The following is a 214,016-nucleotide window of genomic DNA, read 5'->3' as shown; positions in this document are numbered from 1 at the left end:
TCTTGTAGGTTTGAAATATATTATCTGTTCCCTTTTCATTTCTTTCTCCTTTTTTTTGTGAGATATTCTTTGTGGGGTCATTACATAGATTTCGAACAGAAACACGGATTATATCATTGTAACATCAGCCTTCGGTTCTGCTTTACCTTTAGTATTTTTATTAAGTTGCAATAATTTCATTTAGATAGGTTTGATTTGGTCTTGAGGAGACAAAAGAGAGATTTAAAAAGACGAATTATACATGTTTTAACTCAAAGTATAATAAAAACTTCAAATCACTTTTTACGACGTTTATTTGCAGTATCCGCAAACAATGTCTGAGAGGGATACAACTCAAATAAGACAAAATTGTGGGAACACAACCTGAGGGGGAATAAAGGGGAGTGTGAAACAAGGATCTTGATTCTTGATGAGCGTGGAAGTGTATCGTCATCATGAGTCACTAGACTCACACGAGTAAATATGTGATGGTGGTGTGAACTGTACAAGTACTTATAGCTCGTGAGACAGTACAAATGCCGCGGGGAAGTCGCCATCACTTGCCTTTCCCCTCCAATTTATCTTCCATTTTTTCCTACCCTCTATTCATTGTCAAACTCCCAACTCAGAAGAAAAAGCATATATATATATGTTTACTAATCGTTTCACCCGACAACACATTACCATCCTCATACTATTTTATTGATGATTTGTTTTGGTCTATAAGCTCATAGAACATACTTACCATACATTAGGATCAAGTTTGTGAAAATCTTGCCTGGGCTGCAATTACATGTGGGTTTGCCGTTTAGTGCATTGTTTGATTGGATTGCAGCGGAGATGTGGTAAAAAGATTTGATTTTTATGTCGAACGAGTAAGCGGAGCAATGGGTTTTTCTTCTTGTTTTGGAGTATTTGATTCCCGTAGAGAGAAGACTGCAACTGTAACCGAAGGTGAGTAGGCGAACTTTTCTTGTGCTGCCAAGAGTTTGTGCTTTGTTGTTTCTTTGGTTGCTCTTCAGTAATGGCAGTATTTGTTGTGTAAGATGTCTTTATATGTACGAAGAATGTTGTACTAATATGTGTTTTGAGGGCAACCGCTGCTGGAAATTCCAGAAGATTCAGCCTTTTCTTGTGTAATTTTTGTGTATAGTAGGGGGAGATATTAGGGTAATAAATGGGATGGGCATGGTTAATTGGTGATTTTATTGAATCATGAGATCTGTTTGTTAATACAAATGACGTAATATGTGTGTGTCTATTCATGATTGATGTTCATTCTAGGAGGGTGCTATGAATTGTAACTGGTTTCGAGTCTTGAGAAACATATTGGCATTGATCTGAGTTCATCTCCCTTGCAAAATTATTTTTGTTGGAGATTCATTAGTAGAGGACAAGGGATGCAGGAATTACTCTTGCAGCACATGATTCCAATTACCTCCCTCAGCTAATGTGTTCAGGTTGGTAAAGAAGACGAGGTCTCGTTCTAAAACTATGTAATTGGAATGGATCGGCAATATTTTCTTGAGCTGATTTTTGGGATGCCTCAACTTGTCAATCCGGGAGTTTTTATGTCTTGACATCCCAATGTTTGATCTTGAATCGCCTAAATCGAAATAGGCCTAATGAAAAAAAAAGAAAGTGGGGCTTGATTAGGGTGTGGATTCTGTGCTGAGGGAGAAAGGTATCTTCTGCGGGGAGAGTGGGTTAGTTGAAGTCTTGAACTGTTGACATGGATACACATAGGCCACAAGTGAAGCAATCCTCTGTCATATATAGGCTGCTGGTTGTGTCCACAATTCTTCTTAGGGTTAAATGCAAGTTACCCCCGTGTTAATGGAAATTGCTATTTTATTTTTCATTGTTCCCATTCTTCTTATATTAGTGGAATTAGTGTTTGTTTACACTTTCTGATTATGTGGTTGCTTTTGCATGGTCAGGAATTACTACAAACAATCTTAGGCTGTTTTCATATCATTCTTTGCGATCAGCTACGAGGCTTTTTCATCCTTCGAACAGAATCGGCAGAGGTGGTTTTGGGGTCGTCTATAAGGTGAGTTTGACGTCAACAATTCATCACTGAGAGTTCTTCTAGTTGCTTTAAGATTCCAAAACCTGCATTTACAGCCGTTTTTCCCTTGCAACTTTCTCTATTATATGTCTAATGTATACTCCATATCGTTCTACACGATTTCAGGGAATTTTAAGGGATGGAACTCAAGTTGCCATCAAAACTCTTTCTGCTGAATCTAAGCAAGGGACTAATGAATTCTTGACCGAGATTAATATGATATCGAATATCCGACATCCAAATCTCGTTCAGCTGATTGGATGTTGCATAGAGGGAAATAACAGAATATTGGTGTATGAATATTTGGAGAACAACAGCCTCGCGGGTGCCTTACTCGGTAAATATCTGAACTTTGGATGATTTTTTAATAGAAGCCATATATTATGCCATACAATTTGATAGAATAGGTTTTGCTGGATTTATAATGAACATTTTATTGGGTAGAGGACGGATAGAAAAAATTGGCAGAGTCAAGATTATGCTAATTTTCATGATTTTGGCATCGAGAGATACTTAGCTGTGTATTAGAAGGAGAGTTTATGTTCGTATTCAACATAACACAGACTGTTCTTTTCAGCCTCAAAGGGCAAACGCCACGAACTGGATTGGTCCAAGAGGGCTGCAATATGCAAGGGTACAGCTTCTGGCCTTGCATTTCTTCATGAGGATGCTGAACCACGCATTGTCCATCGAGATATAAAGGCCAGCAATGTGCTTCTCGATGAGAATTTCCTCCCAAAAATTGGTGATTTTGGATTGGCAAAACTATTTCCTGATAACGTCACTCATGTTAGCACAAGAGTAGCAGGAACAGAGTAAGTGCTAGTTTCCATTATGTTTCTCTACCTTAAATCTTTTTTGTTTTCACATAGTTGCTCGTACAAATCCTAGAAATTCTATGTTGCTCGTACAAATCCTAGAAATTCTGTATGTAGAAATACCGAACAGGGGAATAGAGGACCGAAACGAAATGTCAGAGCTTGGTTTCTGCTTTATCGTCTCTTTCAGTCCTTTTCCCCTGAAGTCCACCACAAGGGACAGAGATAGGCGTTCCCATTTCCTCTGTTTCTCATTATTCATTGTTTTCCTTTTTCTCTCATTTACTGCAGGGGATACTTAGCTCCAGAGTATGCGTTATTGGGGCAACTCACCAAAAAGGCAGATGTTTATAGTTTCGGAGTGCTCCTACTCGAAATTATAAGTGGAAAAAGTAGTAGCAAGGCTGCTTTTGGGGATGATTTCTTGGTTCTGCTTGAGTGGGTACGTTTCGTAAGATATCTCTTGTTTGACCAGGCATCATTTACTCTCCATTTTCATCTATGATCTGGAATGCCAAGAGAAAATTAACATCATGCTCTCATGCATTAAGCTAAAGGACGTTTCTTGACGTATAATGCATGTGTTGCTGCAGACCTGGAAACTGTTCAGTGAAGACAGACTACTAGAGATTGTAGATCCGGATCTGATTGAGTATCCACAAGATGAAATAATGCGCTTCACTAAAGTTGCACTATTTTGCACGCAAGCAGCTTCGCAACAAAGACCAGACATGAAACAAGTGGTGACGATGCTCTCCACAGATGTTAATCTTAATGACAACATACTATCAGAGCCGGGATTGTACAGACCACGAAATCCGCGTAAACCAAGAGATGGTAGTTTGCAGATTTCTTCTCTCTCAGACAAAGGCAAAGAAGCAGCTACTCCTTTCATGACTTCAACTCAATTAGATAATGCTTATACTGATACGGAGATGGTTCCTAGATGACGCTATAATATCAAATTATATCCAATGTATCCCCCCGTCTGCCTAGTTATATTCATTCTTTTAGTCCACCTCCATGTCTGTATATTTTCTCTTTCTATTCTTTCCCCCCTCTCACCTTAATATGAACCTTTTGCATCAATATTAGTCGATAGATTAGTGTCTTGGCAAACGGATCAAATGTAGTAATGGTTTGTGAAGAACTCAGGGAAAATATCTCTGTAAGATTCTCGATTCACAATATTTTTCAATCAGATTTTAGGTTCACATGCTAAAATATGCATACACAACATACAATTTCATATATTGTGTATTGTTCACATTGAGCGTATATTGTTCTTTTCCTATTGGGGTTGTGCAGAATCAGAAACTTTTCAGATGCAATTTTTCCAGGTTTATTGACCCTGTGTTGCAGCCGGCACAAGGGGAGATGAACAACTAAGGGACTAAGGAAACAAAGAGAAACATAGGAACCACATCTTTATTCATATTCTTACATGTCACAGCATACTAGGATATGCTATCATCCAAGTTCAAAGACTACACTCAGAAGGACATGAATTTACACACTTGAGACAGCAACTTACTTTGCAGCGGCAGTTACAGCTTTATTCTCAGACATGGAGGTAGAGGCTGCTGGTTGATCCAGCTCTTGAGCTTTAGCATCTTTTTGAGGTTCACGTGGAGGCAGCAACATGTGACCAGGTGGTTTGTGTTTGAGCTTCACAAGAATTTGACGCATCCGGGACAGATCAGTTGGCTTCCCTGGTTTGGGGCCTTGAATCACTATAATATTAGGCTTCTTTTCCGTATCCTTCTTCCCCTTCTTTTCTATGGCTGGAACTTCTTTTGGTATAAGTTCAGCAATTGCCTTCCAGTAACTTTGATCGGCTTCAGCATGGAATTTCTCTCTGCTTTCTAGAAACAACTGCAATCGACAGCCAAAATACATGATTAGCCTATTGATGACTATAACAGCTACAAGAATTCTTCTCTACAAGAATTAACCTTTTCCTTTTCCCTGCTGACAGCTCTGCTATTCTCACACCTAATCTTCCATTTCCTGTAGTACTCCGCTTTAAATTCATCGGCTTCCTTGATTATTTCCTCCAACACCTCCTTCTCCCTCCTCTCTTTCTCCTCCAGCCGAATTGCATTTGATCTGAAACGTTTTCAACCCAACATTTATGCATACATATGTCGTGTTGCTATTGCGAACTCAATTGTTATATTAGAGCCGAAATGAAATAAAGCATCAAATCACAGCTCCAGAAAAATGCAATCTATATTGTGTATATAATTCAGTAAAAGTTTCATCATGAATGACAGACAGTAAGAGCTTTTAAGCATCTCTTCCAGATTTTGATTTTCGTTTTGTTTTAAATTCGAAGTTTACATAACTAATAAGCATAATTAATTGATACCACTCGTTGTCGGGCTGATCAAACACCAGAAACACGCAGAAGCGCAAAAACACAGGCCAAGAGTATACGCATGCAGTGACGTGAGCAGACGAGGGATTGTCAAACTAACCTTCTCCACTCTCTCAGAGCAAAACCCTCCTCCGCCGGAGCCGGTGGAATAGGTCCGTTAACGGCGAACTCACCGCCTTCAGATATCTCCACTGACGGAGGCAGCGGGTCCACAGCGCCGCCGCCATAAGTCGACGAGTCCTCCTCCAAACCTGCTTCCCTCATCAACTCGCTTCCAGCGTAGTTGGGAAACGACTCAAAACGCGCGGAGTCAAAGCGTTGCGAGGAGAGCCGCGGTGAGTCTTCACCAAACGAGGCGGTCAAGCCTGAAGACATGATTCTGCCTCTTCCGATTCCTCCGACGACTCGGATTGATTGTCCCTTCGTTTTCGCTGAAGAGAAGGAGTTTTCAATTGAAGTAGGCGTTGGTTAAATGCGGCGAGGCTTAGGTGTAAAAGTAGTACATGCTGCATTTCTTCTTGTACGTCGTTGCAAAAAGGACAAAAGTCTGGAGTAGTTTTAGTTGACTTAAGAATCTAGGACTAAAATAACCAGTAGCAATTTTGCATGTGCAGTGCTTAAGCTGTATCCGCTGTAGGCGAATATTTTAAGTAGTGACCAGTGCCTCCATTTGGTTGCCAACTGGAATCTCGGTTCCATGCATGATGACGTGTAAGAAAAAAGAGTATCAATAAATTTTAAATTAGGAAATTTAGGATTTTCTAAGCTAAGACATTTTTTTCTTTTATCTTTTGGTATAACCAAACATAATATTATTTCATCGTAATAAATAAAAAATATAAATATACATAATATCATAAAATATTTGAAGAAACAAAAACATTAAAGCTCCAATCTCGATAGTATAAATTAATATAAATTTTTGTTCCAAATAATAACAAAAAACAATCATAATAAAAAAAATATATTGATATTAATATAAAAGAGATCCATCTTTTTTACTCACCACAATAACTTCTAACATCGAAATATCAATTTTTTATTATGTTGGTCATAAATTAAGTCTTAATTTTTATACCATATAATATATTAGCCTACATATTATTGTTTATAGCATAATTTAAAATATAAAAATTTATTATATGCATATAAAAATAATGTATCACAAAAAGATACCTAATAAAAGGTGGTTGACGGCGACAGAGTGGTAATAGTGATTAGTAATAAGTACCTCATATTTAACATTCTCATATAATAATTTTATATTTATTAAAAAAATATATAAATATTAACCTCATTCTCTCTCTCTCTCTCTCTCTCTATATATATATATATATCATATATCCATTGAAAAATTACATCTAGTACCTTGATGTTTGTCTTTGTCTAATAAATAAGCCTTTTCGTTAGTCAAAATTCACCAAAATTCTTGATATGAATAGAAAATTGAATAAAAATATTTACCCCGGTAGACTTATTATTGATTTATTGTAAGTCAAATAATTTTTTATGCTAAAATTTTTATTCATTTTATTTGTGAATATCAACAAATTTAATGAAATTCAATTAATATAATGACTTATTTATTAGAAAAATGCAAACATTATGAATATCAGATATAATTTTTCAAAAACATTAAATGAAAAAATATAATTAATTATCTTACCCATGAACTTAAATTAAATTAGGGTTGATTAAGAGAGTAGCTGCATTATTGCGTAATTAATGCATATTGCCATATTATATTCTTTAATTAAGTTTTGCATGAAAACATATATAAAGGTTTTGGAATTTGGTCTTGAAACTCCAGTACAGGTATGGGGTATGTGCTCATATTTAATACACATAATATCATATCGCAATTATTTAACGTGTAGAATTGTGGCCCAAATTCACTAGTCCAAGTTTGTAGTTGAGTTAATTAATTCATTTTCTTTTTATAGAATATAAGTCTATCACCCTATTTCTAAATAATTTACTTTCAAGAATGTATTTCTAAAAAATATTATATAAATTTCATTGAAAATTATTCTTATTATAGAGGAATTTCAATTAATTTAGTCAAACATCCTCTTCCTGGTTTCGCTTCTCAAAAACTTATGTCTATTATTAAAATATTAAATTTACATTGAAATTTCCATTTAAAAGAATAAACTATTTTTATAGTAATAAATGAGTGAATAAATAATAATTTGTATTATAGTGGAGGCATCTATCCCTCTATAGTCAAAGTATCAATCAATATAATTCTAAATTTGTATTTAGCATAAGAAAATAATGAAATGAAATACATAAAATATTAATAAGATTTTAAATATAAAAAATATTCAAAGAAAAAAACCACTCTACAATCAATGGATAGGATACTATTTCAACCTCCTCGAACATAAAATCGACGGTATGTAATCACACAGAGCACAAAATCAGAGCACTTAATCTGCCGCCACGCGTACAGTACAATCTCTCATCCACCTCGCTAAAAGCATGACCTCCCCACTTTACCACCTTTACCCCAAAATACTCCGTACGGGTAGAGTGGCATATACGTTATTTCCACAAAAACCAGGTCCATTTACGTAACGGGTTCCTCCCCACGCTTCTATATAAAGCCACCACACCCCTCAGTTTGAAAACGCTGCTTCGGGAGGGAGTGAGAGAGAGGGTATCTAGAGAGAGGGAAAATATATATATATATATATATAGTAGCTAGAGGGAGGTGAGAGCAAAAATCATGCAGAGTGGGAGTGATTTTCCTTGCAATTAATTTTCCTAATTATTATTCTCCTCTTGAGGAATTGGCATAATTCACTTTCTTTCCCGTCTTTTTGTTGAGAAAACAATGAGTCGATTAGGGTTTAAATCCTTGGTTTATCACGGGGATGTGTATTTAGGGGAACTGGAAACTGTTCCAGTGAAGGACGGGAATTTTCAGTTTCCGAATAATGAGATTAGGATTCACCACATCTCCCCAAACAGCGAGAGATGCCACCCTCTATCTGTTCTCCAGACGATTTCTTATGCCTCCGCTCGTTGCAAACTCGAGCCTGTCTCCAATGGCAATTCAAATACCAATGCTGAGCAGTCTCCCCTGATCAATCTTCACGCATCGTGCTTCTATGAGCTTAAGGTTTTGCGATTCGACTCCCCATTTTATTTTTATCAGTGGAACAGTGCATTTAATTTGATTTCAAAATATGTAATGCTAATTTGAAGTTTCTCTGTGCTTTCATTTGCTGCAAATGCATTTGAGTAGTTTTGGCCTTCTACTTCTGTTTGTGTTGACATTGATAGCCGAAGTTGGTCAAAATTGTACAATAATGCGCACTTACTATGTTCATATGATGTTATGAAATTGACTAGATTCCATAAGCACACATGTCTACGGACACTCGCATGTTGTTCTGCGTTTGTTATTGTATTTGTAATTATGTATGTATGTTCTGAATTCATGTATTTCTTTGACTGATATTATTGCAACTTCAATGTACTTTATGTAGACTGCAGTTGTGTTGCTTGGTAGTGAGGAGGTTCATTTGGTGGCGATGCCTAGCAAGCAGAAGAAATTTCCATGTTTCTGGTGCTATTCGGTGCCCTGTGGGTTGTACAATGCATGTTTGTGGATGTTGAACACACGTTGCTTAGCTATTGTGTTTGATCTTGATGAAACACTTATTGTTGCCAACACAATGAAGTCATTTGAAGATAGAATTGATGCTTTGATGGGTTGGATTGCACGTGAGACTGACCCTATTCGGGAATCTGGGATGACGGCAGAGATGAAGAGATATATTGAGGATCGGACTTTATTGAAGCAGTATGCTGATACTGACTGTGTTGTGGATGGTGGGAAAGTGTATAAGGTTCAGCAGGAGGAAGTCCCTCTGCTATCTGATGGGAGCCACCGTGTTGTTCGGCCTGTAGTAAGGCTGCCTGAGAAAAATATTGTTCTTACGCGCATTAATCCTGAGGTTGGAAGACACTCTTGGAACTTTTTTTGTTGCTGCATTAACTTGTCTGCTACATATATTGTTCTTATAAGTTGGGATATCCATTTTGATCTTCTAATTTGGTATTGCCAGTTGGAAAAGTTATAACACAATATTACATGTTTAATTGCTCATATATAATGTACTTTCAACAACTTAGACTGTCTGGCAGTTTTTTTAAGACTACAACTTTTATTGTTAAGTAATTTGGCTAATGAATGCATTTGTCTTATAATGTTTAATTTGATTGGTTGGCTTCCCTTCTTATTGTGGATGGTTCTTTCCACAGAATCGTGATACCAGTGTATTAGTCAGGTTACGACCTGCTTGGGAAGATTTGAAAAGTTATTTAACTGCAAAAGGCCGGAAAAGATTTGAAGTTTATGTTTGTACCATGGCTGAAAGAGATTATGCATTGGAAATGTGGAGGCTGCTTGATCCAGAAGCAAACTTGATTAGCTCAAAGCAACTACTGGACCGTGTTGTATGTGTCAAATCAGGTGAGGTCCAATATTCTTCTAGGAAGAATTATTATTTTTTATCAACTATAAGTATTTTGAGGTCCTTAAAGTTGTTCTAATTAATTATTAGCACATGTAGAGTTAAAAAATTTTATCCCTTCTGAACTTGTAGAATTATATTCTTAAGCTTGTCTTTGGGTGATGCTGTATGTATCTTTATGCTCTCTACTCTTCTGGTTAAACTATTTTGTGGAACTTCCATGTAGGGGCTAGGAAATCTTTGCTCAATGTCTTCCATGATGCAAATTGTCATCCGAAGATGGCAATGGTAATAGATGATCGCTTAAAGGTGTGGGAAGAGAAGGATCAGCCTCGAGTTCACGTAGTTCCTGCATTCACTCCATATTATGCCCCGCAGGCTGAGGTACTGCATTATTGTTTCTTAACATTGTTTTAACATTCAGCACTTGACTGGGTCCGTCTGATGAAAAAATATTTTCTCATCTAGACTGCGAATGCTGTTCCTGTCCTTTGTGTAGCAAGAAATGTGGCATGCAATGTCAGAGGCGGTTTTTTCAAGTGAGTTAACTTAGCAGCATTCTGTTAAAGCTCTTGTTTAGTAATATGTAATGGGTTACTCCTCTTAAGTATCCCACTGGTTGATGTTCTGTGGTACCTGTGGTATTTTCTTCTTAACAATCAGAGAGTTCGATGAAAATCTACTGCGGAGAATATCTGACATCTTCTATGAAGATGAAGTGGTGAACTTACCTTGTCCACCAGACGTGAGCAACTACTTGATGTCAGAGGTATACAAATAAATATTTTCTCTTACTCCACTGCTGAAGTTTATTATCAACGCCAGCATGCATCTTTGTCAGGATGCTAGTTTTGTGCCAAATGGAAATCCAAATGTTCCAATTGCTGATGGAATGAATGGACCTGAAGTTGCGCAAAGACTGCAGCCTCTGGTAGTATGTTACACCAGCTTATTAGTTTTCCATGCAAATGTAGTTCTTCTTTACTTGGACAAAACATGGAAGAGTATTATTTGGTTTGTCTTCATCCATTCATGTGCACTTGTTAATGAGCTCTATTCCTTTTTGTTCTATCCTAAACTTTCCAGGAACAGACGAATGTTTCGAATGCTGTTTCTCATCCCATGGCTAATAACCTTGAGTTGAAATCTGAAGGCTCTAAGCTCCCTGTAGTATCTCTTTCAAGTGCTACTACTCCAGCATCCACAAGAGTAGTATTACCTTCTGAAAGTATGGATTGTTGTTTTGTGTACCTCTCAACTAACGAACTGGACACATGGTGATGAGCACCATGTGTGATAGTTTGTGATATTTCCATTTTATTGTACTCATCTCATTTCCTGGGATGTTTGATATGGTTTTGGTTCTTAAAGTTTCATATAACACAGAGAATTTTCTGTTATTTTGCCAAATTAAATTGCAGAACCTAGTTTGCTTGGTGATCCCTTTCGAAGAGATAGCAGGTATTCAGGTTCAACTGAACCGCCTCTGTTGTCTAGATTGCCTTGGCAGCCCCCCCTCCTACAACCACAAGGAGGCTGGTTAGTGGAAGAAGATACTAATAGAGGAAATTTCATCAGCCGAACCCTGGGAATAACTCCAGAATGTGATCCATCTGATAGACTGCGGGGTCGTCAAAACTTGCTCAGTCATGGTACATCGTCTTCGGTTACCACAGAATTGTCTCATGCAGTTCAAGCAAAAAATGAAGAGGTTGGGGATATGCTATTTATAGTTTATCTTAAAAGTAGATTTTTCCTCTCCTAACAATTTCTACATGGGGTAATTTTGTCGGTTATGCAGGCTAACCCCAGATATGACATCCAGAAAAGCCCTTTGCCTACAAATCAGTTTGCAGGTACATGAACTCTTTAATGTTTACGTATTCGGTCTATTAATGGTTATATTGCGCGTCCTCCTTTATATTTGGGGGTTCCCAAATGGTGTATATTGGTTGGTATTTGTATGGGCCCAGTTTTAAATGATCCTCTGTAATACTTAATCAAATTTTACTTGCTTTTCTAAATTTGTCATTTTTTCTTTCTTGGTAGAGATTGGTGTGTCTAATCAGTCATCCTCCAATAATAAAGAGCTAAAATCCGAAGCTGATAAAATGAATATGTTGCCATCTTTGTCCATTGGTGTGCTCCATGAGATTGGAAGGAGATGCAGGTCAAAGGTAACTCCTGTTTCTAGCACGTATTTTTTTTGTCATCCCTTTTCTTTTCCCTTTTTGGGTATCTCTTATGTGCACTGCTGCTCAGGTTGAATTTAGGCCCGTTGTAAGTACCAGTGATGACTTGCAGTTCTCAGTAGAGGTCAGTACCATGAACTTTATATCACATGGTAGTTTTGAATACATGGTGTTTTTTGGGTTCTCTGTTCAAAAGGCTGTAGTGAACTGCACCTGGAACTTAATTTTGGGAGCCCCCTTAACAGACAAGAACTTGGCACATGCGCAGGGGTTTGGATGAAACATTTGATGTCCATTAGTTTATCTGCAGTCCATTTATGTTTTTGTAATCCCTAAGTACTTGAACTCAAACCATTTGATAGTCTATGTATTTTTCTGTAGTGTTTGTTTGAGTTAGTGGAACCTTTGGTTGTTCAATGAGCTGAATTGATGTATAGGTTTTCTTTACTGGTGAAAGAATTGGTGTTGGAATGGGCAAGACGAGAAAAGACGCGCAGCAACAGGCTGCAGAGAATGCACTTCGTAGCTTGGCTGGTAAGGCCCGTTTTAAGTCTCTCTCTTTTATCATGCAGTCAGAAGTCTGTTACTTTACTGATTGTGCTGTGCATCCAATGCACACTAGATATTGCTACTAACTTTTAACTTTGTTATTGCAGATAATTACATATCTTATATTTCGCCTCATTCTAAAGCTGTGGATAATGATTTTGATAGACTTCTTCTAGAGAAAGAAAATGGGTTTCTTTGGGACATTGTCAAGCCTGGATCAGAAGCACCACAAGTTAATAATGGGCTTCCCAAACAAAATACTTCAGAAGTGGGAATTCTTGACAATTCTTCCCATGGCTGATTTGATTTGCTTCTTCAGAACATCTGAGATGCTTGGATAAGGGCTGTGTGGATATTTCAAGATAGCAGTAGTGATTGCCTTGAGATAAACCAGTCCGTGCTGGAATATGCTCACTCAAGATCTGGGAGCAGAAAATGGGGAAAGGTGGCGTAAGTTGCTTCGTCCCGAGCTGCAGTGTCTTCTTTGCTTCAAAATTCCTGTTTGGTGGTAAGAAATTCTTTGCAGTGTCATCCTCTTGTTAATTGTTTGCTGTCTACATTCGATGTTGATTAAATTTGTCTGCAAATCGTAAGTTCAATTTTGGTATTTGTTTTCACTTTCCTGTCCGAAGAACTTGAATGGTTCTTTCTCGTTTGAAATTCTCTGGTAGGTCGCAAGCTAGGACCTAAGCTATGCTTCCTTGAAGCAAGTGAACTTATCAAAGCACAAAAGCATCCGAGTTCTCCCAGGTGAAGAACGTTACTTTTTTTCTTTTTAAGTGGTAACGGGTAAAATATAATAAGGGCTAGTCTGTTAAATTAAAAGATGTGTTTAATCCCTTTGGAAATAATGGCATATCATGATATCATTGTAGCAGTTTATCAACTGTAGAAGCAAGGCTGTATGTCGGGTTTTTGCATTTGGATTTCCTTGAACTGCACAGAAGGAATAATCGTTTAATGTGACCAAAAGCACCATCTCATGTACAGCTCAGAAAATCTATGGAAGAGTTTCCTAATTCATGTGGCTGCTGGAACATAGCCAAAATGTTCTTAAACATTTAGGAGTCATAGCTGACTTGATTTGCTTCTAGATGACTTTGGCTTTTTGGTTTCTCTGGGAAGAGTAGAATAAATTGACTTTGTCTCTATGTTTAGGCTATCACATTTTGATCAGAAGAAGCATGATAAAGGAAGAATTGCTGCAGAGTTTGTCGTGGTGGCATCTAGAGAACGAACAGATTCCCATGAGCGAGCTTAATGATTGTTTCTCAACTGAAGAAGCCCTAGCAAGGAAGTTTTTAGAATTAGAGTTTGTTCATCGGCAAACCAATCCTTGTTGTGTATGATTTCTGTATTTATTTTGGCATCACTTTTGTCCAGATACAAATTTGAAGGCTCCTGTTTCAAAGGTTGACCCAGCCTTTGAACCATAACCCATATGCTCGAGTATGAGCATCAAGTTTATTCCCGGGAATACACAATTCTGAATATTATTATTCAGCGTTTGTTGCTCTGGTAGTCTAAACAGAGGCCCAGGGCCAGGCCCATGCAGCTGAAACAGAATTGGGGCTTAAATGGACGCCGGCTCTTTCGGGATTTCACTTATAAAAGAATGAATGTTCATTATCCAATGAGTCGTGCACTGAGCACTGTTTGTTATCGGGAGGACATGTCTCCCATTTCATTAATGGAAAAGAAAGGGAGAATTGAAGTTGGAGCATCAATAAGGTGATTGATTAATCGAGTATTAGGTGGCGAAGCTCCTGTCAAACATTAGGCCAGGTTTCTATATTCATTTCCTTCTAAGAATAATTGACACGAGTGGCCAACTTCACTAATTCTTCACACTCTAGTAAAATACGAAGAAATTACTTGTAGCCAAGCAGTGAATTGGTATGTAACTTGGTTTAGGTTTGGAGAAAAATTAGTGGTTCAAATGGATATGTATAACCCCTTGAAGATCGGAATTGGTCTGAAAAGATGATTGATCAAAAGAAAACACGGGAAGTGATGTTGATGAAAGATTCAAGTGCTATCAAGATATTAATATCCAGAAAGCGATTTCACTTTCCTGGGTCGTGGCCAAGCTGTACCAAATTTATTAATTAAATTAGTTGCTGCAATTAATAATTAGTTTCTAATTCAATGGATAATTACAATATTAGTGTATTTGGTCCACTATCCTCCTCCAGACGCCTAAATTCAGTACGCCTCATTTTTAATGGTGATGATGGTGGGCGTACCTATATTTAATTTAATCCTCACTTCTCTTAGAACCAATTTGATATTGGAAACGGTAGAAATAGATTTCAAGAAAAAAGAAAATGACATTTTGGTGTCACGATTTGCGTTTTTAGTACGTTGTTTTTTAAGTATATAATAAATAATTTTTCATCTCTTAGAATATATTACGAGATAAATTATTATTATCACAATTAAAAAATATTGATAAAATAATGTTATAATTTATAAATCATGGTTTTTATTTTTATATTAGTTGGATGAAAAGGAGTAGAACAGTCAACTTTGTAGGGCACAGGGGCGGAAACTTCTAATATAACTTGCAAACTATTTTAGTAGTAGTTGGTTGGCTCCCATTATTCTTGTTGATAAAGACTCTCTGCTTCTGCCTTTCTATTGGGATCACTACTTTCAACGTTTTTCATCTCTTTTATTTTGATAAAGACTCTCTGCTGCCAGACACTTTCTTGAGCTGAGTCCTAAATAATGCGCAACATCACAAACTAATGAGCTGCTGAATGATGTAGTTAAATAATCATATAAATATGTGGTGTCGCTGCAATAATAATAAAATACACACACAAATATATATACTAATAAACAAGTAATAGGTACAGATGTTATATCCAGCGTATAATAACTGAGACATATATTATTTAATTTGTAAAATGAAGGTAGTACATACAAAGCAGTCATGTGTTTTTAACTTTCCATAATCACATCAATTTTGAAGTTGGAGATTCCCTACCCTTAGTTTTATTAATTATGAGTTGAGTGAATTTATGAATAAAAAAGTTGTATGTGATCCCTCTTCTATTATTGGGTTATGACTTTTAATTTTAATTAATACTAATTATTATCAATAATTGCATTCTTATACAAAACTCTCTCCAAATTAATCTTTTCTTTCTTATAATAAAAGCATACACCAATTGGTTGTGTGTTTAAACAAAAAAGAAAAAAGGGCCAAGTACTATAATAAAGTGGATTGTACCTCGGAAAAACGACTGTATAGTACCGTCGGGGAAAAATAGGTTAATCTATGAGGATATGCAATTCAAATTCAATTAAGTGCATCAACATAGATTGCCCACAATTCCTTACAACTTAAGCTAAATAGTTAATAATTCATTGTATTATGTACAAATTTAGGTATATTTAACACCAAACTTTAATTTTCTTAAGATGAAGTCCAAAGTTACATCTAAAATTTGATAATTATAAATATTGGATTCTTATATAAAAAATTATTATAATTAAAGTTTGAATACATATGTTTAACCAACCATTATTCTTACACTATATATATGAATTTCCAAGTGGGCCGGAAGGTCCCATGCAGAAGGAAGCATTTAATTTAATTTAATTAAACTCATAGACAAGTCTCCTATGGCTACCCAAACTCTGAATATGCTTCTTTGTCTGTTATAGTCTCCTCTTTGGCTGCAAAAAATCTTGTCAAGCTAAACCCCTTTGATTTAGTCTTAGTTTTACCCAGACAATCAAACACGAATTCAAACCCTTCATGCACGCACTACATACTATGCAATCTTCATCTCTTTCCTTGTAGTTCCTGCTCTGCCGCCATCTACCCTTTTCCCAATCCCTGTTTCAAATAAATCCAATTTAAAACTTTCTCTTTTTTTTATCAGAAACTGAGAAAGACTTTTTCTTTTTTCGGTGTGGGTTTGAGGAGTAAGATGTTTGATTCTTTGAGATTATCTTCTGTGAAACCCAACATCTTTTCTACCCTCACTTTTGCTTTGATCATCTTGGTTATAATATTCGCCGACAGCATCATATCCAATGCGTCGCTCCATTTTGATGCTTTTGAGGATGTAAGCAGCAGTCATCATCATCAGTTGCAGACTCACCATACAGCGCCTCAACTGAAAATAACAGCAAGTGAGAAGGAAAGAATTCTTCAGCCTGATAACAAGATTAAGTCTGAAGAGCTGGGATTGTTTGAGCCATCTGATTTGGCTAGAAGGTTTGACTCTAGAGTTAGGGAATTTTTCAGCAGATATCAATGTGAAGTTCGGGTCTTCATGACATGGATTTCACCAGTGGATTCATTTGGAGAAAGGGAGTTTTTTGGGTTGGAGAGCTTATTCCGAACAAATCCCACGAGTTGTTTGATTATCTTGTCCACGACTATGGATTCGAGACAGGGGAAAACCATTTTGCAGCCTTTGATTAGTCGTGGTTTTCGTGTTCGAGCGATGAGTCCTGACTTGTGGGTTTTATTCAACAACACTCCGGCTCAAGGTTGGTTGAATGATATCAAGAACGGAAACAAGGATCCAGGGGAGATTCCACTGGCTCAGAACTTATCAAATTTGATCAGGCTTGCAGCTTTGTATAAGTATGGGGGTGTTTATTTCGACACAGACTTTATAATCTTGAAAGATTTTTCAGCTTTAAGGAATGTAATTGGAGCACAAAGCATTGATGTCAATGGGAACTGGACAAGACTGAATAATGCAGTTCTCATTTTCGACAAGAACCATCCTCTTGTATACATGTTCATGGAGGAATTTGCTTCAACTTTTGATGGGAATAGATGGGGTCACAATGGACCGTACTTAGTCTCTAGGGTTGTAAATAGGGTGGCAAAAGCAGGACAGTTCAATTTCACAGTCCTGCCCCCAATGGCTTTCTACCCGGTGGATTGGACTCGGGTTGGAGGATTCTTCATCCGGCCTGGGGATCAGGTAGGCGCGAGGTGGGTAGAAGCTAAGATCAGGCAACTAAGCGGGGCGACTTATGGGGTGCATTTGTGGAATAAGCAAAGTAGCAGATTCAAGATTGAAGAAGGAAGCATCATAGGTAGACTCATCTCTGATAATTGTGTCATATGCAGCATGCCCAATTCTTCGACTTCATGAACAGGCCAAATCAGCTTAATTGGTAAGCTTATATTAAGCTGTGAATGGATATATATATAGGATATTCAAATAAGCTCCTGGCTCAAGGAAACTGCAGATTAGACTATTTTCCCCATCTTTTTCAAATGATTCTTTAGGTACATTTCTAGTATACTTCGTTCCCAACAATGTAAAGCAAAGATTCATTCCTTTTTACTTGCTTCGCATTGACTGTTAATACACAGTTCATATTCATGTACTACTCTGGTGTAAAAAAAATGCTTCTTATAAATTATCAATATGATAATGAACAAGTGTACAATGTACATTGTGATTTCACAACTTTTTACGCGGAATCATAATTCTGAGCCTTCTGATCAACCTCAATCTAAATTTGAACCCAACCCCACATCGCCAAAAACTAAATCTTGGTAAACTCTTGTAGGACTTAGTTCTGATCAATTTTGGTCTGCGCGTTTTGATCCTTATGCTATGATGCATATGTTCCTCATTATTGAAACTTGCGTGTGAAGAAAGTATCCCATTTTGATGACCATTTCCGGAGTCAAAAGAAGCTCCGATTATCTTGAGTTCTGCCCATGGATCATCATGAACAGCACTATCGCTGTCGCTGCCCCACAAAAGAAGAGGCTTAATGATGGGCGAAACCGTGTAATCCTTAAAGTAATTGCCCAAACTAGTGTGCTCCATGTCGAACAATCTCCTCAACGATGTGCTCCCTTCTCTCATCAACTCCAACAATCTACTGCTCTTTCTCGGAGAAGTGAAGGAAGACGTTGCAGACGAGGAGGAAGAAGAAGAGGACGAGAAATACAAGGATCTCTGGTAAGCTATAATTCGCCTTATTCTTGTTTTTTGTGCTTCTTTGTCTTCCATGCAAGCATGCTTCTCAAAATCCTCATCTTCTTCTGCAATCTCTGATGCCATTTCGGTACAAAATACTCTAAGCCACGCCCTATGTATGGAAACAATCTTATTTTAGGCAACAAGGAAGTAGTAATAGAATCTGGCCGGCAATAGATAAAATATAGTTTTCATGTCAAGTTGGTAATTAAATTAGTGGATGATAAGGTTGGAAGGCATTGAGCTTAATTCAATATTGTGTTTTAATTGATTTTCTTGACATGCTGATCATGATTAGTAGTTATAAAGTGGTGAATGATATGGATTGTTTATCCCTTAATGAAGACAATATTTGAGGATGAGAGAATATTAATGGGTTGTTTGGAAGCCTGACATTCTGACCTTGTTGCAAAGTTATAATAAATATGGACACTAAAGCATTTTGTTTTATAGGGCCAAGTTAATGGTTTCAAGATGGACCCAAATCTACTGGGCCTTGTAAAATAGGAAGAGAGGATCAAGTAAAGAGAGAAGGGCCGCCGAGTACAAGATTGGAATCTTGAATGATGATGATGATGATGATAGAATTAGGCACAATCACACATGCTCATGTATTCATATTCATACTAATTCCATTTATATATATATATATATATATTTTTCATACTCATCACCTTTCTCAGTATTTCACATAATTTCAAGATTTGGCAAAAATGAATTAGTCTTGAAAGCTAAGTTAATTAATGAATAGATATTAATGGAGGAGAGAATGAACTTTTTATATTTAATTGAATGTGTTGGGAATGCAATTAAAAATTTGATTGGTAAGGGAAAGTGAGCAGAAAGTGGGGAACTTGAATGCTATACAATGCAACTGCAACTCCATTTCTTTAATAATAATAAACAAAGAATTGAATGCGTGAGTTTGAGTGTGGGAAGTGAAAGGAGTGGGCAGTCACCGACTTAATTACGTCACCTTCTTCAATTCATCACCCGGAAAACCTCGTCTTTTAGTTTATTGTCAACCATCATATCATTCATTGAGAGAGTTAGGGGAGCACGTGGCAATGTGCAAGCCATGTGAGTGCCCTTCAAACACCTCAAGCAATATGGATATTGTATTGGATTCAAAACTCCATATTCCAGTTTCAGTTTGAATAATATATATATATATATATATATATATATATGCCTCCCAACTCATCATTTCATTAACAACTAAACCAACAATTCATTCATTAATAAGCTCCCAATCCAAATACTAACTTATACTTCACTCTGTAAATTAATTAGCCTATCCCTTCACAAACATCACAATTCAACCCATCTCTCTACCTTCCATTATCTAAATATAACCACCAAAAATACAAAAAAGCAAAAGCACACATCACATATAAGGGAAATATTGCTATCTCCCCCATTTATATTACAAATGAAAAATATATATATATATATGTGAAAGAGAGACAGAACTTCGGATTAGTAAAGGTTTCATTTCTCCTTCTTGCTAGAAAGTATGTCCCACCCGACCCGACCCCGTTTGATCAATGATGGGGGGCTACTGTGGCTGACTGCTGGGGTCCTGCTGCAGGTTTACACTGATAACACTTGGCAAACAGCCCGAATGTGTCAACTTGTCTAACAAAATTGGTTACGCTTGCCCAGCCACCGAACCCGAACCCAACCACCAGGATCCAGATCACCACAAAGGTGTTGATGGCATACATGGCTGCCCAGCTTGGCATGAAGGGCGGAGGCTTCTCAGCAGCATTCTGATTAGAGATCAATCAATCAACACCAATAATCACCCCAATTCCTAATCTATCTATCTATATACATCATTTAAATCGATTTCAAGAATAGTGAAAAACATCTCATAATGATACAACATCGAAACTGCTGCATATATAACTACATTGACAATGACTGTCCACCTGTATCTTTTAATTTCATATTCCCCACATTTAATGCCACTGGCTGGCAGTGCCAGTGGCAGATTGAATTTTTTTATTTATTTTGAAAAAAAAAAAAAGAGTTTACCTGACGAGCGGAGGCTTTTCTGTAAGTGAGCATATGGGCGAGGGCAGGGATGATGTAGACGGTGAAACTCACTAAAAGTGCTCCAACCGCTGAGTTGATAGGCCCAAAAAATGGGAAGATAATGGCCAAGAACCATATCGGTATCACCACTGGCAGCCTCGCCAGCGCCCTCAAACATATGCTTCTTGTGTCGTGCATTCCGATCACCTTCTCCCACACAAAGTACAGTGGTGTACATGCAAACCCGAATGTGATGAACTGTGCTAGTGTCACGACAAACATATATATACTCATCAGAGATTATATAGTCTCACTATATACTAAACATTGAACTCTAATTAAGTAGGAGACCTGGTGGATGAGCATAAGAATGACAGCAGCGTCGCGCCACCCGTTCTTAGGGAGGAGGGAGAACGCGTTGGAGTGGTTGAGGAGCTGATCGCCGAAAGCCCAGTAGACGGCGGAAGCCGATGGTAAGGTTAGAGTGAAAACATAGAGTGTGGCCAACAGGTAAATGTACTTGAACTTTTGGGGTTTCCACATCGCATGCATGATTTCCCTGTTAGAAAGTTTTTCACCATGGCAGTAAAAAGATAATCAGATTGACATCATTTTAGTTCAAATTAGGTTAATAAAATAATGTACTGCCTTAAAAGACAAGAATCTAATTACTATTACTGTATTACAGTATTCCTTTTACAACTGGAAACATCGTGCAATTATTGTTGGATTCAAAGTACTTTTCAGGTGACAGGCACTTGACTATTATATGCTCCAGGTTCAATGTCCAAACTACCCCTAGTGTATGTATTTATGTTGAAATTTTTATTTAGTCGGATTTGAATTAATTAAAAAAAATAATCAATCACATCATAAATATATATAAAATTTCATTTGAATAAGAATGAAGTTAATATTTCAAAATAATTACCAAAGGAAGAGAAAAGACTCAAGATGAGGTGGGCAGGCGCTTTTAGTAGATATTGGAGCTTAATTAGTGCTGTAGTAAAATCTTTTCTCTTTATGTTTAGTTTAGGAAAAACGAAAAAGTAGTTTCTATTATTCTGTCTGTATTTCACTATCCCCGAGGTCGCCGGCAAAAGCTGCAAGCAGAACCCGCCCGGGAAGAAGGAGAAGATAATATAGATATTTCTCTACGTTTAAAGAAAAAGGGAGGAAAAGAGCTTACACAGTGACAGCATGGCCACCAAATGTGTAGAGTATGTTGGTGGCGCCGGTGAAGTAGAGGACCAGCTTTTTTGGTCCAGAGTGTTTCACATCTTCAACCTATTCATCATTATTAATTATTAATAATCCAAATTAAGTATAACAAGGTGGAGTTAATTAAACTATCCCATTCAGGGGAAAAAAACAAAATTAACACCCATTAATTATACGGAGTGAGTACTGATGTGTACCTGGCCGTGGACAAGAGCTGCTATAGTGAGATACCAGGCGGTGTAAGTGGTCATCCCGAGTCCTAAAAAGGACCAAATTCTGTAGTTGTGGAAAGAGGGAATGAAAACAGTGGTGGCACAGCAGGCTCCGAAGATGTAAGTCCACGTCCTCTTGTCCAGGTGGTCATTTATGTAGTATATGTTGCTGTAAACATGAATTTCTTGGTCAAGAATCAATCTTGTCATCAAAGTTATAACAATGTTGTTGGATGGAATTAATCCAAGGTTATATATATATATGATGCATTAGTATATTACCTAGCGCAGGCTATGAGTTGGATGACAGATCCGAAGAGAAGGAAAGTGCAGTTGAAGGCCAAACCCACTGCTTTCCAGTATGGACCAAGTAATCCATCCAGCACTTCAAACCACTGAATGACATGGTTCTTGAAGCTCACACCTTCTTTTTCCTTGCGAGCTCGATACTCAATGTATAAAACACTGATAAGATAAGCGGTCCAGCTGCCAACCAGACCGTAGAATACTTGAAAAACGATTCCAGATAGCATTCCCAGTTGAGAAAAGGAGTATGGAAGTGTCAGCAGCACTTGTGCAACCTAAGCACGGTGGAGGAATATTGATCAAATATTGGAATCTTGATAAGGACAGAATCTATATATATATATATATATATATATGTTGATGTGAAGTGGGAAGGTGGAGAAAACATTATATATAAATGTGGATATATACTTGATTGGAAGCGCAACTGAACCAGGCATCCCAGGCGGAACCGCCGTGCCAGAGCATGCTTTTGACGCTGAACATGGAGTGCTCCTCCACTTTCTCCTCCTCCTTGCCGCCGCCATCGTGTTCAGTTTCATTGAAGTTGGAGACAATAGCTTCCTCTGCTTGTTTCTGGGCCGACATTGTTTTCGGTTTTCTCTACCCAAAGAAATTCCTGGCAGATCTGAGAGCATACAAAAAAAGACACTCAATGAGACAAAAGAAATGCACGAAGCCAAACACCCTCCACCCCCCCACCCACCTTCTTCCAAGAAAACGAAAGCCAAGAAAAATTCCCCAGATCCAAAGCAAAAACACAAAAGATAGAAAATAAAAACAACCAACAAACAGAATGAACAAGAAAAGCAAAAGAAACTCCCAGCTTTCACTTTCTGAAATACCTTATAATTTTGATGAGTCGTTTTCTTGAACCCAGATCTCAGAGAAATGAAAAAACGCTTCCTTGATTGAACCAACTCCAAATAAGTGACCCGTTTACCAAAACAAGAACCAACACAAGGGGGAGGTCTCAATACACTGACTAAAAGAGCTAGCGACGGTTCAAGAATTCTTGATTACAAGAAATGAGCAACAAAGAAAGGACTTTTTCAATTAATGCAAGCCCTGAACATATACAGCTATATAGTAGCAAAGCAAAGCAAAACAATCCCTGTAGCCACAGAAGTAAATGCAGCTGCAGCTGCGGCTCCCCCTCCCACAAAATATTCTCAAGGTCAAGACGGCGAGAGAGACCTCAAAAGCAGCAAACTTTCAGCTGCGAAAACAGAGTCTTTTCCCTTTCTTTATAGTGTTTAGCAGAGAGGAAGAAGAAAAAAAGAGAGAGAAGAAAGTCGCAAAAGATCTTATCACAGAGGAGTATAGTGAGTGAGTGAGAAAAGGGAAAAGAGGACTTTCTTTCTGCTACTATTAAAGCAGCTGATATATATAAACATTAAAATAAGTGGTGGCATGGGATGTGTATTAATTACGTTATTTTTGTGTGAGATTTTGTTTTTGAAGTTGTAATTTATTTTTTTCCTTTGCAGTCTGCACTGTTTTCCACTTATGATTCTATTCTCTCTCGGTCTTCGTTTCCCAGAGTGGGAATCGAGAGATTTTGGGTTCTCACTTGTCACTCAATACATAGATCACACTCCTCCTTCAATCTTTTCACACCACCATCTAATGTCTTTTTTTTTTCTTCTTTCTTTAGTGGTTCCAATATGTAATAAAATTGGAGTTTTGTATGTTTTTGAAGTCTCTAAATAATAATAATAATAAACAAATAATATGATACAAAATGGGGTATGTACGAGACTTTTGGAGGTGATGGTCAAAAGTATTTAATTTAATTTCCTAATATATAGGAACATACCTTATGTCTTGGTCAATAATTGAATTTTTAGCAAAAAAATAATCAGGTTACTTGAAATTTCCCAGGAAATAATGTAGAGAATCCGAATGATTTAATTGTTTGCCCAAATCTCAAACAAATTTGAATGGCACAACACTAATTCATTTGCGTTTGAACACAAATGATTTGTATTTTCATTTTCAAGAAATATGGGAGCACTAACTTTTTCTCATGCGAATAAAGATCCAAAAGGGGTTTTTCCAAACACACCAAAATATATTCAAACTAGTTAAAGAAGAATCGATGAGAAATGATTCTTAACCCATAGTAGATTTGAGCCAATCAATTCACATTATGAGCTGCTAGACAACATCAACATGAGCAATGTCACCTCCTATGATTCAACTCCCCATCGAGCTTTACATTTGCTGAGACATGCAAAAACTAGTGTACCATATGCCCCATGATAGCTCACATGCCTCTTGTTCTTTATTACCACAAACATAATAGGATCAGGACAGAAAATACATCAATCATTCATTTCTATTGATTTTCTTCTTTATATCTTTTTATTTTTATCCGTTAGTCTACTATAAACAAAGAGTACCGGTAGTCTCAACTCAGACCCAATTACGTCGAGTTTTTAGTTTGTTATTTTTCTATTATTTAATTATTTATTCTATAATCGATGGAAGATAGTCTCTGAATTGATTTCATATGAAAACATATTAATGTGATAATATTGTTGAAGTGATGAAGGTATAATCTCAAAGTAAAAGGAGAGAGTGCTAAAAAACATAAAAGATGAGATAATAATAATAAGAGGTGCAAATTAAGTGCAAACGTGAAAGAGTGTAATTATGAGTTGTTGGGCTTCCGACCAATCCACTTTTAGCCCCATTAGTTCATTTTTAACCTTCTCCAGCCAGCGAGCCAGCCAGCCAGCCAGCCGCAGACCCTTAGCATATTTTCGTACGGTTACAATTTCTTGAATTTTATTTTTTTAGCAGATAAATGATATTTTATTAAAGTTTTAGAGCTTATTCCCAATAACTTGTAGTAGCTAATAATAATGAAATATAGGTGAATAGAAAGTGTGTTACTGTAATTGGAATGGGTGGGGTGAAGCTGTAAAAGTGGTATTAAGCCGAGCCGCTAGCCAGTACTACATCACGTCCCACTTGAAAAAGGCAAAGCACAAAACACGCGCGCAATGAAGCCCGAGCCCCACTCCATCGCCGGCTCACAATATACAAACGTTTTTTTGACGGCTCCTTGTGGCGCTTTTATCGGCTTTAGGTCCCATCACTTAAACGCAAACCTTCCATTTCATTAAAGCTAAAGAAATAATGCTAATTCAGGGAAAGGGAGAAGACTTGGGAGTATACTATATTTGCTACTTGCAATAAATCTCAAGGAGAAAATACCATATATGCCCACCTTTTATTCTTTTTTTACCTTTTTCTTTTTTTCTTGTTTACAATAAATTTGATGTGATGTATACTTATTTTGACTAGACGTCTTTCATTTTATATTGAAAATATTTCAGATAGTCATCAATTATTATGGTTTAGTGGTCAAAATCGAATGTTATTGCACTATGAGGGTGAATTCTTTTCAATACGTTCAATTAAATATTAGAAATGATGTGTTAATTCCTACATTGTGGGGTTTTAATTCTTGGCACAATTCTTACTAATGAGTTTGTGGGTGTCACCCATATATTTTTTTCATTTTTGTAACAAAGAAACAAAAGCCAAAGGTAATCCATAACTTTTAGCAAGAACATAGGGGGTATTTATACTGAAATGACGTGAGAGATGAGCGGCAAGTGTTGGTGGTGACAGTGGCGGCGCCACCATGGAGGCAGGATGCGGTGTGAATGGGCTGCATATTGGGGGTGAAATGAAAAGACGCATATTCCTATCAAACCCCAAAACCCCCCACGTTACGGGCAGCATTCCCCATACCAATTCAATTTTCATTCCCAATTCTACGAATACTGTCATACTATTTTTCATTTTCTTTTTCAAAGCCCATGCAGAAATGATGCGAGGCAATGAGGATTAGTGGGGGAAACAATGATTTAGCAAATAGATAGATTTTATGGAGGAGGCAGAAGAGAAGAGATGGTGTATCAAATTTCGGAAATATGTTCCTCACATGGGTCCCTCAATTCATCACATTTTCACTTTCACTCCATCCACCACTCTCACTTCAATCCTACTACCACTTCACCACTATTTTTACTTCTTACTATTACCAATCCTCTCTATTTTTTATGGCATTGTATTATTGTACATGTTTTTCTTTATTTTTATCATCAATAATTATTATATATTAATTATAAATATCTCAAGTATGTATAATTATTATATTAGAGAATGATTAATACTCATATATTAGTAAGATTCGATAGAATCCCAACTTTATCAACCTAAGCTAAATCTATCTAATTCACAAATAATTTACCTATGTAATCAGAATAATATTAATTTCATGGTTATGTGAAAGCCCACTTTCATAATTGAAGCGCCCTAAGAAGTATATGTATGTTAGGAGTTGAAATTAAATAAATCCAACCTTACCTCTTTTATTTTGTTTGATCCCAATCCCTACCCCTTTTCCACTAATATTTGTTTTTCGAGAAATTTTAATTTGGGTCCAACTCGATCGAATTTAAATCAATCATATGGTAAATGTAATACACTTGTTATGTGATCGGTGTACAATTCAAGGAAAGTGATCAATCACATAACAAGTGTGATACATTTGCTTTGTGATTAGTTTGATTCGATCAAATTTGATCCGAGTAAGAATTTTTCTTGTTTTGCCGGTAGATAGTAGAGCTTGCTATATGTATGGTTACTCTTTTTAAATATTTTTTCCATAGCATTGCGAGGATTAGGATTGGATTTTCCAAAAGTAGTTTCTATTGACCTAAATAATTCAAAGATTACGTCCAATTTTCTTGTCCTGTAAATAATAATATATTATCACATTTCCCACACCTAAAAGAAAGAAACACACACCTCCACTCCACTCCACTCCACTCCACTCCACCCCACCCACTTTCCCTTTCTTTGAATACACTTACTTGGACTTCAATTTCTCAATAAAACAGATCATCTTTGAAATTTCCTCAAATTTACACATAACAACAATCTTTTTTTAAAAAAAAAAAAATATTTGAAGTAATAATGAATAGATTCATTTATGAGATTATCAATCTAAAGTGTTGGGTTAAAATTTGATTAAAATGAAATATTAGTATGTGAGATGAAAGTTATGGTGGAGGGGGGAAGATGATGATGATTAGATTAGGAGCATCTGAGAAAGCTAATTACGCAATCATCAAAATCAATCATTAACCATCAAAATATGATTGCTTTTGGGATGAATTAGGTGCACAATTCAAACAAGGAATCTCTTTTTCTTTTTAATTAATTTATATATATACAGATAGGCCCGCAGCTAAAATTTACTCAAAGTCCGGAGTCCTCCAACCCGTAGACGGAAAATGGCTTTTGGAGTCAGTGAAGGAGTGCCCTATTCCTCCTATTTTACTCTCATTTTCAGATACCCATCCATATTTAAACTACGTATTCCAACATATTTAAACTACGTATCCCAAAAATACTTTTTATTGTGGAATTTTGAATTATTTTTTTTTAATCATGGTTAATAATAATTTTATCATGATTTTAATCCATAATCAGCATTAAACTTTCTTTTAGTGTTATAACATCTATAGTGAAACTATTTAAAAAAAAAATCCTTATTCTAAATTGCATATATGTTCTATTTATAATTTAACGTGGAGTATTGATATTATTCCAATACGTCGGAATTGTATATTTCAGTTAATATTTATGTAAAAGGTTGTATTGTTTCAGGAAAAATGATTACTATCAAAAAATTTTATGAGGTTCTTTTAGGAATTGGTAACAAGTCTCACGTTACAATTAAGTGGCATAACCCGACCACCACCATCCTATGTCTTTTGTTACTATATATTAATTCTTTCAATGTTTGTCAATTTTCACAAATAATTCGACACAAAACATATAACTCATTCTCTTTATTTTTATTTGTTTTAATTTTGTTGTTTAGAGGAAAGAATATTAGATGTTGAATTATTGGTGATTTATGACTAGTCGGATAAAGTGAATTGACGGATTTGGACCCCTCCAGTGAAACGGACCTTCCCCTCAACTCAAGGTCCGAATATTATTTATACCCAACTGTCACCTCTCCGGACCCTACTCGCCTACTCCTTACCATTCGTAACATCAACCCTTCAATTCATATACCTCCAAGTGGTTATAACTCAATTTTCATATTTCATTCCCTCTTTTTTTTTTTCAATCGAATTTGGGTTAAGATATTCGATTGAGATGCAGTTGTTGGTTAATGACTACTTCGCTCGAAGTTGCTTATATTTAAAAAAAAATAAAATTTGAATATTCATATGAATAATTAATAATGCTACTGTTAAATGTTATAACACATAAAAAAAATAATGAATTAAATAATGAGCAACAAGAATCTCAATCAAATAAATGTATGATCTATCCCTAGTGGTGGTACTTTGTTGACATAAATGTTGAAATGGAAAGATGCACAAGTTGATGGGCAAAGAATTTCAACTGATTAAATAAGATTGTCTATTTTTGAGAGCAAATGTGTTGAAATTTTGAAATGATTGTCCGGAGTGACCACATTCTATTAGTGTTGCCAATGTCAAATAGTGGACTTAGACGTGGATTGATGCTACAATTTGGTTACCTTAATTTGAAAGATGATGTGACGCATTATACCACAAGTAATTGCAATTTAAATAGTCGTTTAAGATCAAGTCTAATTGATTTTTCTTTTCTTTCGTTAACGAAGCAAAAAATGGAGATGATTATAGGAAGCATGGAAAGCTTTGTTAGATTATGTTTAGGATGATAGGAAATTATTGGATGTGATGGATGAGACAAGCACTTATAACCAATACGAGGATTGAATGTTGGCCTCTCAATCAGTAGGAAACGTTTGATTAGTCGGCTGCACAAATTTTCCCCATTCTTGTCCATAATGCTATCCTATGTACGTATGTTCCCCATTCGTTGTTGGTTACTATTCATCATCATGCCATCAGCATGACTATATGCAAAACCATACAGAAATAAAAAATTCAAAAAGAAAAAGGGTCTCGTTCATTACTATCAATATCACCATAATTATTTTTATGAAATTATATATATATATATATATATATATAAAACAATGTTAGACTAGACAAGAATGGTGTATATGATTGGATAGTACTCATTAGAATCCTAGTGATCGATTGTTGGCTATAAAGAATTCCAGGGAATTATATATATATATATATATATTAGGATATCATAGGACCCCTTACAAAGCTTTAGTTGATATAATATAATTTATTAAAAGAAAGTTGCTAGTTTGAGTTGTAGTAGACTCGTGCTCTTTAGACTGAACTTTTCAAAAAACTTGAAATGAGAATTTATAGAAAATATATTAGTATTCAAAATTTAAGTCAGTAAGTAATTTAAAAAAATAATAATGTAAAAATTGAACACAATATAACGTAAATGTAGCAATAATTAATAATAAGAAAGTGAGTGTTTTGTGGTTATGTATGCGTGAAATAGTTATCCTCTGTCGAAGGGAAGTAACTTGTTTTTATAGTCATAGTCCCATTGCACTTGAAGGAGTGTGACCCCCTTAGCACTCGGGTTGGTAGTTAATGCTAATAGGCCTTTAGGGAATCCAGAAGGGATTGGGGAAGATCTTTGAGGATCGGGTTTGTTTGGACTTGTGATCAGATAAGCCTTCTTACAAGATTTATGTTCAAATTCTTAGGAAGTAGTTAAGATGTGTGAGTTGATCCATCTAAATCATTGGGGCCTTCTCAGAGGTTTGCGTGGCCGGCCTTCCTCCAGGTGGTCTAACGACCTTGTGCCAGTTGCCCACAAAGACATATTGGTACTCAGGTGTCTGTCCCGACACACCTCATTCTGGGCCTACAAGAATACTGCTAGGCTCCTACCTCAGTTTGTCTTCAAAAACTGCTCTTAGCGCTGAGGGTTACGCCCCCTTGGGCGGCGTGCACCTTCTTGGCCCCTTTGCTAGACTTTCTATGAGTTGGGTCCTCTCTTTGGGTCAAGTGTATTTTTATAATATCAATCTTAATTGTAGCATTGGAGTCTGATGGGATATTTATAAATTACGCTAATTATCACAGTCATACTAAAATCAAGTAATTCCATAAAGCACATAAAATTTGGATGGCAAAAAATAATAATGACATCAGTAGATTGATTTAGGTTGTACTAACCTACCACTCTACCTTTTTTCATTTTGTTTAATAATAAAATTTTGTGATTTTATCAATTGTGGTGTGAAACCCCACATCATAAATATATATATATATATAAACTATATATTCTTTTATTCTTTAAATATAATATTCATTATTAATTTAAGTATGAGAGTGTAATGTGTTTTTTTGTGGATATTCTTCTAATTTCTTCTTGCTGTTTTCCATTGTTAATATATAGAAGGAGGTAGTTGTCTCATCTGGGCAAATAAATTTAAATAGAATGAGGAAATAATTAATTTGGGTGTTATGTTAGGAAATAATTAATAGAAATAAATCAAAATATTGGTAATAAGAGCTTAAGTTTAACAAATCTAAAACAGTGATTATCGGCGGCAGCTACGCTGGCAGTATTAAAAACACCAGCAGCGGCGGCGGCGGCGGCGGCGGTTGTGTGTGGTTCCATGAAATTCCCCCTCACAGAGAACTTGAGCGACAATCTCTGTTTGGGATTTCACTAATGGAAAGCAAGCCCATTATTATATTATGCAAAAGTGAAGGTTTCAAGGCACATCCATTTATGTCACCATCAATGAGTTTGGACAATATATCTTGGGGTGTCTGGTCTCTCATTTGCGGCAACTGGAACTGCTTGGAACCTGCCGGGTCTGAATCAGGATTTCATCTTTCTTCCTCTATATATCTATATCTGGGAATTCGGACCCTCCTGCACCATGTGCTCTTCATGTCTGCTGCCTACCCATATTGTTGCAACTAGTCAGAACACTCGTATATAAATCACTTGTGCTCCGCTGCAACCAACCAACCATACCAACATGCTTCAATCATTCATCATTTCTATTCAAATTCCAGCAAATATTTATATCATACATACACATATATGACATCAATCAATCCTGGACGTCTATAAATAACACGCCCAATTCTTTAAGTCAATCAATTTCCAATAAATTGATTACATACAAACATATATATATATATATATATCTTTATGTTAAATATGTACGAAAGCAAATTCATATGAATCAACAAATGACGCCATTGTGAAGAAATTGGTGGAAAGATTTCCGTATTTCATTAATCTGATGATGAAACTGTACATGAAGCTCTATTTATATATAGAGTGTGAGGCTAACTGTGTGCAGCTACACTAACAAACCTTTCTAACCCACTAACAAATTTTACAGCTGTGAAGCAAAGAGAAATAAAACGTAAAAGCTACTAATTAATAAAGTTGCAAAATCCAAAAACACGCTTTTAAGGACAACAATGTGAAGAATAAGATTAAAGATAGTGCGGCAGTCGTTGACCCATGTGCAAACTAGCTGCAATTGAGGAACTAGAACCCAGATTTCTATAAAATATGATTTATTAATTATAACTCTAATACTCATTAGAAACAAACATTAGTAGTGATCCGGGTCGAATAATGCGATCTCGGGATTCGATCTCCACTCAGAGTGCCAATTCGTCCAAGACCAGATTTTGGGTTCCCTGAGAATAAAAACACGAACTGTGAGCTCGTCGGGTACGTCCCCGACAATGACCCTCCGACGCTCAAGTTAGGTTGGTCGAATGAAATAGGTTCGATCAAGGAATTCGGTCTCAATTAATACGTATCAGTTACCTCATTTATGGTGCGTCGGGGTCTATTTATAGCACACAGTTGTACGTCATGTACTGGGCCACGTGGCCTTATCTCGTCGGTGCGCGTTCTGATCGAACGGTGGTCATTACCCGGGTCTTCAGTCGGTGTATGCGATCCGGGTCGGGTCAAATGCGACCCGCCTGCTACAATATACGCGGATCCTGATCGCAAAATGACTATAATGCCCTTAATGAGGGGTGTTTTGGTCCTTTTGTAGGCGTGGTATTTGGATACTCATCAAGTAGCCTTTTTACGAGACTCGAATCCAAAATCTGGTTCTCCTATAAAATTAAATACATAACGACCATGCTGAATCAATTAATGCTCTATGATCAGAATCACTTAAAAATTCTTGAAATGGTTTATAAAAAAAGAAAATAAAAATGAATGAATTAGGAATAGGGGTAGGCATGATCATGATCATGATCATGATCAGGCTATCTATGTATTGTCAATTGTGATGAATAAGTTTGAGTTGGAGGGTACCAACACCCATCGCATCTCGTGAGTTGAAAAATATGCATCCAAATATATATACGAATTTAATTGTAAAAGAGATTTCCACAGAAATTGATATAGAAAGAGGGGACACATGATTTTAATACCGGATCGAATCCTGTCCGTCCCTGCATGTTGGTCGGATCGCACTTGCTATAACCATTAATCAATCTCTATCTATATCTATACGGTTAAATACTCGATATATAAATATAGGGTGAATAGTAATTTATCCCCTGTGATATTAAAAATGAGCACATTACCCCCCTATGAAAAAAATATAGCAATTTACCTCCCTATACTTTTTAAAATGAAGCAATTTACCTCCTTATATAGGGAGGTAGATTGCTTCATTTTAAAAATCATAGGGAGGTAAATTGTTGTATTTTAAAAAATATAGGGAGGTAAATCGCTATTTATTTTTTCACAAGGGGGTAATTTGCTCATTTGCGATATCACAAGGGGGTTGCTTGCATTTTTCCCTATAAATATATATATATATACCGCTCACTATAATTCTAATTTCGCCAAATTCTCCCAATTTCATTATCACGAATTAGGGTTCTCTATGTTTTATATACTTAGGTTGGATCATACATACCGTAATGATTTAATTGGGAAGATATATTATATATGTCGCTACGTAGTAGGCATGATTTTGGTCTTAGTTGGATATTGCTTGATTAATTACGTCCATAAGTTATTATATATTATTTATATCTTTTTGAATACATCGATTATATATATATATATGATTGATACTGAATAGCTAGAAATGTGATGGAAGTGCACATGCATGGAGTAATTGCATGCACACGTATGCTGATGATTAACCAAATTACTACTGAATTAAGGCATCCATCCACCACAAGTTTTAAGTTGCACTATTACAACATGTCAATTTGTCCTAATATTGAATGATTATGTTGTTAATTGTCATTTAAAATACAATTCAAATTAAGACAACGAGTATATATATACATATACATACGTTAAATCAAGAAAATTATTAATTTTTCGTATCCGGTTCTAGTTTTGTATTTTACTTTTTATTTTGCAAAAAATATATATGTTAAACGTATAAAACAAATTTATCAAATATACACTTGATACTAGAAAAAATTAACTATTTGCTATAATTTTATTATTACGACTAAAAATCATGGTAAATAATACTTATAACCACGATTAAATAAAATTAATGCAAAAAAAAATAAATCTATCAAGGAAAATTATGGCATCCTCGCAGATGCCACAACCAACAAACGTTGCATGGACGTGGTTAATGAGTATAATTTGCTACTGCTATTTATTTTTAGCCATGGCAATTAATCATGGTTAAATGTTGCAAATTTTATAGTGAAATGTAATGTAGATTATCTGATATGGAATACAAAAAATGTAGTATAAAAATTAAAATAAAAAATTGAATTGATGCTTATGAATTAATACATATGTACCATGACTTTTCTACTTATAACATTTTGCTTTTCTATATTTTTGTGCTGTTTATTTTCTTCTAAGAAGAAAATAATAATTCCCTAGAAACAAACCAATGATTATGGGAATAGAATCAGTTGCCTCTAAAAACATTTTGACTTTTACTTTGGCCGACAGAATAACGGTTTCCGGGTTCAAAATTTGTGCATTTCATTATCTTTATAATATAATTTTTCTTGAAATTTTAATTAAAACAATACAAAAACGATATAAATAATAATAATAATAATAATAATAATAGCTGGAATTTAGATCCCTGTCAGATGCCCGACTTTATGGGTACAAGAACATGTGAATTATGTTGGGTTGGCGGCCCACATTGAATTTCCATATCCATCATCCTCAATTTTACCACATCCTCCTTTTTCACCATCATATATTTATTAATTATATTTCCATTAATATATTTTGTTCATTAAAATATAATCCCACAGAGAAAAATTGTCTTAATTAGGTATTATGTTTTATATATATAGGAAGTGATGTGGTTTGTTCTTGTCTCTACCCCACTTGTCCTTTCTTAATCTCACAAATTCACTACTACATCACATTCACATGGGCATACTCCTTTCTCATTGGAGGATCCATTCACATTAGCACAAGACAACCTTCCACTTGTGCCACCTACATCATCACAATCATTCCTACATTAATTTTCTCTTAATTACACACAATATATACTACTGTTCAAACTTAACCACACACATATATATATATATAGGATGATGAGTCAATATTAATTCAAATACTGCACAAAAGCACATGACTGCCTTAACTCCTTTGTCCGGACTATGAAACTAATTTGTCAAACTTAATTGAATTTGCATTACAAATAGGTACGTACATGCATGCATATATATAAATATATATATACACATACATACAATGGGCATACATTGAATGTGCAGATGGTGGAACCACCATGAATGATATATGAAGGAAACGCAATTCAATGTACACACATACACACACACCCTCCGCCAAACTAAGAAAATTATAAATAATTGTAGAGAATTTATTATATGTAATATATAAAGAATTAAGATTGTTGTGAAATAATATATATAGAATAATTTGAAATAAAAAAGAAAAGATGGGGATATATATATATATATATATGCAGTTAAAATGAATGAATCATATTGAATGCTTTCAACCTGCTACGGACGTATCCTAATCTTGTTGTTGATGCAGTCCTACCAAAAAATATGAATATAATATAAAGTTTAGGATAGATGCATGCGATGCGAGAATAATTGCCTCATTTTTGTTTTTAATATTATTATGAGTCAAAAGTGTGAGGGGCCTTTGTATGAAATAGTAATAATGGGGTGGAAGGTATGGTGGGAGTAGGGTTTGGGCCCACATAATTTAGGACAAGATAAGAGAAATGGGGTCTTGCTATGAGGATTTGGATTTGGAGTGAATGCTCCCAACCCTACTCAATTACTTAACTTGATGATGAAGAAGCCCAACAGCATCTTGTGTTGGCTTAGCTAGCTGTAAAGGACTACGTACAACCCCCCCAACTCCCTCATATATACATATACATATACATATATATCCAATTAAGGCTCCATTTGTTTTTACTTCCCATCTTGATGATCATCTTATATAGATATATATATAATTGATTTTAAAATTAAGATGGGTTGATATATAATTGAGATGCAGTGGAATTTTGTGATGAAACTCATTTTGGATTTGGGATGTGATGTGAATAAAATAAGTGGGGCCCAAAATATTTTGAGGATAATATAGGCTTACAGAAAATAAAGGTCCATGAAAGCTCACCGAATACATAAGTCAGTAGAAGTAAGGGATGAAGGATATGCACTAGTATCGCCTTTGTAGTTCAGTATTGTCTGTGCAATTGGCCTCAGGTATAAAAAATTTTGATATTTAAAATAATCAATGTAATTAAAATCCAAAATTCAGATATACTATTCACTCCAATATTGACCTACCTCATATTAACAATTTAATTTGAGTATTGAAATGCTCACATCGAGTCAAATTCAACACGTACTTCTTTATGTAGGATCCAAGAACGTCCCCGTGCCCCCGAGGCCCAAATGATATCTGACCTCCGAAGATGAGAGCCCATCAAAATGCAACATGTGTAGGTGTAGGTGTGGATGATAGAATACTAATACAAGTAGTACTTGTGTGAGACATATATATATATATAAATGTGCATGCCTCGTGGCTCCTGCTGTACGTGTTTCCTAGGATGACAGTCGGAAACACATACCTCTCTCTGCCTAGCTAATTTGCTCATGCATGCTTGCTTTCATGTTCACACCAACTACTATATTATACAGCTCTAACTTTTTGTTTTTGTCGTCTTCATCTTAATTCACTAACCTTTCTTCTTCTTTTTCAACTGAGTTATACAAAAAGCACATGCAAGTTATTGGACCGGCCCAAACTCTAATAAAGTATATGGACCGGCCGAAACTATATTTCTTGTAGGAGCGTACCTCCGATTTTAAGCAACAGAGGAATCGTACACGAATTTCAACTCAAACTTTGGTACGCCGAATCAAACCCAATTCTACCCGAATAAATATATCCATCCTAACTAAAATTTCGGTACGACTACGCCTACTTTTAACCAAAATCGCCTACAAATGCTAAATCCATTTGATAAAAACTCCAAAAATTTCATTTTTGTTTAGTATAATACTAAAATTATTGGTTTTTCTTAGAAAAAAAAAATCATACAATACAAAATTCTATAAAGAAAAGTGTAAAGATAAAAACTTAACCTACAGATGCATTCAACTGGAAATAAAATCGAAGACTTAAATTATCTACTACTAAATCTTCTACATCAATACAACTTATTTTCGAATTATTCAAATAAAATCCAACACACTAAATAACATGCACATCAAATAAATCTGTATTTAATACATATATTTTATATAATCTATAATTTTTTAAAAATCCAATATTTTATTTCGGGGCAATTCTAAAAATCAATATCAAACTGACTACCAAAATTTTAAAAAATCCAAATTTAAGTTCAATATTCATTACAATTATGTACCATTACAAAAAAAAAAAAAAATGATTATTCCCAGTACGATTAATCACTATAGTATAAAAATTATAGCAAAACAATACTATCAATCATGGTTAGACAAAATTAATGCGAAATTTTTTAATTAGTATTCATATTATTTTACTTATTATCATAATAAAAAAAATTATGTTTGTTCTAGTAGTACCGAAATTTTAATTGTAATTCGGTTCAATCAGTAAATCAAACTTGAACACCCTTAGCATTTAACTACTTGGACACTCAACTCACATCTGCCCTTATATTCAGCTTGAACATACCAAATCCTTCCTTAGTCTAATATAACCAGCACGCACACACATAAGTTGAACAACGTGTAAAACTCCTCTCTCTCAAAAATGGGCGCCCATAGGGAGTTTGAGCCGATAACAAAATGTAAGAGCAGCGAGGGGCGATCAAATCAAACCGTGGCAGCTGACCTAGACGGCACACTCTTGGTGTCTAGTAATGCATTTCCATACTTGATGCTCGTCGCTTTGGAAGCCGGGAGCCTTATACGTGCCTTGTTTCTCTTGGCATCCGTCCCATTCGTCTACTTCCTCTACTTGTTCCTGTCTGAATCCTTGGCTGTCCAAATTCTCATCTTTATCGCCTTCTCCGGCCTCAAAATTCGTGATGTTGAGCTCGTTGCCAAGTCCGTCTTGCCTAAGTTCTATGCAGAAGACGTGCACCCGGAGACGTGGAGAGTGTTCAATTCCTTTGGTAAGAGGTACATAGTCACTGCAAACCCTAGGATTATGGTGGAACATTTTGTCAAGAATTATTTGGGAGTTGATAAGGTTCTTGGGACGGAGTTACAAGTGACAAAATCGGGACGGGCCACAGGGTTTGTGAAGAAGCCGGGTGTACTTGTCGGGGACCATAAGAAAATGGCGATAGTCAATGAATTTGGCACTAATGTGCCTGATTTAGGTCTTGGTGATAGAGAGACGGATTATGACTTCATGTCCATATGCAAGGTAAGTTCACTCACAAATGCGTATTGGTGTTCTGTGACTTATTGACTCGAAATGTGGTCATTCTCTTTTGTTTTCTTAATATATTCTTCTTGGCTGACAGGAAAGAAAAGAATGCTGTGTGGTGATAATTTAGGTGGGGTTTGTGAAATTTAACATTTTCTCATCCATTCATTATTGTGAAGGTACTTGGTCATATGAGTCCATGCATATTTCATGATAGGGGTTTTTAGGGCTTCTTATCCGCGCAATGATTTGTGCATGATCTTTTGTCTCTTTATACCAAAGTGAGTGAGGCAAATTAATTTGTTATGAAGATGCTACTATAAGGCCGTGCACATTTAGTATTGACAAATTATATAGGGTATATTTATAAATTCAGAAAATTATTAATTAAATCTGAATCAATTATATAAACTTTTGATCAACAATACAATTTCTTGATTTGAGTACGTACAGGAGGGATTGATCGTGCCCAGAACAAGAACTGAACCACTGCCAAGAAACAAGCTTCTATCCCCAATCATCTTTCACGAGGGTCGTTTGGTACACAAGCCCACACCCCTCGTCGCCTTCCTCACATTCCTCTGGATGCCAATTGCCATTACTTTATCATTCGTTAGAGTTTTTCTCCACATCCCTTTGCCCGAAAGGATTGTACGTTACACCTCTATGATGCTTGGGATCAAACTCATCGTCAAGGGCACCCCTCCTCCGCCGCCCAGGCCCGGCCAAGGCGGCCGCCTCCTTGTCTGCAACCACCGGACCGTCCTCGACCCGCTTGTCACCGCCGTTGCACTCGGCCGGAAAATCACTTGTGTCACTTATAGCATAAGTAAGTTTTCGGAGTCAATTTCCCCTATTAAAACGGTTGGATTGTCGAGGGAAACAGAAAAAGACGCGGCGACCATAAAGCGCTTGCTTGAAGAAGGTGACTTAGTGATATGCCCTGAGGGGACTACCTGCCGAGAACCGTTTTTACTGAGGTTTAGTGCGCTTTTTGCTGAATTGAGCGACAGAATTGTGCCGGTGGCGGTGAACACTAAACAATGCGTGTTTTATGGGACGACGACACGGGGGTACAAGTTCTTGGACCCGTTTTTTGTTTTCATGAACCCAAGACCCACGTACGAGATCACGTTCTTGAATGAAGTGCCTCGTGAGTTTAGTGTTAGAGGAGGGAAATCGGGAATTGAGGTGGCCAATTATGTTCAGAGTGCTATTGCAGGAAAACTTGGGTTCCAGTGCACCAATTTGACTAGAAAGGATAAATATGCTATGATGGCTGGGACAGATGGACGTGTTCACTCCAAATATTCAGGCCTGATTATGCCTGCAAAATAATAAACACCGAATAGACATATATATTGTTATTTGATAATTTGTTATTGTTTGATAATGGACTGGCATTTTCCAACGTAACCACCTGCATGGGCAAGTTAAAATACTTGTATTTTGTTTGGATTTGTGTTTTAGTTTTTTGTCTTGTATTTTGAAAATAGAGAGAGAACAATAAAGATAAGTAAGTGTGCGTTGAAAATAGATAATATGTTTGGATTTGTGTTTTTTGGGGTAATTTAAAATATTTTAAAATAAGTGGTGTAGGTATGATGTTGGGATCTGGCATTGTCAAATCATATATTTTTATATATAAATATGTATATATATAAATATTTTATGTTTAATGTTGTATTTTTTGGAGACAAAAATTACTGTTTATTGTCAAATCATATCTATTTTATATTATGTATATATATATTATATATAGAAAATTGAAAAATATAAAAACACGCAGAAAATGTGTAAAAACACAAAAATAAATATTTAGTGTATTTTATCTTATCTCGAAAAACGCAAGAATACTAATGCAAAAAAAGCTTTGACATTTCAAATTTGGAGGTTCTTGACCGGATCACAAACAAGCCTTTCAGGATCACGACACTTGATTTCTATCCAAGCCGCTTATTGCCTCCTACCTCACAGAATTTGGGCCTCAACTTTCTTGATGAGGCCTAATCACATCTTAATGAATTAACGAAAGATATAAGAGTTTGATTTAATACAATTAACAATGTGAAAAGTAACATCTCCTTTGCTCTTAGTTTAGATTAATCAAAGAACGTATAATACTAACAAGACAAGAAAAACCCACAAAGCTTAATTACTCGTAGGCTGTTCCCTTCCAGTTTCACTACGAAATGGATAATTACTCATGGTTTGAGTTCTGCCCAAAAATTCGTTGATTCAGTTGGGTCTTGAGTTCTTGTTCAATTGGAATTGGATTTGGAATTGGGCCTTATCCAATACCAGAGAGATACAGACACACGATTACAGCCTTTGTCAATTGCTCTTGATTTTTGTGAAGTCGAAAACATGGACAAAATTCGATACAAACGAAATGAATAATCTATTCATTGATAGTTGCATTTGTTTTCAATTATTCTTGAAAATTAAATCAAAAGAAGAAAAATAATTGCATAAGCTAAGTGAAGATCACTGTTGAAGAGAGATCCATTATCCAATCGGCTAAAACAACTTGGTAAACTTCACTGAAACTTGGGCTCTACTTTTGTAATGCCCAAACACACCTGTATTAGCCCAGAAAGGACACATCTTTCTGAGAATTCGGTTGAAAGACGTATCCCCTAAAACTGCCGTTTATGGATGACCAAAGTCCCGACTCCACCGCCGCCGGACGCATCAAACTCAACGTGGGAGGTAAGCTCTTCGAAACAACCGTCTCCACCCTCCGCTCTGGCGGCCCCGATTCCCTCTTATCCGCCCTCTCTAACCGGCCGCCTGAAGAACCGGTCTTCATCGACCGCGACCCGGAGATCTTTTCCGTCCTCCTTTCCCTCCTCCGCTCCAATCGCCTCCCCTCCACCGCCAAACGTTTTTCCAACCAAGAACTCATCGACGAGGCCCTCTACTTCGGCATCGACTCCCAACTCAGGTCCGCACTCGCCCCGAGTCGACTCAATGGTATAGACTCCTCCCTCTTTACCACCCTCAACCCCTCCGCTGACGGTGTCGTTTCTGACTTCAACGCCATCGAATCAGATGGGTCGTTGTGGGTGGCCCACGGCGGGCAGATTTCGGTGTACGATTGGAATCTCAGCCATTCAGCAACAGTACGGACGCATTTAGACTTCATCACTTCGGTGAGAAGGATCCGACCGGAGGTTGCTGCCGTCGGTTCTCTACATGGGTCGGGCTTACACTTTTATAATATGGCCAACGGGCGCCGAGTCCACTCGACGGAATGGGTCGACCCTTCCGATGTGAGGATATACAAAGCCCGAGTCCACGCGATTGCCGACTCGGAGGATTCTGTTTTTGCTTCCTACGATTGCCAGCACGGAGAAAATTGCATCTTAATGATCGATAAATCCACGATGAGGGTTTCGTCGGAGATTGGAAGAATGCCTGGAAATTCTTCAAAAAATATGGTTCCCACAAAGCTTACGTATGTATCAGATATGGGGATTTTGCTCGGGAGTTCTGTGACATCGGGAGCATTTGGGTATTCTGGGTACATTCGATTGTGGGACCCGAGAACTGGAAATGTGGTTTGGGAAACAAATGAGCCAGGTTCCGGTCGAAGCAGTCGATTTGGGGACTCATTTGCCGATGTGGGTGTTGACTTGGATGAATTGTTGTTGTTCAAAATTTGCTCAAAATCGGGTGATTTAGCTGTGGCAGATATGCGCAAACTAAGTGATGATCCCTGGGTTTATTTGAAAGAGAAGAATCCAAGTATGAGGAATGTGGGAGGAAACAATGGTGGCAACTTTGTGATTCATTGCTATCGGAAGCAAGTGTTCATCGGGAGAGAGGGTGAGCTGGAAGTGTGGTCGAGAGTGGAGGGAAACGAAAATGAGGGGATTGTTAGTGAAGAGATGTATAGAAGGAATTATGTGGATAAAGTGACGGATTCCGAAAGAGGGGCGATCAAGAAACTAGAAGGTGGATGGGATCGGCTATTTGTGACCAGAGAAGATGTTGAGGGGATTGAGGTGTGGCAAAGTTCTTACAACTCCGGTGTGGTTGCAGTTTTATGATCACCATGGAGATGTTGATGACTTTGTAATCTGTAATAAGTTAGTGATGGTTGGGGATTATTTTGGACGTTGTTTCTCAATCACGGAAGACCATGGATTGTGCATTGAGTTGTATTCGAGTTATCCTTATGCTAATCTTGAGTTTGTGGAGTAGGGTTTTGGAAATGATACAACATTGTACGATATCAGTTACTAGACATTGTTGTTCTTTATATCTAAATATAAATGTGTTCTCTTGGCTGAATTATGTGGATAAAGTGCCAGATTCAGAAAGAGGGTGATGAAGAAAATAGGAGGAGGATGGAATTGGCTACTTGTGACTAGAGAATATGTCGATGGATTGAGGAGTGGCAAAGTTCTTACAACTCCGACTCCGTTGTGGTTGTAGTTTTATGATCAATATGGAGATGTTGATGACTTTTGTAATGTGTATTAAGTTAGTGAGATTGGGGATTATTTTGGACATTGTTTCTCAATCACGGAAGACAATGGATCGTACATTGAGTTATATTTGAGGTTCCCTTATGCTAATCTTGAGGTTATGGAGTTGGGTTTTGGAAATGCTACAGCATTGTACAATATCAGTTACTAGAAATTGTTCCTCTTTATATCTAAATATAAATGTGTTTTCTTGGCCATATTTAGTTTTTAAATATAACAGGTCTTAAAGCGAGGAATGACTGATCATCGACTTCTTTACAATGCTGGTGAATAGTATGTATGATTTGAACGTTACCAGTAAGTGTTTAGATTCGGTTGGCATTTCGTTGATGGTGACTGTGGGTGGGGCTAAAGAGAAAGCTCTGTTAATTGGTGAAAAGCCTAGGTTATGTAAGAAAGCAAAAAGACCTTGAGAGGAATCCTGTTGGTAGATTTCTTGGAGGAAGAATAGCCTTTTCTTGATTGTGTGTATCAAACCGAGCAATTGGATTGAAGTTCAAACTAGACATGCAAACGAGGAAGAGGGCCCTGATGGTTTTTTCTTTTTCTTTTTCCTGATGAATCATGGAAGAGCGGCATCGTTGATAAGTGTATGCACACAGGCATGTTGTCTGATTTTTTCTTACAGTAAAGGGTTGTGTATAATGTTTCTGATATGACCAAGTTGTCTGCAAAGAGATTCTGTGTCTTTAAACTTGGTGAAATTCGCCTGGAATACATTTACATGCCTTTTGCAGCTACTATCCAATCAACCCATTATAAAGGTTTAAAATTTCATGAGTCGTTCTCAATCCGTAGCATCTGAATTTGTAATTCTGCATCCAAGCAAATTCTATCGCTAACGTGCCAAGGCTTGCAAGTCAACGTCAACTAGACTGCAAGTTGAGCCTCATGAATGTAGCAGGAGTGCCTTTATAGTTTGAGTGTTGGGGGTAATGAACTAACACGGTTTCTTATGAAACTTCCTACCCCGCAATAAACATGGGGAAGTTGAAGTAGACTTTGTGAAGAATTGAAAAATAAAGAGACATACAGCCACAATGGTTGCACTATTTCAACGCGGTCTACTGAAAGAACAGTAATTGCAGTAGTTGGCATTGTCTATCAATTGAGAATATCAACCTTAAACTGTAATTCTTCACATGAGCATTTCAATGAAGGAATTGTTGATTTTCCAGCAATCTTGTCTCACCTCAATGGTCAGACATGTGATGAATTTTGAACTCAACTTTAGACCATATGTAATCTTTTGATTTATACAAGATCTGCGATTTTCTGACAACCCTACTGTTATTATCTGAGCTGCTAAACTAAATTGCACGTCGGCTGCTGATTGCGTATAATGTTTAGCAAAGAATGAAGTCTAAATCCATCAAAGAAAGCAAGAGAAATAAACCATGCGATCCAAGGGAATTAATTGCTCTAATCTTTAGGCTAATGTCATAATTACAAGGAAAAAGGAAAAATTCGTATACTCCCTGTAATAATAGAAATATTAAAAAAAAATTCTTTAAAAATTAAAGTCTCAAATACTCCTTGTGATATAAGATAAAGTTCAAAAAATTCCCTCCATACAAAATTTGGATCACATATGCTTTGACTGCGATTTTTCTATAAAAATACTTTTGTTTTTTTTTTAATATTTTTACTCTTCTCTCACATTTAATCTATATAATATTATATATTTATTAATAATAAAATATTATTTTTTATACTAATTATTTAATTTAAATATTATCTATTTTTTATTAATAATAAAATATTATTTTATTTTATATAATAACTATTTAATTATTTATATAATAAACTATTAATTTAATTAAATTATATAAAAAATAATGCAATGGATGCGGTGAACTGAAGAGGAGTGCGCCGCGACCTCCTCACCCCTGGGCGACGGCGGTCGTCCAACGCAAGGAGGGTCATCTGCGAAGGTGACTCGGTTGCCCATCCACCAAGGGCGACCGCATTACCCAGCGAAGGGGGGTTGGAGGCAAGAGGGCTGGGGGCGAAGCAAGAAGATGATGTGGGGAAGAAGATGGGGATGGGGTTATAATAACAATTATATATATTGTAAATATATTTTAATAGTTATAAATTAAAATAATTATATATTAATTGACCTAATTTGATCAGTTGATTAGAAGGGATCTTTTAATCATTGTTTCTAAAAAAATAAGCTCAAATTAACCAGAAGGGTGTAATTATAGGGATGATTTTGATATTAAATATTTTATATGGAAATTTTTTATATTTTTATATATCACATGGTCAAAATGGACTTAACCCCATAATTATATGTTGTAGATCGTAAATTTGTTTTATTTTCACGTCCGAAATGGACTAACCTGGAATTTGGTCCAGCTATCCACTTCCCTGTTTCGGTTGGAGTTGACTTCACCCATATACAAATATTTATGAAATTCAACTTACTTTGTTTTACGCGTTGCAAGAATTTCAAAGAAAAAACAAGAATCCGCCTTGTTTTTTTGCCATTATCTGTCTTGTATACAATGAATCCCCTTCTATATATAACTAAGTGAAATAAGAAGCTACATTCTCCGACATCGCAATCCCCGTTCCGACAAGCTCTTTATGGTAACACAAGTTTCTCATCAGCCAGACTTTTTTTCTTTGTTTCCGAGGTTTTAGTTTGGTAAGTTTTTCATAATAATCTCAACTGAACTTCCGAGTTCTGCTAATCTTGGAGGTCCTTTCTCCGATTTTCATCTCTTGTTATTTTTTGTTCATTTGAGTAATCAACGACTTAAAGTATGGAAGATTGATGTAATCGTCGTGAATTGCAGTATTTTTCTTTTGGCAGAGAAGGTAAACATACAAGCTCAATGGCCACAGTTGGGAGAGTAGTTGGTAAGTACAGATTGACTCTAATGCTCCTGAGTCCTAACCTGTTCTTCACTAAAAGACATAACTCTATATTACGTTTGATACTTGTATCATTTCTTTTTCTTATTCCCTGATTAAATGGCGATTCCGTCTGGCTTCCCTTGTGATGTAATCTTGTTTTATTCCACCATTACAGTCCTGCTATGGGTGGACATACTAGCGATGTATGCCATGTACGTAATGATGGCATACTTGACCAACGTTTGGAAGCTTGGTTTCACCCACGCTGCTGCCATCGTCAACATTTTTTGGGGAGTGGTTACAGTATTGCCATTACTTCTAGCATTCTTAGTGGACACCATATTGGGAAATTACTGGATGCTCTTGATCTCCAGCTTTGCGTATAGTGCCGTAAATCCTAACCCCTCTATCTAATTCCCATCATGCTTTTTGCATATTTACAAGCTCTGAAAATGAGGGGATATTTTAATATCCAGGGATTGGGATTTTTAACAATGTCCACTCCGCCAGTTCTGTCAAATGCTATGGGAACCTGCAGCGAATACAAGCCAGAATGCATCGGCCAAGGCCAAAAAGTACTTTTCTACACAGCGTTGCCTTTAATAGCTTTCGGGATGGCTGGCCATCTGACCTCCTGGAACTCATTCATAGCTGAGCAGTTCAGCGGGGAAGAGGAAGATCTAGATCACAACACATTTTGGCGTTTCTTTTTCAGTATTTTTGCTGTTATCATCACCACAATTGTTGCAGTCTTAGCCCTCCCTTACATAAAACCATGGTCTCTTCGGTTTGGAATTCCAGCCATATGTACTCTCGTTGCCACTCTCCTGTTTTTCAGCGGCTCGTGTTCCTACAAGTATTTGAGGCCAACAGGAAGCCCTTTGACGATGTTCATCCGTGTGTTCGTGGCTGCTGCTTCCAAGTTGTTCTATACAACTCCAAGAGATGTTAAGGAACTATATGAGATCCAAAATCCCGAAATTCACTCGGTTCCCCACACAAGGAGCCTCAGGTCCATGCCTCTTCTCTCCACCAACAATTTTGTACATCAAGAACAAGGTTTCATCTGTTAATTTTATGTATGCTCACCGGATACATTCTTAATATGCAGGTGCTTGGACAAAGCTGCAATTCTGATACCTACAAAACCTCGAGAGGAACAGGAAAAGAATATGTGGAGACTCTGCACGGTTACAGAAGTGGAAGAGACCAAAACCATCATACGCATGATTCCTGTCTGGATGACTTTCATATTATGTGGTGTCGTCTCATCCATCGGATTCACCTACTTCGTTGAGCAATTAGACCACCTGAACCACAAAGTTGGGCGCCTCACAGTCCCCAGTGTAGCCCTTCTCTGGTTCTACGAGCAAGCCCAAAATCAATGCACCAAACTCTATGCTAAGTTTTCTAATGCATTAGGCGAATCAGGGTCAAGAAAGTTCGCTCCATCTTTCGGTATTGCTGTATCAATGATACTCGCGATACTTTGCTGCATCACCGCTGCCAAAGTGGAGAACCGAAGGCTTGGCGTGGTTCAAAAGCACGGTTTAGTCGACAAGCCAGACGAAACCGTTCCCATGACCATGTTCTGGTTGCTTCCGCAGTTTGTTCTGCTTGGGGCATTTAACGGGATTTTCAATTACAGCACCATTTGCTTCTTCATCGATCAATCCCCTGCCACGACACGAAATTACTTGCCGTTCTTCATTAGTGGCGTGTTTGGTGTTGGGATACTTGGAAGTGTTCTTTCGGTATTTGTTGTGGGAAAAGTGAGTGAAAGCAGAGGGAAAATGAATTGGTTTCAGCACAACCTGAATGGGAGTAGACTTGATAAGTATTACTGGACACTGGCTTGGTTGATGGCTATCAATCTTGTAATCTTTGTGGTGGTGGGTGTGTTTTATCGGTACAGAGAATCAGAGTTGGAAGATCAAGAGGGTGAAGAGTTTGGTGGGATTGATGAGCCCTACAATGATGATTCCAAGTGTTTCTGCTGCTGCTGTTAGATGTAGGACAGAATTGTTTCAAAGTTGCAAAAATTTCTGCTTTTAGACAAGTGATTTTTGTAAAAAAAATTTGAAAGTTGTAATAAAATAATAGTATTCGCAGAAAAATCACTTTTAAAATCAATTTAATTGATGAAAGAATAATTTATCTTATATGTTAAAAAAAATACTATTTTTTACTTATTTTTTAACTTGTTGCTTGTCATTAATAATTATTTTTTCACAAAATTATAAATTTTATTTCGACTAATGTTTTATATTTATGCTTTTAAAAGTATTATTTAATTTAATAATGCTCCCACTAAATAATATAATGTTCATTCATATATTTGTTTATTATTTTTGTAACAAAAGAATTATAATGTGAAACATTATAGATTAGGAAAATAAAATAGAAAAAGAAGAACCTAACCATCATAGACCAAAAGCTTCAAAAAAATTGGATCTTGATTAATAGGGAAATAGGTAGCTACCTACATTTCAAGTGATTGGTCAATAATACACTCTCACGTATCATTGCTCACCCCTTTATTTATTCACTAGAAAACTAAACAATCACGTGACTCGTTATTATTCCTAATATTCTAACCCCAACAAGTTGACGGAAAACAATTGTATATACAAAACCGACAAGTTTGCTGCATTCGGGGAAAGTTACAAATTTTTAAACTTCATTTGCAATTCCTTTAGGAAAAGCAAATGATCTGAATGAAAGAATAGGTTGTTGACAGTGTGTTTTCCAATTCCACCTACCTAAGATGTTGGGAATTTAGGATACTCACAAAAATTCACCCCTTCCGAGTAATGGCAAGTCCAGAAAGCAAAAGATCAGTAAAGGTAATAAAATTTGAGGTAAATTAGAAATATAATTATTTATAAAAATATAAATATAAGGTGAATATCACTATAATTTATTATAGTAATATTTATTTGACCATCGTTAATTTTATAAGATAATTTATAATTTTTTAAATAATTATAATATGTTTGTAATTACGACAAATGTCATGAGGTTATATTATAATTTACATAAAATTTAAAAAGTTGTAACTCCAATCATCCTGTCAAAAACTTTTGAGTTCATCAATTGCAATACATTCATTAAAGTTGGACTGCTGGATTATTATTATCCTTTTTCGCAAACGAATTTGAATGATTTCGTGATCTGATTGACCATCACACAACTCGTTGCTTGTTGTAAGCAGTCAAAAGAAAACAGGTGGAGTGGATAGCACAAAGAAGAAGAAACGGGACCCGGAAAAAACATGTATATTGAGAACAACAGAATTGAGAAATCATAAGAGGTTGAGCTGGTTCAATAATGGCTTTGGATTTTTGAGTTGCTACTTTGTTTGTGTCTGGGGGGTCTACGCAGAGTCAACGTCAACTCAGTTTTATTTTTCTATTAGGGAGTGAACAATGAGATACTCAAAGATTAAACACTGGGAAAGGTATTTTTCTTTCCCCCCCAACTGAGCCCACCTATTCAGAATCGGATGCTATTTTGCACCAGTCAAGAAAGAGAAGAAGATTGGTTCACAGGCTGCAAGGCCTGTCACCTGTCACCCCGCTCTCTCAGTTTCAGGTACACCTCTCATCCCTCTCTGGGTGTTTGTATATCATCAGAAACACTTAGATTTGGAGTTGGAAATAGAATATGAGGTTATTGAATAATGTCTCTTGATTTTAGCTTTAAATGTATTACTTGCTTGATGTATGCAGCTTTGTTTCAGACTCCCCTGTTTCTTGATTTTAAGAATAATCTCTGGTTGAGCTTTGCCCAAGTGTTGTTCTTATTTTTTTTTCTTGTTATTTTTCAGTAGCCATTCTTCTGCAGAGAGTTGAGGTGATTAGATTTATGCAATAATGAAGAGCTTTGTCAGAATTTCCGGTAAAGAAGTAACATTTTTCCAGCGTTAATGTTCATGTGTTTACCCACTCTCATATATGGAGTTAAAACTGTGTTTTCAAGTTTATACATAGACTTGTGTGTTTACTTTTTTTTTTCGTGGTCCTATTCATTGCAGCACTGCTGTGGGCTGACATATTGGTCGGATTCGCATTTTTTGAAATGCAAAAATATTTAACTGAGGTTTGGAAACTGAGTTTTACTCATGCTGCTGGAATTTTGAATATCTGGGGAGGAATTGCTATGATATTGCCAGTTTTCTTTCTCTTCCTTGTTGATGCTTGTCTCGGAAATTTCACGATGCTCCTGATTTCTAGCACAACCTACACCGTGGTATGTTGATAAATCTTTTCACTAATCAAACGGAAGATAGATCTACCTTTTGCAAATTTAGGGTTGGCAATAATGTGCAAATTATAAACTGATTAGCTGGTGCATTGCTTTTTTCTCATCTGATGTATGTTACAAGATGAGGGCTCATTAGAAGTACATGGGCTGGGTATTCCTGATGCTATTACATTCTCTTAAGCTTCTTGAGATTTGATGTAATTCTCAATACCCCTTTGTATGTTGCCATTTATGTGCTATTGAAATTTAGCAGCCATACTTAAAGAATGAAACAACCATTGAATTATGTTCTCTATGTAAACTGGAATGAGCTCAATTGACATTGTTCCCTCGGGGCAATAGACGCATGTTGATGGAGCTGTGTCATCAATGCCTTTGTAGAATTATTTTTCGTACTTAGAACTCCACCTTTCTACAGGGTATTGGCTTTGTTACTATGTCAACCCCATCAGTTCTTGCCAGTCATACAGCCACATGCAAACAATGTATAGGTCATACCCAGAAGGCTCTCTTCTATACGGGCATGGCGCTTATAGCTGTGGGAAGTGCTGGCAATGATGTATCTGTACGCTCTTTTGGTCATGAACAGAAAGATAAACCTGACAGTTATGCATCAATAAAAGCTTGCTTAAAAATACCAGGTTTTATTCTTGTGGTGCTGATAGCGGTAATTGGAGCTATTGCACTTCCATACATAAAGCCATGGACCCTCCGCTTTGGAATTCCTGCAATATGTACTGCCTTTGCGACCTTTCTTTTTTGGAGTGGTTGGTGTACATATGATAAGGATAAACCAAAGGGCAGCCCGCTAACTAACGTTTGTAGAGTGTTTGTGGCCTCTGCTTTCAAGAAATCCAAGCCATTTCCACTCAATAATAGAGAGATTTACAAGAAAGCTGAAAATGAGTCATTTTCCCGTAGTCGTTGCCTCAGGTATGTGCTTGTCTCTTTCCCGTCACATCAGTTAGTGAGTGGTTGTTTAAGATTTTATTCCATATACAGTCATATACAGACAGTCCAGGTTCTTGTATGCTTTTCACTGTAATTCAGGTGCCTAGAGAAGGCTGCCATCATATTGCCAGGAGAAGATGAAGAGAAGAGCAGATGGAGACTCTGCTCGGTAGGAGAAGTTGAAGAAGCCAAAATTGCTGTTCGCATGATCCCTATGTGGCTCACCTTCATAGTCTGTGGGATCGTATCCTCTACTGCAAACACTTACTTTGTAGAACAAGCAAATAAAATGAATCGCAGACTTGGAACATGGAAAGTTCCTCTTCAGGTGCTTCTACTGCTATTCGAGTGGGCAAAGGCATGGTTTGATATATTGGCGAGCTGGTCTTTAAGGAAATATAAAGAATATGGAGCCCCCATAGGGATCGCGGTGGCTATGATATTATCAGTTCTATGTTGCATAACTGCTGCAAAAATAGAGACACGGAGGCTGAATGTGATTAGAAGGCATGGTTTGGTGGACCAGCCCGATAAAGAAGTCCCAATGAGCATCTTTTGGCTGCTCTTCCAGTTTTTCCTACTAGCCGGACTGGACGCCTTCCTTGAAAAGGGTGTCGGTACATTCCACGAAGAGCAGGCTCCTGAATCCATGAAGACCTACCTCGAATATTTCACTAAGGGAGTATCTGGTCTGGGATACATGCTTAGTGTGCTTACAGTTTATGTTGTGGGCAAAATAAGTGAAAGAGGAGGCAGAAGAACAAACTGGTTTCAGTACACCTTGAACAGGAGTCGTTTGGATAGGTATTACTGGGTGCTGGCAGCTCTAAGTTGTGTGAATCTACTTGCATTCATATTGGTGGCTTGGAGTTACCGATACAAGGACGAGGAAGCTTCATATCAGGGAGTGGTTGGTACGGGGGAATCTGCTTTACCCTCAACAAATGCAGATGATAAAGGTGAATGCTGTTGTTGCTGTGCTTAGAATTTCCAAATCCTAAAATTCATTCAAGATTTTATCCATTAGCTACGGTTGGGCCTTTCCCATTCTTCAACAAACCCTCATCAATGCATAATTTTTAATCAAATTAAGTCTTTTCCAATCAAATCAATCACATAACAAATGTTATACACTTGATATATGATTAATCGCGTTTTTTGAACTGTAAGCTAATTACATCACAAATATATTGTACTTATTTGGTTTACCTGTGACCAATTTTGGCCCGTATTACTATTTCCCCATGACCAATAATCTTATTAGCTCTAAAGAGAGCAACATATATATATAAAACATATATATGTATATATATATTGGCTGTCTAGGGAATTCTATCTTCTCTAATATTCTGCCAACCTTGCGTTTATAGATTTCCATACTTTTTTTTAGAATTAAATGTAATTTATCTCCTGTAATATGTAAAATGAGTAAATATTCTCGTCTAAACTACTTTCACAAACTGTTTGGCCAATTTAATCATTTGTTTTTTCAATGACAACAAGTCATCTCCCCTTAAGAAATTCAATTGGTTGGTCAACAATACAATGCAACGCATATCGTTAGCCATATCAAAAGAGACAAATTAGCATTTGGTGAAACTTGTTGTTTTTTAAGTTATTGCAAATATTTAAGAAAAAGCGATTATCTAAATGAAAGAATAAACTGATGAGAATGATTTCACACCTACCTAAGCATTTATAGAATTTAGGACACTGAGGATGTTTAGCTGTCATATGAATAATTGTACATACTCATTAATGCAGTTGTCATGTGACATAATGCAACCCACACAGATTCATCCTCAACATTTGCAGTTGCATGGCTTTTCAGGAGGGGAAATTGGTGAAAGCAAAAGATAGTTTTTCACAAAATTGGATTAGGATAAAATTAAAAGGTGGTGTTGAGATGACCTAATATATATGGTTTTTATTTTTATTTTTATTTAATCAAATATCAATACTTAACAAAGATAATTACAATAAAATCAACAATACCATAATAATGAAATCTAAACAACACCTTCTATTACAATTGATAACACATCCTATGCAGCAGATCCTATTCAATGTATATAGTGAGATTTAAATTCATGATCTCTACTCCGCCATATGAACTTATTTTGCAGCCAATTGGGTATGAATATGGATATGGGGCTCCTACTACATTTTTGGTGGGTCGATGCAAAGTCAACGTCAACTAAGTTTTATTTTTCTATGATGTACAGATAGTTGTGGTGTGAACAATAAGATTGTAAAATATTAAAAGACTATATATTATATAATACCGGGAAAGGTATTTAAATATTTCTTTTGAAGTGAGCCAGCTATTCAGATGGTATTTTATAGCAACCAAGAAGGAGAAGAAGATTGGTTCAGAGGCTGCAAGGGCTGTCTCTCTCTGGGTTACTGAAGAAGGTAACTTGATTTTAGCTTTAAATGTATTATTACTTTGTTTGGTGAATGCAACAACATTGTTTGACTCCTCTGTTTCTTGATTTTTAAGATTAATGTTTTGATTTAGCTTTGTGGAAGTGTTTGTCTTATTTCTTTCTTGTTGTTTTTCAGCAGAGACGGAGAATAGATTGATTCAAGAATGAGGAGCTTTGTTAGAATTTCTGGTAAAGAGTAACATACACTTTTCCAGCTTTTATGGTCATGTGTTTACTCTTATCAAGATTAAACATAGACTTGTGTGTTTATTTTGTTCTTGCTCCTATTCATTGCAGCACTGCTATGGGCTGACATATTGGTTGGATACGCATTTTTTGAAATGCAAAATTATTTAACTGACGTTTGGAAACTGGATTTAACTCATGCTGCTGGAATTTTGAACATCTGGACTGGACTTTCAATGGTATTGCCAGCTTTCTTTCTCTTCCTTGTTGACGCACGTCTCGGGAATTTCACGATGCTCGTGATTTCTAGCATTGCCTACACCGTGGTAAGTTGAAGAATAGATCCATCTTTTCGAAATTTAAAAGTTGGCGTCTGATGTGCAAATTTTAGACTCATCAGCTGGTGGATTGATTTTTTCTGGTCTGATGTATGTAATAGATTTAGGGCTCATTGGAAGTAGGTGGGCTGGGTGTTCATATTGATATAGTTCTAATCCCTTTATAGCTTTCCATTTATGTAATACTGAAATTTAGTGGTCCTTTTCAACCATTTATGTGACTATGTCATTGTTCCTCGCTCGGCAATGCATGCTTACTGATTGAGTTGTCTCATTACCGCCTTCATTGAGTTATATCATGTACTTTAAATTCCACGTCGTTGTAGGGCATTGCGTTTGTTACAATGTCAACCCCACCCGTACTCGCCAATCGTACAGGCACGTGCAAACAATACCAGCCAGAATGTATTGGTCATACCCAGAAAGTTCTCTTCTATGTAGGCATGGCATCTGTAGCCGTGGGAATTGCTGGCAACCTTGTCTCTGTACATCCTTTCCGTGAGGAACAGGAAAATAAATCTAATAGTAATCCGACGATAGATTTCTTAAAAATACCAGGTTTTATTCTTGTGGTGCTGATACCGGTAATTGGAGCTATTGCACTTCCATACATAAAACCATGGTCCCTCCGGTTTGGAATCCCAGCAATATGTACCGCGGTTGCTACCTTTCTTTTTTTGAGTGGTTGGCGTGCATATGATAAGGCTAAACCGCAGGGGAGCCCCGTATCTAACGTTTGCAGAGTATTTGTGGCCTCTGCTTACAAGAGATCCAAACCATTTCCGCTTGATTCTAGAGATCTTTACAGAAAAGATAACGAGTCATTTTCCCGTACTCGTTTCCTCAGGTATTTAATTGTCTATTTTCCATCTATATATATCAGCTAGCCAAGTACCATTTTATTGCATTGCATGTATATGAATCGGCTAGCCTGAGAACAAACCATGCAGTGACAGTTTCTTGTATTTCTTTTCACTACAACTCAGGTGCCTAGAGCGAGCCGCCATTATATTGCCAGATGTAAGTCGAGAAGATCAAGAGAATGATAAATGGAGACTCTGCTCAGTATCACAAGTCGAAGAAGCCAAAATTGCTGTCCGCATGGTCCCTATGTGGCTCACCTTCATAATTTGCGGCATCGTATCCTCTGTTGCAAACACTTACTTTGTAGAGCAAGCGAATAAAATGAATCGCAAAGTTGGAAAATGGAAAGTTCCTCTTCAGGTGCTTCTACTGCTAAACAAGTGGGCAAAGGTATGGTTCGGTGTATCGGCCAACCGGTCTTTAAAGAAATATAAACAATATGCAGCCCCCATAGGGATTGCAATCGCTATGGTGTTCTCAGTTCTATGTTGCATAACGGCTGCAAGAGTAGAGACAAGGAGGCTGAATGTGATTAGAAGGCATGGTTTACTCGACAAGCCTGACGACGAAATTCCAATGAGTATATTTTGGCTGCTTTTCCAGTTTGTCCTACAAGCCGGGCTGGAGGCCTTCCTTGAAAAGGGCGTTGCTGCTTTCTACAAGGATCAGGCTCCTGATTCCATGGAAACCTACATCGAACATTTCACTTATGCAGTGTCTGGTCTGGGATTCATGTGCAGTGTGCTTACAGTCTACGTTGTGGGGAAAATAAGTGAAAGAGGAGGCAAACCAAACTGGTTCCAGCCCACGTTGAACATGAGTCGTTTGGATCGGTATTACTGGGTGCTGGCAGCATTAAGTTCTGTGAATCTACTTGTATTCATATTAGTTGCCTCAATGTACAGATACAAGAACAGGGAAGCTGGAGACGACTACGCCGTTGATACAGGAGAATCTGCTGCACCCTCTGGTATAAATCAGAATGATGATTGATGTTTGTTGGATATTTTGTTACTGTCGTAATTACTAATTAGAGAGTTTGTGTTTCTTGAATTCTTCAACATTCTTTAAACTTTGGGTTCAACTCATTTTCTTGATTCTAAAGATTTGATCTTCTGCTTCCTTTGGGCCATTCCAGGCCGAATTAGTTGTTACTGGCTGTCATCTGTCAATGCAAATCCATATTCTCTAAAATCTTGCAATTCATTTGATTTGTGGTTTTCTTATTATAAATGGACTAGCATACAATTCGTGCTATTCTAAAAAATTATTTGGATATATTATAGATATATATATACATATTTTGGGTAAATTACAACTATTCCTATAAAATTCGATATAATTACAAATATTTTTTATTATTTGAAAAATTATAAATACCTCCTCAAATGAAAAATAATTATGTAGTCCTTGGAAAGAGAAATGGACAATACTATTTTACTTTTGTTGAATTCTTTTAAAAAAATAAAAAATATTTGAAAAAACGTAAAAAGAAATTAAGAGTGGGTAAATAAATAATTTAGAGAGAATATTAGTCATAAAAATATTTTAAAAAAATATAATATATATAATTATAATTTACAATGCAAAAGGGTATTTTGATCAATTCACCACAAAAATTGGATGGAAATATAAAGAAATGGGCTAGTTGTTAAACGAGTATTTATAATTTTTTAAATAATAAAAATATATTTATAATTATGCCGAATTTTATGAGAGGTTGTGTAATTTGCACTTTGTTTTTTTTTTTTTTTGATCATAAAAGGTCTAAATATTATTGTGAATGTTATTAGGATTGGGAAATAACAAATGATTCAATAACTATTAACTAGAAACCATAATTGTGAAATCAACCACCTAATTTGCAGACATATAAATTAATGACAATTAAATACTTAACCTACGAATCCGTTGTGAAATTACTAATACAAACTCCAATAATCAATTATACTAAAAAAGATGCTGCAGATGCGTATGATAATTGCACAAGAAAAGGAGAGGATATTCAAAGGAATATCTCTTGCCAGCAAATTCAACTTGTGCCTCTTCAGCTCATGCCAATTTGTGTCCAAAAACATGATAACTTCCATCAACAACATAAATTTAACATTTCCAGGTTGAAAGCTGATGACATTTAATTTTCTTAATTAGAGAAGAAAATCAAAGGTTTCTATATTATCAAAATGACCCCACAAGAATGCGAAAATTAGAGTAATGCATCTTGATCCATTGATTGGAGGCAGAGCATATGCTCCTCCGTGTTCAAAATTATTCCCCAACCCTCTCCCAGGAAAAGAATATCCATTTGGAGAGTCTCCTCCCATGGCCCCCCAGATTCTCCTTTCTCTCTGTTCTTCGCATCACTTGGCATTTATCAAATCCAAAAACTAACCCACAAGGAATCAAGAAAAACCCAACCCCCTCCAAAAAATTCTTTCTTCCAATTCACCAGCAGTTTTTACACACAGTAGGATTAGTATTTAACTTCATCAAACCAAAATCATCATGTCCACCTCTTCTCTCTCTATAAATCCTGCTCTCTCTCCTCCCCCCTTCTTTGCTTCTACTTCTTCTTCTTGCTCGTATAAGTATACTCCTACAGTCTTTGCTTCCAAAGTTTCTTGCTTTTGTACATCCGGGACATCGAAGCCCATTTGTCAAATTTGTGTAAAGGTTCAATCTTGGCAGTGTAAACGGTCCAAAAAGAGTAAAGAGCTCACAGTTTTGAAAATTAGACCCTTTCATCGAAGACCCTTTGTAGCAGCTTGCACTGGCAGCAACATGACTATTCGAGAGTATGGAGAAGAAGAGGAAGAGGAGAACCCTCCTCCTTTGCTGGAGTCTGAGATGAATTCTAGGCCTCGACGCATTGCTCTCTTTGTTGAGCCATCTCCCTTTGCGTGAGTCTTTCATTTTGGCCATTCATTATTGATTCATGTGTGCTTGCTGTTTGAGACCATGTATGATGCTTTCGCTGCCAAGATTTTGTTCTCTTATTCACCTTTGTGTTTCTGATAGTGAATGGTTCTTCTGTTGGATGATATGATTTTATAGGTGGATTAAGGTTGTACTAGGTTTCAATATTAAGTTGTTACCTTTGCTAATGACATAAAGACTTGAGAAGCCGTCGTGACTATACTTGATGATTTCTTGACCTCGTTGCAGCCATGTCTAGGTAGATTTGCAGTTCTACTTAGGACATCATTAGGTTGCTAAATTGTCAGTCCAATAGCTTAGGATATCCTCAATATTCACTAGTTGAATGTATAAGTAGTTTGGTTTGCAATTGAATATGCACAATTAATCTTCATTACGTTTTTTGGGGGATAAAAAGTAATGCTCGTATTGTGAAAAATACACTCATCAGTTGTTTAGTCTGTAGTTCTCCTTAGCCATCAAGCTTGCTGCAGCCTAACCTTTATACAACCCTGTTATATCAACATAATATGTATGTCTTGTAACATTTGTACTCTTATCCCCTACACATGTTGGTTTGAAACTTTGTTTTTGCTCATCACCCAATGTGTTTTTGCCGCTCTATGTTCTGTTTTACTCTGGCCCACATATGTAGTCCACACCAACCATTTTCTTTTACAAAGAGTTGACTTTGGTAGAGTATTTTCGGCTCGTAATGAATAAGTTAGTATTTGCTATCACTTTTGTGTTTCATGATTTGAATATTTGATTTGTTTAATATTTTAATTCAAATAGCTTCTGCTGTTATATTTCTTATATTCATGCATTATCTTGTTTTCAAGTCCTGTTTTTTCATGAACGATATGTGTTGGATTTTTCTGTGCAGTTATGTCTCTGGTTATAAAAACAGGTTCCAGAATTTCATTAAGTATCTACGTGAAATGGGGGATGAGGTATTTTCTCTTCTTTTTTGTGGTTGTTTCCAACTTTCCACTTACTAATTAGAGAAGTTAGCAGATTTTTATTTCCATTTCTGTGAGGTTGAGCTTCTGTTCTGGAAAAGTCAAGCAACTTGATGTTTTGTGTTGCAAATGAGATCACAAAATAAGTTCTTTATTATATGAAGTCATAGTACCAACCTCAACTATACGGCCTATCCATAATATTTTTTTCTTATCTCAATTTCTCATTTGACTTGGACTTATAGGTGTCTTTACCTTACATCATTAGGCTCAGATTATTTGTTAATGGGCATATCAAATGATGTGATTACTGTCTAGAATGTTGACAGGAGTAAATGTATGATTGTGAAATCTTTTTATATGAATGTGTATATGTTCTTTGGATGTTCCTATGCATTTTAATTTTGAACTGGCATTTGGAATCTCCGGTTCAGGTCATGGTAGTGACAACACATGAAGGAGTACCGGAAGAGTTTTATGGAGCTAAATTGATTGGCTCAAGAAGGTCAGGCGCTTGAGTTATTCTCGATGAAAGATGACATCACCGTCATTCTTTAATCTCGACCATACCAGCTGATAATGTGACTTAACTTTAGCTCTTTGTCAACAAAAGCTACCTTGATCTGATGAAATAATGCCTTTGAATTCTCTTTGCAGCTTCCCCTGTCCGTGGTACCAAAAGGTTCCCCTGTCACTAGCACTCAGCCCAAGAATAATCTCAGCGGTGGCCCAATTCAAGCCTGATATTATACATGCATCATCTCCTGGTATTATGGTATATGTCTAGCATCTGCTTCTTTTAGTACTTCTTACTTAGGCAAGTATTGTGATGGCTTCATCAAAAGAATTGACTCGTGATGCTCCATTAATTGTTTCTACATGTCTTGTAGGTATTTGGCGCTCTCGCCATTGCAAAATTACTATCTGTACCTATAGTGATGTCATATCACACCCATGTCCCTGTGTATGTCGAAATACTCTTTTGCTTTCATATTCTTTTCTTTTCTGGTTTACATCAAGATTCAGTAACTTCACATTAAACTTACTCCAAATGTCTAAATGTATTGTGACACGCTTTTCGTCTTGTTTCTCTTGAAAAATTTATAATTTCTGGTTGGTTACCTGATTACATACCTGCTCACAGTCATGCATAAAAATGTGTTCGGTGTAACTGGAATCTTGAATTATAAGTAGGGGCTATGGTACAAATGGATCTACATTCAATGCCGCAACTGAATAAATACAAAATATTTTTTTGCACGTTGCTTCTGGTTCATTATGGTTTCACTTTTTTCATGGATTCATCTATTGAGATTTTGTTCTGATTATAAATTTGTATTCCACAGATATATTCCCAGATATACCTTCAGTTGGCTGGTCAAACCAATGTGGTTAGTTATAAGTAAGTGAGATTCATCTCCTGCCATGATTTTCCCAATTGGGCTTTCAGGTTGTGGATGATTATAAAAATTGAATAATTTTTCATTAGAATTTCTACATAGAGCTGCCGATCTTACGCTGGTGCCTTCTGCTGCTATTGCAAAGGATCTTGAAGCCGCAAGAGTAGCAGCAGGTTAAAATTAACATCCTTAACCTGGTTGATTACATCCAAATAGATCAGTTACACATGCAACTATGCAAGTGAAATTGTTTGAACTATCTTTGCAAATTGCAGCTAACAGGATACGCCTCTGGAATAAGGGTGTTGATTCTGATAGCTTCCATCCGCGGTTTTGCTCTCACGAAATGAGGTTAAGATTAAGGTAACAAGCTCCTGTCATCACTGTAATTTCAATTACCTTGAAATATGATGGCCCAATTTTTGCTAACAAAATTTCTTCTTAAACCAGCAATGGGGAACCCGACAGACCACTGATAGTTCATGTAGGACGGCTTGGAGTTGAGAAGAGCTTGGATTTCCTCAAAAGGTATTGCTTTCAGTTTTGATGGAGAGTTTTAATTGTAGAAGTGCTATGCTTAGATATACCATCTGGAGTTTGTTACTTTTGAATTGACCACTCAAATGACACGGTTGAAAACAGGGTAATGGATGGGCTTCCAGAGGCCCGAATAGCGTTCATTGGGGACGGACCATACAGGTGAGATCAAAGATGTTTGTATAGTAAAATTGACAGTCCGGTCAAAATATTAGTTCACGCTATACTCGTTGCTTTTTGTTTATTTCTCGTAGAGAGGAGCTGGAGAAGATGTTCTCCGGCATGCCTGCAGTGTTTACAGGGATGTTACAAGGAGAAGAGCTTTCTCAAGCGTACGCCAGTGGAGATGTTTTTGTCATGCCTTCAGAATCCGAGACGCTTGGACTTGTTGTTTTGGAGGCCATGTCGTCTGGACTTCCAGTAGTTGCTGCTCGTGCTGGAGGTATCCCAGATATCATTCCCGAAGATCAGCAGGGAAAAACAGGCTATCTGTTTAATCCTGGAGATCTTGATGATTGCTTGAGCAAACTGAAACCCCTTCTGCACAATCAAGAACTTAGAGAAACTATAGGGAAAGCAGCACGTGTAGAAATGGAGAAGTATGATTGGCGAGCAGCCACCCGGAAGATACGTAACGAACAATATAATGCCGCCATTTGGTTCTGGAGGAAGAAGAGAGCACAGTTCTTGCGACCATTCCAGTGGTTATTCCGTCGGGTGTTCCGGGCCCCTGCAATTGAAATGTAAAGCTTTCATTATTTGCTGCGTTCGTATATCAGATGAAGGTATATTCTGAGGAAGCTTGTTTTCTAAAATGAAACCTCCAATTTGCTGATTGCTTGTATTCACAACTTGGATAGTTGCCTGTTGTATTCTATCTTTCATTCATTACATTGATGATTTAGGTCTCATGCCACTGTTTTAAAGTTTATTAAATAGAAACGGAAAAATGAGGGAAAGAGTTTACATCGTACTACCGCTGACGTAGCACATTAGACAAACAACATCAGCAGCGTCTGCTAAATTATCTGTTTCGCAATCAGTAAAGAAGACATAAGAGATGAGTGGAATTTTCTTCTATGTTGGTCGATATCACGGACAAGTAAGATAAAGATCAAAACTATACCAAGAACTTTGACAACACCACTATTATTAAATTCATCAAACTCTACTCCTTTTCTTTCCCATCATCACTTAGACAAGGAACATGTGATTAATTGGACCTGATCGGTCTCAGTACCATCCAAGAAGTCTCATCATGTCTTATACAGTGATCTCGAGTAAGTAATCTACAAAGAGAGTTGTATTATTGCATGTGGAAATACAGTCCCTCATTGAAAAACTGAAAAGAATGCGAGGCACTTGTGTTGTCGTGCTAGTGGTGGGCTAAGGCGTGCACAGGACTTGCAAATGATTCAGTTCTTTAGCCAAAATAGAAACAGTTTTGCGTGACAAGTTTACATGCATAGAGCAAACACTACGTCCACTTTCCCAGTGATCCAAGTCAACTTCCATCTTCCCCCACAAGGCAACCTACTTTCACCTTCTAACCACAATACGAAAGTTAGCAAGAAATAAGGAAAATATGAATCAATGGGAGACCTGAGTGGCTTTTCCTTTTCTTTTTGGGATATGAAGTAATGGGGCTGAAAAAATCACAAAAAAAAACTGTGTAATAAAATCGGATTATGTCACGTGGGTAATAATTATAGCTGTAAGTACAATGCACTAGTTCCCATCCAAGTGGACGGAAATTAAACGTCACTACCACAAGAAGTACTACTTAATTATCCACCAGTCACAATCACAAGGAACACAACTCTCGCTAGCTGCCACAAACAGTTGAGTCAGTGACCCCATTCCAGAGCACAACTGTGTTTTTCATACATTGGATTTGGCTCCTCTCTCGTTTTTGGATTTTAGACATGTAACTGCTGCCACCTTATCTTGTCCACCCGCTCGACTCATCATCAATGTTTTCTGTTACTTTTCTATATTATTATTACTATGTCTGTCCCAGACTCCCACCAGTATATATACATACACACACATTTTAAATTCGTAGAAAATAATTCATGTAATTTTAACTGTGATGACCAGATGATAATAAGGACAAACACATAGTAAGATATTATTAAATCTGGTAAAAACATAGACTTCTCCACATCAAATCACATCCCATCAACTTCATTTTTCAACACCGCAGTCTCTATTCCGATGCAAATTACGGATTCTAATGCTTCAGACCATAATAATTTGAGGAATATATGGTAGGTACCATTAATTAGGCCAGTTTTCGGGACTCATCACATTCTCATGCATCCATCCTACCATTTTTCTTGCATTTTCAAGTGTTGAAGGCTAATTCTTGAAGCATTAATTAGCCATCATATATCATTCAAGAAACATATTGCATGAACTCCGTATCATTCTCTAGTCCCGCCATAGTTTCAGGTGCCAGCACCACTTCCAGATCGACGCTTCCATTTCCCTCCGGGCCCGGAAACGCCGAGATCTTACCGTCGAATTTGTTAGCCATACCACTTCTCACGGCCAACGGACGGCCCCACCCGAAATCATTGTCGTACATTGGGAACCTAGGGGAGCTTCCCATGGTGATCATCGCCCCATCAAAGTTTCCAAGGGGGAACAATCTTGGATTGCTCTCCCACTCCTTGACACAGCGCAGCACCGTAGCATTGTCGTGCGCCACTACATTCCGGTGTAGCTGATCGGCGGCCCAGCCCAAGTCCTTAGATAACAGCTCTCCAACTGCAGCGGTTGTTGGAATGCTTTGAATTGCGTTACCGAAGTAGAGGGGCTGCAGCCGCGGCTCCAGCCGGTGTCTGCAGTTCACAGCCATCCTGAACGTCGTCGTCTTCTTCGCGTTTAGGTTCCTAGCACGTGTCACTGATCTCCACAGGTGAGCGCAAAGCGACTGAAACGATGAAATCTCAGCCGCAGGATTTTTCTTCAACAAAACGGTCGTTATCTTTCCGTTACTTTTAGAGTTAACTGCCCAAGTGTCGTTGCTCTGCTTCCCCAAGATTTCCGGGTCCGAAAATTCGGGCTCCACCTTCCCTGTAGGATTATTAGCCCTAAATTTCAGCTTCATAATCGCTTCTCGGCTGAAATGAAAGATTTTTTCGCGCACAGGCTCGTCTCCGGAGAATGTCACCGACGGCCCTCCTGCCGGCAACGCCAGCACCGCTGACGAATTAAAAACGGTTTCGCGGCAAAAATCCGGCGACTTGGAGATCTTCTTGGCGCCTCGCGCCATTTCGGCAAATGTATTAAAGAAATTCCAAAACGAAGTTCCATCAACTACCGCGTGATTCACGGTACACCCGACGAAGACGGCGTCGTTAAGCTCAGTGACCTGCACCGCTGCAAGAGGGTTATCATGGCCGGCGTAGCTGAGCGTGCTATCAAACTGGAAGAACTTGCGGTAAACGGGTGGGATGTCGCGATCAGATGGAGGAAGCAGGGCGGAAGTGGAGAGGTGCGGCGCCTTGGCATGAAAGAAATCAACACCCAAGTCGTTGCAAATGATGTGGACGTGGCCGTCGGAGTCGGTATGTAGCCTACCGGAGAGTGGGGGGAAGTGAGAGAGGGTTCTGGAGAGGGAGAGCTTGAGGAGGGAGATGAGGTCGGGGGAGGAGAGGGGTGGTAGGGGGAGAAGAACGCCCTTTTGTATGTATTGACAGGAGAGCATGGGAAGATCAGAGACGGAGAGCTTGAGGGATTTAACGGCAGACTTGTGTTCGGGGTATATAGTGCATTTAGAGACAATAACGAGAGAGGAAGAAGGCATCTTCTTTCTTGCTTCTCTGATTGGTTTACAATTTGAGATGTCGAGAAATTGCAGAGAGGAAGGGGTAATATGTCAATGTATATATATAAGTGTAGAGTGAGAGTGAGGGGCCGGGGTTGGTTGGTTGGTTGTTTGGTTCATGCACTCCTCCGGTAGTTAATTAATGGTGGTGGTCGCGGGGGTCCTTAATCACTCTTTTGCTTTTGTTGTGTCTTAATTTTATTAATTATACTTATCATGTAATTAATCATCTCAAATTCAAACAAAAATTTCCTTCATTCATTCCCACACACACTCTCTCTCTCCTTATTACTGTACTACATACTTAGTAGTGGACTGCCGATGGTAACTGACTCCAATACGGAAATGTGGGTATCAACATCATCATCATTACATGGATATGCAGCATCTCTCTCTCCCATAATTCTAATTCTATCTACCCATTACATTTTTATTGATGATACCTATCATATAATTACATGTATTTGATTCCTAGGTAGGCAGCCCTACCTTAATTACATTTTCTATTACAGTATTAATGTCCCTAGCTACCTACTAATTGATTTTGTCTTGTTAATTTTATTCATCTTAAGATTATCATATGTTTTTCATAAAGAATTTGTACCTTGTAATGTTTAAAATTATCACTATTAATTCATTAATTAAGTTTGGAACAATTTCTTTTTTTTAGTGGATCAATTACAACAGTTACATCACAAATTTCAATAATCAATCGTAATTGTAAATTAATTATCAATATCAAAAATATTTATAATTAACTAAATACTATTATTATAATAAATCGACAACTACAATTAATTTTTATCTACACGTTAGTAGGAATCAAACTCAAGACAATTTTGATTTGTCATTGGGGCTTTTTCTTGCATTTAACACGACAATCCATATGGTGAGTGGTTGAGTTCCGATATTTACTGTTTAAGATTTTTTGTTAAAATTTTTTATACCGTACGTCTTTTAGGTCTGAAACGATGTGTGTGTATATATGCAAATAGCACAAAGGTGGAAATGAAAACCGAAGGAACACTTTTTCACTTCTCATGTCATGCTTTGTCTTTTTTTAGAAATGTTTGATAGGCATATGATGAGTTTAATTATGTCTAAGCTGAAAAAGGAAATTTATTTCAATAATTAACTATTATAAATTAGGGAAACCAATTTTGCATTATGATAGAAATTAGGTCTTGCCAGAAAAATAAGATGATGGAATGATGAATTTCATACTTACATTCAATACTAGTAAGTGTGGTATATTCTACGTATGCGTATAATTTTTAAGCATAAATCAAAATAAAATAGTTATATAAGTAGTATTATTAGTTTTGTAGTTTAAAAAAGTACCTGAAATTATATATTAAAATAATAAATCAATATAAATATTTTGATTTATAAAAAAATAACATATAAAGATAATAAATAATATAGAAAAATTAAAAAAAAAAAAAAAGTAACCATCAAAACGTAGTTACGAGGAACCATGATAAATGGAGAAATTAAGAAATTAAATAATTAAAATTTTTAAAAATAAATGACATAGAAAAATTAAGTGAGACACCAAAAAAGTGGCATATCGATATAGGTGTTTAAGTTTTTTAATTAATTAGAATATAGATTCTCCTAGCACTGTATATATGTATGTATGTATGTATTTCAGTAATCAATTACACATTAATTTTATATTACAAATTTAAATAAATATGCATGTTATGATATGAAAATAATAATGGACATATATATATATATAATTAAAGCATAATTATGAATGTTTTTGTCACTGGGCAGCCTCTATCATGACCGGCCCCCCAGCCCATGTTGCCTCCGTAGTACTACTACTTGTCGCGTCTATATACATGATGACTTTTCTCAAGATTATTTGTCTACGGCTCTTTTCCCTAATAAATCATCTTTATTTATTTATTTTTTATTAAGCTGTTTGTGCCTAAATGGAGATTTTGACATGGACCTCTACCAGTTTATTCATGTCAAAATATTATTTTTGTACATTCTAAAAAATAATAAATGACGGCTACTTATTCTTTTCACAAGTTCTATATATTTAAACAAAGCAGAGTTAATTATAAGCCCTTGAGCTGAAAATTAGGCTTCAAATTGTCGAGTCGGATAAGAGTACCTTCAACATCTTATTACCTTTGCACTAGATTCATATTGATATAATTCAATTTAAATTCTTGGAGATATTGAACTCAATGCAAGTCTATATATTGATATAATAATCAAAACATCGTATAAAAAATAAAGAAACAAAAAAATGATAATCAAATCATGAAAAAAAAAAAGAATTGATAATCATATTATTCAGATCGCACGGTATATAAATTTAATTACCCAAAATGCATGACATAATTACATGAGCTATATATATATATATATTTGGTCAGTGTTTCTGAAGCAGTGAAGGTGGCAGGGTAGTTTTACATACATATATAGAAAAAAAGTGTGTGTATATATAGATATATGTGCGTGTCGATATTCCATTGGGTGAAACATGATTATTTATCCGACATTCCATAATGATTATCCGACTTGATCTTGCACTCATGATATGAGTCTGATGAGCAATCATTTCTGATGGTAAAATTTCGCCACAGCGCCACTGACAAAGGACGTCGTCCCTTCGTGTGATGATGATGAGGATGGTCAAAATGTGTGCACGTCTCTTCGTTCATGCACCTTGCTTCATCTTTCTTTTATAAATCGTGTGGCCGGGACTATGACCCTGTCACCCTGGTCCCACCTACCCTATTCTCACCCTCATCATCTCTGCGATTTGTTTTCATATTTTCTTTTATAATTAATTTTAAATGGTTAATATGTGCGGTAGAATATACTTCATGTATCATTAGTATTGTGTTCACAATAACTCGTAAATTAAATTTTTTTAATATAATGTATTAATTTATATATTTTCTTTTTATTTATAATATATTTTAAAATATAAAAAATAATTTATTGTATATACGTAAGTAAGACATAACGCAATGACTTGTATAATCAAAATACATGTTGATGAAGATCTAACAGTTTTTGTAAAAAATGAAAACCCTAAACTAAAAAATGATGTTGGTGATGATGCCTTATAACATTTAGGCCCATCCCCAGAAAGCAAGCCTGTCATACATTTATGGCCATGATCATCATGTCCGTGGCTGCAAGAAACAGGCAAGGCTGCTTCCGCTACAGCTTTTGTCCAAGATATAAAAATCCACAAAGGGTAGCCCAAGATGCAATTCCGACAATTCCAGGTGGATAACAGATATTAAAACCACTTCATTAATACAATCGTGTTTATTTTGTTTTGGTTGGTAAACGACAATCTATTATATATGTATATATATATTGGGCGTCGTTTGGATAAGGCCTTCTTTCCCTTCTTGTTTAACTCCAAATTTCAATCAGTTAAGAAGCCAATAATTAAGTAGGTACATGATTTTTCTCCTATGCAATGTACGTAATATTTTTGTCTATAAAAGATTGATGTCATGATTATGGTCTGCTAAAGCTTATAATTTATAATATTTTACTTTTTTATAATTGACATGGTCTACTTAATTATTTTTACTACTTAAATCCACAGAAGCTAGCAGCCAACGATGACTCAAATTGCCTGCGCCAAACGATGCCTTAGATTTTGTTTGACTTCTCTCCTCTCAAATTTGTCCTTTATTTACAGTGATTTGGAATTATGGAATATTACTAGGATTGGCAGATTAGCAGTTAGATCGACCTTAATTCTAAAATTTATCAGTCTTGTCATTTGTCTTCTGTTAGTTATTTGTCTTATCGTTGTCAGTGATTCCTGTCTATTTGATCATCATATTTTACATTTAAATCCTTTTAATTATTATACTTAACTTATCAAAAATTATAAATATTAATATGTTTTGCATAATCCGTACAAGTTGATTGTTTTTCTCTTCAAATTCAGAATTTCTTTTTTTTTTTTTTTTGGATGTTTTTTTTCTCCTGCAATTAAAGCGACATAGCGATGTTTTATTGGAAAAAAGTATTAAATCAGGGTGATGCAGATAGAGATTGAGGATATATCCATGAAGAATGTTTGGTATTATGAACTATTAAATTGAAATGGGCTAGCGCGGAGTAGCTGGTTGTGTACTGTTTAGGCACAAGGGTCCATGACCCATATATAATTGGGTAGTAATTAATGATATGATAAGGAAGATGTGCCAATTACCTAAAATCTATATGGGTAGCCTGAATCTGAATAAACTATATGGCGAGTGTAGTACACTTGTTATGTGATTGGTGTATAATTTAAAAAAAATAATCAATCACATAACATATGTAATACACTTATTATGTGATTGGTTTGATTCGACCGGAAGTAGTTGTAATATGATCAACCTAGGACTTTGGAGCAGCACATATATACTATGAATTTCTTGTTAATATCAATAATCTCATAATAAAGGATCAACGGTTATTACAGAGTTTTTCTGTAAGAGAAATCTGGTTCAGCATTCTCTCCCACAATATTGTATATAGTACTTATCATCATCGTTACTAGCTCTTTTTTCTGATAAATGCAACACATCACATGTTCATTACAAGAACTTGGCGGCAACACAATAACTAAGAATTTTTATCTTTTTATTCAAAATAATTCAGTTCATCAAAAGGTACTGCTATATCTTTCAGGGGCTCATGCAACATCAATCTGATCAAACATGACTTGCAGGTTGTTTATGAATCTTACAAAGTCAATCACTCATATACATATCTCATTTGTGCCTAATCACCTTATGATCGAAAGCTAACTCACACGAAAGTTGTTCTTAATCGAGCGTCTGTTGATCTTTTGGGAGGGACCCATAGAAGAAGCATCAAAGAGAATTATTACTTTATGCCATAAGGATCTAGTCAGCTCTGAATTTCTCTCTCCTTTTTCAGAATCAGTAATGTTGCATCAACAGTTAGATCATTATGGAACAAGATATCAGAATCTAATGAGAACAAGAATAAAGAAACAACAAGCATTAATCTTTTTTTTTTTTTTTGGTTTTGAATATTAAGGTTGTGAGATTAGGTATAAGGTCTAAATATACTTGAAGGGAGAATATCACATCAGAATAAAGTAAAAGTCTTTTTTTTTTTTTTTTTTTTAGTGGTGCAAGTTGCAAAAAAGTTGCTCCCTTTGAAAAAAGAAAGAGTGGGGTTAGTTTGTCATTTACCAAAAGAGCTTGTGGAAATGGTGATGCTGCTTTTTGTTTGCCTTCAAAATTCTTTGGGCTATAGTGGGTGGGACCTCTTCAGACAATTTGCAGAAATATTGATGCCTGGTGGACAGTATGGTTTTTCAAGATTCAGTTTTGGAGAAATAGTAGCAACAATTTGCAAACACAAACAAGACAAAGTGGTGAACATATTAGGCACCAATTATTGGTTCAAATCCTTTGAATTCAAGACTAATCTGCAACATATTTGGAGTAATGCAGTTGCAGTTCTTGCAAGAAAAAGTTTGGTAAATGCCCGAATTGAGAATGATTAATTGGTTCTCTTTAGATTCATGTTCAACCTAACTTCACAAACAACACCATGTTAAAACTAGCATTGATCTCTCTCACAGAAGCTATCGAAAAATTTGATTTAATTATTGAACTCAAGTTCCAGATCCTAGTTGATTGCAGGGAGGAATTTAACTTCAAATGCACTTTTATGAAAATCCTGAGGTTGCAATAATTCTAACCCACTCAGAAAGGAGAATCTCAGCAAGTGTATTAGAGATCTTCAAGAATGATCACATTCATTTCTATGGTATTTTATTACCATCCTGGAAAGCCTTTTCTCTCACAACTTTAAGGAAGATAGATACATGATACATGGGGTTGGCAAGAATCAAATATATTGAAGTGGCTATTGTGCTGTAGGATGCCTGAGGATTAGTAAATCATGATACCTTCATGATAAGTAGACAATGAAGTATGCGATAAAATGATAAGGGTAATAATGAAGGAAAAGGGAGCATCAATCAACTCCTCCAAAAGGTAAAATTGGACCTCAGTATTAGATGCCAATTAAGCCAATTTTAGTCATCAAAATGTGAAAACTCAGGCTCTGCCAAGGTGGAATCATTCAACAGACTATAGCATATGTATTGTCTGCAAGAGTGCACTCTGATTCGGCACATTTCGGTTCAGAATCACACACATTCATCAATTCCTGTGAAGAATGGGATATCACATTCTGGTAATACCTATGCGTATAATTACTTGAACACACCAACTCAACTAATTCTACAACAAATGGCAAATACTTTTAGAGACGATATGCGGATGATTTGGGTAAACTACAACACTTAATTTTTCCAGACAAATGGTAGTTCCATTATTAGCAATTTGTAATGAACAATAATAATATCTACATGCACTTCTAGAAGCTTTCTAGTGAAACACATTGCGTGAATCAGAAAGCCTTCTTTCTTCTAGCTGGATTCTTGGTTACCTTGTAAACTTGGAGGAAGCATCATTTTATTTGATGATGTTGTTACCCCGACGCAGCATTATCTGCAGCATAGTTTTGTTTCCATACGCACGAACCTTTTCATCAAGAAAATGATGTTGAAACGCACGCAAGTTTCATCTGCTAAAAGGTCATCGATTGATAAATCAAGAAGCCCCTGATAAAAAGTTGGTATATTTACTAATACTTTCTGGGCAAAATCAACTAACTTGGGAGCCTTCCTTATCATATACATCCTTGTACTCCATGTGTTTCTGACTTTATAGATGTCGGGTCGGATGCATCTGAAAAATTGTACCATGATGTCCTAGCCGGAATGCATGTGAATCAATGCTCTGCATACGGTGTTCGTGCAGATTAAGCCCAAATGAATACATCCCTTGAAGATGAGTGATCATTAAGCTGCTGTTTGCTGGGCTGAACCCCATCACTGCTCCAGGATTCGTAAGGCTGGAATCATATGTTGCTCGGACCACAACATCTGTATCCAAATTTTGTGGTGACTGCATGATCAAGTTTGATTTTTCTGGTGAGCGAGAGGGCCTATCTTTCTCTGGCGAAGGAGACTTGGTTTCCTCAAGATTGACAGTTGTGATATCATGTATGCTTGATCTTCTCTTATCTTTCCCCCCAGAAAGCTGCCTGATAAAATACTTCTGAGCGTGACTAGCAACCTGAGTTGGAGTCCTCGTGGTTACAAAGTTGCGAGAGATATTTCGCCAATCTCCTTTTCCGTACTTTTTTAGTCCCAACAGAAACAGTCTGAGAGTTCAACATCAACACAAACATATCATCACAAATAGCAAGGAAAAAGGGTAGATGGAAAAGAACATCGTATGAAGGGAAAAGTCATCACCTGAAGAACACAAAAAAGACATTCTAATACATTAAAAAATGAAAGAATTTTCATTCAAATGTCTGTCTTGGCAAAAAGAAGCTAATCTATCCAAGATTAGATGAAACAAAATTTTACCTGTGCTCTTCCTCAGTCCAAGGCACGCCCTTTTTCCTTTCATGGTCAGAACATCGAGTGGAAGAGTTCCGTTTCCCACCAGGGCCATACAGCTGTTTCAACCCCTCATAGCCATGATTACTAACCCACTCCAATGTGAATGAGTTATTGGTATAGCCCGGTATGGGTATAAGCCCAGCTTCTATATCACTCACATCTTCCACCAATTCCCTGTACTGTTTGATCACATCGCTGACGGTCTTCCCCGGGATCATGGACGCCACATTGTGCCAGCGATCAGGAGTATCCTTATCAAATAAGGCAAGAGCATTTTCAAACCTCTTATTCTCCTCAGGAGTCCATTTGGTGACCGTATCCTCCTGGAACAACCAACTCGAATCGCTGAGATATGAAGCTGGAGAAACAAGTCCCATTTCTCTGTTCATTGCCTCTACCACTTCATGAAATAAAACAGACCTTCAAATTGAAGAAAGACACCAAGTTATGGGGGGGTGGAGATATAGGGAAGAAAAGAAGGAGATTAGCGAGTTGTTGATGAGATGAGATTAACGTTAAGTCAAGGGCGAGCATTTAAGAGGAATCTGATTACTTTTCCACACATGGTGAGGAATCTGGGAAAGGCTCCCTAACTTTCCTAAACCCAAGGAAAAAAATTTCAAGAAGCTGTTGAAGAAAAAAAAGGAAAAAAAAGGGGGGGGGGGGGTAGATCTTGCTTGGGAATGATAGATATTGGAATTCTTTAACTGGTAGCTGGATGAACAGAGAGGACAAACTAGTAAGAAAAAATTCAGATTCAGAGGACCTATGCCAATAAAACAAAACAAAGGCTGTCATATATATTGGTTGATGATACTGCAGTAATCAGTATCGTTGAAAGAAAGAAACAGGGTGGACTGTGGAGGAGAAACAAGTAAATTCCACTAAGTAGAAACCTTTTTTTTTTTTTTCTCAAACGTCTCAACAACTAGCACTATGAAAGATCTCACATGTGTTATTTCATTTTGTGTACTAAAAGAAAGTCTTAAAGTTACAGAGATTTAGACAAGTAAATCTATGTCTTCCAGTTATTGTACTTTGGTTGTTAGATGGAAGGGATTTTCAGGGCTGAAAACACACAGCGTTATTGTATTGTTATTGTAATAAGAAGAAGAGGGTCGGGAGTCGGGACTTAGACAGATCAAAGGTGTTTGCGAATGATTGGTGGGAAGGTGCATGTGGGGGCAGCAGCTGACTGAAACTTTTTATTTAGGAGGGAGAGAGAGAGAGAGAGAGAGAGAGAGAGAGAGAGAGAGAGAGAGAGAGAACTGGCTGATCAAATGCAGAAAAGGACCACCAGTCATTCATTCATGTTGCTTCATGGGCACATATGTAATTGCAGTCCGTCAAGAGATGAGGTAGCTTAGCTCTCAGCTCCGCCAATAGTTATGTGATTATTATGTCCACATTTTCAGCTGCTGCATTTGCAAGCTTCCATTCACCATATGTCTCTCAACATTTATACCCTAATTTTGCAGACAATACTGATCACACCTCACCCTTCATTAATCACTTTTAATTGTTTCCAGTCTCATCAAATGCACTTCATCTAATTAATTAACTTTTTTTTATCAAAAATTTTACATTATTCATCGTCTTTTTCAATTTTTAAATTCATATAATAGAATAAGATGTATAATGATATAATTATGTCAAACATCATCGTACCAAGGTATTAATCCATGTAAAAAGTCATCTCACATCCAAATAATGCATGCAGTTGAAAAGCACCCTATATTGAATTGGGGGGGAGTGTGTGTTAAACCTAAGTATTAGGAATTAATTTGTTAATGCAAAGGAAATAGTGTAAAGCACAAGGTACAATAAAGAAGATGCAGTTTGACTTGTACGGGGTATTGGGATGAGGACACGTTTCAAGACCATATTAGTCTGCCCTTATTTATATTTGCTTAAGAAAAAGTCCATTATAATGACATTGTGTTCACAAGAAGAATAACAAACACAGTCATCTCATCATTGAAGAGGTGAGTGAGGAGGGCCCTCTTTATTATTACATAATTCAACGACTATAACACTAATAATAAGGTTAACATCTCAGAATTAAACAACCTTTGTTTATCCCACCCCCCCCTCCCCCAACTCCACCAAAAGCAAATGATATTAATCATCTCGATTTTTAGGTCTATAATTCATTTTCAGGCAAAACTTACGAATTGAGACATTATTTTGTAAGTACATAATTATCTTAAATATGTTAATTGGTTTTTATTTTTCGCTCGTCTGAAATGGACAAAAGAAAGACGACCTTGTTGCTTTTCAATAATTTCTTATCTCGAGTGGACCTATCAGTAAAATTCGAATCCAGATGAAGTTTTGATGACCATTTGTCAAAGGAAAAAAACGAATCGATCTTGTAGAATTCCCAAAAAAATTCTTTGATTGCCTCCGATGGAAGATGATTAATCATCTGTTTCTCACATTATGTGAATAGTCGGGACATTGAGGAATAACAACACACGAATATAAGTAGTTAAAGTTTAATTCTAAAATGAGGTTTTTCAGATTATATATAGGGTTGAAAAAATATAAATTTAATATTTTTTTAACATAATTAACGAAAGTTGTTGTACTCATCGTACGAAAGAGAAGTGAGCAGATTAATAAAAATAAATTGTGGGGTAAAATTAGTGTATCTTTGTTGTGACATGGTCTCAGCTAGCTACCTTTGAATTATTATTATTTATCATTCTCTTTTTGTGTATGTAGATGCACATTATTGTGCTTTGCTTTCAATTATTGGATGTAAGTATTAAAAAATAATTATACAGCGGTTGGCTCATTTGAAAAAAATATTTTTTTTTTTGCAGCTGTAAAATTGGGGGACCATTTATATAGAGCTAGGTTGGTCCTTCCATTGAAAAGCAGATTTGAATATTATTTTATATTCCCTGTATATTCCCTATACATTATATCTTTTGACAACAAGTTAAAATAAATTGGACAACATGTGAGACCAATTCTCTTCTGGTCCATATTAAAATTCATGGGGAGTAATAAATATTAATCCATGTCTTGAATTTTTCACCTAAACCATATGTTAAGACACAAAATCACATGCTTCAGTCTATGAAATTTTTCTAAATTAAATGACAGGTCAGTGGGGTATATATATAGAAAGATTTATAATGTAGGTAAACGTCCCATATTAATTGCACACGAGAAGTTTGAGTGGTTTATATACCCTAATACCTGTCTCTCGCACAATTGAGCACCAATCCAATCATAAAAGAGTAGAATAGAAAAAGGGTTTGGGCATGAGTAATTAGTGATGGAGAACATATGGAGAGGTATTCATTGGAAATGAAAGTAAGCAGTAAGTAGCGTGTATGTATATATAAAACAAGTAAAGTAAGAGTTTCCTGAAATGGAAAGATTCTTGGGTTACCACATCTCCAAAGTGGGTTGTGGTTGAGTTGGTGAGGTAGATAGCTCCTGCCCTCTGTCCTCTACAGTTTCTTCAATATTAAATTAAATACATTTAATTAATTAATCTACCAAATGACAGGAGTTAGGACCAAGTCCCACGTCGTCTTGCAAATCAATAATGTGCTGCTACACAAAAAGTATGTGGTCTGAGTTCTCTTTGTCTACTTGTAAAGCGTTTTCATTTTCAAAATAGGAGAAAGTTTTAGGGTTTTCTTTTTTAAGTTTGTTCACTAAAACTAATTCATTGTTATGTATATATGGAATTACTGATCATGAAATTTAATGATATAGTTTGGAGCTAATTAATTCAAATACAAGATTATATATATATAATTAGTTAATTAAAGTTATAAAGTCTAGATGTTCATCATTGATTTTAGTAATAATTTCATGTGGTTGAACTAAAATTGGTTCACGCAAATCCAGTTAATTATGTCCCCAATTTAATAATGAGATTTTTGAAGTTAAAACGAATGAAAGAGGCTCTCTATCATTCCACCACTTCCCGATTATCAACTATTAATTATTGCGTAGCAATAGCGGAACAACCCCATATGCTTCCATAATATCGAATTGGAATTTCATCTCGCTTTTTTCTTATAAAAAAATATTAATGATTACATAATTTATATTAGTATTAAAAAATTACTAGATATCTTAATTTGATTAAGAAATTCACATTAATAAAATAAATTAAATTATATTTAAATCACCTTAAACTTATTCATAAAAATCCAACCATAAATTAAAAAGAGAAATTAAAAAATATTGCATCGTGGGATGTTTTTACACAGGAGGCCCCTTTGGGATGGGCCCATTAAGGATTGGCTCCTTCCCAACCTCCAAAAAGTAGTGAACATTGCCAAATTGGTCCCTTTAACACTACGAGGGTTCATATTTCTTTTTTCTTTTGTGAGTGCTAAAATAATAGAAATATTTTCATGTTTATCTTTCTTGCAACCATCGCCATAATGAAATATTGAAAAAGAAAGCAAACGTTGTTGAAAAAGATTCAGACTAAATTTATCGTGTAGTTGAAGGGCATAAGGGTCATTTGGCAAACAAGGGGATGAGGGGTCAGCATCAGGACCTCTATTATTACATCATTAAAGGCAATTGTTTATTGTCCTGTTCCATTCCGTGGCATCCTGCTCGAAACTGATCCATTCCTCAAAACTCTACACTGGATTCTCATTGGGATTTCCAGAAAAGCCTGGAATTGTCTTTCTGGGCTCATTTTAACACAAGCCCAAAGGTCCATCATGATTACAGGCTCTCTCATAATTAAGTCTTTCCAGCAAAAGTGTGAATTTCTACGTTTTTAGTTTCTTGCGATAATTTCGTGTCTGAATTTTGCAAGATTACATGTATCTAACTGTGATCAAAGTACGTATAGATGCAATTTTGACCTTTTTTCTCCTAGTGTTTCAAGATTCAACATTAAAATACACGTAACTGAACAAAGACAGTTTATCATTGTGAAATCTTGCAGAACATATTTATATAAACTCACAAGCAATGTATAATTATTTACTTGGTCAGCTTGAGCAAAATTTTCTTTACTCAAGAAACAAACAGTGCTGTGTGCAGTGAGCACTCGTACTAGTTTCTATTCTTTTTTCTCTCTCTCCTTTTGGCTTCATATGTCTTGTTTGATATCTTTGTGTTTGAATCCTTTCTTGGCTTGAAAATACTCTCCACACTCCCCAAAAAGAAAAAAAAAAAAAAAAAACAAATAACAAGTTTTGATCAGGGAAAAAGAAAAGGGGGAATCTGTATTTCACATTCAACATTTGGGCAGATCTTTCGGTGGTGGTAAAATAGACTCATTGGGGCCATTTCCATTTTCCACCAAGAATGCCATTTTGAGACCCCATGTCGTGTGCACTTCCAAATGGCAATGCATAAACCAAACTCCTGCAAAGTCGAAAGCAATTTAGGTAAAAAAAAACAAAAAGTAATATAAAGCAAATCCTGGAATCCAATGGTCTTGGTTTGTCCTTTGTTTACCTGGATTATCTGCTAGGAATCTGATGGCTACCCATCCACCTGATGGCACTCCAATTGTGTTCCTCTCCACAGGATCAATAAGATTGAAGTTCTTAGGGTCTGTTTTTGGATTGAAATTGCCCAATCCCCTGCCAACTGCAAAGAAATTGAATCCATGCAGATGAACAGGATGGTTTTCAGGAGCAATGATTCCAGTATCTTGTAAAACCACCTGAACCGTGGAATTGTACGGCAACTTGTAAACCTTTGTCCCTGTCGTGGTCGCTAAATTAGCCGGCGGGGTGCCCGTGTAATTGAAAGCGAAAGGCGGGTTTGCTGGAAAATCAGTGGTGAAAACTCCCTTGATCTTGAGAACATGTGCTTGCAGAAGAGCAATTGTAGGCATCACAAAGGTGACATTGTTTATACTTGCCACTGCACGGCTTCCGTTTCCTGCTTTACAAGATGGGCAGGGATTGATCCCAAGCCCAACAGTGAAGAAAAGAGAATGGTCAACTTTTTGTGGGACTTTTGCAGGATATTTCTTGGAATTCAAACTCCTGAGGGAGTTTACGAAATTGTTGGCAACCGGGGTTGCGTTTCTGGCAGGTGTGCTTGTGAATGTCGTCGGAGAACTTGCAAGTGTGCCTGAGTAGTGCAATGTGGCGGTGGCTGTCATGTTGTCGACCGCCACAATTGGCGTGTCCAGGAATGGGGATGCTGCCAGCATGTACTTGCCGGCACCCTGATCGGCCACCACAATCACGTTGGTGGTCTGGCCGGGGGCGATCAGGACTGTATCTGTTTTGAAGGGCTTAACGTATGTGGCGTCCACTTCTACTACAGTCAATTTGTGGCCGGCGATCTTGAAGAAGAGTTCTTCATTGAGTGCAGCATTGATCAGGCGAAGCATGTAGGTTTTCCCCGGCGACACATTTAATGTGAAGCCACCACCTGCTATGCATTCGTCAAGTGTCATATACATATTTGAGTGCCTGTTACGTTGGAGGACATCTATAACATGCAGTAAATCTTGACAGGAATGAGATAATTATAGAGGCCTTAATTTGTTGAGTTGAGTTGAATTTTACCCGTGGAGGGACAGTTTGAGACGGGCCCTGGATGGCCATTGATAGTGTGAGCATCAGATACATTTGGCGCCAGGCCCGATTTCAGAGCCTCGTTGATGACAGCTTCAGTGTCGGATTTCCACCATTCACCTGCAAATAATGAAATGAAAGTAAGCCCGTCGGTATTGGATTGCTAACACATAGTCATCACTTAGCATGAATTCATTTGTCTTATTAGTTCACCTAAGACGACAACAGCTTCGTGGTCGGGTTTCGGGAAGGGATATGGGACACCTAGCTTAGGTAAGATGACGAGGGCGCCATGTAGGGTGGCCCTCAGCCATAGAATATGTGCGTGCCAGAGGAGCGTGCCCCGTTGGCCTGTGATGGTAAAGTTGTACACATAGCTATGCCCTGGTTGAATGGGGCATTGCGTAATATATGCTGGTCCGTCTGCCCACCCTGTTCGGAGTTGCCTCACTCCATGCCTATGATCATCATTGGAACTAAAAGTTAATATGAGTTCTTGCTAAAACTAACTTGTAATAATTATGTAGCAAATTCTAGTTAAAAAAGAAACCCGATGGAGCAAGTTGACATGGCTGCATGCGCTGTAGCCTTATATTCTACACATTGTTCTATCTTTTAAGGTAAATATTGGATAAAAGTTGAGGTAAGAATTTTAACATCTCACCAGTGGATGGAGACGTTATATTTCACACGATTGATGACCCTGATGAGTACGGTATCATCTTCCCTCGCATAGATGGTGGGACCTGGGAATTTCCCATTAACGGTGACGATGGATTTTGTTGAACACAGGCGAGTTGTGTTTTTCATCACCACCTACGTACGTATCATAGTAGTTTCAAATTATAGTTCAAAATATTAGGAATGAACGTTAGAATTATTAATTAGTGGAGAATTTAGTCAAGAGTGCATGAGTGGTATATTGAAACTGTTATTCTTAATTTAGTGGAAAGAAGATGGTTACACCTTCTGTCTGTTAATTATTTCGACTTCTTACCCGGATTTGCTTGTTGCTAATTCAGGCCAACAAATTTATGTAATTTTAATTATTTTTAACAAAATTGAAATTATATATCATCATTACATCCATTAATACCATAAGAAATTAATAATGAAATCATGTAAATTCATATTATAATATAAATAGGACAAATATTCGGCTCTATATATGATCAGCGCATATAATTATATACCAATTAGTTCCAGAATCCAACTTATATAGAAGTAGTGTAAAATTAAAAACTGATGAATCAAAGATGTAGAATGCAATTAGAAATTAAGATTCAAAGAAACAATTATAAGTTGATACTGCATATGCATATAATTATAAACTCACATTAAACTGGTAATGGCGAACTTTGCATTGGACAACAGCCGGAAGCAAACATGCTACGAGGATGAAAACCCGAACCCAGAGCTCCATTTCTTCCTTTTATGGCTGTGTGTCTGTCGTGTCGTCTATATGTAAGAAAACTCAGTTTTGTTCTTGATATGTCTAAACTCAGCTTTGTTCTTGATGTGTGTAGATGGCTAGTTGCATTCAGGCATGACTGCCCAACCCAACATTATATATAGCTGACAATAGTTCCAGATTGCTGCCATTACGTCGTTTTTCTTTCGTTAGGTGAAACAATTAATCCGTGAAACATAAGCCTTCTGATCACCCAAACCTTAGGTTTTTAATTAATTCTCTTCCTTACTTGTTACATAAAGTGCTGTGGAACATTATAGTTAGAGGGAACCTAATTCCTTGAATTTTCTCATCATTCTTCTTTTAAATTACTCTCCTTAAGTAATTGTCTAACCCATCCTCTCTACGTACTTGTTTATCATAGAGATCCTTTAATTCTCTATTATTTTAATTAATGCGTGGTTATTGTAATTTGAGTTAATTGATTAATTCAATGTACTTGTTGGATAGTGATATAATTATATAAATTACCGTTATAAAATAATAATAATCGAGCAAGTCACATTTATAATCATTGAATTCTGAATATTGTTTTAACTTACTTTACGAATTTAAAATTCATTCTTATAGCACACCTAAATATTAAATATTATGTCACTTCTCTCATTCTGATCAAATATTGGCGTTTCTTGTTGGAAATTCCATCATGTAGCTAAACAGACAAATATTCCGACTAGGCTTTGTAGGGAGAACTACACTAAATTTAATTTTAAAGAACAATATTAAATTAAATTTTAGGGATAATTAATAAGTCAAGCTTGCAACAATATTGGACAAAAAATACAATATATATATACATGTGTGTGTGTGTGATCTTAAGGACTATAAATGAATATGATTTGTCTAATTAATAATTGTATTGAACACTATATATAATACAACAAATCCTCCTTTACTTGGCGTGATGAGATTTAAGTGGTATAGAAAACTTTAAAAGTGTAATCCAGCCATAATGAGTTATAGTAGCGGGCTTTAACTACTAAATTCGGACCAATTCAAAATAAAAAAATAAAAAATTAAAAATAATTAAGTAGAATATTCAAACTAATAACTTAAAATAAAGATGGGCTAAGAGTAATAATCAAAATGAGTTAACAGGGACAGGAGTTATCCGTAGTTGTAAGGGGGCTTTCACGTACTTGTCAACTGCAAGTAACCCAACATTATGTAATAGTTTGAAAGCTAAGATATATGACTATTTAGCCAACCTTTGGGCAACAAACAACCCACCTAAGAAATTTCATCTTAGTCAACCACTTTAATTAGACACAGCATTCCCACTACTCACCATCAAATCATAACTATTGTGTGCCTGTGTGCGTCTGTAATTTTATTTGATCTAATTTCCTTATAATTATGTGTTATCGTGCAATTTAAGAAAGTAGATGAATTCATTTGTATTTTTCACCTTTTAGGAAGAACATCCGGCAAAGAATTTGGTTTAGTTTGCAAGATTTGCATCAATTTTAAGGTTTATTGGCGATTAGTGATGAGTTGTAATAATATGGACTTATGAACTTCAAATAGCTTGTCTCTTTGGGAATGGGGTTGAAAATCATTCGAATCAAGTTTGAAAAATTACGTATGAATTTGATTTGATTATTGATATATATAATTCAAATAAATTTTATTTGTATCAAATGAATCGAGTTTAAAAAATTTGATAATTCTAAGTATATTTTACTATTTTAGCACTTCAAGCTCAAAAGCTTATAACCAACCAAACAAAACAAATTGTTCAAATTTAGTTTGCTAAATGACGGAGCGGAAGCGACTAAAAATAAATAATAATGAGAAAAGATTCCTACTCTTAGCCTAATTAAAATAGGGAAAAAAACTGCACTCTGGGTCCAATATGATAAGGGTGTTGTATTTTTTTTTCCATGATTTACATACTTAGTATATTTAATTTCATAAAATAAAAAATTATAGTATTTTTTTACCCATAGAATAAAAATTATAGCACATTCGATCCATAAAATAAAATTAAAAAAAAAAACAGCATTAAAAAATTGTAGCATTTTTTGTCCCAAATGCTGAAATATTTTAGTCTATGGGTTCAAGAGTCAAAAGTGTTAAGTCCGTAAATCGTGGGAATAAAAGTACAACACTCTCTATAACACATGATTACAAGTGCAATATTTCCGTAAAATATGTCTGAAATTGACTACAAATTGGACTGTCTCGAAAGCCCACGAGACTCAATCCAAAAGTACTTTACCATGCTAGATGATTCAAAAAAAATCAAGCCCAAAAGACAAGTATAAAAAATAGAAAAATAGTTGAAGTTGGCCAGAAAATGAAAAAATCTAAAGAATCGTTCGATAGAAATGATGAAATTTCACGACAAAGACGATCAAAACTGAGGGTAGATTGTCGTGTAACTCAAAAGATTTAAAAATATAGTTGTTTGAAGTTCCATCATCAAATTATTCAATAAAAACACTACACTTTTGACTTACGTCTAACCAAATGTTTCAAAAATACATCCATCTCTTTTTTTACATCATTCATTTTAAAAATAATTTAATTTATTTTCAACCCATTCAATAACCATTTCTTACCGTTGAAAAACATATTGGACTTTTATTTACTTTAATTTATTCATTTATGAGGGCATCCATATGTTCAACTTCCAAAGTTGGAAAAAGCTTCAAGCGCTCTAAGAAAGTGTGCCCGATTGCTTCTGTTCTGTCATCGGCATTCAATGTCGCTCTTCAATCTTGAATTTATGGTTCCTTAATCTCAATACCAATTCCTTAATATTCAATGAGAATTCCAAAAATTCAGACCGATCAGCTGTTTTAAATTGATATTTTGTTTATATTTAGATTTTATTACTGTAGATAGAGGTGTATCATACCCACTTGAAAAAAAATATAAATAATCTTTCAACAACACTAGTTTTAGAATCCGCGTCTTTGTATTTCAGGTCAGGTTGCTCGATCTGACTCTCTCTAATGACTCGAGATCTAGACCATAGATCATCAGACAACTATGATTTGAGATAACACCACGTATACCAAAAGGTGGACACATTTAGCCCTATAAATACTCTCTCAGATCATCACCTTACAGGAGATTATATATACAACCCGAATCAACTATCTATTTATAAAAGAAAACCTTCGCCTAAAATTTTGCACGTGAAGAAAACATGTTAAAATATGAAATATTTGTCATTCAAAAGAACTTAAACTTTTAAATATAAGGGTCGTTTAACAATATTTGAAGTGATATAAGATTAATAGCCAGCGGAAATGAACTGCCACCGAAAATTATAAGCTTGGATAGTGTGCCCCCAGGCCTGTGAGTGTGTGCGTGCATGCAAGCAATTGAATGGGGAATCAAGTAATAGTGGAAAACAAATTTATATAAGAGAAGAAATCCACTCAAGAAATGGAAGAAAAAATGCGAGTTCAATGCATTGTTGACAATATTTCATTCTTGGTCAACTTTCTGCACTCTCACAATTAGTAGAGAAAAAAAGGAGAAGGAAGGAAAATGGGTGATTTGTACAACGGTGGATCAATGATGGTGACTGAAGACGATAAATATACAAAAGATGGAACCACTGATTATCGCAACAATCCTGCTATCAAACAGGAGACAGGAACATGGAAAGCTTGTCCTTACATTCTTGGCATGTCTTGTTCTTCTTCATATTATAACTGTTTCTTTCTTTAATTTTCTTCTGTACGTAACTGAGGAATAGCAAGTTTGTTCTAACATTGTTTCACCTTCTGGAACAGGAAACGAATGTTGTGAAAGACTGGCATATTATGGGATCAATACGAATCTGGTAAACTATCTAAAATTTCAGATGAATGAGAGCAACGTTGTAGCAGTTAACAATGTGACAAACTGGTCCGGGACGTGTTATGTTACACCATTGCTTGGGGCATTTCTAGCTGATGCATACTTGGGAAGATATTGGACGATTGCAACTTTCTCAACCATCTATGTCTTTGTAAGTCATTTTTATGCAGAAATTCTACTGAGATTATGAATAAATATTAGCTTTGGGAAAAATGATTAACTGAGTCATCCGGGGAAATTCTGAGCTTTAAACTTTGTTCAGGGCATGACAATCTTGACGTTATCGGCATCTGTCCACGGCCTAAAACCATTTTGCGACCCGAATAATGGGGGGTGCCATCCAACAGGGCTGCAAATAGGAGTTTTCTACGCTGGTCTATACTTGATAGCACTAGGCACCGGGGGAATCAAGCCCTGTGTTTCCTCCTTTGGAGCAGATCAATTTGATGACTCTGATGAGGTTGAGAAGAAGAACAAGAGTTCTTTCTTCAACTGGTTCTATTTCTCTATCAACATAGGGGCTCTTGTTGCGTCCACGGTTCTTGTATGGATACAAACGAACGTCGGATGGGGCTGGGGTTTCGGCATCCCTGCCGTGGCAATGGCTATTGCTGTTGTCAGCTTCTTCTCGGGCACTCGACTTTACAGGAACCAGAGGCCTGGAGGGAGTCCATTGACTCGCATTTGCCAGGTTGTTGTTGCATCTGTCAGGAAAATTGGAGTAGATGTGCCGAAAGATAAATCTGCTCTTTATGAGACTGCAGAAGAAGAATATGCTGTCAAGGGGAGTAGGAAACTTGAGCTAACTAAAAAGTTGAGGTGATTTATGATCACAATTAACATGACGTAAGTTTGTTATCACAATTAATCTTGCTAGTAACTAAGGGAACCCTTTATCCATTTTTGTTTCAGTTTCTTTGACAAGGCTGCGGTTGAGACAGAATCAGACGCAAGAAATGGCTCAGTCAATCCCTGGCGACTCTGCACTGTGACTCAGGTGGAAGAACTCAAATCCATCATACGACTGCTGCCAATATGGGCAACCGGGATCATTTTCAGCGCGGTATACAGTCAAATGGGCACGTTATTTGTTCTTCAAGGCAACACCATGGATCTTCACTTGATAAGATCCTTTGAGATCCCATCGGCTTCACTGTCTCTATTCGACACAATAAGCGTCATCTTCTGGGTTCCAGTCTATGACCAGATCATCGTGCCTTTTGCCCGGAAATTCACAGGCAACAAGAATGGATTCACTCAGCTTCAAAGAATAGCAATTGGACTTGTAATTTCAATTTTTGCCATGCTGGTGGCCGGGACACTTGAAATGATTAGGCTGAATATTGTGAAAGAACACAATTACTATGAGCTCAAGCACATGCCCTTGTCCATATTCTGGCAAGTACCACAATATTTCATCATAGGATGTGCTGAGGTTTTCACATTCATTGGGCAGCTGGAGTTTTTCTACGAGCAGGCTCCAGATGCCATGAGGAGCTTGTGCTCAGCGTTATCGCTCACGACAGCAGCATTAGGGAACTATTTGAGCACTTTGCTAGTGAATATTGTGACAGATATTAGCACCAGGGACGGCGGCCCTGGCTGGATTCCCGATAATCTCAACTATGGTAAACTTCACTATTTTTTCTGGCTTCTGGCTGTGCTGAGTCTGATGAATTTGGGGGTTTATTTAGTAGTGGCGAAATGGTATACTTATAAGAAAGCATTAGGCACATCTACTGATGCAACTCCATGATATTTAACTGTACCATTATTAAGTAGATTTTTCTACTATTTCTCAATGGATGTTCGAACTGCTTCTGGAAATAAAAGAGAAGGATGTTACTTGCTTCCCAATTTATCGTTACGTTGGTTCTTATCATCTAAGTTGAAATTGTGTTAGTCAAAAAAATGTCAATGAGCTCTAAGTACGCACATAAGAAAAAATGCTAATACCTAGATCAAGTCTTCCATGCTCAAAGCAATAAGATTTCACCGAAATTGAGTTTGAGCAACTATAAGTTCCACATGCTTTTTCTCACTGCATTCATCAACATACCATATTATGCTTTTTCTCCAATGGTAATATGTTTAAAGATTGAATTTTAAACCTAAAAAAGAAAAACAAGAACGATATTCAAGTGTAATAACGTTTACATATATGCCTATTAATTTTCTCCTATTGCTGCAAAATGTGTCCAAGTACGTTGATCATTTTCATAAGAAAAAAGTCAAAATTCATTAAAGACTAATGTGCATTTTAAAACAAAAATCTCCAAGCACACATTCCGCCTATTCCAAAAATAACTAGAATCCTGTATCCACGAATTAAGCGCCCAACCTGCACTGCAAAAACGTGTCTAGGTACGTTGACATTTTTTTCTTCCATACATATATGTGTGCTGTGAGATCACCTTCTCACTGCTTCATCTCTTTGCATTGGCATTTGGTGCGCCGTATACGAGGTTAAACAGGGCCGACAACTCCGTCCTGGTTTTCCTCGTATACAATTTCGTCAAAGACTCTGTTTTCTTGCAAGACAGGTTTGTTTTCACCTTTTTCTGCGGTGTAAATCCTTAACATGATATAACTAATTGATTTTTCCTTCTATTCTTTGTGGGCTTTTCTCATGTTTATTATCATATGTATGCATTTGCTTAATTTCTTGGTTTCATTAGTCGTTCTCCTTTTAGCAGTGGCGATCCCAATAGTCTACTTATTACGCATGGTATGTTCTTTATGGCGGAGCAGGTGCCCCCAAACAGAGAAAAGTTTAAGAAAAAATGGCTGCAATAGGAGAAGATGATATCTACACCAAAGATGGAACTGTGAATATCCACAAAAAACCTGCTAATAAGGCGAAAACTGGAAGTTGGAAGGCTTGCCGCTTCATTCTTGGTGAGGTTTCCATCTTTCAAGTCCACATCTGCTGGAAATTTGCTCTCTTTAGTATCAATGATACATCTTATTTCTTTTTCTACAGTGACTGAGTGCTGTGAGAGATTGGCATACTATGGGATGAGCACCAATTTGGTGAACTACCTCAAAACACGACTCGGCCAAGGGAATGTGACTGCATCGAACAATGTCACGAATTGGTCAGGGACCTGCTACATCACGCCTCTCATTGGAGCTTTCATTGCTGATTCTTACCTTGGAAGATTTTGGACAATTGCCACTTTCGCTACCATCTATGTTATTGTAAATACTTCTCTTTTACAAGCGTGTATCGTGATTTTCAGGACTAGTGGTTCTAATTAATCTGTGGAGATTTCTTCTTCCTGTTTCAGGGAATGGCACTCTTGACATTATCTGTTTCAGTCTCTGGACTAAAGCCTGAATGCAATAAGAATGGCTGTCACCCGACTTCATTGCAGATGGCTACCTTCTTTGTAGCGATATACTTGATTGCTCTTGGAACGGGCGGAATCAAACCATGTGTATCTTCGTTTGGCGCAGATCAGTTTGATGATAATGACAAAAGAGAGAAGAGAAAGAAGAGCTCCTTCTTCAACTGGTTTTATCTGTCCATAAACATTGGTGCTATGATTGCTTCGTCGGTTTTGGTGTGGATACAAATGAATGTGGGTTGGAATTGGGGGTTCGGGACTCCAGCAGTTTCCATGGCCATTGCTGTTGCATTTTTCTTCTCAGGGAGCCATCTGTATCGGCTCCAGATACCGGGAGGGAGCCCCCTGACACGAATTTTTCAGGTGTTGGTCGCATCCATCAGAAAATACAACGTCAAAGTTCCGACTGACAAATCTCTTCTTTATGAGACTGCCGATGCGGAATCTAGCATTGAAGGTAGCCGCAAGCTCGAGCATACAGACAAGTTCAGGTACTTCAGTACAAAAGGTTGATGTGGGACTACGGCAGGGAATGCATGAACATTACCAGAACCACGTCAAATCTGTGTGTTCTTCTATTTGTTGTTTCATCTTATTTTCTGTTTCATAATCTAATTTCTTAAGCATGGTGTTACATATTGCTGATGTACTGAGTTTTAGGTGCCTTGACAAAGCTGCAGTAGAAACAGACTCGGACAATTCTCTGGAAGGGGTGGTGAATCCATGGAGTCTCTGCACAGTGACTCAGGTTGAAGAATTAAAATCCATAATCGGACTACTTCCCATCTGGGCTTCTGGAATAGTTTTCTCCACAGTGAGCAGTCAAATGGGTACAATGTTTGTTCTGCAAGGCAACACAATGGACCAACAAATGGGACCCAACTTCAAGATCCCATCAGCATCCTTGTCCCTCTTTAACACCCTCAGTGTCATATTCTGGGCACCTGTTTATGACCAAGTAATTATCCCCCTTGCAAGAAAATACACTCACAATGAGAGGGGATTCACACAGCTCCAAAGAATGGGAATTGGGCTCGTAATCTCAACTATTGCCATGATTGTTGCCGGTGTGCTGGAGGTTGCTCGGCTCGACTATGTGAGGAGGAATAACTACTATAATCAGCCCACCATTCCCATGTCCATATTTTGGCAAGTTCCACAGTACTTCCTGGTTGGATGTGCGGAAGTTTTCACAAACATTGGACAGTTGGAGTTCTTCTACGACCAAGCACCTGATGCCATGAGAAGCTTGTGTTCTGCCCTTGCTCTCACAACTCATGCCGTGGGTCATTACCTGAGCTCAGCACTGGTAATAGTTGTGACTAAACTGACAACAAAACATGGGCACCTCGGCTGGATCCCCAAAGAGAATCTGAACAGGGGCCATCTTGATTACTTCTATTGGCTCCTGGCTATCCTTAGTTCGATGAACTTCTTTGTCTATCTCTTGATTGCAAAATGGTATGTTTACAAGAAAGCGGTGGTAAAAGATCGATGATTCTGGGCATGACCACTAGGTTCATGTGCTTGGTAGTATTTCCTTCAGATAACAATTTGTGTAAATAATGGAGAGCAATATGGTGGCAAAAGCTGGATGATTCAGAGCATTAGGCCTACTTAATACGTTTACTAATATTTCTTACCTGTGCCTGCGAGGCCGAGGCAAGTTTGCTAGTATATATTTCCTTTAAACGTCCTTTCTGGTCATGAGTTGCTTCTAATTGAACTTGAGATGCAAGCCTCTTATTTGCTAGTCACATCACCAATAACGCCAGGGTCAGCCTTCTGGTGTTGAAACATATAGGGAGGTTCCTAAAAGTTCTATTAAAGTTGACTTGCTTACCACTCCAGCTTTAAACTATATTTTATTAGTGAGAGCTTACTTTCTGCTCCTTCCCCCCCCTACTTTCAAGAGCTTACTAACTGCTAACATGACCATGACCCACAGCTTAAATTGACCCGGAATACAGTAAAGCCCAATTGAAGTCACGTGCTGATATGATAGACTATTTGAAATTCCAAAGGAAAAGCAAGATAGGACAAGATCAATGGGCCCAAAAGAAACAAAAGACTCTTTCAATTTTTCAACAACATGAATGCCATATTTGAACAAGATAATGCAAATATAATCAGAGGTCCAAAACGCTTCTACTGTGTGCATATTGTAGGCTGACTCTGCAACTCTTCCCCTTCTTTTCCCCTTCTTTTCCCCTGCATATTTTTCCAACAGCACGCAATGATTTCTCTTAAAGCAATCCGAACCTCCTTCACTCCCATCTATGGTCCTTTCCCTGGAAGAGAATCCTTCAAGAAGAGGAGAATTGTACTCTCCCTCTGCAAGTCCAATACTTCAGATAATTCAAGTCAAGAAACTCCACCGCCCGAAGGAGATAGTCGCAAGCAGGAACTTCTTGTCAGGATTGCAATGCTTCAAGCCCAAAAAGTTCGTCTTACTGATTACTTGGATGAAAGATCAGCATATCTAACCCAGTTCGCGGAGGAAGCCAATGCTGAAATAGACCAGATTGGAGAAAATGCCCTTAAAGAATTGGATGAAGCTGGTACCAGGGTCTGTCCAACTTCTTTCCTGTCAAATGCATACAAAAAAACTGGGCTTATTAGGAAATTCCGTCACTAAATGACCAGGTTTTGTTCATTTTCTTGAGCAGATAATGGAAAATATAGAGAGTCAAATGCAAGCTTTCGAGGAATCTATGGAGTTGAACAAATCGGAGATTGAAGAGAGTGAGAAAAGGGTAGCGGATTTTGAAGGCCAAATTGAGAAAGACAGGAATGAAGGGCTGTTCTTCAAGAACCTGAGGCAAAAAACACCAGTTGACAAGGCAACAGCCAGGGAAGAGACAGAAAAAATCAGAAAGCTGACTAAGAAAAGTGCTGCTTCAGTAATCAGAAGGAACATTTACCTTGTACTGGTTGCGTTGGTACTTCTAGGAATTGCTGATGCCTCAATCTCTTCGACATTTGACTGGAGGAAGGTTGCAATTTTCGGGGTTATTCTGGTTGGTTTGCTCTCTCAACTCGTCTATGAACAGAGTATGTTATCAGAAACAGACAAAAAAGAACAAGAGAAAAGCAACCAATAGAGAGAGAAGGGAATTTTTCCTCGTCTTATTTTACCATAGAATATATGCACACCAGATGAATTAAAACCCCAAACATGACATTGCATTTGGGGCTAAGTAGCAAGCTACTTTGTTTTGCATCAGCTTGCACCCTTGTTTATACCAGTATGACCACCAAAACTCATTCTGCCAGTGATCCTTTATGACAAAATTTTTGCCCTTAGATTTTTATTGGGTCGTCAAATTGCCAGCAATCTAAACTCAACAACCAGCAACAGAAAAGAAGGGGCCTAGCGGTGTCTCACTCCAAAAGCGAGGAAGTCGACAGAAATTAACCAGCAAAACCTTATGCGAAAGCAGGAAGTATAGAACCCTAAATCATATATTCATTTAAAGTTAATAATGTACTTAGTCCTCACCCAATGTAGCATGAGTTATAACTCCAAATAAAATATTACTATCTGGGGCTAATACATCAGGCCAAATTTACTGTTGCATCACATACAGTGTTTTGGTGATAACTATTGTCACCAAAGCCATTTTGTGATGCTGTGTAATAAACTTCTCATCCAAAGCATAATAAACTTTCAAAAGAAAGCTTGTGCTCTTGAATAAATGAAACTACATTCATGACGAATAGCATGGTGCTAAGAGGCACGCAGGCCTGTAGCTTGACTTGCCACAAAAAAGTGAAGAGTGAAAGCATGCAACTTGATTCCAAAATCACAAAAGAACTCGTGCACTATTTTAATTGTTCCAGACAGCATAGAGGAAAATGGGCATGTTCCAAAATCACAAATGGAGATGAACACTATATTAATTACTCCAGACAGTATACAGGAAAAATGAACACTCATCATCTTAGTGCTAAGCAAACAGAACCGCAATGATGGTGAAAAATAAACCCTCAGGTGACATACCTTGCCTTGAAATTAAGAATCATGACTGTGCTTTGAACATCCAATTCTGCAATCTGCTTGTCTCTTGGTACTATCTGCTATAATTACCTCCTCTAGCATCCACTGTTCCTGTAAACATCAATCACATTGCCAACTATTAACATACGAATTGTAAACATCCTGGACTGGTGGTATCTCTTATAATTTCATCAATCATGCCTTCTGTATTGGTAGTCCTTCCTGCAAAGTAGTGTCTGTCTGATTTTGATAGAACCTGTAAAATCCTATGTACTTACCACACCACCTGAAACATATAGTGTTAAGATATCACCAGATTGCCAACTATTAAAATACGAATGGAAGACACAGCTTGTATGCGGTGAGTAAGTCGAGTATCTAACCAGCCACTGTCCAATCACCAGTCTGTTTACTTCATTAAGCTGCAAGATACATGAGCCAGAGAAAAAAAAAATGTTAGGAAACAATTCAGTGCAACAAGTGGTGTTGGACATGAACACTTCATGAAGATACAGATTTATGATACACCAATAAGGATTCAAGCGGTCTTCATTGAACAAGACCACATCTGTAATGAGTAAACTTTCTAGAGTTAGTTTTAACAACTACAAAAAATTTCTTGATTAAGGAATAGCCAACTAACATAACACTATTGTACCAGCATGTTGAAATGGAATAAAGCATGTAGGATACCAACCACAACTACAGAATGATATGCCAGCATTGCAAGAGAAATCAGTTTCTCCGTCAACATATATGAATTTATATAAAGGAAAATCCAGGCCCCAATATAAAGCAAATATGAATTGGTAGGACATCAGCAACTTAACTTCCCAATGTCTCAGGCAAGAGGATCATTTTGGAACCCCAGAGTGAACAACAGCTCGAACAAGTATGTTCCATGTAATTATGGTTGGAACAATTTTCTTTGTCAAGGCATCGTGCAAGAATAAAATGGCACCTGATATTCTATTGCAAGAACAAAGACCTTTAAGAGTAATGTTATAGGAAATAACATCTGGCTGTAGCCCATTTCTTAATATGCGAGCCCAAATAACCAAAGCATTTTTTAAGTCACCCTCCTTATAAAATCCATCCATAAGGGTATTGTGGGTAACAATATTAGGACCACAGTCCCAGTGATTCATGTCCAGATATAGCTCCAAAGCTACTCGAGTTTTGCCAACAGAACAGAGACCATGGATCAAAATATTATGCATCCGTACATCAGGTCTGAAACCTTGGCCAATCGCGTGGTTCCACAAATTAAGACCCATTTCTACTTTATGGCATAGACAGAGACCTTTTATTAGCAAGCTATAAGTGATCACATCTGACTTCCATCCTTTCTCTAGCATTTCCTTCACCAAGTCACAGGCTTCACTGTACCTCTCACCCTTGCATAATCCATTAATAAGAGTGTTGTAGGTAACCATGTTAGGGGAACAATTCATACTTTCCATTCCATGAAAAACCCTAATTGCATCCTCAAATTTAGAAGCACCCACAAAGCCATTGATTAAAGCATTGTAAACATGAGTGTTTGGCTTACAGCCACTTTTCATCATACGGTTCAGCAAAGAAACTGCTTCATCCAATTTTGCTTCTTTACACAACCCATTGATCATTGCTGAATAAGAAAAAGCATCTAGAGGACCACCTTTCTCCTCAGCAGTCTGTAACACATGTAAACTCTTGTCAATGTACCCATTTTTACAAAATCCACGGATTAAGATCCTGTAAGTAGTGGAATCAGCAACAAAGCCACTCTCCTTCATAACCTCCCAGATAGCAATAACTTGATCTACCTCTCCAATGTCAAACAGCCCTCTCATCATTATATTAAAACTAGCAACAGTTCGACCACCCTCCCTTCCCATCACCTCCCACAACTCAAAACAATTTCTAACTCTCCTTGCCCTAAAAAACCCATTCAGCATTGCATTATATACAACAGCATCAGGTGAGACCTTCCTCTCAGCCATCTCCTCATAAACCCTCTCGGCCCCATCAATATCCCCTACCTGACACAGCCCATGAATCAAAGAGCTGTATGTGAATAAATCCATTGTCCGCTCATTCTTACTCATCCTATCCCACAATTGCAGTCCCTCACTAAACCTCCCACACTTGCACAAGCCACTGATCGAAATATTGTATGTAACAACACTTGGATAAACCCATGAATCCTTTGACAACCTATCCCAAATAGCATTAGCCGCCTTATAATCCCCTTTCTTAAAAAATCCATCAATTAAAATATTATAACACGTAACATCAGGTCTCAGGCCTCTCTCAGTCATTTCATCAAACACCTTCACAGCCCCGTCCAAATCCCCACTTTTCGCCAACCCGTTGATCAAAGTGCCATAACTATAAACATCAGGGACCAAATCCGTCGCCCAAATATCATCCACCAGTGCTCTTGCCTTGTCGAAATCCATCTTTTTACACGCAATTTTGATCAAAATATTATAAGTTTCTAAATTCGGAGACACACCCATTGTTCGAAAATGTCTAAAGAAAACCTCAGCCTTATTCAGTTGATTCGAAACCACAAAAGCATTCATTAGACAATTATAAGACCTCACCCCGGGGTCACATCCAAAAACCTCCTTCATTTTCTGGAAAATTTCCATTGCTCTCTCCACCATAAGATTTCTCGAATATATTTTCAAAACAGCCAGCACCGTGTCTTCGGAACAAGGGCATTGCTGGAGTCGAATGAGTTCAACGATGCGGGTGATGTTAGGGATGAATTTGGGGTCAGCAGAGAGGGAGAGACGACGGAGGATGTGGTCGAAGACAGCAGGGGAGTGTGTATAGTTAGGGTGGGAACTCGCGGTGTCGAACAGGGTGAGAGCTGACCCAAGGTTCTTCTCCTTTTTGAGGAGCGGAAGGAGGTTCTTGGGAGTCAGGTTTCTGGGCAGCTGTGCCATAAGATGCAGGGGTTGCCTCCGCCTCCGCCGTGTCCTTTTATTGACAATCCAAAATATTATATGCGTGGCTGCTTAAAGAAGTCATTAAACTTTTATTGCAGCCCATTTAAAAACAAAATTTTCAATTAATTAAACAAATAAATACTCTAAAATAAATTATGGAAGTTTTGTCACTCATCATAATTTTTTCAAAACCTTTCTAGATATAATTTTTTTTTAATTTATTTGGACCAGTACATATTCATATGCATGTTTCTAAATTAATTATGTTTATATTTTTAGTTTTTAGCGGAAAATTTATATTTTTAATTTTGTGTAAATTTTGAGGTGAAAATGAGAATATATTTAAATTAATTAATGAGATTGTAATTTATATAAAATTACAGTTTCAAATCAATATATTTTTATTCTAATTACTATTTTGAAAACTGAAAATAAAAATATAAGCAAGCAGGGGAGAATTTGAAACATCTATGTTTTATTTTATAAATACGGAATATGTGGAGTCTAAATAAATAAATATGGGTGTTAGTTACCATATATTGAATCAGTGGATCCAATTGGTGTTGAAATGTCCTTATTATTAGCAGCCTTTTTATGGTGATGGGACATATAATGTCTTACAATATGGCATTGATTTGGTAATAGAGGTCTTGTCTTTGGAATTGGACTAGTTGGCTTGTTGTCTTGTCAATCAAGTGTGCTTGGCCCAATACCTGCTGGATTGAGCAAACTATTACTTTTTAATTTCAATTTGATTATTAAATTTTTAAAAAATATTTACTTTAGTCGTCATCATAATCCAATCCAAGATAATTTTTCATAAGGGTAACTAATAAGCAAAGCAAACCAATGCATAAAACCTAACAGTGAATATTAATTTGGGACTCAGACCCAAATCAAGATCCATGCCCATTACTAGACCTTAATTGGGTGACGAAAATAAACATTGCAAACTTTGTGTTAACAAAGATATCATAATCCCGCAAGTGACAAGCCTCTCAGGGTCACGGGGTCCGTTTCGCATCCCTTCAACTGCCCCACGGAAAGAGGAAGAATATACGCATCCCTCCACTTGAATGTGTACGCAGTTGCGTACGCCTGTGTATCATGTTTGTGCTGCACAATTGAGTCTCCTCTGTTTTTCCATTATGCCTTTACATCGGAACTCATCCTACAGTTTCTCTTCTAGCGTTTGCTTAGATCCATTTTCTTGCTTTATGCATTCCGCAATATGTGTATATGTGTTTATGTTTAATTGCATGTTGTATGTAGTTGTTTTCTGACAAGTAGTGATTAGTGGCGGAGGAGAGTCATGCAAGGAATGCTTTATTTAATTCCGGAATTCTGGGTGTTCAGGTGTTTTTGTCTCATGTACAAAGTCTTCTTTCAGGGTTAAATTTCTAGTATTTGGGTTTTAAGATTTGATATATATGAATGTATGGAGAGAGCAGACCTTGTCATTGCTGAAATTGAAAGTAATAAATTCGGGAGAAACTTTGATGTTTCTTTCCCTTTATGTTTTTACATGCATATTTTCTTTTTTTTTTTTTTTTGTTTATGAGTTGATTTGATTAGTTCTGATCAGGTATGAGACTATGAGTCTCATTTTACATGTAAATTTGTAGCTACTTGCCGCATTTAATGCCATTGAATTTTACTTGCAACAAACTGGGTCCCTTAAGAATAGCTGAAAACCTACTCAATTGCCTTTTTGTGCTTCCCGCCTCCCTCCAATCTTTGGTTTGTGCTTGAGGCCAATCCGTTGTATTTTTTCTCTTTTTTGGGATTTTTACTTGGTTGTTGCATTGTTCTTTTTCCTTCTGAGAAGGCATTGATTACCATATCTGATTTTTCGTGAATTTTCGGTTTCAGGTTCGGGAAAGAGGAGCTCCAAAATTTGAGTTAATTGCTTTCGCTTCTTGAATTGTTTTGAAATTGAATTTTGGAAGTAAGGTTTGATATTGTTGTTTGTGGGCTGAAAGATGACTAGACATGAGGGAGGGAAGGGGAAGAAAATTGCTAAAGCTTCACTGAGTAAAGGGATAGAGAATGTGCAACAAAATTTAATTTTTGGAAGATATTCTGAAGCAGAAATGTTAGTTCAGCTAAAACGACTCGCCTTGGATCCTTGTAGGCCGCAGTTTGCACGGGATAATATTAAGCCCTTGTGGGATCAGATACTAAGGCTCCGAAAAGTTATGGTCCTTAAAGATTCTGAAATTCCCTGGGTAAAGTCTTTAACATCTCACCTGTTGCCATATGTGAAACACGCATGATTCGGAACACTATGGTCATTTAGGTTGTTTCATTATGTAATGTTTGAATTGGAGCTGCTCTTTGTGTGTCTCAGTAGGAGTTGAAGCAAGACCATCCATTGTTCTTGTCATTGCTTTCTCCTTCTATCTCAGAACTTGATACACTGAACTAATTGTCTTTGGAGACAGTTCATACATAGGGCTTGAACTAGTTTAATTCCATAAAGAAGAAGCAAGTTCAGTTGAATTAGGCTTCTAATAGGCTGAGTTTGATTTGTTTACTTTTACTTTTATTTAGTTAATTAATGATGTCTCTCTCATTAGCTCCAACCACTTCTACTGTCAGAGAACAATGTAACGACATTCATACTTTCGCCTTTTCAATTTCATCTATGACCCCATTCTAATAGGTCTTGTAAATTGGACGTAGAGTAAATTAGAAAGTATGGTCACTTGTGCCAGGAACCCTGTACCTGTGGCTAGCTCAAGATTAATTAAGTCTTCTATGATTCCCTTTAATAGTTCTTGTAAACCTGCGAACAGATTTGGATAATTGAGGCAAATATATTACCTTTTCAATTTGTTCATACTGGTTGTGACCTAATTTGAACCCTTTTACCCACACTTTGGATTTGAGGATGGTAAGAATTATGAATGCAGATACTGTACTTTGTGGATCATTTAAGAGATTTGGGTAATCTCAATTTAAATCTCACCTTTTTTTAGCAAATGGAAGAAAATAGATAATTCAACATTTAGGGCATTTTCTCCAGCTCGCCAAACTTTGAAATTGTTCGTTTTGGCTCATAGCTGATTCTAGTTTCATATGAAGCATGAGAGGAAACAGTTTACTGCAATACGTATCGTTTGTTGTCATTTTTGTGCATAGTTGTCAGTCTAGATGTTAGAGTGACTTGGTCGATGCAAAGGTGCGCTTGAAGTGTGATTGACAGTTGCAACGAACTAGCATGTTTCATGGAAGATTTTGTGGTTGCCTTAATGACTAATACTATGGAAAATGTTTCTCTTCTTCCTCCTTTGCCTTTCATGTAAAGCTAATATCATTCTACCAGATTAAGCAAAACCTTTTTCTTTATATTGCTGATCAGTTGATTAGTTGTATTGATATTTTTGTTTTATAGAGCCATGTACTACGTGCCTGTGTAACATTTATATTCTGTTTGTAGGAGATCAGTATATTGTTTTGTAGAATATAGTATTTGAACTATCGACAAGACAAAACTATCATATCTAACTTCAGGTAAAAAGCTTAAGGTGCACTTTGCCCCTTGATCTTTGAACATGCGTGTTCAACACCCTCTACCATTTGTGTTGGTGTCACCCCTGATAATTCCAGTAGAATACATGGGCTTTTTGCCATAATGCTAAAGAGAAACTCTTCCAAAAATGGACCATGGGGCTTCTCATTACATTTTAAATAGTTGAGGGGCTAATAAACATTTTCAACAGTCATGTAGCAAAGTCTAATACCCCTGAGTTCTGGCCCTTAACCTTCCTTCACAAATTTATAGTACTATTAAGATCTTTCTCAATTGATAATGGTGAAAACAGCAAGTTCTGGTGAAGGAAATACATCTTTGGTTGGCTTATGCTCCCATTGGATGTATTACACATTAATATATAGAACAGCAGTTAGCAATTTATTCCGCTTGAATCAACTTCTTTATGCTGACGTGTCTTTCCCACAATACTTGCATGCAAATGACTTTTTTGTTTTCTTGCAGAGAAAGCGGAAACTTGACCAGTTCGTCAATGATAAGCTGAGAGCTTGTTCTGGCCTTGGTCTGCCTAACCAACAAACCGTAACAAAAAAGAATAGGAGTCAGTCATCTCATGCTTCATCACTCTCATGCTTGCTCAATTCATTTGACTCCACTCAATGTCATGATGACAAGTTTATCTTTGATTCTCGTACTTGTAGCAGTTTGACATTTGACGAGGCTTTGCCGGAGAAACAGGTACCTACTGAATGTTCCTTTTTAGATGATGTAGTACATCGGAATAGCCCTGGCAAAGATGTGTCTCCAACCGTAGATTCTGATGAATCTGTAAATGGTTCAAACCCGCTGAGTCCAGAGAATGAAGCACCAACTGTAGAAATTAGTAATGCAATTCACTTTTTGAATTCACCAACCTTGGATGGGCTACAGAGGAGACATCTTCAGCCTCCTCGACGGTCAATTAGGTTACTGAATTTCATTGGCGATCATCTTCAAAGAAAAGCTATTCCAGTTGGGCCACATTTCCAGGCTGACGTTCCTGAGTGGAGTGGCCCAGTGAACAGGAGTGTTCTTATTGCTGCATATAATAGCGATTCTGATAATTCCAAGTGGTTGGGTTCCCGAGTTTGGCCAATTGAAATTGGAAACATGAAGACCACTGGAAGAACAATTGGAAAGGGGAGACCCAACTCCTGTTTCTGTGTGTCCCCTGGATTTTCTGATTGCACCATACGCCACATAGTTGAGGAAAGGCTACTTCTGCAATGTGATCTCGGACCTGCTTTTTTTAGTTGGAAGTTTGATGAGATGGGTGAGCAAGTTTCAAATTCATGGTCACCAAAGGAGCAACAAACTTTTGAGTCACTGGTGAAAACAAGACCATCATCCAATGTGAAGAACTTTTTGAAGCGTGCGTTGAAGTGTTTTTCTAATAAATATAGGAAAGACATTACAAACTATTACTTTAATGTTTACGTTCCCCGTCGCATGAGCCTGCAGACAAGGTTGTCACCTGTAAAACAAGTTGATACTGATGATGAGGATGAGACACAAGATTTTAATTACATGGGTTTGCAGAAAAGATCTGGACGGAGGAGTCTTACAATCTGCAATCCGAAGATGTAAACCTAATATATTTACACTGGGTTTCTTAGTAGATAAGTTGGCACACAACTATTTTCCATGAGCCTTATTAGAAGGTATGTTTCTTATACATGACATTCACATTCATGTTTCTTGGTTTCCTGATATACATAAAGAAAAAAATTGTTTCTCATAGCATCTTAATCTCTTAATTTTTCATCAATTCCACAGTTATTTTATAATATTCTGGGTGCCCAATTTTCCCCGTGTTCATTTCTCATGTAACCGTACCTTATTTTATGGTATCTGGAGAAAGAGAATGCACAAGATCTTGTTCCTTATTGTACGGTACCTTCGTGTTGATTTCTTCTTTCATACAGAACTAGAGAATCATCACGGTGATATGAAGAGTTGTTCTTGTTAGTCGAAAATGAGTTGCATCAGACTTAAGTTGAGTTAATTGATAAGTGACTTCAGGGTGTTTGGCTGAGCTTAGAAAGATCTTCTCGCCTCTTGAGCTGCTTATTATTAGCAGCTGGACATCTTCTGAAATTAAGTTCAGATACTTTATGCGGATGTTACTTTTGTCTTACCATCAACTATGAATTTTCATCTGGCTTCGATCGGCTTAACTTGTCGAATGACTTTCTGTTCATGCTCTGCATCGAAGGAAAAGATTTTTGTTGTTTGTGCTGAAATTAATTTTGACAAGGATGCAAACTTGCAAAGCTGCTGTACAGTGAAGGAAATTAAAGAGTGATTCCAGACATGATAATGGGAGTTGTGCGGAAAGATATAATTGCTGCATTGCCTTTTTGACAAACATTAAATCAATTTTTGGGTTTTCCCAACCGAAAGAAGAAAACGTAAATCATTGCTCCCAATAATATTTACACGCCTTTGGATTGCTCCCATTGTCGCTTTTTGACTTTTTAATTTTCAATAAATTTTATTGATGGCAGAGCTTTTACATTTATCAGAAACCAAAGTACTGTATACAATTCTTTGATGAGCAAATTCGTTTGTGTGTTCTTAGTTAATAGTGGAGTAATTTTGGAGGTAGGTGGCTTTTCCAAAGTCAAAAGTCTGGGTTGTTTGTTAGGTTGCTGTGCTGTTTCTGGGTTTCACACTGTCTATTAACCCAAATCCACAGAGTTAAATTCAATGCTGATTCAACTCAAAATAAATCGAGTGGAGCGACTGCTTACCAGTAGTAAAATGTTGAACATCTCTCTGCCCTTGTTTTGGTAGTTGAAAAGAACAGGTAACTTCCTGCTGTAATGACAAAGTGGGAATCACTCTACTCAGAAAGTTTTACTGTGACATTGATTTTTGGAGTTTATAAGATATTTCAGTTTATTTTAGAATTAAGAAGTTGAAATGTTTGAATAAAGTAAAATTATAAACTTAAGTTCACCTAAACATTATCTATTTGTTTTGCTGGATAACAAAATGCAGTATGGAAGTACATCCTTTCTACAAGAGATAAGGAAAAGAGTAAATTGCAATTAGTTCTATGAAATTTGGTTTAATTACATTTATCCTTCGTCAGTACTCTTAATTTTAATCGTTGTCCAATAATTAGCCTAATTCGTCAGTTTTTATTAGGTTTATGTTTATTTTTGCCGTGAACTAATTAAAATATTTTTGTAAACTATGAATTGTAATTTTATTTATTTTTAATTTTTTTAAAATTTCCTTTATGGATTAAATGAATCTTTTCTTTTTTTTTTTTTAACAAAATTTCAAAATTTTCCATTCACATCTCCTGTTTTCTTTTACAAATTTTCAGTTTTTTTTTTTAAAAAATACAGTAAAGAAGTGGAGAATTCCAACTCTCTATTCAAGATTATATAATTTTATCAAATATTAAGAATATTAGTCATTTTTTAAATAACAAAAAAATGTTGGTAACTATATCAAATTTTAGGAGAGCTCATTGTAATTTATGAAACACTAATGAATTAGGTTGAATATAATTATCCCTCACTTAAATACATAAAATACAAATCACATGTATTATAATGTTTGTGATATACATTAGTAAAAAAATATATAAAATTATAAGGGCAAAAGAGTAATTGGATATATAGGAGGCACACCATAAGTACATAAAACCTATCACACCATATAATTTCCAACACCCTTATAAATACCAAAATACTAATTTTTTAATCCAAGACTACTATTCATTGACAAGACCCCTCCTTCTTGATTATTACACATTTTGCGGAAACAATATTTCACCTGGTGTAAAAGTCCGTCGTGGTAAAATCCCGATTTATTCCTTAGCAAAAAAACCTCGACCACATCATTGGCGCCGTCTGTGGGAAAAAATTTCACCTCGACGTTGAGCATGCACACCAGGTCCAAAGCCCGTGACGTACACGATCTAGACGCAATACGAGAAGCCCAAGCGAGCGGAATGGAACAGAACCCCCCTGGTGAACAGTCAGTTCCTCAGGAGGTAACCCCCCTAACACACCAGCAAACACCCCTCAATGGGGGACTCCCCTCGTCACATCAAAAATTTTCGGCCGTGCCCCCAACCGGAGTGCTCCCCTCGGAGGCTCCACCCCAAGAACCGATGATCCAGCTGACACAGGAGGCCTTGCTAGCCTTGATACGAGACGCGTCTACACGAGCTGCGGCTCAAGCCGTGGCCCAATTTGTGGCGCAACAACCAGTGAACCCGCCCCCTCCTTTCCCTCGTAGAAGTCGAGAACTATCATCGGCTCCCGAGGAGGAGGAGCAGAGGCGAGAGGAAGTAAATAGTCGGATTTCCAGACCCAAAGTTGCACAAACTCAAGATCGGAATCTCCATAATCGAGAACCTTTCGCCCCCCCACCAACTTGGGGAGCCGAGGATTCCCACTTGCCGTTGGGTGTGGCACCTCCAAGACGGAGCCCATTTGCCTCCAACATTCGGGCAGAGGCGCTCCCAGCTGGTCTTAAGGTGTCGAATCTGTCGGAGTATGATGGAACGGGAGACCCACAAGAACACTTAGACAAATTTTACGCCAAGATTGATTGGTACGATCTAAGTGACGCCGCTTACTGCAAGGTCTTCCGCACTACGCTGTCAAAACGCGCACTAGCCTGGTTCAACCAACTGCCTGCTGGAACTATTTCTAGCCTCGAGCAATTGGTTCAACGTTTCTTGCACCACTTCTCCATGAACAAAAAGGTCCCAAAAACGGCGGCATATCTATTTACTATCCGTCAGAGGGAAGGCGAGACTCTGAGAGATTTCATGCAAAGGTTCGTAGATGCAGTGCATGAGGTTCCTCATGTTAACCAAGAGTTGTTAGCTAGTATTGTCCAACAGAATCTACAACCGGGAAGATTCAAAGAGTCTATAGCAGGCAAGCCCCCTAGCGCTATGGAAGATTTACTCGTGCGCTCCCAGAAATACATCCGGATTGAGGAGTCTAATGCTTTGGATCCTTCCCCCAGCGGCAAAAGGAAGGGTCGAGAAGAGGAAAAAGAGCCGAAAAAGAAAGAGGAACGCAAGCATGTGCCTCCGGCGGGGTTTGCTCACTATACCCCCTTGAATGCTCCCAGGGGGGAGATATTAATGGTGGCGGAACAGCAAGGGCTAATCAGTCAATGGCCGACAAAGATGAAAGATAACCCTAAGAGACTCAAATCCGACAAATATTGTCGTTTTCACCGAGACAGGGGACACACGACGGAGGAATGCCATCACCTGAAGAATGAGATAGAAAAATTGATCCAGCGGGGACACTTAAAGGAGTATGTCAACCACTATGCACAAGGACGCAATTTTGACCGTGGGCCGAATGTGCAAACTCCTCGTGACGATAACTATCCCACCGCAGGAGTCATCCTGTGACCTCAAAACGATCAACAAGCCATGAAGGAGGAGCTCAAAGTTCACGTAGCGGAAAAAAAAAATATTTTTTGGCTAGTCACTTGTAATAGGAGAAAACTCGAGTAGTAGCTCGACATATCCTTCTCCCCTTTTGATTTTCCCTAACACTTTGTATTTCGGAGTTTAAGTAATGAAGTTGGTTTTCTTGTAGTAGTCCCAACAAACGAGACGAATTTAGGCGTAGAGATCCTTGAAGTTTCACGAGGACCCTAGAGGCAAAAATCGTCATTGTCATATAGACAAAAGTCGCTATTGCCCCGGGACCCCCTAAACGGAACTTTCATTGAGATCCTCGTCAATAATGTCGCCCCGAAAACTTCACATCCCTTTGAAGTTGGTAAAAGACCGACTCCGGGACATGAAGTATCCTTTGAGGCAACATCCCCTTATCAAATCCTTGATGCAATGTCCCCACATAAATATGTTGGCCTCGCAAAGTTTTGCCCCCCTTTCGAAGTTGGTAAAAATCTAACTCCAGGGCATGAGCAAAAACATCCCTTGAGGCAACATTCGACGAATATAAGTCGTATGAGAACAGAACAACAACTGAGTAAGTGTAGCGACTACATTTACGAATATAGAATACTAACGAGTCACCTCCTAAGATTTTCAACCTAATGGATGATGAAAAAATCACCCCAAGAGGCAACGCCTTCAGAAAAGAAAAAAATACGTCGCTTCACTTCCTCCAAAGTCTTGGGGGGCTCTATCACCACTTGTAAGAATTATTTATGAGGAGTCTCTCTTGAAAATGATGTCGAAATTCTCAAGACAAATGAAAAAATTTAGCGGATGAGATGAATAAACTCTGAATGACTCCTACTAATAGAAAAGGAGAGCAAGTATTGTTAAAAAATATTTGATGGTGTAGTGGTAGGAGTTCCTACTCACCACCCTTTTAACCTGGGTTCAAAACCCAGGTGACGCAAAAATTAGCACCTCCTCACAACACTTGAAAACTCAAGCTAAGCTTGAGGAGGGCTCGAATTACATCGCCTGGTGCGCCGCACTCCACCTGGTGCACCAGCGTGAGGCACGAGCGGGGCTCGGGGTGCACCACCTGGTGCACCCCGCCGGCCTCCAGCTCAAGGCAATGCCTCGAGCTGGAGGTGCGCGCGCCTACTGCCTCGCCATCCCCAGCTCGAGGCACTGCCTCGAGCTGGGCTCGGGGTGCACCTCCTGGTGCACCCCCCCCGGCCTCCAGCTCGAGGCAATGCCTCGAGCTGGAGGTGCGCGCGCCCACGGCCGCGCCAGCCCCAGCTCGAGGCACTGCCTCGAGCTGGGCTCGGGGTGCACCCCCCCGGCCTCCAGCTCGAGGCAATGCCTCGAGCTGGAGGTGCGCGCGCCCACGGCCGCGCCAGCCCCAGCTCGAGGCAGTGCCTCGAGCTGGACTCGGGGTGCACCCCCCCAGCCAGCTCGAGGCAATGCCTCGAGCTGGAGGTGCGCGCGCCCAAGGCTGCGCCAGGGTGACCTCCTGGTGCACCCCCCCTCCCCCCGGCCGCGCCAGCCCCCGCCTCGAGCTGGGTTCGTGGTGCACCCTACGACCGAGGTGCACCCACTCCCATGTGTTAACTCAATTCAGAAAAATATTTACTCTCGTACAAAATATTCTACCAGAAAGTTCATATTCCGTCCGAGAGTGGGGGGCTGTATGATATACATTAGTAAAAAAATATATAAAATTATAAGGGCAAAAGAGTAATTGGATATATAGGAGGCACACCATAAGTACATAAAACCTATCACACCATATAATTTCCAACACCCCTATAAATACCAAAATACTAATTTTTTAATCCAAGACTACTATTCATTGACAAGACCCCTCCTTCTTGATTATTACACATTTTGCGGAAACAATATTTCACCTGGTGTAAAAGTCCGTCGTGGTAAAATCCCGATTTATTCCTTAGCAAAAAAACCTCGACCACATCAGTTTGAAAAATTACTTTTGATGCATTTAGACAGGTTATCTACTCGAAAATACTTGATCCTCTTTTGTCCTAAACCACCATCAAGAAATCGAGTTCACAGCTTCTAGTGACTGATAATTGAAAAATTAGAAGCTGCTGCATCCCACTTTTCTAGCCAGCCCAAGCCCACTGCCCACTGCTGACTGCCCCCCTCAAACCTCGACTCATGCCTGAATCACCTAAACCACCGAATCCTGACACAATTTTCACTAAGAATTGCAGAAAAACTGAAACACTAGGGACTAAACTACCTCCTCTGTTGGCCTGTTTTACTTAATCTAGACATCGGTTAAAAATGTGTAATGAGAAAAGAAAAGTAGAGATGATATATGCATGCGCGTGCTTGCACAAAAATACATATGTAACAAGACAAAAGCTTGAAACAAGGCCTGAAACTGAATTGTCCGGGTGACAATCCCTTAGAACAGAACCAAGTCTTGAGACATTTCTGTCCAATTTCAGCTTTTCGTAGAACACATTATTGTTTCCCTTTATTGGTGAATATCCACTTTGCTTTGTTTCTATGATAAGGACTAACAACACACACCACACCAACAATCATTGCTAACAAGCAAACAATCATCAAAATCACTTCCCAAAAGTATATTACCACCCAACCCAAGTCATAATAAAATATGAACACTCATTTCTTTAAGTGAACAAATTGCATCGACCAAAATGAGGTGTATGGAAATGAAATTTCATCTACCAAAGTGAGGTTTTTCCTAGCATTAAGCTCCATTTGTTGTTTCATAAGATTCTGTCAGAAAGAAAAAAACTTGAAATCTTAACTGGGACCCCTTGTGTCCCTCACCATACTGATGGTGTATCAACGTTTTTATTCCGTAAATTTCGCCTTTATAAGAATCAAATCAGAAAAGCAGATAATGTTTGAAGCAGACACAATTAAAAGAAAAAGAGAGATAATTTGATGTAAATATAATGTCAGTGATTAGTTTTACTATAACCATGAAAAAGCTTATGTAGGTAGTGTTAATTATCAGCCTTTGACGAGCAATCAAAGGAGTGAGTCCTTAAACACGAGGCATGGCCAATTACCAGGCTTGAGCAGTCATGACAGTAAGAGAAACTCTTGTAACGAAAGAAGTAATTCACAAATTGAATCAGAGACAAAGAAACATGGGAATTTTCTCATTATTAAAAATACTAAAATAGTATTCTGATCAAAGATTCAAAATGCATGGCAAACAACAAGAACCCGATTGGCTTATGTGATTACACAACAAATGCAGCAAGTCTCTTAACAGAAAATCAGAACAACAACAAGAGGACCTTGAATCTCAGTACAGCCGCAGTACACTTCTTGCAATTGAGTGTGAGGTATTGGGCTTGACTTTAGCCAATCCCCCTCTCCGGCTGCTTCTCATAGGTGTCAAGTAGAATCGGAGAAGTCCATTATCCAAATGGTTGGGAGAATACCTTGCGCTCCGATTCTTCTCCAACACAAACTCATTCCTCTTCTTCCCATGTCCATTCATTTCCACAGCTGATTTCCTCATACTCGCAAATGAGCCCCCAATGTGATTGGCATTTCTCCAGCTCACGCTACTGTTGCTTCGAAACATATTTCTGTTAAAGCCACCTCTCACATCTCCATTCCCTTCCCTCCTCAGGTCCTGCCAAGACTCAGATAGTGATCTCTCCACCCCATTTGCTCTACTGTATTTCTCCTCTTCATCCTCATCCTTATTCCCACCATTACGCCGGTGTATGAAACCCCATATTTTTGAACTCCACCTTCTAGACTTTTTCGACTCCTTTCTGTCCCCATTCCCTATCACAGAATTGATACTATCCCGAAATCCACCACTCAACTCAAACGTTTCAGAAAGATCATCTCTTAAAGAGTTTGAATTTGAGTCCCTCGAGTCTCTTTCCGCCAAAAATTTCGCTCCGTGTAAGTAATCCGTGGTGGTCGGCGAAACCTTAGCATTAGACACCACCTTCAGTTCATCAATCTCAGCAACCACTGCAGCAGCGGTCTTCCTAATTGAACTAGACCTATCAAGACTCTTCCTCCTCCTTGAAGAAGAAGAATCTAAGTAGTACTCCCTAGTTTGCGCTGACCCCCCAGGCACACCTTCCTCCTCATTGTTGGATTTCATTGTTGGTTCCTCGACTGGAATTTGCATATCAGAGCGTGATACATGCACAGCTGGGGCGTCCTCCAATACAGAAACCATAGGTGCCATTCTGGGAAAACTCCTCCCTATCAAATAACCATCCCAAGAAGCCCGAGGCTCATCAAAAGAATATCTTGGATCATCCAAGCTGATTCTTCCAGCATCAAGCGAAAACCTGGGATCAGTGTCACAAGACCTCCTCCCAAACCCATAATCAGCAATTTCGGACTGAGTCTCCCTATATTGCCTAGATATTGGCTTCTCCACAGGCAATGTAGCTAAGTTTTCGCCATTATTCTGCTTCTTAATCTTCTGTTTCCGCCTCCAGTTATGCCATTTCTTGCTAAAAACCGATGCTGCTCCCCAAAATCCCCCTCCTGAACTCTTCTTTTCCTGAGTATCAAGTATATGATCCTTCATAGGTTTCAAATTACTAGGAAGAACCACCTCTTCTTCCACAATCTTACCGCTATTCACATCTACAACCACGTTTCTCAAACCCTCCAAATGCGAATCGCGCACAGGCCTAATTTCATCTCCATCCTCATCACCATCATCATCCACGAAAGCAACATCCTCTATATTTTCAGGGTCTTTAAAATCCTCCTCATTTTCCTCTTCCTCAAAAACGGGCTTATTTGGAAAACAAGATTCAACTTTTTTGCTGTTCTGGAGATTTTGATGAGAGGAAGATGAAGCAGCGGAAGCAGAAGCGGGTTTATTGTTATCAGCAACACTTTTACTCTCGCTGTCGAGTGTAAAGAGCGACCAAAGAGTACTTCTGACCCTAACGTCACAAGATTTCCTTTGGGGCTCAAAGGATAGGCCTAAAGCTTCGTTCTTGGAAGCAGAAAATGACTTTGTTCGACGTAGTTCGGGAAAAAATGAAGACGGTTTTGAAGGTTTAGGGAGAGGGGGAGGCGGAGGAAAATTGTTAGATTTAGAGGTAGAGGAGAAGAGGGATTTGATGGCGGCGGCGGCGGCAGCGGAGGCGGAGGAGGGGCGGCGGGAAGAGGAGGGAGTGTTGGAGGAGGAGTCTAGAGTGTGGAGGCGCTCGCAGAGGCAAGAGGGACAGAAGCCAGTGAAGTGCTCATTAGGGTGGCGATCGCAGCTGAAGGAGGAGCGCGGCGGCTGCGGCTGAGGCGGCGGCGCAGTTGGGTCTGCAGAAGTGGTATTCATAACCGTGGGGAGTAAGTTCGCCACCCGGTCATGTTAGTAACTAGAGAGACAACATTGCGTTACAGAATGCGTGTGTGCTTCAGCTTCAGTGCTGTGTTCTCTTATGTAGTGTGTGTATGTGTGAGAGAGGAAAAAGAGAGAGAATTGGTGTGTGACTGACTGTGTGGTGAACGGGCGGGTGAGTGAGTGTTGAAAAAATAGAAACGGATGTGAGAGAGAGAGAGAGAGAGAAATAAAGAAGGAAAGGAAGGAGGAGGAAAATGTTTTGCTTCTCTCTCTCTTTAAATAAATTTTTTCTTCCTCCTCACCTCACTTTTTTTTTTTTTTTTATCTGTTTGAATGCGTTTTTGGTTATTCCGTTCTTACAGAATATATATATATATATATATATATATATATATTACAGAAATGCACTGAAAATACCAGTTTTGCCCTTCACTGTAATCGAATATACTAGACGAGATTACTACTACTAGCTCTTTAATTGCAGAGGAGTGGAGTTTGTAATATAATCAGAAGTGGAATTTTTTGGAAACACTGAGGCCGAGGGTACAATTGTCATTTCAGTTTTGGCTTTGAAGCTGAATCCAATATTCCACAAGTAAACTGAATTTGGTAACAAACTCAAATATTAATTATAATAATTATAAGGGTTGTGTGTGTGAAATTTGAATTGGGGAATTTGAACAATTTAATTTTCAAAGATTCTCTGTCTGTCGGGGGAGCAAAAGCAAAAGCAAACCCCAACCACCCACCCCCACGCCCCCATCTCTCTCTCTCTCTCTCTCTCTCTCTCTCTCTCTCTCTCTCTCTCTATATATATATATATATATATATATATGTTGCATTCTCAAATCGCTATCTCTTGTTCTAAACTTTCTTCCTTTAAATTCTATTTTTCTCTCTCCCTCACTCTACTTTTCTTTTCTTTTTGTTTTTTTCCAATCTTTCTTTTTCCAAAAAAATTGAGTTCCATGATTTCCATCATTGTGGGGTTTCCCCATTCTCTTTTCTCCTTCTCCTCTTTCCCGTTCCCACCGGTGCCCAAACACTCTGAGGCCTCTGCCTGCCTACAACCCCCCAACAATTAATTATTTACTCCATATATATATATATATGCCTCAATTTAAATTAATGTAAATTTTAATTCATACATAATATCGTAAAAAAAATAAAAATGGCAAGAAAACAACTCTTTTTCTGAATCACGATGATTACTCTAATAATCATAATGCATGGTGCTAGATAAACCGGAAAAGAGGATTTGTAACTTGATTCTATTCTATGCATGGGAGTTGCAACCAAAATTAACAACCGCCAAGAAAGAAAAAAAAAAAGGAAAAACAAAGCACTTTTTCACTTTTGAGTTGGAAATAAATAAAATAATTGGAAATTGGATGCATGCATGCGCAGTAGTGTTGCTTGCTTTCATTAAAAGAGGTGAAAATTGTTTTTCACCGTGATATGGTAAAAATTGGATTAAGTTGGGTTGTGGAATAGGAGGGAGGAGGGAGGAGGGAGGAGCAGCATGCAGAAGAAGGCAAGTAGGGACAATGTCCAAATAACTCCAAATCATGTTTCCTGCTCATCGCCTTCTCAAGAAAAAGAAATTACCCTGCCTGCTGCCTGCCATTCCCCACACTGCCTTTTGCTTTTCTTTTAAGTGTTTATCATCTAATTCCTTATTTCAATTTTAAAATATATTATTTATTACTAGACTCAAAAAAACCTATTAAGAAACAAAAATCAAATATTTTTCATTTTAAAAAAAATAAAATAAAGGGGGGTATATATCATGGGTGATGTATGTATTGTATTGTATGGGATATTGATTGATGTGCATGGAATGGAATTAGACGTAAAGCGATTGTGTGTCCTCAGGCTTCTTGTACTTGCTTTCATTTTCTTTCTTTAACCAACAAACAAATAAAAGCATCAAAGAATAAAGTATTCAATATTTGTCTTTCTACTACGCCTTGTCTTTTCATGTTCCCATTACTACTTTCGTATTTACTTATATATAATAATATAGGAGGAATATTATTAATAACTCCATCAATAAAAATACATTTCAGACACAAATTCTCTGCTCCCTCCTGTGCTGTGGGTCCAACCCATACCATACTACCCTAACACCCCCCCCCCCCCCCTCTCCCACTCCCACTCCTTTTTTTCCTTTTTTTTTGGGCGGGGAGGTATAAGTCCTCCATTCCCACTTGTTTTCCACTTTTATCCATCACTCAAACTAACAAACACACACATACACACGTGTACGTATGTGAAATATTGTTTTGTACGGCACAATCTAGACATTCACTAAATTAAGTTAAGATTTAGGGAATGTTTGGTCTTTAGTTATTCTATTTCTAATCAGTCTCTTCCCAGTTTTGTGCACTTTGTAATGTAATTATCTATTATGTATAGTTTATTGATGCTATATATATATATATATGACAATGAATGTGAATAAATTTATTGACAATCAAATCATACAGTGACATTATATAGAGCAAGTTGGCAACGACATGTGAAGGAAATAATCAAGAAATCAACCTCACGCGTGCGCCCTAGGCTCCACAAATTTCGCCAGAAGCCATTATATCAAATAATGATGTCTTATATTAGGGACTAGATAATTATTATTCATAATCACAATCACAATCACAATATTCGGCATCCCAAAGTCATCCCCCTTGTTATATGCCTGTAATTGGAGGCATTATGTTCACTGCTTGGGATCACATTATATATAATTCATGAAAAGATAGGTTGAACATGCAATTACAGGTGCAATGGCTAATTAGAAGCAAGAAAAAGAAGAGCTCTCCATCATTTCAATCGAAAATTGGGCATTTCAGTGTTTACTCCCTTTACCCCACAAACACATGATGTATAATAAAGGACATTGTGTTGAATGATATCCCACTATAAAAAAGAAGCCTTCATTTTAGACCCAAATTGCCTATTCAAAACCTTGTCTTCACCCTACCCAGCCTAAAAAGGGGAAAGCACAAGAAGCGTGAACCATATAGTATGCTAGTCAAACAAAAACTGATATACCAACACCGCATAACATTTAAAGTCTAATTAGTGGATACTTTTTCTTTTATTTTTTCTTCCAAACTTCATAATAAAAATTATTTATGTGTGGTTTATTTCCACAAACCTGCAACTGAAATTCATGGTTGAGATCCTAATCTTCCAGAAACCAAGATTGCCGGACTGGTTCGATATCCGATTGTTGAGCTTCTGGCCTTTCAGATCTATACATTAGTCCTATCAATCTTAGTATAATACAGCAAAGCAACATGCACAAACTCATAATATTTATTATAATCTTCAAAGCATAATCATACAGGCTGACTGAAGGAATCCCAAGAAAGAATATAGAGTTTGGCATGTTACTAAAGCCAGACAAACCCATAGAAGCATACAAAAGGCTGGTGATGAGGAGGTTTTCTAGGCACACCATACTTGGGGATTGATAAATATTCCAAACAGATCTTAAGTTGATCATATGAATTGCAATCAACAAGAAAAAGGGCTTTTCCTGCTTTTATTTTTAATATAAAAAATTGCATGAAAATCATCAGTATTAGTGAATTTTCAAAGGTGAAGATAGAGAAAAGAGCAAAGACGGGATGGCCAGTTTGCTTTTACTTCATCCCTTTTCTTTTTCTTCTTTTTTCTGTATATAAAGTGATCATGTGAAGGGAAAGAAAAAGAAGCAGCCAACACAGAAAAGACCTTAAAATTCTTTAGCTTCTCTTTTCGGCCTTGATGGGATTATATTCTGTTTAGTTCCGTTCCTTTTACTTGGTGTTTCTTTCTTGGAAGGAGTTCTGTGAAAAATTATATTCTTTGATGCTTTGAATTATGAATGGACCCAATAAGAGCTTTACAGGCTGGGTTACTCCTCTCTTAAGACACTGAAGTAGCAACTTTAAGCCCACACTTCGACCCCATCTCTGTGAGTTGTACAGAAGTCCGCATATATATAACATTCAGTGCCAAGATAGAGCTGGCCCAGAAAGCTACGTATTCTACGGGCTCTCATCAAATAGGTACTTCTTAGCTATGGTTTCCATTGTAATTAAACTGTTTCTGTTTGCCAGACTTCGAACCCTATTTCAGGTGGATTTTTTTTATCAACTCCTAATTACTGATTTTGAAACCCTATTTGAGGTGGATGATCTTTTATGATCTCTTAATTCCTAACTACTAAGTAGTAAGTGCAAACCCATAGTTGAGCGTCCATGTTCAAATCTTTCCCTTCCAAATAAATCCACAAGTCTGAATTCCTAGGCGCCAACTGTGTTGAAAAATCGAAACATGCATGCTAAAAGATACCCACAAAGAAGAACATACGGGCCTACACGAACAAAGAAGGGGTCCCCGGTCCTAATACTGATTGCCGTTAATATTCTGCTGTTATAATAACATCAGTAGAAAATAGATATACTCCTAATTGTTATTGCAAATATAAATTATTAAGTTAGAAATAATCTTAAATTGGTCGTACATTTATCATGTCAAGGGATTACATAATAATAAATATTTATTATGGTAAGTGAAGATAATATTATTATTATACTACCACTACTATCATATATGGAATTATAATATACATTAGAAAAAAGAAAAAAATTATAACAAATTATAAAGGCTTGCTAGCTTTCAGAAACTACTTGCTTGAAACGCCAAAACCTCTAGCTCCAATTAGTTTCACCAGACTCGCATGCTCGACGCATTTCATCTTGCACGACTTTATTGCTTAAAACACACAAAAATGCAAACAAAAACAAAAAACCTAAAGAAAAGAAAGTGACTATCAAAGTTGTGTGAAATTTTATGCTGGCTTTTTCATTAACCGAACCATGAGCAAAAGTTAGGCACGTCTTACATCAAATAGTAAAGCAATATTCTGACCCATTGCTTACCAATACAAGAGTCCTCTCATGCGATAAAGAACTGATAAGTGAAGTCCTAGCAAACGCTAACAATAGCAAAAACATGTACCTTATTTTTCTCACTGGAAGTTGTTGGGTGGCTGAAGTAGTTTGGTTATTGCCTGAATCTTCCTTTCTATAGATGGAAGTCTTCTTGCTGCCATAGCATACAACTGAATCTTAGTTTCCCTTCTTGATTTCTCTACTCCAACATCTACAGTTACTAATCTGCTAAACGACTGCAATGCATTCTCAGCTGCACCTTCCAGATTGTGCAATGCTTCTTCACATGATCTCACAATTTCCACATCTCTGACTTTATCAACATCATGTGCTTCCTGGTCTCTAACGTCTGTTATTTTCATGTTCAACGGCATTTCTGTACTACTTGGGCTATCAGGCACTTCAATGGAGTCAATTCTTGGGACATCAATTTGCCTAACTGAGTTGGGCGACGCTTTTCCTTGGTCCTGTGGGCAAAAAATAATTAACATTTTCAAAGTTGTTTCTTTTCAACCAGGGTGTTTATCTGCAGCAGTGATGATCAAGTGCCACTACACTGAAAGAGTGAGATTTAGCTAACAAAGTAATGTGCACAGAATTACAGAATTAGCAAAAGGTCAAGTAGCAAATGAGACATGCCTTCTTTAGTTGTGTAAAAATCGAACATATTGTTACCGATTCGAAATTCCGTCCTAATTAAGATGCTATAGCAGAACATGAAGTTACATTATTGATAAGAGATCAATTTATATACTCCATTTTCATTCATTTATGTACCTTTCTCAGGTATCTTTCGTGTTCCGTACCTCAAGCAAAGATGAATTAGTCTTTTTGGTCTTTCTAAGAGATTCATTTGTAGAATCTTGAGCTTGCATGCATAGAGATCTCTTGCTGCCTTCAAGAAGTTCCCTTCGCACAAGAAACTGAGACAGGTAGCTATTCCTGGTCAATGACTTGCCCCTATCTGTCTACAGAGAGCCAGAAAATTGCACTTACATATTCATTCACCACCAACCAGGGGGGCAAGGGAAAGCATATTTTGCAAGAAATAATTGCTGATGAACCATCAAAAGGAAAGGGTAAAAACTATTTAACCAAACCTTCATTTGTGCAGACAAATCCCCAAAATTTAGTTTAAAGAATTCATTTTTTTGGGACTCCTTTCCAGAGGCGTCAACATCTTTATCTGTACCATGGGAAAAACTTGAGTTGCTAATCCGGAATTGATTATTACAATCATACAAAAATACCTGAATCTGAGCTATAGATGCACTTACACTCCTCAAAAGGGGCATCCTTTATATTAACATGCTCATTATAAGTGAAGTTGCCCTCTGAATGAGGATAGTTGATGCTGGGAGCCAAAGATGAGAGCTTGATGCGCTTGTTACAATGAGTTGTCTCAATAACTTGGTCTTGTGCTGCATAAAATCATAGCAAGCCATAAAATTTTTATACCAACTGTGAACTAAGTATGATGTTTTGCCATCTGAAATAACAACCTTGCATTTACTAATAACTCTCTATATGTTTTAGTCCATGTTCAGTGGTCAGTGATCACAGCTCAAGATATTGGGGAATGTCATACCATTTAAAATAATAGTGAATAACAAAATTCAAAGAAATGATATCATGACTGCATGGAAAGGAAATTCTTAACTAAAACTGAGGTCCATTTACAGGCAGAACATTGAACTTAAAAGACAGAAGAAGTAGGATAAACCAAAACAAGGATGTTTGGTACTTATAATCATCAGGTCACTCAAGAAAGTTAAGCACATATTCGCCCAGAGCATTTTGAGCCCACTACAAGTCATGCATTACAGTTTCGGAGTGGGTCCAACAAGTACCTTTTCCATGCTATGATTTGGTAATGACCATTCAAAATTTTCATTTCTATCAGTTGAACCAAACAATTTTAATTTTTATTGCTAATCTATTTTCATTTCACTTCTAAATAATTACATAATCTAATAAGAACCAAAAATAATGTGATGATAGAAGTAGGTTTAGCCTTACATCTGTTGTTTGTTGCAGATCCCTGCATATTCAGCCCCTTCATATCACATGTTTCAGGGGAATCAATCAGATCCATACAAACTGTATGAATGGTTAACCAGCGACTGTTCCAGCTGTATAACAACAACATAAATATAAGAGACACCAGAAAACGAAAACAACCGCATCGCAACACTGGAAGCTGCCTCCTCACCTATAAGTTTCTGGAGGACTTGGAGATACTTCTTTGCTATCTGTCTCTGACAGGCATCTGGACAAGGTCCCGGAACATTGCTGGCCAACTTCTAGAATATCATTACACAGGCATTGTGATGCATTATTTTTTCGTAAACCAACCTAATGGGAAAAGTCATGAAAACATAAATGGCTAGTCATTCAATAGTAATTACTTCATTATACAACTTACAAAAGGAAATGGTAATTGGTTTCGCTGGATGATAATCTTTTATATCCAGGGATATTGCTTCAGAAGATTATAGCATTAATTACCTTTGGCACAAACAAAAATTATGAAACTACAATTTTCAAGTTTCAAAATATACCAACTAAATAAATTTACCTTTTGCACAAACAAAAATTAGGAGAAGTTCTAAAGTATGACATTTTCACCAGTTGTGCCGTACCTTGGACGAAGTAGAATCTATATCCACGGGTAGAGAATCATCAATGATTTTGCATTGTGCCCATTTTGGAAGTCGAGATATACTGAACCTGAATCCTGCATTTTCCGGATGGTTGCCTTCTTGGAGAAAAATTCTATCATGAACTTCATTCAGATTTCCATTTACAGCTGCTTCTTTGCTATATCTTTTTTTGGGGTGGTCAACCATTAGATAGGATTTGATCTGATTAGAAGTCATGGGCTGATTTAGGCTTTCCGGGTGAAAATGAAGAAAAACTTCCTTAGTTCGTTGCAGCGTCCTTGAAGACAAAAGAGCAGGGAGTTTCCAAACAAATATACAACCATCAGCACCAACCTGAAGTCAACAGCAAATCAATGACCGTCCAGAAAGATTTCAGCAATTATAGTACTATACCATATGCAGGAATAGCTTGGAGATATAAAACAGGGACTCAAAGATCGAGCGGAACCTTGTTGTTTATCGGATATCTTCATCATTCCACATGAAATATAGGATTGATATCTTTGGGTTGCTTTTGCTAGCCTACTTTTCACTTATGGTTGGTTCAGGCACGGGATTATAAAATCTTGAAAGAATATAGGACATTAAGCAAGGGAAAGAGTGAACCATCTTAGCCATGAGCGTCGAGGTTATAGGCTGACAAAACCAAAATATTTCCGAAGACTGGGAAATAGTGTAGCGTAATTAAAGAGACCTTAAGGAGGAGGAAATAAACCAAAGTTTGTCCTCTAATATAAGAAATATATCATATAAACAAGCATTCTAACTGAAATAATTAATTTTTGGGAGCTAATAATAGGGTTGTGCTTTTTTTAAGCATTTATCTGATTCAGGACGATCTGGCCATTTTTGGTCATGCATAATAGGACATGAGAATAAGATGCTTGTTCCAAATAACTGTGCGGTACATAACAAGCACAACTAACAACGAAAAATAGAGCCAGAATAAGAAGACTCACAGAAACAAGATGCTTGCAGTCAGGTAGAAAGACAATGCCCGTTATATGATCACTGTGGCCTGCTGCTTGTGCAACCATCTTGCCAGTCACATAATCATACATGCAGATGCATCTATCAGAATAAGAGCAAGCCAGATAACTGAGGGTTCCATCGGTAGTTACCTGCAGTGACAATATAAGACTTTTGCATGAATCCTTCGTACTCTTGCAGTGTTGATTCACATACCTTAACTGGTTCCCCAACATCCGCATCATGCTTAAACCATTTAATGAGTTTTCCAGATTGAATATCAAATGCATGTATCTTCTTATCCTGTAACCGCGCCATGGGTTCATTGTGAGTAATACACTTTCACATGAATTAAATGATATTTTAAAAATACATTAAATCAGAACTGGTATGTAAAGACTAATCAACTGCCAATAAAGAAGCCAGTTATAGAAGCATGCTTCATAATTAAAGTGGCCATGTGAAGGTAGAACTCTGTACCTTGCCCACTGTAAATGCAACATCCATTGAATGATCTACAGCCATGTCATAAATGATTCCACTAGTTGCAATCATGTGAAGGCGAGAAATCTTAAATTCCATATCACTCACATCAATACTGTGAAGAACCAGGGACCTAAAGGAGGAACAAAATGTCAGATGGACATGTAAAGGCAGAAATATTCAGCTAAAGATCAATCCCGGCATGTGCAGCAACAGAATGAAGGCATATCCCATAGCATTAGAATTGACAAGCAATCAACACATAGCAACCCTTTTTTCAGTTAAAAAAGTAGATGGTTTAGTGTCCATATACGGGATGGATGTGAACATTTCAACTTCACTGAAAACAATCATTGTTATTAATACTCTTTACACCAACATGAATTTCTTGGTGTTCCCCTAATTTCAAGAGCAAAATGCTCTTACAGAACTCACCCATCAGCACCACAACTGAGAATCTCCCGACCACTTTGGGCAACCTTTACTGCAGTAACGGCACATGAGTGGTAGTCAATACTTCCAAAGAGAGTAAAGTTCCTGATGTCAAAGTAGAAGAATTAGATAATATTAAGAAAGTCCACTTATAGAGTATTACTTTTGAAAGTCTTTCCAAATTAAACCTGTCAACATCAAAAAGATGGATTCTTCCATCACGTCCCCCTGAGGCAAGAAAGTGATGACTTTCTAAAGCTTCAGTAGAAGCAATATCATTCTTGTCTGCCAAGTTAAAGCTTAAAGAAAGGATATCTGCAACATGAACATCCTACAAGCATGGAATCCATAATCCAAGGGAGAGGGTCAGAAAGAAATTAAATTCTTTAAGAAAAGAAAGATAGTAGTAGTGAAAGATATAATAGTTAGATCCTTTGTCATTTTGACTTGACTTGACTATGTTACCTGAATGAAAATGTAATTGGAAGTATATAGGTTAAAGATATGGATATTTCCCAAGCAATCACCGGCAGCCAGGTGCTTTCCGTCTGAACTCACTGCCATTGAGCGAAACCCTGAAGAGGAAATACCTTTTGCAACAGAATCGCGTTCAAAGATCCCTGCATTCACTGTGGTGAGTGAGAGAAATAGACAGATTATTAGCAAATCTCATTGACAAAAAGAGATTAAGCTTATTCCATTTCGAGATGTCCACAATATTGAAATTACCTAAACACGCGGCTCTGTTGGAGCTGTCATCCCCAGCAAGAGATGAACCATTTTCTGACAAGGCAGATTGAAGTGCAAGATCCCACAACCTAATATTACCGTCAGCTGAACATGTTGCAAAAGATAATCCTCCAGGACAACCTTTAGCAACACAGGAGAGAGCGGGATCGTGCATGTTTTCGCATGGAACATTTTTAATGTCCCATATGCATCCACTATGTGAGACAAGCACACAACACCTGGTAGCCTGGATAAGAGATGATTCTGTTACTGCTGCATAATCATAATTACATGCATAAGTCCAAAATATTGACTTCTAGCATAAGATTAAAGAACAAATAATAATCTTCAAAATACCTTCCTTACATCATGAATATTCCATATGTAAAGGCTGTGATCATCATAAACCACAACTGCAGAATAAAATGTTGATTAGGAGACTGCATTAGAAACCCCAAAATGAAGAATAGTTTGTCACTTGCCAAGCTTTTCCAGGGTTGAAAATTGACAAGCAACGGCATCTGGAAATCTAGGCCAATTTTCGAGTTCAACTTGGCTAATGTCTGTTTTGCAGTCCACAACATCTGACTCTTTGCATCTCCTCGCTTCAGCATAACACAGCTCACCAGCATATTTAAGAGAATTGGTGCCAAATAGTTTTACAAGTCCATTATTGCATGCACAAGCAACCACACGTGTGGATGTAGATAGTGCAGAACATTTCTCAACCTGAAATTGGAGCACAAAAATGGGTAAATCATGAACAGAAGTTGAACTTCATACTTATATTGGCAATACTAATTTGGATGGATTTTCTCTATATTTTTTATCAAGCAAGTGAGTTCAACCAACAAAATGGACACAAGAAAATCAGAAGTTCCATAGTTTGACCTTCTAAACATTTGCTTCATTTGTGATGATATATCGAAAGACCTCTCGGCAAGGACAAAAATTTGGGGCTATGTTATCCTGGCACAAAGGACAAGCAAAAATGATGTGGTTTGATAACAACTCCTCGTGCATGAAATTAAGTTGGTATTCAAGTGCTTGCCAGATGCGTCCTTAGATTACAAAAAAGGGATCTGAGTTTTAAGGCAGCAGAAGATCTATTAACAATGAAAATTGACATTGCACCACATTAGAGAGATTCTTTATTTAAACTCTTTCAGGTCATTTTATCATGCCAGAGTGAATAAAACAAGGTATCTTCTAATCATTTTCACAAACAACTTGTGTATCCAAAACAAGAGAGGACAACCACCACATTACTTCTTTCAACTTCTTTACACTGAGCATGTGAATATAACTACTTGGTTGATCTAAATAGTAGGAAGCATATACATTAGAAACGATCACATCTACCTCTAACTCCACTGAGTTAATGACTGATGAGCCCAGATGTACCATGCATAAAGTTCCTATGAACAAAAAATGGTGTAAGAATATTTTGAATAGAAAAAATGCTGAATTGTTGACCAACATGATTTATATGCTACTCTACTGACTGCAAGTTGCTTATTTGCCTTTTTCTGTTACGGCATAGATACGTGTCTGTTCACCAGCCTGATTGTGATTAACAGAGCTACTATTCATCCAGCTGAGAGATGTAACAGCTATAAATGACGATTCCTTGTGATGACTAAGATCAACGTTCCTCTGCATGGTCACTGACACGGATCTCATACGTGCACAAGATCCATTTGACCATGTAACTTTCCAGAATGATAATTGATCCTTCCCAGCAGTGACAATGAATTTGTTATCCAATGAGAAGTCAATAGATGTGATATGAGAGGAAACTGGAGAAGCTTTAACTTTTGCAGCTAATATTTTATTTCTCCAGTCCCAGAGACAGATACATCCATCACGAGGAAATCCAACTGACACCAGATGTTTGCCTGTAAGTTCGGTACATAGGGATGTAAATCAAGAATGATAAGCTTGTCAAGGGAGAAGAATACATTTTTATTTCTTTATTCTCAAACTGATTAAGTTTAGCTGACCATCAGGTGAGAGAGCCAGGCAGGCCACGCCATATCGATGGCCTTTTAGCTCACATCTAAAGGCTAACGTGGAACAATCCCATACCAGAACTCCAGGTTGAGGCCCTGACTGAAACACATTGCAAGGAAAATTTTAGATATGAATCATAAGTTCTTCTCTAAAACTTCATTTGTACATCATTCCATGTAAGGAATACATAAACAGGGGAAAGAAATTCCACAGGGGAATAATTTTGCGGCATGACAAGTTATTCATAAGTCAAAATATTTTTGCACTAAATCCAAAAATAATTCTTCCACATATAATACATTGAAATCAGAATCCATGTTTGACTATTTAAAATCTAAGTAATTTGTAAATGAAAACTATTTTTATAGAAAATTGATGGCCTGTAAAGAAGGAAACCTTCTTTGAACTTCATTCAACGCTCTGTAATTTTAATCTTTAGAAAATAAGTAATTTGCTATTATCTCTATAACATACCATCTTTTGACATCTCTAACACAATTTATAGATTTTTCTCCATAAGGATAACTAACTTCACAATATTGAATTTATTCAGAACCTCGGCATACTTCGAAGAACTCTTTCTTTTAACTGGTGAGTAGACCTTCCCCCTGCTTCCTTGAGTTGATAACAACTATGCATAAATCTTCCCATATAGACCTATTTGCCTACATTGATATAGTCTGATCATGATACATATTTACTTTCATTAGTATGGTTTATAGGGTAAAAATGGAAGAAGTTAAAGACTCTAGTATGTAGTAATAGATTATATTCGAGTGTGCGTTTTGTATATGGCTCTCGCATAGATGGGTGACTTCGGAAAGAATAATTAGGCCTAATGTTGGGTAGAATAACATGAAGGGGACCTGATAGAAACTCAAAGTTGTAGCCAGCATGCATAAAAACAATAACAAATAACAAAAACATATAAAAGTGAGTCTGCAAACAAATACAAGCAATAATACCTCCCCTGCTGCAACAATACTTGCATTACGCGATAAAGCAACGCAGCTCAATGGTTTAGGAATTCGATTCGGCGCCATGAGGTGCGACTGAGTGCCAGAATGAACGTCGCATAGCACAACCACACAGCCTGCAATATACGCATACTTCGAACTCGAACTGCTCGCTGCCAATCCGTTTCCATTTTTGGTAGTCAATCCAATTATTTCCTCTAAAATCAGCTGCAAAATCGTGAAAAAAAAGAATACAAGTATCAATTATTCAACTAAGTTCTCTAAGAAAAAAAGATAACGGGGAGAATTAGATAGAGAGGTAGGTTATCTGTGCGGACATTGTAAGGTGCATGTTGTTTATCGAGATTTCGACTTCGTTTCATATTCTTCTTTACTGGTTGAAATCAAAAGCCCTAGCTATTCGTACAGGATTCACTGGATGCATTTGTGCACATGTGTGTGTATATTATATATATACGTGGAGAGAGGGGGGGGCGGGAAATCTGTGCGAATTAAAGAATAGCTGCCTGTACGTTATACCTGTTTAAAATTATTCCTAGGCTCTCCTTTGGTTCTTTTCGCTCCGGTTTGTCCGGTGCGAACTAATTATATTCAACTAAATATGCGACATGGTTAATCTTAATTATGGTTTAAAAAATTATATTTAATATTTTTTATATTTATTTATGTCTAATAAACTCCACGCTATCAGCTATCTTCTCCGAATAAACTCCATTTGCAACATACTTAGGCTAAATCTCCCATTTAAATGAAAACTCATTCCAACAGCTGTGCAAACTGTTTCTTCCAAACAAAGCTAGCAAGTTAGCCCCTCTCTTTCTCTCATGGCATGCGTTTCGCCATTTAAGCTGCACCTACGATTATCATCTCACATTCCAAAACCTTCACGCCAGCTGCCCACTTTTGATTTGGGCCCGCGGGATAGTTTTGCGAAATCTCGATGGTTTCGCAGATCACAACTCCAACAGAAATGGCTGAAGTTTGCGTTGGCAGATGGAGAACATGTGCCTGCGAGAATGAGGAAGAGCGAGAAGAAGGGTTGGGGTTGTAGTGTGGCGAGGTGCACGGCGGAGGGGATGGAGAGGGAGCTGTTTGTGGGGAGGAGAGAAGGCGTATTCACGGCGGCCGAGAGGTTCAAGGTGGTGGCGCTGGTGGCGGCTGTCATGTGCTTGTGTAATGCAGATAGAGTTGTGATGTCTGTTGCTATAGTTCCTCTTGCTGCCAAACATGGCTGGAACAGTTCTTTCTTGGGCATTGTCCAGGTACCCTTTTTTCCTCTTTTCAATTCGATCTTTTGGGGTTAAAAGCATAGAGTAAGAAATGCATTTAGAAAGTGGGATTCTTTTCTTTTATTATAACTATAATTATAGGCATGCGGGTTGCTGGTGATTTGTTGTGTTTCTGATGGAAATGTATTTTGGTGGTGGTATTTGTTTTTTTTTTTTTTTTTTTTTTTTGAGAGGATTTTGGTGGTTGTTGAGAGATGATACTATTTGTTCTTTGACGAGTTAGAAATGGTAATCTTGCTTGGCTTGGACTTTGGGGAATGACTAGATCGCGTATAAACTAAGGATATTTTTAGTAAACCAGCGAATCAGAATTTTTCTACTTGATCACCTTATGCAACTTTGATTGTTAGGAGAGTAAGTGTTGGTTTTTGTAGCTAATACTATTATCTGAACATGTAATCTGATATTTGTTTATTTGTATAGAGAAAATTATACCAGCGGGGTAATTTCTTTACATTGTCATGATTTAACACCAGCACGAAATAGTGAGGTCGGAATTCAGATACAAACTAGAACCATTTTTCAAGTTGTAGTTTGGTGAAAACCTCTGGTTTGACATTCATGTATAATTTAAGTGGAAATAAGATTTTCAACTATATATGTAGATAATCATCTTGGACTACTCTTCGTGCAACTTTCTACAGTTTGTAAATGATGGTCTTTTTAGAGTAACAGCTACATAACCAATGACAATGATGGAAGCTGGAGTATCGCCACCAGAAACTTGGTTTATATAACACTAGACAGGAAGTTGGAATGGCTGGAGATTGTGCATTATATATCTTTAACTTCAACCTAAAATTAGCAGGGAGATTTACCAATTTTCCTTTGCTAACTCTTCATGAGAGGTGTATGGACTTGTTATGCCTTAGATCATGCCAAAAGCAACATAACAGACTTCACAGCTGTCAATGAGATGGCTTCTTAAATAGGCATAACTGATTATGCAAGGAGAAACTTCGCATGACTAGTTTCCCACTGTGGTTCCTTTGCCATCTTTCTTTGTGCCAGCTTTTATTTTCATCTTACCAGCTTAAAGATTAACAAAAAAAAGCAATTCCAAAATATATTATTATCAATGTGTTAGTCGGGATTTTAGGCTTAAATTTTGTTCCAAAAACTTGAAAAGCATAAATTCATGAAATTATCGCGGGCATGTACAGGTGCTAGCCTAATTGCTGAGTAACAGATTATTCTTTTTCTCAAAATGTACATCTGTTTCTGAAGCTCCTCTTTTCCAGAAAGCATGCAAGGAAAAATAATGACCCCCAGCAACAACAGCAATGATGATGATGATGAGATGAGAATACACTTAAGTTGGTAGCTCAAAGATGGAGTTTAAAAGAAATAGCAGTAAAGTGTGAAAATATTTTCAACTTTCATCACAAAGAGTACAGAATTGCGAAGAATCTACCTTAGTTAATTGGGTGATTTCCTTGCCTTCATCCATGCAAATGTTCTATTAGACAGTATATCAAGCAGCTTACCTTCCCAACCTTCAGAAAAGAAAATTGTTGTAGAAAAAAAGTAATTGAAATCACGAAAGAGCAGAAAATTTGTTTATTTTCTCATTCAGGAGTTCTTAGTTCGGCAAACTGTTCATATCTTATGAGGAGGTGTGTAGTCCTCCATATTTACTATTTCTGAAATCAAATTACTTAACAATAAGTAAAAAGTACTCAGCTGTTAACATGTTGGTACTGGTTCACGCATAGTCATCCTTTCTATGGGGATATATGTGTTCCTCAGTCATTGGTGGAGCCTTGCTTGATAGATATGGAGGAAAAGAGTGATGGCATGGGGTGTTGCTTTTTGGTCTCTGGCAACTCTCCTCACTCCATGGGCGGCAAATCATTCCACAACTAGCCTCTTGGCTGTCCGGGCTTTCTTTGGACTAGCTGAAGGGGTAGCTCTACCTTCAATGAATAACCTTTTAGCAAGGTAACATTTCCAAATATTCAACTAGTACAAAGTATATAAGACCATTAAATTCACCAATCAGTATATCTTAGACTTATATGAAATATGTAATTTTCCTTTTTTTCTTTGTGGTCCATGCGTCATGTTAGGTAGTTTCCAACTAAAGAAGGAGCTACTGCTGTTGGAATATCTATGGGGGGATTCCAGCTGGGAAATGTGGCAGGATTGGTCTTCCCTGGTTATGGCATCAACCGGAATTTCTGGCCCTTTCGTCCTCTTTACATCTCTTGGACTTCTCTGGTTCATCACCTGGACGTTTAGTGTCACCAGTGACCCCAAAGAGTGCAGTTCTATCAGTAAATCTGAATTACGGTTAATTCAAGCTGGGAAATCTGAACCTACTGTGATCAAGAGCAAGCTTCCTCCTCTAAGCTCCCTCTTCGCAGAATTGCCAACTTGGGCAATAATATTTGCTAATATCACTAATAACTGGGTCGGATTCTTTTCTTTTTTTGTTTCAGCTTTTCATTTCTTCTTTTCACATGCGAAGCTGAACATGGTACTGATATTCCTTGTATGCTCTTCAATGCAGGGATACTTCGTACTTCTATCATGGATGCCTGTTTATTTTAAAACTGTGAGTACCACTATAACAGGTTTTTTGATCCTCTGTTTCAACACTATTTCAGTACTTTCTTCACACAAAAGCAAAAAACAATCTTTATAATTGCAACCTGAAATATGTCTTCTTTCTGTTGGCAGACTACTGACACATGGTCACAATGTTACTAAGTATATACTGCTGATGTGTTAGGTGTTTAATGTGAACTTGAAGCAAGCAGCTTGGTTTAGTGCAGTTCCTTGGGCAACCGTGGCGATCTCAGGTTATCTAGCCGGGGCAGCATCAGATTACTTAATCAGATCAGGTTTATTCCATAACATTAGCAAGGAAAATCATGCAGGTAATGTTCCTAACAGGAGCTTTATTCAGATGTACTAAAATTCTCAGCAGCCCAAAAGAGAAACCTTATTCGGATGAGGTTGACAGAAAATAAAGCCAATATTTCTCTACTACTTTTGTCTAAGAGATGATGTTAATGGGTATCTTTTCCACAACTTATTGAGAATCTCCGCCCTACGAATGGAACACCAGTTCAGAATATCACCATGAAGTCTCTTAAAAACATGTCTTTACTACTAATTGTTGGCTGTAAATTTCTCCATTTCTTCACTCCTTAGAAACAGTGATTGTTGGAGCAAGTTCAGACTACAATAGAATCCTTTATCAATGCTTTTATCCTCGGGCACTCATAGATAGTAGGATTTGTTTTCCAAAGCAAACCATGTGAAAGTTTATACTGACATGTTAAGTACTCTCCTGTAAAACAGTCAATTGGTTTTGTTGGTCCTGGAGTTGCATTGCTCTGCTTGAACTACGTGAAGACGCCAACAGTTGCCATATTTTCGACAATCGCCTTAAGCTTGAGCTCTTTCAGTCAAGCTGGCTTTTTACTGAATATGCAAGTAAGTTTTCGCTTCGATGTATTTGGAGAACCGCTTTGGTTGCTTATCTGAACCAGAACCACTTAGTTCTTCGGTGACAATAATTTTAATGCGGGATCAGTTGAATTTTCGCTCTTTGCTCGTTTTATCAGGATATTGCACCCCAATGTGCAGGTTTGCTTCATGGTATACTCTCGAGCACACTCCACAAATTCCTTGTATTCTGTTCATGCCTTTGTTATCTCTCTTCAGTTGCTCATGCAATGACACAATAACAGTACACTAGCGACAATTTCTCGTTTGCAGGAATATCAAATTCAGCCGGGACGCTGGCAGCAATTATCAGTACAATTGGAACAGGATTCTTTGTGCAGTGGCTCGGATCCTTCCAAGCATTCTTAACTCTAACAGCATGTCTTTATTTTGCCACTACCATCTTCTGGAATCTCTATGCTACTGGAGAAAGAGTGTTTTAGATAGAATTACGCCGGTTTTTACATGATCAAGAAATAATAAAGGGTAAATTAGCACGGGCTCCCATGTGAATCTACAGTTAATAAAACATTATGGTTGGAAAAGCGGGGAAGGAGATGTATATGCATTGAATATCCAATACTGTTCTTACTTTTTCTTCTCCCCAAAGATTATTAACTGTAGCTTCACAGTGTAGCACTTGTTTCACATCAAAAGAATATACAAGTGTCTTCTATGTTATTTTTGTGTCTCCTCTGTAATTGTCAAATGTTTCCTGTTTAGTTTGTGAATAGAGAAATATTTCGTTCTCACATAAAAAAAGAACTAATGCATTAGATAGATTGTAATAATCGCTGAACAATTGGCAGCATAATTACATTTATAATCCCCAAAGTTTGACCAAATTGCAAAATTCTCTTCATTATTTTAAAAATTACATCCGTACCTCCCCTAAAATTTGTAAATAATGAAAATAATGTGGGTGGATTCAAGAATTATTATCTGAGAATATATCAAACGGGCTGCACCGAATTCCCCTGTGGTTATAAACCCAAAGCCAAATTTATATTAAGAAGAAAAAAGGTAAATTGTATTATTATTGGGCCAAAATACACAAATATCATCTGTTTTTTATAAAATATATCTTTTGACGTTATAATTATAATTACAATTATGCTCCATCTCCAAAAGCAAAGCTTACATAAACATCCTTAAAAAACATTACGTTACCATCCCTCAAGAATATAGTTCTAATTTTATAAAAGATAAAAGATGCTTGTGCATTTTGAGCTAATTTGAGGATACCAATGTAATTTGTCAAAAATAGTTATACGGAAAGACTTGGGCTTAGTCCGGACAGAGGAATATTCTAGCAAAAAACAATAAATGCATTTTTCTTGTTTTAGTTTTTAGTGTAAAATCTGGAAGCAGAAATTTAGGAACAATGCAAATTGCTGCTGATCTGTGATCCAAGGCCGAAAAGAATTTGTATAAAAATTGCTAGCAACAAAGGGACAAATAACAAAAGAATAGGTTTGTGAAAGAAACAAAGAGGAGGGGCCAATGATTGATTTTCTGCAAGCTCCTCCCATCACATATCTCGAAAATATACTACAGTTAAATTAGACCATCGAACCATTTTCTCCTGTTCATCAACAGAGACTAGAGATTCAGATAGCTACAATCTACCCTTCATCACCCAACTCTGTCGTTTATTTTTCTTCGTTGATTAAGTCTGCTTCCATCTTCCTTTTCTTACTTTTCAGACTTTTATTTGGCAGAATTTGATGATTAGTGATCTGGGCGGCCGGCTGGGGAAACCCCTGGAAATTCAGTGTTGGATCTGATTGTTAAGAAAATTTGATCAAGCCCAGTAGCGATTTGGGGTGTTTATAGAGGTCAGAGGTTTAAGAACTCAAGAATCAAGATTTTCTGATCTGGGTTTGTTGTTGAATTTGTCTGTTTTCCTATCAAGATTCAAATTTAACATAGTATCGATCTGGGCTCAGTTCAGATTGCTCGAAAGACATGAATTTCAGGAGCATGGAGGAGTTTTGGCCGTTTTACATGAACCAGCACTCGAAACCAGCAACAAGGCGTTGGCATTTTGCAGGGACCCTTTGCAGTATTTTGTGGTTGGTGTACTCAGTGCTGTTCAATTGGTGGTTTGTGATATTGGTGCCGGTAATTGGGTATGGCTTCGCTTGGTATAGCCATTTCTTTGTTGAAGGGAATGTTCCTGCAACTTTTGGGCACCCCTTTTGGTCTCTACTATGTGATTTCAAAATGTTTGGATTGATGCTTACTGGTCAAATGGATAGAGAAATCAAGAGGCTTGGTAAGAGGCCTATATTGCAAGCATACTGATACTCGTGTTTTGAGTGCTTCTTATGATTTTGTACTTCTTCTTAAGACATAGTTCTAATGACATGTGCACAACTTTCTTGTCATTGAGATTCTTTCTTGAATTCTGTTCAAATCTGTCGTTGTATAATCTGGTTCAAGCTTCTTACAATCATGGCTTCTGCAACTTGGATATCTTGCCTTGTAGGATAGTTGCCTGTCTGCTGGAATTTGGTCTATTTATGAATATGGCGAACGGCAAAGCCTCCTCTTGGGATCAGTCGACTTTAACATTGTACATGCTTTTGAGTTTTTCGAGTTTGGGGTAGTAATAGTATAGTTTCTACTGACCTGTTCTCGTCTCTGCTGTTCGGGCGACTACTTACTGCAAAATACGTGTCTGAACAAAAATAACGGTCACTGAGAGGTTCGTGTGTTCAGAAATTGTGAGTTTGGGTGACATCTCTGGACTTTACCATCAGTTGGCAAGAAGCAAGCAATTTGTGTGGTACTTTCGTTTGATCTCTCACTTTGTCTCCCTAACTTGGGAGTACCAATTTTTCGAACACATGTTGAATTGCCCAATCCTATCTTTTGCTCGCCACCGCCCCATTCTATAGGTGCACGGGTTATTAGACACACTTTTCTGCCAACACTAAAACCTTTTCCAATGTTTTGAGCTTGATGGGACTCTTAGTCTTGGCAAAGTTTTGCGTAAAGAAGCTTTAATTGGAGGGAGAGAAAAGGCAAACGCTACTGATTCCTGATCTTACTTGGCGGGGGTTGGTGGGATGTTATTCTCCATTTTGGGGTGAAAAGAGCAAAGATTGTTCTTTTTGTTGAAAAGCAACCTTCTTTTAGGAGTATCTGGTAACTGATGCACATATGCCCAGTTCGTTTAGGTTACATTGTTAACCAGTTAACCTGATCTGCTTATTCTCAAATTTGCAACTGCCCATCAAATGGATGTTGTCACAAATAAATAGGGTCCTCAGACCTTCGAGGGCATCAAAACAATTAAGTCTGTATTGTGTGGAACCAAGTAATTAATTTAACTAATAAATGCGCAAGAAAAGAGGCCAAAAAGAAGAGATCTCTCCACAAAATAGCCCAGAACAAGCTGAGGTAAAATCAAATTTATATTGCACCAATACATCAGCCTTTCTGCAAAATGCCTAACAAAGGATAACAGAATTGAATAGCTCTGGGCCAGGCAAAGGAGGGAAGACATGTACAGAGTCACATCATTGCCACTTCTATTTTTGCAATTGAATCCCAGGCTTCTCGCAGGCAAATTTGGCTTTGAAACAAAAATGTGGATAATTTAATTTAAGCTTCACCTCGAATACCATGACAAACTATCTGCAACAGATCCATCGACTGTCTGACGAGATCAGCGAACTGCAGTTGGAGATCTTTCTAATTGATGCCGAATATGTATGTCAGCTTCAAACTAATCAGCTCTAAATCACAAGTCCGTATTCCGTGAAAATGATGGCAGTGGCATGCCCTCTTGGGGACGAAGGATGACGAGAATACCAAACATTCCAAGCATTGGAAGGACAAGAAGCCATTTCAGCAGTTTATAGTAATACATGTGGAAGGTAAGGGAGAAGTCATCTGAAAAATAGAGTCCATTCTTGTCAACCATCTCCACCAATACAGTCCCAGCAGTTCTTACTCCTACTGTCGGAATTTTAATCCGATGTGTCCCAGCATGATCAAAGATGTGGTTTTGCTTAATTGTTCTCTCTCCTTGGTAATTACCAGGAACCAACAAACTTACCTATGATTACAAAGAAGAAACACTGAGAAGAAGAGGACATAGTAAAAATATCTAAAGATAAAAAATTGATTACCATAATAGTGCATTACCGTGACATTATAAGGTGCTTGGGAGCCAGATGGAAACCTGTATCTGTCTAGAATTTCCACTTCAACCCAAAAGTTCTTCCCTTCTTCATCTCGGAAAGCACGTGATGATGGAGTAACATAAATTCCTTGACGATTATAACGGTGTGCTACATTGTTTCTCCCTTGACTCGGTGATCTCCAGGCCTGGAATTATAAGATTTGTAAGAAAAGTGACAATGAACAAGTGAAAAGCAAATGAAATTGTTCAGTAATATCCTTCCTTGAGAGGATGATGCGGCGAAGGAGTTGAAAAACAAAACACATTGCCATTCATGGTGGTCACTATGAGGTCCAGATCATCCCCGCCGTCTACATTGTCCGCCAAAACCATGCTGTATCTGTCGTTGAATAACAGACTTTTTAGTGAGCAGAGAAATTGCAGCAGTTCATAGAATGGCTAATTATTCGAAGGATTTCAAATCGGCTTACGATGTTTCTCCAATATCTACAACATCAGCACATGATGTGGGTCCATCTATGAGGTATAAATACCCATCAAATGATGTGGTAGCAATTGTGAGTCCCTTCTTTTTCTCCCCACGTTTGTTCAAGTCAACCAGAAGAACTTGATTCATTACTCTACCATGCGTTCTATAAGGATAGGGCCGAACAAGTGATCCATCCTTGCCACTAAGAACATATATGTTTCCAGATAGTGTTGGAACAACTATGTCAGTATGACCATCCCCATCTATATCCCCAATGCTGGGACTCTGCCAAAAAGAAGTAATTGCTCACATGTTATAGACCATATAACTCGATTCAACCCTATAGGCATCAAGATATTGTTGATTACCTGTGGAACAAGGCTCTTAACATGTGTTTCCCAAATTTCTTTTCCTTGTGGAGTCCAAGCAGCAATATTTCCATGGGCATCAGCAGTAACTAGTTCTATCTTTCCATCATCATTGATATCAGCTGCAACTACTGCTCCTTGAATTTCAGCCATTTCAAGCGGAAACTTCTCCCTTGTTTTGCCTGAATCAGCAAATTAGCAACAGTAAGTACAATAACAATATATAAAGAATCCAAGCGAAACTCCTCATGGCATCTAACTACAACTATAGACATGCAAAGATCAAATTACACAGTTGCACATTGTTTTCTGAGAATAACTTCTTGCCAAAATAGTCTTTCTATTTCATACATACCATGTGCCAAACAAGGAATTCAGTTACCCATTAGCCATTCGCAGCAAACCAAAATGGTCCTTTGTGCAGATTGTATGATGTACTTCATGAAATTTTCTTCACTTAATCAGAAAGAAGACAGAAAACTTAGCTTTACTGTGTGTCATAAATTAGAAGCACAAAATATCTACCCCAGAACACATTTTGGACATGACATATTGCTAAACCATGTAAGCACACAGGAAGAATGCATGTAATGATATTAGGAGAATATATACCTTTGTGGTCCAAGACATAGAACAAGCCAAAAGAAGTGCCAACCAAAATGTCAAAATTCCCATCACCATCCAAATCAGCTACTGTAGGAGAAGAATATATGTAAGCACGGAAATCTCCCGTATCTGTACTCAGATCTAGTTGAGCAGTCCATTTAACTTGCTTTGTGTCAAGGTTGAAAACAACAATACCACCAGCAACATATTTTCCAATATCAATACCACCAAGTTCCTTCAGATGCTCTGGATTGTCATAATACCTGCAAACTACCTATTTATTAGCTAAAAGATCAGGCAGTTTTGCTACTTGTGGTTCACTAAAAACACAAATATATAGCCAAAGCAGCCCAGTTTTTCTTCCAATTTACAAAGTATCAGCACGTAGCACTAGATACTCAAATCTCATACATACATCAATCTGTATTTCAGAGAAGTTCCAACATTTTGAATATTTAGTATAATGTATTGACAGCTCTTGACACTAAAGTTGATCAAAGTAGGAAAGAAAAGTAACAGCATTCACATTGAAACTTACAATGAAGCACAAAATAGATGACAATGTACTAAAATACATGCCAATGCTCCAAAGCGAGCATAGCAACAATACAGTGGTCCAAATGACATTTCTGTTGCTTAGAACGTTGACACTGGGATCAGATATGGAGATACCTAAAAGTAAGTGAGATAATTTTCTCATAGGAAAGAACTTACGTGTGGTCAAAGAAGTAAGAAACCGCAACAACCATCTCCATGACACCATCATTATCTATGTCTGCTATGATCTGCAGAGAATTAGAATCAGAATCAGAATCAGTTCAAACCAACAAGGAGTGGATAAGAAAGCTCCATACATCAGAATACTTACCGGCGTGCACAAGACATGTGCATCTATGTGAACATAATCTTCTAATTTCTCATGTTGTGCTTCAGTCCATTCCTCGTCTCCCCACATCGCTTCATCAACATAATCATCATAATCGTAGTTATACTCATCGGCCAGCTCATCAGTATCCCTGAACAACTCGAATGATGTGTCAGCATCTGCTTCCAGACCTCCATTGTTTTCCACTGTCGCGGCATGAACACCCTCTTTCCCTTTTGAATCTTCATCTTCAAGAAGCCTTCTTGCTGTTTTTGCACTTTCACCAACTACAGCTTTCTCAGATTCAGAAGCAGAAGATGTAACATTTGTATTTAGTGGCATATTGATGTCTGCATCTGGTTGGCTATCATTCTTTTTCCCTTGGTTCTCTATTTGAGATGCATTCAGCTGATTCTGTTGAATATCAGAAGAATTTGTGCTTTCATCATGATGAACTACTTCTGGAACAAGATTTGATGAGTCATGGGTACTTGTTGTGGAGTGAGTAACATTAGCTGCTAATTTACTTTCATTGTGCCCTGAGAAATTTTTCAAATTTGAGAAACATCTAGGTCAAAGATATAAACTCTAAGAAAGTTAGCAGTAATTAATAGATTATAGAAGAATGGCCATATCAACATTAATGAAATAAATATCAGTCCATAAGGAATGGTATAGCAGCATTATCCAGCTGATGTCAATCACAGAATCATATGAAATTTTCAGTGATCACACTAAATCATTGATTGCTGACAGGGTACAGTAAAAGAGAACTATTGTAGCTGCTGTAACTCCACTAACTAGATCCAGGTTATTATGTCACTGGAAGCCACAGCCTGATGAATCTAAGCATTGTGTACTAAGCTTGCAAGTCCGCAATTTTCATACAAAGAACCTACCATCTGAACTTAGAGATTTCCCGATTGATCAGCTTAAAACATCTAGATGTTGCTTTTATGTTGTCATAGATTGTATAACCACCTCAGATACTCTATGAACACAACAATAGTTGAAAGCATTCGAAGCAAGGAGAAAACCCCTGGATTGCTACAGTAGTAGTAAGAGAAATCAGATTAGGGTTACTGTCGAAATTATAAAATCTTCCCATATCTCATTCAGAAAAAATCAAGGATAACATATTTAAATAGCTAGACACTGTACGAAGGAGCGTGCACATTGAGAGAATAGAATTATTATCAGAAGCAGCAGTAAGATAATATGAAGATTTGACACAAGAAAACCAGAAACGATCAGATGACCATCATGCAATATTTAAATACAAAAGATACGATTTATGTTCTGCAGAAAGCTTTTAGTTAAAATATTCCATTGGAATTTTTGAATACTTTCACACTGATAATAAAAGGTTTCTTAATGCTGAATAGGCAAAAAGAGAAAAGCATACGAGCTAAAGAGTCCACCAGAGCCTCCTGGATCAGCTGCTCGTCATGAACATCTGGGTGGGAACGATCGACGGGATCAGGATTCAAACCCACATGCCAATCCTTTTTAACTCTCAACCTCGGAATCTCAAGTTTATCTGACATCATGTAGCCTGAAACCCTGTTATCCAGTAAAGAGGAAGAATTTAGTCAGGTCACTTGTAAATTTGTAAACCGTGGCAAAAGGAAGAATTTAAGATGAATAATAGAGTGTTACCTGAAAAAGAGCACTTCACCATTATAGGTGGCTAAAGCAATTTCTCTGACACCATCCTTGTCAATATCATACAGAAGTGGACTAGAGTGAACAGTTGATTGATGAAAAGCTGGCCATCCTGATAAATCACACACAGAACGAGTCGTGGTCCATCATGCTCGGATGATAATGACTAAAACAAATTCGGTGATTAGTTATTTAGATTCTTTATCTATCCGTCAATCCATACATATAAGGGGATTAATTAAAGTAGAATTAAGATCTTTTACCATGCATACTAACATGTGTAGACCCCTTATCTATACATATAGAACCTCATCTAAAAGTATATTTTGCAACCTTGTAACGTTACCTGGCAATTTATCTCCATCAGAACCTTCTAGGACTTCCAAGTAATGCACAAAGGAAGGAACTACTACTTCAAGCTTTCCATCACTGAGGTATACATAAGAAATTATATCAAGATACCATAATTCATTCCAGAAAAACACAGACAGAAACCCAAACCAACAATCAAATTCATAAAATTATGAAATATGATATTTAATAGACTTTGGCAGTGGATCATTATAGAAAACAAATCTCCAACTAAAATGAGAAAATCTTGGGTCCATCTAACACTAAATCAATCTAAGTTTGATTTTACCTATAACTCAACTTCCTCTGCTTTTCTTCATTAACCAATGAACTTCATAAAATACAATAGAACATATAACAAAAGAAAGAAAAAATATATGCAATATGAATAAAGCAATTAAATATAAAAAGAAACTTCAAATTCGGCAGCTAATTCATCACCTGTTAATATCCGCAATCAATGGCGACGCATATATGCTAGAACTCACTTCACTCTGCCATCTCAGTTCCAAATGCCGAGGGCATTGTGTATTCAACAGCTCATCCTCATCGCTGCTCACACATTAAACCATCGCATACATCATGAACTGTTAAAATAGTTGGAAACTTGCAGATATATAATACATCTCCTAATTTTTACAAAACTACAAGAATATACATATGCACTTACATCAATTAAAATTTTACGGCACTGTTCCATTACCAACAACTGATACAAGGCATTTATGTATCTAACACTAAGAACCAAATTAAGACGACAAAATGAAAAACTGACTGCTTTAAAATCAGCATTCTAATGGAAGATGTTAATCGACGATAACAAACATAAAAACTTACAAATTAGGGTAACCGAGAGCATCATCAGTGGCTTCACGCTCCCGAAATTTGTTCTTTTTGGCCTCCTCCGATTGCGAAACGCCATAATCGAAACTCAAACACAACAAAGTGAAAAGAAGAAAAGTAAGAAACAGAAAATTCCAAGTTTTCATGAATTAGGCACAAGAACCCCAAGATTTGGCTTGACTAAAACTCGGAAATCAAAAACTTAGGGGAAATGGGGCAAGAATTATATCTAGTCAAAGCCCCAGTGAAGGGTTTTGGAGATCTGAAAGCAAGAAAACAGTTTGGAGCGGAATTGATTGGAGTTACATCAGTTTTTGCATTTTAGCATTCTCTTCTAATTTTTCCTTTTTGTCTTTAGGAAATCCACTCAGAACTGCTAATTTAATTAACTGCCCTTCCATTTCGGCGTATTTGCATTTCTTTCTTACGGTATGTTTGGTAGGAGGAAAGTGGACAGGTAATAGTGTAATGGAAACATCTAGCTAGCACCATTAATGGATTTTAATCCAAATTAGGAGTCGGGTACACGCAAAATTAAAACATAATAATATTTATATTTTTGTGGGGGCAAAAAAGTCTTTTGTTAAAGCTTACAATTAATTTTTTTATTTTTTATTTGTAAATAAGTAAATCAATATAAAATTTTAATACATAAAGTGAATGACTCAAAATGTTCAATTATTAATATAAATACATTTTTATTTCTATGTATTTTGACAAGAATTTTGTAAAAGAAAAAAATCAACTGTATAAAAAATTCGTAAATGGGTGAGAGCCCAAAGAAGAAAAGACCCACGGTAAGGAAAATACTACTTGGCTTTCAAAAAATGAACCATACTCTTTCAAAAAGTTTCTTAGGGTGTGTTTAGTAGGACGGAAAGTGTACTATAGAAGAAACGGCTAGCTACAAAGATTATTGAATTTTAATTCAATTCAACACTTGGACATACTTATTACATCTGCAATTTAAAATTAATAATAATAATATCTATGTGTTAGTGAAAAAAATTTAAAAGTATTAATCACCTTATTTGTTAGCTTGATGCAAATATTTTTAAACGAATACACAAACTGAATGGGGCAAAATGTTTAATTGACAATTGTCAATCCAAACACATTTTTATTCTCATGTATTTAAGAGGAATCTTCCCAAAGTACTTCAAGAAAAAAAAATTAATTAATTTTTCACATATATAGTATATTATTTTTTTACTAGAAGAGTCGATCTCCAATTGAAATTCAAATTTTATCAAAGGAAAAATCTGTATTCAAAATTCATTTATTATCTTTAATTTAGTTAAATATCAAAAGTTTATGTACAAAATTCCAAATATCAACTACATATTGGTAAGTTTATAAATTTTTTAACATATCTCATTTTTAAATTTGATATTAATTAGATGCGATCGAGTTGATAGTAGTTTTGAATTGTATTTTTTATTGTAATTTATATTATATCTTTGATTTTGTTTTATATATATATATCATATATATAATTCTTTTAAGTAAAATCAATAACATAATTTTTATAGCATATTATATAAAATAAAATAAAAAGTAGAATAACAATAGCCTAAGCGCCGACACTGGGCCGTTTCATAAATTCCAACAGACTATAAAATTCCACAGAGACGCCATTCTACTTTAGGGGAAACCAAGAAAAGCACACACACACCCCACCCACTAAAATGTTTTCCGATGAAGGCTTGTTCCACTACACCCTCCTCTTCCTCTTCTTGAGCACACCCCCAACCATCATATCCCTCCTCTTCCTCACCGCCCCTTACGGCAAGCACCTTCGTCCCGGATGGGGCCCCACCATCCCCCCGCCGGTCGCATGGTTTCTCATGGAGAGCCCCACCATATGGCTCACTCTCCTCCTCTTCCCACACGGCAAAAACTACGGCAACCCACGCGCGTTCTTGCTCATGTCACCCTTCCTCCTCCACTACCTCCACCGCACGCTAATATACCCCCTCAGGCTCTACCTCAAGACCCGTAACGGGAAGATCCAGAAATCTTGTTTCCCGGTGGGGGTTGCCATGATGGCTTTCGGATTCAATATTTTGAATGCCTACTTGCAAGCGAGATGGGTATCTGAATATGCTGATCTTGACGGTGATGGGTGGTTTTGGTGGCGGCTGGCGGCCGGCGCGGTGGTGTTCTGCGGCGGTGCGTTGGTGAACGTGTGGTCGGACAACGTGTTGATGGGCTTGAAAGAGGGTGGAGGTGGGTATAAGATACCAAGGGGTGGGCTGTTTGAGTGGGTTAGTTGTCCAAATTACTTCGGTGAGATTTTGGAGTGGTTGGGCTGGGCTTTGATGACTTGGTCCTGGGCTGGGTTTGGGTTCTTTGCGTATACTTGTGCTAATTTGGTGCCGAGGGCTGGAGCAAATCACAAGTGGTATTTGAAGAAGTTCGGAGAGGATTATCCTAGAAATAGGAGAGCTGTTATTCCATTTGTGTACTGAGATTGTGTACCTTTTATTTGATTATTGTTATAAATCCTCTGTTAACTACTAAAGTTTAGAAATTCTGAAATGCCTAGTATGGATGAACGGAAATGCTAATCAGCCATAGGCTTGTTCTCTTGCACAAGAAAAGGGCATGTTACATGAATTCACACATCATCTGGTCGCATAAAAGTTGAAGATGTGACATCTCCACTGCTACGTGGCTAAGCAAACTAGGTGATGCGTTTTTATGAGCAAAATTAACTTCACTGCGGGGGTTTTGACCATGATTTTCCCAAAGGCCCTTGTTACCCGCTGCTTAATTGAACATTGATTTCAAACCAACTGGTGTGAGGGTCCCCAACCAGTACCAGTTCCAACATGTCAATTTTACCTTCTTACGTTGTCCCAGAAATGATTACACAAAGAAAGCAGCTAGGTGCAGCACATCGCCAATATAAATTATTTAATGTTTCCAAGATACATTGTAACATCATGTACTCCAATTTTATGGAAATACGATCCCGTTTTAATATTCCCGAATTCCCAAAATACGTTCTGCCTCTCCTCAAGTCATTTATACAATGTTCTATGTCTAACTTATGGAATAACAGCCAATCAACTGAATTGAAGTAACATAACTTAGAATGAAACATCTAAGCAGTACAAATTACCAAGCCTTATAGCCGAAAAAAGGAAATCAGGCTGCATAAGCGAATCTTCTGTGCCACCATCATGTCTTACGAACTCAGAAATCTTAGGGTGTCCAGGAGAAGCCAGTAAATAATACAATTAGAGAAATGGTTGAAAAAGTTCTTCGGAGCATCTTGGTGTAGTTTCAACAGATCTTTTTGACTCAGCCAACGATCTTCACTTGTGTGAAATAGAGTTAATGAAAGGATCATTAGAAAGGATAAAAATCAGTGTTGATGAATAAGAAAGTGAAATGTGCACTTACATCAGATGAAGCTGCGATTAGCTTCCAGACTGACATTTACCCGAGACTCATCGAGCTTAGACTGGTCATCTGTGGTACTTTCTACTGAAGATTTGGTAGCCTCTAATACCTCAGTCGCCAGCCTCTCATGTTTTTCTTTTAATTCTGGGGAACTTATACCTTCAATGATAGCTTGCTTGATTTCTGTCTCCAAAGCCTGAATCTTACTTTTTGAGTCCCCATCAGGTGTATTGCCAGCTTTCCCCACCTCTGCCTTCAGCGTCTCAATCTTGTCCTTCAAATCCGAAGAATTGACAAAATCATCTATAATCATACTAACTCCTTCTTCAAAAGCATCTATTTTCACCATTGCCGCTGGGGCTGAAGGAACCACTTGCAAACCAAAGGACTTAAGAACATCCATAAATTCTGAATCTAGCTCTCTGCTCAACTTCTGAACTTTTTCCTTTAGCTCTGGATTTGCACCAATACCCGACACCCCTGAATTTACTATTTCAGCCTTCAGTGTCTCAATCTTTTGTTTTACATCAGGCCGATCCACAAGTTCATTGAATCTCTTATTGATTTCAATTTTTAGTTCATCTTTAGGGGTGCTCTTCTTCCGCAGATTCAAAGCTTTGGATAATGCTTTCAGCATATTGAGCTTAGATTTCAGGCTGGAGTAATTAGGAGCTGTAGGAAGGTTTTTGTCGAATTCATCCTTCAGCTGTTCAATCTTTTCCTTTAAAGCAGGATGTGCAAGCTGGTCGTTCACATTCCTTGCTTTTGCAATTTCCTCGCGCATCATCAAAATTTTGCCATCCATACCTAGAGCTTTTGCAGCCTCATCATATTCATAGTCGAGCTCTCTTTTTAATTTCTCGATCACCTCCTTCAATCTTGTCGCTGGGGCCCCTGTAGACGATTTACTGGCTTCCAAAATCTGTTGTTTCACTCTCTCAACCTCGTTCCTCAACTCCACCTCTGATGTCTTGCTGATCGGAACTAAGGGTTGTTCTTTCTTTTTCATATTTACTTTCCTCTTGGGGTCAATTGGAATTCCCTCCTGGAATCCGCCAAGTTTCCGGAACTTCTGAGCCCTATGTTTTAGTAGTGTTTCAGTGTCCATCTTTACAAGTTCCTGCAGTTGCCAGCATGTAATTGAGTTTCTTAGGTTTAGGATGAAAACATTCACTTACTATAATGGAAAATGAACGACTACTCACATCCATGGATTCAACAATTGCAGTTTTGATTTGTTGAGAGGTCCAGTAGGGATCTGCATGCGCGCCACCAAGAGGTTCCTGCAATGCAAATCAAAGATGTATATGAAATTATTTGTATATCAATTTATTGAACAGGAAGAAATGCAATAAGGTAGTGCAAGGTAGTATTAATGGTTTACATTCCTTGTAATGATAACACAATGTTTTTGCATTGTTTTCCTCCAATTCTAAGTTTTAGAAAATAATTCCACGCCCAAGTAAGAACGGCAGGAAACAAAATCAGAAGATAGAAAATGGCAGAAAACAGAGAAAACATGCCGAAATAAAGAATGGAAAAGGTGATTTTATATTACAGGGATGACACCATCGGCAATTTGTAGTTTGGTCAGCTCTGTAGCTGTTATCTTCAGCTTCTCAGCGGCCTGGAAGGAAAAAAGTAGATTAAGTTACAACTCTTAACATCTCTTTTGACATGCATACCAGATCTGATATCCTTAAACCACCTTTGGAGAAGCTTTTGCACTCTTCCACAAGATTGCAGCACATGCTTCAGGGCTGTCACATGGAAATCGGAAGGACCAAATCAAAATAGAAAATAGATTTGACATCAAGAAATTTGATAGTAGTTGTTTTGAGAATGTAAAGGAACTCAAGAAGGAGATCCAGCTGATAATTGGTGACATGCCATTTTTATGACAATGTACCAGCTATTCAAAATATTTTCATTGTGAAAAAGGGGAAATGTTTGCAGGTCAACCTATTCAATTATTTCTTAGTTGTCAGAGAATGCGACACATGATAAAAACTGTACAGAAAAACTTCCTATACAATGAATGTCTATTCCATGAAGTATGAAGTTTGTTCATTTCTAAGTTTCCTGGGAAAGCATGGTATTTATGAACGGCATTACCTACTATCTTTAAAAATGCTAATCTCTGGCACCCCGAAAGATGCACAAAATGTTGCTAGCATGGAATAGGATACCAGAGTGCTCATCTGTCAGGAGGAACATTTATAATAACTTAAAATCAATAAAGGGAGACCACAAACAACACCCCAGGTTATGATGGTAGAGTAACTGAGTGAAGGTGATAAAATATGCCCAGGAAGGAAGTCAAACAAGTGCAGGAGCATTATAGAACAACACAAACAAAGGTTCTCATTAAGGTAGTTAAAAGGAAACATTGTCTAAACATGGCAGCATGAGTGCAAATGGAATGAAAGAATTTGTTGCAATCCTTTATTAGGTATGTAAACAATTAACACATGAAACAAGCATCTCAACATACAAAGCATAAGCATAAAAAAGTTTATGAAGTGCACCTGGCTACATAGAAGACTGCATTTTCAAGCATTAACAGCTTGTTAGCACAACCAATAGCCAGAGCTCCACCAGAACCACCTTCGCCGATAACAATTGAAACAATTGGTACTTTCAGACCAAACATAGTCCTCAAGTTGTGAGCTATTGCTTCCCCCTATATGTAAAAGAACAAACAATCAGCTTGCATACTTCAGTTATTAACAAGGACCTTGCATAGAATCACTAGACAGTACTTGGCCCAGTTCCTCAGACTTAACATCAGCATATGCCCCTGGAGTGTCAATGAAGGTGACAATTGGAAATCCATGATGATCAGCATAGTACATCATGCGTAGTGCCTTCCTGTAACTGTTGAAACCAGTATGTTACTATTAGCATTTAGCACCAGATACAAAAGGAATCTCCTCACTTATTCCAAATACATTGTTTGACCAATTTCCCAAACATAATAAGTGTGTTCAGATTTTCATGATTACTACTAAACTAACAGAACATGAGGGATGGCACTTTTTCACTCTGCATAAGTTCCTGCAGAGGTATTAAGTATACTAATTTATGTTCTATGTGCATACCCATGAGGAGTAGGCATTCCAAAGTTACGCTTAATATTCTCTTTCGTATTCCTTCCCTTCTGATGGCCCATGAACATGTAGCTTCTGCCGTTTATTGTACCAAGTCCAGTGACTACAGCAGGATCATCATATCCAGCTCGATCACCGTGAAGCTCTACAAACTGGACATATGCAAATGACAAGATTAATTCTGGTGTTCCTCTTTTTACTAAAACCTTTTACCTAGTGGTATCATTTCTGCAGCAACTATGGCTAAAAATTGGTCCAGAAAAACTGGCTGACCTTCTCAGTTATATTGAAGATGTGATCAAGAAAAGTTGGCCTGTTCGGGTGTCGTGCAATATTCACACGTTGTATGGGAGTCAGATGTGTGTACAGATCTTTCAGAGCCTGCAATCAACATGATTAAAATGCATAAAATTTGAAAACATCAGAATAACAAGAAGTTACTGCTGACATGATAAATTTGCTTGTTGAGATCATAATAAAATAGTAAGAGGAAACAAGACAAAAAAGCACATATTACTGATTAAACCTTTTGATATTTATTCTCTAATGAAATAATTTGATCGCTGAAATCCAGACCAGTTTCATTAGCCATCTTTTGCACCTGTATCAAGAGGTAGAAAGGACTGAACCCAGTGATCACATTTTCTATGAGGAGTTTATGTTGATAAATATCAGAGAACTTTAAAGGAGTCGTACATCAATAATTTTTTTCTGCAGATCCATTAGAGGTTTCTCAAAATCCAAGGTGACTGGCTTTTGCTTCTCTTTTAAAGGCTTGAAAGGTGAGAGGTGAGTAAGGACTCCGCCCTTCACATTTGGGTCGGGATCTTCTGGCCATGGATAGTCATGCTTTTTAACCTTCCTAACTCTTGCAGATATAGCGAAGTCCCTTCTTTTTGCTCCTAGTTGCGCCTTTCCAAGGGCTCTTAGGGGTAAACCACAAGCACCATTAATTGAGCTCTTAAGAAGATCAGAAGCAGTAGATTTGGAGGCCAAATTCCCAGTGAATGACACTGGAGACTGGGCCACGGAAGCCATTTTTCCACCTCTGCGACCAGAATAATCTTTGTTATCACGTTGAGAGAGAGAAACTGCAGGATTATATCAGAAAATCACCAAAACAGTAAACCCAAGAGAAACAAATCATAGAAGTATTTGATAAAATTGAGGATTGAAGTTTCATAATCGAATAGCTCTTGAATACTTTAATCTATGCTGTTTTGATGCATGAAATAAAATATGTCGGGTATATTCAACAGCTATGCACTAGCATCCACACAACAATTGCGCTAAATGCAGAAAGTTTAGCTCACCAAATGTCCTAACAGAGCCGTGGTTAATTAGGAATATCGTATACTCATAAAGTGCATTCAAATCCTTAATTCTGCTGAAGGTATGCAATTTTTCAGTTATATCTCAAAAAAGCAAACAGTCACCATCAAATTGCAAGTGAACAAAGACAGTTGAAATGCAACTAATCCAATCAAGAAATAAGGAAACATCTCAAAACAGAAACTGATAATTGAAACAAGGAAGGAAAGTAGAAGAACAAATTAAGGTACACCGAGCTCCAGCGAACCAGGAATCAGAAAAAGAATGAACTTAACTAACCAAAATGCAATAGTTCATTTCCACAAACTTTTGCCTCTAGCATAACACTTTCTGTGCAATTGGTGAACACACATAAACACGGAATCTGTTCAGCTGAATTAATGAAAATAACAGAAATACTGCCTAAATTAACTCAAATCACGCCTGCAACTCAAAAACAACTCGTACGACGCGCATTCAGATTCAAATCAACAAAACAGCAAAACACAAGCATTGAAGTAATCTGATTCTTAATATGGAAAAACATTTCATAAAAAAGAAAAAGAAAAAGAAAATAAACCTAGTGAGTCGAATGCAGAACAAATCCGCAGCAACCGTATAGAAATGGACACAATGAAGTGAGCGATCGGAGGAATTGAAGAGGCGGAGAGTGTGCTGGAGAGATAGGTTAATACGAGAGAGGGAGCATAGGAAAGATCGTCACGTAGAGGTTTGGTTTGTGCTTATTCACACTCAAACTCTGGGAAAAATAATCACAGCTTTATGGACTATAAATTAATTTCGATGATTTCTATGCTGAAAAAAAAAAAAAAAAAAAAAAGAACAACAGCTACCAGCTACTAGTGTGCTTAATAACTAGTGGGTGCCATACCCTGGCCAACAGCCTCCTGACACACAACTTCAACTGAGTGAACTCACTTCTCATCATTTTGCTCAAATCTCAATCCTCGTCAGCAATTCTTTTCTTTTTTTTTTCAAAAAAAAAATTGGTTAAATAAATTTGCCAGTTTAGATGTTTTTAAGATGATATTTATAATTTCCTAAAATAGATGACAACTATTTTGCTATTTAAAGGATGTGAATTACAATTGATTCAAACTAATATTCTCATCAAATAAGTTCATCTGATTATGCATATTTATTTTAAGGTCGATTATAATTCTTTTTCCTTCTTTTTCTTTTCTCATTTTAAGTGATATTGCGTCTCAAATAAGTAACAAGCTATAATACATAAACATTCCAAAAAATAATCTAATATCGTATTGTATAATGATAAGGGGAGAATTATTAAAAAACCGAAATACCCATCATTAAGGTAAAAAGGTATGCGCACCAAAAGATCTGCCCATGAAGCAAAATCAAGCGGGTATATGAAAATCCTCGTGCGAGATCTGCGGCCATGATCCTGGTATCCCGCCCACCTTGCGATTCTGAAGTGCAGACAGCGACGAACCGTCCGATTAGAGGACCAAAGTCCAGGATGGCGACACTTAACAATCACTCCAAATTGTCTTTAATCCTATAAATACTTCATGTCTGATTATAGGTACGATCATTTTGAATTATATAACTTCATTACTTAAGCCCACATTTATCTATTTCGACCAGGAATTGACTTGGGTGTCGAAAGGTTTTCCTCAGGGATGAACCCGATTAGCTAACTTGCATATCTTTATTCTCAGGATTTATCTAAAATTTGGGACAAAGTGGTGCAATCGAGATCACATATCAAAGCAATGTCTTTCGAGCCGGATCATAAACATTCCAAAAAATAATCTGATATCGTATTGTATACTGATACGATTTGATATTTATCCGAAACAGTATCTGTGTGTAAAAAAAAATAATAATAGCAACGATTATTACTCAATAGCAACAACAGTTTTGTTAGGATCTTGTAATATTTTTCATGTCCCGATTGGATGGGGTATTAGTAAAAAGTAAAAACTCCCCAAATACCATATTACCCTTGAAGAAGATTGCAATTGTCTAACAAGATTCTACATGATTTTTATCTAATTGGTTGCTCGAAAACCTAAAATTTACAATAATTGATCCTACAAATAAGCAGTCTTGGCTTCATATGGTTTCTGACATGTTGAAACCTATGAAATACTCTTGGGAGATTATTGTAAAGGTATGCATTTATGACTGTAAGTTGGACTCTTGGGTCCCATTTGACTCGATTACACAATTTGACTTTAGTATTCGAGGGTTTTAGTCGAAAGTCATATCAATAAGCATAATTCGTGTTTCAGATTAACAAGTGATAACAATGTGTGCATCCAGTGAACTTTATTTCTAATTCAAATCATTGAAAAATTTACGCATATCCACGACTTTAACTCGTACCCCTATTGATTAAAACAATATTGGAAAAAAACAAACAAATAGACGTATGTATATTCATATTTTGTACATCTTGTTCATTTGATAAGTTAATAAAATGTGTGAAAAATGAAAGGGTAATTGGGTCATTTAATCATTTTTCACAATTTGCATAAGGGTCCCTCATCAAATTGTTTAGGGGTTTGGTTGATAATTAGAAGAAGTTCAGTCGCAAAACTCTGATTAGTGACACGTGGCTTCACATGATAAAAGAACAAGTAACAACACTTTCTTTCCAAATCCAGAAGATATTTTGCCTTTATTTACACATTTCATAGCCTACTCCACCAAACCAACAAATGCAAGTGAGGTCTTTGTATGCTGTCAAATTCTTGACGTCAAACACAAATCAAGTCCGGAACAAGAGTTTGGATTAGGGTTTTACAGACATATTTCAGAAATAGATAAATGAATAATAGTTCTGAAGGAGGAGGAGGAGGGGCGAGCAATGGGGGGATGTTGTACCACGAGGTACAAGAGTCGAAGCTGTGCGCGGTGCATTGCGTGAACACGGTGTTGCAGGGCCCGTTTTTCTCGGAATTTGATTTGGCGGCGTTGGCGTCGGATCTCGATAGTAAGGAGCGACAGATGATGATGGGCTCGGTCACCGGAGATTTTCTCCCTGAGCTCTCGCATAATGTCTCTCTCGATGGAGACTTCAGCATCCAGGTTTTGATTTTAATTTTCCTTCGGGGATTTTCAATGTTTAGTTCCTTTACGTTCTTCCGGGGATTTTGTCTTGGATAAGTTTAAAGGAGTGATGTGTGTGTATGTACATGTTTATTCTTGTTTATTATGAGGTTAAATTATGCTTGTTTTAGATGGAATTTTCTGATTGCTCCTAACTGTGTTTTTATCTAGTCGGGTTCCGGAGATTTTGTGTTTTTTTTGGTGGTGAGAGGGCATATTGTGAGTTGAAGAAAAATTATATAATGGGCTTCTTATGGATGGTTACTGATTGAATAAGGAATCTGGATTTCATACTTAACACTGCCTTTTATCTTTAAGTTAGAAATGTTAAATGTATGTTGTTGCTGCTCTGAGTTCATTCTGCATCTATGCAAGCATGTGCATGTATCTGAGCTCAGGATCCTGGAAAGGGATGTTATAACCATTGTATCGATCGCACGTTGCATAACGTCATTGCATATCAACATTCAAACAGACACATTTCTCTTTTACATATCTTTTGCATGAAAAAAAAAAAGGGAAGTTCATTTCATAAAATAGGTTTTAGTTCATTTTACTTTCAAGTAGGTTTGGACATAACAAGCATGTTCTGGTGCTGGGTAGTGAGAAGTCATTAAATGGAATATTATATAACAAACGAGGCTGACTTATCGTGTGATGATGATTCTTAGGCTCGCTCTTCATATATTACGTAAAAATAGTTTTAGGCCACATTGGAGACTCAAGATTAATTATGCCCCACAAAATTACTAATAGCTAACTTTTTCTCTGTATAAGTATCTTTACTTGAAATGTGCATTGTTGTAGGTGGTTTGGTAGTAACATGATTGCATGTATGGAATTTTAAGCATGTGGAAGTATTGTATGCAAGACGTTGAGACTCTTGTGTTCATTCTGTAATTATATTTTAACCATAACTATCATTTTTTACCTACTTGTTTTGAGGAAAAGTATCTCAGTATAATGGAAGTTCAGAGCAGTTATTCTTATAATAATTGTTCGGAGGTGAGAATTGCTTTTCTCATCAATAATGCAGGTTGCAAAAATTTCTTTATGTTGAATGCGAGGGTCTTTTGGCTCCATACTCCTTTTTCTGCTTCTTCCTACTCCTTGATAATCCTATTTAACACCCACTGGCTCTCCCTCACCATCCCATGGGTTGTTTTATAGTATTTGTAACGTCTTATACTATCTGTCGGAACCATATCTGGTAAATTAGATCGACCTTCAATTAGACTTGTCAATGCCAAGTCAATTGTTGTTAAACTTCTGGTGAAGGCCAAGAACATGCCCTAACATGGATAGAGAATCTTAATATTTTTTCAGATGAGTGACTTTTGTGGCCTTGCACTTTAATCTGTTACAATTGGTTGGAGCCAAAAAACCGCTACTTTTCATTGATTAGCTCTAATTTTAATCCTGTAGCTTGGTGCATGCAGTTCACAGAAAAAGTTTATGTTTATGTTCACTTATTATATTAGTTTCCTTAGATGGCCGGTCAGGGAAACGCCTTGCGAAGACTAGTTGCTGAAAAACACACATTCCCTGAAACTCCGTTGCAGTTGTGCTGATATTTCATGTGCTGGGTGATTTGTGTAAACTAAAGTAAGGAAGCTGTTGTACGCAAATACTTTTCACACTGTAGTCTGAATTGTTGTTCTAAAAATATGTTGAGTTTGTTTTCTTTAATTACTAAATAAATCTCCACTAGAATTGGTGCGCTGTCCAAGGAAGTGCATCAGATTGCTGGGTTGTTAGTTGATTAAAGCGTTATTTTACTGGAGATATAGATCACTTTTTTCTTAATTTACTGCCATGAGTTCATTGGTTAAGATAGTACTGTGATTACTTTCACTAGAATTCCGAAGAGGAAGAACGTTTCCTTTGTAGACGAGTGAGTGGTTTTTCCCTCTCACAGGGCCCAAGGATGCCTTGGGGAGAGGGGGTGTTGAGGCAGAGAAGGGCAGTTGGCTTGGTCAATTCACTGCATAGTTAAAGCATCTTTTCAACTTTTAACCTTCAGAGGTATGCTATTGAGATACAAATATTAAGAGTGGATTTTCTATTAAGCTCAACTAGGTAAGAAACAGCATTTCTGTTAGTTGGCTGCAGAAACTCCCACCAGTGATTATGTCACGAGGTAGCAGCTTGAGTCATTTTGGCTTTATATAAAGAAAGTTTGTAAAGGCACTATTTAGGAAGTCTATGGAACCAGTACTGATGGTAAACTTAAGGCATAGATTGACATAAATTACATGTAACAAGCTATTTTGTAGATGACTCGGGCTTTTGTTGATTGGTTATGGAATTAATCTTAATAGAGTGGAGTGGACAAAGAAGATCCATGCAGATTGACGTAAGTTTGGGATATCGTTCATTTGAGTTTATATGATCAAAATTTGAACTGAGGATGAATATCCAAACTATTTGTGTTTACAGTCCAGCTGCATTCTATCCAAGAGTAGGTTTTGGAGTTAATTTTGGGAAATCAGAACCTTAGTAGTTGGCTCCTCAAACAAAAAAAAAAAAAGGAAAAGAAAAAGGAACCTTAGCAGTTGGCTACTAATCACTGTTGCTGAGGTTTACAATTGTTGAACAAACTCCCACCCGCAATGCATTCTTTCGCAGAATATAACCTGACTTCATGATGCATGATGTTTATGCAATGTGGATTATATTATTTCCGTTTCTAGTAATCTAGTATCATTGTAGCCACTTGCTGGAACTGCTTGCTTCCCGTATTTGTCACTAGGTTTGTGCCCCAGATTCTCAACAATATACTGTGGCACCTTTTCTATAAGAAAGCTTTTGTAATTTATTAAATGTCGATTTGCTTTTGGTAAACCAAGAAACCATTTGCTCTTGGTAACGGCTAACTGCTAACATGTATGTTTGTGGAAAGTTGTTGGTTCTGAAAATGCAGATATTATTTTGTCAAATAATTCTAAAAACCAGACCATCACTTAGAAATGCCAAATAACACCTAGTAATATGAAATTTGCCTGCAGGTCCTACAAAAAGCTTTAGAAGTGTGGGATTTGCAAGTCATTCCCCTGGACAGTCCCGTGGCTGAGCCAGCTCAGATAGACCCTGAAATGGAAAATGCATTTATTTGTCACTTGCAGGACCACTGGTTTTGTATCCGGAAAGTGAATGGAGAGTGGTATAATTTTGACAGTCTCTACGCAGCACCTGAGCACCTCTCCAAGTTTTACCTTTCAGCCTACCTCGACTCACTGAAGGGCTTCGGCTGGAGTATTTTCCTGGTGAGAGGAAATTTTCCTACGGAATGCCCCATCACATCCTCTGAAGCTTCCAATGGCTATGGGCAATGGTTGTCACCTGAAGATGCCGAGAGGATCACGAAGTCATGCAATTCAGATTCAAGAACACGTGGAGGAGCTGGTGAACGGCAGCCTTTCGACCCCAACATCCAATATGAGGAAGCAGAAATGTTCGTGGATGATGAAGATGAGGATTTGAAAGCTGCAATAGCTGCCAGCTTAATGGATTCCGGTCCAGCCATTGCAGCACAACCTGGAGGCACCTCCCAAAAGGAAAACAAGAACAGCGCTGGAGAAAACGCATGAGGACACAGTTTTAAGGTTAATGATGGCTTATTGGTTTGTTTATTGGCTCCGGTTGCGCAATGTACATTTTTATTGTTCGACAAAAAGCTGAAAATTTTACTTAATTTATCATAGTATAATGATAATTGGGATTATACTACCATTTTTATATTTTGAAATAACATGCCATTTCTGAAGACCACTTCCGATTTGTGCCCTTGGTTGGCTGGGCGTTCACTTTTATTCAATGTTTTCTTCTTCGTACCCTTGTGAAAGATTTTTCCCCTTGATAGATTTCGGACTCAGGATTGTAAAAACGATTTTAGATTTCTCAAGCTGTTAAAAATAATATCTGAAAGTGCGTCAAGAATTCAACAAGATGTGTGTAATAAAATTCACATCTTCAAGACAATGATTTTAGTAAAGAAAAACTAGGAGGTCCACCAGCCTGTAGCTGTCTTGAAGCCAAAAATCACCGACCAACACCCCCACCCACCCATTCCTACACCCCCCGAGTGGGCCTAGTTACTGCCTGAAGCTTTATTTTGTGGATTTTCAAAAGAAAACAATGAAAAAGTAATTCAAGCTGGAATTTGAGAACCACTAACCCCACATGTCAACATTCTTCCACTCCCACCTACATGTATATATATAACCACCCACAGAAACGCTAAATAGTAGTAATAATTACAAAGCAGAAATAAAAAATATGTGTTCAGCGCTTTACAGAACAAGCTGATCTTTACTCCCATACAAAGCATATAACATTAAATTTTTCTTTTTCCGAATTATCAAATCATTCTTTTTCCTGTTACAGAAGTGAATGAATTTGAATTGGTTAATGGGTTTTGCTTGTTTCTGAATTCTTGAAAATGAGTTCATCAGATCGGTTGTTTAACAGACATAGAACAGTTCATCAGATTCTTGGAGGAAGTCTTGGTAAGTCTGCAATTCTTGATATATGCTTATCAACTTAATTTTTCTCATCAGGGTTTTTAGTTTTTGATAAAAAAGGTCATGTTTTTGACTTTTCTTCTCCCCAAAACTAGAAATTTAGCCTGTTTCAATTGAATCAGTATCATATTTCATGCCTGGTGTCTACAAAATCTGATCTTGAGGTTGACTTGGTGCCACTTGCTAATGAGTTCTATGGTAAACCAATTAGAAGATTTTCTAACACAAATATTCAATTAATCCGAACTTATTTAGTATTGCATTGGGACCAAAGCCAAGAACCTTGTTTCCCAGCGCAAAATGGTTTGATTCGTCATTTCCTAAGATTCAACTTGGTGTCCACCATTTCATATGTTGAGAAAGAATCACGTGGATCTAACGGGTATAGAGATTTATATTTTGCCTTCAGTTGTAGAACAACCAGTATTAATCCAAGAAAAGTTGAGAATGTTGGCTAACTCGGTATTTGATAGTTGGATCAATGAAGTTGTCTACTTGTTTTTCTTCTGCTGAACAGTTGCAGATGTGATGCTATGGAGACGAAAAAATCTAACAGTGGGAATTTTGGTGGTAACTCTGGCTGCCTGGATGGTGTTTGAGATATCTGGTTATACTCTGCTGTCATTAGTCTCAAGTGTGTTCTTGCTCCTCTTCACCATTCTGTTTTTATGGGCAAAATCAGCAGCAATTTTAAACAGGTTACTTACATTATTCGTGCTTTCACACTTTACCTATACACTGCTGAAATGCTGAAAAATGTGGCAATAGCTTTTAAGACGACGTGTTTAGGTTGGAATTAGGGATGAATTTGTTTGAATTTAATGAACAAGTTAAAGTTTGAGAGGATGCAGCATGATAATCCTCAGTTTGAGACAACTGATTTGTTCCTTTGAAACCTTCCACCAATGATAAAGAATCTCATTGTCTCACTCGGTTCTGCAACTGGATATATTATATGAGTCTTGAGTCAATTTCAGTTAATCATCTCATTTACAATCCTGTTATGCCATCAAAAAATAAAGCCACAGACTTTTCTTTTATCCGAAAAGAGATCACATGTATGTGTTAAATTATAATGCATATAATTTTGAAACAGGCCTGCTCCACCTCTACCACATTTGCATCTCTCGGAAGAAACCGCAAATGAAGCAGCAACACTTATTCGCAATCACGTAAACACTCTGCTGTCCATGTTTGAGGATATTGCCCATGGAAGGGACTCGGGGATATACATTAAAGTTGCTCTTAGTCTTTTGTTGATATCTGTAGTTGGGAGCCTCACCGATTTCTTCACAGTGGGCTACACTTGTAAGTTCAAAAGATATCTTATAAGATTGTAAATATCTTTGCCTCCCTTTATTTTCAGTATTCCCTTGTAATCATCCTTCTACCCCTGTTGTCTTGTGCAGGTCTCGTTCTGGTTCTTACAGTTCCAGCAATTTATGAAAGATACGAGGACCATATCGATGCATATGCTCTCATTGGGTACGAGAAGCTGCAGGGGTTATATGTAAGATTGGATGAAGTGTGCATCACCAAGGTTCATAAATGGATTTTGGAAAAGAAGAAATTGAGCTGAAGGATCATAAAATTTTGTGGTTTTCAATTTTTGACCTCTACATTTGTGGGTGCCTCCCCCCCCCCCCCCCCTCTTTTAATTGTCTTTTCTTTTCTAGCTACTATTTTTTTGCTTGTGTTTCGAGATCTGTTGATACACAGTCTACTTTGATTTAATCTGCTCCTTTTGGGAGGGCGAGGCCAATGATATAAGCAATTGTATTGAGCTGTCACAAAGGATCTGAGATCATGCCGCCTTGTGTATATTCCGATTTCCAGCAACACGTTTCTTGTTAATCTTGGGAATATGGAATTTCCTTTGTGTGCATTTGCGTAACATAGGGAGAAGCAACAAATGATAGTTTAACTGAAGGGGCCTACCATATGAAATATTCATATACAGATATTCGCAGCAGAATGTAGATAGTTTAACTCATATTTGGCAAATTATCTTCCTTCTCATCAAGCGCTGGACAACATAACAGTAACGAAGGGACTACCTTCAATCGCCACAGCTAAGAGAATGCAGACAGTGTGGGTTTAATATAACACAAAATTCATCCAAGATACAATTTAGTTCAGCTTCCTAATATCAACAAGAATTACTTCACTTAACAATGTTATTTCTTCAATTACAGTATCGATTACTGAAACATCAATTGGTCACTCGAAAGTCAGACTACTCCTGGACACCTTCAAAGCAATCACGTCTCAGGCTGCCAACCGAAGCCTGGTGGTGCATCATGATTCCCATCACCAGAGTATGATCTGCCTCGTTGAAGCTGTGTCAAGTGAGGAGGAGGTATAGGAGGTGGTGGAGGAAGAGGTAAGGGTTGTGCTGCCAATATTCCTTTTCCGTCCCTTGGGTCCACAAAGTTTCCACCCTGCCTCTGTTCCACACCCATATTTGCTGCAGGCGGAGGTAGATTTGAAGGCAAAATCCCCACATTTTGTCCATAGTCACCCTGAAAGAAACCTCTTCCTTGAGGGTCAACACTCATAAAGCCATCTGTTGTTCCTTGAGACACCAGAGGAGGTTCCAGAGGCACGGGAGCTGGTCCCATGTTCCATGGCTGGGGATAATTTTGTGGAAAATTCATGGGTCCAGCAGGACCTGGGGGGAAGCCTAACAACGAACCATGTCCTGATCCAGCTTCTGGTGTAGAATCGGGCCTTGCCATCTCATATGGAGGACCAAAGAACTGTTGTGTTCCACCAGATGCATAAGGAGCATAACCAAGTTGAGGAGGAGCCAGACCTGAATTTGGATTATCAGCCACAGCAGCATTAGTTGGTTTAATGAAAACTCAAAATATTCAAGAAAGGAGATTCAGAAAAAGTTCTCAGTACCTGAATCTTGTTGTAGACCACCCTGGCCCTGGGGGTCAAAACTTTGGTGAGGAAAGCGGTTCTGGGAAGCAGCTCCATCAAAGACATGAGGTTGATTACTGTCAGGGTGTTGCTCAGATGGATGATTTGGAGTTTGTCCAGAAAAAGGTGGCACAGGCCTCGGCTGCATGACAGTTCTTGTAGGTGGCTGGTCTCTGGATTGGGGACGCTGGGTTTTGTTTTCACGATCAGGAACCTGAGAATTTGAGCTAGGCGAAAATACTGGCCTTGGGGGTGCTTGAACTGTGGAATCTGAGCCTGATGGTTTCCTGGCACTTATAGCCTCCGACTCATTTCCTTCTTTTTCCTTATTAGGATAAAGAAGGTCAGCATGTGTTTCATTAATATGTGACTCAAATTCACTTTTCTTCAAGAAAGACTTGAGACAGTGAGGGGCTGCACAAATAAAGATTCCTTCCATCATTTTGATTGTCTGAATCTTCTGAATGCGTTCATCACAGCTGTGTACCAAGATAACAAAAAAGAGAAATCAAAGAATTCATCAGCATAAATACATTAACAAAGGGCAACTAAGTAAACAATCAAAGACAAAAGCATGATTTTTAGGAGATACCATCAGAATATTCTCTTCATCAAGATTGTAAATCTTTCATTGTTCTTTGTTGGATATATATATATATATATATACAGATTCTGGTAAAGGACTAGCAATTGGAACTACTATTCATCAAACAGCTTGTAGAGTTGTTCATTCACATCTTTCTGACCATTACATTTCAATCAGTCTGAAATTACTTTTTTCTTGCAATGGGATAGTCGTGGACTCATTGAAGTTGAGAAGTGATGAGATTGTCTGATGGCATTGTTGTCAGTGAATTTCAAAATGGAACTGTCTCTAATGGTGTCTAGAAACAATTTCAATTGCTGCAATGCTGCAGTCTCATTTGATGGAGGTATATTGTTACATCATCACGCAGGCATTATTAACCCGTTGCTATTGCATACAAGATGCATTTAGGGATGAATATGTTCTGTTTCTTTATCTAAACAAGTGAGTCTAGCTTCCTTATAAACTAAATATTCACTATTCTTAAACAAAATTAAGCAGTTATACTTGGATATGCAACAGTCCTGCAAGAGTCAGACTGTGCACAATTCTGTTCAATGCAAGAACCTACTTGCTTTCTTCGGAAAGTAAAAACCACAAGGCCAATCGTGAATTAAGTCAAGATTCCCATCAGAATTTAAAAGTATCATTGCAAAAGTAGTAACAGGAAAAAATTAATATGCCTTACAGGTAGCAAAGAGAATCACTTCTAGCACAGTCCAAACAGAAGGCATGCTCACAGGGGCTCTGCAATAACATAAGATTTTTAATGTATCAATGAGAGTTCCATATTGAGAAGAAAATGTAACTGCATAGTGCATACTGAAAACATGTTCAGTTTTCTGCATGGTTTCAATCAGAAAAATGCTCACATCAAAATTTACAAAGAGATAAATACTTCACATCGGGAGATATATGCTCCTTATACCACAAAAGAAGCAATGCTCGTTATGAAGAAAACTGAAGAACACATACTACCTTGAGGTTTCAGTAGCTAATTAACCCTATATAGCAAGAACTAAGGAAATTCTAAAAGGATTAAAAGGAAATACCACAAAAAATTGAGCAGCAATGACAGTGCATGTGTAATTTCTCGTGAAGCCAAATGCTGGCAGGAAACACAGTCACAATAGACAAGGAGTGGTGCAGAAAATCAATCCCTCATCATTCACCACTCATCAATGTTGAAATGTCCAGTGGATATTGAAAATCCTTTCTCCACACTTATATTCCTAGCTCATGTAATTAACAAGGCCACCATAGTGCTAGTATCAAAACGTGTCAACACATGAGACAAAAAGGATTCAAAGAATGAGAGGGAGAAAGGCATTTAAACAAGGTTCTTACACTGATTCATTCAACCATGCTCCAAACCGTGTATAATTGTGAATGGATGACAGAAAGCATGCATGCACGGGTACTAAAGAAACATGAATACATATAAAATAGTGTCTTCAATTTTTCAAACTTATTACCTAACCAGAATAGGCTACCAGAATTATCAGTGCTTAGTGTGTTGCTACTTTCCAGCGAAACAGAGAATTCGTAATGACAGGCCCAGAAAGACTGTAAGTAACACTTACCAGACGCCCATAGATAGCGATAGGGAAGTCACACCGAACACAAAAATGAACCCGCTCGCCAAGCTGGCGCCGGGACCTGCGGCCAACAGTCTTAATGACAGCAGTCGCACTGGCTGAACCCAGACCCTTGGCTACAGGAAGATCAGCTAAGACAAGATGATCAGGGCACGCAACTGTGACAGTGTCCACATGCACAGGCTTTGTACTTGTACCAGTTTCACTAGCTGGCTTGCTAAGCCTAATCTGCAGCATCTTTTCCCAGAAAATTAGGTAGCTTTCCAATTCTGATTTTCCACTCAAAAAGAAACACTGCTTCTTTCCTCTTTCTGCAGAGAATGGGAAGCAAGCATTTGTTAGAATTTCAGAAATTAACAACAGAAGCGGAAAGGACAGAACTAATTTATAACTAACATTTCAGCTTTATGGTGCATAAAATTAATATAAAATGCATGTAAACACAATTTTTTAGTGGAATCCATCAATTGAAGTTGCTCAAAATTACAACTGAAAAATCAAGCTTTGCTGTGTAACAGCAGTCAGTGTCCTGGAACCAAATATTGAATTCATAAAGATTCTTATGAAACCACATTATACTTCCTGGGATGGACCGAGGTTTACTAAGACTAACATATGCAGTCATTACAGTTTAGAAGCGATTGCCTAAAGAAATTGTTTTTTATAGGGGAAGTCTCGTCTTCTACTCCATGCTTGCATCCAGAACAAATATATCAACCAGTAGAAATAAATCAATAAAGAGTAATCGAATCTAGAAAAGTATGTAGAAATATCATGGGCAAAGAAATTCATTAGAGCGCAGCAAACCACGTTTCTAAAAACTCGCTTCCAGTCTCACCGATATGCAGGAAAATCACCAATAGATTCTACAGACCAAGATAGAATTCATTATCCCAATTCAATAAATCAAGGGCACATAAAAGATGCACGCAAAAAAAAAATGTTACATCTACGCCAGTACTCGACAAGGAAACATAATCAAACTCCGGCAATCGATGTTCCCGATAATAAAAAGATTCATTGCAGAGTTCCGGATACTGCAATGTCTTGCCAATACAAAAAACAAATATCAAACGTGAAATTAAAATGCTCCAGAGTCGTAAATAATGATGAGAGATATTACCAGAACAGAATTTCGAATCCAGAATCAAACTTATTTCGCTTAAACCCTAGCGCACGATGCAGTGGATGTCGAAATTGGAATTATGTGTCCTCCGTCTTCTGAAACTATATTCTGCAAGTAGTATGGATTATTGATGGGGCAATGAGCCTGTAATGGGCCATATTTCATTTGTTAGGGCTTTAATGGATAATGGGCCTTGAACATTGGGTTGGGTCAAATTGTAGAACTTGAGCGTAACTCTGACATCATCTGTCAAAGCGGGTAAGTTTCTTTTTGCCAAATTCCGATCCGAGACATTGGATCTGGATATGCTATAAAATCAGTTTTTTCATAATCAATGAGTGCGGTGCATTTCATCTCTGCTTTTGTTTTTCTGTTGAAGTCTAATACTACGCCTACTAATACTATTACACCCTTCAATCAACAAACTGGAAGGTATCACCTTTATTTGAATCGTTAATTTACTCGGCTTCCCAACTCAATCATCCTCCATTACAATTAAACGACTGGTGATTGAAAGGTTAATGTATAGTTGAGTCGAGCACAGTAGAAATTAATTTGCTGTGAGGCAGGTGAGAAGAGTTGTCCAATTTTAACACGTGGGAAAAAATATTGAGATGGAAGAGAACCTTCAGAGCCAAGATCGGATCAACAGCTAAAAAATGGCTGGATTTAGGACAAGCCATACTTAGGCTAGGGTGCCGGCGGTGTGATTTTGATTTCTTAAAATAATTTTTAAAATTGTCACTTTTAAAATCAAAATTGAATATATTATTTTGAACAAGATTTTAATACTTGTAACAAAAATAAGATATTGAGAATACCAAAAATCAAAAAAAAAAAAACAAGGAGGGTTTTTGAATTTCAACTTCTCCGAACCCCATTCCAAAAAATTACCATTTTAATTCTGTTGAGGCGAGTCTAGCGACACAACCTCAATAGTAATACCATAAATAAATGTTTTTACAACTATGAGCAATCAAATTCTGCATCATGGCTCTTCTTAAGCTGGGTTTTTCCAACTAGCCATCACCGTTGTCCACTAGAAATAATCCTGTTTTTATATGAGAAACCGAAGACTAAAATAACAAGAGCATCAAAGTTGTCCAAAAGTCGCAGAAAACAAATATACAGCCAATGGAAAGTCAATGAAGAATTCCAACTAAATGCAAGATCAAAAACTTCATTACTCATAATCCATGTGCTTCCTCAAATTCAGAGTCAAATAAGAAGAAATGGCTGATTGTAATTAACAAAAAAAAAGTTTTCTAAACAAAACAGTAGTTTTAACTAGGCTTCACCTTGTGCTCTCCAATCCACTGCAAAATGTGAAAAATAAGAGAAAATTAAATTATATGAAGCTAAAGGAAAACAAAATAAATACATGAAAAGAATGCAACTAAACTAAGATCATTAAATTGACCAGAGATCTTAAATATAAATCAGTTGGAGAAGGGCTGGCATCCAACATGGAATAAGATATGCTTGTAGGACAAAAATTTGACACGTACAAGTTGCAACCCTCTCATGGAGTAGCCAAAACAAATGAGAATCATGCCAAAACACCAAATAAATGTAACATGTCTCAGCAGAGGGTCAAATTATGAGCATTTTCATTTAATAATACCTGATTTCCATCGGCAACTTGCACAGACAACTAAGATACCCATTTACAGTTGAGTATATTTGTTTTGTGGCTAGTGAAGGGGAATGTGGTGAAACTAACTATAAAATTTTCAATTTCTTTATGTAGAAACTACGAGACTTCTAAAGTTTGTATGCAGCACCCACAAAGCACAAAAAAAACCTGGGCCAAGTTAAGATACTTACAAACATCACAAATAATAATATCATACAGAAATTTCAAATAGCATCAATTTATTAGTATTGATGCAAAAGAAACATTTGCGATCACCCACCATTGCTCAAATTTATGCATCTTATAACCTAGAACATTGACTAAGGTATTGATATTTAAAAAGTTTGAGATTTCACCTCAAATGTTGCTCGGATACATGAAAACACGGACTCTAGCTCCCTGCAGAAAATAAGCATTTCAGAGATCGTTACCAAAGGACACAAAATTAATACAAACATTTCAAGTAAAAACGGGAAGCTTCTACACGGTTCAAAGATCCACAATCAAACTGTATATTTTACAGGTTTTGCTTCTTAATTTTCTTTCCTTGTTTACTTTCTAGTGGTATCTTTTATTTGTTACCAAGGGGAAAACAAACTACAAGCAAATCATGTAGCCATCAATTTGAGAAATAAAAACAACTTTTGACAGAACTACAGCAAAACTGCTCCAGCAAAAAGCAATTTACAAAGATCAATTGGCAAATTGTCGCTAGAGGTGCAAAAGATCACCATAAACAGGATTGTTTATAAAGTTAGCCAACGAAAAAAGTTAATTTTTTTTCCCGTGCTAGGATATGAAGTTTCAACTTCTAGCTAGAATACACCATTGAATTCTAAATAGATTTTCCATCCGTCCCAATTCATGAGCCAAATACGTAGCTCCAAAGCCACACTGCCAACAGCAGTTTTACGTATTAAAAAAAGCGGGAGAATATTTGTCTCCGGATATCGATAGAAACGAATCCCTTTCCGAACATTTACCAGCTAGTAAACAAATGAGATTCGCCAAAGAAAAATACCATTGATTTGGGGGGAAGATTAGACTTGAACTTGGCACGAACGACGCCACTGTTTCCGTGAGGACGAGTGACTTTTCCCCAAATGCAACGGTAGTGAGAGCCGTTCTTCTTAACCTTGGCCTTGTAAATGTAAGCCATTCGCTTCCCCTGGTACCACGCTACTTCCTCCTGTGTGTTGACTCCCTCTATCTGTATCAACGACGTGTTTGGATACTGGTTCGACTTCGACCTATCATCATCAATCACACAATGAATCCATCCATGTCTACCACACCAACCAAATGCACAAAAAAAATAAAAAAGTAACTAAAAACAAACCAAATTCGTGGATCCCTCATTTACCTTTTGTACCCAAGGATTGTTCCACGGACATAGAGTCTGACGCGTTCGCCTTGCCTCCCCTTCACCATTGCTGCAGTCCAAAAGCTTCGCCGCGCTGAGAAGTCAAGAATGCGGACACTGAAGGAAACCCTAAATCGCGAGCCTACACAGGGATATAGTGCATCACTTGGGATTATAATACAGGCCGAAATACCTATCAGTAAGGCTAATGAATTTGGATAGGATCTGAGGCCCATAATGATAGTCATTTTATGCAATGGCCCATATCGAAGTCCCTTCTACGTAATGGGCTCATATGATTAGCGGTCTGCACTAGTCTTAATTTGATGCAGGGGCGTTTCCATAAACTTTATGCCCTCAAAAGTATTTCATTTATAAAAATAATAATAGATAAATAATTAAAATATATAAATTGAGAATGTTTGGAAATAATAGTGCAAGTGTTTGATAAAAAAAAATTAGTGTATTATCAATTTATTTGTGAGATTCCCTAATAAATGGTAGATTGTATCATATATTCATTATTGGTATTGAATATTTTTTAAATACAAAAAATGTAATTAGAGCGAAAAAATCATCAAAAAGTTAAATTTATTTTTAAAAAAGGCCTTAAATCAAAATAAACACGTTCTCATCAGTTTATATTTTTTAATTTAATTTAAAAATGTATAAACAGAAATTATATTTACAAACAATTTTGTTTAGTTTAATTTAAGATTTATTTTTGGAAAATACTTAATTTCCATGTTTGGCTATTGATTTATATGTACGGTGGTTTGAGGGAAAGAAAATGATATAAATGATAGTTAAGAGAGTTGAAAGCAAAGATCAAATTTTTATAATAATAATGTAGTACAAAAACGTGAAACTTAGCCAACTACCATCAAGTCTTGCCAGCTACCCAAACCAAGACAAACAGACCTGCATATTTTCCTTCTCGATTAAGGTAAAATTTCGCTATTAATACGCTCATTCGCCTTCGCTAACTGATCATAGATTGAGTTCAATTCAGAAGGGCAGGGAAAATGGAGCAGCCTTTGCTGTCGGCAGGTGATTTTCCACTTTCCAGTCCCGATATCGCTCTTTTCAAGCAATTCTGTATCTTTCCTTTTCACATAATCTATTTTCTTGGATGAATTGGAGCAGAGAAAAGCGAGAGGTGGAGTTCATATGAACACGTGGGAAGGGCTGGCTCGGCAATTCCGACGGCTTCCTTGGCTGGAACTGAAGTCAGCGTTGATGAAATTCGGTCTGCCGCCGCGTTCTCCGACCCCTATCCTCCATCTCTTCATGCCCCTTTGCTGAGTTCCCCTGGACCCGTCTATCCTAATGGTAATTTGGTTATCCCGAAACTCGTTTTCTTTCTTTTCTGCTTTTTGTTGTTTGAGCTGTGAACATAGGTATCTTGGTTGCAGAGCAAGTTCTTGGTTATCCTCAGGGCGGATATTATGGACATTTAAGTGAAGGTGCTGCTAATGTACAAAGGTGTGTCTTGAATTAGTGCTTACAGCATTCTACTTTAGATGATACTCGCACAATCACTCCTTTGCTGTATGGCCTGACATGTATACTGCATTTGCAACTGAAATTAACCTTTTACTAAGATAAGAATTCATCTTGCAATTGTAGTGGTGTTAACTTCAACTCCAGAATCGTAATCCTGTGTCATCGATCACGCATGTAATTTGTTGTTTCATTTACGTTTAGATATAACTAAGAAAGGAATGCACAAACGAGAACTCGACTTTCATGTCTCTAAGTCCAAGCTGCAGAAAATTCTCAAGAAGATAAATGAGATGAGCCCCAAGGGCGTGGTCCATAATTATATTGTTATCTAAGTATGCAGCACTTTCTTTCTTCTCCACAATGCGGTGTTCTATGTTAGAAAGTGAAAACTGAAACTTGAGTCTGATTCTTGAAGCTGCAAGCCATTTTGGCTTCTGAAGATCTCTCAATATTGAACCATTTGAAACAAAATTCTAGAAGCAGCTTCTGAAGGCAATTAAGATTCTACTGCTCCTCGGAATCTTATACTCCTAGGGCTTATTTGTTTCATTATTGCATTCTTTGATGTCTTATTCTGGCATCTTATTGTATGTTATGTTTTCCAGCCTCACAGTGTTCCTGATTCTTTGAATGTTTGAACAGGCAAGTGTTGGACGAGGTGGAAATACGAGAGCTACTCATAGATCATGTTGGTCATCGTTGTTGTTGGGGAAGTCGTCCAGCTCGAACTTGGTCTATTCACGCGGTGGAGGATTGCAATGTCTATGTTGGAACCCTTGAAACTTTTCTTGAAGAGAGGGAAACATTAACAGAAAAGGAACCATACCTTGGTGGTGAAGTAGATGAGAAAGATAAGGGTCCTAAACTTGGAATATGGGAGTTGGATCTAAGGTCAGAGTTTCCTGTGCTATTTATACCTCATAAAGAGTCACGAATGGTGATTCCTCATTCAGAAGTTGTTGAAAAATGCTCAGGTAAGAGCTCAAAGTATAGTTTGGCATCGTTCAAAAGGTGGACTCTTTATGTTTCTGGTTAATATCGGGCTCAAATTTGCCACCAATATCTAGTCAGATCATTGTTTGTTGATCGACCTTGACCTACTTGTATCAACTTATAGACCTAGAAAAGCATCAACCACTTGTGTCCTTCATTTATCCTATAATTTGTGTAGGTTGTGGGGGAAGAGGAAATATCGTCTGTCCCACTTGTAATGCAGATCAAGAACCTGGTTTCTACAAGGAGAATCAGATGTCTCAATGTTCTGCTTGTTACGGGAGGGGTTTGATTGCACATAAAGATGGATCAGATACTATGTGAGTATCTAAATTTGGAATTATTCATTTAGTCTACTATAAATAATTCAATTGATCGTTCATTGTGCTGGCTGATGTTTGGTTGTTTTGATCCAATCACAACTGATGCATTTATCATAAGTTGTAATTCACTAGTATGAGGTAACCAACCATTCATAAATTTCAATATGCGAAAAGTTACTTGTTTTGGACTACTATTAGGTGCTCTGTTCATTATGCATATATATTTTCTGCATTGTGGAAGAGTGTCTATTATCGAGAACAAATGATGCACCAAAATATCTATTTGCAGATGTCAAAAGTGTAATGGTAAGGGAATGATTCCTTGTGCAACTTGTGGATCTCGGGGATTAATCAAATGTGAGACATGTCGAGGCAGTGGCTCTCTTCTCACACGACAAGTGGCTACTGTCAGATGGTATGTATACAAATTCACTTATATGTAACTAGTTCCCAGTGCTTTTTGCAAGCGCACCAAATACAGAAGATTCTCTAAAGTCGTAAACTAGGAAAGTGAAGAGTTACAAATCAACGAAGCAGCAAATTTTTTGGATTGTCAAAATATGACAGATTCAAATTTGATTTGAAAAACAAAAGCAAGTGTTGTGATTGTAAGAATATGATGAAGGACCAAAGTACAATGGTTTGCGTTGCTCCTTTTCTGATGCCACAAGACCAAATTCCTCTACAATATGCATAAAATTAGGAAAAAGCATGAATGCACTGCTTCTTATTCTTCTTTCTTATCTATTTTCTTCTGATATAACCTACAGAATCATTCTCTTGACTTGCTCCTATGAGAAACTATTGACACATTCAAATTTTGTCTGGTTAATAGCTGAATGTCTGACATTTTCACCTAAACAGGAGAACGCTCCTAGCAAGAAAAGTGAGTGCAACTAGTGGGGCGGCATCTGTCCCGGATGAAGTCTTTCACAGAGCAAAAGGAGTGCAGTTGTGCAATACCCAAGCCTACCAGTGTGGTCCTGCCTTCTTTGCTGATTCATATTTTCTCAACAAGTTTTCATCAGAGGTAATTGCTGAGAGGGCTGCAGTTCCTCCTACTGCAAGGGTGATTTGTGAAAGGCATACCATCTCTGTTGTTCCAGTAACTCGAGTAACTATGACCCGTCAACATCGTTCCTTCAGTTTCTATATCGTTGGAACTAGCAGGGAGATTTATTTGAAGGACTCATATCCAGCGAAGTTTTGCTGGGGGCTTTGCCCGTGCTTGGATTGGTTGAAGCTGTAGTTGGTTCTATTTAAGAAGTGAGTTTTGCTGTTAATGGACTGTCAGGTGGATGGGGAAGAGACAGAGAATAAAGATCCATCTGGAATCAGAGCACAAAGAAGATAGCATACAGTATGGCACTTTCTTATGTGAGAGCTAGTTCATATTTGTATAAACTCATTTGTGGACGAGTAAATGCACTTATATTTATGTTCTTCGGCTCTTCATTGTGGTCGTCTTCCAAAATTTCAAGGATGTTTATAGATTTCACAAAAAACTTATTAACCAGGCATACATTTCTGACTAAAAATCAACATACCAAGGTAATAATGTTGTGTTGAAAAAATTACGAGTGTACTGGAGCTCAACATTAGAGCATCAAGTCAGGTTTTCTTAAACATTTTACTCTCGCTGCCTTCAATTAGCTGCAGAAATATAGTACTATTGTGAGACAAGCCAATACTTGGGGCTCACATGTAGAATATATTAGGCAACCGAGTAGTATTGGGGATGCCCTGCATGTCAGATTCGAAAGACAAAATCTATTGACCACAATAATGAAATGCTCCTACTATCGAAAGAGCAAGGATATACCATCGAGAACTAATTCAAAGGCTGCAAAATGGAGGGGATGTGCATTCTCATATTCAGTGTCAAAGGGAAAAGATAGAACCCACTAATATCATTTCAAGTTACAAAATTTATCCGAACTCAAAACAGTAGCTAAAATCCTGATGACGAGGCTTCATGCAGCGCTCCAAACTAAGTCCACACGAGCCCAATAACTGCAAAAGTAGGAAAACGAACTTAAGCTGCATATTGGTGCTATTAATTCTAAATGGACCAACAGAGAGAGAGAGAGAGGTCAGCCATAGATAGAATTAACACATACAACCTCACATCAACCAAAAATTGCATGCGCAAATGAATAAGCCTAAATGAAGACAAAGCATTTCAGAGCATGTGGATAATCTCAACCCTATCTATTGTAAATATACATTCTTAGCTGCAGCTGTATTCCTAACTGATGTTGAAGGAAGAAAATGACGAACTTTGAATGCTTGTTTTGCAACATATGCTCCGAGCAAAGAAAAACTCAATGACCGCCAGTAACCGCAGCAGTTTACAAGGAAGACCAGGACAGGCATATTGTGTTTGACTGTTTGGACATTGTGTTGTCACACAATAATCTTGAGACCAAGAAAGAGAGCAACCATGAAGGATCTAGTTGTCGCATAGAATTTTTACACACACAGAAATTAAGCTAGCCAATAATCCTATGATCTGTTCTCTGGCAGGAAGGGATGCTTTGCAAATACCCAAAATTGAATGTAACAATTAAGTGAACATCATCGAAGTGTGATACCCATCCAGTCAGCAGCCTTACAAGTTTAAGATCCAAGCCAATAAAGATAAACTAGCATTCCAAGGCACATTTGCTCAGTAAGTCATTATAACTAAAAAAGTTGCAGTCTCACCTCAAATGTTGCTCGGGTACATGAAAACTCTCACTCTAGCACCCTGGTCAAAAGAATTTACAAGCCGTAAGTAGAAACATGGAGTTAACATATTCCACTAAGAAAAACTGAAATTCTATTTCCATTGAGATTTCAGTTACCATGGATTTGGGGGGAAGATTGGACTTGAACTTGGCACGAACCACACCACTGTTTCCATGAGGGCGTGTAACTTTTCCCCAAATGCAACGGTAGTGAGAACCGTTCTTCTTAACTTTAGCCTTGTAAATGTAGGCCATTCGTTTCCCCTGGTACCACGCCACTTCCTCTTGTGTGTTCACTCCCTCTATCTGAATCAACGACGTGTTTGGATACTGATTCGACTTCGACCTATCATCATCAATCACACAATGAATCCATCCATGTGTAACACACCAACCAAACACAAAAAAAGTAACTAAAAACAAACCAAATTCGTGGATCCCTCATTTACCTTTTGTACCCAAGGATTGTACCACGGACATAGAGCCTGACGCGTTCGCCTTGCCTCCCCTTCACCATTGCTGCAGTCCAAAAGCTCTTCGCCGCGCTGAGAAGTCAGAACGAGGACACTGGCAGAAACCCTAAATCGCGAGCCTACACAGGGATATAATGCATGACCTGGGCTCATATACACAGGCCCAAATACCTATTATTCATGCTAATGAATTTGGGGCCCCGGCGAGGCCCATAGTAATAGTTGTTTTACTTAATGGCCCATCTGTTCTAATTTGTATAACATGGAAAACTTCAACGCCAACCCCGTCTTGCCTCACACACACTCAAGCTCAGCATCTCTCTATTATCCCACTTAATTTTAAAATATTAATTATTTTGTGCTGGTTCACTTACACCTACCTCAAATATGTACTATTTTATTATAATTACTTAGTATTCGCTTCACTCCCACATTCCTTCCAGCTCTAAATTAGTTTAATAATTATGAAAACCTTATTAAAATTAAAGAATTCATTCTTTTATATATATTCATGCACCATTCCAGTATCATGTGGCCCTCAAAATCAGATATTTCCAGCATAAATGCTTTCAATTCCAAATTGATTTCATTGCTCCTCCAACTTCCAACAATTCAATGACCTATACAGCTGCTACATTGAATCTAAATATCAAGAATTACAAAATATATAAATGCATTTAAAATATTTTATATTTTCTTATTTCTTCATTGGAAGGTAGATCTCTGAGCTTATTTAGTTGATGTAAAAATAGGTATAGGAATCCAATAGTAGTTTAAAAAGACGTATAATAAAAAATTTGATGTTTAGTTAGGGAGAACTAAATCTAGATATATATGAAATTCCTCTGAAAATCAATTTTGTTTTTAGTCAAAATTCAGTGGAAAAGTGAATTTACGTACTTACAAGGACAAAAAGGTAATAAAGTACGTAATTTATTTTTATTTACTTCATTACTTATACATATAATTTTTCTCAATTTCTTTTTTTCTTTTCTCTCCAATAACACCTGTACATAATTTTTTGATGAAATATTTTTATTGATAAGTTTTTTAAATTATCAATAACTTAAAATTATTTTATGAAAATATTGACTTGTTTATTTTTTTAATACAAAATGAAGATAAATGACTAATCAATAAAATTTGAAAAGTTAATCTTTCATTCATAATCTAATGCTCGTGCAAAAGTTTACTCTCATTTTAATTATACCAAATAACTTTAACAAAACATTATTATTCTTTTTTTTTTCTTGCATTGAACCAAACGAAATCTTAACTGACGGGGAAAGAGAGATGAGAAAGGAGGAATGTGATGATTCCTTACGGTGGAATTTGAGACACGAACAAAGTTTCGGAGTTGAGTACATTACATATTCACGTGTCTGTTTCTAGGGGTAGTTCCCAAAGTCCGGCTAATGTTACTATTACATACCTAATTAAGCTTCACGATTGTTAGTTCATCCATGTCTAAAATTAAAATGAAGTTTGTTATATATATAATTTTAAAATTTGTTTTTACAGTACATAGGAAGATGGAGGAGGAAAGGGGGCCACGTCCAGCTGCACAAGATATTCTCCGTGTGGAAACATTCGCCGCTGCGCCTCGTCTCATTAAACAATTATGAGTTTGTTGAGAGGGGTAGCCCTCGACGCGTGGCGGACTAAAGAAAGCAGCGGAGAATGAGAAAAGGTTTGATTCCCATTCCCACCCGCACCGCCAATGTGATCTGTGATCTGTCCTTATTGGCTTCGGTGGCCGTCAACGTATTGCTCACCTCACACTCTGCTGCAGCGCTATGTACGCACCTGGAAACTTCAACCCTAGACCACCCAACTCACCACTCTCTCTTTTTTAATATCACTTCCGCGTCCTATAATTATAACTGTTTTTTTTATGTCGATTCGTATTATTAACCAATCATTTAACTCAACTCCTTCCGAATTCGTTCATTAATACACATTTATTCTCCACTTTCGCTTACTTTTAATTATATATCAATTTTTAATTTAAAATTTATGCCGTATCTGTTTTATTATATAAGTTCAAACATTCCATGCTACGATGACTAATATATAAAAAAAATTATTTTTAATTCATAAATAACAGTTTGTGATACTGCTGTATTATTTTTTTTATTGTGTAAATAATACTCTCAATATAATTTTTTTTCTTTTTTTAATTAACGTTGTGTATTGATTTATTTAATTTATATTTTATTTATAATATACTTCAAGATACAAAAAATTATTTATTATATACACGTAAAAACAAGATGCGACCATGACTAATATTTAATAAGATTGTATTAAAAAAAATTGATGGACTACCTCTTTCAAATAGTTAATAACTACATTTGAACAATTTTATTTCTTCAATAAATTAAAATTTCTTTAAAAGCTGTGGTTTTAGTCCACAAAACCAATAAGTAATAGATGTAAAAGTAGCTACAGTTTGAACTCAGCTGGAATTTAACTTATTTGAAATTGTCAAAATCAATTTCACGCCCTCCATCATAATTACAACTACATATCCTTTCTCCAAGACACAATCATGAGTTCATGACTCATCGTACTTAGTTGTGTTCTTAGTCTTCGCCCACCACTGCACCCACATTAATTGATTAATTTTATTACCACCACCAACACTACTTCCACTCTCTGTATTTATGCCAACAAAACATTATTGTACGTGCTTAATTAATGTAAGTTATATATAACATCCGACTATGTAATATGGATGCTTGCTTAGCTAAGACTTGGTTAGAATTGTCACTCTCGAAACCGGTACACATATATGGATGCTTAAGTACTCTATGTTACGTACAACAAACTAAAAGACGTAACAATATTACATTTCGTACGTTATACAAACAATGATCATGTTTCATGACATAATTGAAAATATAGGTGTTTGTGTTTGACCAAATATTTCTTAATTTCATTGTTAAAGTAATAAAATCGAGCTCATGAGTTTTCGAGTCATATTAGATGCGTGGCTATTTATTTCATTTTATATAAGTTTATTGTATTTATTTAATTATATTCATATTTATAATAATATATTAATTGAATCAATGCAATTCTTATGTAGCGATTGAGAAATTATGTTTACTTTCACCATTAATTATTCATTTAATGTCATATATATTTTTTTTAAATCGTGCCGTCAACTTTTTGTCTCTTTTTTTTCTTTTTTAAAGAAAAAAGTAAATTTTTGTAGTTAATATCCGTACAACTCAATAAACTTATATATAAAACATATATCTCAGTTAATTACTAATAAGTTGTGTGATATTATTTGTCATGACTCAACCCCCCAATTTTTCAATAATTACGTATCTTACCAGCAAATGGATAAAGTATGTTTCTCTTTCCTATTTTAACTCTATCAAACAAAAACTTGTCGAGTTTTTCTAAGGAGCGCATAGTAGTTCTCAATTTCAAGAACTGGATAACAATCCATGTATGAGATTATCATTAATTATATATTAACCCATCGTCAGTCATTATAACTTAATTATTATAATAATTGAATGTTGTCATACTCATAATATGGATTAGAATCTTTACATGAAGTCGAACGAATCTTTCAAACTTAAGTCGATCGGTTATGGGGATTCTAACTGATACATATAGAACAAGTGTCATTCATTTTTCAGAAATAAAAATTTTATTCATTCCGAGTCAAAATCCTATGAATTGAATTTCGTTGCTTTGCTTGTGAAATAACATCTCTATAAGTGGTTAGAATATTTCATCATCTTTTCACTATCTGCCCTATTTCATTCTATGTAATATTGACTTGCCGTTGCTCAAATTTAATTAGATTCGAGAACGACCCTTTTTCTCACTTTTAATAACTTGTCAAATTATTCATATAAATTTTATACCAAATAACTAAAAAAAAAATGCCAAAAAAAAAAAGAGTAAAAATAATGACTTCACAATTTTGCCTAATATATGCCAATTGCAGCCAAACATGTGAAATTTAAGGATTCGTTTGGCAAATAGAATAAAGAAACAAAAGAAATTGAATGAAGAATTCCAACTTCCATTCACCTCAAGAAACCTTAAAACGAACAAACCCTCCACGTTTTGTGCTTCATTTTATGATGTGTTTCGACAAGTATAAAAATTTTATTTCATTTTCCAATATTCTTAGGACAGTTTCCGTCTCTATAATGATTTAATATTGTCAGTGTACGAATATTTTTTTTCCTAACAATATATTGATTCAATTAATATATTAAAATAATTAAATAAATTATAATAATTCCAGATAAAGCGAGATAAACGTCCATACATCAGATGAGACTCAAACTTGTTCATAAAACTTGAATATTGGTGAATAACTTGAATATATTTATGAGATACATGAAAATTAGTGAAATAAAACAAGCATATAATATATGTAAGTTTGAGGGTGGGTGGGGTAATTTTAGATAGCAAAAGTAATTGATGCGAATTAAAAGTCAAAATTAATGAAATCAAATGATATTGAGATGAAAAGTCAAGAATTAATGTTGAGTAATATAATGATTTTATTTCTTAATTTAAAAAGATTCTTCGAAATCATATAAAATTCATGTACCAAATACTTATCCCAAAAAATTCCATGTACCAAATAAGGTAAATAGCACAAGAGAGACTCGTCAGCTTCCCCGAATCCCACGTACAATTTACCAAAATTCTATTACAAAACTAAAAGGGTCAAAATCTATTGGAATGTATAAATACAACAAATCACACCCCAACTGCCCAATCACATCTCTCTCTCTCTCTCCTTTCTTTCTCTCTCTCAGCTGTTTCGGTTGCTCCTTAGATTTCGGTCCCATCTTCCGATGTAAGAAAAAACCAAGTACAGCTTTTTCAGAAACTCAGAGAGAGGGGAAATTTAAAAAAAAATAAATAAAAGGATTAAATACTTTGTTTTTGGTTTTGTCCACCTTACAAAATATATACGAACAAGAAAACAAAGCAACGGTTCACCATTGATGGTCACTAACCTCCTCTTCTTTCTCTCTCTACACCCATAATTGTCTCTCTCCTTTGTTTTTTTCCCTTAATTTCTCACTTTGTTGATTATCCTATGTGTACTCTCCGTGCAATGTCAAGCGGCGGAACCACCACCAGTTCACCCAACAACACTACCACCACCCAAATGCACGGTGGAGCCACCGTCACCCACCCCCGCCGCCGCGTTACGGAGCCGATGCACGAACATGAGAAAGTGAAAGCCAACGATCAGGTGCAAGTCGGGGGGCTGGATCATTCCAAGAGCGATGTGGATGTTGAAGCATTGCTTAACAATTGCAACAGCAATGGCGTCGTCGTGTATCAATACCACCATCACCCGGTGACTAGGTATATTTTTCCGCGTAAAAAGGTGCCGGAGAGTTGGGTTGTGTTCGGGGAAGAATTCTTGTTCAGTGCTTGGGGAGCTATCAATTCTTTGACCTCCAGGAAGAACATGGCCCGTACTGTCTTGATGTTCCTTTTGGTTATGGTGGTGGTGTCGGCGTTCCTCAAGTTCTATCTGCTTATGGGCGGCGGTGGCGGAGGAGGAAGGATTGTCAGGACGGAGAAGGGGATTTTGCTTGTTCAGAATGTCAAGAATGAGGATGTTCACATGGCTGTTCTTGATTCAGATTCATCTTCTGCTGCTGCTATGCAGAAGCGACAGATGAAGGAATTTCCGGTGAGTAAACAACACAAATTTCTCATCTCTGTGTGTGTGTCTGAAATTTACTGGAATTTTCAGTGCTGACATTTATTGATCATTGAAATTATTATTAGCGACTTTAATTGAAATCTTAGAATGATCTGAATGTTTGAAGAAACGTTAGAAGAAATGGTGATTGGTTTGTGTAAATAAAATATAAAATAATTGAAGGGGGGGATGGGCTGATTTTCATTTTCTTTCAGTTGTTTATTGACCCACCAAGAACAGGAAGTTAGTGGGCGGCAACAAATTGAGGGGTTGAAGTTTCCTAGTTGTCTTTGACCCATACTCCTCCTCCTATAGCTATTTATTTCTCTCCATGTGGAATTCTATCATTTGACCGTTGCGCTGCTATTCATTTTTTCCTTTAAAAGAAATGAAAAAATACAACACCGAAACCTCCGTTGAATTTTCATTTTATTTTGTTTCTACATAACTTTTCAATTGTGTTTTACCGAATTCCTACTGTGGTTGACTTCGCCGGATTCTCTTCTGCAAAGGAGAAATTCTAGTTTAAATCGGATTCGATTTAATCGAAATTAAGTATATAGTAAGTATAATTAATTCAAGAAAATTTGAAATAGTTGGAGAATTTTGCTACTCGAGGAGTCGCTTTGCAAGTATGGAGTCATATTTACAGCTGTGAACTCCTTTTTTTCCACAGTAAAAGAAAAGATATGCACAAGTGATTGCAATAGAAAAGAATGCTTTTGTTCCAGCTAAGTATGTCTGAATGAGAAGAGAGCTAATGCTGGCAATATTTTGACAGGTACCAGAAATATGGATGAAACCCAACAGTGACAACTTTTACCAATGCATCTCCCGACCAAAGAATCACACAAGTACGATAAAAACGTTCACTTTTTCTTAAATTTTGTTATTTAAGCGTTTCTGTGCAAATCTTTTTCATCTCATGTACAAATGTTATTGAATCCATTCAGGGACCGCTACTGTAACAAATGGTTATCTCGTAGTCAATGCCAACGGAGGGTTGAATCAAATGAGAACAGGGGTAAGAAATTCTTTAGTTACATACATGCTTATTGCGGTTGTCATTCTCGTGCCGAATTTGGAATGTATTTCTGACTATGCATACGAAAATTTTGATCTCAGATATGCGATATGGTTGCAGTAGCAAAGATTATGAACGCCACTCTTGTGCTTCCTTCCCTTGATCACAAGAGTTTCTGGACAGATCCTAGGTATGGTTTGTTCAGTAATAATATTTTCCTTTCTATGTTTTCATCCTTTCTGAGAGCTTATTATGTTTGCTTGTCATTTTTTGGACAGTGACTTCAAGGATATTTTTGATTGGAGGCATTTCATTGAAGTTTTAAAAGATGATATCAACATAGTCGAAATGTTGCCACCAAAATATGCATCAAGGACTCCCCTGATCAAAGCACCTGTGTCTTGGTCGAAGGTATATACAGTTGCAAGAACTAGAACTATGAGTTATTTCTCAAGTTCTTGGTGAAATGGAACTAACTTCGTATGCTTGCTTCACAGGCTAGTTACTATAGAGCAGAGATTCTTCCTCTGCTAAAGAAGCATAAAGTGATCATGTTTACACATACAGACTCACGGCTCGTGAACAACGGCTTAGCACCCTCTATACAGAAACTGAGGTGCCGTGCAAACTATGAAGCTCTTCGTTACACGCCTGAGATTGAGGAGCTTGGAAAGAAACTGGTGGAGAGACTCAGAGTCGATGATGAACCCTATATTGCTCTTCACTTGAGGTAATATTACTATTACATGATTCTTTTTTCTGTGAACTAAGAAATTTTTCGATGAGGTCCCCTGAGCTAATAATTTCCTTCCCTCATCAGGTATGAAAAGGACATGCTGGCATTCACCGGCTGCAACCACAACCTGACCCCGTCTGAGGCTGAGGAACTTCGTATCATGAGGTACAACGTGAAGCATTGGAAAGAGAAGGAGATCGACAGCCAAGAAAGGAGACTGCAAGGGGGTTGCCCGATGTCTCCACGAGAGGCAGCACTATTTCTCAAGGCAATGGGATACCCCACTTCAACCAGAATATACATTGTGGCAGGTGAAATCTACGGTAATCATAGCATGGATGCTCTTCAAGCAGAGTATCCAAACATTTTCACTCACTCAAAGCTTGCAACGGCGGAAGAGTTGGAACCTTTTAGGCCTTATCAGAACCGCCTTGCCAGCTTAGACTACATTATCGCCTTGGAAAGTGATGCATTCGTTTACACGTATGATGGCAATATGGCGAAGGCAGTGCAGGGCCACAGGAGGTTTGAAGGATTTAGAAGGACGATAAATCCGGACAGGTGTTTGATATTTCTTTATCAGTTTTCCCTTACTATGAGTTCATGGAGTCAAAATACTAAACGCAATTGCATTGCCTTTTTTTTTTTTATTGTTTCAGGTTAAATTTTGTTAGACTCATTGATTTGTTGGACGAGGGGTCGATTGCTTGGGAGGATTTCGCCTCTCAGGTCAAGAGCTTACATGCGAACAGAACTGGTGAACCGTACCCCAGAGAAGCCGGGCAATTACCAAGACTGGAAGAGAATTTCTACGCAAATCCTTTCCCTGGCTGCGTTTGTAACAGAGCTCAGGAACGAATCAAGCGTCAGCAGCTAATTTATGAAAACTCAGGTTCACAAGTTGCTTCACAAAGATAGGCTTTTGATATAGTTGAGAAAGAATGTATAGCACACGAGGCTATGTGAATTGTTTGAGCAGTAGCTGGATAAGGGGTGTTCCGAACCAGATTTTCGCCCTTCCGGCACATAGCACCAAACACAGCACATAGTTAACCATAGAAGCCTGTGTAATTAATTATATATGACGATTGTACAATACTGGTAAAAAAATACCGGCAGTGAATGAGCTGGTTTAACATTTGCCGATGATACCACAACACAGGACGGAAGGGGTACAGTTAAATACAGATTTATTCAATTTGTTGTAAACAATAGTTTTTCTCACTGTTGTCAGACTCTCTCTCTCTATAAACAACAATCACATGTATATGAATATGATTGTTGTTTGCTTTCAGTGTCTCTCTTTATGGAAACTAACAGCAATGAAGTGGGAAGGTGAAGGGCAGGTAAGAAATAGAGGCAAAACGATGGAGTCAGGATGAATAGGAATCAGGAGGGGAATGTGAAAAATGAATGCTTTAATTTCCAAAGAATGATATGAGGTGCATGTGAATGTGAATGTGAAGAAGAGAGTTTAGATCTGCTTTTGCTATCTGCCACCATTCAGGTTTCATAAAGTCGCACTGTCTTTTCATCATTCAAGAGTGCGATGTGATCAGGATGTATACCTACTTATATTCAATTTTTGGTTGCAAACTTTATTTTATTTTTTTACTCTATTCAATATATATCTATCTTTTATCTTAAATAAGTCATATAATGTCATATTTATAGACGTAACGTATGTGTGTTGAATAGAATAAAAAATATAATCATGTTTATAATAAAAATTCCATGACTGGGGGTTGGGAAATACTGTTTTATGTTTATGAGGTGAGTTTAGAGTGTACTACCCCAACACTTCCTTTTGCATATACCACTTCCAACTATTGTAGTATAGACATCCTCACTTTTCTCAACCAATTTTATCTGTCAAGCATTTTAATTTATACTTGGATTTACGGCAGGTAGAGAATACTTGTAATAATACATAATAAAAACTCAGCATATGGAAGCTAATCATTACAATGTGGTGTATTGCACAAAATCTCAACACCCACCAAAACTCATTCAACCGGAATCATAACCTCATTAGTCCGCAGCGGTGGCAGAGTCCACGGCGGGTTATACCTCCCCAGCACAAAATCCCCAGCCACCTTATACCCATCTCTCTCCAAACACGCTTTCAGTTTCTCCACCTTCTCCGCCACCACCTCATCGCGCGCCACCCCGCTGAACCTCACCACCCCATACTTCCTCTCTCCCTCCTCCCTTATCACCACCCTCTCATCCAGCGGCCGGGGCGCGTCCTCCGCTTTCACATACTTCGACGGCAGTATAAACCCCATAGTCACCGTCTCACTCCCACCGACGCCGCTCTTAGTTACCACCGGCGCAGTCATGGCTATCTTCTCCGACGCCGTTTTCGTAATCACCGGAACTGTCATTTCTATTTTTTCGGGTTTTTCGTTCATGGGTTTTCCAAAAGCGCCGATGTAGTTGGCGAGGATCGTGAAGCCGCCGTCCTTGTCGGAATTGAACTGGGTCGGGTCGTATGTTACTTCAGCGATGACTGAGGGCGAGTACTTTCGAATTTCATAGTCGCCGGTGGTGGCGAGTACTTCGTATTTAGGGGTTTCAACGGTGATTTTCCCCAACACCATGCCCATTTTGGGTAGATTCACTGCAAAAAATAAGAGGGAAATTACGTGATCAATGGAATCGGGCTGGACCGGTTGCTCTTGAGATAATGTTAACGGGGGCTTGATGAGTTATATAGGAAACGAGTGAAAGAACGATGAATGGGTCCGGAAAAGGTTGTTGATTGGTGTAAGGGTTTACTTGGAGGAGGAGTAACTAGAAAATATTAGTCCAACAGAGCGGCGTTTCCTTGCTGGTGCATGTTTGCCGAACGAATGGCGGGGAAGCGAGGGAGACGATTGTGGAATCAGTTATGCCACGATTTTTCCCTTTCAACCGCGCCTTGTAAGGCCTTTTTTCATTTAAGATGAATTACTACAAATTCTTTTAAAATTTGATATAATTCTAAATAATTCTTGTTATTTAAATTTTTTTAAATATTTTTATATATTTGATAAAATTATATAATTTTTTAATAGAATTATGAAATTATTAATCTTGCACTTGTTTTTTTTTTATAGTATAAAAAAAAATTGGGTGATGTCAATAAAAAAATTTGCAACATTATGAAAAATTATCCACTTAACTGAACAGAAAATTTTAGAAAAAAACTTAAATATAAATAAGACATTATGGTCGGTTCAAAAAAAAGTTCCATAAAAATCTAAAAAAAATAACAAATTCAACCAATTGTTAGACAATCATCAAAATTATGAAAGTATTAATAATTTTTCAAATAACAAGAAAATAAAATTGTGCCAAATTTCAAAAAGACTAGTTATTAATTACCCTTAAAATTTTGACTCATCTGATTCAATTACGATAGTCCTATTACGTATAGTGGGATATTTGTGATCATCTCGGTTTTTATTGTGAGAATAAATTGTAGAGAAATTATAAATTCAACAATTGGTAAAAATTGATAGTACTTAAAAATAGAATTTAAAAGCTAAAAAGAAAAAGAAGAAGCAAAACTTAAAGTTACGAGTGTTTGAAAACTATATATACAATTTGATTAATAAACTACAAAAAATTTAAAAGATGTTTATTATAATTTTTAATTCAAAATAAATTAATTAAAACAATTTAAAAAAATAAAATAGTATAAGAAAAATATTATTATTCACATTAAGCTTGTAAATGCTTATTTTAAACATTTGTAACATCCACTAAAGCTAATCGTATTTGTATCGACTCATTCTCATCTATCCCGTATGAAACAATTTAGATGATTTGAGAATTGAACACGTCGACAATTTAATCTTTTAAATTACTCATATAAATTCATGTATATACAAATTATGGTTGGTATTAACTATTAACAATTAAAATATATTGAAATCTCAATATACAAATCCACACAATTGTAACTAAATAATTTTAATTTCTGCGTGCAAGGGCGGCAGAGTTGAGTTCCCCTGGTTGTACATGGCCATCCACGGCTCAACTTCACCTCTTCTTCGCCCTCTTACTCACTTGCCTTCTTCCTATGTCTTACTTGATTGATTCCATGCCTAACCTGGCCTTAATATTATTGTTTGATATAAATGGATTCATAGAATTTAAGATCCTTTTCAAATTCGTGTTCGCGTGTATGAATTGTAAACCCATTATCTTTCTTGTTTGCTCACGTGAAGACGAAGACAGTGATAACATGTCCCTCTTCAATCACCACCTGGAGTTCAAGGATGTTCAAATCAAACTCAGCAGTCTTCAACAAGTGAAAAGCTAGACCACGACACTTGACAATATCAGTCGGATCTCAGGATTAAGATGTTATCTTCAAATACATTGTAATTGCAGATAGATAACGCAGTATTAGATGACATCACCGATCCATAATAATAGATTAACCCAAACCTAAAGGAGCAACTACCATTGCACAGAATTCATCCAAGATCAAACAAGCACCTCATCCATCGAAAAGAACCATTAATAGATGATGCGCCACCTATATAAAAGTTTCAGAAAATGAAAACTCAAAAAAGAATAGAGACAGTGAAATTGTTGCAAACAAATCGAAAAACATAGAACATATATAAGTTTGGGATCTCAGAATTACTTAGTTGTCATCAATCCTTCGAGAGAAATTGCAGCCAGACAGCGCGTAATTTTTCAAATCATTGATCCATATATTACTAAAGAAAACACAAAAAAAAAAGGAAAAGAAAAAAAGGTGGAAAGCATCTCAGAATGGTAATTCCCCGTAAGTTTTCTTCACTGGCAATCAAAGTGCAAGGATAACAATTAATTCTACCTCATCATTGATGCTCATCCTCTGCTCTACTCTCAACGAAATCTAAAGCAACAAATTCAGAAAGGTAACACATATAAACTAAATAAATTAAGGGATCTCAGGAAGATTAAGAAGCTATCTTCATTCCGAATTGGAAATATCAGATAGATAACGCAGTTTTTCTTCAACGCATCATCGATCCAACCCCAGAGAGAAAATGAAAAAGAAAAATTCAAAGAAGAGCCAAATCCAAAACTTAAATCTATATCAAAGAGAAGAATTCATGAAGAATAAGCTCGCTGATGCTTGAGAAAGTTTGAGCTAGGTTCTATTAGTAAACTCGAGAGCTCTGTGAAATGAATTTAAAAGGGGCGATGACAAAAACCCTAGCGCTCTGTTGCCTGTAAGACGACGTCGCTCACCTGAATTATGGTCGTCCCGCAATCGAGTGGGTTGGGCCTACTTTGGTTGAAAGTTCTGAAGGAGTATTTAGGCCCTCTATGAGTTGGGCCAACTTCATGTGTAGTAATCTCATCTAGGTGTTTGAGCCAATCAAGAATTGAGATTATCAGAAATTTTAATTTAGTGAAATCTTTTAATAAATTGCAATTGGTATTTTATAGTTTCTAAAAAAGAATATTAAGATATTAATATTTAATAATCATACTTATATTAAAATGAGCTGGTCGTTTAGCACAGTATGGGACAAAGAAAAGGTCTTGAATTCAAATTTCATTATCCTACATCTATAAGAAAAGTCTCGTCGATGAGCTGGTCGTTTAGCATAGTATCAGTAGTGGGTCAAAGAAAAGGGTTTGAATTCAAATTTTATTGCCCATCTCACAATTTTGAGTTAAATTAAGCTTTTAGACTTTCCAAAATATTATTAAATCATGTGAACCTTAACAGCAAAAATCCAAGGGTCCAAAGCAATATGCCAAATCCACTATTTATTTGATTCCAAACAGAGTCCTATGCATTTGCATCAGAAGTTAGTATAACTTATTTTAGCGGATTGCAGAATATAACATAAAACAATCTAACTTTCTTCTTTCCCTTTCCCTTTTGATGCAATGATTAGTGATGGAAAACTTTAGTTCACAAGTCATTATTAGGAAGAGTGGATTACAACTAGTTTTGCACTATCAGCTCTTTCACTCACAAGCATGCCCATTTTATCCCACAAACAAATAGTAATAGGCACTGCCATTAACATGAACAGTTCAATATACATGAGAAGTCAAATGGGCAGCAGCAGCATTAAGATAATTGCAAAGCATGTCCTGAGATTCTTACCAACAGATACTGTATCAAATATACTAGCATTTTTATAATTTTAAGAGGATTTAGCATGACAAATTCATAACAATGAAGCATTTGGAACTCTCATCTTCCCAAAATGAAGCTGTAGTTTAATGATCACAACATATGGAATATATAGCAATACTACATTGGAATGATTGATCATTAAATTACAGCACCATGCCAACCAGAACATCCAAGTACTAAAAATGGAGAGGATTTACAAGCGAAAAACACTCCGTCGTCTAATCTGCAAACGAAACGTCTAGTTCTTACCATCTTCGATGGTTTTATCAACAGAAACATTGAACTTCTTGTAATCAAACTCCTTGGACTGCACAGTAAATTCCTCAGGCACCACAGGACGCCTATTTCCGAAGATAGTCCACAAGAACAATACAAAGAAGGCCCCCAGTGCACCACATACAGTGCCGAATATTAGTGCAGCAAGTATTCTTAAAGCACAATCACCTTTTTTAGGAACTTTCAGCTCTTCTGCATTCTCCACAACGTCTTCTGGATCCATGGGCTCTGAATGCATCCACTGTGGCACAGTTCTCGACTTAAAACTCCAGAAATAAATGTTACACTTCTGCGAAGAATTTCCACTTGATGAGCTCAATCCCACAATAACATCCTCCTCTTTCCACATTTCTGATAAATCAATGGGATAAGAGAGCAATGGATCAACTGGCCTATTGTCACCGAACTTGCTCAACCTCACCTCAAATCGTTTACTACTTGCTTCGTAATCAATCCAGGCTTGCAACTTTTCTCCACTGTTTAGGGCCAAATTGACAGATGAAACATTGCTCACTTTAACCGAGACGGGACTTTCAACATCAAGTCCAATATGGTTACCATTCACATCGCCATACTTGTCATCCTTAAAAGTATCAAATTCAACAGCAAGAAACTTCATTTTTCTCTCCACCAACATCCCCATTGGCCCACCATCAAAAACACTCAAAGGAAATCCGCTAGGAAGCATGACAAAAGCCAAGCCATCCCCATTTTCCTTAGACATGGAAAACGTAAAATAATTTGAGAAAGACACCACATTTCTTGAGTTTCCCTCAACAAGATTCATGGGTTTCTTACAACATACCCTCCCAGCAGTAGAAACCCCAGAACCAGCCATTTGAACCGACATACCATCTCCAGCAACCTCAGCATCCCCATACAGAGCGAACTGTGACTCAAAGTTTGAATCTTTACCAAAATTCTTGAAAGAAAAGGTCAAGTTTGGGTCCGCATCCAAAACTTTCAAGTAAAGATTCAGTAGAAAGAAGGCCAACAAGTACCTGGGAGTTGAAACCGCAGCCATATTTGATCTGAGTTGTGTTGGGCAAGAGTTTATGCTTCTTTTGTCTTTTTATTCAGGATTTACAAGGGTTTCTTGGAAAAAACCCATGAAGGATTATAGTAAATGGTAAGTGCAAATTTTTTAAGATTTTTTCTAGGGTTTGAGAGCAGAGGTAGAAGCAAATGGAAAACGCTTGGGGAAATGGGTAAGAGATGGTGGGTGGTGGTGGTAGTGGAGAGCTGGGGCTTGGAGGTTGTGAAAATTAAATTCGTTTTACTTCTTTCTGATACACTGTCTGATTTTACTTTCTCCCTCATCAGTGGTTGCTGACTGAGGGAATATAATATGAGATTCTTCACGATTATGTCCTCCTCTTTTCTGAATTTGTAGTCATGGTCCTCTTCCCATGCACATTTTGCCCTTTAGTGCTTGTATTCTTGCACTTTTCAGTTTTGTCATTCAGTATATAATTTGAAATTCAAGGTGAAGTACGCGTCCTTAATACACAGACACTGATTACAGATTATGTTTTAATGTGGGCCTTAAGCTTTACTTAGTAAAATAATTAAAAGTTGTGTTTGGCACAAAAAGAAGAAGATTCCTTGGAGGCCAATATCTAGGTGGTGCACTGCTCACCCCGACAATAAACAAACATGTGCAGAGCTGGCGATTGTGATTACTCTAATCACCCAACACTTCTTTTCCTGTTTCAAGAAAAGAAAAAGATAATAATCGCGTGCCTTTGTCTTCTTGATTCATACAACGGTCTACTCTACTCCCATGTATGTCTGTATGTATAACGTATGTCTACATCTACATTAAAAAAACACACACAACACACATTTTGAACAGAGAGATGACAGCTTGACATGTGGACCTTTGCTTGGAAGAGGACTGCTCACTGATTCATTAACTAACTTTGTCTGTCTTCCTCATGTGCATGCCCCAACCAACACTGCTCTGCTCAATATTGGGTCCAAATCAATATGGTATTTTTGAGGTGGAAATTTTTATAGCATCAAATATTTGGGGTGGAGGGTCCCCAGCTTATCCATTCCATTACCCACTTTGTGTAATGAAGATGCTGTAATAGATTTAAACATATTTCATGCTTCTGATCAAGAACGTATAGTGTTAGGTTCTTTCTCTTATGAGATTTTCTTATATTTATGCTCTGATGGCTAATATCGAGAATTACTTCACATGTCTACAGAGTGAATTGGTCCTAAACCACAAGCAGAGTCACATGCACTGCATATCCAAGAATGCAGCATGTGAACAAGTCCCTATTAATTGTCAAAAAATAGAAAGCCTTCGTTGCGAAGAACATCCACAACAGGAAAAAAGAAATCCACTGCAGAAATTTAGCTATAGAGCAACTTATAGGAGCATATGAGTGGCTTTTTGTTGTGTGTCAACAGATTCAAGCTACTTTCCAACTAAACGGGTTAGTAAATAAAGCAACTCAATTACCAGTAAAATGCAAGGCCTACTTACATATACTTCCTCCCCATTTACAACACCTAGAGAGATTCTAACTCTCTTTTTCCTCTCTTTGTGTCTGTCTCTTCTTAGAACAAGAACAGAAAGGCCAAAACCACACCAAGATACCGTTGCTCAGGGAGTAGTATGTCTTATCAGATGAGTAGCCGGAAAGAGTCAATGGAACATTAATCTGAACCAGCCCATTATCGACTCAGAGAATACATAAACTTGTCGATGGGAGTACTTTAATCTAATAATCATGCCTCATGGAGCTGCATTCTGCTAGGAAGAAGAAGATTTATATGCATGTTTCTTGTCCATTTGATCTTTTCTGGTATTTTGTTGGGCACAATCATCTTTAGGGACAACTATTTCCTATGCAGTAATATAATTTACCATCTAAGAGATCTGCAGCACTTGTATTTCAACTTGTCTCGGCAAGAATCTCGGTGGCATCAATGTCTGCCAAAGTTTCCTTCCCAAACAGTGTAAATCCAACAGTTGCCTGCAAAAAAGGTTATCAAATTTGCATACACAGAGATTTTGGGATGCACCAATTCAACTACTCTGCATAATCAATTACTATTAAGTAATCCACGACATAAATGAATCAGATGAGCATTCAAAAATATCACAAATTCCATGAGGGCATAATTGCCAAAATGAAGTTCAATATATATTACCAACTTGCCGATGCATTAAGGAGCATGTTCAATAGGTTGTTTCTAGCTTATAATTTCATCAATAAGCAACCAGAAGCAAGTTTTAGAAATGTACATAGTCAATTGAACTAGAGGCAGAATTTTAGCATTTCTAAGAGGATGCAAGCATGAAATAGTTAGGCTTTCAATGATCTTTATCCCTTTCAATTTCGGTTTCTACCTATCCATTTTGATTCATTATTTCAATTCTTTTCTTTCTTTATGTGGGAAGATGGTAGGATTTTTGATCCTCCGATGCAATCTTCATGACAAACTATAGGATCAAATCAAGAGAATATACCAGCCCTGTTTTCATATCAAGCTTCTTAAGGGTGCCTGAAAATCCAGCAAATGCCCCAGATACAACTTGGACAGTTGAACCAGGTTTCAAGGTTTTAGCCTTTCCTGCTGTTGTCTGCTTTGTAGCTTTTCTACTACGGCCTCCAGGCTTTGTTTTGGCATTTGATTGTGCAAGATCTTGGGAAACCAGTGGAGAATCTATACCCAGTTTATTGGAATCCAAAGCTTCAGCCCTTTGTTGCTCTTCAAAAGCTTGATCAGCTTTCTCCTGCTCTTCCTTTGCTTGCTTAAATATTGCCTCCATGTCATCTGCATCTACTGGCCTAGGTTTATTGATCTGGCGCTTTCTGCACGAGTCAAAAAATTATTTGCCCACAGTTACACATTGCGAAAATGAAATAGACACAACATTTAGTAATTGGCTCAACACGCAAGAGTTTACTAGTTGACAGAAATCTAAAGTGGGGAGGGTAAATATACAACTGTCAGAATTAAACTTCAGAGAGACTTAGATTGGTAATTTACAAACAAGAAATTTGGCACATCTTGAATAGAGTTTTCAAAAAAAGAAAAATTGTAAGTTTGTGAGGCTGGGGTGAAATTAAAGTGGTAGGTAGAAATTTTACATTTTGTTCTAAACTAGTTGTAGAATTCCCAAGATTATATCTCCTTTTTCTTATACTTTATGTGACACAACATAGATGCCAAATACATCAAATAACATAAAGGATAGATTCAGTGAATAAGGATAATAGGAACAACTGAGAACTCTTACGTATTTCCAACCTTGGATCCAACAAACCCCCCAACCCCATCACATTCTCGTATGAAGTCATGTAACTCCTTGTTCATTACACACCGCAAAAACACGCATCCAGGGAATAGTGGTTTTGGCTTAACAGAAAGAGAGCCATTCTTTAATTTTGTTTTGAGTTGGACAGATGGAATGTAAACCTGCAGATCACCAATATGGGGCAATCAGAAAAAAACAAAGGAAACTAAAATTGATGCTGCTCACAATTTGCTTATATGAACCAACACCATATGAGCTTTTGACAGGATGCAGGAAGCAAGCAACTTAAGGTCGTCTTGAACCAGATAACAAGATTAGCTCATTAATATCTGGAGCCAATCAAGCTTTACCCAAGCCACACATGGTGATTCTTGAGCTGTTCTAGAAAGTTTATTTACAGCTCCAGGGTCCTCTATCAAGCCTAAAAAAGATGGTTTAAACTCCACTCAAAAAACTATCATAGGCAGCTCAAAATCACACATCTTGCCAGTTGTTTACATTGTTCTGATTGCAACCACGAATGTTGTATTCATGAGTAGAGAACAGAACTGGTGAAGTGAATATACTCTTGGACATTGTTGGCGAGCTCTTTCTTTTGATTATACAATGTGAAATTCAAGCACTGCTCATGATCAAAAACCATATTCGTTCTTTGCCTAGAGCACACCTCTGCTACCTCTAAATTCCTAATAGATAACCAGTTAATAGTTGCAGTTGTAAGGCAGATTCTGGCTCAGCATAGAACCATTGTGATAATGTGCAGTAATGATAATTGACACCAATTACAGGAGACAGAACATTAACAAAGCTACTTGGATGGATCATTAAAATAGAGCTGTGTGATTCTACAAGCAAATAAAACTTGTTCAAATGTATCCTTTAACAGTTAACTTAAACTCAGCTCAAAGTTTCATTCGACAACTCTCGATTTATGAATATAAGTAAGAAAATAGGCGATAAGGACAGACTCCTGATGGGCTTCAAGTAAAGCTTAAAGGAACTTCATTCCGAGTCAATTCAACCAAACTATGTTAAGCACGATGCTTTATCGTTAATAAGAATAATACGAAACTAGTAACAAATACCTTGAATTCCATATCAGGGAAGTTGCGGGCCATTGCACGGGCCATCCTTTCGGCAGTGTCTTGGCCCGAAACTCTGGAAACTCTGACTACCCACCATTGGGGACCGAGCAAAGCGAGATTATCCAAATTCAGCTCTTCCGTCCAAGAGACATAGCGTTTCTTGGGCTTCTTGATGAGCCTCATCTCAACCTCTTCCTTCCAGTTGTAGGCGGGTTTGCTCTCTCTTCTTTCGTTCCTCATCTGCCTTCTCTCTCGGCCCGTCAGGGGGCTTTCATCTACTGAATTCAGCGTTACGGTGATTGTTGAGAATTTAGGTTTGGAAACTCTGGGCTGGAGAGTGGTGGAGAAAGGGAGTGAGAGGAATGTAGGGTAATACGGGCAGTGACTCCATGAGAGAAGCCCTTGCTTCATCTTCTTCTTTTTGCAGCTGACAATTCCCTGGTAGCTTGTCTGATGGAGTACTTGGTTTTCGGCTGTGGATAATGCTGCCGGAGAGTAGCTTGTTGGGCTGTTTGCGAGACTGCTCCTCAATTTGTTATGGCCCCAAATCTAGAAAGTTAAGCGGTCTAATTAATCTGTTAACTCGGTCTAGTCACTCAAATTCATACAGTTCACTTATACGATAATTTATGTATTATTTTTTTTAGGTAAGAGTAATAAAATATTATTAATTTAAATAAATTGGTTATAATACAATTATTCATATCGATGTCTAACAAATACTATCATAATAATCATATCTTACTCAAAAAGACTTACTATTACAGGATACAACGACTATTGCTATATAGTAAACAACATTCCATGCACTTTGAGGGATTCCAACCCATAATTTCTAAAATTATAGGGCCTCAACTTCGTCAACTGAGCTAGGCCTCATTAGCTAAAATTTATATTTTTTATTTACTCTTTTTTTTAATGACTATAAAATGTAGATTTTTTTTCCTTTTTTATGTGCAATGTTTTTTGTGTTAGTTTCTTTTGTAAAATGACATGTACATTTCTTGAGAGATGTTAAGTGTAATGTACCTCTAGAAATGTTGGTGTAAAATTTTATTGCTGAATAAAGATGTGCTTATAATTAAATTACAAGATCAATGGATATACTCATAATTTTACAAATGATATCGAATATATATAATTAAACTTAATTTTATGAGTATTATTTTAATAGGTAATAATTGAGATAATTTTTACTTTTTTAACACTTACGGAGTTGATACACATATAATTTCAAAATTCGAATACGAGACATCTCATAATAAAGACTTGTATACAAATTATTGATTGTCATCGCTAGAAATAATAATGGTAACGGAGATAAATTGAGAACTTGATTTGTGATATTCACTGTAAGAGTAATTTCTTTTCCTTTTTATTTGAAATCCACTACAAACATATTTGTGAGTTAAAAATATGGACACCAAACACACTATAAGTTGGTAGGACATTTTCTTATGGAAAATCATTATTATCAAAATCCATACTTGTATCAATATCTCATGAAAGGACAAGTATGAACTTATTAAATATTTTCAAAGGGCTAATATAATCAACAATGTCAGGTTGCCAAGTAAATCTACATGTATACTACCGGGCCGGATCAATTTTTGAGTAAAATCATGATATGTATTAGGATTTGAAAATTGTAATAACAATGACATAAAACTGACGCTAATCAAATTCGGATCCGGATCTGCATGGTCGGGCGGTGGAGGGTTTACCGGCCCGACCCATTTAGTAGTTGGAGGGAAAAATAAATTATAGCCCAAATTTAACCGCTAAAACTTAACGTTAATTGTCAATGGAAGCAATGCAAAGGTTACCTCCAAAAGTTTGAAATGCTCCCGCGTTCTCTCCTCCCGCATTCATTTTCTATTCCCTCTTATACACTATTCAACGCCCCCTCCGGATCCCCACCCCCGCCTTCTCTCCATCTGAATCTTGCATCTCCAACAGCGGGGCAGTAGACAGAAGGAAAAGAGAAAACGGAGAGATGGGAAAGCAAAGCAGATCGAAGAAACCAGAATTTGTAGGGAAAGGGAAAGTGACCCCTGTTCAGGTTGCATTCATCGTTGACCGATACCTTTCTGATAACAGTTATACCCATACACGCTCCACTTTCCGCTCAGAAGCATCACATCTCATTTCCAAATCTCCAGTTCAAGAAGTAATTTTCTTTTACTTTTGTGTTCTTAGCTGAAGATCTGTAGTGGGGTTTGATTGTTTATTTATGTTTCCCAATGTTGCAGGCTCCGAAGAGCTTGTTGAGTTTGGGAGCAATTCTGGATGAGTACATAACATTAAAGGAGCAGAAAGTGTGGGTGGATCAAGAACGGTGCCGTTTGGAGCAGGAGAAGCTGCGGGTTCAGAATTTGCTAAGCGGCATGCAGGATGTGCTGAATGCTTATAATGCCACCGGGAATAATGTCGTTACCCCTTCACCACCGCTACCTCCGCCCACTGTTGCATCAGGGGCTATGGTTTCTCAAGCTGATCTTGCTGTTGTGACTCCAGCAGGTAACAATTTATGCCCTAATCTCTTCAGGGTTAGTTTACTTTAGTCGTGATTTAGAAAGCAGTTAAATTGGATTTGTTGGCTGTTTTTCATCACCTGGTCTTTGGTTCATATGGTTCTAGTTTGCATTATGTTGTTTGAGAAGTATAAGTGGTTAAATTTATGGATGTCCAGAATGTCTAGTCTAACCAATGAGATGTCTCAATTTTGCTGAGTTTTTCAGATCCAATCTTACTATGTAAATATCAGATGCAAACTATATAATCTTTATGGATAGCATGATGTGGTTTATTTGTGAAATTGGACCCCACTGGACTCTTAACAAGCAGTGAATTTATTATTAAACCAATTTCATAGATTTAGCTTAATAAATAGTTTAGTTATGTAAACATCCAATTTCTTGGAGATGGAAATGTTTCTTTGCAGAAAAAAAATTGGTTAACCTTGATGTTTTCTGCGTCATGCTCTGGAAATAACTCGTTCATATGCAAAATTTCTCTTCTTGTGACCTTAACAATTATGCTCTTCAGCCTACTACCCTATGCACAACAGTCCAGCTATGATGTCTACATCTAGGCCATTGAATATTCGAAAAGATCCGACAAATTTCTCTACTCCAGTAACGTCTCATGCAACAATAAAAAGAAAAGGATCCAAAGATGTCTCAGATGCCCCAGTGACTTCTAAAAGATCTCGCAGGTGCACACAACCCAAAGGTAAAAATTTTTAAGGGTCCTTTGCCAATTCTTGTGATTGTGTTGGTGCTCATTTGTTATCCTCTGTTATGGCAGATGTTAACTCAGTTCTACAATCAAGCAATGCAGAAAAAAATGAACAGAAATCTCGTACAAATTCTACAACTCAGTCATCTGCTCGTGATAATGCTACCAATGGATCGCCAGTGCAAGGATCTAATGTTGTCAAGTGTCTATTCAATCAGGAACCTCCATCTTCTCCAGCTAATTCCTCTGTCCCTAAAACACCTCCACGAGCATCTTCTTCTCAAACTGAAAAATCTAGTTCTCCACTGGAAAATTGTTCAACTGCTACTTCTAATAAAGACATCACTCCTCAACAAATTTTGTCTGCCAACTGTACAATAATCTCTTCAGAGACAATTCGAGTTAGCCCTAACAAGCAAATAGCTTATTATTCAATAGAGAAAAACCATATTTCAACTTGCTCACCACTTAAGACAAACTTGAAGAGGTCCAACACCAAGGATCATGTCAAAGGAAGGCTAGATTTTGGTACTTCTGAAATGCCTATGATGACAGAGAACCTAACCTCTGATGGTAACTCCACGTCTGAATCTGACAAAGAAGGAGATATTCTTGACTTGGATTTTGCAAATTTGGATGCTTTGGGTTTGGACTTCAACTTCTCTGAGTTTTTAGTTGACTTTGATATTGATAATGAAGGATTGGGTTTATCTTCAAAACAAGTAGTAGATTCTTCTCCAGATTCTCATTCAGGGTGATTGTACTGGCTTCTCTGTGTATACTTGTCATTATCAAATGGTTTTCTCAAAACCTGATCTCTTTGCATGGCGATTGCAGGTCTCTGCCTACATCAGGAAATGTTGAACTGGATACGAGACAAGTTACATCACAGTTTTCATCGACTATGACAGGATTTCTAGGGGAGAAGAATATGAATCTAGTGGGTAAGAACTTGAAAGTTATGCAGTTTGTGAGGTCTTATTTTTGCACTATGAAATGCTAAATTGGTTAATTTACTTGTATGTAAGCAGGTACAGACTCTGTGGCAGCTATGCGGTCTGTCACTAAATGTATTAGGATTGTTAGTCCTGGTAATCTCCATCCCAATTAGGCTTGTCTTGATTCATATCTTGATTCACATGAAGATGCATCATTTGGTTGATGAAGGTTTTGCTTTCTTTGCAGTCAAAAGTCAGAGAAGCAATTTGGGTCAGGAGAATTTGCCTGATAGAAGCTGATTGACTGGATAAGATGATTGAGATGACTTTTTAAGCTGACATGCTACTATGACAACCAACACTCTTTTACTCTTTTTTTTTCCTTCAGTTTTAGATTTGCCAGAACTGATTTATTAACTACATTATATTATGTATATGCATTAGAATTATTGATAGATCTCATGTTCCCAACTCTACTGAGATTTAACAATGGGATATAGGAGAAAACATTGTTCACACGCACTGATGAATGAAATGGCTTCTTTGTATTTATTTGATTCTCAATGGAAGTATGTACCAATCCTTACTGAATTTCATGCAAGTATAACAACCTATACCATCTAATCTTGACCTTGCCCATTGACATTCTTCAAGTATGTGGTGGACAAGTTTGAATCAGGAACTTGACATATCTGGAGCTACTCTTAAGACAAATACTTCTCCAGATTATCAATTTCATCTGGGCTTCCGATGAATATTGGAGTGCGTTGGTGAATCTGCAAAAGATAAACAATGATTTGAATCATTAACTGCAACACATGCTTCAAGAATGTATGACTTATGTGATTTGTACTTTATTTGCTCATCACACACATCTTTATTTTATCTACCTTCATTTGGCACTTTCTTTTTAACCACTTACTTCTATTTGAAAATTCCAGAATTTAAAAATCACATGAAGAGTTATGTTATTTACCTGGTCAGGCTTGATATCTAGTATTCTTCTGCGACCATCAGTGGCTTTTCCCCCGGCTTGCTCTATCAAATAGCTCATTGGTGCACACTCATACAACAGCCGCAGATTCCCATTCTTGCTGTTTTTGTTGTCTGGATTTCCATAGATACCACCCAACAGCAACATTCGGTGAATCTCACCAACCAGACAACCTATGTAACGGCCTGAATATGGCTTGCCGTTGGGACCTGGTTTTCTCAAGTCATCCAGGTACTTCTTCAGCTTTTCATCAAACAAATCATAGTTACCTTCATTGAAGGAGTAAATTCTGCCAGAACTAGGAATCTTGATGTTTTCATGTGTCAAAACGAATTCTCCATATGTAGGATCAAGGGTGAAGGAATGCACTCCTCTCCCTATGGAGAATGTGAAAACCACTGAGCTTGAGTATAGGCAGTAGCCTGCAGCCAATAAGTTGCTTCCTGGCTGGCAAACACTGACTATGCACTTCTGTTCTGCTTGATCAAGCTTTTTCCGGCCCAAATCAGACAATAAGCACGTTATATATAAGGTTGGTGCCACATACAGATCAAACACTCCATAACATGTTCAACAAATTATAACAGGAAAACCATGATCTAGTTGGAAAATCCCGAACCATAATGTAAGACTGTGCGTGTGAAGATGAAATGGAAGCATGCTATTAAATACTCAGAATTTTACCGCGGAATCATCATCTATGTTGAAAAGGCATTGCTTATCCGGGGCATAAATCCCAAAGATGGATCCTGTCGTTAAGCTAGTGTCAATATTAGCAGAGCCATCAATGGGGTCGAAAACGACAATGTAATTCCCAGAATAGGTCTCTTCAACTGCTACCGGTACATCCTCTTCTTCTGATGCTATAATCCCAGTCCTCCCGGTGGATCTCAGACAGTTGCAGAACAGCTGAAATATAACTATACTTGTTTCAGTTTAGTACATAAGAAGTTCGCAATGCTTGAACTAACTCATCCAAGAATTGATTATGCTTTTTTGCTTATAACCAATCAGAACAAATGGAACAGAACATGATACTGACCTCATTGGAAATGACGTCGAGCTTTTTCTGATCTTCGCCCTGGATGTTAACGGTGCCCTGAGCTCCAGTGAGATTGATAATGCTGGATCTTTGAAGCAGAGAAGCTATCTGCTTGCAGGCTAACGAAATGCTGGAGAGAACGATTGTGAGCTCGGCGTCTATGTGGCCCGCCTGTTCTTGCTTCAAAAGCCATGTTGTCAAGTTCTCGATGCCGTATGTGCTTTTCTTGATTCTGGGCCCGGCCGCTGTCGCAGGGGCTTCAATTTCAACGGCTTTGCAACTGATTCTTGGCCTGAAACTGCCAGTGACATTTGGGTATTGGCTGCGGCCGTGTGAGCGGTGGAGTTGAGAAGGACACAAACGGCAGATGGAAAGAGAGGCTGAGCTAAGGTGGTTCCACAGTAATGTCGGGACTGCTTCACCCATTCTCTCTTTCTCTCTCACTCTCTCTCTCCGTGAGTATATGTTGTGTGTGAATGATTGGACGTGCTTATCTTCGCAAAGTGCCAATTGTGTGATCGAGATTCAATAGCAGTGAAATCCAAGAGTGAATGCAGTTGAGAGGGTGAATTAAACCAAAAGCGAAGGCGACTTTAGTTTGCGCTTCAAACAAGCTGAACTGATGAAATAAATGGTTTGATGCTACGTTCCAAGAAAGACGAATGTTCGAAAGGATACTTCAATATATATCCATATCTATATTACATATAAAAATATGAAACGTAAATATTTGTTATCCATTGTGAGAAGACATTCAAATAACTACAACACCACCAAGAAACACTAATGTTTGGTTTTATTTTAAAAAGCTCAATTTCACTAACAGTAATTGTTAATTCTACTAAAATCATACAATATTATTGATGTAAATTAATTGCACACAACATCGATTCTTTGTACATAACTATTAATAGAAATATTAAATTTATATAAAAAAGAGTTTTAATTTATAGTAATAATTATTTAAAAAAATTGATTGATGACGTTATTTCGAGTAAGTCACACAATTTGATTATTGTCAATTCTTTGCGCATAATATTAATAAAAATATTAAATTTATTATGATTTAATAATTAATACATATTATTAACTAATAATAAGATATTTATCATGAATTAATAATAAAAATTCAAAACTAAATATATATGAAGTTGTTTCGCCCATTTTAAAAATATTTTTCAAATAATGATGTAACAAAAAATTAAATAAAAATATTGTGAAAAGAGTAACGACTTGACACCAATTTGCAGTATTTTGTATATTTTTTTAAATTATAATTATAAACAACTCTATTTCTAAAATCTTAAATTCTTAATAAATTTCTTAAAATTAATTAACAAATTTGATGTTACAAGTGTCCTAAAAGCTTCATAACATATTTTAAATCGGATCCATAATGAACTTATTTTTTAAATTAGAAGTAACATCTTCTAAGCTTATTTAGTAGAAGTTGAAGTTAAAATCATAAAGTATTAATAAAAAAATTGATGATATTCTTCACAATCAAATGACGTCTTACACAAAATTTAAAATGATAATTTTAAATCACCTTATATTAAAATTTTGAAATGCACCCAAGTATTTTTTTTATTTTTTATTTTTTGAGAAAAAAAACTAGTTTGTTTGGTTCAAGTGGGAGAAAAATAAGAGTATGGTTCGTTAGGTTCAAGTAAGAGAAAAATAAAAGTGAAGGAGGAGGGGATGGAAAGAATAGTAATTTTTTTTAAAGTTGTTTGATATGATTGGAAGGGGAGTAAATTTTAAATATTTTTGCTTATTTGGTACGAGAAAAATAGATTGAAAATAAAAGACTATTTTTTTTAATTTTACTGAATAATTATTTTCTTCATTTTGTATTAGAATATAAATGACTTAATATTATACTAATATTAAGAGAAAAAGCTATTTGAATATCAATTGTAACAAAAAAATTTGAAATAATTATTGCGAGTTTGAAATACCTATAAATAAACACAACAATTGAAATACAATACAATAAAATAAAAATGATTGATAAAATTAGAAGGTTATGTAGTTTTATCTGCTAACGTTGCTATTCTCTGTCTAACATATAATGAAATGATTATCCTCATAAATAAAGAATTATCAAAAGACACACAAATGTAATGTTTTAGTTTTAGTTTTTTTTTTTTGCAAAAAAAATATATAATTTTGTATTTTTAGAGGGTGTTTAACCCAAATAAAAATCATAAATAGGATAAGGAATTGAATTAAATAATTTATATCAATTTGATATATCATACATAAATGTACAAAATTAAGAAAACCCTAACCTTATTTGACATGAATTTCGCACCATTCTCTCTTTCTCGCTCCTCAAAGAAAAATTGCTGAAGATTTTCTTGATTAACGGCTAGTTTTCAAGATTCAACACCGGCTGTTTTTCTTGATCGCCGAAGATTTTCTTGATTAACAGCTAGTTTTCAAGATTCAACACCGACTGTTTTTCTTGATCGCCGAAGATTTTCTTGATTAACGGCTAGTTTTCAAGATTAAACAACGGCTATTTTTTTTTCTATTTAAGGGTTTTGCTAATTCTCTTCTTCAAGCGTGTCTTGTTGCGGTCTTTTTGTTTGTTTGGGTTGCTCGTTCAACTATTTATTCTTGTCTTTTGTTTTTGATTGTTCGTGATTGTGGGGGTTTTTTGTGATTGCTTTGTGATTATGGGTTCTTCTGATTGCTTACTGTGATTGTGGTAATTTGGCTTTGATTATTCCGTGACGGTGGTTTGTGTTTTGATTCTCTTGTCTTTTCTGCAGGCAACCCTAGCACTCTAGCTGGCCACTGGTTTCTGGAGTTGCTCCGAGAAGATGGCTTTTGACTGCATCGCCTTCAAAGCGCGCTTCATCTATTAATGGTATAATCTCTCATGATACTTTTGTAAATACCTTTTGTTTTTTAATTTTTTCCCCTGGCCTTTGAATTTGCTGTTCCAATTAACCATATGTGAGACCAACTTTCATACCAGAAGCTGTAAATTTCTGTGTATGATTTGAAGCACTGTTTTCTTGCATTTGGTGGTTGAGTTCCTGTTGGGGTCTTTTTGTTTGTTCGGTTTGCTCATTCAACTATTTCTTCTTGTTTTTTGTCTTTGATTGTTCGTGATTGTCCGGTTCTTTCTGATTGCTTTGTGATTGTGGGGTTCTTTCTGATTGGTTGTGGTAATTTGTCTTTGATTATTCCGTGATGGTGGTTTGTATTTTGATTCTTCTTGTCTTATGATTGTTCGTGATTGTGTGCAGACTTGTCCCCGTTGGAGGTAATCTTGGGCTCAGACTTGATTTCAGGAATGCTTTTTGACGTATGCTTTATTGTTCTATGAGGGTAAATTTTTCTTTGGGCACGTTCTCAAAGTTCACGCTAGCTGCAGTGTAGTGCTTTTCTGTACCTGCAACAAAGTTACTTTTCTCCCTTGCAACATTATTTCTAATATGAAATACTTATTTTTATGTCTGAGCCAGCTGCTATTGCAAGCTTGATGTATGGAATATCCTTATCTAAGTCTTTGTTACTAGGATACGTGTTCTTTCTGTTGTAGGTATAAGAACACTGAAGTTGGTCAGGATGCTTCCATTTGCGTACAAGTCAAGCTACCATTTGTGCTGTAGGAGCTCTGAGAATTTGGCTGAAATTATACCATGTTGGCTTTTTTGCCTTAATTTTTCCATTTCTTGGTTAATTTGATGCGAATCTCAATTTCTTGCCACGTTTGCAGAGACAGGAGAGGCCAGTGGTGTTTTCAGGTGACAAGATTATCTTTGTTGGTTCAATGACGTGGTAAAATGGTAAGTGTTGTCGCTGCTTGAGCGAGAAAAGTTGTTATTGTATGAAACATTGAGAAAAGTTACCTGTATTCATTTAGTCTTTTAACTTTTCCTTGGCATTTATTAATGCTGTAATACATTAATAGAAGTTTCTCTTGAGCTTGGAAGAAAATATGCCTTTATTCTCTGTAAAGATGTTGTGTAGCATCATCTATGTAGAACAGTTTGGCATTAGCCTACATCAAACGTGTTATAAGTTTTGCTTGTAGTTTATAGGAGTCTAATATATTATAAGTTCTGTGGGTTACTCAAACTGCCGTAAACAGGGGGTGCTATGCAGTCGAGTGCGTATGATTGTGCCGGAGCAGAGGGGTTTCATGAAGACTTTGATTCCACAGTTGTTGTTTGTCCTGGTAATTCTCCATCCCAATTAGGTTTGTCTTGATTTATATGAAGATGCATCATTTGGTGGTTGATGAAGTTTTCTGCTTTCTTTGCAGTTAAAAGCCAGAGAATCGAGCTGATTGACGAGGTAGGATGATTGAGATGACAGTTTAAGCTATGACGACAACCAATGCTTTTTTACGCATGTTTTTTCCCCCAATTTTAGATTTGCCGGAACTGATCTATTGTGACTGCATCATGTAAATGGATTGGAATTATTGAAATGGCTTCTTTGTGTTTTATTTGATTCTCAATGGAAGTATGTACCCAATCCTCTTACTGAATACTATATTTCATGCGAGTATACCAATCTTGAACTTGCCCTCGACATTCTACACATGCCACGTGGTATAGGGCAAGTTGGAATCAGGAACTTGGCATAATCTGGAGAATGTGAAAACCAGTAGCCTGCAGCCAATAGTTTGCTTCCTGGCCAGCAAACACTGATTTTGCATTTCTGTTCTGCTTGATCAAGCTTTTTCCAGCCCAAGCATTTGACTGGGTTTAAAAAATTATCCTTCATTGTTAACTACAAACAGACATGTGAAAATTCAAACAGATCCATACGATATAACACAATTCCTTCAAATTTCTGTATGAATCTGAACAAGAACTTCAGCTTCATATGGGATATCTGCATCACTATAACCAAAAAGCACAAAAACACAAACAATCTAAATACAAAGCCACAAATCACAAAGTAAAAGAGAGAATCTCTCAATCACGAACAATCATAAGACAAGAAGAATCAAAAGACAAACCACCATCACCGAATAATCAAAACTCCCATCTAAATATGCAGTAAGACTGCATGTATATATTGAATCATGATTTAGATGGAAAATATTGAATCATAATATATAAGACTGCATGTATATATGAAATGAACAAAGAAATAAATGCATTTTGGATTAAAATAACAATTTTCTTTGAACGCTAACTCGTTTGCTGATCACACACAGTGTTTAATGAAATTTGAATCCAACACATAGGTATCAAATGTTGAACCATAACCCATTATCATACATATCCTTGAAGAATATCTAACTCGATTTATATTTTCTTATTATAATTGTTTCTGTATTATTTAAGAAATATCTGTTGAGTTTGGACAAAAAATAGTTAGGATGCTTATGGTATTTGCTAATGTGAGACGTGATCATTCATTTGACAAGAAAGTCCACACCAAATTCTAATTATAAAACTAGAACTAATTACACCAATGGAAAATTAGAACATTCAGACATTTTATTATATATGTATATATATATATGATATAGTATAATTAATGATTGAAGAAATATATTGAATCAAAATCTGATCTACAACTACTAAAACCACCCTTCCCCTTCTATACAATCATAAATCAAATCTCTACAGGAATTCAACGAATTATGAGTTCAAAGAATTACGTATAGAGTCCCTAATTGCATAAATTACTCGGATGTTGGGGGCGAAAGCCGCAGCGACTGGAGTAGGAGCTGCATGGGCAGTAGCTGTGGCATTATGGGCGGCACGACGAGGACTCAATAGTGGATAGGCGCGGCAAGTGGAGCAGCCACTGGACCGGGGGCGACGCCACCGTCGCTGCTCAAAAGGGTCAACATGGCACGGTGATTCTCTTTTTGTTGCTCACATAGAGCTGGCAAAGACACTCCTACACAATTTATAATAATTAATTAATGATCCTTAGATTATAAATTCTAAATAAACAAGAATGAAATTCAATAATATATTAAGGTATTACCTTCACCAGCAGCAAGGTTGAAGAAAAGGTCAATAACATTGGGACAATTATGGTAGCAGGCGGAGGAACAGAGATGGGCGGTGAACTCTGATGAGAGAAAAGAGTCGGTGGATATTCCAATGAATTCACGCTCAACGCCGCATGCATTTATGCACTGGTCGGACTCTATGTGTCCAGCCATCCTCTCCACCACAACCTCTGTTGTTTTACATATGAAGTCGACATCTCCTTGTTCGTTTCTGTAGGTCTCAAGTATACACCTCTTCCCCGACGAAGCAATGGCGAAGGCACACAGGTTCGATGGCAACTTCTCGCAGAGCACTTCCGCTGTACAATACAAAATGAACAAAAGATTAACTATGATGTAATAATTTTTTTTTTTAAATGTCAAAAAATCTTAAAAATTGCATGCATGAAGAACATACCGAATGTCCCCTGAACAAAGAGGGAACAAGTAAAGAAGAGAACCAATGATAATTTCATTGAAAAAGCCATTTTCTCCCTTTTGATGGTTATTTTTTCTTTGTTTTTTGCCGGTTCTTTAGATGCTCCGGTGGACAAACCGATTGCTGAGTGAATTAGCAAATGGTTTGATGAAAATGTTGAGTGGGAACTTCCATTTATATAAGAGAGAGAGAGAGAGAGAGAGAGAGAGAGAGAGAGAGAGAGAGAGAGAGAGAGAGAGAGGGAGGTTGACTGGACGTAACAGTTAACCTCCGCAGAATTTGAGACTATTAATTATCTAAATTTAGGTGGGGGCCCGCGCGTCAGTTTCGAAGGTGGTTTCCTTTTAATTCTGGTGACGACTGAGTACTAATCACATATGTAAAGCCGTGTTTAGGTGTATGGACGTTTGAAGCTTCGACAATTGGAAGCTTCTGCCGTCTTCTCGACGTTGTCTTGACCAACTCGTTCTTCAACCTTAGATTTTCCAATTTTATTATTGTTATTATTAATGTCGTAGAAATATTACATTCCATAAACTGCGGTTAATAATACCACCACATCAATTTTTTATTATATAAGAAATATTTTTTATGACAAAATAACTAATATATTCAAATTTTCAAAATGTACATTAATCGATCATTTTTTTCTTTCTTTCTTTTTGTTAATGTAATGTCCTTGTTTATATATTTTACTCTTAATTATAATATATTTTAAAATATAAAAAAATATTTATTATATGCGTGCAGGGACAATGACTAGTTACTAAATACAAAAACGAAAATATAATATTGATTTATTCATCTGACTATCTATTTAGTATAATTTAGTCTGTTTTATAATTTTAAGGGATAATGACACTTTTCTCCCTTGAAATTTGGTTTAATTACACGTAATCCCTTGATAGTTTGCTTCCATTTAATAAATAAGTCACTCCGTTAGTCAAAATTAACTGAATTTGCTGATATTAACTTATTACTCACTTATAGCAGTTCAAATAATTTTTTTTCTAACTAAACTACCCTTATAACGGTGAAGATATACCTCCTCGCATGCATTAACACGTGAAGACATATGAGGGTAATTTAATCATAAAAAGATTTATTTGATCTGCAATAAATTAATAATAAGTCAATCAGGGGGTAAATATAGATTATTTTCAATTTTTTTGTTAATATAAGGAAGTTCGATGAATTTTGATTAACGGAATGACTTATTTGTTAGACAGAAGCAAATCTCAGGGATGGTAGATGTGATTTCTCAAACTACAGAAGTTCTATGTACAATTACACGAAATCTTAGGGGAGGGAAGTGTAATTATTCCTAATTTTAATTATCATAATTATATTGTGAAAATATCATTAGCAAGAATTAGTGAAAAAATATATGCATAAAGTATATAGATGACATTTTTACTGATTGTCACTAAATTTATCGTTACTGAGTTGTCATTATAGATATGTAACTAATTATTTTTGTGAAAACTTTATGCACAACTTTCGTGACTAATAATTATACAAGATCAAAATCATTATAATTCAATATATATTTTTAGTGATAATTTTTAAAATTATTATTTAGTATTCTGTCACTTTTAATGCAGAAAAGTAATAATAAGTAAGACGAGTTTGTTACAATTCCACTTTAAATTATTTTATTTATCTTCCAATCCAAAGTTTGGTATGGACACGCAATTTGACCAACGGAATTTCATTTCATTACATCACCCCTCCTCAAAGTTTTGCCATTAAAAATTGATTGGGCTCTTCTTCGTGTAAAAGACATATACTACGTTCAAATTCAACTTCTCCGTCCCATTATAATAATAATAATAAAGAAAAAGACTAAATACATTTAATTTCTTTAAATTATTTTTAATGTGGCATTTACCCATCGAAACTAGTAAATGTAACACTTATATTTTGATTGGACAAAATTGTTCCTCATGTCTTGAATAATTATATTATTTTCAATATATTCAGTATTTTGTATATTAAATTATCATCAAATTAATTGTTTTCTAACTAAAAAGAATTTTTCATAAGTTGAAGTAATAAGTTAATATGTATAATAGATACACATCCAATATATATTGGTCATATTTATCAATCATTTACGCTTTTTATGCGGGAGGTCTGTTGCTGTTTCTATTTCTAGAAAATAATTGGTTGCATTTACGTAAGACGCGCACCTCAATTTAATTGCTACCAATTAAATTTGTAAGGTTATAAAAAAAATTGTTACTTAATTTCTTGATCTCTATTCATCACTGTATATAAAGAAATTGTCCCATTTAACATTACTTTCACAAGGTAGATTGGTTCTCCAATAAGAAAAATAAAAAATAAAAAAAAAGAAACCTACATTTAAAGAAAATAATGGCTTCTTCAACCAAATTTTCACTGCTTCTCTTCTTCTTTGCATGCTCTCTCTTCATTCAAGGAACACTAGGTGGGCCTTTCATGCAGAATTTAAATATTTTAAATTAATAATTTTGTATCAATTTTATGGATACATATATATATGCTATTATTATTTGTAAAAATTATGATTGTATGTTTTTCTTTAATTTTTTCTTTGTACAGCGGAAGTGATATGTGAAAATTTGCCAATGAATTTGTGTGCCTTTGCGATTGCATCATCTGGAAAGAGGTGTGTGTTGGAAAAAACCAAGAATGCACGAGGAGAAATTGGTTTTACGTGTAAGACATCAGAGGTTGTAGTGGAGAGATTGTCAGGATACCTCGAGACAGATCAATGTGTGAATGGGTGCGGTCTCCACCGTGAATTCATTGGACTATCCTCCGATGTCTTTATCTCATCGGAGTTCACCGCCCATCTCTGTTCCCCTGCTTGCTTCCAGAATTGCCCTAATATTGTCGACCTCTATTTGAATCTGGCTGCTGGAGAAGGTAAGTAATTTTAATTATTTCATTTAAATGTTAATTACTAATTGTGTCGATTATTCCTTGACTGTGACTTTCTTGAAACTTAATCAAAATATATATTCGATCATTGATTAAATAAGTGTTATAAATTATGCAGGAGTATCATTGCCAATTCTCTGTCAGAATCAAAAGGAGAATCATCGAGCCATGTTGACGATTTTGAGCAATGATGGTGCCCGTGGTCCTGTTGCTGCTCCTCTTGCCGCTCCTACTCCTACATCTTTTTAATTTATGTAATCATCGTATATGCATTTTCAACTCCGCATTCTTCAACATTTATAGAGATACTATTAACAGATACAAATGTTAGTCGGAATTGATGATAGTGATGTATTACGTTTATTATGTAATATTTGCAATAAATAAAAGAATATTATTTTATATGACTGATCGTAAATGATCAAATTTGATTTGAGCAGCATTGTTTCTTTGGCCATGTGTATTTGTGTAGATTTACCTTTTTGTAGAACAAGGAAACAATTGTGTTAGTTGTTAGGACCGAAATTTTCTTTTTTTTTTCTTTTCATGTTTTAAATTATACTATAATATATAATCGAGTAAGTTATATTGACTCGTCTTGAAATTAAATTTAATTATATAAATATTTTTTATTATTTAAAAAATTATAATATTTACATCCCTTATCAGTAACAAGATATTAAAAAATCAAATTAATGAAACTATTGAAATAAGATTTCTGTCCTTAATTATTTTCGAATACGCGTATACTATAGGAGTGTATTGTTAATTTTAGATAGTAGAAGGGGTATATGAGTGATATAATACAATTTGCTACTCAAGATATCTTGTACACAAGAATTATCATGATCAGCAAATAATTTAATCTGAATTTACTTACCACTTATCTTTTGAAAATAATTCGTAAAATGATTGAATATCATTGCTTATAAAATGGGTATATCAAAGAGAGTAACATTAACCATTGAGATATAAAAACTTGATTGAATTATTTGTTGGTCCTTCAATTCATTAAAAAGAAAAATTTTAAAAGGAAGTGTATACATGACGGTCTTGATAGAAAGTTAAGGATTAGATTGGTTTCTTCTTTGATGTGTTTCACTGTAAACTGGTATTTGGCAAACCAGTGTTTCAATTTGAGCAGTTGTGGCTCTGAAATTCCCTTGTTATTTAAATCCATAATCTTTGGGAATGAGGTGATGCCCATATGTATGGTGAAGTGGTGCCCAACTATATAGAACTCGAATTTTTTGATTCCACACTTGATGGCTAATATCTCCTTGTAGACTGCATGGTAATGTTTTTCAGACTCTTTAAACTGACCACTGGCATATCCACAAAAGTGAATCTTCCCGTCTTCTTCTTCAATGAGTGTAGCTCCCCAAAACTCATTGTTGGCATCCATTTGTAAGATCCTGTGGCCTATGATAGGTATCTTTAATGGGAGAGGTCCGTAAATTGCACACGCGAATTCAGAAAACCAGATTGCATTGAACTGAAAAGTGCGTATAAAATGATCAACGATGCTAGAGCAAGGGGTTCGCCTTGAGGGGGACTCCAACACGTCACTAAACCAAGCTTCTTGAACTCATTCCCCCCTATAATAGGCTTAAAAAAATAAATCCTATCGTCTACACTAGACACTAGAAAAGCTGAAATTTGCAACTCAAGAGGCGTAACGTCCCCTTGATTGGCCTTATAGTTTGAGCTTGTCCCTAGGATGGTGGTTCTTTCTTGAGCAGCTCGGATAGCTGGCTTGTATACCGAGAGTATTCAGGGATGAAGTCCTTGATATAATTAACTATACCAAGGAATTGATGGATCTCCTTCATGGATAGATTCTCATCTAGAAATTTAAGAAGTTCTTGTGTAATGTGTGGACTGGGCTGGTATTTTCCATCAACGAACTTCATTCCTAGAAAATTTATGTTGGGTAGCCCAATAAAGCTTTTCTTGTCGGATAACATGATTCCATGGGCTTGGACCATTTCGTAGAACTACTGAAAGAGTTTTTCATGGGCTGGCTGGTCTTGGGTATATAGTAAGATATCATCAATATAGACCAGGGTAGTATGCAAGATGCGCTCAAATATTTTTATCATAGCTTTTTGGAAAAGTGAGGGTGCAACTTTAAGTCCAAAAGGCATAACAATCCATTGGTACTGGGTATTGGGTAGGCAGAATACCGTCTTATATCGAGCTTTTGGGTCAATGCCTAATTACCAAAAGCCAGACTTAAGGTCGAATTTGGAAAATATCTGGGCTTTAGCAAGGTGTGAGAATAATCCCTGTATCTTTGGTAGAGGGAACTTATCATCGAGTAATAAGTGATTAAGGGCTTTATAGTCGATGATTAACCTCTTTTTTTCTCGAATTTGTTCTGTCCTTTTTGTTGACATAGAAGGCAGGGCATGCCAAATTTGACTTTGTTGGTTCAATCAGGCCAAGTGCTAGAAGCTGACTGCATTCTTCTCTTGCACGGGCAAGATGCATCAGGGGTCATTCCTGGACTAGAAGCTTTGATCGGGTTAACATCTTCATGGAGCTTGAAAGTTAGCTGAATGAAGAATTTTGGGTTTTTCCATAGTGGATGTGGATGCTTGAAGTCTGCACGCGAGTCTGCACAGCATTGCTTGAGTTGATTTGCAATATCAGTATAAGGTGCCTGTGCATTTGTAATGACAAATATCCTCGGGATGGTTGAGAAAGGTTGGAAGTATCTTTTGTACTTCAATCCCGTAGGAAGAACTTGAAGTCTCTTGGCCTTATGATATAGGTCGAAACCTATAAGAAGGTCGCGGCCATGGAGCTTGCTATCAATAACATGCATCCATACTATGCATTCTGGAAATAATCGAATTCCAATAGGCTTCTTCGTAATGAGAGATGTAGAGAATCTCTAGCCATCAGCTGCTTTGAAGTGTTCATAGTGGGTATGCCAAGCATCGTTTGGTTGCACTTCAGGATTCAGCATTGTCTTTGTTGCACCTGTATCTATGAAGCCAATTGCCTTGACAGGTTTGTCATATGGAAATTGTAAGATTTGAATTTCCACCTGTGGGGCTAGAATGCTGACTTCCAGTATTGAGCTAGCTTGCATCATGTAGATGGGAAGATAGGGCTGCAAATCATCTTCCTCCTCTAATGATGAATGTTCATCTTCTTCTTCGGACGAGACATCCTGGATGACCAGCACTATATCTTCTGTCTGTTCATCTTGTTCGCAGTAGAGTGATTCGATGTCTGTGTCATCTAATGAAGTTTCAGAAATTTGCAAATGTAACCTTCTACCTTCCAACCAGAGATGTAGTCTGGTCGAATAGAAAGGGTCACATACTATTCCTTCATTGATGTAGGGAGAGAATAGTGGTCCATCATTGAGGAATGGACTTGTTCTTTCTAATTCATCCGCTTCTTGGAGGCTACAAGAGCTTTAATCCCTTAAGGAAGGGATCCTCGTTTTCGATACAGATTATAAGGACTAATAACAGAGGGTACAGTACTTTCTACAATAGCAACTTCAGGAATAGTAGAGTATTCTACGAGATTATCTACACTACTTGAAGTGATTCTAGGCAAAGAAAGTGTGGAAGCAACTTGAAGTAACTGTTCTACGTTACATATAGTGTTGTCGGTATGAGTACTATCCATGTCCATGGTGTGGGGTTCACTTCTCCTACTCACCATCTCGCAGCCTTCCTCTCGCGGACATGCACTTTCCAATATCCTCTGGGCACCAGTCGGAAAAGCCGACCTGGCTCTGATACCAAGGCTAACTGGTAGCCCTACATACCCCTCACCGGAGCAGGTTTATCCCCTCCAGACTGGGAGGCCCTAGCTATAAAAAACAGGTCGAGTCCCCTTAAATTCAAGATGGTTTTTTGTACACTCACAAGCAATTTTTCTCGCACTTTCACACTACTATTTGCAATCTTTCCATCATATTCCACCTCAATTCATTCATATTTTTCCTTTCTAGTATTATTTATCAATATTTGATATTGATTTGAGTATCAGAGCGCTAACAATTTTTTTACAGGTTTCTCTCATCGAGCTTATGAAAATTTTAGCCTGGCCACAAAGCACAAGTCCACATTCGATTGAACTGGTATGATTTTTGCACGCATCAATTATAGTTGAACTATTGTTAACATACTTAACATTTGGGAGAATTATATCCATTTTTAATTAAATTTTTTTCTTTATTTTTTATAAATAGGAAGATAAAATATATAGATATATGTATCACGTGTTTATAGTATTTTCAATATTGATATTCATCGGTGATCCTGTTTTAAAGGCATACATATGTGAATTTTGTGGTTTAGAGAATTTGAAGATTTCATATTCTTTTTCCCTATCGAATTTGTGAGGTTATAAAAGTTCTCTCTCTGTCCCTCCATCACAATATATAAAGAAGTTCTCGTCAAACCTATTGGCACTTCAATAAGGTACGTCGGGGCCTGTATTAGAAAATCTCCAAAATAAAAATAATAATAAAAAAAAAAGCAAAGAAAAAGAAGCCCCACATCAAAAGGAAAGAATGGCTTCTTCAATGAAATTTGCATTCGTTCTTTTCTTTGCTTGCTCTCTCTTCGTTCAAGGAACATTAGGTATGCCCTTCATGAAATTAATTTCAGTATTGTGAATATATATTTTTATATGTTTATTATACCTGTCCTTTGTAAATATAACAATTGGATATATTCTTTTAATTTTTATTTTCTACAGCGGAAGTGATCTGTGAAAATTTACCTAAAAATCTGTGTTCCTTTGCGGTTGCATCATCTGGAAAGAGATGTGTGTTGGACCATCACAAAAATGCACAAGAAAAAACTGATTGTACATGTAAGACATCAGAAGTTGTAGTAGAGAGATTGTCTGGATACATTGAATCAGATCAGTGCGTGAATGCGTGTGGTGTTCACCGTGAATCTGCCGAGATATCCTCTGACGTCTTCCTTTCATCTGAGTTCACCGCCCGTCTCTGTTCCCCAGCTTGCTACCAAAATTGCCCTAACATTGTCGAGCTCTTTGTGAACCTTGCTGCCGGTGAAGGTAATTAATTTTAATTATTATATAAAATATTAATTAATAATTTTGTTAAGTATTCCTTGCCAATTTCTTGAAGTTTAGTCAAAGTATGTGTTTGATCATTAATTAATTAAGGGTTATAATTTGTGTAGGAGTGTCTTTGCCAACTCTATGCCAGGATCAAAAGGAGAATCATCGAGCCATGTTGGCGATTTTGAGCAATGGTGATGCCACCCTTGGTCCAGTGGCTGCTCCTCATGCTGCTCCTGCTCCAGCATCTTTCTAATTAATTTATGTAATAAAAAATTATGAATGCAGTTCTAAACTCATCATTCTTTAATCTCATGGAGATACTATTAATAAATTGATAGAATGATGAGATCGAGTTATTAATTATATATTGCAGTTGCATATATTAATGTTTATTATTTGAATTTTATAACAAATAAAAAAATATTTTAAATAACTAAATAATTTGGTTTCATAGATATATACGGGATTTATATTAATATCTGGACTATTGATAAATCTAAAAATATTGTATCATGAGAGCCCATTTACGCCATAACACTTTTCATCAAGTATTCAATTAATGTATATAAATAAAAAAATTATGAAGGATTGACTGCCTCACAAATCAAATTTAAACAAATAAGACCAAAAGAAAATGCTTACAGTGTGACGACTTTATTATGATACATTTAAAAAATAACAATAGAAAAAGAAAATCAAGGCTACAACTAATAAACCACCAATTGGTAGATAGATAACTCTAACAATGGAATAAATTAACATTTTTTCGCAACATAATCAGCATTTGGGAAAATCTAGAGGAGGTGGAGGGAGACTTGTTTCTGGCGTCGGCCCATTTTCCACAACGAAAGCTGTAGCTAAACCCCAAGGCAAGTGCACGTCCAAATGGCAATGTATAAACCACACACCTGAAAATTTAAAGTATTTTTAATTACACACATATTTGTATATTTGAATTTATTTAATGATGTAATAAATTGTATTTTGAGAATATTTACCTGGGTTGTTTGCGCGGAATCTAATAACGGCCCATCCTCCCACGGGAACAGCAATGGTGTTACGCTCTTGTGGATTCACCAAGTTGAAGTTTTCAGCAACAATTGCGGGATTGTAGTTGCCGAAACCTTGAGCCAGGACATGGAAATTGAAGCCGTGCAGGTGAATAGGGTGACTTTCCACCCCAAGTAAAGCAGTATTCTGCAACACAACTTGGACCGTCGCATTGAACTTCACTTTCTTCACTTTGGTGGATTTCGTTGTTATCAGGAGCGCCTGATTGAAGCTGTTACTCGCGTTCGTGTAGTCGAATTGCAGTGGCGGAGTGTCGGGAAAATCAGTGGTGTATATCCCATCAACATTCCTGAAAAACGCCTCAAGCATCGACAACTTGGTGGGTAGTTGGAAAGATGCGTTGTTCATGCTGGCGGCAAGCTTTAGCCCAAACGGGCCTTGACAAGAGGCATTCCCTGGAGCATCACAAGCAACAAGGTTGGCACCCACAGTCACGAACATGTGTTCGTCGATTTGACGGGGGACTCCTGTCCAGAATGGGCTGCTAACTAGCCCAGTTATATTGCTGAAAAATTTGTGGGCCGTCGGGGTGTCATTGAAGGCCGGAAGGACAGGCATTATGGGCCTGGATGCTGTGGTTCCTTCGTAGACTATGATGCCGGTGGTTGTGCCGTTGACTGCTGCAACACCTGCTAAACTAACGTAGGGATTTGCTGCCATGTAGTATCGCCCCGGCGTTTGATCGGCTGTCAAGAGGGCGTCGACGGTCTGGCCCGGAGCAACTACAACGACGTCGGTGATGTATGGGTTTGTATAAGAAGCGTCGACTCCTACCACTGTCATTTCGTGATTTGCTATTTTGAAAAATAGCTGGTTATTGAGTGCAGCGTTGATTATGCGGAGAAGATATGTCTTTCCGTGCACCACTTGTAACCTATATGTGTCTGTACAAATGAAAATTACATGTCTGAAAGTTTCTACGTGAACACATTAACATGTTGAAGATGTAAAAATCAAACGTTAATTAGAAGTTGTGTGTGTGATGATATCAACTCACGCCTTGATGAGCATGGGTAGAGGTCTCCGGGCCAGCCATTAATAGTAAAAGCATTGGAGTCAATAGGTGGAGCTCCGGTGGCAGTCGCTTGATTCTCCACATCGACAACATTATCATTCCACCACTCCCCTACAATACCAAACTTACTTTTATATTAGAGACTAAATCTTAAAAATTATAAAAACTCGTAGCATTGTAATTTTATTTTATTAGGTTTGTCGTAGTTATAATCACATAGATTTCAAACCTGTCAATCAAATGAAAAATCAACCTTTTAAAATGTTACAACTTTGTGAGATTATGATGGTATTTATTACTCACCAAGGAGAATTGGGACTTCCCTATGTGGCTTTGGAAACGGATATGAGCGACCGGATCTGGGGCGGATAATTAGGGCTCCATAAACCGTGGCCCGGAGCCATTGAGAGTGTGCATGCCACCAAAGAGTCCCCTCTTGCCTGGTTACGTTAAATCTGTAGGAGTAACTCTGTCCGGGCCGGATCGGGCACTGGGTCACATACTCCGGCCCATCAGCCCACCCGCTGAATAGTTGCAAAATTCCATGCCTGCAATCACATCAACATCGTTCATTGATTTAGTGATGATCTAAATTAATTAATTTGCATGAGGTAGGTACGTACGTACCAATGAATAGTCAGGTTGTAAGGCGACTTGTTAAAAACGTGGACGACAAGGGTGTCACCCTCTTTTACTCGAAGCGTTGGCCCCGGAAGACTGCCGTTCACTGCAGTGATAACTTGATTTCTGCATAGCCGATTCACTGTCAGATTTTTCACCTGTGCGTATGTAATATTGTGAAAAATCAGCATCCCCTCCATATTTCACTAATTAATTACATATATAAGTACTGCAGGAGATTAATTTATGTGAAACTAGAATGGAATTTCATGTTAATTTCACAAGAAATTAATAATTAATATAATATGTGAGCATGCATTATTCAAGTGCATTATATACGTATGTGAATTTTTTTCTTTTTCATTTTGTCGAGGTCGAAAGTTTTTGAATAAAAATGAAATATATATATATATCCAAGATCATCGAAATAATTACATGAAACGAATGCTCAACGATGGCAGCTGAAGCAAATGATGAAGTAGCCAAAAGAGCGAAGGCGAATGCAAGAAAGAGCCGAGGGCGTGCCGCCATTGATCACTGCTATATATATATATATATATTGATAATATGGAAGAAATTAAATTGTCAAGCACATGAGTACAAAGTAGTACTTGAGAGATTTATTATACAGAAATGAAGTTGAGAAGTATGTGTATTTATAGGACAAATTAAAGAATTGAGAAAGACGGCAACCGATGCTGTGTTTTTTTCTAATTACTACATAGAATTATTACTTTATTTGATTTGTTCGAATTTGGTTTCATGATATAATATAATTAATAGAGTGTCGATGATGGAGTTGAAAACCAAAAAATAGAAAAACTTGAAACGATTGCGTGAAAGAAAACTCTGAAACTCCATTGGCTGATAAGATAATGAAGAATTCATGTAAGGGCATTTGAAAATTAGGTGTTTGTGGAAACTTCGTTACCTAACAGATTTGAGTTGGCCATCAACGAAGTTATATTAAAAGTCGTAGAATCATTACTTTCCAACCAAAATCTGAGTGTTTTTTTCTTTCTTTCGTTTATTTTTCTGTGATGTCCGCTACCTGTGTTTTTGACTGTTTCTTCTTACATAGTATTTGATATTTCTGTTAAACTCAACATTGGACATGCATGTTAGGATTAGCTTATATATAATCCAGCTGCTGCACCCTCAGGTTTTGTCTATGATATTAATTTTTCAAGCGAAAATTGGGATTTGATTCATTTCTGCCCAGCTATAATTATTTGACTTGGCCTGGGAAATATTACTGTAAGATTATCAAAATGTCGCCAACAGTATATTATGATTGAATTTTCTATGATCTTGGTATTGTTAAATTTCCTTCTAAAAGTCCAAGTAATTTTCTTCCTCTAGCTGTATAAGTAATTGATCTAATTATGATAAAGACTTAAGAAATATTTTTTTTAAAAAAAAAAAAAGTTAAAATGTTTCCCTTAGATTATATATATTTCCGAAAATTAGTACACACTTAATTATAAATATTATTGTCAGACGACATCATTAATCAGTGGATCAAGAACTCATACAACAATAATATTAATTAATTAATGTGTCCCTGATACAGTCAATTAAACATGTTAAAAATAAACTTTTGTGGGTTGCTGTCGTGATGTTCGTTAAAAGTTTGGTTAACGCCGAATCCTAAACTATGTTTGTCATTAATTAGGACAGATGAGGGCTGGTCACTTGCTTGTTGTTTAAGAAATTCACCATCCATAACTACTACAAAATCAACATTTTCTACTCTTATTATATATTTATGTAGTATTGATAACGATAAAACTATGAATAAGTGCCAGGTTTTAACGATTTTTTCAAACTTTTGGTCTTTACACATTTCAATCGCTCAAGTTTCTCACCGCATAGAAAATTTTTCCTTGTTTTCTTGGGAGACCAGCCGATGTGTGGATCCTCTCCATCGATCCTCTGTCTCATGTATAATTTGCGCAATCGGAATAATATGATTTTTACCATGATTAATTACCATAATTAAAAATAAAAACGTGATGTAAAATAAGCATCAACTTATTTTATTTATGCAATTTGAGATGTTTGGGTAGGTATTTTTATATTTTAAGCCCCTCTTGTGAGACCCCTATTAGACTTTTTTATTTTTCGAAAAACTTTTGCCAGCTAAAAGAATTATTGTTAATTAACTTTTAAACAAGGCCTTAAGATTTGGGCCCACATTACACAAGAGGCCCAATCGTTCGGCTAATAGATGACAATACCGGCCCGTTCTTATGGCAATTCGATTAGCTTTGGTGGAGTCGCGTTCGGACTACCAACGTTTTATTTGAACTGCAGCGAAGAGTAGTGAATAGTGAATAGTGGTCTCGTCGGGTAATCATCTCTGCTTTACCCGCGATGCCCTATGAATTTATTTCACCTGTCAACTGTTTTGAGTCAAAACAGTAATGAAAACATCTCTGGGGGGGTTCGGGTCTCAGAAATGATATACAATTAAATTCAAGAGCATTAACATCGAATAATTTAATGGAGACGGACACTCCAGCAACGCTACAGGTGCAGGCCGACGGCGGCGCCGAAGAAGAAAACAGTGTAATGCTCGGAGATGGCGCTCGGGTGACCAAGAGGCCGCTCGACCGAGTTAAAGGGCCGTGGTCGCCGGATGAGGACGCTATGCTAAGTCAACTTGTGGGTAACTTCGGGGCCAGAAACTGGAGTCTCATCGCCCGAGGAATTCCCGGCCGATCGGGAAAATCTTGCCGCCTCCGTTGGTGTAATCAGCTCGATCCTGCTGTTAAGCGCAAGCCTTTTACTGGTAACCTCTCACCGTCCACTGAGTTGTTATGGCATTTGTTTTGTTTAATCTGCTGTGTCAGTGCTTGTTTTCTGATTAATCATTGAGGAGTCTAGTTCTTTCTCTATCGGTTTCTTTCTTTACCAAAATTGGCTGAAAAAAATGGCGAAAATTTGAATGCGGATGTAAAAACTCTCTCTTTCTTATGAATTGTTTTCTTCTTGTTGGAGCTGCAGTCCATTTCTTTGAATTATAGTTTATCAATGGGTATGTGACTGTCAATGTCCGGAGAAATGGAACTAGGAGCGCCTTAAATTCAATTTCAACAAAATTTTCATCAATTCCAATTCCACGAGCCCAATTGTTTGCATTGAAAAAGGTATTGCAGAACTGCAGCCAATTGAACTTGACTTGTATAGAAGTACCTACAGTCAGAAGATGTGTTGTGTCTTTGTCTCGTTTAAACCAATGACTGCTGCAAGCTATGTTTCCCATCTATATCATTTGAGTCTTAGAATTTATTCATGCTAATTGAGGTTGCAGGATGTTTGTTACCTCTGATTATCAACATTGGCCTGACTAGGAGCTAGCACCGGGAATTGTCGCTATAACCCTCTTGAATCTCAGTTTATAATTCACAGATGGCTGGGAAACAACGTAATGTAACAGATTGATGCTTAAGAGTATCGCAAACACCCAAATGTGAACTTAGAACCACCTGTCTGCTGTCATGTCTGACAGTTATGACATGCTTAATAATCACCAATTCCTGTTCAATTTTAAGGTTCTTGTTATGAAGCTTACTCGCTCTTTTAATGGCTGATCGGGACTCAAATTATTACAGATGAAGAAGATCGTATCATACTTCAGGCTCATGCCATCCATGGAAACAAATGGGCATCAATAGCAAGGCTATTGCCAGGGAGAACAGACAACGCTATCAAGAACCACTGGAATTCCACATTGAGGCGTCGCTGCATGGAGCTAGGGAAGTCTAAGTTGGAATCCAGCAATGTGGCAGAAGATGCAAGTGTTGAAAAATCAAAGGCATCTTCTGAAGAAACACCATCATGTGGAGATGCAAACTCTTTCAAGTCCAGTGAAGGAAAAGATGTGAGTTCTTTGGAACTAATAGATGATAGCCCACATGAAGAGAGAGCTCAGTCTGAAGTTCAACTCTGTGAGAAATCAGTAGTCCCTCCTACTCTATTTCGTCCTGTCGCTCGCATTAGTGCATTTAGCGTTTATAATCCTCTCGATGGAGCAGAAAATGTATGTTTATCTCCTAGGTTAGTTTCCTTCCAAGTGCCCTATCTCCAAGCCTCAAATCCAGATGTAGGAATCTGTAAATTGCTCGAAGGAGCCTATGCTGACCTATTGGTACCTCACCGATGTGGCCATGGTTGCTGCGAGATTTCCAGCAAGGTAGCACCAGTAGGCTCATTGCTGGGCCCTGAATTTATTGACTATACAGAACCTCCATCCTTCGCAAGCCACGAATTGGCAGCATTAGCCGCAGATATAAGTAATGTTGCTTGGTCTAGGAGTGGGTTGGAAAGCAGCAGCATTAAAGCAATGGACAATACAGCGTGCGGGTTATTCTGTGGCAGCAGTAATCAACAAATGAGACATTTTGAGGACAGTGGAGAGAATGATAATTCGAGTTTTGAAGTGGGAAAAAGTGAGTTAACGGGCATCACTCCTGATGCATTATCAGCCTCGATGAGTAGGCAACCTCTACTAACACAAGATGAAGTTGGGGGTGCTGAGTAGATTTGAGCAATTGCATTTGTATGATTTACCAAAATCTGATAGCTATGTATGAATTGGACGCAATGAAGATGATTCTGCTCCTGAAATCTTTATTTCTCATGGGATTAGAATCATGCGATCAATATCTTTATTGCTTGTTGACTGGAATGACAAAGTTGTGAGCATATAAGAGAGCTGAATTCGCGGTCCCATCAATGGTCTTGATCAGAAGTTGATTAGTGTTTGCTTGTGCTAGTAGTAGAATCATAAGATGGTAGGCTGTGTTGTGGAGGTGAAGATTCAGTTCAGCAGCAATACTTAACAGTCTTTAGTCCATTTCTGCTGTAGGTCATTTTTTTTTTCTGTTTTGGTTTTTTTTCCCTTAGGTAGTTTTCTTGTGACAGACCCATTGAATCCTGTTGTTTGTTTATGTTCTTTGCTAGTTAACTAGTTAAATGCCCGGTTAATCTGATATGGGTCGAGAAAGTTCTAGTGTCTAAGATACCAAGTCATGGTCTTAGATCAATTGACTGTAACGATCTTATGTTCTTTAATGGTTATTCTGATCCATCTTGTTCTTTTAGATACGAAATTCTTCCATCCGGATTTCATTTTGGTTTGGGCAAACGGAGATATAGCCCATATGTTTCTCGTTTTAAAGCATGAGTGTAATAAGATTCTTACAGAACATATATTAGTCGTATATTAAAGAGATCTGCATGCATTATTTATGTATTTGGCACCATGTATACGCTTTCTTTCTCGCATCAGCATGGTGAGAAGCTGACAGGGAGGAACGCGTGGTATGTATTATAACTTAACCACTACCATACTTATATCCTTGACTTCCCATTTTCGGTTCATACCTAAA

The 214,016-nt window shown here is 37.0% G+C and overlaps 43 protein-coding genes, 2 long non-coding RNA genes and 4 other non-coding genes across 71 annotated transcripts; 25 read left to right on the top strand and 24 right to left on the bottom strand.

The window, feature by feature from the left end:
* The first annotated feature begins 344 nt into the window (after nt 1-344).
* On the top strand, nt 345-4,092 carry LOC105174551 (Protein kinase superfamily protein). The gene is made up of 6 exons (XM_011096691.3): nt 345-933; nt 1,920-2,032; nt 2,177-2,387; nt 2,628-2,865; nt 3,160-3,310; nt 3,462-4,092. The coding sequence occupies exons 1-6, from the start codon at nt 867-869 to the stop codon at nt 3,816-3,818; spliced, it is 1,137 nt and encodes a 378-aa protein (XP_011094993.1). The 5' UTR covers nt 345-866; the 3' UTR covers nt 3,819-4,092.
* Nucleotides 4,093-4,278: 186 nt separating this feature from the next.
* LOC105174727 (clathrin light chain 2) lies at nt 4,279-5,775 on the bottom strand. Its single transcript, XM_011096913.3, is given in 4 exon segments — nt 4,279-4,743; nt 4,824-4,977; nt 5,349-5,623; nt 5,626-5,775. Coding segments are annotated over 4 exon segments (909 nt in total). The 5' UTR covers nt 5,761-5,775; the 3' UTR covers nt 4,279-4,398.
* Nucleotides 5,776-7,887: 2,112 nt separating this feature from the next.
* Nucleotides 7,888-14,110, top strand: CPL2 (carboxyl-terminal domain (ctd) phosphatase-like 2). Of its 2 annotated transcripts, XM_088875746.1 has the most exons (16): nt 7,888-8,375; nt 8,746-9,216; nt 9,524-9,734; nt 9,962-10,119; nt 10,204-10,274; nt 10,399-10,504; nt 10,577-10,666; nt 10,822-10,963; nt 11,157-11,446; nt 11,537-11,591; nt 11,785-11,912; nt 11,998-12,051; nt 12,365-12,461; nt 12,584-12,984; nt 13,148-13,226; nt 13,635-14,110. In XM_088875746.1, exons 1-14 carry the CDS (start codon nt 8,088-8,090, stop codon nt 12,775-12,777), a joined length of 2,355 nt encoding a protein of 784 aa, XP_088731872.1. In that variant the 5' UTR covers nt 7,888-8,087; the 3' UTR covers nt 12,778-12,984; nt 13,148-13,226; nt 13,635-14,110. The 2 variants fall into 2 exon arrangements, with proteins under 2 accessions (XP_088731872.1, XP_088731873.1); XM_088875747.1 differs by lacking the exons at nt 12,365-12,461; nt 12,584-12,984; nt 13,148-13,226; nt 13,635-14,110 and having other exon boundaries at nt 11,787-11,912.
* Nucleotides 14,111-16,082: 1,972 nt separating this feature from the next.
* On the top strand, nt 16,083-19,121 carry LOC105174549 (uncharacterized). 3 transcript variants are annotated; one of them, XM_020697571.2, is made up of 3 exons: nt 16,083-17,630; nt 18,125-18,433; nt 18,905-19,121. In XM_020697571.2, exon 1 carries the CDS (start codon nt 16,421-16,423, stop codon nt 17,606-17,608), a length of 1,188 nt encoding a protein of 395 aa, XP_020553230.1. In that variant the 5' UTR covers nt 16,083-16,420; the 3' UTR covers nt 17,609-17,630; nt 18,125-18,433; nt 18,905-19,121. The 3 variants fall into 3 exon arrangements, with proteins under 3 accessions (XP_020553230.1, XP_088731403.1, XP_011094991.1); XM_088875277.1 differs by having other exon boundaries at nt 18,121-18,433; XM_011096689.3 differs by having other exon boundaries at nt 18,033-18,433.
* A 536-nt stretch (nt 19,122-19,657) lies between these two features.
* LOC105174548 (auxin transporter-like protein 2) lies at nt 19,658-23,590 on the bottom strand. The gene is made up of 8 exons (XM_011096687.3): nt 23,076-23,590; nt 22,642-22,858; nt 22,207-22,505; nt 21,910-22,093; nt 21,681-21,778; nt 20,843-21,050; nt 20,492-20,749; nt 19,658-20,223 (listed from the first exon to the last, which is right to left on the bottom strand). The coding sequence occupies exons 2-8, from the start codon at nt 22,816-22,818 to the stop codon at nt 19,996-19,998; spliced, it is 1,452 nt and encodes a 483-aa protein (XP_011094989.1). The 5' UTR covers nt 22,819-22,858; nt 23,076-23,590; the 3' UTR covers nt 19,658-19,995.
* Nucleotides 23,591-37,283: 13,693 nt separating this feature from the next.
* LOC105174547 (glycerol-3-phosphate 2-O-acyltransferase 6) lies at nt 37,284-39,758 on the top strand. Its single transcript, XM_011096686.3, has 2 exons — nt 37,284-38,076; nt 38,533-39,758. The coding sequence occupies exons 1-2, from the start codon at nt 37,456-37,458 to the stop codon at nt 39,415-39,417; spliced, it is 1,506 nt and encodes a 501-aa protein (XP_011094988.1). The 5' UTR covers nt 37,284-37,455; the 3' UTR covers nt 39,418-39,758.
* Nucleotides 39,759-40,571: 813 nt separating this feature from the next.
* Nucleotides 40,572-43,315, top strand: LOC105174546 (BTB/POZ domain-containing protein). Its single transcript, XM_011096685.3, has one exon. The coding sequence runs from the start codon at nt 40,734-40,736 to the stop codon at nt 42,132-42,134; it is 1,401 nt and encodes a 466-aa protein (XP_011094987.1). The 5' UTR covers nt 40,572-40,733; the 3' UTR covers nt 42,135-43,315.
* A 1,754-nt stretch (nt 43,316-45,069) lies between these two features.
* LOC105174545 (protein NRT1/ PTR FAMILY 5.5) lies at nt 45,070-47,560 on the top strand. Its single transcript, XM_011096684.3, has 5 exons — nt 45,070-45,231; nt 45,383-45,446; nt 45,619-45,833; nt 45,920-46,455; nt 46,555-47,560. Exons 2-5 carry the CDS (start codon nt 45,422-45,424, stop codon nt 47,450-47,452), a joined length of 1,674 nt encoding a protein of 557 aa, XP_011094986.1. The 5' UTR covers nt 45,070-45,231; nt 45,383-45,421; the 3' UTR covers nt 47,453-47,560.
* Nucleotides 47,561-48,636: 1,076 nt separating this feature from the next.
* Nucleotides 48,637-53,264, top strand: LOC110011235 (protein NRT1/ PTR FAMILY 5.5). 3 transcript variants are annotated; one of them, XM_020697787.2, is made up of 7 exons: nt 48,637-49,037; nt 49,276-49,343; nt 49,480-49,694; nt 50,128-50,642; nt 50,760-51,619; nt 52,977-53,075; nt 53,226-53,264. In XM_020697787.2, exons 2-7 carry the CDS (start codon nt 49,319-49,321, stop codon nt 53,255-53,257), a joined length of 1,746 nt encoding a protein of 581 aa, XP_020553446.2. In that variant the 5' UTR covers nt 48,637-49,037; nt 49,276-49,318; the 3' UTR covers nt 53,258-53,264. The 3 variants fall into 3 exon arrangements, with proteins under 3 accessions (XP_020553446.2, XP_088731831.1, XP_020553445.2); XM_088875705.1 differs by having other exon boundaries at nt 48,639-49,037; nt 49,273-49,343; XM_020697786.2 differs by lacking the exon at nt 53,226-53,264 and having other exon boundaries at nt 48,640-49,037; nt 49,273-49,343; nt 52,985-53,075.
* On the top strand, nt 52,979-55,696 carry LOC105174544 (protein NRT1/ PTR FAMILY 5.5). 2 transcript variants are annotated; one of them, XM_020697788.2, is made up of 5 exons: nt 52,979-53,075; nt 53,226-53,278; nt 53,387-53,601; nt 53,940-54,460; nt 54,600-55,696. In XM_020697788.2, exons 2-5 carry the CDS (start codon nt 53,254-53,256, stop codon nt 55,468-55,470), a joined length of 1,632 nt encoding a protein of 543 aa, XP_020553447.1. In that variant the 5' UTR covers nt 52,979-53,075; nt 53,226-53,253; the 3' UTR covers nt 55,471-55,696. The 2 variants fall into 2 exon arrangements, with proteins under 2 accessions (XP_020553447.1, XP_011094983.1); XM_011096681.3 differs by having other exon boundaries at nt 52,986-53,075; nt 53,229-53,278.
* A 1,030-nt stretch (nt 55,697-56,726) lies between these two features.
* On the top strand, nt 56,727-61,189 carry LOC105174543 (sulfoquinovosyl transferase SQD2). Its single transcript, XM_011096678.3, has 11 exons — nt 56,727-57,377; nt 58,280-58,346; nt 58,790-58,860; nt 59,013-59,130; nt 59,246-59,319; nt 59,702-59,757; nt 59,845-59,928; nt 60,031-60,118; nt 60,206-60,283; nt 60,398-60,454; nt 60,547-61,189. The coding sequence occupies exons 1-11, from the start codon at nt 56,983-56,985 to the stop codon at nt 61,037-61,039; spliced, it is 1,581 nt and encodes a 526-aa protein (XP_011094980.1). The 5' UTR covers nt 56,727-56,982; the 3' UTR covers nt 61,040-61,189.
* A 1,210-nt stretch (nt 61,190-62,399) lies between these two features.
* LOC105174542 (HXXXD-type acyl-transferase family protein) lies at nt 62,400-64,174 on the bottom strand. The gene has a single exon (XM_011096677.3). The coding sequence runs from the start codon at nt 64,104-64,106 to the stop codon at nt 62,691-62,693; it is 1,416 nt and encodes a 471-aa protein (XP_011094979.2). The 5' UTR covers nt 64,107-64,174; the 3' UTR covers nt 62,400-62,690.
* A 6,173-nt stretch (nt 64,175-70,347) lies between these two features.
* Nucleotides 70,348-72,650, bottom strand: LOC105174541 (transcription factor DIVARICATA). Of its 3 annotated transcripts, XR_848840.3 has the most exons (3): nt 71,599-72,496; nt 70,835-71,387; nt 70,348-70,748 (listed from the first exon to the last, which is right to left on the bottom strand). XR_848840.3 is itself a non-coding variant. In XM_011096676.3 (2 exons), exons 1-2 carry the CDS (start codon nt 72,021-72,023, stop codon nt 70,886-70,888), a joined length of 927 nt encoding a protein of 308 aa, XP_011094978.1. In that variant the 5' UTR covers nt 72,024-72,486; the 3' UTR covers nt 70,348-70,885. The 3 variants fall into 3 exon arrangements, 2 of the variants coding, with proteins under 2 accessions (XP_011094978.1, XP_088731913.1); XM_011096676.3 differs by having other exon boundaries at nt 70,348-71,387; nt 71,599-72,486; XM_088875787.1 differs by lacking the exon at nt 70,348-70,748 and having other exon boundaries at nt 71,343-71,481; nt 71,599-72,650.
* A 3,900-nt stretch (nt 72,651-76,550) lies between these two features.
* Nucleotides 76,551-79,716, bottom strand: LOC105174540 (laccase-4). Its single transcript, XM_011096675.3, has 6 exons — nt 79,507-79,716; nt 78,835-78,986; nt 78,384-78,628; nt 78,162-78,290; nt 77,092-78,024; nt 76,551-76,998 (listed from the first exon to the last, which is right to left on the bottom strand). The coding sequence occupies exons 1-6, from the start codon at nt 79,591-79,593 to the stop codon at nt 76,868-76,870; spliced, it is 1,677 nt and encodes a 558-aa protein (XP_011094977.1). The 5' UTR covers nt 79,594-79,716; the 3' UTR covers nt 76,551-76,867.
* A 3,215-nt stretch (nt 79,717-82,931) lies between these two features.
* On the top strand, nt 82,932-85,317 carry LOC105174539 (protein NRT1/ PTR FAMILY 8.1-like). The gene is made up of 4 exons (XM_088875334.1): nt 82,932-83,284; nt 83,394-83,611; nt 83,723-84,279; nt 84,373-85,317. Exons 1-4 carry the CDS (start codon nt 83,146-83,148, stop codon nt 85,214-85,216), a joined length of 1,758 nt encoding a protein of 585 aa, XP_088731460.1. The 5' UTR covers nt 82,932-83,145; the 3' UTR covers nt 85,217-85,317.
* On the top strand, nt 84,984-88,759 carry LOC148785147 (protein NRT1/ PTR FAMILY 8.1-like). Of its 2 annotated transcripts, none has more exons than XM_088875336.1 (5): nt 84,984-85,088; nt 86,212-86,358; nt 86,444-86,661; nt 86,751-87,301; nt 87,471-88,759. In XM_088875336.1, the coding sequence occupies exons 2-5, from the start codon at nt 86,244-86,246 to the stop codon at nt 88,306-88,308; spliced, it is 1,722 nt and encodes a 573-aa protein (XP_088731462.1). In that variant the 5' UTR covers nt 84,984-85,088; nt 86,212-86,243; the 3' UTR covers nt 88,309-88,759. The 2 variants fall into 2 exon arrangements, with proteins under 2 accessions (XP_088731462.1, XP_088731461.1); XM_088875335.1 differs by lacking the exon at nt 84,984-85,088 and adding an exon at nt 85,392-86,003.
* Nucleotides 88,760-88,790: 31 nt separating this feature from the next.
* Nucleotides 88,791-93,808, bottom strand: LOC105174538 (Pentatricopeptide repeat (PPR) superfamily protein). Of its 3 annotated transcripts, none has more exons than XM_088875332.1 (6): nt 91,642-93,808; nt 91,194-91,234; nt 91,012-91,096; nt 90,814-90,921; nt 89,735-89,853; nt 88,791-89,397 (listed from the first exon to the last, which is right to left on the bottom strand). In XM_088875332.1, exon 1 carries the CDS (start codon nt 93,747-93,749, stop codon nt 91,665-91,667), a length of 2,085 nt encoding a protein of 694 aa, XP_088731458.1. In that variant the 5' UTR covers nt 93,750-93,808; the 3' UTR covers nt 88,791-89,397; nt 89,735-89,853; nt 90,814-90,921; nt 91,012-91,096; nt 91,194-91,234; nt 91,642-91,664. The 3 variants fall into 3 exon arrangements, with proteins under 3 accessions (XP_088731458.1, XP_088731457.1, XP_088731459.1); XM_088875331.1 differs by having other exon boundaries at nt 91,194-91,232; nt 91,508-93,807; XM_088875333.1 differs by having other exon boundaries at nt 90,814-91,096; nt 91,194-91,232; nt 91,641-93,808.
* On the top strand, nt 89,047-90,122 carry LOC105174726 (8-amino-7-oxononanoate synthase). Its single transcript, XM_011096912.3, has 2 exons — nt 89,047-89,379; nt 89,480-90,122. Exons 1-2 carry the CDS (start codon nt 89,047-89,049, stop codon nt 89,912-89,914), a joined length of 768 nt encoding a protein of 255 aa, XP_011095214.1. The 3' UTR covers nt 89,915-90,122.
* An 836-nt stretch (nt 93,809-94,644) lies between the features above and the next one.
* Nucleotides 94,645-99,030, top strand: LOC105174537 (uncharacterized). 4 transcript variants are annotated; one of them, XM_020697638.2, is made up of 3 exons: nt 94,649-94,832; nt 95,625-95,980; nt 97,753-99,030. In XM_020697638.2, the coding sequence occupies exons 2-3, from the start codon at nt 95,735-95,737 to the stop codon at nt 98,872-98,874; spliced, it is 1,368 nt and encodes a 455-aa protein (XP_020553297.1). In that variant the 5' UTR covers nt 94,649-94,832; nt 95,625-95,734; the 3' UTR covers nt 98,875-99,030. The 4 variants fall into 4 exon arrangements, with proteins under 4 accessions (XP_020553298.1, XP_020553297.1, XP_020553295.1 ...); XM_020697636.2 differs by having other exon boundaries at nt 94,649-94,861; XM_020697639.2 differs by lacking the exon at nt 95,625-95,980 and having other exon boundaries at nt 94,645-94,861.
* Nucleotides 99,031-105,819: 6,789 nt separating this feature from the next.
* On the bottom strand, nt 105,820-108,294 carry OPS (LOW protein: UPF0503-like protein, putative (DUF740)). Its single transcript, XM_011096911.3, has one exon. The coding sequence runs from the start codon at nt 108,021-108,023 to the stop codon at nt 106,002-106,004; it is 2,022 nt and encodes a 673-aa protein (XP_011095213.2). The 5' UTR covers nt 108,024-108,294; the 3' UTR covers nt 105,820-106,001.
* A 5,493-nt stretch (nt 108,295-113,787) lies between these two features.
* On the bottom strand, nt 113,788-121,731 carry LOC105174536 (Transducin/WD40 repeat-like superfamily protein). Of its 2 annotated transcripts, none has more exons than XM_088875617.1 (20): nt 121,559-121,731; nt 121,230-121,448; nt 120,255-120,363; nt 119,775-120,149; nt 119,614-119,669; nt 118,734-118,980; nt 118,609-118,664; nt 118,252-118,498; nt 117,988-118,151; nt 117,711-117,853; nt 117,526-117,627; nt 117,088-117,223; nt 116,824-116,910; nt 116,598-116,759; nt 115,618-115,971; nt 115,188-115,330; nt 114,995-115,107; nt 114,226-114,396; nt 114,076-114,161; nt 113,788-113,939 (listed from the first exon to the last, which is right to left on the bottom strand). In XM_088875617.1, exons 1-20 carry the CDS (start codon nt 121,601-121,603, stop codon nt 113,922-113,924), a joined length of 3,033 nt encoding a protein of 1,010 aa, XP_088731743.1. In that variant the 5' UTR covers nt 121,604-121,731; the 3' UTR covers nt 113,788-113,921. The 2 variants fall into 2 exon arrangements, with proteins under 2 accessions (XP_088731743.1, XP_088731744.1); XM_088875618.1 differs by having other exon boundaries at nt 114,253-114,396.
* A 41-nt stretch (nt 121,732-121,772) lies between these two features.
* On the top strand, nt 121,773-126,667 carry LOC105174723 (putative anion transporter 3, chloroplastic). Its single transcript, XM_088875619.1, has 8 exons — nt 121,773-122,503; nt 124,305-124,471; nt 124,604-124,943; nt 125,043-125,087; nt 125,265-125,412; nt 125,840-125,974; nt 126,106-126,139; nt 126,260-126,667. The coding sequence occupies exons 1-8, from the start codon at nt 122,066-122,068 to the stop codon at nt 126,453-126,455; spliced, it is 1,503 nt and encodes a 500-aa protein (XP_088731745.1). The 5' UTR covers nt 121,773-122,065; the 3' UTR covers nt 126,456-126,667.
* Nucleotides 126,668-127,412: 745 nt separating this feature from the next.
* Nucleotides 127,413-128,376, top strand: LOC105174534 (transmembrane protein (DUF962)). Of its 2 annotated transcripts, none has more exons than XM_011096664.3 (2): nt 127,413-127,824; nt 127,936-128,376. In XM_011096664.3, exon 2 carries the CDS (start codon nt 127,955-127,957, stop codon nt 128,291-128,293), a length of 339 nt encoding a protein of 112 aa, XP_011094966.1. In that variant the 5' UTR covers nt 127,413-127,824; nt 127,936-127,954; the 3' UTR covers nt 128,294-128,376. The 2 variants fall into 2 exon arrangements, with proteins under 2 accessions (XP_011094966.1, XP_011094967.1); XM_011096665.3 differs by having other exon boundaries at nt 127,417-127,824; nt 127,941-128,376.
* Nucleotides 128,377-129,346: 970 nt separating this feature from the next.
* Nucleotides 129,347-135,733, bottom strand: DEX1 (defective in exine formation protein (DEX1)). The gene is made up of 13 exons (XM_088875561.1): nt 135,304-135,733; nt 134,908-135,018; nt 134,462-134,544; nt 134,110-134,227; nt 133,856-134,013; nt 132,454-132,989; nt 132,300-132,370; nt 131,592-131,848; nt 130,980-131,161; nt 130,613-130,896; nt 130,406-130,521; nt 130,145-130,329; nt 129,347-130,055 (listed from the first exon to the last, which is right to left on the bottom strand). The coding sequence occupies exons 1-13, from the start codon at nt 135,453-135,455 to the stop codon at nt 129,738-129,740; spliced, it is 2,571 nt and encodes an 856-aa protein (XP_088731687.1). The 5' UTR covers nt 135,456-135,733; the 3' UTR covers nt 129,347-129,737.
* A 1,191-nt stretch (nt 135,734-136,924) lies between these two features.
* Nucleotides 136,925-137,833, top strand: DET2 (3-oxo-5-alpha-steroid 4-dehydrogenase family protein). The gene has a single exon (XM_011096661.3). It carries the CDS (start codon nt 136,998-137,000, stop codon nt 137,778-137,780), a length of 783 nt encoding a protein of 260 aa, XP_011094963.1. The 5' UTR covers nt 136,925-136,997; the 3' UTR covers nt 137,781-137,833.
* A 365-nt stretch (nt 137,834-138,198) lies between these two features.
* Nucleotides 138,199-143,965, bottom strand: LOC105174533 (acetyl-coenzyme A carboxylase carboxyl transferase subunit alpha, chloroplastic). 3 transcript variants are annotated; one of them, XM_011096663.3, is made up of 12 exons: nt 143,722-143,965; nt 142,527-142,878; nt 142,357-142,431; nt 142,104-142,211; nt 141,822-141,982; nt 141,483-141,597; nt 141,249-141,403; nt 140,429-140,480; nt 140,279-140,347; nt 139,926-140,003; nt 138,721-139,840; nt 138,199-138,635 (listed from the first exon to the last, which is right to left on the bottom strand). In XM_011096663.3, the coding sequence occupies exons 2-11, from the start codon at nt 142,866-142,868 to the stop codon at nt 138,722-138,724; spliced, it is 2,274 nt and encodes a 757-aa protein (XP_011094965.1). In that variant the 5' UTR covers nt 142,869-142,878; nt 143,722-143,965; the 3' UTR covers nt 138,199-138,635; nt 138,721. The 3 variants fall into 3 exon arrangements, with proteins under 3 accessions (XP_011094965.1, XP_011094964.1, XP_020553379.1); XM_011096662.3 differs by having other exon boundaries at nt 138,199-138,630; nt 142,527-142,921; nt 143,722-143,964; XM_020697720.2 differs by having other exon boundaries at nt 138,199-138,630; nt 143,722-143,963.
* Nucleotides 143,966-145,802: 1,837 nt separating this feature from the next.
* On the top strand, nt 145,803-150,011 carry LOC105174531 (ataxin-3 homolog). 2 transcript variants are annotated; one of them, XM_020697659.2, is made up of 2 exons: nt 145,803-146,219; nt 149,366-150,011. In XM_020697659.2, exons 1-2 carry the CDS (start codon nt 145,959-145,961, stop codon nt 149,828-149,830), a joined length of 726 nt encoding a protein of 241 aa, XP_020553318.1. In that variant the 5' UTR covers nt 145,803-145,958; the 3' UTR covers nt 149,831-150,011. The 2 variants fall into 2 exon arrangements, with proteins under 2 accessions (XP_020553318.1, XP_011094962.1); XM_011096660.3 differs by having other exon boundaries at nt 149,249-150,011.
* Nucleotides 150,012-150,457: 446 nt separating this feature from the next.
* Nucleotides 150,458-152,557, top strand: LOC105174530 (Reticulon family protein). Its single transcript, XM_011096659.3, has 4 exons — nt 150,458-150,748; nt 151,281-151,461; nt 151,860-152,071; nt 152,173-152,557. Exons 1-4 carry the CDS (start codon nt 150,682-150,684, stop codon nt 152,340-152,342), a joined length of 630 nt encoding a protein of 209 aa, XP_011094961.1. The 5' UTR covers nt 150,458-150,681; the 3' UTR covers nt 152,343-152,557.
* A 279-nt stretch (nt 152,558-152,836) lies between these two features.
* Nucleotides 152,837-157,158, bottom strand: LOC105174529 (RING/U-box superfamily protein). The gene is given in 6 exon segments (XM_011096658.3): nt 152,837-153,039; nt 153,041-153,578; nt 153,671-154,170; nt 154,966-155,024; nt 155,861-156,186; nt 156,999-157,158. Coding segments are annotated over 5 exon segments (1,389 nt in total). The 5' UTR covers nt 156,113-156,186; nt 156,999-157,158; the 3' UTR covers nt 152,837-152,999.
* A 1,003-nt stretch (nt 157,159-158,161) lies between these two features.
* Nucleotides 158,162-160,160, bottom strand: LOC105174528 (large ribosomal subunit protein eL33y). The gene is made up of 4 exons (XM_011096657.3): nt 160,001-160,160; nt 159,659-159,887; nt 158,994-159,036; nt 158,162-158,317 (listed from the first exon to the last, which is right to left on the bottom strand). The coding sequence occupies exons 1-3, from the start codon at nt 160,066-160,068 to the stop codon at nt 158,995-158,997; spliced, it is 339 nt and encodes a 112-aa protein (XP_011094959.1). The 5' UTR covers nt 160,069-160,160; the 3' UTR covers nt 158,162-158,317; nt 158,994.
* A 720-nt stretch (nt 160,161-160,880) lies between these two features.
* LOC105174527 (chaperone protein dnaJ-like protein) lies at nt 160,881-164,264 on the top strand. The gene is made up of 7 exons (XM_011096656.3): nt 160,881-161,050; nt 161,147-161,332; nt 161,416-161,485; nt 162,149-162,480; nt 162,678-162,819; nt 163,112-163,237; nt 163,687-164,264. Exons 1-7 carry the CDS (start codon nt 161,026-161,028, stop codon nt 164,069-164,071), a joined length of 1,266 nt encoding a protein of 421 aa, XP_011094958.1. The 5' UTR covers nt 160,881-161,025; the 3' UTR covers nt 164,072-164,264.
* A 402-nt stretch (nt 164,265-164,666) lies between these two features.
* Nucleotides 164,667-166,159, bottom strand: LOC105174526 (large ribosomal subunit protein eL33y). Its single transcript, XM_011096655.3, has 4 exons — nt 166,001-166,159; nt 165,669-165,897; nt 165,529-165,571; nt 164,667-164,835 (listed from the first exon to the last, which is right to left on the bottom strand). Exons 1-3 carry the CDS (start codon nt 166,066-166,068, stop codon nt 165,530-165,532), a joined length of 339 nt encoding a protein of 112 aa, XP_011094957.1. The 5' UTR covers nt 166,069-166,159; the 3' UTR covers nt 164,667-164,835; nt 165,529.
* Nucleotides 166,160-170,681: 4,522 nt separating this feature from the next.
* LOC105174525 (O-fucosyltransferase family protein) lies at nt 170,682-174,718 on the top strand. Its single transcript, XM_011096654.3, has 8 exons — nt 170,682-171,722; nt 172,516-172,588; nt 172,688-172,758; nt 172,860-172,948; nt 173,037-173,169; nt 173,256-173,488; nt 173,579-174,055; nt 174,154-174,718. Exons 1-8 carry the CDS (start codon nt 171,114-171,116, stop codon nt 174,410-174,412), a joined length of 1,944 nt encoding a protein of 647 aa, XP_011094956.1. The 5' UTR covers nt 170,682-171,113; the 3' UTR covers nt 174,413-174,718.
* Nucleotides 174,719-175,402: 684 nt separating this feature from the next.
* On the bottom strand, nt 175,403-176,415 carry SOUL-1 (SOUL heme-binding family protein). The gene has a single exon (XM_011096653.3). The coding sequence runs from the start codon at nt 176,101-176,103 to the stop codon at nt 175,501-175,503; it is 603 nt and encodes a 200-aa protein (XP_011094955.1). The 5' UTR covers nt 176,104-176,415; the 3' UTR covers nt 175,403-175,500.
* Nucleotides 176,416-177,323: 908 nt separating this feature from the next.
* Nucleotides 177,324-178,735, bottom strand: LOC110012805 (uncharacterized). The gene is made up of 2 exons (XR_016062766.1): nt 178,332-178,735; nt 177,324-177,749 (listed from the first exon to the last, which is right to left on the bottom strand). It is a non-coding gene; the product is annotated as an uncharacterized LOC110012805 (long non-coding RNA).
* Nucleotides 177,829-177,915, bottom strand: LOC148785146 (small nucleolar RNA snoR27). Its single transcript, XR_016062959.1, has one exon. It is a non-coding gene; the product is annotated as a small nucleolar RNA snoR27 (small nucleolar RNA).
* On the bottom strand, nt 178,119-178,207 carry LOC148785145 (small nucleolar RNA snoR27). The gene has a single exon (XR_016062960.1). It is a non-coding gene; the product is annotated as a small nucleolar RNA snoR27 (small nucleolar RNA).
* Nucleotides 178,256-178,348, bottom strand: LOC148785144 (small nucleolar RNA snoR26). The gene has a single exon (XR_016062962.1). It is a non-coding gene; the product is annotated as a small nucleolar RNA snoR26 (small nucleolar RNA).
* On the bottom strand, nt 178,421-178,515 carry LOC148785143 (small nucleolar RNA snoR27). The gene has a single exon (XR_016062958.1). It is a non-coding gene; the product is annotated as a small nucleolar RNA snoR27 (small nucleolar RNA).
* A 966-nt stretch (nt 178,736-179,701) lies between the features above and the next one.
* On the bottom strand, nt 179,702-181,257 carry LOC105174523 (lectin-like protein LEC). The gene has a single exon (XM_011096652.3). The coding sequence runs from the start codon at nt 180,937-180,939 to the stop codon at nt 179,878-179,880; it is 1,062 nt and encodes a 353-aa protein (XP_011094954.1). The 5' UTR covers nt 180,940-181,257; the 3' UTR covers nt 179,702-179,877.
* Nucleotides 181,258-182,366: 1,109 nt separating this feature from the next.
* Nucleotides 182,367-185,836, bottom strand: PTAC13 (plastid transcriptionally active 13). The gene is made up of 4 exons (XM_011096651.3): nt 185,283-185,836; nt 184,180-184,358; nt 183,406-183,751; nt 182,367-182,908 (listed from the first exon to the last, which is right to left on the bottom strand). Exons 1-4 carry the CDS (start codon nt 185,691-185,693, stop codon nt 182,828-182,830), a joined length of 1,017 nt encoding a protein of 338 aa, XP_011094953.1. The 5' UTR covers nt 185,694-185,836; the 3' UTR covers nt 182,367-182,827.
* A 1,266-nt stretch (nt 185,837-187,102) lies between these two features.
* On the top strand, nt 187,103-190,012 carry LOC105174521 (uncharacterized). Its single transcript, XM_011096650.3, has 7 exons — nt 187,103-187,452; nt 187,535-187,802; nt 188,331-188,516; nt 188,592-189,276; nt 189,360-189,466; nt 189,554-189,613; nt 189,708-190,012. Exons 1-7 carry the CDS (start codon nt 187,279-187,281, stop codon nt 189,758-189,760), a joined length of 1,533 nt encoding a protein of 510 aa, XP_011094952.2. The 5' UTR covers nt 187,103-187,278; the 3' UTR covers nt 189,761-190,012.
* LOC105174519 (fructose-1,6-bisphosphatase, chloroplastic) lies at nt 189,987-192,083 on the bottom strand. The gene is made up of 4 exons (XM_011096648.3): nt 191,497-192,083; nt 191,139-191,363; nt 190,437-190,943; nt 189,987-190,236 (listed from the first exon to the last, which is right to left on the bottom strand). The coding sequence occupies exons 1-4, from the start codon at nt 191,920-191,922 to the stop codon at nt 190,165-190,167; spliced, it is 1,230 nt and encodes a 409-aa protein (XP_011094950.1). The 5' UTR covers nt 191,923-192,083; the 3' UTR covers nt 189,987-190,164.
* Nucleotides 192,084-193,754: 1,671 nt separating this feature from the next.
* LOC105174520 (uncharacterized) lies at nt 193,755-195,967 on the top strand. 4 transcript variants are annotated; one of them, XR_016062829.1, is made up of 7 exons: nt 193,758-193,995; nt 194,277-194,374; nt 194,760-194,841; nt 195,056-195,157; nt 195,233-195,302; nt 195,608-195,694; nt 195,782-195,967. It is a non-coding gene; the product is annotated as an uncharacterized LOC105174520 (long non-coding RNA). The 4 variants fall into 4 exon arrangements; XR_016062830.1 differs by having other exon boundaries at nt 193,755-194,374; nt 194,760-194,915; XR_002288052.2 differs by having other exon boundaries at nt 193,759-194,374.
* A 1,035-nt stretch (nt 195,968-197,002) lies between these two features.
* On the bottom strand, nt 197,003-198,085 carry LOC105174518 (uncharacterized). The gene is made up of 3 exons (XM_011096647.3): nt 197,898-198,085; nt 197,473-197,799; nt 197,003-197,382 (listed from the first exon to the last, which is right to left on the bottom strand). The coding sequence occupies exons 1-3, from the start codon at nt 197,965-197,967 to the stop codon at nt 197,252-197,254; spliced, it is 528 nt and encodes a 175-aa protein (XP_011094949.1). The 5' UTR covers nt 197,968-198,085; the 3' UTR covers nt 197,003-197,251.
* A 2,188-nt stretch (nt 198,086-200,273) lies between these two features.
* On the top strand, nt 200,274-201,248 carry LOC105174517 (uncharacterized). The gene is made up of 3 exons (XM_011096646.3): nt 200,274-200,370; nt 200,505-200,831; nt 200,965-201,248. Exons 1-3 carry the CDS (start codon nt 200,298-200,300, stop codon nt 201,093-201,095), a joined length of 531 nt encoding a protein of 176 aa, XP_011094948.1. The 5' UTR covers nt 200,274-200,297; the 3' UTR covers nt 201,096-201,248.
* Nucleotides 201,249-205,299: 4,051 nt separating this feature from the next.
* LOC105174516 (uncharacterized) lies at nt 205,300-206,278 on the top strand. Its single transcript, XM_011096645.3, has 3 exons — nt 205,300-205,459; nt 205,578-205,904; nt 206,033-206,278. The coding sequence occupies exons 1-3, from the start codon at nt 205,390-205,392 to the stop codon at nt 206,164-206,166; spliced, it is 531 nt and encodes a 176-aa protein (XP_011094947.1). The 5' UTR covers nt 205,300-205,389; the 3' UTR covers nt 206,167-206,278.
* A 186-nt stretch (nt 206,279-206,464) lies between these two features.
* Nucleotides 206,465-209,240, bottom strand: LAC7 (laccase 7). The gene is made up of 6 exons (XM_011096909.3): nt 209,056-209,240; nt 208,627-208,778; nt 208,303-208,547; nt 207,982-208,110; nt 206,912-207,868; nt 206,465-206,821 (listed from the first exon to the last, which is right to left on the bottom strand). The coding sequence occupies exons 1-6, from the start codon at nt 209,149-209,151 to the stop codon at nt 206,691-206,693; spliced, it is 1,710 nt and encodes a 569-aa protein (XP_011095211.1). The 5' UTR covers nt 209,152-209,240; the 3' UTR covers nt 206,465-206,690.
* A 1,680-nt stretch (nt 209,241-210,920) lies between these two features.
* On the top strand, nt 210,921-213,737 carry MYB1 (myb domain protein 1). The gene is made up of 2 exons (XM_011096644.3): nt 210,921-211,414; nt 212,238-213,737. The coding sequence occupies exons 1-2, from the start codon at nt 211,126-211,128 to the stop codon at nt 213,164-213,166; spliced, it is 1,218 nt and encodes a 405-aa protein (XP_011094946.1). The 5' UTR covers nt 210,921-211,125; the 3' UTR covers nt 213,167-213,737.
* The last annotated feature ends 279 nt before the right edge of the window (nt 213,738-214,016 follow it).

Source organism: Sesamum indicum, linkage group LG11, assembly GCF_026168435.1.
Source record: "Sesamum indicum cultivar Baizhima isolate 11 linkage group LG11, ASM2616843v1, whole genome shotgun sequence".
Lineage (NCBI taxonomy): Eukaryota > Viridiplantae > Streptophyta > Magnoliopsida > Lamiales > Pedaliaceae > Sesamum > Sesamum indicum.
The sequence above is the reverse complement of the archived record's forward strand: the minus strand, read 5'-3'. Positions and strand labels throughout refer to the sequence as shown.

Bases quoted from the DNA above. Each gene is read 5' to 3' on its own strand.
- LOC105174542 (XM_011096677.3), bottom strand. From the start codon at position 64,106: ATGCCTTCTTCCTCTCTCGTTATTGTCTCTAAATGCACTATATACCCC.
- LOC105174551 (XM_011096691.3), top strand. From the start codon at position 867: ATGGGTTTTTCTTCTTGTTTTGGAGTATTTGATTCCCGTAGAGAGAAG. The intron at 934-1,919 runs GTGAGTAGGCGA...TTGCATGGTCAG, and splicing joins GACTGCAACTGTAACCGAAG to GAATTACTACAAACAATCTT. The intron at 3,311-3,461 runs GTACGTTTCGTA...GTGTTGCTGCAG, and splicing joins TCTTGGTTCTGCTTGAGTGG to ACCTGGAAACTGTTCAGTGA.
- LOC105174528 (XM_011096657.3), bottom strand. From the start codon at position 160,068: ATGGTGAAGGGGAGGCAAGGCGAACGCGTCAGACTCTATGTCCGTGGA. The intron at 159,888-160,000 runs GTAAATGAGGGA...TGATGATGATAG, and splicing joins ACAATCCTTGGGTACAAAAG to GTCGAAGTCGAACCAGTATC. The intron at 159,037-159,658 runs GTATTTTTCTTT...TATTTTCTGCAG, and splicing joins ATCTTCCCCCCAAATCAATG to GGAGCTAGAGTCCGTGTTTT.
- OPS (XM_011096911.3), bottom strand. From the start codon at position 108,023: ATGAATACCACTTCTGCAGACCCAACTGCGCCGCCGCCTCAGCCGCAG.
- LOC105174539 (XM_088875334.1), top strand. From the start codon at position 83,146: ATGGGTGATTTGTACAACGGTGGATCAATGATGGTGACTGAAGACGAT. The intron at 83,285-83,393 runs GCATGTCTTGTT...CTTCTGGAACAG, and splicing joins AGCTTGTCCTTACATTCTTG to GAAACGAATGTTGTGAAAGA. The intron at 84,280-84,372 runs GTGATTTATGAT...TTTTTGTTTCAG, and splicing joins GAGCTAACTAAAAAGTTGAG to TTTCTTTGACAAGGCTGCGG.
- LOC105174521 (XM_011096650.3), top strand. From the start codon at position 187,279: ATGGGAAAGCAAAGCAGATCGAAGAAACCAGAATTTGTAGGGAAAGGG. The intron at 187,803-188,330 runs GTAACAATTTAT...TATGCTCTTCAG, and splicing joins TGCTGTTGTGACTCCAGCAG to CCTACTACCCTATGCACAAC. The intron at 188,517-188,591 runs GTAAAAATTTTT...CTGTTATGGCAG, and splicing joins CAGGTGCACACAACCCAAAG to ATGTTAACTCAGTTCTACAA.
- LOC105174544 (XM_020697788.2), top strand. From the start codon at position 53,254: ATGAGGAGCTTTGTTAGAATTTCTG. The intron at 53,279-53,386 runs GTAAAGAGTAAC...TATTCATTGCAG, and splicing joins GAGCTTTGTTAGAATTTCTG to CACTGCTATGGGCTGACATA. The intron at 53,602-53,939 runs GTAAGTTGAAGA...ACGTCGTTGTAG, and splicing joins CTAGCATTGCCTACACCGTG to GGCATTGCGTTTGTTACAAT.
- LOC105174543 (XM_011096678.3), top strand. From the start codon at position 56,983: ATGTCCACCTCTTCTCTCTCTATAAATCCTGCTCTCTCTCCTCCCCCC. The intron at 60,119-60,205 runs GTAACAAGCTCC...TTCTTAAACCAG, and splicing joins GAAATGAGGTTAAGATTAAG to CAATGGGGAACCCGACAGAC. The intron at 60,455-60,546 runs GTGAGATCAAAG...TATTTCTCGTAG, and splicing joins ATTGGGGACGGACCATACAG to AGAGGAGCTGGAGAAGATGT.
- LOC105174517 (XM_011096646.3), top strand. From the start codon at position 200,298: ATGGCTTCTTCAACCAAATTTTCACTGCTTCTCTTCTTCTTTGCATGC. The intron at 200,371-200,504 runs GTGGGCCTTTCA...TTCTTTGTACAG, and splicing joins CTTCATTCAAGGAACACTAG to CGGAAGTGATATGTGAAAAT. The intron at 200,832-200,964 runs GTAAGTAATTTT...TAAATTATGCAG, and splicing joins GAATCTGGCTGCTGGAGAAG to GAGTATCATTGCCAATTCTC.
- LOC105174548 (XM_011096687.3), bottom strand. From the start codon at position 22,818: ATGTCGGCCCAGAAACAAGCAGAGGAAGCTATTGTCTCCAACTTCAAT. The intron at 22,094-22,206 runs GTAATATACTAA...TCATGTTTACAG, and splicing joins CAACTCATAGCCTGCGCTAG to CAACATATACTACATAAATG. The intron at 20,224-20,491 runs GTAAACTCTTTT...ATCTCTAATCAG, and splicing joins GAAAAGCCTCCGCTCGTCAG to AATGCTGCTGAGAAGCCTCC.
- PTAC13 (XM_011096651.3), bottom strand. From the start codon at position 185,693: ATGAAGCAAGGGCTTCTCTCATGGAGTCACTGCCCGTATTACCCTACA. The intron at 184,359-185,282 runs GTATTTGTTACT...GGTGATCTGCAG, and splicing joins TCCCTGATATGGAATTCAAG to GTTTACATTCCATCTGTCCA. The intron at 183,752-184,179 runs GTAAGAGTTCTC...TGACTCGTGCAG, and splicing joins GGATCCAAGGTTGGAAATAC to AAAGCGCCAGATCAATAAAC.
- LOC105174516 (XM_011096645.3), top strand. From the start codon at position 205,390: ATGGCTTCTTCAATGAAATTTGCATTCGTTCTTTTCTTTGCTTGCTCT. The intron at 205,460-205,577 runs GTATGCCCTTCA...TATTTTCTACAG, and splicing joins CTTCGTTCAAGGAACATTAG to CGGAAGTGATCTGTGAAAAT. The intron at 205,905-206,032 runs GTAATTAATTTT...TAATTTGTGTAG, and splicing joins GAACCTTGCTGCCGGTGAAG to GAGTGTCTTTGCCAACTCTA.
- MYB1 (XM_011096644.3), top strand. From the start codon at position 211,126: ATGGAGACGGACACTCCAGCAACGCTACAGGTGCAGGCCGACGGCGGC. The intron at 211,415-212,237 runs GTAACCTCTCAC...AAATTATTACAG, and splicing joins TAAGCGCAAGCCTTTTACTG to ATGAAGAAGATCGTATCATA.
- LOC105174525 (XM_011096654.3), top strand. From the start codon at position 171,114: ATGTGTACTCTCCGTGCAATGTCAAGCGGCGGAACCACCACCAGTTCA. The intron at 171,723-172,515 runs GTGAGTAAACAA...ATATTTTGACAG, and splicing joins GACAGATGAAGGAATTTCCG to GTACCAGAAATATGGATGAA. The intron at 172,759-172,859 runs GTAAGAAATTCT...TTTTGATCTCAG, and splicing joins TGAATCAAATGAGAACAGGG to ATATGCGATATGGTTGCAGT.
- LOC105174531 (XM_011096660.3), top strand. From the start codon at position 145,959: ATGAATAATAGTTCTGAAGGAGGAGGAGGAGGGGCGAGCAATGGGGGG. The intron at 146,220-149,248 runs GTTTTGATTTTA...ATTTGCCTGCAG, and splicing joins ATGGAGACTTCAGCATCCAG to GTCCTACAAAAAGCTTTAGA.
- LOC105174537 (XM_020697638.2), top strand. From the start codon at position 95,735: ATGACTAGACATGAGGGAGGGAAGGGGAAGAAAATTGCTAAAGCTTCA. The intron at 95,981-97,752 runs GTAAAGTCTTTA...GTTTTCTTGCAG, and splicing joins AAGATTCTGAAATTCCCTGG to AGAAAGCGGAAACTTGACCA.
- LOC105174541 (XM_011096676.3), bottom strand. From the start codon at position 72,023: ATGAACAGAGAAATGGGACTTGTTTCTCCAGCTTCATATCTCAGCGAT. The intron at 71,388-71,598 runs GTAAAATTTTGT...TTGAACTCTCAG, and splicing joins TGGACTGAGGAAGAGCACAG to ACTGTTTCTGTTGGGACTAA.
- SOUL-1 (XM_011096653.3), bottom strand. From the start codon at position 176,103: ATGGGCATGGTGTTGGGGAAAATCACCGTTGAAACCCCTAAATACGAA.
- LOC105174545 (XM_011096684.3), top strand. From the start codon at position 45,422: ATGGCCACAGTTGGGAGAGTAGTTG. The intron at 45,447-45,618 runs GTAAGTACAGAT...CCACCATTACAG, and splicing joins CACAGTTGGGAGAGTAGTTG to TCCTGCTATGGGTGGACATA. The intron at 45,834-45,919 runs GTAAATCCTAAC...TTTAATATCCAG, and splicing joins CCAGCTTTGCGTATAGTGCC to GGATTGGGATTTTTAACAAT.
- LOC105174518 (XM_011096647.3), bottom strand. From the start codon at position 197,967: ATGGCTTTTTCAATGAAATTATCATTGGTTCTCTTCTTTACTTGTTCC. The intron at 197,800-197,897 runs GTATGTTCTTCA...TGTATTGTACAG, and splicing joins CTTTGTTCAGGGGACATTCG to CGGAAGTGCTCTGCGAGAAG. The intron at 197,383-197,472 runs GTAATACCTTAA...TAAATTGTGTAG, and splicing joins CAACCTTGCTGCTGGTGAAG to GAGTGTCTTTGCCAGCTCTA.
- LOC105174549 (XM_020697571.2), top strand. From the start codon at position 16,421: ATGTTTGATTCTTTGAGATTATCTTCTGTGAAACCCAACATCTTTTCT.
- LOC105174534 (XM_011096664.3), top strand. From the start codon at position 127,955: ATGAATTTCAGGAGCATGGAGGAGTTTTGGCCGTTTTACATGAACCAG.
- LOC105174533 (XM_011096663.3), bottom strand. From the start codon at position 142,868: ATGGCTTCCGTGGCCCAGTCTCCAGTGTCATTCACTGGGAATTTGGCC. The intron at 140,004-140,278 runs GTAATATAAAAT...TTTGCATTGCAG, and splicing joins TTGCCGATGGTGTCATCCCT to GAACCTCTTGGTGGCGCGCA. The intron at 139,841-139,925 runs GTGAGTAGTCGT...TGGCAACTGCAG, and splicing joins CAATTGTTGAATCCATGGAT to GAACTTGTAAAGATGGACAC.
- LOC105174540 (XM_011096675.3), bottom strand. From the start codon at position 79,593: ATGGAGCTCTGGGTTCGGGTTTTCATCCTCGTAGCATGTTTGCTTCCG. The intron at 78,987-79,506 runs GTGAGTTTATAA...ATACGTACGTAG, and splicing joins TTCGCCATTACCAGTTTAAT to GTGGTGATGAAAAACACAAC. The intron at 76,999-77,091 runs GTAAACAAAGGA...TCGACTTTGCAG, and splicing joins ATTCCTAGCAGATAATCCAG to GAGTTTGGTTTATGCATTGC.
- LOC105174530 (XM_011096659.3), top strand. From the start codon at position 150,682: ATGAGTTCATCAGATCGGTTGTTTAACAGACATAGAACAGTTCATCAG. The intron at 150,749-151,280 runs GTAAGTCTGCAA...TCTGCTGAACAG, and splicing joins GATTCTTGGAGGAAGTCTTG to TTGCAGATGTGATGCTATGG. The intron at 152,072-152,172 runs GTAAGTTCAAAA...TGTCTTGTGCAG, and splicing joins CTTCACAGTGGGCTACACTT to GTCTCGTTCTGGTTCTTACA.
- LOC105174723 (XM_088875619.1), top strand. From the start codon at position 122,066: ATGGCATGCGTTTCGCCATTTAAGCTGCACCTACGATTATCATCTCAC. The intron at 122,504-124,304 runs GTACCCTTTTTT...CTTGCTTGATAG, and splicing joins CTTTCTTGGGCATTGTCCAG to ATATGGAGGAAAAGAGTGAT. The intron at 125,413-125,839 runs GTAATGTTCCTA...CCTGTAAAACAG, and splicing joins TAGCAAGGAAAATCATGCAG to TCAATTGGTTTTGTTGGTCC.
- LAC7 (XM_011096909.3), bottom strand. From the start codon at position 209,151: ATGGCGGCACGCCCTCGGCTCTTTCTTGCATTCGCCTTCGCTCTTTTG. The intron at 207,869-207,981 runs GTGAGTTGATAT...TCATTTGTACAG, and splicing joins CTACCCATGCTCATCAAGGC to ACACATATAGGTTACAAGTG. The intron at 206,822-206,911 runs GTAAATATTCTC...TTAAATTTTCAG, and splicing joins ATTCCGCGCAAACAACCCAG to GTGTGTGGTTTATACATTGC.
- CPL2 (XM_088875746.1), top strand. From the start codon at position 8,088: ATGAGTCGATTAGGGTTTAAATCCTTGGTTTATCACGGGGATGTGTAT. The intron at 10,505-10,576 runs GTATACAAATAA...CATCTTTGTCAG, and splicing joins GCAACTACTTGATGTCAGAG to GATGCTAGTTTTGTGCCAAA. The intron at 11,592-11,784 runs GTACATGAACTC...CTTTCTTGGTAG, and splicing joins GCCTACAAATCAGTTTGCAG to AGATTGGTGTGTCTAATCAG.
- LOC110011235 (XM_020697787.2), top strand. From the start codon at position 49,319: ATGAAGAGCTTTGTCAGAATTTCCG. The intron at 49,344-49,479 runs GTAAAGAAGTAA...TATTCATTGCAG, and splicing joins GAGCTTTGTCAGAATTTCCG to CACTGCTGTGGGCTGACATA. The intron at 50,643-50,759 runs GTATGTGCTTGT...ACTGTAATTCAG, and splicing joins TCCCGTAGTCGTTGCCTCAG to GTGCCTAGAGAAGGCTGCCA.
- LOC105174538 (XM_088875333.1), bottom strand. From the start codon at position 93,749: ATGGCACAGCTGCCCAGAAACCTGACTCCCAAGAACCTCCTTCCGCTC.
- DEX1 (XM_088875561.1), bottom strand. From the start codon at position 135,455: ATGAAAACTTGGAATTTTCTGTTTCTTACTTTTCTTCTTTTCACTTTG. The intron at 135,019-135,303 runs GTAAGTTTTTAT...ATGTGTGAGCAG, and splicing joins GCTCTCGGTTACCCTAATTT to CGATGAGGATGAGCTGTTGA. The intron at 132,371-132,453 runs GTAAGTATTCTG...AATTCTCTGCAG, and splicing joins CACATGTCTTGTGCACGCCG to ATCATAGCAGACATAGATAA.
- LOC105174527 (XM_011096656.3), top strand. From the start codon at position 161,026: ATGGAGCAGCCTTTGCTGTCGGCAG. The intron at 161,051-161,146 runs GTGATTTTCCAC...GAATTGGAGCAG, and splicing joins GCAGCCTTTGCTGTCGGCAG to AGAAAAGCGAGAGGTGGAGT. The intron at 163,238-163,686 runs GTATGTATACAA...TCACCTAAACAG, and splicing joins CAAGTGGCTACTGTCAGATG to GAGAACGCTCCTAGCAAGAA.
- LOC105174546 (XM_011096685.3), top strand. From the start codon at position 40,734: ATGGATGACCAAAGTCCCGACTCCACCGCCGCCGGACGCATCAAACTC.
- LOC148785147 (XM_088875336.1), top strand. From the start codon at position 86,244: ATGGCTGCAATAGGAGAAGATGATATCTACACCAAAGATGGAACTGTG. The intron at 86,359-86,443 runs GTGAGGTTTCCA...CTTTTTCTACAG, and splicing joins GGCTTGCCGCTTCATTCTTG to TGACTGAGTGCTGTGAGAGA. The intron at 87,302-87,470 runs GTACTTCAGTAC...ACTGAGTTTTAG, and splicing joins GAGCATACAGACAAGTTCAG to GTGCCTTGACAAAGCTGCAG.
- LOC105174526 (XM_011096655.3), bottom strand. From the start codon at position 166,068: ATGGTGAAGGGGAGGCAAGGCGAACGCGTCAGGCTCTATGTCCGTGGT. The intron at 165,898-166,000 runs GTAAATGAGGGA...TGATGATGATAG, and splicing joins ACAATCCTTGGGTACAAAAG to GTCGAAGTCGAATCAGTATC. The intron at 165,572-165,668 runs GTAACTGAAATC...TCTTTTGACCAG, and splicing joins ATCTTCCCCCCAAATCCATG to GGTGCTAGAGTGAGAGTTTT.
- LOC105174519 (XM_011096648.3), bottom strand. From the start codon at position 191,922: ATGGGTGAAGCAGTCCCGACATTACTGTGGAACCACCTTAGCTCAGCC. The intron at 191,364-191,496 runs GTCAGTATCATG...GTTATATTTCAG, and splicing joins TCGACGTCATTTCCAATGAG to CTGTTCTGCAACTGTCTGAG. The intron at 190,944-191,138 runs GTAAAATTCTGA...GGCCGGAAAAAG, and splicing joins ACATAGATGATGATTCCGCG to CTTGATCAAGCAGAACAGAA.
- DET2 (XM_011096661.3), top strand. From the start codon at position 136,998: ATGTTTTCCGATGAAGGCTTGTTCCACTACACCCTCCTCTTCCTCTTC.
- LOC105174523 (XM_011096652.3), bottom strand. From the start codon at position 180,939: ATGGCTGCGGTTTCAACTCCCAGGTACTTGTTGGCCTTCTTTCTACTG.
- LOC105174536 (XM_088875617.1), bottom strand. From the start codon at position 121,603: ATGAAACGAAGTCGAAATCTCGATAAACAACATGCACCTTACAAT. The intron at 117,854-117,987 runs GTAACATAGTCA...CCATGCTTGTAG, and splicing joins CCAATTACATTTTCATTCAG to GATGTTCATGTTGCAGATAT. The intron at 115,108-115,187 runs GTGAGGAGGCAG...GTTGTTATACAG, and splicing joins AGTCCTCCAGAAACTTATAG to CTGGAACAGTCGCTGGTTAA.
- LOC105174547 (XM_011096686.3), top strand. From the start codon at position 37,456: ATGGGCGCCCATAGGGAGTTTGAGCCGATAACAAAATGTAAGAGCAGC. The intron at 38,077-38,532 runs GTAAGTTCACTC...GAGTACGTACAG, and splicing joins ACTTCATGTCCATATGCAAG to GAGGGATTGATCGTGCCCAG.
- LOC105174726 (XM_011096912.3), top strand. From the start codon at position 89,047: ATGATTTCTCTTAAAGCAATCCGAACCTCCTTCACTCCCATCTATGGT. The intron at 89,380-89,479 runs GTCTGTCCAACT...TTTCTTGAGCAG, and splicing joins TGGATGAAGCTGGTACCAGG to ATAATGGAAAATATAGAGAG.